Source organism: Gorilla gorilla, chromosome 9, assembly GCF_029281585.2.
Source record: "Gorilla gorilla gorilla isolate KB3781 chromosome 9, NHGRI_mGorGor1-v2.1_pri, whole genome shotgun sequence".
NCBI classification, from domain to species: domain Eukaryota; kingdom Metazoa; phylum Chordata; class Mammalia; order Primates; family Hominidae; genus Gorilla; species Gorilla gorilla.
Window position 1 is genome coordinate 137,735,746 of NC_073233.2, and position 267,720 is coordinate 138,003,465.

The following is a 267,720-nucleotide window of genomic DNA, read 5'->3' on the forward strand; positions in this document are numbered from 1 at the left end:
CTCTTGAATTATCTTTGGGTCAACAGTAAAATCAAGATGGAAATTTAAAAATTATTTGAGCTGAAGAATAGTGACACAACTTTTCAAAACCTCTGGGATACAGCAAGTGTTGCTAAGAGAAAAGTTCAGAGCATTAAACACCTACATCAAAAAGGATGAAAGAATGTAAATAGACAATCTAAGGTCACACTTCAAAGAACTAGAGAAACAAGAACAAACAAAAAAAACTCAGCAGAAGAAAAGAAATAACAAAGATCAGAGAACTAAATGAAATTTAAACTAAAAAAAATAAATGGAACAAAAAGCTGGTTCTTTGAAAAGAGAAACCAAACTGCTAGAACATGAGCAAGATTAACCAAGAAAAGAAGAGAGAAAATCCAAACAAGCTCAATTAGAAATAAAATGAGAGATATTACAACTGATACCACAGAAATATGAAAGACCATTTAAGGCTACTATGAACACCTTTACACACACAAACTAGAAAATCTAGTGGAGATGGATAAACTCCTGGAAATATACCACCCTCCTAGGTTAAATCAGGAAGAAATAGAACTCTGAACAGGCCAATTACAAGTAGCAAGATTGAAACACTAATTTTAAAATTGCCAGCCAGGCATGGTGGCTCACAACTGTAATCTCAGCACTTTGGAGGCCGAGGCAGGTGGATCACCTGAGGTCAGGAGTTCGAGACCAGCCTGACCAAAATGGTGAAACCCCATCTCTACTAAAAACACAAAAAATTAGCCTGGTATGGTGGCAAGCACCTGTAATCCCAGTTACTCAGTAGGCTGCGGCAGGAGAATCCCTTGAACCCAGGAGGCGGACATTGCAGTGAGCCAAGGTCACACCATCGCACTCCAGCCTAGGCAACAAGAGCGAAACTCCGTCTCAAAAAAAAAAAAAAATTGCCAACAAAGTCAGGTGTGGTGGCTCACAGTAATCCCAACACTCTGGGAGGCTGAGGTGGGTGGATCACTAGGTCAAGAGTTCAAGACCAGCCTGGCCAACATGGTGAAACACCATCTCTACTAAAAATACAAAAAAATTAGCTGGGTGTGGTGGCACGCACCTATAATCCCAAGTACTTGGGAGGCCGAGGCAGAATTGCTTGAACCCAGGAGGCAGATGTCGCAGTGAGCCAAGATCGTGCCACATTGTGTCCAGAATTGGTTCTTTCTGGTGGGTTCTTGGTCTCACTGACTTCAAGAATGAAGGCGCGGACCCTCATGGTGAGTGTTACAGTTCTTAAAGATGGTGTGTCCGGAGTTTGTTCCTTCAGATGTTCAGATGTGTCTGGAGTTTCTTCCTTCCAGTGGGTTTGTGTTCTTGCCAACTTCAGGAGTGAAGCCACAGACCTTTGTGATGAGTGTTACAGCTCTTAAAGGTGGTGTGTCTGGAGTTTTTTGTTCCTCCTGGTGGGTTCATGGTCTCGCTGACTTCAGGAGTGAAGCTGCAGACCTTCATAGTGAGTGTTACAGCTCATAAAGGTGGTGCATCCAGAGTTTTTTGTTCCTCCTGGTGGGTTCATGGTCTCGCTGACTTCAGGAGTGAAGCGCAGACCTTCGCAGTGAGTGTTACAGCTCGTAAAGGTCGTGTGGCCCCAAAGAGTGAGCAGCAGCAAGATTTATTGTGAAGAGCAAAAGAACAAAGCTTCCACAGCATAGAAGGGGACCTGAGCGGGTTGCCACTGCTGGCTTGGGTGGCCAGCTTTTATTCCCTTATTTGGCCCCACTCACGTCCTGCTGATTGGTCCATTTTACAGAGCGCTGATTGGTCCATTTTACAGAGCGCTGATCAGTCTGTTTTTACAGAGCGCTGATTGGTGCGTTTACAAACATTTAGCTAGACACAGAGCGCTGATTGGTGCATTTACAAACCTTTAGCTAGACAGAAAAGTTCTCCAAGGCCCCACCTGACCCAGAAGCCCAGACAGCTTCACCTCTCAACAGCACTCCAGCCTGGGTGACAGAGCAAGACTCCATCTCGAAAAGAAAAAAAAAAATAGCCAATGAAAAAAGTCCAGGATCAGATGGATTCACAGTTGAATTCTATCAGACATTCAAAGCAGAATTGGTATCAATCTTACTGAAAATATTCCAAAAGATAGAGAAAGAGGGAATACTCCCTAAATCATTCTATGAAGTCAGTATCACCCTAATTCCCAAACCAGTTAAGGATATAACAAACAAACAAAAAAGAAAGAAAAGAAAACTACAGACCAATATCCCTGAGGAACATAGATGCAAAAATCCTCAACAAAATAGTAGCTAACCGAATCCAACAGCATATCAAAAAGACAGCTCCCGCTCCCGCTCCCTCTCCCTCTCCCCACGGTCTCCCTCTCCCTCTCTTTCCACGGTCTCCCTCTGATGCCGAGCCGAAGCTGGACTGTACTGCTGCCATCTCGGCTCACTGCAACCTCCCTGCCTGATTCTCCTGCCTCAGCCTGCCGAGTGCCTTCGATTGCAGGCGCGCGCCGCCACGCCTCACTGGTTTTCGTGTTTTTTTGGTGGAGACGGGGTTTCGCTGTGTTGGCCGGGCTGGTCTCCAGCTCCTAACCACGAGTGATCTGCCAGCCTCGGCCTCCCGAGGTGCCGGGATTGCAGACGGAGTCTGGTTCACTCGGTGCTCAATGGTGCCCAGGCTGGAGTGCGGTGGCATGATCTCGGCTCGCCACAACCTCCACCTCCCAGCCGCCTGCCTTGGCCTCCCAAAGTGCCGAGATTGCAGCCTCTGCCCGGCCACCACCCCGTCTGGGAAGTGAGGAGCGTCTCTGCCTGGCCGCCCATCGTCTGGGACGTGAGGAGCCCCTCTGCCTGGCTGCCCATCGTCTGGGACGTGAGGAGCCCCTCTGCCTGCCTGCCCAGTCTGGAAAGTGAGGAACGTCTCTGCCCGGCCGCCATCCCATCTAGGAAGTGAGGAGCGCCTCTTCCCGGCTGCCATCCCATCTAGGAAGTGAGGAGCATCTCTGTCCGGCCGCCCATCATCTGAGATGTGGGGAGCGCCTCTGCCCCGCCGCCCCGTCTGGGATGTGAGGAGCGCCTCTACCCGGCCGCGACCCCGTCTGGAAGGTGAGGAGCGTCTCTGCCCGGCCGCCCTGTCTGAGAAGTGAGGAGACCCTCTGCCTGGCAACCGCCCCATCTGAGAAGTGAGGAGCCCCTCCGCCCAGCAGCCACCCCGTCTGGGAAGTGAGGAGCGTCTCCGCCCGGCAGCCACCCCGTCCGGGAGGGAGGTGGGGGTCAGCCCCCGCCAGGCCAGCCGCCCCGTCCGGGAGAGAGGTGGGGGGGTCAGCCCCCCGCCTGGCCAGCCGCCCTGTCCGGGAGGGAGGTGGGGGGGTCAGCCCCCTCCCCACCAGCTGCCTCATCCGGGAGGGAGGTGGGGGGGTCAGCCCCCCGCCCGGCCAGCCACCCCGTCCGGGAGGTGAGGGGCGCCTCTGCCCGGCCGCCCCTACTGGGAAGTGAGGAGCCCCTCTGCCCGGCCACCACCCTGTCTGGGAGGTGTACCCAACAGCTCATTGAGAACGGGCCATGATGACAATGGCGGTTTTGTGGAATAGAAAGGGGGGAAAGGTGGGGAAAAGATTGAGAAATCGGATGGTTGCCGTGTCTGTGTAGAAAGAGGTAGACATGGGAGACTTTTCATTTTGTTCTGTACTAAGAAAAATTCTTCTGCCTTGGGATCCTGTTGATCTGTGACCTTACCCCCAACCCTGTGCTCTCTGAAACATGTGCTGTGTCCACTCAGGGTTAAATGGATTAAGGGCGGTGCAAGATGTACTTTGTTAAACAGATGCTTGAAGGCAGCATGCTTGTTAAGAGTCATCACCACTCCCTAATCTCAAGTACCCAGGGACACAAACACTGCGGAAGGCCACAGGGTCCTCTGCCTAGGAAAACCAGAGACCTTTGTTCACTTGTTTATCTGCTGACCTTCCCTCCACTATTGTCCTATGACCCTGCCAAATCCCCCTCTGCGAGAAACACCCAAGAATGATCAATAAAAAAAAATAATAATAATAATAATACAGGGGGATTTTGGGATCATGGCGGATGGGGGGCAGGACTAGATTGCAGCTCCAAACAAGGCAGCATGCAGAAGCTTGCATTGTGAATTTTAGCCCAGATTGACTGCAAGAAAAAAACAGCAATCCTTAGAAGACCCAAAGACCCTCTGAAGGAAGCAGACTGCTCCTGCAGGACCCAGGAGACACCCTAAATACTGTGAGTGCCCCAACTGCATAAGTGGAAAGGGAGATTCTCCTTTCCCAAACACACACCCCCCACTAGAGAAGATGAAGGTCTGTTTGCAAGAGAAGTTTCCAACTTTACCTGGAGCTGAGTCAAGTTAGAGAGCTGAGCGAAATACAGGGGTACAGGAAGCACCAGAAAGGCGCTGGGAGCTCACTGGGTCCCCAAGCAGCCCATTCCTGCCTGACACCACAGGGATCCATCGGGAGGGTGGCCAGAGGAGCAGGCGGTAAAACTCCACAGGGAGAAGGAAATCTCTAGCTGAACTTTGTAACAATTTGAAAGGGGTGAGAAGCCTCCTAGCCAGAACCTGGGGGAGGGCATGAATCTGGTGCACAGACTTCACAGGCAAGGGGAAGAACTAAAGCCATTTTCTTTCACAGCTGGGAGGCACAAAGCCTCCAGTAAGTTTTCAAGTCCATCCCGCCCTCTGCCTGTAAACAGACTCAGGGCTGTTGTGGGAGGCACAGTAGGAATAAGAGTGGCCCTTCGCTTTATATGAGAGCTGGATGAGACCTGTGACTGCTGGCTTTCCCCCACTTCCCTGACAACCTGCATGACTCAGCAGAGGCAGCCATAATCCTCCTAGGTACACAGCTCCAATGACCTGGGAATCTCACTCCCATCCCCCACAGCAGCCACAGCAAGACCCGCCCAAGGAGAGTCTCAGCTCATCACACCAAGCCTCGCCTCCACCTGATAGTCCTTCCCAATCCACCCTAGTAGCAGAAGACAAAGGGAATTTAATCTTGGGACTTCTAGGGTCCCACCCACCACCAGTCCCTCTCCACACTACTACAGCTGATGCTTTCCGGAAAATGCCACCTCCTGGCAGAAGGCCAACCAGCACAAAAATAGAGCATTAAACCATCAAAACTAAGGACCCTAACGGAGTCCACTGCATCCTCCACCACCTCCACCGCAACAGGCGCTGGTATCTGCAGCTGAGAGACCTATAGACAGTTCACATCACAGGACTGTGTGCAGACAACACCCAATACCAGCCTGGAACTGGGCAGACTCGCTGGGTGGCTAGACTCAGAAGAGAAACAACAATCACCGCAGTTTGGCTCACAGGAAGCCGCATCCACAGGAAAAGGGGGTGAGCACTACATCAAGAGAACACCCCATGGGACAAAAAAATCTGAACAACAGCCTTCAGCCCTAGACCTTCCCTCTGACAGAGCCTACCCAAATGAGAAGGAACCAGAAAACCAACCCTGGTAATATGACAAAACAAGGTGCTTTGACACCCCCCAAATATCACACTAGTTCACCAGTAATGGATCCAAACCAAGAAGAAATCCCTGATTTACCTGAAAAAGAACTCAGGAAGTTAGCTATTAAGCTAATCAGAGAGGGACCAGAGAAAGGCAAATCCCAGTACAAGGATATCCAAAATATGATACAAGAAGTGAAGGGAGAAATATTCAAGGAAATAAAGAAAAAAACAGTCAAAAATTCAGGAAATTTTGGACACACTTTTAGAAATGTGAAATGCTCTGGAAAGTCTCAGCAATAGAATTGAACAAGTAGAAGAAAGAAATTCAGAGCTCAAAGACAAGGTCTTTGAATTAACCCAATCCATCAAAGTCAAAGAAAAAAAGAGTAAGAAAACATGAACAAAGCCTCCAAGAAGTATGAGATTATGTTAAACAACCAAACCTAAGAATAACCGGTGCTCCTGAGGAAGAAGACAATTCTAAAAGCTTGGAAAGCTTATTTATGGGAATAATCAAGGAAAGCTTCCCCAGCCCTGCTAAAGACCTAGACGTGCAAATACAAGAAGCACAAAAAACACCAGGGAAATTCATCGCAAAAAACATCTTTATCTAGGCATATTTTCATCAGGTTATCCAAAGTTAAGACAAAGGAAAGAATCTTAAGAGCTGTGAGACAGATGCACCAGGTTACCTATTAAGGAAAACCTATCAGATTAACAGCAGATTTCTCAGAAGAAACCCTACAAGCTAGAAGGGATTGGGACTCTATCTTCGGCCTCCTCAAACAAAATGATTGCCAAGAATTTTGTAGCCAGCAAAACTAATCATCATATACGAAGAAAAGATACAGTCATTTTCAGACAAATGCTGAGAGAATTCGCCATTACCAAACCACCACTATATGAACTGCTAAAAGAAGCTCTAAATCTCGAAACAAATCCTGGAAACACATCAAAACAGAACCTCTTTAAAGCATAAATCACGCAGGACCTAAAAAACAAAAATACAAGCTAAAAAGCAAAAACAAACAAAGTACTGAAGCAACAAAGAGCATGATGAATGCAATGGTACCTCACATTTCAATACTAACACTGAATGTAAATGGCCTATGTACTCCACTTAAAAAATACAGAACCACAGAATGGATAGGAACTCACCAATCTTCTGCTGCCTTCAGGAGACTCACCTAAAGGTTAAACATAAGGACTCACATAAACAAAGTAAAGGGGTGGGAAAAGGCATTTCATGCAAAGTAAATGGACACCAAAAACAAGCAAAACAAACTTTAAAGCAACAGCACTTAAGAAGGACATTATATAATGGTAAAAGGTCTTGTCCAACAGAAAAATATCACAAAGTTAAACATATATGCACCTAACACTGGAGCTCCCAAATTTATAAAACAATTACTACTAGACCTAAGAAATGAGATAGAAAGCAACACAGTAATAGTGGGGGACTTCAGTACTCCACTGACAGTACTAAACAGGTCATCAAGACAGAAAATCAGCAAAGGAACAATGGATTTAAACTATACCTTGGAACAAATGGACTTAACAGATATATACAGAACATTTCATCCAACAACCGCAGAATACACATTCTGTTCAACACATGGAACTTTCTCCAAAACAAACCATGTGATAGGCCATAAAACAAGCCTCAATAAATTTAAGAAACTGAAATTATATCAAGCACTCTCTCAGACCACAGTGGAATAAAACTGGAAATCAACTCCAAAAGGAACATTCAAAACCAAGCAAATACATGGAAATTACATAACCTGCTCCTGAATGAGAACTGGGTCAAAAACAAAATCAAGATGGAAACTAAAAAATTCTTTGAACTGAATGACAATAATGACACAACCTATCAAAACCTCTAGGATACAGCTAAGGTGGTGCTAAGAGGAAAGTTCATAGCCCTAAATGCCTACATCAAAAAGTCTGAAAGAGCACAGACAGACAATCTAAGGTCACACCTCAAGGAACTAGTGAAACAAGAACAAACCAAACTGAAACCCAGCAGAAAAAAGAAATAACCAAGATCACAGCAGCACTAAATGAAATTTCAACAAAAAAATACAAAAGATAAATGAAACAAGTAGCTGGTTTGTTGAAAAGATAAATAAAATTGATAGACTATTAGCAAGATTAACCAAGAAAAGAAGAAAGAAAATCCAAATAACCTCACTAAGAAACAAAACAGGATATACTACAACTGAAATACAACAACCACTGAAATACCAAAGATCATTCAAGGCTACTGTCAACACCTCTACACACAAACTAGAAAACCTAGAAGAAATGGATAAATTCCTGGAAAAATACAACTCTCCTAGCTTAAATCAGGAAGAATTAGATACCCTGAACAGAACAAAACACGCAGTGAGATTAAAATGGTAATTTTAAAATTATCAAGAAAAAAAGTCCAGGACCAGGCGGATTCACAGCAGAATTCTACCAGATATTCAAATAATTGGTACCAATCCTTCTGACACAGTTCCACAAGATAGAGAAAAAAGGAACCCTCCCTAATTCATTCTATGAAGCCAGCCTTACCCTAATGCCAAAACCAGGAAATGACACAACCAAAAAAGAAAAGTACAGATAGATATCCTTGATGAACATAGATGCTAAACTCCTTAAAAAAATACTAGCTAACTGAATCCAACAACATATCAAAAAGATAATCCATAATAATCAAGTGAGTTTCATACCAGGGATGCAGGGACCATTTAACATATACACATCAATAAATGTGATACACCACATAAACAGAATTAAAAACAAAAATCACACAATCATCTCAATAGATGCAGAAAAAAATGATTCAACAAAATCTAGCATCCCTTTGTGTCTAAAACTCTCAGCAACATCAGCATACAAAGAACATACCTCAAAGTAATAAAAGCCATCTATGACAAACCCACAGCCAATATAATACTGAAAAGGGAAAAGTTGAAAGCATTCGCTCTGAGAACAGGAATAAGACAAGGATGCCCACTCTCACCACTCCTCTTCAACATAGTACTGGAAGTCTAGCCAGAGCAATCAGACGAGAGAATGAAATAAAGGGTATCCAAATCAGTAAAGAGGAAGTCAAACTGTCACTGTTTGCTGACATTATGACTGTTTGCCTTGAAAACCCTAAAGACTTCTCCAGAAAGCTCCTAGAACTGACAAAAGAATTCAGCAAAAGAATCTTGTTTTTGGATACAAGATTAATGTACATAAATCAGTAGCTCTTCTATACACCAACAGTGACCAAGCAGAGAATCAAATCAAGAACTCAACCCCTTTTCTAACTGCAAAAAAAAAAAAAAAAAAAAAAAAAACCTTAGGAATATACCTAACAAAGGAGTCAAAAAATCTCTACAAGGAAAACTACAAAACACTGCTGAAAAAAATCATAGATGACACCAACAAATGGAAACACATCCCATGCTCATGAATGGGTAGGATCAATATTGTGAAAATGACCATACTACCAAAAGTAATTACAAATTCAGTGTAATCCCCATCAAAATACCACCATCATTCTTCACAGAACTAGAAAAAAATTCTAAAATTCATATGGAACCAAGAGAGCCCACATAACCAAAGCAAGACTAAGCAAAAAGAACAAATCTGGAGGCATCACACTACCTGATTTCAAACTATAGTATAAGGCCATAGTCCCCAACACAGCATGGTACTGGCATAAAAAATAGGCACTAGACCAAATGAACAGAATAGAAAACCCAGGAATGAACCAAAATACTTAGGGCCAACTGATCTTTGACAAAGCAAGCAAAAACACAAAGTAGGAAAAGGATACTCTATTCAACAAATGATGCTGGGGTAATTGGCAAGCCACATATAGGAGAATTAAACTGGATCCTCATCTCTCACCTTAAAAAAAATCACTCAAGATGGATCATGGACTTTAAGACTTGAAACTACAAAAATTATAGAAGATAACATTGGAAAAACCCTTACAAACATTGGCTTAGGCAAGGATTTCATGACCAAGAACCCGAAAGCAAATGCAATAAAAACAAAGATAAATAGCTGGGAGCTAATTAAACTAAAGAGCTTTTGCACAGCAAAAGGAACAGTCAGCAGAGTAAGAAAACCCACAGAGTGGTAGAAAATCTTCACAACCTATACATCTGACAAAGGGCTAATATCCAGAATCTACAACAAACTCAAATCAGTAAGAAAAAAACAGCCGGGTGTGGTGGCTCGCACCTGTAATCCCAACACTTTGGGAGGCTGAGGTGGGCAGATCACCTGAGGTCAGGAGTTCGAGACTAGCCTGACCAACATGGTGAAACCCTGTATCTACTAAAAACACAAAATTAGCCAGGCATGGTGGCAGGTGCCTGTAATCCCAGCTACTTGGGAGGCTGAGGCAGGAGAATCGCTTAAACCTAGGAGGCAGAGGTTGCAGTGAGCTGAGATCTCACCATTGCACTCCAGCCTGGGCAACAAGAGCGAGAGACTGTCTCAAAAAACAAACAAACAAACAATCCCATCAAAAAGTGGACTAAGGACATGGACAATTCTCAAAAGAAGATATACACATGTCCAACAAACATATTAAAAATGCTCACCACCACTAATGATTAGGGAAACGTAAATCAAAACCACAATGAGATACCACCTCAATCCTGCAAGAATGGCCATAATCAAAAAAACAGTAGACATTGGTGTGGATGCAGTGAACCAGTAACACTGCCACACTGCTGGTGGGAATGTATACTAGTACAACCACTATGGAAAACAGTGTGGAAATTCCTTAAAGAACTAAAATAATTATCATTTGATCTCGCAATCCCAGTACTAGGTATCTACCCAGAGGAAAAGAAGTCATTATTTGAAAAAGATACTTGCACATGCATGTTTATAGCAGCACAATTTACAATTGCAAAATTGTGGAACCAACTCAAATGCTATCAACGAGTGGATTAAAAAAACTGTGGTGTATATATATATATATATACACACACACACACACACATATATACACGTATACATATATATACATATATACGTGTATATATACGTATGTGTGTGTGTGTGAGAGATGGAATACTACACAGCCATGAAAACGAATGAATTAACAGCATTTGCAGTGACCTGGATGAGACTGGAGATTATAAGTCTAAGTGAAGTAACTCAGGAATGGAAAACCAAACATCTTATGTTCTCACTGATATGTGGGAGTTAGCTATGAGGATGCGAAGGCACAGAATGATACAATGGACTTTGGGGGCTTGGGGAGAAAAACAGGAGGGGGTCAAGGGATAAAAGAATACAAATATGGTGCTGTGTATACTGCTCAGGTGATGAGTGCACCAAAATCTCACAAATCACCACTAAATAACTTACTCATGTAACCAAATACCACCAGTACCCCAATAACTTATGAAAAAAAAATTTTTAAAGATAATACAGCAATAGCCAAGTGGGTTTCATACCAGGAATGCAGGGATATACAAGTCAATAAATATAATATATCCAGTAAACAATTAAAAACAAAACTCATATTATCCCAATCAATGCAGAAAAAGCATTTGACAAAATTCAGCATTGCTTTATGATTAAAACCCTCAGAAAAATTGGCATGGAAGGGACATACCTCAAGGTAATAAAAGCTATCTGTGACCAACCAACAGCCAACATTATACTGAACAGGGAAAAGTTGAAAGCATTCCCCCTGAGAACTGGAACAAGCCAAGGATGCTCACTTTCACCACTTCTATTCAACATAGTACTGGAAGTCCTAGCCAGAGCAATCAGACATGAGAAAGAAATAAAGGGCATCCAAATCAGTAAACAGGAAGTCAAACTATTGCAGTTCACTGATTATAAGATTGTATACCTAGAAAACTCTGAAGACTCATCCAAAAGGCTCCTAGATTGGATAAATGAATTCAGTAAAGTTTCAGGATATAAAAATCAATGTTCACAAGTCAGTAACACCACTATATATACTAACAGTGACCAAGATGAGACACAAATCAAGAACTCGATCCCTTTTACAACAGCTGCTATATGTATTATATATATTATATGTTATAATATATAATATATATTTTATTTTATAATATATAATAATATGTTATTTCAGCATTATGATTAAAATGATTAAAACCCTCAGAAAAATTGGCATGGAAGGGACATACCTCAAGGTAATAAAAACTATCTATGGATACACACACATATATATACATAAAACCAAGGAGGTGAAAGACCTCTACAAGGAAAACTACAAAACACTGCTGAAAGAAATCACTGATGACACAAACAAATGGAAACACATCCCATGCTCATGGATGGGTAGAATCAATATTGTGAAAGCTGTCAAAAGCAATCTACATATTCAGTGCAACTCCTATCAAAGTACCATCATCATTCTTCACAGAACTAGAAAAAAAATTCTAAAATTCATATGGAACCAAAAAGGACCCCTCATAACCAAAGCAAGACTAAGCAAAAAAAAAAAAAAAAAAAATCTGGAAGCATCGCATTAACTGACTTCAAACTATCCTACAAGATTTATACTAGTACCAAAACAGCATGGTACCAATATAAAAATAGGCACATAGACCAATGGAACAGAATACAGAACCCAGAAATAAAGCCAAATACTTACAACCAACTCATCTTCAACAAAGAAAGCAAAAACACAAACAGGGAAGGGGCACCCTATTCAACAAATGGTGCTGGGATAACTGGCTAGCCACATATAGAAGGATGAAACTGGATCCTCATCTCTCACCTTATACAGACATCAACTCAAGATGGATCAAACACTTAAATGTAAGACCTGAAACCATAAAAACTTTAGAAAATAACGCTGGAAAAACTCTTCTAGACATAGGCTTAGGCAAAGATTTTAAGACCAAAAACCCAAAAGCAAATCTAACAAAAACAAAAATAAATAGATATTACCTAATGAAAACACTTCGGCACAGCAAAATAATCAGCAGTGTAAACAGACACCTCACCGAATGGGAGAAAATATTCACAAACTATGCGTCCTACAAAGGACTAATATCCAGAATCTACAAGGAACTCAAATCAGTAAGAAAAAAAGAAATAATCCCATCAAAAAGTGGGCAAAGAACATGAATAGACAGTTCTCAAAAGAAGATACACAAATAACTAACACATGAAAAAGAATGCTCAACATCACTAATTATCAGGGAAATGCAGATTAAAACCACAATGAAATACCACCTTACTTCTGCAAGACTGGCCATAATTTAAAAAGTTAAAAAAATAGTAGATGTTTGCATGGATGTGATGAAAAGGGCACTTTTACACTGATGGTGGGAATATAAACTAGTACATCCGCTGTGGAAAACTTTATGGAGATTCCTTAAAGAACTGAAAGTAAAACTACCATTTGATCCAGCAGTCCCACTATTGAGTATATGCCCAGAAGAAAAAAAGTCATTATATGAAAAAGCCACTTGCATCTGCATGTTTATAGGAGCAAAATACACAATTGCAAAAATATGGAGCCAGCCTAAATGCCCCTCGACTGACAAGTGGATAAAGAAAATGTGATATATTTACACCATGGAATACTACTCAGCCATAAAAAGGAATGAAGTAATGGCATTTGCAGCAATTTGTACGGGAGTTGGAGACCACTATTCCAAGTGAAGTAACTCAGGAATGGGAAACCAAATATCGTGTATGTTCTCACTTATAAGGGTTTGCTAAGCTATGAGGATGCAAAGGCTTAAGAATGATATAATGGGCCGGGTGCAGTGGCTCACAACTGTAATCCCAGCACTTCAGGAAGCCAAGGCAGGCGGATCATGAAGTCAGGAGATTGAGACCATCCTGGCTAACATGGTGAAACCCTGTCTTTACTAAAAATACAAAAAATTAGTCGTTGTGGCACGCGCCTGTAGTCCCAGCTACTCAGAGGTCTGAGGCAGGAGAATCGCTTGAACCTGGGAGGCAGAGGTTGCAGTGAGCCGAGATTGCGCCACTGCACTCTAGCCAGGGCGACAGAGCAAGACTGTCTCAAAAAAAAAAAAAAAAAAATATATATATATATATATATATATGTATATAATGGACTTTGGGGACTCAAGGGGAAGTGGGAGGAGGGTGAGGGATAAAAGACTATACATTGGGTACAGTGTACACTGCTCAGGTGATGAGTACACAAAAATCTCAGAAATCACCATTAAATAACTTATCCATGCAACAAAAAAATGACCTGTTCCCCAAAAACTATTGAAATTTTTAAAAATGTAAACATTAGCCATGCGTGTTGATGCACACCTGTAGTCCCAGCTACTTAGGAAGCTGTGGCAAGAGTATCTCTTGAGCGTTGGAGGTCGAGGCTACAGTGAGCTATGATTGCACCACTGAACTTCATCCTGGGCAACAAAGTGAGCCCGTCTCAAACACACACACACACACACACACACACACCAAAAAATTGGTTTTGTCCTCGTACCTGGTTATTATAATTTGAAGCAGAAATTATTTTGTTTTTTTTAATATTAAGAAGCATCTGCGCCGGGCGAGGTGGCTCACACCTCTAATACCAGCACTTTAGGAGGCCGAGGTGGGCAGATCACCTGAGGTCGGGAGTTCAAGACCAGTCTGACAAACATGGAGAAACCCCGACTCTACTAAAAACACAAAATTAGCCGGGCATGGCGGCGCATGCCTGTGATCCCAGCTACTCAGGAGAGTGAGACAGGAGAGTCACTTGAACCCAGGAGGCCAAGGTTGTGGTGAGCCGAGATCGCACCATTGCACTCCAGCCTGGGCAACAAGAGCAAAACTGTCTCAAAAATAAAAAATCAAAATAAAATAATAATAAATTATTTTATTATTTATTGCAGTATTTATTATTTATTGCACTGTCTCAAAAATAAAAGCATCTCTACTCACCATTAACTATACAATTAAGAGGTCACACCTTTGTTTCATCATCGTAGGCAACGTAAATATTACTGAAGAAAATGCCTGTCCATAAAAGGGATCTGGTGACAGAGGACAGCCTCTCCCAGGGTAACAGGCATCCAGGACTCCACTCTATCAACGATTTCTAAAACAATGGGTGTGAGCAAGGGCTAGGATGAGACGTGTGATTAAGTTCCTGAGCTGACGGCAAATTTAAAAGATGCCCTCTCAGCTCCTGGCTGCGGCCCATCCTCCCTGTAAGGTGCACGACTCCACGATGCTTTTCACTGACGGCACTACCTCTTGGCCATTACCACCTCCCACCAGATCCCATTCGCTCTGTTTTACCAGGGAAAGATCTGCTCCAGTTAATGCTTTATCCTTCACAGTGATTTTCTTTGACTTTATAAAAACGGAGAGCCATTTGGTCAACAGGCTGCCCGTCGGATCCCGTGTCCTTCTGCACTGCTAATACCTAGCTGTGGCCCTGCTTTAAAACCCAAATACAAACATCTCTTCCATGAAGCCCTTCCTGATTGCCAGTGCCTTTAACAATGGAATTAGCTGCCAGGCATCTTGGAGATCTAGACCCGTGGTTCCCAACCCCCACTTCCCCAGGCCTCCTGAGAAGCTTTTAATAGGTGCATCAGCCCTGGATTCTTACCGGCAGGTCTGAGAGGGAGCCTTAACTCTTGGGTTCTTTTAATATTGTGCACAGGGTTGACGGGAAACACACACACACACAGAGTGCAGAACCATTCCACGAAGCTGTGTGTCCGGAATTGGTTCCCTCTGATGGGTTCCTGGTCCCGCCGCGGACCTTCACGGAATTATAGTTCTTAAACATGGTGTGTGCGGAGTTTGTTCCTTCAAATGTTCAGATGTGTCCGAAGTTTCTTCCTTCTAGAGAGTTCGTGGTCTATGCACGACTTCATGAGTGAGGCCGCACACCTTCGCAGGGAGTGTTACAGCTCTTAAAGGTGGCGCATGCGAGTTGTTCCTTCCTCCCAGCGGGTTCGTAGTCTCGCCGACCTCAGGAGTGAAGCCACAGACCTTCGCAGGGAGTGTTACAGCTCTTAAAAGTGGTGCGTCTGGAGTTGTTTGCTCCTCCCTGTGGGTTCGTGGTCTCGCTGACTTCAAGAGTGAAGCCGCAGACCTTCACAGTGAGTGTTACGGCTCTTAAAGGTGGCGGCTCCAGAGTTGTTTCTTGTGGTGACTTCCTGGTCTCGCTGGTTGACAAGAGTGAACCTGCAGACCTCCACTGTGAGTGTTACAGCTCATAAAGGTAGTGTGGACCTAAAAGGTGAGCAACAGCAAAATTTATTGCAAAGAGCTAAACAACAAAACTCCAACACTGTGGAAGGGAACCCAAACGCACCTGCTTCTGGCTCGGATGGCCAGCTTTTATTCCCTCATTGGCCCCGCCCACATCCTCCTGATTGGTCCATTTTACAGAATGCTGATTGGTCCACTTTACAGAGTGCTGATTGGTCCGTTTTTACAGAGTGCTGATTGGTGTGTTTACAAACCTTTAGCTAGACACAGAGCATTGATTGGTGCATTTACAATCCTTTGGCTAGACAGAAAAGTTCTCCAAGTCCCCACCAATTAGCTGGACACAGAGCACTGATTGGTGCATTTTTACAGAGTGCTGATTGGTGTGTTTACAAACCTTTAGCTAGACACAGAGCGCTGATTGATGCTTTTACAATCCTTTAGCTAGACAGAAAGGTTCTCCAAGTCCCCATCGGACCCAGAAGCCCGGCGGGTTTCACCTCTCAGTAGCTTACAGAAGAGGACCCTGCTGCCACAGCACAATACCACAAAGAAAGTCATGCCCTCCTCAGCAGGTAGCCCCCTTCTCCAGGACAGGAACTTTGTTTCCTTCTTAGCTCCATCGCCAGCACCTAGAACAGTGCCCACCTGTCAGATCTGTTATCAGATGGGAACATGGCAGATTTGTTGAATGAATGAAGGAATGAATGAACTACGTGACACTCAAACTTAGCCACCAAACTTAAACTAGAAAAACTGGGTTGTGGTCCCTGATGGACCGTTGGCACCTTCTTCCTTTGCTGGACGGTGATCCGTGGCTGTTTCTGCGGTGTGTTTGCAGTGGTTGCCTGGCTTGGTAACAAACACTCTTCGGAGCCACAGCCTGTGCTCAGGGTCCTCGCCGCCTCCCAGGCCCTGCGATCTCTTTGCATCTCAGGAGGTCCAGGTTGGTTGCAGTCCTCTTGGGTGACTCAGGAACCAGCCTCTCCTGAAGCACACAGCTTAGGGAGTTCCCGAGGCCAGAGACATCTCCACGGGAAAGTGAAGGGCCTGGAGGAAGTACGGACCTGACGACAGATGCCCCGCACGCTGGCCGGGACCGGGAAGGGCAGTCAAGGGTGGAAAGGGGCTGGCGGCTGCCAGGCCTGGCGGAGTGGAGCGGGGCGGGGCGCAGTGGGGCGGGGCGGGCCCGGAGCTGCACCTGCTTCTGGGCGGACGCACTTGGCGCGCGGCGCGGGCTGCAGACGGCTGCGAGGCGCTGGGCACAGGTCAGACGTCCGTACCCTCAGGGGGCTCGAACCTGGAGGAGGGCTCGAAGGGAGAGGGGCCCCGCCAAGGAGCGGGGCTGTGATGGAGAGGAGGTTCCGACTCGCAGGGGACCTGCGGGGGAGGGGACGCGGACAGGGAGGGGCTCTGGGACAGGGGTGAAGGCTGCGCTAGGGGAGGGCGGGAGGGGATGGAGGGCCCTGGTGTCGCGGAAGCCCAGCTGGGGCCCCCTCCGGGCTGCGGAACCGGTGCGCACACTACTCCCACCGCCCCCGAGTGCCTCTGTCCGGCTGGCCGCGGCCCTGGAACGAATATTGCTCAGTCCCCCGCGAGTCAGGTCTGCCGCGTTGCCGGGTGAGGGGAAGGTGTGAAGCCCCGGGCCTCCGTCTGCCCGGTGAGTCCGGGTACGCGCGCCCCCGGGGATGCCATCTGGCTCCTGGGCTGTGACCAGTCACAGCTCACATAGCTCTGGGCACTGGTACCCCGACTGCCTTTCCTTGTTAGCTGCGATACACAAATACACGAGCCAGGAAGCCTGGAATCTAATAACACTGGGCGGTGGATAAAGTCCCCCGAGCCAGTGCTTAGCTTCCGTTAATGGAGCCATGGATGGAAGCGGATGTCAGGCGCAGTGGGGGAGAAATTTGCGGGGGTGGCCCTGTCTAGGGCCAGAGAAACAACCTCTGAAGCTTTGATCCAGCCCTAGAGGGAAGAAAGATGTTTCAGCCAGGGAAACCTAGCACTTTAAGAAATAGAAACCCCTTCAAAATTTGAGGGCAGGTAGCTCTCCTAAAAGTTGCAGAAATGGCCACTTCTTTTTTTTTTTTTTTTTTTTTTTATTTATTTATTTTTTTTTTTTGAGACGGAGTCTCGCTCTGTCGCCCAGGCTGGAGTGCAGTGGCGCAATCTCGGCTCACTGCAAGCTCCACCTCCCGGGTTCACACCATTCTCCTGCCTCAGCCTCCCGAGTAGCTAGGACTACTGGCGCCCTCCACCGCGCCCGGCTAATTTTTTGTTTTTTTTTTGTTTTTTTTTTGTTTTTTTTTTTTTTGGTAGAGACGGGGTTTCACCGTGTTAGCCAGGATGGTCTCGATTTCCTGACCTCGTGATCCACCCGCCTCGGCCTCCCAAAGTGCTGGGATTACAGGCGTGAGCCACCGCGCCCAGCTAGAAATGGCCACTTCTTTCACGTTCTCTTCGACCGCTTTCTGCGGTGTCTGCCCTTTTCCTCCTCCTGCACCTTTTTGTCTCCTAGGGTCGTATAGCCTTCCAAACAGGCCTGCCTACAGCATTTCACCTGCAATTTTACACTCATTTTAATAGAAAGGATGGCTTATTGTTCATGAGAAGCGTGTACTGTTTTTAACCAGATGTGTAATATCTTCAGTGTAACCTGGATGTTGTGCAGTGGGAAGTTATGGAAAGAATCAGGACACATGGTTAGGTAGGGGCCCAGGGGCGTCAGACTTAGCTCTTCGTGACTGCGAGCTTCTTGGTTTAATAAGGATATTGGCTCCCTCTGTTCCTGGGGTTTCTGGGAAAAGATATGGAACTGATATGAAGGTTTTATTGAATATGGCCCACTGATTTTACAAGCGGAGGTGCCTGAGATAAGCAGAAGGTGAGGCATGACCTCTGGCTGTGCATTATTTGTTCTGATATTACAGGAGCCAAGCATTCCATTTCCTTCTTTTTAAAGAGCTTTGATTTCCTCTCACATCTTCATGAAGATGGAAACAGTGCCCCCACTTACTTATCCTCAGGCCACACCTGTTCCCATTTATTCCATGAGTTCCTCCCACACCCTTCTGGTTGATGTTGGTTGTGATGGTCGAGGTAATTGAATCTCACATTTGGCACCAGTTATTTCTGTTTCTCATCTCCCCCCTACCGTCAGTTAAACATCAGCTGCTATACTTAACTGTTCAAAGTACAGATGTTACCTGTGTTGGGTGTAATCAAAAGATTATCTCTTTTCCTCAAATGAAAAATGGGTGAGGACAGTTTCACCACACAGAGTCACTCCCCTAGCCAAAGTCCTTGCTATTGCAAAACTTTTTATTGTAAGAGAATTAAAGTCACTAGTGTGTCATCAACTAATGGTACTTATAGACACATTCCATATTTGTTTCTATAGAAAGATCATAAGACAAACACTAGATTATTCCCAGTATGAGACCATACTGAATATGAACAATTAGAGGCCACAGGTGAGTGCTGTCCTCCTCACACTTTCTTTGAACCCTTAAGCTTCTACCCTTTTAACCAGCTACCCCTCTCCCCAAAACCTTCACTGAGGCTAGAAACAAACACAAATAGACTATTTGAATTTTAGCAAATTTTCTCTCTCTTTTCTATTCTCTTGTGTAAAACTTAAATGGCCACAAGCTACACCACTGGAGGAAAAAGGAAAGCTAAAAGGTCTATCAGCCTTCTGTATGTGATGCAGAGTTCAACTGAATATAGCAAGGTACACACCTGCATTCTCCTTGCCAGGACTTAGATATCATAAGCCATTATCTTGCTGGTTGTTGAAATCATAATGGGGCTTTATAGAGCACAAGGCGATGTTTGTAAACAGCACTGTTCAGGTCAGATTAGAATCCGTATTTCAAAAATGAGGAGATGGAAACAGAGATATTATGTATGTGGTCCAGGGTTAGCCAGTAATTAAATGGCAGAGCCAGAACTCAAACCAGCATTCCTTCCAGAATACCACAGCTGCCTCTGGAGTGGTTTTTGTTGTTCTTGTTGAATTTTGTGATGGAAGATTATGATTTGTTTTTCCCGAACACTTAATGTTTTCTGACTTGAACTGTCAGAATCTAAATTTAGAAACTCTCTCGTTTGGTATATTTCATGCCCATCTTTGTTCCATATAATTACAAAAATATCTTAGAGCTGAGTATAACCTTAAAGATTGTCAAGTCCAATCTTGTGGTTTTTCAAGGAAGAAAACCGGATTCAAGAAAAATAAAGCAAGTACCTCATGTTGCTTCCCCAAATCTACTTCATTGGAGAATTACAGCTAAAAACAATGTTCAGATTATTGCTCCGTCATGTGGTCCCTTGAGAATTTGCCAAATGTATAAATCCAGTGACTTATTTTGATGTACTCTTTTGGTTTGAGGTCTGTGACAGCAAACATAACCTCCTTGAATCCCAGCCTCAAATGCCTATGGACCTTCTGTTCTAACTGTAGCTGTTATTATAGTGGCTAAAGTTCTAACTTCTGTTCTAACTGTGCTCCTGGTTCCATGACAAACAGAGCTTTACTTGTCTTATTCCTAGCACAGTGCCCATAGCAGGCATACATAAAATGTGGTATGTCAGATAAACATCTGAAAAAGTGTGAGATGTCATTAGACATTCATTCAGCTATAAGAACAGAAAACCCTACTACAGCGGCTTAAACAAGTAAGGAGTTTGTTTTTCTCAGAGGACGAGAAGTCTGGAGGTGAGAAGGCTGGGGCTGGGAAAGGGGTTCCGATACGAACATCATCTGAGACAGGCTCCTTGTGTCTTCCCGCACCACCCTCCTTAGCATGGAGCTCTCATCCTCACTTCCGCAAGTTGCAGCAGAAAGACGGGCAGAGGCATGCTCCAGAAGAGTCTTGTCTTTTTTTTTCTTTTCTTTTCTTTTCTTTCTTTTCTTTTCTCTCTCTCTCTCTGTCTCATCTCTTTCTTTCTTTTGAGACACAGTCTCTCTCAGTGGCACAATCTCGGCTCACTGCAACCTCCACTTCCTGGGTTCAAGTGATTCTCCTGCCTCAGCCTCCAAGTAGCTGGGATTACAGACGTGCACCACCACGCCCAGCTAATTTTTGTATTTTTAGTAGAGACGGGGTTTCACCATGTTGGTCAGGCTGGTCTTGAACTCCTGACCCTGTGATCTGCCCCCCTCGGCCTCCCAAAGTGCTGGGATTACAGATGTCAGCCACCGCGCCTGGCCTGTCCTTCTTTATAATAAATAATAATAATAACAGCTTTTCTGGTAGCCCACCCCAAAAGACTTCTTACATGTCATTGGCCAGAACCATATCACATACACACTGTTAACGGTGATGGAACCAGAGAGAATCTAGTGTTTTAGACGGACACGTTGCCAATACATCAAAATAAGAATTTTGGGCCAGACACAGTGGCTCACGCCTGTAATTCCAGCACTTTGGGAGGTCAAGGCGGGTGGATCACCTGAGGTCAGGAGTTCAAGACCAGCCTGGCCAACATGGTGAAACCCCATCTCTACTAAAAACACAAAAAATCAGCCGGGCCTGCTAGCAGGCACCTATAGTCCCAGCTACTCAGGAGGCTGAGGCAGGAGAATCACTTGAACCCAGGAGGCAGAGGTTGCAGTGAGCCGAGATCATGCCACTTGCACTCCAGCCTGGACAACAAGAGCGAAACTCCATCTCAAAAAAATAATAATAACAACAAAATAGGAATTTTGTTAATAAGGCAGGGGGGAGAATGAACATTGGGTAGGCAGCTAGCAGCATCTGCCATAGTGTGTTTTATGAGTCATAGATCCTGTCTCTAAATAGGTTGTTATTTGTTTTGGTTTTTTGTTTGTTTTACTAAAAAGGAATGGGTAATGCAGTGGGTCCAAGGGAACTTTTTTAAATGGTAGAGTGCAAGGACCACTCTGAGAACTGCTGATTATGTAGGTCTGGGCTGGGTCTATAAGTCTCCATTATGGACTGGCACGCCAGGTCATCTGAGGGCAGGTGGTTGCGGGAATACGTTTTGAGAAACACCGAATGTCAGGTAGTTTAGCAGAAGCGCCTTTATTTTATTTCTGTTAGCTTTTTGCCTCACTCCTCTTGAGGGTATTACTTTATTTTTTAATTTTCTGCTTTGGTCAACATAAATCAATGTATAGTCTTAGAAGTCGTTCGTTGTAGAAGGTTTTCATTGAGTTTATACTGAGTATAGAACCCTAGCGGCAATTACTTTCGATGCTTTGGGTTGTGTTTTTCTGATATTACCATATTCTAAATAGCATGCAAATACGGGCCATTTCTTCTTCTCTTTTCCAGTTCTGGGTGACATCTATTGACATCCTACCAAGAAGGATGAGGGTTTCGCTCCTTTACACCCTCACCCTCCCTCTCACCTTCACATCCCTTTAAGTTCCCAATACGGTTATATCCTAAATTTCTGATATGTCAATGTTTGGTGTGTATATTATTCCCAACTAAGGCACATGATACACCATGATCTTTACATTTCCCTTCTTGACCAGTCTTTCCCCCCACCCCCTGGAATGGGGTGTAGGAGTTGCTACATTTTCTTTAGTTGTTTGAGAACTCATCACCAAGAAGTCATTTCCTGGAGCCGAGGAAACTCATGGGGGCCCTCTGAGTGCTGCTAATTGCATGGAGCTGTTGAGTGGGGAGGAAACGCCAGGCCGCCATCAAGAAGCATTTGGGGTAAATTTTCCAAGCACATCTGAAAAGACAAGAGTCTAGAACCTCCACGGTCCCTGTCTGTTGTGATTTATTTTCTCATTCTAAATACACACGCACTTTTTTTTTTCTGTCTAGGCCATCTCTTGTGGAATACATATGCACTTTCATACCCAATTATGTACAGTTTTTGTAATTTTACGCCTTTTTCTTAAAGAAGGCTCCCAAAAGTGTCTAAGATTCAGGCCCCATAAGACGCGGTTGCTTTTTGAGCTTGTGCCCATTTAAGATGTCACTTTTCTTCCTTCACACTTGATTGCTGGTTTGGCTGGGTATAGGATATTAATCAGAAATCATTTCCCGTACGAATTTTGAAAACATTGCTCTATTTTATTCTATTTTCTCACTGTGCTGTTGAGAAGCTGATGCCATTCTAATTCCTGATCCCTTGTATTTTGTTTTAATCTCTGGGCATTTGTAGGGTTTTCTTTATTGTTCATATTCTGATATTTCATGATGTTGTTATTTAATGTTGGGGTGGGGTTTTTTGGCGGTGGGCGGGGGGGGAATACAAGGAGGTATCCGTCACTGTCCTAAGTATTTTCTAGGCCTTTTCAATCCAAAAATTACATTCTTCAGTTCTGAGTGGTTTTCTTCTGTTATATAATTTCCTTGTTCTTTCTTTCTGTAACTTAAATTACTTAGACTGAATCTGAAAATGGGATCTCTTGGATCTGTCCTGTAATTTTATCTTTTTTATTTTAAAAAATATCCCATTTTTTTTAATTCTAATAAATCTTCCAACAATGCTATTAAATGTTTACATTCTACCATTATATTTTTAATTCTCAGGAGCTTTTATTGGCGAGAGGTGTGGTCTTCTCAACGGTTTTACAGTATCCTGCTCTCATTTCATGAACGCAGCATCTTCTCTTCTTTCTCTGAGAATATTAACTCAGTACTTTTTCTACATTTTAAAAGTTTTCTTCAGCTACCTACAATGTCTGTGTCTATTTTCAAAGTGACTTTCAATGTTGCTTTTGGCCTGCCTTTCACGTTGGAAGCTTTATACATGTTTAGGGATGGTGTGCGTCGTCTGTGAGCGTGGCTTGTAGGTTGGCTGGCTTCATTGCAGGGTGGTTAGGCAGAGAAGGCCTTTTTGATGGCTTATCATCATCTGTCTCTAGTGCTTTCTAGTACATATAATGGGTTTCTCTGTAGAAAGGTCTCATTTCTAGCCATTTATTCCTGTTTGAGAAAAGTCACATAATAACTTAGATGTATGTATTATGTCATCTGCTTAACAGCAGAGGTTCTTGTCGTAAGGTGGACAGGTGGAGGTCTAGGATTCAAAATGGGAAATGTGTCCTTGACTCTGCTGCACTTTGAAGTTGCTGATGTTCTCCACGTTTTATTTTCTATTGAAAAAGCTCTGAGATACTAGGGAATGAAAACTCCTCGACTACATGTACAACTAATTTACTTTTTGATAACCATTTGCAAAATATGGATTATATTGGGAAAACATTTTTCTTTTTTTTTTTTTTTTTTTGAGACAGAGTCTCACTCTGTGGCCCAGGCTGGAGTGCAGTGGCACGATCTCAGCTCACTGCAAGCTCCGCCTCCCAAGTTCAAGCCATTCTCCTACCTCCGCCTCCTGAGTAGCTGGGATTACAGGCGCCCACCACCATGCCCAGCTAATTTTTGTATTTTTAGTAGAGACAGGGTTTCACCATGTTGGTCAGGCTGGTCTCGAACCCCTGACCTTGTGATCCACCCACCTCGGCCTCCCAAAGTGCTGGGATTACAGGCATGAGCCACCACGCCCAGCCTGGGAAAATATTTTTCTATTATCTCTAGAATTTGGGACAGAATTTCTGTCCTTGGAGGTCACCCTCTAAATCCATGCAATTTTTCCCTTCTGCAGCCCCACAGTGATCATCAAAACTTGGAGCAGATTCATGTTTTTTATTTTTTTCCTGGGAAAGTTTTAGATCACGTGAAGGGAACAGATACTACATTTGATAGGAATCGTTCCTGCTTTAGCTTCCTAAGGCCTCTCACTTGGAAAGCCTGCCCATTAGATCCTGATTTTTTGCTGTTAGCTTTTCCTTCTTAGGCGACTTCAAAAAAGACTGCAAACTCCCTGACAGCACGGGCCCAGGCTTGTCACCCCTGCAACTCCATCTCCCAGAACAGTGCCTTATGCATAATAGGCACTTGATAAATGTTAGTTGACTTAAATTGACCCTATTATCTGTTTTAAACTAGCCCTTCCTACCTGTCCCTTTGCTATTTCCTCTGTTTCTCTTAACTCTTTTTATGTCACCACCTCTTGGATGATGCTACCTCATTCTCAAATCTGATGGTATGGAATAGCTATAAGAAAACAAACTTGAAAGATCTCTAACTACTAGGACTCTAAGTAGAATTTCCTGGATTGAAAACTCCCCATATCACCCTAATAAATATCTAATTATTTCTTAGGTTATCACCAACCACCCTGCATCGAGTCCCTCCTGAGCCACAGTTCAGTTTGGATTATTTTTTTCCTCATGTTCCATCCCTTGACTGTAGTGCCCTTCCCTTCCTTCCAGTGTCTTTGATCGGCCTGCACTTTGATCCAGAGCTTCTCTTTGATCTGTTCTAATGGTCATTTTTCTGCCTCCTCCCCTACATTGATCTACAATCTGGCATATTTTATACATTATACAAAGCTCATTGTTGTGCTCATTTCAGAATACCTACCTGTCAATCACACAGACATCTTTTCAAACCTAACTCAGACCCATGATGAAAGTCTCTCTCTTCTGGCCATTACTGAGATAGCTCCTGCTTTGGTCTCACTGGGGCTGTTTATTTCTCTATGGGAGGCTCTAGAACGGTAACTAAACTACAGTGCACAACAGTGATCTACAGATTACTGTTTCTCAATCGTCAGCACTAACAATAGAGTCTAAACTCCCAGGGACCTGGAGACTCGTCTGAGAACAGCCTGGCATAAGTGCAGTCTCTCTTAATACTAAAAAATATATGCTACCCCAAAATATGTCTGTATCTGTTTTCAAATGAAAATCATTTTTCCAGAATCTTTAGGTGAAATTGATACTCCAGGATTATGTTCATCTTGTGATTTCAGATACCATCTGGGGGGAGAGGATTCGCACATATGCCAGTCTGTGAGACACAGTAGTAGAAATCAGGGGACTTACCTAGCTCTAAGAATTGTATGAAAATAGTGACGGTACCAACAATTTTACCAATGGCTAGATTTAGGAGATGGTGTTCTCTTGATTCAAGATTAAGGCTAAGCTGCATCAGTTCAGTTCAGTTTAAGAACTATTATTATGTATCAAGCTTGTGCTAGTTTTGATGGAGATAATAAGGTCTCCACTCTTGAAGATTCTGTAGACTAACGGGCAAGACATATGTCACTATATAATTTTAATATAACACGGTAAGTGATAAAAAATCATGGTATGTATGAGGTCCTTTGAAAACACAGAGGTGGGGCACTTAGCCCAGCCTGGAGACTCACAGAGGCTTCCTGGAGGAAATAAGGCCTAAATATGGAAACCAAGTAAGAGGAATGAAAAGGACGTGCAATTTAGAGGGGATAACATGAGCAAAGGGGACACTGTCAGGCTCACGGTGGGGAGAATTGGGAGGTGACGCTGGAGAGGAGCCACATTCAGGTATACCCAATGCAAGGGGACGTGGACCCCTCCACAGGCTGCTGGTTAGCCAATGGAACATTTTCCATCCTCCAGTAGTGTAGTCAGATGTACACAGAAGGTGGATGACTGGCTGCGGGGTGGAAGAAGAATTCATGGACAGCAGGACTAGAGACCTCGCAGTGTTTAGGAAAAAGACAATGAGAGACCAAATGAGATCATTGCTGCAGGCGCAGAAGGGAAAGAGAAAATACCAGGATACTTGGGGAAGCGAATTTAGCAGCATTTTGATGTCTTTGGGGGCAATGGTGAGGGGAGAAGAGAGTCCAGAATGACTCCCAAGATTCTGGCTTTCTGGGTGACTGGACGTTAAGCCATTATCTAAGTTTGGGATATGAGAAGAGAAGCCGATTTGGTGGGGAAAGAAGATGGTGAGTTCAGTCTTGGAAATACTGACTTGAGGTGTCTAAGAAACATCTATATGCTTATGTGCATGTCTGTCTATTCAGCAGGTTGTTGGATCTATGAGTCTGAGACTTAGAGACAAGGTCAGAGCTGGAGATGAAGTTGTGGGAGTCACCATTGTGCAAGTGGTGATTAATCCATGGGTGTGCGTGAGAGTTCTTGCAAGGGGAAGAGGAAATGGAAGTAAGGGCTTATGCAAGGAGAACTGTTGAGTAAAGTGAAAGGCCCAGCCTCTGCCTGTTCACTAATGTCAGTGCTGAACAAGCTCACTGGCAGTGGATGCTGAGGGAAGGAAGGAAGGAGTCTGTCTGTAAGCTTGAGCACTTTTTCTAAGAGGTGGAGAAGGCAGAGAGCCCAAGCCTTGAAGAAATGTTCCTTAGTGGCCTGGCATCTCGGAAATTTGACTCCATGACTTTGGAGAGATCTTTCCATTATTATTTTCCTTGAGCACCCAGAAAGAGAATTCCGAACTAAATGTATTCTTTCCCATGGCGGAGTTAAGGATAGTGTTAATTACTGAAATATATGTAAGGTGCTTTTTTTTTTTTTTTTTGGTTGTTTGAAAACTAAGCCCACCTTTGAAGTCCAGAGATGTCCTTTCACTCTAATGTATGCTGAGGTGGTAACTGGTAACTGCTTCTTTGTAGGTAATAGCCATAAGCCTTAGTTTCATCCTCCCTTCTCCATGACTAAAACTTGCTCCAACTTCTGCATTTCGTTTTTGTGATGTATTAATGAGGAGCAAAGACATAAAGGAATTTCAGAATTCAGAAGAGCCATGGAGAATCCCTCTTCCAAACTCCCTATTTAACAAATAAAGAGGCCGGGTGCAGTGGCTCACGCCTGTAATCCCAGCACTTTGGGAGGCTGAGGCGGGTGGATCACGAGGTCAGGAGATCGAGACCATCCTGACTAACACGGTGAAACCGTGTACCTACTAAAAATACAAAAAATGAGCCGGGCGTGGTGGCGGCTGCCTGTAGTCCCAGCTAATCGGGAGGCTGAGGCAGGAGAATGGTGTGAACCCGGGAGGCAGAGCTTGCAGTGAGCCGAGATCGCGCCACTGCACTCCAGCCTGGGGGACACAGCAAGACTCTGTCACAAAAAATAAAATAAAATAAAATAAATAGGACCCTGAGAGGCTATGTGTCTTGCTCAAGGTCACAGAGTGAATTCGTAGCAGCATCCAGGCTAGGACCCAGGTATTCTGACTCAGTGGCCAGTGTTCTTGTTAGACAGTGAGAAAATAGAATTTGGTCCAATTTGTTTTTCTTTTTGTTTTTGAGACGGAGTCTCGATCTGTCACCCAGGCTGGAGTGCGGTGGCGCGATCTCGGCTCACTGCAAGCTCCGCCTCCTGGGTTCACGCCATTCTCCTGCCTCAGCCTCCCGAGTAGCTGGGACTACAAGCAGCCGCCACCACGCCCGGCTAATTTTTTGTATTTTTAGTAGAGACGGGGTTTCACCGTGGTCTCAATTTCCTGACCTTGTGATCTGCTCGCCTCGACCTCCCAAAGTGCTGGGATTACAGGCGTGAGCCACCGCGCCCGGCTTCCAATTTGTTTTTCATTCTCGAATTCAGGATCCAGCAAAACTGCCTAATTTTCATGACAGTTTGAAGAAAGGCCCAGATCAAATGCCTCCCGCTCTGTGAGGCCTGCCCAGTTTCTCAGGTGAGAGTTACCCACTTTGTGTGCTATGTGCTAGGACTGCTACCAGTACGTCCCAGGACAATCAGTCTTTCACAAGTATTGTCATGTGGCGCTTAACGACAGGGACACGTTCTGAGAAATGTGTCGTTAGGCGATTTTGTTGTGCGGACATCCTAGAGTGTACTTACACAAACCCAGATGGCATAGCCTACTACACATCTAGGCTATGCGGTGTATACTGTCAGTGCTGAGCATACGCACTGTTAGCAGATGCTGAAGGGAGTCTGTAGGCGTGAGCACTTTTTCCAAGAATTGACTTCAAACCTGTACAGCACATTACCGTACCACACACTGTAGGCAGTTATAGCACAGTGGTAAGTATGTGTGTATCTAAACACGGAAAACATGCATTAAACATACGGTATTATGGCCAGGCGCGGTGGCTCACACCTATAATCCCAGCACTTTGGGAGGCGGAGGCAAGCAGATCACGTGAGGTCGGGAGTTTGAGACCAGCCTGACCAACATGGAGAAACCACGCCTCTACTAAAAACACAAAATTAGCCAGGCGTGGTGGTGCGCGCCTGTAATCCCAGCTACTCGGGAGGCTGAGACAGGAGAATAGCTTGAACCGGGAGGCGGAGGTTGCCATGAGCTGAGACTGCGCCATTGCACTCTAGCCTGGGCAACAAGAGCGAAACTCTGCCTCAAAAATAAAATAAAATAATTAGCCGAGCATGGTGGTGCACACCTGTGGTCCCAGCTACTCAGGAAGCTGAGGCAGGAGGATCACTTGAACCCTGGGGGCGGAGGTTGCAGTGAGTTGAGATCGTGCCACTGCCCTCCAGCCTGGGCAATAGAATGAGACCTTGTCTCAAAAAAAAGAAAAAAAAAGTATTATAATCTTATGGGGCCACCATCATACATGCCGTCTGTCATTAACCAAAATGTCATTATGCGGCACCTGACTGTATACAGCTGTCTACTAGATTATAAACTCCTTGCAGATAAAACTATTCATTTCATCATTATCCATTGTATTATTTCCTTAGCACCCAGAAGAATCCTGTATTTAATTGGCTCATATGGAAAATTTTAGAAAGAGAGAGACAGCAGGGCTGAGACTATCTTCTGCTCAGGAACCAAAACGAGCTGGGAGGCAACAGAATTCTTTTTCATAGTAATTGTATTCCATATCATGGTGAAATCGTGCCAGAACAAGCTTCAGACTATTTCTGGTCTTACTCCTTCTGACCGTGCTGTTCCCAAGAACCTCCCACACAGGAAATAACAATGATGGCAGTAGCTGTCAAATTCTAAAGACGGGGATAGACTCTGGACCTCCTCAGGCCCCTGAGCCCACTGTAGAGCAGGGACGTGACTTAGTTGAAGTTCAGGACTGCGGCCACAGTCACACCACCTGTAAGCAATGGAGGACTTTCAACACAGAACTCTCTGCTTCCCCTGCATTCTGTTACTAAGCAGCTCATAGAACGCGAAGAGGTATTAACCTTGTTATTTGCAGAGTTACAAAAAGCTGAGTCAGGTAGGTTTGGCTGTATTCCAAAGCAAACCCAGACCAGAAGCCACCTGAGAGTTCCTGCCGGCAAGGACAAAATCAGAACGTAGAAAAACGATGAAAATAAATATTCTATGATCACCCTATAACCTACTTCCTTACTGACCAAACACACGTCTCATTCCCATTAACAAGTTATGCTCAGCCACTGCCCTCTCTAAGATTATGTGATGTTAAACAGTAATTCTGCCCATTTAGGGTCAGCTACTCAAAAGCAAAGAACAGCAACTTTAGGTCAAAATATGTTCTTCTAGGAGAGAAGCCCAAGTCTCTCCCCTATTATTGCACGAATAGTGTACGAGCACCAGACTAGAGAGGAAGCTAACACTTATTAAACATGTATTCTAGTCACCTGCTAGACATTTTCAGGTAAGCCTCACAGGATCCCTCCAAGGTGGTATTCATGTCCCTGTTTTAGAAGGAGGAGTACTGAGATTCAGAGACATTAGAGAACTTGTCCAAGGTCTTACCAGTAAAAGTGGCAAAACCAGGACTGAACTTAGGTCTGACACTACATAGTTCATATTCTATTATGTGACTATATTCCTCCTTAAAGGAAAATTTAGGAATTCGGTTTCCTTTAGGAAGATGTAGGAAATAGAACGTACTAAAACTAAGATAACAGTTGACTTAAGTCTTTTCTAACTCAGCCTTCCTCAGGCCCATGTGTGAGTTGGTTTCTATCCTTTCCCTGAAACTCTTGGGCACATAGGACCATAATGTCTGTTTGATTTTACTTTTAAGTATATTCTTTTGGTCAGTCCCAATCTGACAAAATTTTAAGATTTAATGCGTTCTATCCATGCAAGAGAATTACATGTGGTTTTGCTTGTAAAGAAGGTGGAAATGATATAGGGTAAAGAGAGTAAGTGACATTATCTAGTTCACTCCCACCATATGGACGATTGGCTGCAACTGCCTCTCAGCCTTTGCATGTGTTATTTGCTCTGACTAGAACTCTGCCCACACTACCTGACTAATGCCTGTGTGTTTTTCCAGGAAGCTTTCATGACACCACCCTCTATAATCTTTCTCCTGTTTCCTCCAGGCTGAATAGGAATCCTCCCTTTGTTTTCATTGTTATGAGTGTTCTCTGTATACTCTAGTAAAGTATTTTTATATGAATCATAATAGTTTAATTAATCAGTCTTCTGATTCACAGTTTAAGCTGGTTAAAGGCAAGGTCTTTCTGTAAAGAGTTGATGAAATCTACTTTTAAGAGTAGAAGGATAGACAAGACGCCAAGACAATTCAATAGGGAAAAAGAATAGTCTTATTAACAAATGGCTGGGACACTTGGATATTCACATGTGAAAGAATAAAGTTGGATCCCTACCTCACACCATATACAAAAGTTAAGTCAAAATAGATCAGAGGTCAGGTGCAGTGGTTCACACCTGTAATCCCAGCACTTTGGGAAGCCAAGGCTGAATCACCTGAAGTTAGCAGTTCTAGACCAGCCTGGCCAACATGGTGAAACCTTGTCTCTATTAAAAATACAAAATTAGCCAGGTGTGGTGGCACATGCCTGTAATCCCAGCTACTCAGGAGGCTGAGGCAGGAGAACTGCTTGAACCTGGGCGGTGAAGGTTGCAGTGAGCCGAGATTGTGCCATTGCACTCCAGCCTGGGAGACAAGAGCAAAATTCAGTCTCAAAAAATAAATAAATAAATAGATCAGACACATAAATATAAGAGCTAGAACTATACAATTCTTAGAAGAAAACATAGAAGTGAGCATTCTGACCTTTGGTTAAGCAGTGGTTTCTTGGATATAACATCAAAAGCACAAACAAAAGAAAAAAACAGATAAATTGGACTTCATCAAAATTACAAGCTTCTGTACTTCAAGGACAGCATCAAGAAAAGACAACTCACAGAATGGGAGAAAATATTTGCAAATAATATATCTGATAAGAAACCTATATCTAGAATAAAGAACTATCACAACTCAATCATAGACAAGTAATCCAATTAAAATGGGCAATGTATTTGAGTAGGCATTTCTCCACGTGCCCAATAAGCACATGAAAAGATTCTCAACATCACTAATCATTACGGAAACAAAACAACAAAATACCACTTCATACCCACTAGAATGGCTAAATGAAAAAAGACATAACAAGTGTTGGCAAAGATGTGAAGAAACTGGAACTCTAATACATTGCTGGTGGGATTGTGAAAGGGTCTAGCCACTTTTGAAAAGTCTGACAGTTTCTCAAAATGTTAAACATAGAGTTACCATCTGACCAAGTATTCCACTCCTAGGTATACAGTCATCACCCTTTTATCTGCAGGGGATATGTTCCAAGACCCCCAGTGGATGTTAAAACCATGGATAGTTAGTTCCAAACCTTATATACACTATGTTTTTTCCTAGATGTATATACCTATGATAAAGCTTATATAAATTAGGTATAGTAAGAGATTAACAATAATAGTAGGACTATATTAGAACTATATGTGTACTAGAACAATTACAACAATATACTGCTCACAATTTCATGGATGAAGATTCATTTTTACTGTAGATCTTAGCAATCTCAGCGTACTAATTTTTTCTTTCATTATTAAGAACTTTCATGTTTCCACTTAAACAAAACACTTGACAACTTCTCTTTGGCATAATCGAACTGCCAGCATCACTACTTTTTCATTTTGGAGCCATTAGGTAAAATAAGGGTTACATGAACACAAGCACTATGATACCATGACAGTCAACCTGATAATCCAGACAGCTTACTAAGTGACTAATGGTTATGCTGGAGAAAGCGATGATTCATATCCAGGGTGGGATGGCATGAAATTTCCTTATGCTACTCAGAATGGTGTGCCATTTAAAATTTCTAAATTATTTGTTTCTTGAAGTTTCAATGTAATGGTTTTGGACCACAGTTGACTGCAGGTAACTGAAACTGCAGAAAGCAAATCCATGGATAAGGGGAGACTACTGCATATCCAAGAGAAATGAAAACATCTGTACACACAAAAACATGCAATTCTTCACAGCATCATTATTCATAACAATTCAAACGTCCATCTACTAACAAGTGAATAAACAAAATGTGACACATCCATACAATGGAATATTATTTGGCCATAAAAAGGAATGAAGTGGCCAGGCATGGTGGCCCACGCCTGTAATCCCAGCACTTTGGGAGGCCGAGGCAGGCAGATCACGAGGTCACCAGTTCGAGAGCAGCCTGGCCAATATGGTGAAACCCCGTCTCTATTATAAATGTAAAAATTAGCCAGGCATACTGGCAGGTGCCTATAATCCCAGCTACTCAGGAGGCTGAGGCAGGAGAATCGCTTAAACCCGGGAGGTAGAGGTTGCAGTGAGCCAAGACCACGCCATTGCACTCCAGCCTGGGCAACAGAGCGAGATCCCGTCTCAAAAAAAAAACAAACAAAAAAAGGATCTGGGCACAGTGGCTCACACCTGTAATCCCAGCACTTTGGGAGGCCGAGGCAGGTGGATCATGAGGTCAGGATATCAAGACCATCCTAGCTAACACGGTGAAACCCTGTTTCTACTAAAAATACAGAAAATTAGCCGGGCATGGTGGCAGGCTCCTGGAGTCCCAGCTACTCAGGAGGCTGAGGCAGGAGAATGATGTGAACCCGGGAGGCAGAGCTTGCAGTGAGCCGAGATCGCACCACTGCACTCCAGCCTGGGCGACAGACCGAAACTGTGTCTCAAATAAATAAATAAATAAAGGAATGAAGTGCTGATACATGCTATACCATGGATGAATCTTGAAAACATTATGCTGAGGGAAAGAGGCTGCATCTTGTATGATTTAATTTATATAAACTGTCTAAATTAGGCAAATCCACAGAGACGGAAAGCATATTAGTGATTGCCAGGGGTTGGGGGGGCTGGCGGGAAACAGGAATGACCATCAATTTGTATGGGATTTCGTGGGGGGTTGGTAAAAGCATTTTAAAATTGAATAGCTGTAATTTTATATAAAATTAGATAGCAATAATGGTTGCACAGCTGTTAGTAAACCAAAAAGTACCAAATTAAACACCTTAAAAGGGTAAATTTTATGGTACGTAAATTATATGTCAATAGGAGTGGGTTTCTTTTTAAGTAGAAGAGTAATGGCAAGAAAGTACAGAGAACCATCTTAGGGTGACTTTCAGAGCCATCAGGAAAAACTGTCACAGAAATAAAAAGTAAAAAAAACTTAGTAAGGTTGAAATCTTTGTAGCTTGTTATACACCTGAGAGTTATTTTTCGTATTGATTTAGTAATTAAATCTATGAAAGGAAATGTAAGTGTTAATTGGCCGGGCCTGGTGGCTCACACCTGTAATCCCAGCACTATGGGAGGCCGAGGCAGGCGGATCACCTGAGGTCAGGAGTTCGAGACCAGCCTGGCCAACATGGTGAAACCCCATCTCTACTAAAAATACAAAAATTACCCGGTTGTGGTGGCGCACCTGTAGTCCCAGCTACTTGGGAGGCTGAGGCTGGAGAGTTGCTTGAACCTGAGAGGCGCAGGCTGCAGTGAGTTGAGGTTGTGCCACTGCACCCCAGCCTGGGCGACAGAGGGAGACTCTGTCTCAAAAAATAAACAGAAAAATTAAAAAAAAAAAGGAAATGTAAGTGTGAATTGATGAATGGATAAATAACATATGGCGTTATGGGCAGAATTTTGTCCCCACCACCTCCAAGTGTATATGTTGAAGTCCTCACCTCCAGTGCCTCAGAATATGCCTGTGTTTGGAGACAGAATCTTTAAAGAAGTAATCAAGTTAAAATGAGGTCATTAGGACAGTAATCCAATATGACTGGTATCCTTATAAGAAGAACTTTAGGGCCAGGCGCAGTGACTCACACCCGTAATCCCAGCACTTTGGGAGGCTGAGGTGGGTGGATCACCTGAGCTCAGGAGTTCCAGACCAGCCTGGCCAACATGGTGAAACCTCATCTCTACTAAAAATACAAAAAAGTAGCCGGGCATGGTGGCGGACACCTGTAATCCCAGCTACTCAGGAGGCTGAGGCAGAAGAATCACTTGAACCCAGAAGGCGGAGGTTGCAGTGAGCCGAGATTGTGCCACTGCACTCCAGCCTGGGCAACAAGAGCAAACCTCTGTCTGAAATAAAAAAGGAACTTTAGACACAGACACACACCGAAAGACCACCATTTGAAGACACAGGGCAAAGGCGGTCATCTGCAAGCCCAGGAGAGAGGCCCCAGAAGAAACCCATTCTGCCAGTGCATTGGTCTCAGACTTCTAGCTTCCAGAACTGTTAGAAGATAAATGGCCGTGGTTTAAGTCCCCCAGTCTGTGGGACTTTGTTACAGCAGCCCTGGCAACCAGTACAGATTTGGGTACCAAGAAATAGCGTGCTGTTGAGCAGACATGGCTTTGGAACTAAACAGTGAGTAAGGGCTGGAAGAGTTTGGAGGTGCATGTTGGAAAAGGCCTAAATTGCCTTAAAGAGACTGTTGATAGAAATGTGGACATTAGCCGGGCGCGGTGGCTCACGCCTGTAATCCCAGCACTTTGGGAGGCTGAGGCAGGCGGATCACTTGAGGTCAGGAGTTCGAGACCAGCCTGGCCAACATGGTGAAACCCCGTCTCTACTAAAAATACAAAAATTATCCAGGCATGGTGGCGTGCGCCTGTAATCCCAGATACTCAGGAGGCTGAGGCAGAAGAATTGCTTGAACCTGAGAGGCAGAAGTTATAGTGAGCTGAGATCACGCCACCGCACTCCAGCCTCGGCAATAGAGCGAGACTCAGTCTCAAAGGAAAAAAAAAAAAAACAGCAACAGAAATGTGGACATTGAAGGTGATTCCAGTGAGGACTGAGAAAGAAAAGAACAGAGCTGTAGAGAAAGCATCTATCAGCTGGGCACCGTGGCTCACGCCTGTAATCCCAGCACTTTGGGAGGCCAAGACATGTAGATCACCTGAGGTCAGGAGTTTGAGACCAGCCTGGCCAACATGGTGAAACCCCATCTCTACTAAAAATGCAAAAATTAACCAGGTGTGGTGGCGTGCACCTGTAGTCCCGGCTACTCGGGGAGCTGAGGCAGGATAATTGCTTGAGCCCGGGAAGCAGAGGTTGCAGTGAGCCAAGATCATGCCACTGCACTCCAGCCTGGGTGACAGAGAGAGACTCCATCTCCACAAAAAAAAAAAAAAAAAAAAAAGAGAGAGAGAAACATCTGTCATCTTAGAGAATACATGTATCATCAGGAACATCATGTTGGCTGAAATATGAATGTTAAACGTACTTCTGGTGAGATCTTGGACAGAAATGAGGAACATGATATTAGAAACTAGAAGAAAGATAGACCTTGTTATAAAGTGGCAAAGAAATTTGTTGAATTGGATTCTCATGTTTCATGGAAAGCAGAACTTATAAATGATGAACTTGGATATTTAGCTGAGATTTCTAAGCAAAGTACTGAAGGTGGCCTGATTTCTTCTTGCTGCTCATAGTAAAATATGAGAGGAGAGAGACAAACTAAAAAAGGAATTTTTAGAAAACAAGGAACCAAAACTTGAAGATTTGGAAAATTCTCCATCTATCCATTCTACAAAAAGTGTGAAAGCACATTCTGGAGAAAAGACCAAGGGTGTGGCTGAACCCCTGTCTGAAAAGATGGCCAATGTGATGCATGGATACAGTCAACCAACTCAGCAAGTCGGGAACAGAGATGTGGTTTTCCCAGGAACATCTGTGGAGGGCCCTCTTGTCAAATGGCCTCGCCCCCTGTGGATTGCATAGGAGGCCAACAAGGTTTTTGAGAATTTATACCAGCAGACATTACCAGTTTGGACCAAAGGAGACAGAAATAGGAAGAAATGAAGGAAGATTGTCAGACTTCTGGAATTCTGCAGGACCAGCCAGTACAGCGATATGGCTGTGATCATGAGTTATCCTTAAAGGAAAGGGAAGAATGACTCTGAAGCCAGTTCAGAGATCTGCCAGGCTGCTACTGCCACCTTGGGCCCAGGCACACAGATTCAGGGGCAGGTCTGGTGCCACTTCCTTGGTTTCAGCAGGCCAGGATGCCCCAGCCCAGGACCAAGGGCTGGCATTTAGGGTAGAGGAATCAGGGTGATGGCCCTGGAAGGCAGGGCCACCCTGTGGACCCAGACAACAGAACACTGAGCCAAAGAGGATTATTCTCAAGCCTTGGCATTGGGCTGGGCGCAGTGGCTGACGCCTGTAATCCCAACACTTTGGGAAGCTGAGGCAGGTGGATGACCTGAGATCAGGAGTTGGAGACCAGCCTGGGCAACATGGTGAAATCCCGTCTCTACTAAAAATACAAAAAATAGCCTTGCATGGTGGCCTATGCCTGTAATCCTAGCTACTTGGGAGACTGAGGCAGGAGAATCACTTGAACCCAGGAGGCAGAGGGTGGAGTGAGCCAAAATCGCGCCATTGCACTCCAGCCTGGGCGACAAGAGTGAAACTCCATCTCAAATTAAAAAAAAAAAAAAATTGAACAGAATTTGCCCTACCAGGTTCCAGCACAGGAGATCCATGACCACTTTCTTCTTTCCAATGTCCCACTTTTAAACTAGAAATGTCTATGCTCTGCCTGTCCTGTTTGGGAAGCAGATAATTTCTTGTCTGGTCGTAAAGGTTCACAGCTGGAGAATTCTGCCTCAGGATGAACCACACCTCAAATCTCACCCATACCTGGTTTAGACGATACTTATATGAGATTTGGGACTTACAGTTGATGCTGATCTGGGTTAAGACTTTTGGCACTGTAGGGATGGGGATGAGTGTATTTTGCATATAAGAAGGATATGGATTTTCAGGGAGCAGAGGACAGGGTGTTATGGCCTGAGTGTGCGCTCTCCAAATTCAAATGTTGAAGTCTTATCTCCCAGTACCTCAGGATGTGACTCTTTTGAGATAAGATCTTTAAAGAAGTAATTAAATTAAAATGAGATCATTAGGGTGGGGCCCAAATGCAGTATGAGTAATGTCCTTATAAGAACACAGACACACACAAGAGGACGACCATGTGAGGACACTGAGAGAAGATGGCCATCTCCAAGCCAAGGAGAGAGGCCTCCAGAACTGAGAATATAAATGGTTGTTTAATCTGCCCAGTGTGTGGTACTGTGTTACCAGCCCTCGCAACCAGTGTGTGTGGTCTACCCACACAATGAAATACCATTCAGCCATCAAAAGGACGGTGATTCATGCTTACAACATGGAGAAACCTGGGAAACATCGTGCCAACAGAAAGGGCCAGTCACAAAAGGCCACATACTATATAATTCAATTTATGAATTGAAAGGCAAACCTGTAGAAATATAAAATCGACTGGTGGCTGCCTGCTGGACACCCCGCAATGTGCAGGACAGCCCCACAACCAAGAACCCTGTGGCCCAGAGTCTCAGCAATGCCGAGGCTCTGAGATCCTGCTCTCGCCCAGGCCTGCTTCCCAAAGCCCTTTAGTCCTGAAGGGAGAAGAGAACAGGCTGCCTTGTTTCTTTGTTATTGAAATCCCACTTACTCCCTCTTACAGCATGCTCTTCTCCCTTTAAGATCAGCCCGGGCTGGTCTCTACCTAACGTGTAGATAGGGCTGGGGAAGGAGAAAACTGGTGAGAGTGAAGGGTTTCTTTTTTTTCTTTTTTTTTGTTTTGAGACGGAGTCTTGCTCTGTCTCTCAGGCTGAAGTGCAGTGGCGCGATCTCAGCTCACTGCAACCTCTGCCTCCCGGGTTCAAGAGATTCTCCTGCCTCAGCCTCCTGAGTAGCTGGGATTACAGGTGCCCACCACCATGCCCAGCTAATTTTTGTATTTTTAGTAAGAGAGGGTTTCACTATGTTGGCCAGGCTGGTCTTGAACTCTTGACCTCAGGCAATCTGCCCGCCTCGGCCTCCCAAAGTGCCGGGATTACAGGCATGAGCCACTGCACTGGGCTTTTTTTTTTTTTTTTTTTTGAGACAGGGTCTCCTCTGTTGCCCAGGCTGGAGTGCAGTGACATAATCATGGCTCACTGCAGCCTCAACCTCCCAAGTAGCTGGGACTACAGGCACGCACCACCACACCCAGCTAATTTTTTTTTTTCTTTTCTTTTTGGTAGAAATGGAGTTTCACCATGTTACCCAGGCTAGTTTCTTTTTTTTTTTTTTTTTTGAGACTAAGTCTTGCTTTATCGCCCAGGCTGGAGTGCAGTGGCTCAATCTCAGCTCACTGTAACCTCTGCCTCCTGGGTTCAAGTTATTCTCATGCCTCAGCCTCCCGATTAGCTGGGACTACAGGTGTCCGCCACCATGCCCAGCTAATTTTTGCATTTTTAATATAGATGGGATTTCACCATGTTGGCCAGCCTCGTCTCAAATTCCTGATCTCAGGTGATCCACCCACCTCAGCCTCCCAAAGTGCTGGGATTACAGGCGTGAGCCACCGCGTGCAGCCCCGAGGCTAGTCTTAAAGGGAGAAGAACATGCTCCAAGAGGGAGTTAAGTGGGATTTAAATAACAGAAAGAAGGCAGCCTGCTGTCTTCTCCCTTCAGGACTTAAAGGACTTTGGGAAGCAGGCCTGGGTGAGAGCAGGATCTCACAGCCTCGACACTGCTGATACTCCGGGCCACAAGAGGCTTGGTTGTGGGGCCATCCTGTGCTTTGGAGGATGTTCAGCAGTGTCCCTGGTCTCCACCCAGAGAAGCCAGGACGCCACCACCAGTCCCCGTTGTGAGCCATTGGACTCGAGAATGACCTAATGGCTTAACCTTGTACTATGACAGAGCCCAAGTTGCCTGAATTTTAATGAGACAAAGAATTTTAATTATGCTAATTTTATCTTAATTTTTTTGTGAGATGGAGTTTCGCTCTTGTCGCTCTTCTTGCTTGTCTCAGCCAACATCTCATGAAAAACCTTCTAGGACAGCTGGCATACCTCCAATTCATTCTTTTTAATGGTTATATAATATCTCATAGTAAAGATAAAATATAATTTATTCAGTCAAACACGTGGTTGGAACTGAGTAGAGGCCCAAGCTCTCTGGGATATTTGGGGATCTATTATTTTGTGTCTGCCACCACACACTGGGAGACATTTGCTTTAACTCTCCACCTATGGGAGCAACGTAATGTTAGAGAGTGCTGGTTGCCAAGCCTAGGCACTTGAGGAGAAAAACAAAATTCACTTTCCCCCTTTTTCTGATTCTTCCATTCATGTGGACATCTCTTCCTTCACCATTCCTGCTTTCCCCCTCTAAAATAAGGGAAAATTCCTGCTTTATTTTTTTAAAGCACCATATCAAGTTTTACTTTTAACTACAGCCAAATGGCATCAACCATAATTTCTCCTTTCCTTGGCACCATTTCCTCTCTCTTCTGTGACTCTGCTTCCCTCTGGTTTCCTTGCTCCTCATTCTCCCTTACTCTTGCCTCCATTTTCTCTTTCTGATTCCTTCTACCTTATCTTCTATTTCACTTATCTCAAGTGAGAGAGAGAGAGAAGGAAGGAGAGAGGGAGGGAGGGAAGGATCCAATGATCTCCCTAGATATGAAATAAAAAGGAACAGTTGCCCAAACCTCCAGTCTTCTTGGTTGCCAGCTTGGTTGCTATTTTTAATACTAGGCCATAGGAGCAGATAGCCGGGGATTTAATAGGGAGATTCTGGAAATGAGAGTCATGGAAGTGTTGAGATGAGGTCTTCACACATCCCTGGCCGACTGGAAAAGCTATGCATCTGTGGGGAAGACCTGAGACAGCCCAGCAGAAAGTGAAAGGCAAAGTTACTACCTGTCCAAAACATTCAATCCTCCCCTCACACTCCCATCCTATCTCATGTGAAATTTTAAAAGAAGGAAATATATTGAAATAAGAAAGTTGGGGAATTTGCCTTTGTGAAAGCACTTATTTTTTTCCTTTGGAGACAGGGTCTCACTCTGTCACCCAGCGGTGGAGTGACACGGAGTGTCAGCGGTGCAATCACGGCTCACTGCAGCCTCAACCTCACAGGCTCAAGCAATCCTCCCATCTCGGCCTCCCGAGTAGCTTGGACTACAGGCGTGCCCTTCCATGCCCAGCTAATTTATTTTTAGTAGAGACAGGGGTCTCACTCTGTTGCCCAGGCTGATCTTGAACACCTGGGCGCAAGCAATCTTCCCGCCTCAGCCTTCCAAAGTGCTGGGATTACAGGTGTGAGCCACTGCACCTGACCTAAAAGCACTATCTGATATTTGTTTTCCTATTTGTAAGTTTGTCCTTAGGTTGAAAGGTTTTGTTGTATATTGCCCACACCAGTTGTGTATATTAGGAAACACATTCCTTAAGTACTTTTTTATTTAACATTTATTTTATTTAAATGTTTTTAATGCTAAACCACAGCAGGGGCTTAGCCTATATTTGGAAAATGGGTTATCCAAATTATTTAGAAGTCCAAATTTTTATTGTTCTACTTGAAGTTATTTATTACCTTATTCCTCCTGTAACTAAAACTGACTCATCCTCCATCTCCTCCACGTGTTCCATAATGGAGCTAATCTAATGAACGAATCCATCAATTTGTTATTGTAAGAAATATAGCCCATCCCCATCAAATCAAAGTACTCAGTCTTCTATGAATCATATATAAGTTTAAATAAATTTCTACAGACATGCTGCAGGCCCTGCTGTCCACTGGTGTGAATTTTAGACGAGGTAAAAGGGAAGGGTGGGTCTTGACAAGCTGGTATCAAGTACATAGAGGCAGACAAGGACTCTGCCTTTATTTCAGGTACTGCTTTTGAGAAAAATGAGGAAGGGCAGGGAGGAGGGAAGCCGGTTAGTCACTGTGCAGTTTTGACCTACATTTGCAAAGCTGGTTTTTCTGCATCTTTGCTAGGAAAATGAAGTATAACAAGCTTGATATTGAAAGGGACCTGTGTTAAACATTAAACAAAAATGTAAATTTTTTATGTTCAAAGGAGGGTTTAAAAAGAAAGCGGGCTGGGCACAGTGGCTCACGCCTGTAATCCCAGCATTTTGGGAGGCTGAGGCAGGTGGATCACTTGAGGTCAGGAGTTCTAGATCAGCCTGACCAACATGGTGAAACCCTGTCTCTACTAAAAATACAAAAAAATTAGCTGGGCGTGGTGGTGCACGCCTGTAATCCCAGCTACTTGGGAGACTGAGGCAGGAGAATCACTTGGAGGCAGAGGTTGCAGTGAGCCAAGATTGCACCATTGCACTCCAGCCTGGGCAACAAGAGCGAAACTCCATCTCAAAAAATAATAACGAGGAGAAGGCCTTCCAGTTATGGCAGCACAAAGAGGCAGGCAATTTCTTTCTGTTAAAAAAAAAAAAAAAAAAAGCAACAAACAACCAAAAAATATATAAAACTAGACAAAACTGTTTATCAAAACCAACCATTTCAGGGAACTGGAAATTGACAAAATGCAGGCAAAAAATTGAGCAGCATTTATTCTTAAAAAACTACTAGATCTTCAGGCAAGTAGGAGATGGTGGCTTTTTTTGCCTGTGGCTGCTCCCATCACCCCCCAGCTCAGCCAATGACTTTTAAGTAAGATGGGGCTGGCCATGAAAACTGCCACACAAACAGATTCAATTCAGAGCAGTGGCTGGGGGGTTGAAAATCCTTGGCTTTGCTGGCTTAACATGGGAATGAACACTTGGAAATGAGCAGGACAAATCCACAGCTTCGCTAGCTTGAGGTTGCAGCCCCACTTGGGGCAAGCAGCAGGCCAACCAGGAATTTAACAGGGGGATTCTGGAAATGAGAATCAGAGAAGTATTGAAGTGAGCTCTTCACACATCCCTGGCTGACTGAAAAAACTATGCATATATGGAGAAGACCTGAGAGAGCCCAGCAAGGGAGATAAGGGAGACCTGAAAACTGGCCTTCTCCAACCCCCACACAGATGGACTGACAGGGGTTGGAAGTGTAATGGGCTTGAAGTTTTCTTTTGTTTTTTTGTTTGTTTGTTTGTTTGTTTTGGGGACAGAGTCTCACTCTGTCGCCCAGGCTGGAGTGCAGTGACGCGATCTCAGCTCACTGCAACTTCTGCCTCCTGGGTTCAAGTGATTCTCCTGCCTCAGCCTCCCAAGTTGCTGAGATTACAGGCGCCCACTACCACGCCCGGCTAATTTTTTGTTTTTTTAGTAGAGATGGGGTTTCACCATGTTTGCCAGGCTAGTCTTGAACTCCTGACCTCAAGTGATCCACCCGCCTCGGCCTCCCAAAGTGCTGGGATTACAGGCATGAGCCACTGCGCCCGGCCTCAGAGAATTAAAGAAAACTGTTCAAGGAATTAAAAGAAAATATGATTTAAATGACTCGACAAATAGGGAATCTAAATAGAGAAATACAAACTGTAAAAAGAATTAAATGGAAATTCTGGAGTTGGAAGGCACAATTTCGAATTCACTAGATGGGCTCAAAAGCAGATTTTGAGATAGTGGAAGAACCAGTGAACATGAAAATAGACCAATAGAAATGATCCAATTCGAGAAACAGAGAGAAAAATGAAGACAAATGAACAGACCTTCAGACACACATGGGATGATACTAAATGTCCCCACATACATGTAATGGAAGCCCCAAAAAGGGAGAGAGAAAAAAATAAAGAAGTAATAGCTGAAAGCTTCCCAGGTTTGATGAAAAATATTGAATTGCAGATTTTTTTTAAAACTCAACCAACACTGAATTTTAAAAAACACAAAGAGAACCACACAGGAAGCACAAAGCCAGAAGCATCACACTTCCTGTGTTCAAATTATATTATAAAGCTATAGCAATCAAAACAATATAGTACTGGCATAAAAACACACATAGAGCAATGGAACAGAATTGAAAGCACAGAAATAAACCCACTCATATAAGGTTAACTAATCTTCTACAAAGGTGTCAAGAACAAGAATGAGGAAAGAATAGTATCTTCAATAAATGGTGCTGGAAAAACTGGATATCCACATGCAAAAAAAAATAAGGAAATTGGATATTTATCTTCCACTATATACAAAAATCAACTAAAAGTGGATGAAAGATTCAAATGTAAGACCTAAAATGGTAAAACTCCTAGAAGAAAACATGCAGGGAAAGGTACATGACATTGGTGCTAGCGTTGATTTCTTTTTTGATATGACAACAAAAGCACAGGCAACAAAAGCAAAAGTAAAGGAGTAGGATTGCATCAAACTAAAAAGCTTTTGCATAGCAAAGAAAACCATGAAGAGAGTAAAGATACCCATAGAATGGGAGAAAATATTTGCAAACCATATATGCAATAAGGAGCTAAATCCAAAACATACAAGAAACTCTTGCTACTCAATAGTAAAAAACAAATAACCCTATTAAAAAGTAGGCAACAGGCTGAGTGCAGTGGCGCAATCTCAGCTCACTGTAACCTCCGCCTCTCAGGTTCAAGCGATTCTTCTGCCTCAGCCTCCTGAGTGGCTGGGACTACAGGCATGCGCCACCACGGCTGGCTAATTTTTTGTATTTTTGGTAGAGACGGAGTTTTGCCATGTTGGCCAGGCTGGTCTTGAATTCCTCACCTCAGGTGATCCGCCTGCCTCAGCCTCCCAAAGTGCTGGGATTACAGGCATGAGCCACTGTGCCCAGCCCATTTTAGACTTTTGGATTGCCCTATGATCTCAGTTCTCAAATGAGTTTAGGAAAAGTTATGATTTTGTAGTTTATCTGCTATCGTTGCTGTTAGGGTGTGAGTAATACTCATCCCAGCTTTCCACATCCTGGATTCTTTGTGTTTTAATAATTTTTTACTATAATCTATTTCATATGTTCTAATGTATACAACGCCAACTGATGTTTGCTTTTATTTGCAGTTTTGATTTCTTCTTTGACCCAAAGTTATTTAGTGACTTAAAAAATTTTTAAGGTGATTGAGATTTTTGTAAAAGAAAATATTTCTGTTGTTATAGCATTGTAGTCAAAGAATGTAGGCAATAAATTTTCTGCTTTGAGAAAAAAAAAAAAAAAACAGGACAAAGGCAAAGGACCTGCATAGACATTTCTCTAAAGAAGACATACAATGGCCAACTAGTTTATGAAAAGATGCTCAACATCACTAATCATCAGGAAAATGTAAATCAAAGTCACAATAAGATATTACCTTATACCTGTTGGGATGGCTGTTGCCAAAAAATCAAAACAAAAAACAAAACAAGATTGGTGTGGATGTGGAAAAAGGGAACCTTTACATACTGTTGGTGGGAATGTGAATTGGTACATCTATTATGGAAAACAGTGTGGAGGTTTCTCAAAAAATTAAAAATAGAGCTACCCTATGATCCAGCAATTTCACTTCTGTGTATATATCGAAAGGAAATAAACTCCCTATCTTGACAAGATATCTGCCCTCCCATGGTCATTGCAGCTTTGTTTGCAATAGCCAAGATATGGAAACAATCTAAGTGTTCACTGATTGATGAATGGACAAAAAAAAATGTGGTGTATATATATATAGAATGGGATATTATTCAGCCTTAAAAAAGAAGGAAATCCTGCTATTTGCAACAACATGGATGAACCGTGAAGACCTTATACTAAGGGAAATAAGCCAGACACAGAAAGACAAATGCTGTGTGATCTCACTTATATGTGGAATCTAAAATAATCAAACTGGATATAAACAGAATACCTGTTACCAGGGTTCTGGAGCAGTGGGGGAAATGGGGAGATGTTGGTCAAAGGGTACAAACTTGCCGTTATGAGTAAATTTTGGAGACCTAATGTACAGGAGGGTGACTATCATTAATAATAATATACTGGCCAGGCACAGTGGCTTATGTCTGTAATCGCAGCACCTTGGGAGTTTGAGGCAAGAGAATAGCCTGAGCCCAAAAATTCAAGACCAGCCTGGGCAACATAGCGAGACGTTGTCTCTACAAAAAATTTTTTAAATTGGCCAGGCGTGGTGGCCTGCACCTGTAGTCCTAACTACTTATGAGGCTGAGGCGGAGGATCACTTGAGCCCAAGAAGTTCAGGGCTGCAGTGAACTATGATTATGCCACTGCACTCCACCCTCGGTGATAGGGCGAGACCCTGTCTCTAAAAATAATAGTAATAATAATAAACCCTATATTTGACATTTGCTAAGAGAGTAGATCTTAAGGATTCTCATTACAAAGGAAAGGAAAGGGTACCAGGTAAGGTGATAACTCTGTTAATTAGCTTGATCATACCAATCATTTCACAATGTATACATATATCAAATCATCATGTTATATACCCTGAGTATATACAATTTTTATTTGTCAATTATACCACAATAAAGCTGAAAAAATATTAAAGGACATCCTTCAGGTTGAAAGAAAATGAGGTTTTAGAGTTATTAAAATGGACAGAAAGAAATGAAGAACACTGGAAATGGTAAATATGTGATTAAATATCAAAGAAGATATATATATATTCATGCTTTGAAAAATGTAAAATTGCTTCAAGAAATAATTGCCACACCATTAGTTTATAACCTAGACTTTATATATTCTTAAATCTTAAAAACTTTATAACAAGCCCAAACATAAATATGGTATGTACATATATGTGTACACACACACACACACACACACATCTCTGCCTGTTTATTGGAGTGGCTTATTTAGTCCATTCATATATATTAATGGCTTATTTTGTGTGTGTGTGTGTGTGTGTGTGTGTGTGTATGCATGAAGGAAGGGGTAGGAAATAGAGCTATTATATATTGGAACAAAGTCACTATATTTTATCAGAATTAAGTTACTATTAAAATAGACCATGGTAACTTAAAGATGCATACTATAATCCCTAGACTAGAGCATGCAGTAGGAAAAAATATATATAGCTTAAAATATGAAAAAAGTAATTAAAATGGTATACTAAAATTACTTGTTAGACATAAATGACAGCAGGAAATGAGGCATGGAGGAACAAAAAAATGCATGAGTGACACAAAATAAATAGCAAAATGACAACTATAAATATAACCACACCAATAATTACATTAATATGAATGGAGTAAATAAACCGTCCCAATAAAAAGGCAGAGACTGTCAACTATGCGAATTCTCAAGGAATTTCCCTTTTATGCATAGTTTTGGGAATGCTAGACTTATATTAATGGAAATAAGCCAAGAAAGAAAAATAAATGGCATCCAAGAAACAGGGGATCCAAAACAAGGAAAAGCCTCTTCTGGAAGCTGCAGCAAAAGGCAGCGTGGGTGGAAAACAAGAAAAAGGCAAACGGAATTTGTAAGATGGTGCAGAATGCCCCAGGAGGACAGACAGCCAGTTCAATTTTAAAGAGAATATTCTCAAAACAGGTCTCTAGGAATAAAACAGAAATAAGTTATCTGAGGTTAAAATGTCTAGAATTTAATTTGGTCAACATTTGACAGATCTTTTAGCCCTTTGGAGGAAAAACATAGTGATCGGTATTTGGGAAGATAAACAAGTAAAAAAACAATGCAATTATTAACCCCAGAATAAAACAAAAGTGTTAGGCCAGGTGCGGTGGCTCACGCCTGTAATCCCAGCATGTTGGGAGGTCGAGGCAGGTGGATCACCTGAGGTCAAGAATTCAAGACCCGCCTGGTCAACATGGTGAAACCCTGTCTCTACTAAAAATACAAAAATTAGCCAGGCATGGTGGCACCATCCTTCATTCCAGCTACTCAGGAGGCTGAGGCAGGAGAATTGCTTGAACACATAGGTGGAAGTTGCAGTGAGCAGAGATCATGCCACTGCACTCCAGCCTGGGCGACAGAGCAAGACTGTCTCAAAAAAAAAAAAGTGTTAAAGAGAAAACATAACCCATAATACACTACTTGGATCCGCATTCATTCATTCCACAATTATTTACTGAGTGCTCACTCTGTGTCTGGCCCTGCGGTAAGCTGTGGACTAACCACAATAAGCAAATAGATCGAATCTCTGCTTTCCAGAGGCCCACATTTTAGTGGATGATGACAGATGCTTAAAAAAAATCAGTCTGCAATATCAGATGGTGATTCATACTTTACAGAAAAGTTACAAGTCTATATAGATTGAAAAGTGGGGCAGGCCTCTATTGTACATGCAGTAGTCACGGAATAAAGTGGCATTTGAACAGAGACCTGAGTAAAGTGAAGGAGACAACTGTTGGCTCCCTGTAGGAACACTGCTCTAGAAGCCACAGACAGTGCAATGTCCTGAAGCAGGAATGGAGTGTTCTCAGCTGTTTAAGGGAATGGAAGGGATCCAGTGTGGCAGGGGATGAGTGCTGGGAGAAATCAAAGAGATGGCCCAGGATCATATATGGCCTTATTGGCCCTGGTAAGGACTTTGGATTTACAGAGCCATGATAATGAAACTAATGATTTCAACAAACGAGTATAACGCAACTGCTATGAAAATAGCAGGGTGGGGAAGAGGGAGAGGCTGTGAGAGAGCTCCAGGAAGTTGGTAGGTGATGCCTGACAACGATGAATTAACAAATGGCCACATGCACAAAGCATTAGGTTGGTGCAAAAGTAATTGTGGTTTTTGCCATTACGTTTGCACCCACCCATTAACTACACTGGTGGAGGTAAATACCGGAAGAAACAGCTGAAAGGGTTGAAAGTGGCTTTGCTGGGAGTGAGGAGGGATAGAACATGAGGCTGTTGCTTTTCACTATAAGTCTTTCATACGAGTTGATTTTCTGAAAACTGTAAGCATTTTTTTAAAAGCTTATGAAGTTCTTGATGATGGGTGGGACCCTCATCTGTCCATGTGTAAGATGTGAAACAGCCCTGACAATGTAGCTGGTGCTACAGGGATGGGCCTGTGTCCAGGGTTGGAATACGCTGTGCAGACCAGGAATGCTTTACAGTCCGGGGTGGTCTTTTCTAGATCACTGTCTTAGTCTGCTTATGCTGCTATAACAAAATACCACAGACTGGGTAATTTATAAAGAACAAATTTATTTCTCACAGTTCTGAAGGTTTGGAGGTCCAATATCAAGGCACTGGCATGTGGTGTCTGTTGAAGGCTGTAGCCTCACATGGCAGAAAGGGCAAAAAAGGGAAGCAACTCCCTCCATTCAGCCCTTTATAAGGGTGCTTAATCCCATCCACAAGGGAGGAACCTTCATGGCTTAATCATCTCTTAAAGGCCCCACATCTAATACTATCACACCGGCAACACCTGGATTTTGGAGGGGACCCATTCACACCATAGCATTCCAATCCTGGCCCCCCAAAATTCACGTACTTCTCACAAACAAAATACATTCATTCCACTACAATTGCCCTCAAAAGCCTTAAATCATTCCAACATGAACTTTAAAATCTAAGTCCAGAATCTTATCTAAGTCAGGCATGAGAGAGACTCATTCACTTGGAGATAAATTTCATCCTGAGGCAAATTTCTCTCCAGCTGTGAGCCTGTGAATTCAAATGAGTTGCGTACTTTGATTCAAATACAATGGCACAGGCACAGGACAGGCACAGGACAGATGTTTCTAGTCCAAAAGGGAGAAACAGGAAGGAAGAAAGGAGTAACAACAGGTCTCAAGTGAGTCCAAAACTCAACATTAGATCTTAGGCTTGAGAATAATATTATCTGACTCCACGTCTCACCTTCTGAACATACCGGGGTGGGTGTTGGGCCCCCAAGGCTCCAGGTGATGCCACCTCCAAGGCTTCCCTAAGTATTGGCCTACTGGGGGCTCTCTGCAGTGGCTCCACCCCGGTGACAAATCTCTGCTAGGGCCCTGAGGTCAAAGAAATCCTTTCCATCGAGGTGGAGGCGGCCGTGCTCCCACAGCTCATACAGTATGCATACCTACAGAGTCAGCACCACCTGGATGCCACCAAGGTTTATAACTTGCGCCCTCTGGAGCAGTGGCCCAACCTGCACCTGGTCCTGCTTGAGCCACAGCTAGGGTGACGGAGGAATGCTCTGCTGGAAATGTGGGGAGCAGAGACCTGAGGTGGCCCTAGGCAGTGATCTCTAAGACCCCACAGGCGCCTGGGCCCTTCCCCTGAAACTGTTCTGCCCCAAGGCTCTAACCCTCTGGGCCTATAATGAGCAAGGCAGCCCCAAATGCCTTTGGGGTCATTCTCCGAAATGCCTTTGGAGTCATTTTCCCGTTGTCTTGATAACTAGCACCTGGCTTCCTTCTACACATACTAATCTCCTTAACAGTCATGTGGCCATACCCGTGGTTTTCTCTCCTATACACACGTTTTTATCTTTTTCATGGCTAAGCTGAGAATTTTTCAGATATTGACCTTTAGCTTTCCTTTTGATGATAAATTCTGCCTTCAAATAATTTCTCTTTTCTCACGTTTTTCTTTCTTTTTTTTTTTTGAGATGGAGTTTTTGCTTTTGTCACCCAGGCTGGAGTGCAATGGCGCGATCTCAGCTCACTGCAACCTCCCTCTCCCGGGTTCAAGCGATTCTCCTGCCTCAGCCTCCTGAGTAGCTGGGATTACAGGCTCCCGCCACCACACCCGGCTAATTTTTGTATGTTTAGTAGAGACAGGGTTTCACCATGTTTGTCAGGCTTATCTCGAACTCCTGACCTCAGGTGATCTGCCTGCCTCGCTCACCCTCCCAAAGTGCTGGGATTACAGGCGTGAGCCACCGCACCTGGCCTCTCATGTTTTTCTATAAGCAGTTAAGAGAAGCCACACAGCATCCTGAACACTTTGCTGCTTTCTATCTCTTCTGCCAAATATCCTAGGTCATCATTCTTAAGTTCTGCCCTCCATGAAGTCCTAGAACACGACATAATTCAGCTAAGTTCTTTACCACTTTCTAACAAGGATAACCTTTCTTCCAGTTTCCAATACCTTGTTCTTTATTTCTGTCTGAGACCTCATCAGAATTGCCTTCACCATCGGTATCTCTATCAACATTCTGTTCATGACCACTTAGGCAATCTCTAAGAACGAGGCTTTCCCCACAGCTCATATCCCACATCTACAGCTCTCTTCTTCTGAGCCCTCACCGGAATCATCCTTAGTGCTCCGTTCATGGCAATCCCGGCTTTTTTCAGCACTCACTTCAAAGCTGTTCCAGCTTGTATTCATTATCCAGTTCCAAAGCCACCCCCACATTTTTACATATTTGTTATAACACCTGGTTATAAATGTTATAAACTTCTCTGGTACCAGTTTCTGTCTTAGTCCCTGTTGTGCTGATATCACAGAATACGCAGACTAGGTAATTTATAAAGAACAAAAATTTATTTCTCACTGTTCTGAAAGCTGGGAAGTCCAAGATCAAGGCACCAGCATCTGGTGTCTGCTGAGGGCTGCATCCTCACATGCAGGAGGACAAACAGGGGACCAGCTCCCTCCAGCCAACCCCTGTATGAGGGAGGGCATCCGCTCCTAGTTCAGGAGGGAGGGGCCCTCATGGCCTAGTCCCTTCTTAAAAGTCCTCTTCTCGGCCGGGTGTGGTGGCTCACACCTGTAATCCCAGCACTTTGGGAGGCCGAGGTGGGCGGATCACCTAAGGTCAGGAGTTCGAGAAAAGCCTGGCCAACATGGTGAAACCCCGTCTCTACTAAAAATACAAAAATTAGCCGGGTGTGGTGGCGGGTGCCTGTAATTCCAGCTACTCGGGAGGCTGAGGCAGGAGAATCACTTGAACCTGGGAGGCGGAGGTTGTAGTGAGCCGAGATCGTGCCACTGCATTCCAGCCTGGGCAACAGAGTGAAACTCTGCCTCAAAAAAAAAAAAAAAAAAAAAAAGTCCCCTTCTCTTAATGCTATCACCTTGGCAACACCTGGATTTTGGAGGGGACACATTCAAACCATAGCAATCACCAACAACTGGTAGTTTTCTCCCACCCTACATATTCTTTAGGTAACCACCCAGGCCAGTGGGGAAAATAATCAATCTACTTCTGAATAAATCCTAGCTATAGTTTCATGCTACTGCAAATGGGATAACAGCAAATCATGCCTGAAAATTTTTGGAATAAGGTGATGTTTATATCATTATGCTGATTTTTACAAAATGTGAATCATATTGACCAGGTTCATTTGTACTAGACCACCACACCAAAACTTTTTAAAATTATTTTCCAATTAGGTGAAAAATGATGTTGTGCTTTCGTTTGCCCATCTCTAATTTCCGGGAGATTTATAATTTGTTTGTATTATTTTGTGAATCATCCGTTCATGTCTTCTGCCTATTCTCCCATGGTCTTTTTCTTATTAATTTGTAAAGACTCTAATGTAATAGCCAACTGCTACAAGCATGTTTGTGATTTGTTGTTTACCTTTTGCTGTTTCTTGATATTAAAAGATGCTTATATAGCTGAACATTTTTCTTTTCTAGTTCCCCCCTTTATGTTTATGGCTTGGAAGTTTTCTCTATCTGAGATCAATAAATATTACCTATCCTCCTCTTTCCCCACCCTCATCCTTTTATTTTACCCACATGTTTAAAGCATTACAGACAGTGGAGTCCAGTTGGTTATGTAACTCACTTTACAGATGAGACTTCAGTGACATAACGTAAGGCTTGTTTTATGAGAATGTGTTGATCCTTCTTAACGTGGCTTATGATTTGCAATCTCAGGCACGTATTGTGTTTCCTGCCAAAATATACATTTGTTTGCTTTCTTCATTAGCCACCTAACAGCCTTCCCCTAATTTTTTAGGTGTCCTGATGGCAAATTTCAAGGGCCACGCGCTTCCAGGGAGTTTCTTCCTGATCATTGGGCTGTGTTGGTCAGTGAAGTACCCGCTGAAGTACTTTAGCCACACGCGGAAGAACAGCCCACTACATTACTATCAGCGTCTCGAGATCGTCGAAGCCGCAATTAGGACTTTGTTTTCCGTCATTGGTAAGAGCAGGGGTCATTTGGTCTAGGGAATCTCCTCATCATACCCAGAACCTTTAATTCACTTTCTGAGCCCTGTGAAATAGATGTTTCCACTGGCAGAGATAATAGGGCAACAATTTCCCGATGGTCACTAGACTATTTTATCGTAACATCCATTGTGTACAGAGCTTTATAATACTAACGGTTGACAGCTCTCACATCATGGGACACTGTGAAAAACTATCAAATCAACAAGGACACAGGTATGGAAAGTTGTAGGAGCAAAACACCCACTGTATGAAAAAGATATGACACAAATAAAAAGAGAAAAAAACAAAATAGATTAGGCTCACGTACCTTAGTTGTGACAAAGTAGAAAATCACCTTTTTTCCTCAGTTGTCTCTCCCTCCAGATCCTTACAGTAGTTAACACCCAACCCATTGGCTTATCTTCATCCTCAAGTCTCAAGCGCTTATAGAGAGAGAGTTTATGTAGATTAGTAAATTAGCCAGTGGGAGAGAAAAAGCAGCAGAGGGCTGTTGGAGAGGGATTTTCCTTCACCCTGCCCCATTCCAACAAGATCCACCCACTCCCACTGTTTCCTTTGCATCCACTCCGCTCCACTGCGGCCCTCCAGGAACAAGCAGTGACGACAGTGACAAGTGTTCTTCCTCAGGACCAGCCCCACCTGGGGGGAATGAGGGGTCTTAATCTGCAACTGACAGTTACCACTTGTCATCAGTGGCCTACGGTTTCTTGGAGAGAGTGAAGCAATATCGCTTCTCTTGGAGGAAGCAAAGCTTCACAGGGCTTTGTTGGCCTCATCCTGCTGAATGTCCCCACTCACCATTCAGGCATCAGAGAGGCCTCCCGTGAGAAGTGACAGGGACCTGTGGCTTAAAGGATCAGGACAGCATCAACCTTGCCTAAATAAAGCTAGGACAATTACAATATTTGGCCCCTTGACTGGGTGAAAATGGTACTCATTCAACAGCTCTCTGGCACTCCTACCACAAGCCAGGAAGTCACTGTTCCAGGCATAGGAGATACACTGGGGAACCACACAGCCGCTGCTGTCACAGGGCTTCCATTCTAGTGTCACTGGGACATTTCCTGGGTCATTTCCACAACTTCCTGACTCTTTGTGTGGGAATTCAAAAAGGGTTTGGCTGAGAAACAATTATCTGGGAAACAGAGTCCAAAATGTCATCATGGAGGATTTCTTCTAGGCTTCCCCAAGAACATTTTGGGTACCAGGCATAAAGACAAATCTTTTGCCTTCCAAATTAGGTGATAAAAGTAGAAGGGATAAGAACTAAGAGCTATCCTGTGGCGCAGTTTCATCATTTTCTGGCCCACATCATGGGGCCTCTGCCTTGTTTACCCGGTGTTTTAAAACACAGAGCTGGGAGGGGCGCAGGGCTTGCAGAGCTGGCTCTGTGCCCAGGAAGGAGACGCACTCAAAATCAGCCCTGCAGACACGCACCTGGGAGCCGCTTCCCTCCCTTGGCACGTACAGGTATCTTCATCACCAGTGTGTCTCTGCTCAGATTCTGCTTTCAGCCTAATTGTTTCTGTCTGGGATTTCTTTCACTGCTCACTTGGCAGAGAAGCCCAGAGATTATTCTATCAGCCACACTCCGACTTAAGTGATGATGTCTTGCTCATCTCTGCTCCTGGACAAACCTCCTGGGGATCTATCTGTGTGTGGTTGCGTTCATTGATTCTTCTACACCCTCAACCCCAAACCCCTAAAAGGAACAACAATGGCAAGATGTCTACACAGGTTACTCAGCACACACCCTACTTTATACTGAAGCAGCTGCACCTGAGGCAGCAAAGTAGCTCTGCTGACCCGCAGGCCACCCTCACCTCACCCCATCTCCGCTTCGCTCATGCCTTTGGGTTATTCCTTGCTCCTATTTGTCTTAGAGCTACTCTTCCCTCTAAAACATCCATCCTCATTTCCCTGCAGGGATCCTGGCAGAGCAGTTTGTTCCGGACGGGCCCCACCTGCACCTCTACCATGAGAACCACTGGATAAAGTTAATGAATTGGCAGCACAGCACCATGTACCTATTCTTTGCAGTCTCAGGAATTGTTGACATGCTCACCTATCTGGTCAGCCACGTTCCCTTGGGGGTGGACAGACTGGTTATGGCTGTGGCAGTATTCATGGAAGGTAATTTTGTGGAACGGATGGAGAGGAAGGAGAGCCTGACAAGTCATATTTATGAAGGATCAGAGTACAAAATATCAGAAATGTTGCAAATATAATAACCTTCCCCAGAAAATCCACATCTCTGGACTGCCAAAACCTGAATAGGACCTAGTGCTCTACTCTGGATGGGCCTGGTGACATATTCCCTAAAGTAGCCCATGAAAGCTTTGAGGCTTGCAGGCAGCTACCAAAGCCCCGGCTAACACTGCAGGAGTCCTCCTTGCCTTCCCACTGCCGCCAGCAGCCCCTGCTCACGCACGTGCATACTCCTCAGTGTGGATGTATGTGCGCACATACACATGCGTGTACACACAATGCCCCAGCTGGTTGAATGCCACCATGCAGGGGATACACCCCTTTGGTTAAGCGAAACCATACTCTACCTTTTACCCAGGGAGGTACCGTCTTGCCTCCATCACAAGCCTCAGGAGACCCACTCCACTGCTAGGGGAGCGCTGCCAGTATGACTCACACTGACTGGGGTATGAAAATACATTTTGTCATCTAACCACCTCACTTCTGTACCTCAGCAAGAGTCGAAAAAGGTTGAGGGCAAAACTGAATTTCAAGTATACACACACAGTCTGTTACAAATCAGCAACATGCTTCAGCCGGCCCATCCTATACTGACCCCACCATGGGTTCCATAGAGATTTTAAAATACAATCCCTTGCTGCTTTATACTCCTAACATACTCATGAAATACACTTACTCGCATCTGTTTGCTGCCTGTAATGTTATGTACTAACTTCCTAAATGCTGAAGAACCTAGCTGAGACAGGTGTAGGAGGAAACTTCGGTGATGGTGAAAGCCAAGCGTAGCCCTGACAGCTGCCATCTGGTTTGTGGCAGGTTTCCTCTTCTACTACCACGTCCACAACCGGCCTCCGCTGGACCAGCACATCCACTCACTCCTGCTGTATGCTCTGTTCGGAGGGTGTGTTAGTATCTCCCTAGAGGTGATCTTCCGGGACCACATTGTGCTGGAACTTTTCCGAACCAGTCTCATCATTCTTCAGGGAACCTGGTTCTGGCAGGTGATTTTCCACACCCAGGCCCCTCACTGGTCTGGATGGAGAAGCCCCCACCGAGTGCATCCAAGAGAAATCCCTGACGAGAATATGGGGTCTGAAAATGCAGCATTAACGTGCCATGCAAAGGGGTTTAGATGACCCTTTTCCCCCCTTGCCCGCCCTTTGACTCCTAGTTTTATCCGTTAACATCCAGAGGATGCATTAGCAATCCAAAACTTAGAGCATGCACGGTGACGTTCGGCTGCCCTCCCCAGAGGATGGGCTGATGCCTTTCACAGGCTCTGCTTACTAAACTGTCCACTGGAAATGTGGGCCCTGAAGTTCTGTTTTGTTGTTTGTTTTGAGAGAGACTCGCCCTGTCACCCAGGCTAGAGTGCAGTGGTGCAATCTTGGCTGACTGCAACCTCCATCTCCCAGGTTCAAGCGATTCTCATGCCTCAGCCTCCTGAGTAGCTCAGGTTACACGTGCCCGCCACCACACCTGGCTAATTTTTTTGTATTTTTAGAGAGAGGGTTTCACCATGTTGGCCAGGCTGGTCTCGAACTCCTGACCTCGAGTGATCCGCCTGCCTCAGCCTCCCAAAGAGCTGGGATTATAGGCGTGAGCCACTGCACCTGGACTTGTGTTTTTAAGTAAGCCTATACAACCAAAATTAAGCTGAAGCCTTTTTTTTTTTTTTTTTTTTTTTTTTTTTGAGACAGAGTCTCGCTTTGTCGCCCAGGCTGGAGTGCAGTGGCACAATCTCGGCTCACTGCAAGCTCCACCTCCCAGGTTCACGCCATTCTCCTGCCTCAACCTCCCAAGAAGCTGGGACTACAGGTGCCCGCCACCACGCCTGGCTAATTTTTTGTATTTTTAGTAGAGATGGGGTTTCACCGTGTTAGCCAGGATGGTTTCAATCTCCTGACCTCATGATCCACCCGCCTCAGCCTCCCAAAGTGCTGGGATTACAGGCATGAGCCACTGCGGCCGGCTTTTTTTTTTTTTTTTTTAGACAGAGTCTCGCACTGTGGCCCGGGCTGGTGTGCGGTGTCATGATCTCGGCTCACTGCAACCTCTGCCTCCCAGGTTCAAGCAATTCTCCTGCCTCAGCCTCCCAGTTAGCTAGGATTATAGGTGCCCCCCACCATGCCCAGCTCTTTTTTTGTATTTTTAGTAGAGACAGGGTTTCACTATGTTGGTCAGGCTGATCTTGAACTCCTAACCTTGTAAACCGCCTGCCTCAACCTCCCAAAGTGCTGGTATTACAGACGTAAGCCACCACACCCGGCCAGAGCCATTTTTCTATGTGAAAAGGCCTCTTTCTATGCTAACGAAGTGTGGCAACTATGAGGCGGTGGTCACACGTGGGCCACTTCGGTGGCCACAGGAGGACGGCTAGATTGCTTCTCAGGACGACCACCCACAAGACCAACTTCTCTGTGTAATCCCCTAGATTGGGTTTGTGCTGTTCCCACCTTTTGGAACACCCGAATGGGACCAGAAGGATGATGCCAACCTCATGTTCATCACCATGTGCTTCTGCTGGCACTACCTGGCTGCCCTCAGCATCGTGGCCATCAACTATTCTCTTGTTTACTGGTATGTCTGAGACTTTAGTGAAGCTCACTCTAAGCAGGACTGATGTGATTAACTTGCACCATCTGATGAGTGCCGACCACAGGCCAAATTCTGTGCAAGGTACTCTCATGCAGGGAAGGTATCACTACCCTTATTTGCAAACAAGGGGAATGAGGCTTTTCAAAGTTTAATGACCTGTCTGGGTCATAGTAACCTGAGGGACCCAGGTTTCAAATGCAGGTCTCACAGATTTTAAGCCTGTGGTGTGGTGGGGAATACTGCAATGGGAATCAGTACTGGATGGCAGTCCCCACGTAAGGGGTTCATTCTGGACCCATCATCTTATTTCCAGACCTGCCCTCCCTGCTTCCCAGAAATGATGTGACAATCAAAAAATACACCAGAGCAGAATGTTAAGACAACTGCACTCCACCCCTCACTGAAGGCTCCTTAGAGGTATATAGGTAACAGCTATGGACTCCTATGCACTTGCTGCGCCCCAGGCCCAGTGGAAAGCAGCTACACTCTATTATCCCATTTAATCTTCACGGCTTTATGAAGTATGCACTGCTATTTTTTACAGGTGGAGAAAACAAGGCTTCAAAAAGCTGAGTAACTTGACCAAGGTCACCCCACTAATAAATGGCAGAGCCTCTCAGTGCAAGGGTGACTTTTAGCAAATGGTATTACCAGCTCTATTTGCTGTTCGGCTGCCTCTACCTTTTCTTCTAGGTCATTTCTCTAGATCCCAAGCAGAATATTAGGTTGGTGCAAAAGTAACGGTGATTTTTGCCATTATTTCATCCAGAAAGAGTTCCACACGGACCAAAGAGAAGGGAGCTCAAGTCACTTTCTTTTAGTTCTCCTGCCCAGCCACTGAAACAGTAAACCAAGATAGGCAAGACCTTGGCCTCAATTATGACATTCAGTAGTTTCCACCATCGCCCCTTTATCTACTGATGAATATTTCCTAAGTCTAGTTTATAGACATGTAATCACAGTATTTGATAGAAATACAAAGAAAATAGTTTAAGAATCAGTAGATGCCTTCACATCCTTGGTAATGGATTAAGGGAATCTCTGGCTAATTGGCTCTTACTCTTTCTCTATTAAAGCCTTTTGACTCGGATGAAGAGACACGGAAGGGGAGAAATCATTGGAATTCAGAAGCTGAATTCAGATGACACTTACCAGACTGCCCTCTTGAGTGGCTCAGATGAGGAATGAGCCGAGATGTGGAGGGCGTAGATGTCCCACTGCACAGCTGGAATGAATGGAGTTCATCCCCTCCACCTGAATGCCTGCTGTGGTCTGATCTTAAGGGTCTATATATTTGCACCTCCTCATTCAACACAGGGCTGGAGGTTCTACAACAGGAAATCAGGCCTACAGCATCCTGTGTATCTTGCAGTTGGGATTTTTAAACATACTATAAAGTCTGTGTTGGTATAGTACCTTTCATAAGGAAAAATGAAGTAATGCCTATAAGTAGCAGGCCTTTGTGCCTCAGTGTCAAGAGAAATCAAGAGATGCTAAAAGCTTTACAATGGAAGTGGCCTCATGGATGAATCTGGGGTATGAGCCCAGGAGAACGTGCTGCTTTTGGTAACTTATCCCTTTTTCTCTTAAGAAAGCAGGTACTTTCTTATTAGAAATATGTTAGAATGTGTAAGCAAATGACAGTGCCTTTAGAATTACAATTCTAACTTACATATTTTTTGAAAGTAAAATAATTCACAAGCTTTGGTATTTTAAAATTATTGTTGAACATATCATAACTAATCATACCAGGGTACTGCAATACCACTGTTTATAAGTGACAAAATTAGGCCAAAGGTGATTTTTTTTTAAATCAGGAAGCTGGTTACTGGCTCTACTGAGAGTTGGAGCCCTGATGTTCTGATTCTTCAGTCACCCTAAAAGAAGATCTGACAGGAAAGCTGTATAATGAGATAGAAAAATGTCAGGTATGGAAGGCTTTCAGTTTTAATATAGCTGAAAGCAAAGGATAACGAATTCAGAATTAGTAATGTAAAATCTTGATACCCTAATCTTGCTTCTGGATCTGTTCTTTTTTTTAAAAACTTCCTTCACCGCGCCTATAATCCTAGCACTTTGGGAGGCCGAGGCAGGCGGATCACGGGGTCAGGAGATCAAGACCATCCTGGCTAACATGGTGAAACCCCGTCTCTACTGAAAATACAAAAAATTAGCCGGGTGTGGTGGCGGGCGCCTGTAGTTCCAGCTACTCGGGAGGCTGAGGCAACAGAATGGCATGAACCCGGTAGGGGAGCTTGCAGTGAGCCCAGATCATGCCACTGTACTCCAGCCTGGGTGACAGAGCAAGACTGTCTCAAAAACAAACAAACAGACTTCCTTCAACAAATATTTATTAAATATCCACTTTGCAACAGCACTGAAATGGCTGTAAGGACTCCTGAGATATGTGTCCAGCAAGGAGTTTACAGTCAAACAGGAGAGACATGCCTGTAGTTACATCCAGTGTGATGGGTGCTGACAGGCAAGTACAAACCACGATGAGAAAAAGGAGAGGAGGGGAAATGCAGAGCTTGCCCTGTAGAAAAAGCACATCCCAGATAGAGAGGGTAGCACATTAAAAAATGAAAGCTTAAAAAAATATGGAGAACTTAAAAAGATTAAGTTCTACAAACTGATAAAAGTGAGTTAGGACCAAGTTGATGGGTCTTAGAGACCAAATAATACTTTCCATGTGCATAGTATTTTTCAGATTCTGAGATGCACCCTATCTCATTTGATTCTCACAACCGCTTGTAATGTGTAAGAGCATGAGGTCTTTCAGAAAAGCTAGCTGGCCTAGCCGGGCGCGGTGGCTCACGCCTGTAATCCCAGCACTTTTGGAGGCCGAGGCGGGTGGATCATGAGGTCAAGAGATCGAGACCATCCTGGCCAACATGGTGAAACCCCGTCTCTACTAAAAATATAAAAATTAGCTTGGTGTGGTGGTGAGCACCTGTAGTCCCAGCTACTTGGGAGGCTGAGGCAGGAGAATCACTTGAACCCAGGAGGCGGAGGTTGCAGTGAGCTGAGATCTTGCCGCTGCACTCCAGCCTGGGCTACAGAGTGAGACTCCATCTCAAAAACAAAAACAGAACACTCACCATAGCTGTGCCATTCATCTATCAGAAACCTGAAGCCAGCATATGAAGGAAGCAAGTGTGGCACAAATCCTGGGCTGTCACCGTAAACAGCTCCAGTAGGGAGTTCCCATTCTCCGCTATTGCTATTCCACCCATAGGCTGGATAGTGCTGAAGTTACACTTCTGAGAAGTCAGCATCCTGACGCAACCTAAACTTTACACTCACTCCCTGCTCTCCAGAATGCACACGTCTGCCTGTGCAAAAACGACAAGCAGAGTCAGGTGACCTCAGCTAACAGGAATGTGGGCAGGGCTGCGGCTGAATGCCAGAGATACTTTTATGAAATTCCTTGTTAAGTAAATTCAGAAGGGGTTTGTTTGTAGCTGGCAGTAAATACCTAAGACAAGATCTCTGGAATTTCTACCTTTTTTTTTTTTTTTTTTCATTTAAAAACTGTCACATGGCTTTCTATGTGAAATGTGATTCTTGAAAATAACAGATACGCAAATATCAAAGGATTATCAAACGCAGACACACTCGCCTTTCTCAGGTGGAAAGGCCCATTTCCCCGCACTGCATCCTACCTCTCCCCACTGCCAACCTCATCCCGTGCCAGTCTACTTGCCCATCACAAGCTCAACCTGGGAGGCCCATTCACCTCTGCTCTCTGCAGTGCAGGCCTCCCACCTCCTAAGACTGGATCACCCCCAGGCTCGCCAGGATACGTCACAGCCCTCCTGCCCGGAGGAAGGCAACAGAGAGAGACTTGACTTCGAATCAGAAGCTTCTCTTTAACTTCAACTCAGACTCATGTCTTCCATCGGTTAAAGGGGAATGATGACACTGATTTTACAAAATTGCTCTAAGAATTAAACAAAATGTCTGTGAAACAGCTGCAGAGCCAACCAGCCTCCCAGACCCTCCTCCGCTTCGCAACCCCCTAACCACCCAACAACTAAGCCAGGCTGCCTCCATCCCACATCCTTCAGCTCCACCTCTTCAACCCACAAGAGCTTCAATACACTCCAAAAATTAAAGACACGTTTTTAATAACTTGGGCTCTTTCAAGAGAAACAGGGAAGCACCATCACCTCAGAAAGCCTTTACCACTCACTGCTGCCCCAAAACAAGAAATGCATATATTGTTGACAACCAGTGCTTGAATTAATTACATTTTAAAATATCGTCCTGAACTCTGCCTGTAGCTGAGAGGCTGAGAAGCGTGAAATGGCCAGGATTAAATGACCTGCAAATCTAGACTGGCTTCTTTTGGGGCTGGTACTGCCAGGCAGACAGATCCCTGTTCCTTGCACCCCCACTGTCCTCCACCATCTCTACTCTGGATCAAGGGTCAAAAAACTTTTTTTCGAGATGGAGTCTTGCAGGCTGGAGTGCAGTGGCATGATCTCGGCTCACTGCAACCTCCGCCTCCCGGCTTCAAGCAATTCCCCTACCTCAGCCTCCCGAGTAGCTGCGACTACAGGTGCACACCACCACGCCCGGCTAATTTTTTGTAGTTTAGCAGAGACAGGGTTTCACCATGTTGTTCAGGATGGTCTCGATCTCCTGACCTCGTGATCCGCCTACCTTGGCCTCCCAAAGTGCTGGGATTTACAGGCGTGAGCCACCGCGCCCGGCCACAAAAAAAAAAAAAACACTTTTACTTAAAAGGCCATATAGGAAATACTTTAGGCTTCAGGGCCATCCAGTCTCTATGTCAACTACTCAATTCTGCCTTCGAATCTGAAAGCAGCCACAGATAATACAAACAGAAATTGGTCTGGGCTGTGTTCCAATAAAACTTTATTTACAAAAACAAATGGCCAGCCCCAAGGGCCTGGTTTGCAACTCTTGCTCTGGAGCAGAGCAGAATGTATACTCTCTGAACTGCAACAAAGTTTCTGCTGCAAAAGCAGCACCTCTGCTGTCAGTCCCCTCCTCTCTGTCCACTGGCTCTGGACGTCCATGTGAACAGGCTTGCCAAGGACGAAGTGGGCAGGTAAAGCTGGTGGGGGGGGGTGGCCACAATCAAGATCCCAACACCCCTATCTGTAAGAGGCAGTGCCAAGCGAATCCCATTTCAGGGGACCCACTCTACCTCGCTGCCTACGATGAATTCCCATCTTACAGCCTCTCGATTCCTATGCAGTCACCAAGCTGGCTACCACCTTACTAAGATTCTTGCCATTTTCTCATTCTAGTCAAAAGAGTAAGTCATCAGTTTGGTGGAGGGGGCGGCTAAAGCCCAAGTTTGTATTTGATAAAGATGTACAACAGGTTCTTTAAAAAAATAAATTACATAAAATTTTCTGGACACAAAACTCCTATCCAGACCACTAGTCATGGAGAAGACCAGAAGCCAAAAAATACAATCCTCATGGAGAACCAGCCTATTCGCTGTGTGCACTCTGCAACTGGTAAGCCTTCCCTGGGGGTCTTACTCTCAGAACTCTGGCTTGTTGGACATAACTGGTAATTCCTGCAATTTCAACAGAATACTCTCCTAGGTTGGTAGAGAGCAGACCTTGGAACTCTGGAGTGAACCTTTCTCAGGGTGCTCCACTATGGCACGTGGCAGCAGAATTCAGGCCACGAATCCAGGCCACCGTTGCCATCACCCCCCGCCTGGCTGCCTTGAACAGGCAAGCTTAAAACAATGATGCAACCTCCCTGGTCCCTTCTCAGCCAGGACAGACCAGGCATGGTCTTTCACGGAAGCCATCCTCTCTCATAATCATTGTTGCTCAGGTGCCTGTTTAGGAGATGGAGCTGTAGTCACAACAACAGTGGAGACTGCTTTGGAGGAGCCAGAAGCTGTTCCCTGTTGGAGATGAGATGCAGGGACAGTCTGGATGCGCACCTGTTTGCAAAGACAGAAGGTCAAGTCAATGGATTGCAAGCAGGCTCACCAGTTAAGAACAGCAGTGGAATCAGAGAGGAGCCGGATATGGCCAAGAATTTGCCCTGGGCCTTACCTGTGTGGCCTGACCTTGCTGCTGAAGCTGCTGCAACTGCTGAGCAGTGAGGAAACTAACAGGCTTATTGCCAGCAATAAGCTTAGTGCCTGCTGGCATAGTTGTGAGGATGATGTTGCGGCCCAACCCACTGAGGCTGTGGAGGGAAAGCAGGGGTGAGATATAATGATATCGACAGGTATTCTCTGGCCCAGATTTAGGCCATGTATTGAAGGACAACAGGGAGGTCTGTGCCAATGAAAATCCCAGCATTTCAGATTAAATGGAAACCAACTGCTGAGACCACCTTTCTTCCAGCTTCACCACTTCCCATGGCAGGAGAAGACAGTAATCCCAGAAGACCCCAGTGCTCTGGATAAAATAGCCCTTGGCTCTTGGCCCTGACCAGCAGGAATACTGGACAGGGCCCCAGAGAGGTGTGCACTTCTGCAAGAAACGCTCCCCCTAATAGCCACATCTCACAAGCTGCCCTGAGACTGCAGACTGATTTCATCGTGCCCTTTATCCCTGTTCCAATTAAGGCCACAGGTGGCCCTCATTCCCTGAACTGCTTAGGTTCAGAGCTCAAATGTCAAAGGGAGGCTTCCCTCACACCTAGCTGAGCCCCATCCTAGCACTTCCCACACCCTTTTCTCTCCAGTATGCATCACCACACATGTTGCTTTTTTATTATTTCTCTACTTTACAACGTATGCTTGGAGAACAGCAGGGATTTTCATCTGTTTTAATCACTGCACCTAAAACAATACTGGATGCTCAATAAATACTGTTGATGAGCACCATAAAGGAGAGGTGTCAAAGGAGGGCCCCAGAAAGACCAGCCACTTTGCCACTTGGTGACAAGGACTGGTAAGCCCTGCCTGCCACTTCCACCCCCGAATTGGTTCCTTTACCATGACATAGTACTTACTTGGCTCCAAGATTGCCTTTGATGATGGGGGCTGTGACCACGCTCTTGCCCTTCATTGGCTGGCTGATCACAGAGAGGGGAACTGTGATCCGTGTAGGCAACTTCCCCTAGAAAAAAAAAGCAGTCAGGTTTTGTAAGACAGGAGGTAAGGAAAACCAGCAAGTGTCACCTCCAGGGCATCAGGAACTGAGAAGCAAGCACTACAGATGCTGTCAGTCCCCAGTACCCACCAGGGTCTCAAGGCTCCTGAGGTTTGGGCCCAGAAAACCCTAAAGAACTACTTATATACCATAGTCAGGTGAAATCTGATCTTTTATCATCCTCTTTCATGCCACCAGAAGCAGCAGCAACCCATCTATCTGCTTTCAACAGGATAAAACCTGTATCTAAATCACAAAGGCAGGTGTGTCCTCACTTTAGCACAGTCCAAGATTCTGAGTTCCTTGGAGGACAGAGGCTTATCTCTGTATCCCTCAGTACATGGCACAGTGCTGGGCACACAATCACTATTTGGTGAAATAAATTTGAGGAAGGACAGAGGAGCTCAAGAGTTAATACCTAAAGCACACAACTACTCACTGGAGCGCAGAGCCACTGGTGAGGAACAAACAGTAGGGCATGCTAGATTAGGGAGAGGCCATGCTCTCCGGTGCTTTCCATTTCTCCCGGAGATAAGAGAGGTTAGCTAGGGGACACTAATAATAAACTCAATCAAGTGAAAAGTCCAACCCCCAAGCTAATAAAGCCTAAGAAGAATTTTTTTTAGAAACTGAGAAGGCCTAGAGTCTTTGGGACTTCAGGATGGTTAAGATAGGTCACTGCATTACCTGTTTTCAGATGGCCTTGATTTTAATGCTTGACTGGTAATAAAATTTCTATGCAGTAAAATCTTATGTAAATTAAATCTGAGTTTTAAAAAATTCAAGAGGGCTGGCTGACAGGATGCTGGGAGAGGGCATCAGCATTCCACAGAGGCAGGCTAACACTAAGGAGACGGGTACTCAGCTGCACAACTGCGCGGCAGGTCCCCGCACCTATCTCCATGGGGTTCACTCACAGCCTGGAGCCTGTTAAAAAAGCATGCAAAGAGGGCAACAGGCAACAGAATACCTTGAGATGGTACCTCCAGATACATTTACTTATGGTTTTGTTCTTCCTCAAAATGCCTTTGTTGCTTAAAACATCTCAGATCAGTACACTGCCTAGAATGATCCCTTCAGGAACTACCAAAAAGCTGACTAGACAGGGGGAAGTAAGCACCATCAATACTTCCTGCCCCACCAGTTGCACCTACCCAGGTTGATTATAACAGGACAGATGACACTCGATATAACCTTTCTGTTAGAGGGATTCAAAAGAAACAAAAGTGGATCAAGTGAGTGCAGTTTCCCGCTTCCTTATTTCAACTTCTATGATGTGGAAACCTAAATAACTCTTTTTTTTTTTTTTTTTGAGACAGAGTCTCGCTCTGCCATCCAGGCTGGAGTGCAATGGCACGATCTTGGCTCACTGCAACTTCCGCCTCCCAGGTTCAAATGATTATCCTGCCTCAGCCTCCTGAGTAGCTGGGATTACTGGTGCCCGCCACCACGCCCGGCTAATTTTTGTATTTCTGGTAGGGACGGGGTTTCACCATGTTGGCCAGGCTGGTCTCGAACTCCTGACCTCAGGTGATCCGCCCACCTCGGCCTCCCAAAGTGCTGGGATTACAGGCGTGAGACACTGCGCCTGACCAACTATTTCTTTTTTAACCACACTATGTTAAGATTTTCTGTTTTGGGTATTCATTTGACTTATGTTTATATCTTTCTTCACTGCTCTGGCTTTTATCCCAATTTATGAAGGTTTTCCTATATAGCTTGCTCAGTAAAGCGAAACTGTATTTTATACTGTCCATACACACCCCTCTTCTGAACAATGCTCCTTACCTAGAGGCTGAAGAGAAAACACACATGCATCCACAGACACCTGTGTGGGGATATGGGGATTTGGTTTATGATAAATGCAGCCTTTCAAGCTAGTGGGGGAAGCAATAGTTGATTATTTTGGCAAATTTGAAAACTAGGAAGTGAGATTTCTACTTCATCCTATTCACAAAAATATATTTCAAATGCATTAACAATTATACTTTTTTTTTAAACTCAAGGTATTTTATGAAAATAAAGGTTCACATTTTATAATCCTGGGGTAAGGAAGACACAGACACGAAACCTAGAAACCATTAAAGGAAATGCTGATAGATCTAATTAGATACAATTATAAAGATCTGTAGAGCAAAAGACTCCATATATAAGGTTAAAAGATGACAGACTGGAAAAAAACATTTTCTATGTATATAAAGAATTCACATCCATAGACGCCATATCTTCTGGATGTTATAAAAAGCCACGTCAAACAATATGAAAATGCCAAATACCGCAAAAGAAAAGTGGCAAAGATTTACTCACCAGGGAGCACATGCCAATCTCCAAATGAACGGATACTCAACTTCACTCATTATCAGGGAAATGAAATCAAAAAAGAACCCCCTTTTCATCAGTAAGACAGGTATGCAAGGTTAAAAAGACGTGGTATCAGCACTGGTTAAGGTCTAGGGGAAACAGGAGGCTTGCTGATAGGGGCACATGTGGATGTGGCCTTTCAGGCGGCGCCACTGGAGTATCTCAACTCTCCATGTGTGCACCCCCAAGGCTTGCACTAGCACTCTCCGCTTCAGAAACGTTCACACATAAGCCCAGACACATTCGCCACTGCCTGGCTAACAGTGGAAACGCATCCTTTAGCAGAGCCCCCTCTACCGGTTACTACACCATTAAAAAGACCCCAGTCAATATCTATGTATGGCCTAGAACGACCATCAAGACATTCCTAAAAAATAAACATAGCGGCCGTGGCCGGTGACCCATGCCTGTAATCCCAGCACTTTGGTAGGCCGAGGCGGGCGGATGATCTGAGGTCAGGATTATCGTGACCAGCATGGAGAAACCCTGTCTCTACTAAAAACACAAAATAAGCCGGGTGTGATGACACATGCCTGTAGTCCTAGCTACTCAGGAGGCTGAGGCAGGAGAATCACTTGAACCCAGGAGGCGGAGGTTGCAGTGAGCCGAGATCGTGCCATTGCGCTCCAGCCTGGGCAACAAGAGTTAGACTCCATCTCAAAAATAAACAAACAAATAAAGCAAATCACAGAATATATAAAGTCTCTCATGGGTGTTTTTTCAACTACGTGTACATGTATGAAAATGCTCAAGAAAAGGACTAGGAGGATAAATGCCAAACTACCAACAGCAATTAGTCTTCATGAAGGGAGAACTGGAACGTAGTCAGGTTTTATTTTGTCTGCACTGTTCTTTACCATTTGAAAAGAATGTATGCATGTACCACACTTTGATAAATTGTGTTTCAAAGGAAACACAGTCTGACAGATAAATTGTGTTTCAAAGGAAACACAGACAAAAGTCTATCAGTAAATAAATCTATTTGGGGTAAATGAGGTGCTTTTAGGGCCTCTAATTTCCACTCCTAAAAAGAAGTTTCCTAGTTTTTAGGGAGTTTCTCGGGTAATGGGCAGTTGAGCCTTAAGTTTTCTAAAAAGAAGGCCTAAGCTTTACCACTAGTTACTCACAGCCTGGGACGTGGACACAACCGTGGTGCTGACAGGGACCTGCCGCACGGTGGGGGCTCCTGTGCCGATGTTGATGGGGGTGCTTGCAGCCCCAGAAGCCACAGCTACAGTCTTGGACACAGCAGCATTCATACTGGGTAAGGACACCGCTGAAGTATGGACAGTTCCAGACCCACTGGCCACCGAGGCCCCTTGCTTGGCGTGGGTTGCAACGGTGATGGTCTGGCCTGCTTTGGGAGGCATCACTCCCAGTCCCTGCACGATGCGGATCGTGGCAGCTGGTTTTGCTTCTGAAGAGGCCACTGTGCTTTTTCCCTTCTGGTCAGCCACACTCACGCCAAGAGCTGGCATCAAGCGAAAAGCCGAACTTGAGGCTTCTGTTGGCTTGAGGTCAGGAGTCACTTTGACCACAGTGGTACCTGTTGGAGTGGATGAAGGGGCACTGGCTGAACTGGCCTTGGCAGGGCTATCAGCTGCATGTACTGGATTGGAAGTGACGTGTAAGGTGGCAGAGATGCCTTTGCCTGTAGTGTTGCCTCCTGTCCCGAAGAGGTCCTGGGTCAATTTGACTGTGGTAACCTGGGACTTGGCCAATGTGGCCATCATGTCCGGAGTGATTCGCAGAACCGTCTGGCCCTTGGCATCTGTGGTGATGGAAGAGGGCGGCAGACGCAATACATCCTTACCCTGGATGCGGAAGTTAGTGGCTGTGAGTGGAATGCTGTTGCCTGTTTGGGGCTTCACACCAAGCTGCCCAGTGATTGCCACCTGAATGGGGAGAAGCAGCACTGATGAGGGATTCACAATAGTAAACCGGTTACAAAATACAACTAGACAAACTTCCGTTTCATGGGTAGATGTTTTGTATTTTTTTTTTAACTTTTTATTTTGCCAACATTCACAGAAGTAGAGAACAGTATAACAAACCCTTATACCCTTTCACCCAGCTTTAAAAATTAATACTTTGTTTTAGCTATCCCTCCCCACTGTGGTGGGGGAGGGAGGAATTAGAATATATTAAAGTAAATCCAAGATCTATTATTTTACTGATCAGTATCTCTGTACACATCTATAACCTAGAAAAGGACTTTTTGAGATGGGGTCTTGCTATGTCACTAGGCTGGAATGCAGTGGTACAATCAGAGCTCACTGCAGCCTCGAACTCCTGGGCTTAAATTTCCTCCTGCCTCAGTCTCCTGAGCAGCTGGGACTACAGGTGTACAACTGAGCCCGGCTTCCCACCTCCTAAGGCCAATTCCCTCATGTGTAACAGATGCAAGCCTTTTAACCTTACTCAGGGACTTCGTCTCTCTGTGGCATGATCTGTCTTCTCCCTTCTACTGGACTACGGCCATCAGAATGCAAACGTGCTGTAATACTTCCCACCCTAAAAAACAACCAATCCTGGCTAACTCTACACCTCCCTCCGCCTACTCCACTCCACATTCAACTCCAGTTCTCTGCTCTCTTCAGAAGCAAAATTCCTCTAAAAACTACCTATATAATCACCCCTTGGTATGTGCGAGACACTGGTTCCAGGATGCCCCTAGGTAGATACTAACATCCACAGATGCTCAAGTCCCTTACACAAAATGCACTATCTCCATAAAAGCAACAAACATCCTCCCGTGTAGTTAAAATCATCTCTAAATTACCTATAATATCTAATACAATGTAAATCCTGTGTAAATAGCTTCTATACTCTATTGGTTTTTTAATCTGTATTATTTTTTGTTGTATTGTTGTTTTTTACTGGGGTTTTTTCCAAATAATCCATGGTTAGCTGAATCTGAGGATGTGGAACCCACGAGTACAGAGGCCAATCATACTCACTGTCTCCACTTCCTCGCGTTCTCTTTTGAACCCATTCCCCAAAAGCCACCAATCCACTGGCCCAGTGAAGCCCACGCATTATCCTGATCCACCGAGTCTCATCTCACGCTGCCACTACACCTCACACCTTCCCGACCACACTTTTCCCTGTCTTGCAGTCTCCACGCCTCAATTTTCTTCTACCTCAATAAATGATGCCACCATCTAAGCAAGCGCCCAAGCCAAAGCCATGGATGGGGTAAGTCTCACCTTCCTCCTCTCAGACGCCTACTCAAGCCACCAGCAAACCGCGCTGGCTCCCACTTCAACCACATCCAGACCCCACTACTCCCTCCACCTCCGATGAACGGTCACTCCCATCTGCGGCAGCCTTGCCTCTCACCTGGACGACTGCCACTGCCTCCTACAGGGGTTCCCCATTTCCATTCTTGTCCCCCATTGTTCATTCTACCCAGCAGGTGGATGTTTCTTTAAATGTAAACCAGATCAAGTCACCCTTGCTCACCATCTTCCAGTGGTTCCCCCTCACATTTAAATTAACGTCAAAGCCCCATATAATCTAACTACTGGCAACCTCTCCCATCCTCATCTTCTAACACCCTCACACTTGCTCCCTACACTCCAGCCACAATGATTTTCCTCTCGTTCCTCAATCATATTCCTGACACAAAACATCTGCACTTGCCATTCCTGGGCCTCGAATGTTTTATCTCCCAATCATCACTTCATGGCACGCTTTCTTTCATCTCTTTCAAATGTCACCTCCCCAGAGAGGCCTTCTCCAATCACTGCAGCTAAAATAACACACTACTGCTCTCCACCCCTGAGCCTGCCTACTGATTAGCATAGCATTTATTACTATCTCACACTGAGGTACTTGTCTCTTAGCTCTATGAGAATACGAGTTCTGCGAGGGCAAGGACTTAGTCTGTTTAATGTACCATTAAATCTCCAATACTTAGGACACTCTCTGGCTTAATGTTTGTTGAACAAAAAAAAAAACATTACTTTATCGTTATGTGGTTCCATTTCTCCACCTGTAAATAATAAGAGTGCCTACCCCACAGAGCTAAGAAGATTAGACTATTTAACAAGCAAAAAATGCTTAATGCGGTGCAGGCACACAGGAGGCACTCCTATCAGTATTAGTTGCTATACTGCTTACAATTCTTTGAAGTTCGATGATTATTCTTTTATATTCACAACCAAGAAAGTAGAAGCAAATTCTACTTTCACGAGTGGTAAACTGAGAAGCCAATAAAATGTGGCCACGGAAATTTCACTAAATAAACTCATGAACAGTCTATTCTAAATCCAGAAACTCGACTACTGAATGCTGAATTAAACGGAATGAAACAGAAGAAATCTCTTCAGCATCTATCAAAGCTGCACTGCCTTTGCCTTTGGTGGGAACTCACACCTAAGTATCTATAAGCTGAGAGTCGAAGATGACAAATCTTCTTCCCATGGGCATGCAGTCTGGCCAAGAACCTCCTGCTCCAGTGGTCCCTGCTCCAGGATGAAGGATTGAGATCCACGTGGAAAGAGCCCCACCTACCTGCTTGATGATGTTCTGTCCTGTGACATTTTGAATGACGGCAGCCGTGGAGGCACTGGGAGCAGAGGTCCCAGGAGAACTCGTGGCTGGCTTACTCACAGGGCTGGCTGTGGCAGGGAGACTTGTCACCGTGAGCCCTGTCTGCCCGGGTCCAGGCCGCTGCACAGTGGCTGCCGTAGTCTGCGCTTTGACGGGCACAGTGGCCATTACTGTCTAGTTGAGGGCATGAGGCCGAGAGCTTAATTAGACTCTAAGATGCAGACCAGCACTCTAAGCAAGAGTCTCCCTCAGCACCCAGGAAGCATTGCTCTCAAAGAGCTTCTAATCCCACAGTACTTAAGGCACACCACTCTCTAAAATGGACACTGTAAATGTCTCATTTGTGTATATCTTAATTTTCAGAATTTTACATTTAACATCTCATTTTATTCCTACACACTGAGGACAAATACTATCTTACCCCTTTTATAGCAAAGGAAACTGAGACAAAGAGGACACAAATGTTCCGTAAACTCACATAACTAGTTCATGGCGTAGCTAAGACTAGAGGCACAGCAGAAGGAGCCTGAGAGGCAGACTCACAAGGTCCGCATTTACAACCCGCCTCTACGAAGATCCTGATGTTAGGGTCCCGGGGAAACCACCAGACTGCTCTGAAGATCTGATTCCCAACACATAAACACACTATCTAAAAACACTTACACAGCTCTGAACATTCAGTGGCTTATTCCAATGAATGTCATCACCACTAGCAATAATCTATGGCTCCCCAGTCCTTACCCAGACACTGCCCATCTGACTCATCAGCCCACCTCTGGGTCTGCATCCCTGCTTCCCAATGACCACAGCTTCCCTGTTTACCTGGGGCACTACTTTGGTCTGTGTGGCAGTGGCTGGAACCCGGATCTGCGGTCCTGCTGGCATCTGTGGCAATGTCTGTGCCGGCCCTCCCGACTGCTGGGGAACAGCAGGAAGGCTAGGCTGGGCCACCACTCGCACCTGAGACAGTCCAGCAGAGCCAGAGTGGCTCACGACCCGGGCGGCAGCCTGAGAACTGGGTGTAGTCTGGCTGGAAGCTGGGGAAAGCATTGTTCCCAGATGTGGCATTGTTGGTGAAGACACCAGAAGAACACTATGAGGAACATCGGGGAAAGACAAAAAACAAAAACTTAGGACATGCATACAAAAGAACTCTAGAACGAAAAAGCTGAAGAAAAGGAGGAACTTACCCCGAGCTAGACTTAGCTGGTTCTGAGACTGTGGAAGGGCCGCTTTTGTTCACTGCCGATACAGGTGGAGGGGAGATGGGAATGGCGGGCAATGCTGGTGTGGTGGGGGTTACAGGTGTGACTGGGGTGGGTGGCATACTGGAGTCACTGAGGCTCATCTGGCTCTGCTCAGAAGGGCCACTGCTAAGGACCTTTATGGAGCTCTCCTTGCTACTGGACTTCTAGAACGGAAGACAAAGAAAACTCACCTGGTGTCGTGAAGATCCCCCTAAAGGAAGGGACACCCCTACAGGCATACCAAGTGAAAGCCGAGCAGCCACTCTTAGTTGCCTCCATCCCAGAATCCCTAGGGCAGACACTCTCCTGAAGTCACTTACCACCTTGGATGGGGGCTTGGGTTTTTGCTGAAGAGCTTTTCTGGCTTTAGCTGCAGCTGCTTGTGCTTGGTGAATCCGCTCTGTGAACAAGAGGGGCAAGCTTCAGCCAGAGTTTAACCTTAGCAAACTAAAAAGAGGGGCTTTGTTAAAAACCAACACCTTGCCAGTGGACTGAATCCTGCCTCTACCATCTTGTCCTACCTATATGCCAATGAAAAGAATAATGGAATTGGGGTAGAAAGTCAGAACATATCCCCAGTCTGGTCGGACAGTGCCCAGAGGCCTCACACACCAAACTCTTCTTCACTCCGGTCACGATGCAGGTAGATCCACAGCTTTCGTCCAATGTCGTATTTCACACAGGGATCTTTTTCATAATGTAGCCGATCCAGTGCACCACTCACTACTGTATTTACCTACAAATCAGACACAGGGAAATAAGAAACAAGTCAAGCTTAGATAACAGAAGTTATTTGGACTCTAGGAAAAAAATGTCATTGTATCTAAATCACAGCTGATGCAGATTCTATCTCAGCCTAGCTGCGTATTCCCAATAGTTCCCCAAATCGTTTGACGAGACAATAAATGCTGTTAAGACTACTGAGATACTGATCACAGTATAAGGATACTGTGAAGTAAGTGACCAGTCTGCCCTTTATCATAAGCTAAAAGAAAGCCTAGAGCAAAATTTGTGTTTCACTAACAGCAAGGGTTTTGATCACTATGCATTTTTCAAGGTATATTTTTCACTTCATTCAGTTTTTAAAAATTTTGTTATATTTTGTATTTCCTGATAAGTTTTCTTAAATCCATTCTGGAACAAAGCAAAAGAAATCTCTTCTCCGTCCTACCTGAGTGCTGGTGACATCTGGTGCAAGAAACTGGGAGTCCTTAAGCAGTTCACAGATCTCTGCCCGTGTGCCTTCTCCATTAGGCAGTCGAGCCGCAGCGTCCCGAACTGATGACATGAGAAAGCACACAGTCCACAAGTCAGGCAGGGTTCCTACGGAGGTACAACCTCCTGTACCTGCAGTGATGGGCAAAGCTGCCTGGGGTTCCTGCTCCTCTACCTTCCCTGATGCCGGATTAGGTGCACTCTGCCCTCCAGCAGCTGGCAGCTCAGCCACTGGAGTTCCCTATACACTTCTTTTTTTTTTTTTTTTTTTTTTTTTGAGACAGTTTCGCTCTTGTCACCCAGGTTGAGGTGCAAGGGCGTGATCTCAGCTCACTGCAACCTCCACCTCCCAGGTTCAAGCAATCCTCCTGCCTCAGCCTCCCAAGTAGCTGGGATTACAGCCGTGCACCACCATGTCCAGCTAATTTTTGGATTTTTAGTAGAGACAGGGTTTCATCACGTTGACCAGGCTGGTCTTGAACTCCTGAGCTCAGGTGATCCACCTGCCTTGGCCTCCAAAAGTGCTGGGATTACATGCATGAGCCATCGCATCCAGCCCTCATACACTTTTAAGAGTCACTTTTAGGTAACACCTTAAGAATTCAGAGGGCCTGTGAACTCAGGTGGGAAGCAAAATTACATCTTAAACTGAAATTAAGTATTTCCTTTAATTATGAACAAAGGGAACAAACCATATACTGCAGTGCTGTGATGGTGTAATAGAAATCAGACATTTTCATATATTACAGCTACTGCAGATAGCTAAGAATATCATTTATACTCATCACTACTTGGAAATTTCAAGAAATGTCAGACCTCCTGCTAAATCTTGTCATATAACATCATAGTAACAACACATATTTCTGCACCATAAACTTGTTTTAACATTTTGATAACTACTTCAAAACAACTGGTCTCTTTTGTAACTGTATTTTATTTCACACATTTAAAAGCATAACTCTGAGAAGGGGTCCACAAGTTCCACCAGACTGCCAAAGGGATTCCTGGCATTCAAAAAGGTAAGAATCCTCACTGTTAAATGAAGCATAGCCTGGAGAAAGCAAATTCCTGTATTTAACCTATTTAGCTGGTCTGGGAGCAACTCCTAAACGAACATAAACGTAAGCCCAGACTTAAGGAAGAAGACTCGGAGCTGAAGATGTCCCCTTCAGCTCCCAAACTGCAATGCTTTGAAAAACTATGCCTTGTTCTCAAAGCCTACCCTGGGTGGAGGGGTAAGGGGAGGACAGAGTTCAGAGGTGGTAAGAGAAAAGCCGCGGGGTGAAGAAAGGGATCTCTGATAATCGACACGTGCCACCTACCAAGAGACAGAATGGTGACGTAGGCAGGCCGGTCGGAGCGCAGCAGGGAGTGCTCCCGAGCCTTGTTGAGCGAGGTCTCCTTGTCAAACACGCCCTTCACTGGCCCCACCACAGACTCAAAGCCATGCATGCGAAAGGTGAACGCCTTATGGGGTTGGCTATACCTGTAACGCTCCTACCAAGAGACAAGGGACAAGAGTTCTAGGTCAGAATTAGTGGGGTTCTCTCTCGGGCTTCCTTACAGTATAAGCAGATCCACATGGAACAATTAAAACAGGAAGGAACAAGTGATTCTAGTAGGAATGTTCAGCCAACCGCAGTGGGAAAAGGATGGTTCTCAGAGCCAGTCACTGAGCAGAGGGACAAGGAGGTAATATGAAGGCACTTTGCTACCTGGAAGACAAGATCATCCAAGTATTTCTTACTCCCCTTCCCCACACCGTTTCCACCCCCAACAAGTAATCCCAGCCAACAGAAGGTCTAAGGGGAAAGGTATGAGTTTCTTGCAAGAAGGTAGATGCAGGAGAGTCAGGCTCAGAGCGTCTCTCTGCATGGCTCACAGAGGCAGAGACTTACACTGGCTTTTAGGTTCTTACCTGCTCCTGAAAAACCCGTTTCTCCTCCCCCGTGCTGGGACGCACCACATAGTCAGTTCTTCTGGAATATAAAGAATTCTGTATCAACCCTGACAGCTGGCACGTGTGTCAGACCCATTGCCCCTGCTTCAGAACCATTCCCACTGTGACATGGAAAGATGTCCCTCAAGAAGCACTCAATTCTTACAAAGGCGAAGAGCCCACCTTCCAGCTCCTACGAAGTAACTCCTGTTGGTAATTACAAAATCACTTGATTCTTAGAAACCCAGAAAGGTACTGGGTGGATAGATGGGCAAGAGGCTGACATCTTTACCTACTGCTTTCAATATTGCTGTTAAGTAGGTCCATTCTAAAGGCAACAAACAATTCGGCCTTAGAGGAACAAAGGGCTTCAGGTGTGTTAGATAAGGGTTGTTTTTCTACCTCCAGGGAAAGTACCCGGGGCTTGAGATCTACACCTCTATTACATGAAGCAAAAGTTCTGCCACACTTAGACTGGGCCTCTGACCTGGTGTCAGAAAACTACCGAACCATGCCAGGAAAGAAAAAGAAACACGGGACAACATGATATAAAGAGCCTAGGACTAAGAGTCAAGAGATCTAAGTTCTAGCTGGGGTCCTGCTGCTAACCTTCAGCAAGTCACTCAACTTCATGCTTCCATTTACTGGACTAAGATGGCCTAGATGAATAATTCTCAAGTAGGAGCCCAGGGAGGAGTACACATTAAAAAAGTATGTCCACCTACAAAGCAGGTCATATGCCCCTTGGAGGCTCTCCTGCCGGCCCCTCTCTCCACCACAGCCCCTTCCACAAGGAGTCCCGTTCACTCAGGGGGTGCGGCCAAGTCAGGAAGAACCAGGGGACTCCTCAGAGCTCTGAAGCCCATTACAGCTCTAGCATACCAAGAAGTATTAACAAAACCAAGGCAGTATCTGAACTACAGTTTCCCGGGACACCACCCACCACTACAGTATTGTACTCACACCCGAGGGACAGGTGTTGTGGCATCTGAGCTGTCTTCATTTTCTTGCTGGAGAAAAAGAAAACGTTGACAGGTAAATGGACTAAAGAATTTGGGCAAACTTAAGAGCTCTGGAAACCTAGTGAGAAGGATCTGGTATTTCTTAAAAAAACATACCTTACAGAAGGCCTGATCTTTGGTCTCTAGCCATAGCTGGAAGAGGGCAGCTAATTCCTTTTCATTATCTTGGGATTGGCCTATTAGAGGAATAAAGAGATAAAAAAATAAGAAGATCTAAGGTATTATTGAGAATCCTGCTTTCTCTTTACTAGCTGTAACTACAACACAGAGAGATTCTATCAGGAGCTGTAGCAACAATCCTTCACACATCCACTGCCTTCCAGCTGGCGGAAGTCAGCCTGGACCACCACTCTTGGATGCCACCTAATGAAATCATTCACTCCGTAGGCATTCGCTGAGTACCCACTGTGCCACGCACTGCATGTGACACTAAGGTTACTCGGTGAATTCGGTCCCCACCCTCATGGGAGTTTACAGTCAAGTGAGGAAAGAGCACATATTTTAAAATCAATTCAAAAAGTGGTAAGCATCACAAAGGATGTCATCATAGCTTATACCAAGGTAATTATTCTATTTTTGTAGGTAAGAAAGGCTTCTGGCTAGTGGGGCACAGAGAAAATTCTATTCACTAGCATAGCAGTTAAGACCCAGGGGCAGGAAAAAGCTTGACTTTCCACAACCCGCCTAGAAAGAGATAAGCCCTGTCTCCTGTGCCCTCTTCTCAGGTCACTCTGTTCAGGCTGTCTGAGACCCTGATGGCACCTGTGTCTCCTGCCCAGCATAAAAGCCACAGGACCATCATCGGCCAGGTCTGCTTATGTGATGAATGCAGCTACCCTTCTCAAAGGGGCTGTTTACCTTGTTTTCATGGTCAATACACAATATCACTATTTGCAGAAACCTCCCAACAATGGCAGAGTAGCTTCAACTAAAGCATCTGGCCGACAAGCTTCAAACGCTTATTATCTGGCCCTACAAGAAACATTCTGCCAGGCCCAGGTATATGTGCTCCCTCCATGGCTACTGCAGCCTGACAGATGGGGGAAGTGCTTGCAGTCAGCTACCATCATCACCTTCAGCTCACGGTGGCTTCGCCTCCACCGTTCCACTAGAGAATCACGCTCACTGAAAAACTCACAACTTCCTCCATGTTCGCAAATCTTTAGTCTTTATCTTACTGAATCTTTTAGGAACTATGGAGGCAAATGACCACTCCCCACTTCTCAGGCGATCCGGTCTCCTGGCTCCCAAGACTCAGGAAAACCCTGCTCCAGGCTTTCCCCATCTCTATAGTCAACCCCTGCCCCCGCACTCTCATGCTGTCACTCAGCCCCTCTGCCGTGAAGAGCCCTCCTCGGCCCTCTCTTCTCACTCTGTGCTTCCTCCTCAGGTAACAGCATCATCTGTGCCCTGCACCACACACATGCCAACACTCTCCCCCTTAAACTCTCTGGTCTGAATTCTAAACCCACACATCCTACTGTCTATTCAACAACTCCACTGAAATACCTCAAATGCAGCTCTAAAACTAAAGTCAGGCTGGGTGCAGTGGCTCACACCTGTAATCCAGCACTTTGGGAGGCCAAAGCAGGTGGATCACCTGGGCTCAGCAGTTCAAGACTAGCCTGGACAACATGGGGAAACCTTGTCTCTACTAAAAATACAAAAAACAGCCAGGCATGGTTGCGCACGCCTGTGGTCCCAGCTACTCAGGAGTAGGAGGAGGCAGGAGAATTGCTTGAGCCCGGGAGGCAGACGTTGCAGCGAGCCAAGATCGTGCCACTGTACTCCAGCCTGGGGGACAGAGCAAGACTCTGTCTCAAAAAATAAATGAATAAATAAATAAATTTAAAACACTAAACTTGGGATCTCCACCCTCCAAGTCCAGTCCTCCACAGCTGCTACCTGCACGAACAACACCTTCCTTCACCAGCTGCAAATCTAACAGGAGCCATGCCTCACACCATTCTCCTTCATTCCCCACAGCCAAGCCATAACCAAGCCCACCTAACTCTTTCTCAAACGTATCCATCCTCTCTCCCTGTGTCTAAATTACCGTCAGCTCTCACAGCCCGTGGGTTGTGTGACTGTTTTAGATCAAATCTTCCCCATGGAAAGGTTCTACCTCCTCCACCTCAAATGCTGCTGCCTCCCCTCTGCCTGCCTGGCTCAGTCCTATTCAGCACACACCTCTGCTCAGATGCTGCTTCCTCAGGAAGGTCCTCCAAACTCTGCAAACTACATCAGTTCCTATTATCATAAACCCCCATCCTCTCTGGTACTTTTCCTTCACAGAAAGGATCATTTTGTCATTAAATCTAAGTAAGTATTTCTTCCCCAAACAGACCTTAGGCCCTACGAGAGGAGCACACTGTCTCAGAAGCCATTGTGTCCCCCAGCACCTAACAGTGCCTGACACCCAGAAGCTGAATAAATGTAATAAATAACGAATGAATGAGTCTACCGTTTTCATAACCTGCTCTCCATATGCTTCTCCACAGACCACTCAGCACAGAGAAGTGCCTGTGAATTTCAAGAAGAAACCAACACTGGATTTCTCTCTTTTCACCATCACCAGGTAACAGCCTCCAAGTGACTTCAGATGCATGTTATGACAACTTACACACTAAGTGGGCTTTATAAACTTAAAAATAACAACCCTGTTCTTTAGAAACAACTTATTCGGGGCTGCTGCACATTCTCCTCAATAGCAAAGCCCATTTTTAGGAAAGAAAAAATTTATATTACAAATTAATCCAAAGTCATCTGTATGATTAATATAAATGTTGATGCTCTTGCAAAATACCCTTGCAGATTTAAATTTAGCCATCACCAGACTACATCATACAGAAAGGCTATTCCTTCCATCTCAGCTTTGGTCCAACCAGAGGAGTTAGTTAACCCACCTTGAGAGTACAAAAAGGGTGTTGAAGGACTCCTTCACAGAGCAAAATAAGGTCTGATATTGCTTTTTTAAACCAATCTGCAGGACTATATTGACTGGAAGGCAAATAAACTTAGGGGAGGAAATGGGAGAACAAAAACCTGTTGGGGTAGGTAATACGGATCACTTACCAAGCAACTTCCACTGCTGGGTTTTCTCTTTGAATTCAACAAATGGAGAGAAACTGGAAGGAACAGCTGCAAGAAATGGACCACATAAACAAGCCATACAGGTGCATCCCTGAGCTCCGAAACAGCTTTTGAGTGTTCCACAGTGTATTAGAAAAGCAAGAACCTTCAAGGCATAGCATTATGCAAAGGCATGATGGATTACACGAGCAAAGCTGCAGTTTATTCTAATAATTAATTAGACAAAAGGGGGAAAAATACTGACCCTGCAAAAAAGAGCATCTTACCTCGACTTTCTCCAGCAAGATACTGCAGGGCTGGTAGTACCAACTCAGCCCAGTTGGGGGCCGCAGAGAACCAGCTGTTGAGGGAGCTGGCTGGCGATGACTGCCAGTCCAAAACTCGCTCCTCTAGCTGAGGGAAAGCAAAGGCAGAACCCACTCAGACTTCTCTTCCACACCAGCAATTCCACACAAGTGCCACCACAAGCTGCAGTATATGCATCCGGTGTTTGTCCGAATCACAAAGCAAGTTAACTACAGAGCGCTGAGAGGAACTCAGAGTTCCACTTCTCAAGCTATAGACCATTCAGGATTTGAACACTTTGAAAACTCTAATGTACCTCCAACTTTTCCAAAACTCTTACCATAGGAAGGCTAGCCTGACTCTCCAGCAGCAAGATCTCTAATAGAAGAGAGAAAAAGCTGGAAGATATTTCATTGATTCCAAGGCAAGGCTTGAGGTCTTCAAGGGGCCTAATGAGGGAAGAAAAATGTAAGAACCAAAAAGACCAAGAACACATCCTAGATCGATTCAGGCGCCCAAGCGTCCTAGCAGTCATAAAAGAGTTCCAGAAAGGAGCAAACAATATATTTTCCCAGCAGTATCCCTGGGACTCCAGGTCTACAAGTCCAACATACTTACAGCTACGACAAGCCCTAGGGGCCAGGACACAGCCTATGGCTTACCCATTCACCCTGAGAATTACAGAATCTCTGTTGCTCACTTACTCTTCCTTGATAGCAGGAATTGCCAGCGGAGAGGGGGCCTGTGAGAGAGGTGCAACCCCTTCAGTACTGCTTAGTGGCTCGGCCAGGTCCTCTGCCTCTGATTTGATCGTTTTTATTTTCTTCTTCTTCTTTTCCTCTTTTTCCTTAACCTTTTTTTTAAGGACAGCCAAGTCATATAAGGCTAGAAAGGCAAAGTAACACCAGTCACAGAAATGTATCTCCTACACAGGGAAGTGAGGGGTCTTATCTGCATATTCTTTTCCCAAGGCCCACCAAAGATAGAAAAGTCTCAGTAATAAAACACTCAATGAAACCAAATTCATTGAGTGATTTATAGCTTTTTTTTTTTTTGAGACAGGATCTCACTCTGTTGCCCAAGCTGGAGTGCAGTGGTGCGATCATAGCTCACTACAGCCTCAAGCTCCCCGGTTCAAGCGATTCTCCTACCTCAGCCTCCCAAGTATATGGCTTAATTTTAATATTTATTAAAGAGCTGATGCTCTGTTGTACTGATTTTACATTCATTTCCCACCTGTTAGCCTGTAAGAGGTAATAATAAAGGTTACCAGCATGAAAGAGGCCATGGTTTCATTTATTTTTGCCATGTTATGGGCTCACGCAACTTAACACCATAGTCAGATGAAGGCTCCTAGAGGGGCCCAGTCATTTACCTGCCAGAGAGCCCTTCCTGCCAGCATTTACTCGAGTCATGATGTCATTGAGGGTCAGGTCCCCTGTCAAAAGGTCCGGGTGATCCTAGATGTGATATCCAGAATTTGGTCATGGAGGCCCAAAAAGGAGCAAAAACTGAGGTGACTTTGCCAATTTATGTAACAATTAGATGTTAGGTACACTTGGGGAAATCACATTGAGTCAAAAATATAGAGAGATAAAACTATTCATTTTTTCCCTATCATATCCCCATTTAATTAAAAATAACTTGATACTGCTGCATAGAACCCAGTTCCAATCTTTCTACCGTACAGCATTTAATTATAAAGCTCTTCTGCATTCCTTGTCTCATGTGCTTTGCAAACAGTCTTGTTAAGTATTACTATGTTTTACAGAGTCTGGAAATGGGCTTTAAAGAAGTATCACAGTAACTAGAAAAGAGAGAGAACTCAGTACTGACTTCTGATGTGGGGTTCTTCCCATCTCACCTCCTAGTCTTAGAAGGACTGTCTTTTCTTCCCAAAAAGGTATCATCTTTTCTCCACTGAATTCTCTGGCTTGGTGCTAGCTACCTCAACTTGGTAGCATGCAATAATGGAAACAGTAAAAAGTGGGACAAACCCAGGGCCCAACTCCTGGCTCTGCTGCTTCCTGGCTATAGGACCAAGGACAAGCTCCCTAACCTCTTGAGCACTGCTGAGGTGGAGACGACGATTCCTATACTCGACACTGTCACTGTAACAATTAAGGCAGACACTACATTCAGGAGGCCCTGCGAAGTCAAAGCCACCGTGCCTCATATCGTTGATGCTAGCTAGCCTCGCCAGCTGCTCCAGTGCCCACAGTGGTAGGGAGGACAGACAGACGAGGCAGTGATGCCCCGTGTCTTCCTCAGGACAGCCAATCCTGAGACATCAGGCTGAAAACCACACGGCCGCACGCCCTTCCCATCTTACTGGCTGACGTTTCCGCTTCTCGTGGTGCTTCTTTAACATTATCTTCAGGTCACTGTCCCCCAGTTCTACTTTATCTGAGAAAACAAACCAAACCATATTCACTACCATGATTCTCCAATTTACATCTTTCTGCTCACTTGTCAAAAGTAAGATATTTCTGAGTTTCCCTTCTGACACCTGTGAACTACAAGTACCAAAAATCTTTAAAGTCACAGGATCGACACTTCCACTTTTCCATACGTTGGTAATAAATGACTTCTGTGACTCAGCTGGTCCTAAAACACACTTAAAGTTCTTAACAATCTTTGCTTCCTGTTCCAAACAAAAACTCTTCTCCAAACTCACAGACACTCTGGAGAATGGTTTGGCTCTGGTTATTCCTTTGTCCACTTACCGAACTGCCCCTTCGTACTACTGTTTCAAGATTTTGCTTTCTTTAGCCCAAAATATCAGCTTCTGAGAAAAAATTTTAAAACAAAAGAAAAAAGGCAGGCCTATCTCCAGATGTAAAAAAAAGTAAAATGGTACAAAAACTTTGCCAAACAAATCACCTAGTTTTAGGGAGTTTTATTTTCCTGGTAGGTAGGAATCTGCCCCCACCCACCTCCCTCTAAAGGAGTTTTCAAGTCTCCACCGCAATGTCCCAGAATGGTGACAGCGGCAGCTCGGTTCTCACCTGCGGTTTTCATATCCGTGGTTGAAAGTGTGGGCACCACCCGCAGGGGCACCGCAGGACTAGGAGAACGTGCTGGAGAGCTCGGAAGCCATGAGCTGAGATCTTCAAAAGAAAATTGTTCTTGTAAATCCAACGCGGCTGTGGACTCCAATAGGGGAGATTGGGTAAGTGGCCATTTGGGTTCAACAAGGCTAAGCCAACAACATGGAGGCCAGGGTTCCACAATCCTTTCTGACCCTACCCCAGAGGAGCTGGAGCACACTTAGGTCATCTAACGGCTCTTCCAGGAAGAGAGACTTCAACAGAGTGCTGGGGTTGCATTGCAGCAGGCCAACAGCCACTACTACTCTCCTGTAAGGGGAAAACAGTTCTCTCAAGTGGCAAATGGGACCGGTCAGGCCCACTGTGGAGAACCCCGTCGTGCAGGGAGTCATCTGGCGGGCTCTCATCTAAGCTCAAATGCCACATGGCCACAAGGGTGAAAAAGGCCATGTAGTCACTCCCCATCTGATGGCAATGTCTCAGCAACCCAAAGACCAAGGCCTTCTGAGTCCCGCTATGCACCCCAGACCAGACAACTCAAGAGGGTTTCTTTGCTGGGGAGATAAATGGCTACCACTGGCTCCAACCGGACAAGTGGCCGGTATCAATCCAATACCCCAGCTACCCCAAGTGCCCGAGGACACTCACCCTCTTCATCAGATGACAGGGCTGTGTCACCACACTCCTCTTTCACTTCCCTTAAGACCTTCAAGTAGCGCTGCTGGGTCCGCCACTCCCGCTCCTCAGGTGTGCGGGATGGTGAAGGGCGTTTCTGCCGGAAGGGAAGGGCGGGGCCACTCCGCCGGGCCATCTCCAGCAGATCCTAGGTAGAGATCAGGTGGGGGTACACGTCATCATCCAAGACCTGTTCTGGAACAATGAACACTCTACAAGTCTACATTTTCTTCTCTTCAGTGTTAAGCCCAACTCCCTCCCTCCAGATCACAAAGAAAGATGCACATATATATTAATATATCCGAATAAAAATAATCTATATTGATTACATGAAAAATCCCAAATCTGACTATTGAAGTGCTCTACTAGGAATGAATACTTTTTTATACTAGACATTCAAGTATTTCTATACCAAAGCTTAAAGGATGACTTAAAATCCAAACAACTTTGCCTCTTAAGAATTTCCAGGCTGGTCCAGACCCAGGGGCCATTGGGCCTGTTATGCTACCATCCATCACAGCATTCACAGGCCCATGCACACTTTCATATCCATTCCAAGGAATCCTCGTTTCCCTTAATAACCCAAGATAGATCCAAAATCCATCTGTTTATCTTGGTAAACACTGAAGCTACTATAATTTCATCAATTTTAAGAAGCACATTTCATGTTTTAACATCTCTGAAATCAGGACACATTTGAAGTTTATCATAAGAAAGGATGGCATAGCTTAACTGTGTCACAGATTAATCGGTAGCATTTTTTTCTTAGTGGCAATTTTTGTGTTTTGCACCTGAATTGCTTCTTGAAGTCATGATACCTGTGACCGCCCACATTTTATATCCAGTTCCCAGCACTACTTACACTCCGGGAAGCAAGAATTTGCTTCAGCAGCCGATGGAAATACTGCTGCTGGGAGTTGAGGTAGCGCTTGTACTGTGACTTGAAGCATAACTGCCGGTACTTGACCACCTCCGGGTTAAAGTGTCCGTCTTAAAAAAATAAAGGTATATGTATTTACATCAGTCAACAAATATACATCATCAGTCAACAAATATATTGAATGAGTGCTTAACATGGTAAACTCTGTACCACAAAACTTAAGGGAAAAGTGAACATTTAAGAGAATCAGGAAAGAACCAAAAGTAAAAGCGTGCTGAGAAGCAATGACAGCTCATTTAAGGCTGATGACCATCACAGCCACAGTAACGCAACTGTCTTCAGCAGCACTAGAACTGACACATGGCATGGGTCAGAGTGGAATATGCAGGAAGTCCTGCCTTGACATTCCTCATCTGTATCCTTACCAGACGACCATACTGTTTCAGGGGAAACATGCCAGCACAAGAGACAGTGCTACCTTTATGGAAGGTCCCTTACAGAGCCCCTCTAAAGCCAAGTGGGTTCCCAACTTCTGCTCTATCAGAGGAGACAGTGCACCCTCAGCTGTAGTGAAACAGATCTCTGCCAACCATAGAGGGGAATTCCTTTCTACACTAGTAACCCACCAAAGAAGAGAATGTTCATTTTACACCCTTAATATAATGAGATTCCAGGTGATAAGGCTACTCTCTCTGGCCATTAGCAGCTGTCAAGTTGTCAAGTTTAACAGAATTCCAGATGTGCTGCCCATTCAGGGCCTTGTGCCAGAACAAAGTCACCCTGGAAGGGAAGGGGAAGAGGCTTCCTTGGCTCCTCTCCATGGTCCAGAAAGCAAACTGTAACTTAAAGAGTGGCCCAAAGCATTTTGCAACCCCCAATATAGTAACTGATGCAGTTGAGAATCACCCATGGAAGCAGAAACTACTGGGTAAGACAAAGGCTTTTGGAAAATGAGACTATCACATGATCCATGATCCCAAAGTATCATCCCACACTGCTTCTTAATGATAAAGGAATAAAGTATCCTTACAAGCAAGAGGTACGGCAGACACCCCTTAACCAAGTGAGCAAATGTGGCTTTACCAAAATGGAAAACCTGACACCATGTGCCTCCTGAGGTGATACAATGGGAAAGACCACATTTCCTATATCATATTCCTGCCAAAAGCCTTTAACCCAATCTAACCATGAGAAAACAAAATGACAAATTCCCAGGAAGCAGGACATTTTATAATTCAAGTGTTCTGGCTCTCCATGTACTGAAAGACAAAAACAAAAGGGGCAAAGCGCCCTACCTAGATTCAAAAAGCTAAAGAGACGTAAGGCCCAAGCACAATGCATGAACCCTGAACAGATCCTGGATTTACACAGCTACTCTAAAGGACATTGCAGGAACAATTAAGAAAATTTGAACATGAAGGCCAGGCGCAGTGGCTCACGCCTGTGATCCCAGCACTTTGGGAGGCCGAGGCGGGCAGATCACGAGGTCAGGAGATCGAGACCATCCTGGTTAACACAGTGAAACCCTGTCTCTACCAAAAACACAAAAAATTAGCCAGGCGTGGTGGCGGGCGCCTGTAGTCCCAGCTACTAGGGAGGCTGAGGCAGGAGAATGGCGTGAACGCGGGAGGCAGAGTTTGCAGTGAGCTGAGATCGCGCCACTGCACTCCAGCCTGGGCAACACAGCGAGACTCTGTCCCAGAGAAAAGAAAAGAAAATTTGAACATGAAATAGCCTATGATATTATCTGCTCAATGTAAAATTCCTTGAGTGTGGTAACAGGGCGATGATGATATGGGAAAGTGTCTGTTAAGAGACATGGACATGCTGAAGTGCTTGGCAGTGAAGTGTCATATTTTCTGCAGCAAAAAGTGTGTGTGTACCTAAACACACACACACATACGAACCTTGATACGTGCAATAAAGCAAATAGCAAGCTCTTTTTAAAATTTTTTAAAGACCAGACATGAAGGGCACCTCTAGTATGCTGGAAATGTTTTATTTTTTTATGTAGATGCTGGTTACAAGCTGAATTCATATTATGTATTTTCTATGTAAGTCAATACATTTTTATTTTTTAAAACACAGCCTAGACAGCAAAGTGTTACACAAAACCGCTCTTTGCTGCCTCAGTATCTGTACATGAAGACAAAAAGAAGAAAAGGAAGAAAGGAATACCCACGTAAGTGAACGTGTGCCCATCCACCACCCCCCTCAAAGAAAGAATACTGAGCTTCAAACCTCGGAAAAGCTTCTGGGCAATGTGCAGAGGGTTTCCAAAGCGGAAGTTCTCCCCACTGAACAAGGCTAAGATGAGTTCATTCTGCTGCTCAGCACTGTCTTCAGGAAACTGAGGCAGAAACTGCTGGAGGTGTTCACGTTGAGAATCACTTAACACTTCCTGCCATGTTGAGAGGCTGACAACATCAAAGAAGATCTCAGGCTAGGAGAAATAGGAAAAGTAAACAAAAGTAAAATATATTTTTAAGTTTTTTGTATGTATGTGTATACAAAACTTTACATAATATACGTAAGATTTACCAATTTAACCATTTTTAAGTGTAGACTTCAGTGGCCTTAAGTGCATTCACATTTGCTGTGCAACTATCACTACTAATTTTTTACATTTTTTTTTTTTCTTTTTGAGACTGAATTTTGCTCATTGCCCAGGCTGGAGTGCAATGGCACGATCTCTGCTCACTGCAACCTCTGCCTCCCAGACTCAAGCGATTCTCCTACCTCAGCCTCCCGAGTAGCTGGGATTACAGGTGCACACCACCACACCTGCCTATTTTTTGTATTTTTAGTAGAGATAGGGTTTCACCATGTTGACCAGGCTGGTCTCAAACTCCTGACCTGAGGTGATCTGCCTGCTTCGGCCTCCCAAAGTGCTGGGATTACAGGCATGAGCCACCGTGCCTGGCCTACGATTTTTTAAAATAAACTAAAATCCCAATGATCTTGAGATTAAAGACTACATATGAGCCACAGTCTTGTATCCAACAGTAAATAATTATCCAGAGGAAAATCATTTTAGTAGAGAATCCCACTTGGAAGCCGCCTCTGCCAACGAGGGTATGAGGGTGGACATCTGAATTCCACCTCAACTGAGTGGCAGGAAAAGGTTAACATAGAAGGAATGAACTTGAGGGACTGAAGTCACCAGCTAAGAGTGAGAAGAAACAGGATGGGGTTCATTTTCAACTCCCGAGTTATATACTGGATACCTTCCACGAGCAAAATACTAACTTGGCCTGGCATATATATGGTCTGAGGTGGGGAACAATTAAACATGCAGTTACAATGTAGTTAAAGAAGTGCTGATGTGTATAGAAGCAAACATCCCACATTTACAATGTCAGAGAATGCTCACCAAAAAACGGTTAAGACAGGAGAGGGATGACGAAAGAGAAAAAAGACGGTGGGGGAGAAGGTTAGAAATCCACAGAGCAACACCAGAAAAACAAAAAAAGAATTAACACAAAAGAAAGGATAGCAGTTACCTGTGGGGGAATGGAGAGGGATAAGACAGGGTACGTGGTGGTGGGCTTCAGTGGTCTTGGTAGTGTCCCTACCCTAACTGAAGGCTACATGCATGTTTTATTATCTTACGTGTGTGTGTCTGTGTGTTTGTGTGTGTATGCATTTTATATACTCTTCTGTGTGATACTTTTTGGGTTTTTTTGTTTTTTTTTTTTTGTTTTTTTAAAGTTCAGGCAATATTTGGCTAGATCAAGGACAGGGAGGGAGGTGGAGGCAGCAGACAGCAGAAAGATGCAAAGGACGGCAAGCATTTTAGGTAGTTGTGACTTTTATCCCTAAGGACAATGGAGACCCACTAAAGGGTTTCAGCAGGAAACAACCCAGAAATCCAACCACCCACTCCAGGCATCTTTGCATGAACGTATCAAAAACACCTCAGTCCCAATGCCCAGGATATTCCCCTGCAAGCCTATTTTTGCCTACATTTTATTTCTAGCATCTAACTCAGTGTCTGGCATAGAGGCGCCTAATAGAACAAGTGTTTGCTGACTACATGAGTAACATAAAGGGACTGCCCTGAAGGAGTATGCCAAGAAAACATGGATGGGAAGTATATACACCAACTGCAGTACAGTTGTTACTGTAGCTGGGAGGGAGGATCAGAGAACAGCACACTGGTGGCTTTCATTTTATCCATAATGTTTGACATACGACCAAAGAAGAATGTGAAACAAACAAACTAAATTATCTCTTAAAACTGGGTGATGCATAGATGACTGTTTGCTATACCATGCTCCACACCTGTATGTTCAAAATATGGCAAAACAAAAGAAATATATAATTAAATGAATGTTTTCACGTACATAGTGGCTTGCAAATAATAAGCACTTAATAAACGGTAGCCACCTTAATGATGACAATGACGCATCTTGCCTGTGAAAGTGGACAAAAACAAGCTGGCATCCCATCCCAGGGCACATACCATTATTGAGTACAGGGTTACCTTATGGATACAGAAAATACGTGTAGGTTTTGTTTAATGTTCCACAACATGGTAACCATTTTAAACACATATATAATTCTGCTTTTAAAATATACCTTTTAAAAATGTTTATTTATTTTCTATTAGTAAGTGGTCTTATTGACATAACTGAACATAACAATGTATAACATTTATTCATTTCCCACTGAAAGACTTCCCAGTGGAACTGTTTTTGGTAGAAAATAGATCCAGGCATTAAGCATTTCCAGTGATGTTCTACGGTTGAAAAGGTAGTGGTGACCAGAACCAGAGGCCTTGTCCGTGCTTGCAGTGGGACTCAATATTATCCTGCTGGGCAAAAGAAACAGCTAGGAGATGCAATCGTGCCATGACTGAAAAAAGCCAGGAGCACAAAAGATGCCAGCTAGCCCACTGGTTGAAAATCAGAGCAAACGACACTACCTCTCCCATGCACCAATACGCTCTGAATCTAAAATAAGCCCTGGCAGCAAACTAAGAATGACAGTCTATTTCCTATGGTTTATTAACTTTGGGCCCTGCAGATAAAGACCGCCAGAAAAACAGCCATAGTTTAACTGGTCTGGACATTTACTCATCTGAACTTAAATAACGATCAGCTCATTCAGATTCCTGGGTCCCTACTCAGTTGTTGGGATGAGGGGAAGCCATGGGGCAATCTAGGCCAAACAGAAAAGGAGTGAACTGGGGTGAACGACCCCAGGCTGTGATGGATTCCCTGAGTCACCAGGACTTAAGGCCCTACACAGAAATTCCACCGCCAGCCTTAGCACCATTAGCACCACTGCAGTGGCCTCCATGGTACTCCACTGCCAATCAATCCGTAACCACAGTGTACACCCTCTTAGTGACTGCATTTTTAGACCACACATCAAATTATTAATGTAAACCAAACTACTACATTTAGTGATAAACATGTACTTCACAAATATCAGGGAATGAAAGTGTCTCAAACAGTTGAAAAGAACCAAACAAATAAAGGAGCCTACCTTTAAGTTTAAACCAAAAACATTTAAAAGAAATACTGCAACTATTAACTAACAGATTTACTAACACAGTAAGACATTGGGTCAGGGAGAGATTAACTGCCAAATATTTCACAGTGAAGATTAAGTACTCATAACAATCTTCTGGTTTTAGTAGAAAAGATACCCACTGATGTATTTCTTCATATTTGTTTTCCATAATTTCTTCCTTTTTTTTCTATTTTTAATTATTATTTCAATAGTATTGGGGGAACAGGTGGTGTCTGGTTACATGGGTGAGTTCTTTAGTGGTTATTTCTGAGATTTTGGTGCGCCTATCACCCAAGCAGTGTACACTGCACCCAATGTGCAGTCTTTTACCCCTCACCCCACTCCCATCCTTCCCCCCAAGTCCCCAGAGTCCATTATCATTCTTATGCCTTTGTGTCCTCAAAGCTTAGCTGCCACTTATGAGAATGATGTTTGGTTTTCCAATCCTAAGTTACTTCACTTAGAATAATGACCTCCAATTCCACCCAGTTTGCTGCAAATGCCATTATTTCATTCCTTTTTATGTCTGAGTAGTATTCCATGGTTAAAATACACAACCTTTTTTAACGGATGAAAATTATCTTGTTAAAAATAGGGCTTAAATCATGTTATCAAGTTATTCTGGCATGTTATTAAACATGCAGAACGTAGCTTGTTTTCTTCCTTAATCGGATATTAAATAGACTCTAAACTTAAAAAAAAGATAAGAGATCAGGCTGCCTGCAACGTAGAAAATGAACAAAAGGCAGCACAAAAGACTGGAAATGTAGAGTGGAAAAGGTTTCCCATAGCTGTTACAAGGAAGCTGACAGAGAGAAAAAGGTCACAACCGTGTTACTACTCACATCCTCCAGAAGGTCCTCGGGCAGACTAACTCTGGTGCCTCCCAAGAGGCAATCCTCCATGATGCGCGTGCCGTGGCCATCTCCACACGGACCAAGTTCCAGAGGATCTGTCAGCATATGGTCTAAGGAATCCATTGTTTCTTCTCCACAGGTACTCTGGACAAAGACATGCATCTTGAGACAGAAAGGCAGAAATTCCAGGGATCTAGTTGATGCTAACACTCCTCCAGGAAAACATTCAACCTCCAGCCAGTTCTTACACCTTATCCTTGCACCCTAATTACAGCTAAACAGCTCTCCTCCCTCCCTTTCACCACAGCATTCCCACTGGAATTTTCAAGTCTTACCTGGAAGAGCTCTTTTCTCAGAATGCTCCTACAGTAACTCCTAAATTCATAAATTTCATATGCCTTCATTTTACAGATGAGTAAAATGAGACTGAGAATAAATGATAAACAGATCACAATCTATAATTTACACTTCCCAGACCAATAATCACTCTCCCACAATGTAATTTCTGTAACAACTGTTTTTTAGCAATTAATTCTTTGTTGTTGGCTGGGTGCAGTAACTCACACCTACAATCTCAGTACTTTGGGAGGTCCAGGCGGGCAGTCCCCTTGAATCCATGAGTTTGAGACCAGCCTAGCGAACATGGCAAAACCCCTTCTCTACAAAAAAAAAAAAAAAAAATCAGCCAGGCGTGGTGGCGCACGCCTGTAGTCCCAGCTACTCAGGGGGCTGAGGTGGGAGGATCGCTTGAACATGAGATGCAGAGGGTACAATAAGCCGTGATCACGCTACTGCACTCCAGCCCGGGCAACAGAGACCCTGTCTCAAAAAAAAAAAAAAAAAAGAAAAGAAAAAGAGAAAGAATATTCTTTGTTGTTCTTTCACAAAAGAAAATTTTCTGAAAATCAACATACACTAGTAAAATGCAAATGCTAACAGTCACTTTATGAGGGCCTATTAAAAGCCAGGCCTTTCACATATCTCATTTAATTCCTACAACTGTGCAAAGTAAGGTCATGGGTTATTACATCGGAATTAAAACTGAAAATCAGAGTAGGTCAGTAACTTGCCCAACCCCAGAGGCAGTACAGAAACTCAGGTCTACCTGCCTGCAAACCCATGTGCTTAATGCTACACACAGTACCTCTTGTATCACCTCGCAACATTTAAATAATAAAAACGAACCTTACCGATATGACTTTATTAGTCCATATAAATTCCTGAGGTTCCACACACCTGACCATAACCACCAGTAAAGTCAATGGCCAATCTGCCTTTAGTTGGTCCATCTGATCCATATAATCATGTAAATTAATGCTGCTTCTCTCCTTCCTGTAATAACTGAACACTGCTGATCACCTTCAGAAAACTACATACCACAACATTTTCAGGCTGATGGCTGGGATTAGGGGTCAAGTTGATAGCACAGGACTGCACAATGCTAACAGGACCACAGGGAGCTTAAACTCAATCACTCTACTAACATTTACTAAATCCATCCTTTCCAGCTCCTATTCCTACGAAGTGGGCTAAAAAGCATACTAAAATGAAAAGAAAAGAGGATGTTAACAGTCAAAACACCAGAATTCCAGCCAAGGTCTGCCAATAATTCCCAGTAACATTCCACAAATCTTACCACGCCAAGTGTCAATTTCCTTATTTGAGGAAGGGAAGCTGGACCAGGTCCTCCCTCCCGTTATTTCCAATTCTGGAATCCTGCAATGAATAATCTCTAGATGAGTAACAGTGTGAATTACATAATACAGGTACTTTTCTTTTCCAAAATTCTCCAATGATAAAGAACAGTTCTAGAATAACTACATGTAAAATGAAGCATGTTCCACTAAATTATTTCAAGCTCCCTTGAAGAGATTTCAGATCCATGTAAAGATATAGCACAAACTTAAGTGTTGAGTCAAGTCACGTGGGTGGTCCCCAAGCAACTGTGCCCCCTCATCACCCTTCAGCACATGGTGAAATGACATCCTCATCATGCCTATGCCTAAATAAGTGAAGCGGGTGAGACAGCACATAGCTTGTGAGTTTAACAAAACTTGAAAATAGCACAAAAAAAAGATTGCAGGAGCAACCTGATGCTCAGAATAAAACCTTCTTAACAGAACTGGCATAGAACAGACTATCAACTGCAAAGTCAGTGTCCTACCTGCCTCTTAGGAGGTCTCTATTTATACAACTTGCTCACAAGTTTCTTCAGTGACGGTGCGTGTCTAGCTAAATTTAATCTAGTCCAGTGACAACCTTTGCACTGCCACTATTCTGAACAGAATCTCCAAATACCAAAACCAGGCAGCTGCCAGGGAGTTGGACCCCGGAAGCCAAGGATTTCCAGATCTTCGGGCGTTCTGAACCTCTTCACTAGACCACGAAGGCCTCTCGGCCTCTCATCACTGGCTTTCAGCACCTGGTCTAACTTTCCCCGCTGGACCCTCCCCAACGCAGAAGCTAACCCCTCGGGTCCTTCCAGAGCAACCGCCGGCTCCAAAGCCCTCAACTCTGCAGCAAATTCCCCGCCGGTGCCAGCCCGGCTGGCCCAAGGCCCGGGTCCAATCCTCAGAACTGCACGGCTCAGCCCCGCCCCTCCCCCACGCCGTGCCTAACCCTAACCCCCAGCCTCACGCGTCGCACCGCTCCCCACGCCCCGCTCCCGCTCCCCACGCCCACACGGGCAGCGACCTCGCGGACCCAGCCGCCCGCTCCCGCTCCCTCCACTCCCACGAGACACTTCAACCCTTTCGCCGCCCCTTGCCCGCCCTCACCTGAACCGCGGGCGCCGGCCCCCTAACCCGCAGCCCCTCTCCGGCCGCGGGCTCCCGGACGCGCTCGCTCCCGCAAGGAGTCTGGGTGCGCGCACGCTCTGGGCCAGAGCGGCGGAAGGGGCGGGGCAGCGCGGGGCGGGGCCTGGAGGGTGCCGGGGCGGGGCCACAGCGGGCGGGTCCTGGAGCGGCTCGGGAGAGCGGAGGGTCGGCCAGGTGCCTGCGCGCGGCTGGGCCTGGGAATGCAGGTTCCAGCCCGCTTGCGCGTCTCACCTGATTTAGGAGCTTCCAGAGGCCCCAGGCAGTGCCTGTCTTTGCCTGACCGGGAATCAAAGTTCCATAGCCCATGAGCGAAGGCACGTCTATTAGCTGACGTTTGCAGAGAGCATACCCTGCCCCAGGCCCTATGCTAAGCACTTTCTACCCACCGTCTTTGTGCTGCAGCCCTGTGAGCTATGCACTTTAGTGCCCATTTTACAGTTGAGGACATGAGTAGAACGCGACCTCAGCCTGTGCTTCCGAGTTCCTTCATTCCTCCTTCCCGTCCCCGGGCCCTCGATGTCCAGAAAGAATGTAAACACATCGAAGGATCACATTTTAAGTTAAACTCCATCATTTTCCTCTTGTTGGATATGAAGGCCCCTTTCCTGCTATTCACTGGGTTTTGCTTAGTACGGCTTCACACTACTTATTCCAGGTACTCCCAGCGGTGGCGCAGAGACCATCCTCAGTTCTGTGTGTGGATGGGACCAGAGAAGCCGGCCGGCCGAGCTAATGTTCTTCCCTTCCTGGAAGAGAGTAGTTTCCAAACAACACGATCTCTGTTCCTCTACTGGCTCCACATATGCTCTAAGTTCCTGTTACGCTGTTGAGAGGCTCTTGAATTAGAAACTATCGAGTATAAATGGCAGTGGAATATCACTCTATAGTTGTCACCGATATTTCCCTTACCTTGAGATTGTGACAAGACCAGAAAGAGAAAAAGAGTAAAAACAATGTAAGCTATAATTTTTGATAGACTTTGTTTTTTTAAAGCAGTTTAAAGGTAACAAAATTGAGCAGAAAGATATTTTCCAAATACTCCCCGCCCCACCTCCCCACCTGCATCGCCTTCCCTTTATCAACATCCTCTACCAGAGTGGTACATTTCTTAGAACTGATGAACCCGGCCCGGCCTAGTGGCTCACGCCTGTAATCCCACTTTGGGAGGCCAAGGCGGGCGGATCCCGAGATCAGGAGATCGAGACCATCCTGGCCAACATGGTGAAACCGCGTCTCTACTAAAAATACAAAAATTCGCCGGTCGTGGTGGCGGGCACCTGTAGTCCCAGCTACTCGGGAGCTGAGGCAGGAGAATTGCTTGAACCCGGGAGGCGGAGGTTGCAGTGAGCCGAGATTGAGCCATTGCACTCCAGCCTGTCGACCGAACGAGACAGAGCGAGACTCCATCTCAAACAAAAGAACTGATGAACCTACATTGATACATCATTACCCACCATCACAGTATAATGCAGAGTAATTTCACTGTCTCAAAAATCATCTGTGTTCTGCATATTCATCTCTCCCTCTCCTCTACCCCTGGCAACCGCTGATCTTTTTGTCTCCATAGTTTTGCCTTTTTCCAGAGTGTCATCTAGTTGGAATTACGTAGTATGTAGCCGTTTCAGATTGGCTTCCTTCCCGTAGTAACAGGCATTGAAGTTTCCTCCATGTCTTTTCATGCCTTGATAGCTCCTATTTCTTTTTAGTGCTGAGTAATATTCCACTGTGTCGATATATCACAGTTTTATCTATTCGCTTACTGAAAGATATCTTCATTGTTTCCAGGTTTTGGCAATTATGAATCAAGCAATTATGAATCAAACAACCCAGAAATCCAACCACCCACTCCAGGCATCTTTGCATGAACGTATCAAAAACACCTCAGTCCCAATGCCCAGGATCTTCCCCTTTGAGAGGCTAAGATGGGTGGATCACTTGAGCCCAGGAATTGGAGACCAGCCTGGGCAATATGGTGAAACCCCATCTCTACTAAAATAAATACAAAAAATTAGCCAGGTGTGGTGGCACGTGCCTGTAGTCCCAGCTACTCAGGAGACTGAGGTGGGAGAATCGCTTGAGCCAGGGAGATCGAGGCTGCCGTGAGCTGTGATTGCACCACTGCACTCCAGCCTGGGCAACAGAGTGAAACCCTGTCTCAAAAAAGTAAAAAGAAAAATAAATCAACGAAGAATAAGTAAGACTTTTCCTTTACCTTCGTTATTAAAGGTAATAATGATGTTCTTTCTTTATGTAGATCTGAGGTTCTGACTTTTATCATTTTTCTTCTCTCTGAAAAACTTAACATTCTTTCCAAGGCAGGTCTACTGGCAACAAATCCCCTTCGCTTTTGGGGGATAATTTCATGGGCTACAGCATTCTAGGTTAGACACTGCTTTTTTCTCTCAACACCTTAAACATTTCATTCCACTCGCTCCTTGTGTGCACAGTTTCTGAAGAAAAGTCATTTTTTGTTCATTTGTTTTTTGGTTTTGAAGGATTTTTTTGCATTTATCCTGTGTGTCCTCTGAGCTTCCCGGATCTGTGGTTTCATGTTCCATATTGATTTGGGGAAATAATCAATCATTATTGCTTCAAATATTTCTTCTGTTCCTTTCTCTGTCTTCTGCTAGTATTCCCATGAGGCATAGTTATACCTTTTTTTCATCATCTCACAGTTTTTGGATATTGTTTGTCTTTCAGTTATAGAGGTTTCTATTTAGATATCCTTAAGCTCAGCAATTCTTTCCTAAGATGTGTCTAGTCTACCATTTAGCCTCTCAGAGCTACTCTTCATGGTTTTTTTTTTGTTGTTTTTTTTTGAGGTGGAGTGTGCACTCCACTGTGACCCAGGCTGGAGTGCAGAGGCGCAATCTCGGCTCTCTGCAACCTCCACCTCCCCGGTTCAAGCGATTCTCCCACTTCAGCCTCCTGAGTAGCTGGGATTACAGGCACCCACCACCACGTCTGGCTAATTTTTGTATTTTTAAAGTAGAAGCAGGGTTACACCATGTTGGCCAGGCTGGTCTTGAACTCCTGACCTCAAATGATCCACCCACTTCAGCCTCCCAAAGTGCTGGGTTTACAGGCATGAGCTGCCGTGCCCAGCCTACTCTTCATTTTTTATCTCTAGCATTTTAGCTCATTCTTAGGATTTCCATCTCTCTCCTTAGATTGTTTGTTATTGCTTGTTGTCTACTTTCTCTAGTAGAGCCCTTTTCATATTAATCACAGTTGTTTCAAATTTCAAGTTTGTGAATTCCAACATCTCGGCCATATCTAATTCTGGGTCTGATGTTTGCTCTCTTTCTTCAAACTTGTGTCTTTTGCCTCTTAGTATGCCTTGTAATGTTTTTCTTGATAGCTGGTCATGATGTGCCAGGTAGAGAGAGCTTCTGTAAGTAGGCCTTTAGCAATGTGGTGGTAAGGTGTTGGGGTTGGGGAAGCATTCTGTATTCCTAAAGGAGGCCTCAGTCTTCTGGTGAGCCTGTGCCTCTGGACTGTGAACTTCACGAATGCTACGCAGTTATCCCCTCTTAGATGAGGGACAATGGCTAGAATGGGCTGGGGCTGGCTATTTCCTTTCCTCCAGGTGACTGAGGTTCTGCTATAACTTCAGCAGGTTAGGTGCTTGTTATAATAGAAAGATCGGAAAGCTCTGGAGTATTTCAAAATGGTTCCTTCTCCCCTTCCTCTGCTGGAAGCATGAGGGAATTTTTCTCCAAATTTCACTGTGAGAACCTAGTCAAGCTCCTGGGGATAAAACTCACAAAAGTGTGGGTCTCCCTTGACCACCCCTCCAGTGACTGAGTTCCCTGGAGTTTTTAACCTCTGATTTCTCCACGCTGAGCCTGCAGCAATTCATCAAATATAGTTCAAGTTTTCCTACCCTGGCACTGGTTCTCACAGAGGTTATTGATCGTGGATTTTTTTCTCACAGGTTTCTGTTCAATAAGCTATGATTCTCTGTATTTGCCTGTTTGTCTTTCCAATTTTGGGGACAGCAGTTTGTCCTGTGAGCTCAACTTTCTGACAGATCTAAGGAGAGATGTTGATCTTTCCATTTGCTCAGCTTCTTACTTATTGCTAGGATGGAGGGACAACTTCCAAGCTTCCTGCATGCCACGCTGGAAACCAAAAGTTGCAATTCTTCAAAGAAAAAAAAATAGCTCTTGTAGCTTCACACATACAAACAAACAAGTTTATTAAAAAATATATTTATTAATTTTTACACCTGCTGCATAGCACAAGACTATTAACACTATAACTCACTGAATGTACAATAAATGTTCACATTTAAATAACAGGATAGGGTCAACATTTTCAACCAGTGGGTCAGCTTTAGCATCTCATGAAGTGCTTTTTAGACCTAGATATCTTAAGAGTTTTTTTGAAAGGATACTTCCAAGTCAGAAAACAAGAAGAACAAAACAATAGGTTTTTCCAGAATAACAGGAATTTTACATGATGAAATGTCTATTTCTGTCGGTACAAATCAACGATAAAAACAAAATCTACATCCAACCTACTCCAAAATACTCACACTGCACTGAATGAAGTCTACAGTGTCAATGTGTCTTGAGAGAGGCCACAACATCCACACTGGCTACATACATGTTTTCCAAATTAAGTTTTCTGATGGCTCATCATTTGCCATCTCTTCAAATCCAGGTCCTTTTAAAAATCTATGACCTTGGAATGAATGTGCAGAATACCTGATCTGAAAGCCATGCGATTTGGCTCGACTGCCATCCGCATCTCTGGCTGATAATATACAAATTAGTTTTAGAGTCTTTATTTCACTTAAGGACCAAAGAAGAAGAAGAAGAAGACAACTTAGAAGAGAAAGCAACAAAGAGGTCCTTCCACAATATTTTCCTCTGTGTATTTTAAAACTTAAAACAACTGCCATAAAATGAACATTCCATTCAGTGATTCTTTTCAGTTTTCCAATAAGTTATTCCTGAAGGGAGGGGAGATACCTTATGGTTCAAATTAAAAAGAACGTAACAGGGCCAAATTTAAGTTATAAAAGCTAAAACTGAACCTTTAGAAAATTCCACTAGTCTTCTCCTAGAAAGTCTTTCTAGACCGGACACTAGGATATTTGTAATCATTACACTGTGAGACTTAGGGAACCCGAGCCTGTATTTTGTAATGCAGGGTCAATATTTTCTGTTGAATATCTTTGTCACAAAGAGAGTCCATTTTCAGTTTCCATATATTTATGAAGTAATTTTCTCAAGTTCTCTTAGTACTCAAACATTGGGGAACAACTACATGAACGCAGTCGCAGAAATAAAGTGCGAAATCTACATACCAATAAAGTTCTTTTAACAGAATTGTTCACTTTTCAGAAAATTGTCTTTATCATAAAGAAGCTACTCTACTTAATTTATAGAACCAGTTTTTACCCAGAAATGTAAATTAATTAACTTCATTTGAAATGAAGTAAGGTCTTTCTGTTCTGGAGTAATAAATTCTACTATGCAATAATTATTCTGAAAATGTGTTAGCATGTCACAAAAAGTTAAAATATATACTGATTTTTTAATGCCCAACTAATAGTATATTCATAAAGACTGGATTTCTTCCAGATCCCTTATAACTACCTGAATTATTATAAGTGGCCCTCACATTTTAATTTTTTCCCTAAGTGTGAAGTTGATCGTCTTATTAAAAGGTCTAGATGAGTCACAATATGTTTAAAGTTAAAAATGTTAAGAAATAAGAAATGCCACCTTCCCGTCCAACTTTAAAGAATGTTCATTTTAAGACAGCATTAAAAGTAATAAAATACACTGAACATGTCAGCAAGAGTTAAATGTACACTTGGTAAGAACAAGGAATATATCCTTTACCAATGAATGATAAATGGATCCTGCAAGGCAGAACAAAATTTCAATACTTTCTCTTTCTCTCTCTCTCTCTCAATAGTTTTGGTAATTTTTCTTGGTACCAATATCTCCTTCTTACCACCACCACCACCACAGAATGGGAGGCAAAGCTTTAATGTAGGGGTTTAGATTCTGCTGACATCAAGCAGCCTTTTCTCTTTCAGGTTGTCCACCTTTGTGAAATAATGAAGAACTATCAGAACATGAGCTTCTGACCTAATCCACTGAGGACCAGCATCTGTGGAAAGCACTACCAACAGCCCAACAATAGTTTTCTAAAATAGGGAAGTTAAAAAAAAATCAGCAAGAAAAATTTAGATGACAGTTTTTGCTTCAGAATATCACTGTCAAACTTTTGTTTCATCATTTTAATTTTGTTATTCAGCAGGCTCCCTTTGTCAAATTACTGAAAACTAAAACAAGATAAAGCAGTTCAGACCTAATACACACCCACAAAATGCCCCTTCTCCTTCGGTGCCATGGCTTGGAATAAGAAGTCCAGTAACCATGAACTTGGCACATCCTGTCTCCACCTTTGGTATGAACACAATATGCCACTTAATATTTCCACAAAGGAAAAGTAAGGCTCGTCAATATGTTAAAAGACCAGCTCAAGAGCAAGGCAAATTCCACCTCGAAATCTACTTTCCCCTGAAAGATCTCTGTTCTGTGGCAAAAGCCGAGGGTTTGAAGAGTCAATTTGATAAAGATGACCTTGGCAAAATAAACCCCAGTGTATGGATGAGAGACAAAACTGTGGTTTCCGAACTCTTGAGTGAATAATAAATCTTACAAAAGAGCTCTAAGTGTCAGAGCTTTCAGACTTATGAGAACAGACATGAGGTGGGTGCTGGATTCGAGCTCCAGGGTGGAAGTCATGGTTTGGTGATATGCACTTCGCTGCTTCCGTTCCCGTTGGTGGTGGTGGTGATGATGTACTGTGTGGTCTGCTGTTGGCTGGTGGTCTGGGGGTCCAAGGAGTCACTGTGTGCAGGTGGCTGGACCTGGACTCCACCAGAGAGGGCAGAAGTTTGCTTTTCTTCCAATTCTGATTGACTTTCTGATAACACATAATGACCCTAGAGGAAGAAGAAAAGGATCCTTAAAAACCTGGGGCCTTAAAGGGAGGGTGAAGCTACTGGGGAAGGAGGGAGATGCGAAGAAATGTCACAAGGGACCCAAAATAGGCATCTATGAGAGATGCTTTGCCTAGGTCCTTTAGAGAGGGCGGATCAGTCACAATAATTGACTACAAAGGTAAGCTCCTTAAAGGAGCACCTTAGCAGTTTCACCAAATGATAGAGCGAACAACTTCAGGTACAGTAATTTGCATCACGGTGGTAACATACATGGCAAAGAAAACATGCCGTTGCAATGCTCCTAATAATTTACAAATTCAGAAAAGATAGTTAACTGTCCATTCGATCTTAAGATTAATACAGAATGGATCCAAGAAGAGACATTTAAAGTCTCCTTGAAGAGGCAGAATGACCCTGAAGACAGGTAGTCAAGTCAATGGTTCTCAGGCTTCAGTATTTCAAAAGACCAGCAAAATTTAAAAAAATAATAAATGGAGGCCAGGCATGGTGGCTCACGCCTGTAATCCCAGCACTTTGGGAGGCCAAGGTGGGCGGATCACCTGAGGTCAGGAGTTCGAGACCAGCCTGACCAACATGAAGAAACTCCGTCTCTACTAAACATACAAAAAAAATTAGCCAGGCGTGGTGGTACATGCCTGTAATCCCAGCTACTTGGGAGGCTGAGACAGGAGAATCTCTTGAACCCAGGAGGCAGAGGTTGCAGTGAGTCGAGATCGTGCCATTGCACTCAAGCCTGGGCAACAAGAGCGAAACTCTGTCTCTAAATAATAATAATAATAATAATAATAATAATAATAATAATAATAATAAATGGTTCCCAAATTTTATTTTGTCAAGTAAGGTCATTTAAAATACTCAACCATCAAATAGACATATTAACACTCAAGAGTACAGGAACAACAGGATCTCAGAATGAAATCCCTTACACTGAATACATTTAGCTTCATGAAAACTTACACATGGTCTTTGTTTTCTTATTTTTCCCCTCATCATGAAAACATCTTCGTGACGTTCAGCCTGTAGCTGGCTATTTTGTTACATTAACATTTTTAAAGAAATGTGTCTGTCAGTCAGAAGGAGGGTTGGTCAGCTACAGAACAGAGGAAGAGAGACGTCGCAGAGAGACTGTCAGGCAGTAGCCTGTCTGCACTGCCCAGAAAAGAGCCATTGCCAAATACCCATTTGATTCCACTAGGGCCAGATGTTCTGAGTTCACCCCCACCAGACAACGTTCTGATTATGATTGGTTTTTCCATGTGGGGAGGGGGCTGTTTCTCAACCTAGGGTCCATTGACTCCTAGGGGGTCCATAGGTCGGCTGCAAAAAATGCATGAACCCCCAAAAATGGACATTAAATTACTGTGCACATACACTGTGGCAGGGGGAGAGAAATAACTTTGGCTAAAACCATTCTCAAATGAGTTCCAGGCCAGAAAAAGGTCAAAGTCAATGGGCCCTACAAGGAACAAAAAATGTCCTGATCTCATTTTACATTCGTTACTGTTTTCACTGACAATTAATAGTGTTACTCTGGATTTACATATCTCTCCTAAGTCTAGTTAATGTGACCTCGTGTGCTGAGAAACAGGTGAGCTCTCAGTATACTTAAAAAAAAAAAAAAAAGAAAAAGAAAGAAGAAAAAAAAATCAGGTTTTTGAGGCCACAAGACTAGCTAGCTACCCTCTGAAACCTCTTAAGAAAATCTTCCCTTGGTAATATCTCAATATTCCTAGCCATTGAAGAGCATTTTTCCTTTTTTTTTTTCTTCTAGCTTTATTAAGATATAATTAAACAAATCAACCTGATTAACATATCCATCAACTCATGCACTTACCATTTTATTTTGTGGCAAAAACATTATCTATACTACGTTAACAGTTTTCAAGTATACGATACATTATGAACACAGCCAGCATGCTGTACACAAGATCTCCAGAACTTATTCACCCAGGAGTATTTTTCTTTTTTTTTCTTTTCTGAGACAGAGTCTCACTCTGTTGCCCAGGCTGGAGTGCAGTGGCATGATCTCGGCTCACTGCAACCTCCACCTCCCAGGTTCAAGCAATTCTCATGCTTCAGCCTCCTGAGTAGCTGGGATTATAGGGATGCACCACCACACCCAGCTAATTTTTGTATTTTTAGTAGAGGCAGGGTTTTGCCATGTTGGCCAAGTTGGTCTTGAACTCCTGACCTCAAGTGATCTGCCTGCCTTGGCCCCCCAAAGTGTTGGGATTATTGGCGTGAGCCACTGAGCCCAGCCAAGAGTATTTTTCTAAATTCACATGTATGTACTCTGTCTTCTAATAACTTAAGAGGCAGGCCAGAACAAACCAGTGAAGATAAAAACAGAAGAAGGAGATACAATCAACATTGTACCTGCCCAACTTAGATAATTTATGGCAATGTTTTTCACTTTTGGGCGGATGAAATGTTTAATACAGCTCCATAATTGATTCATTATATTATTCTCTCCCAACCCAGTTGAGGGCCAATAGACTTGAGGACTCAATCTTTCCAAGAAGCATATAAAAACGCTCATAAGGGCCAGGCGTGGTGGCTCACGCCTATAATCCCAGCACTTTGGGAGGCTAAGGTGGGCGGATCATGAGGTCAGGAGATCAAGATCATACTGGCCAGCATGGTGAAACCCCATCTCTACTAAAAATACAAAAATCAGTTGGATGTGGTGGTGCGTGTCTGTAATCCCAGCTACTTGGGAGGCTGAGGCAGGAGAATCACTTGAACCCAGGAGACGGAGGTTGCAGGTGAGCTGAGATTGCACCACTGCACTCCAGCCTGGCGACACAGCAAGACTCTGTCTCAAAAAAAAAAAAAAAAAAAAAAAAAAAAGGCTCATAGGGATGGAGCTAGGACCATTACAGTTATTAATTGAACAGATATTTATTGAGCATTTGCTATATCCTAGCCTCCTGGACAGGGCACTGAGGATAAAGTGATAATGCCCAAGACCTAGCTTTCAAAGAATTCATCATCTACTGTGAGAAAACAGAGTAAGCCAATCACTACGAGATAAGTGGTGATAAGAGTTACTATACAGCACCACAGGTTGGACAGGAAAAACCCGACCGAGTAGCGTAGCTTACCGAAGTAACCGCCTTCACCTGGCCAGTAGTAACTGGAGTTGCCACACCACTGTCTGTAATCACAAACTGACCCGGAGGAAGCGTCATCATTTGAATCTCAGATGCTAAAAAACAGGAAATATTCACAGTTCAGTGTTCTCAGATTTTAACACAAGTCTTAGACACAAAAACATAACCAGTAACCACAGTCCACACTGATTTGCTTGCCATGAGAGTCTCACAATGATGTGATTTCTTGGTGCCGTGAAAGCATCTCTGCTACGAATTGAGAAGAGCCTGGTACGCAGATACCCAGTGTCAGAGACAATCAGTGCATTCCCCTTCAAATGTGGCTTCTCAATACCCACAAAGACAAATACTCAACAATTTTTAAAACCTTGAAATATGTCACAAAGAGTTACCTTTTAAATCAATATTTTTATCTTTTATACTCAGATTTGAATTTGTGACACAAATGTATCCACACTTGGCAATTATAATTTAATCCAACTTGAATTTTATTTCACCACCAGTGTTATTAGAGCAAATTAAAAATAAAGCCCACCCTAGCATCTTGTTGATAGTCTCTAAATAACATTTTCTACTAAAAGGAATGAGAGCTTCTTGGGAAAATGGCTGATTCCAGACCTGGGCAGAAAGCTTGTGAGACAGTTGTGGGGCATTGTGTCTTCCCAGCACACAAGACGTGACGAAAGGCTATCGAGACATGTGAGAATAATGCAGGAGCCAGTTAGAAGAGGCTCCTACAAGCCAGAGAGGGGATCACTCGAGCATAGGTAAGGATCACACCTGCAATCGGCTGAAACACACCAGGCGTTGAAATCCAGGGGTCCATAACCACAATAAGACGTGCACACACAACCCTATCACCTTGGATAGCACAAGAAATCAATTCATTTTGTGAAAACTGGTAAACAAAGGAAATGAATCAGGTATTTAAAGTGTTTATCCTGCCTTTCTTGTACAAACTGTAACTGAGAGTAACTTGGTAGTGAAGGTAAAATTTTTTTCTTTATAAAAGTTTTCTAGCTAATTAATGAATAAGGTGCTAGAATCATGGCCAGGCACACGGACTCACGCCTGTAATCCCAGCACTTTGGGAGGCCAAGGCAGGCGGATCACTTGAGGTCAGGAGTTTGAGATCAGCCTGGCCAACATGGTGAAACCCCATCCCTGCTAAAAATACAAAAATTAGCCAGGCATGGTGGCGGGTGCCTGTAGTCCCAGCTACTCAGGAGTCTGAGGCAGAAGAATCACTTGAACCTGGGAGGCAGAGTTGCAGTGAGCCAAGATCGCACCACTGCACTCTAGGCCTGAGTGACAAAGCGAGACTCCATTTCAAAAAAAAAAAGAATATCACGACTTTGCAAGCCCTAATGAAATAATGGAGCTAAAGAATAAACATCGATGGCTCCTAGCATCACAAAAAGAGAGATGCCTGAACATTATGTGCTCTTGATAGAAGTACACACACCAGCTATGAAGTATCAGGAGGAAAAAAACAAACTGCACCTGAGCAAGCCTGTAGCTCGAATTGCCAGTCTATACGAAATGAAAGGAACAGAAGAGCACATATTCACTTCTTGGTAACATGGGAATCCCACCAGCAAAATCCAGAATGTGGAAAACAGCACAAATGACCCGGTTTCCTCAACACAGAAATTATAACTTAAAAGAGTGAACACATATTAAAAGAAACTCAAAAGTCATCATCAATTGCAATGTATGGCCCTTATTTGGAACCCAATATGAGCAAACCAACTTTTTTGTTTGAGATGGAGTCTCGCTCTGATGCCCAGGCAGGAGTGCAGTGCCACAATCTCAGCTCACCACAACCTTCGCCTCCTGGATTCAAGCGATTCTCCTGCCTTGGCCTCCTGAGTAACTGGGACTGCAGGTGCGCACTACCATGCCCAGCTAATTTTTGTATTTTCAGTACAGGCGGGGTTTCATTATGTTGGCCAGGCTGGTCTCGAACTCCTGACCTCATGATCCACCTGCCTTGGCCTCCCAAAGTGCTGGGATTACAGACGTGAGCCACTGTGCCCGGCCAAGCAAACCAACTATTTTTTTAAAAATTTCTGAGACAATCATAGAAATATAAAAACCCTGACTGGGTATTTTAAGTATATTTGTGGGTATTAAAGAATTACTGTTGGCTTGGAACAGGAGCTCACGCCTGTCATCCTAGCACTTTGGGAGGCCAAGATGGGAAGATCACTTGAGCCCAGAAGTTTCAAAACCAGCCTGGGCAACACAGCGAGATCTCATCTCTACCAAAAAATTCAAAGGAAAAAAGAATTAGCCAAACATGGTGGTATGTGCCTGTAGTCCTAGCTACCGGGAGGCTGGGGCAGGAGGATGGCTTGAGCCCAGGAGTTGGAGGCTGCAGTGAGCTATGATCACACCACTGTACTCCAGACTGGGTGACAGACAAGACCCTCTCTCTTAAAAAATAAATACAGAAAAAATTACTGTCATTTCTTCTTAGGTGTGATAATGTTGTATGGAGTTGTGTTTTTAAAAAATAGTTTTTTTCAGCTGACCATGGTGGCTTATGCCTGTAATACCAGCACTTTGGGAGCCCAAGGCAGGAGGATCACTTGAGCCCAGGAGTTTGAGATCAACTTAGCCAACATAGTGAGATCTTAGCTCTAAAAAAAAGTTCAAAAATTAGACTACACGTGGTGGCTCACATCTGTAAACCCAGCACTTGGGGAGGTCAAAGCGGGTGGATCACTTGAGTCCAGGTCAAAGCTGCCGTGAGCCACGATCATGCCACTGCATTCTCCACCCTGGACGACAGAGCAAAACCCTGTCTCAAATAGTCTTTTTCTTTTAGAGATATGTACCAAAATATTTATGGATGAGGTGATATGATGGATCATTATCCAGCTGGAGGATGGGAGATCATGATGGGAGCATATATGAGACAAGGTTGGGTGTAAGTTGGTAACTGCTGAGGCTGGACAATGGGTACAGGATGGTTCATTACACTCCTCTCTCTACTTTTATATATTTTTACGTTTTTCCCTAATAAATTTCAGTCCCAGAATCTTTTCTACAGGTTAGAATGCTAGTTCATCCTATTATTATCATGAATATCTTCATCACTCCACTTTTTTTTTCTTTTTTGAGATGGAGTCTCACTCTGTCACCCAGGCTGGAGTGCAGTGGCGTGATCTTTCTGCCTCAGCCTCCTGAGTAGCTGAGATTACAGGCATCCGCCACCAGACGTGGCTAATTTTTTTTGTGTTTTTAATAGAGATGGGGTTTCACCATGTTGGCCAGGCTGGTCTCAAACTCCTGACCTCAAGTGATCCGCCCACCTCGGCCTCCCAAAGTGCTAGGATTGCAGGCATGAGCCACCACGCCCGGCCCGCTCCACTCTCTTTCACAGGAATTACACTGAGTACAGAGGTCAGTCTATTCACCAGATTCCAGTGGTAAGAGAGTCCCTGACTGGAAACTAGACCCAGCCCTCAATGTGACGTCCAATGTTTGAGAGTATAGATTGTGGCCGGGCACAGTGGCTCACGCCTGTAATTCCAGCACTTAGGGAGGCTGAAGTGGGCGGATCACCTGAGGTCCGGAGTTCGAGACCAGCCTGGCAAACATGGTGAAACCCCGTCTCTACTAAAAATACAAAAATTAGCTGGGCGTGGTGGCGGGTGCCTGTAATCCCAGCTACTCAAGAGGCTGAGGCAGGAGAATCACTTGAACCCGGGAGGCGGAGGTTGCAGTGAGCCACGATTGCACCACTGCACTCCAGCCTGGGTGACAGAGCGAGACCCCATCTCAAAAACAAAAAAGAATATTGATTGTAAAAATAACCAGACAGTAGAGTTTGAGCCTGACTCCATAGCAAATCTATGTAACATAGCCAAGGATCAGTCATGACAAAGACGGGCCCCCAAAAATAAATCAACAGTAGAAGAAAGATCAATACTGACCCTTTCCCTTCTCAGCACCTCTTCCTCCTAGTTTCTACTACTGAGGTCTGTTAACGTCTACTCCTATTCCTTCCACACCTTCCATGAGAAAGGTCTCACACTTCCTGGCCTGCCCCCAAAGCTGTTTCCCACCAAGGGGTTTACCTGCCCCAACCTCTGTCAGCCAGCCTGCTACTGTTTCCACAGCACGAATCTCAGGGCTTTGGAATCAACTACTCTTCTGTCTCTCTGCTTTCCTACATGATGGTCAGCAGCACAGCGGGGTGGTTTAGAGTGTACACTCTGAAGCCAAACTGCCTGGGTTCCAATCCTCTGTTTACTAGCTCTTGGAAAAGTGAGTGTGTGGAAATTGCCTTATCTGTAAAATGCAAATAACAATTGTACTTATCTCATAGGTTGTTGTGAATACTGACTGTGATATATATGGTTCGGAATCATTCCTGGCAATATAGTAAGAGCTTAATGAAAGTTGGTTAACATTATTATTGTGTGGTGTTACTGATGCTAATGAGAATATTAATCTTGGTATAGCCAGTGTCTAGTACAGCGATTGATAGACAGGCATTCTACAAATATTGGTGGAAGGGATGACTCAACATAAGCTATATCCAACTATCTTACTATTTAATTACATAGCTACATTTCGTCCAGCAATATACCTGACGTTTCGAAAATGTCCTATCAGGGTAGCTCTGTGAAAGCAGAATGCTACACCTTGAGTTTTGTCATGAAACCCATTGAAGTACATGCACAGAGAGTGTAAACAATGGCCAAGAGATACTTTAAAAATCTATCACAAGCTGAAGAAATTATGACACATGGCTAGAGATCCCCCACCCCTGACCGACACGGCATCGTCCCTTCTTACTTACAATAGCCACGGAAGGAATTCCAAGCACTGGGCAGGTACGTGTGCTGCACAGAGGAATTCTGCTGCTGCTGCTGCTGCTGCTGCAGAGCCTGCCCCTGTGTGGAAGAACTGCCCTGGATGTGGGAGGGGCTGAGCCCCTGCTGAGCCTGCTGGGCTGAGGGACTCAATGGCTGCCCAGATACCTGGGGAGAAAGAGAAAGCAATGGTAGGGAATTACGAGCTTCTAATACAGTGAAGACTCACAAATAACTGAAGGAAGTACATCAGACTCATATGAATTATAATACTGAAACTATCATTGCTACTTTTTTTTTCTTTTGAGATGGAGTTTCACTCTTATTGCCCAGGCTGGAGTGCAACGGCATGATCTCGGCTCACCGCAACCTCTGCCTCCTGAGTTCAAGTGATTCTCCTGCCTCAGCCTCCCGAGTAGCTAGGATTACAGGCATGTGCCAACCCGCCCAGCTAATTTTGTATTTTTAGTAGAGACGGGGTTTTTCCAGGTTGGTCAGGCTGGTCTCGAACTCCCGACCTCAGGTGATCCACCCACCTCGGCCTCCCAAAGTGCTGGGATTACAGGCATGAGACACAATGCCTGGCCTATCATTGCTATTATTAAAAGTAATATTTTAAATAAGAATAAAATCAATGAAAAGCAAGCATAACTATGAAATTCTAATTTGCTTTCAAAGGATTCTCTACCAGAGTATGCAAAAAAATTAATTTCAATCAACTGTTAGAAAGATAAATGAAAGAAAATATAATTACCTACATTCTATAAGGTTAAAAATAATGGGAGGTGAAGTAACTTGCCTGTGTCACAAAGCTAATCTGGAACACAAAATGAAATGAAACCCAAAGTTCATCATTTCCATTCACCAGTACTGGCAAATCCCACCTGGCTGGTGGAGTTCAGCACAGGTGGGTGAAGAGGCCCACTCCTGGTAACAGGATGAGGCCAGCGCTCTCCAGCCTGCCACACTGCAATCCTGCTCCAAACTACCCTCCCAACTTCCTTTCCAAACATCATTTCCTGTGAGTAATCTAAACAGAATAACCCTGTTTTCTATAAATATACATTTTCCATCGCAGCATGAGCTTCTTCAGATCAGACTGCCTTCCCCAACGACTATGTCAGAACTGTACCCCTCCTTCAAGACCTCAAAGACCACTTCTTCTAAAAAATGCCCTGGATCCCCTCCTAAACCTAATCTCTCCCTCTCTGAACTCCGAGAACTTATCTATGTATCTCAATTCCAGACTCAAGCATACAAACACAGTAACATAAAATATACCATAATACTCCAGAAAGCCACTGTTCCAAACCATAGAAGCCACTTAGCCATTGCATTTAGAATGGAAGCAAAGACCACTGTTGTTTCTAGGATGTCATACCACATGACTCTATGAAGGCAGAAGCAGCTAATAGCTTAATATGTGTCCACAATGCCAATATAAAAATTGGAGGCAAAGGTAAGATCCTTTAATAAAAATCCAAAAATAACAGTAGCTGAGGAGACTAGGTCTGAAGAGAATGTCCTCCCTCTCATTAACTCTGATAATCCCTGAAGCCACGATAACACCTCCAAATAGTCTGTGGAGCAGGGTACCTGGGCGGAGGACGGGGCCGAGGCGGTAGGCTCGCTGACCTGGATGTGCTGCACCTGGATGGCGTGCTGGGGGTAGGGCTGAGGATCGTGGAGCTGGCCAACATCCACAGTGGACTGCTGTGACTGGTGAGGGGAAGTGGCCTGGAAGGAGAAAAAACAGGCCCAGAAACCAGACATATATTGATTGAAGTTAAGGGAAATCCTTCCAGAGAAAAGGTTCAGTTAAAAACAATATCCTGGCTGGGTGCAGTGGCTCATGCCTATAATCCCAGCAGTTTGGGAGGCCAAAGCGGGTGGATCGCTTGAGCCCAGGAGTTCGAGACCAGCCTGGGCAACATGGCAAAACCCTGTCTCTACAAAAAATACAAAAATTAGTCAGGTGAATGGCCGGGCGCCATGGCTCACGCCTGTAATCCCAGCACTTTGGGAGGCCAACGCGGGTGGATCACGAGGTCAGGAGATCGAGACCATCCTGGCTAACATGGTGAAACCCCGTCTCTACTGAAAATACAAAAAAATTAGCTGGGCGTGGTGGCAGGCACCTGTAGTCCCAGCTACTAGGGAGGCTGAGGCAGGAGAATGGCGTGAACCTTGGAGGCGGAGCTTGCAGTGAGCTGAGATTGCACCACTGCGCTCCAGCCTGGGCGACAGAGTGAGACTCCATCTCAAAAAAAAAAAAAAAAAAAATTAGTCAGGCAGCTGGGTACAGTGGCTCACCCCTGTAATCCCAGCACTTTGGGAGGCTGAGGCGGGGGGATCACTTGAGGTCAGGAGTTCAAGACAAGCCTGACCAATATGGTGAAACCCTGTCTCCACTAAAAATACAAAAATTAGCTGGGTGTGGTGGCGAGCACCTGTAATCCCAGCTACTCAGGAGGCTAAGGCAGAAGAATCACTTGAACCTGGGAGGCAGAGGTTGCAGTGAGCTGAATTCATGCCACTGGACTCTAGCCCGGGCAACAGAGCAAGACTCCATCTCAAAAAAAAAAAAAAATAGCCAGGCATGGTGGCATGCCTGTAATCCCAGCTACTGATGAGGCTGAGGTGGGAGGAATATCTGAGCCTGGGAGGCGGAGGTTGCAGTGAGCCATGATTGTGCCACTGCACTCCAGCCTGGGTGACAATAGTGAGACCCTGTCTCCAAAAAAAAAGCAAAAACAATATCCCAATATATGCGAACAGAAATAGAAGAATGGAAGGGATTTCAGCTCCAATGCTGCACTCGCAGATAGCCCACACCTAGACCAAGCCATACAGCAGGATAAAAAAAGAGCGTTTAAAGAAATATGCTTCTAACACATAAGCCACTATTAGATTCTGGAAGAGAAGGAGAGAGAGGGAAGATAGTTCCTGACAATAAGCTGAAAAAGAAGTTGTCAGGAATCAAAACTTTCAGTTACATTTAATGATCTACCCCTTATCAATTAAAAGAGATCAAAGAAATTTGCTTTTAGTTTGTCACCATTAACCCACTACGACAGTGGTTCTTAACCTTTTATATATCATAAACATCTTTGAAAAAGTAGCTAAAGTACAGGCCCTTTTTCTAGAACAATGTACCTATACATCATAATTTACAGGCAACTTCAGGGACTCATATAGCTCCCTCCAAAGCCTGAAGTTAAAAACCCTCCATAAGAAAAACAAGACAAAGAATAGTCAACGACAGTGGCAACTTCCAATTTCCTGTCCCCATGTTAGTTTTAAATTTTCAGAGACCAAATGATTTCAAAGCAACAAGTTTGTTCATTTGTGCCTTGGGGACACTTCTCCTCAGTGTAATTAAATGAAACAATAGTTCTGGGAGAATCACTTTCATTTCATTCTTAGTCAATAAGAATGAGTTATTCATTATCTGGTAGAAGGAACACAGTTATACCTCTATGCTACAAAGGCACTGACTGATGTGCAGAGATTGACTCAATTTTTTTTTTTTTTTTTTTTTGAGTCCTGTTCTGTCGCCCAGGCTGGAGTGCAATGGTGTGATCTCGGCTCACTGCAACCTCCACCTCCCAGGTTCAAGCAATTCTCCTGCCCCAGCCTCCTGAGTAGCTGGGATTACAGGCATCCGCCACCATGCCCAGCTAATTTCTGTATTTTTAGTAGAGACGAGATTTTGCCATGTTGGCCAGGCTGGTCTCGAACTCCTGACCTCAAGTGATCTGCCCACCTCAGCCTCCCAAAAGTGCTGGGATTACAGGCATAAGCCACTGCGCCCAGCCATCAATATTATGCTTTATGACCTCTCTTTGATATAAGACATTTGATACGCAGGTCGTGATTTATCAAACTGGCTCATTACCAAGCAGCCAACCAGGATGGTTAAAGATAAGGATCAGAAGAGGGTCAGAAACAGGTGCTGTAGCTACTGTCCTACCACAGCACAGGAGGCTTGTATATGCTGGAACCTAAAATTTCCTGACTACTATAGACAGAAATCTCTTACATTGCTAAGGCCAGAGGCCTCATCAGCCTGAAAGGGGAAGGGGCATTTGTAAAATGCCCAAGGCTCAAAACTTCCACGCAGAAGGACATTACATAGATCTCAGCCCCAGCTCTGAGAATGAGGTGCTAGTGGCAACATGGCATTCATAAGGCAAAGGGAAAGCAAGGCACGCAGTACCGGGGCCACTTGCACCACTTGAAGCTGTATGTGCTGAGGCTGCTGGAGGCCAGACGCCGACTGCGACACAGGGATGTACTGAATTCTCTGGTAATCCCCTTGTGGCGTTCGGTAGTCTGTCGTTAAGGTCTGGGACAGTTCTGTCATTGCTTGGGTGAGCAGGTCCGTCGTCACCACAGTCTCTCCAGTGGCACTGTCTGTAGTCAAAACCGCTGGGGTGGCACTGATCACAGCTGTCGTCAGTGGTGTGTGTATGGTGTTGGAGAGCTGGGCGAACTCTGGATGCTTCTTTCGAATGTGCTGGACCATCTTGGTCTGAAAAAGCAAGGCAAAAAACAAGAATAATTTTTAGAATTTGTGATTTTCCGTTTTTCTCATATGTAAATCCTCCAAAGATTCCTAAAGTCTTTTATGTCTTAAAAAAAGAAAAATCAGAGCAACACTGACTCTATGCCTGTACTTCCTGGGGTAACATAATGCTATGAAAGCAGGGAAGAGGGTGGGGAAGAAGTAAAACCTCACCTGACCTCACACCATCAGCAAGGTCTCAATATCCCCCCCAACTAGTACCTGCAGCAATCAATCACAATCCCCCCAGCCAAAATGACCTCCTTTGTAAAGCCACCACGTAACTTTCTATGTGGTGCTTCCAAAAGCCTGAACTCACCAACTACAAGCACAGAACGTTCAAACGTGAGGCCCTCCACAGGCCAAGGGAAAAGGAAAACAGCCAGCTGCTCGGGCTGCTGTACGGCACTAATTCTGGGGAGGTCCACAGTATCCTCTTTCCATTCTCTGCTGTGGTCCCTGTTTACAGTGACTAGGACAACATCTCTTTCAGTCCCCCGTCAACTCAGAAGGAGCCATCCAGGCCATGTGGATGAGAAGCCACCTTTCCTTAAGAGATTCCTCACATGGCGGTTTTGACCTTAGCTTTAGTCAGAAACTCCCCCTACCTTGCTGCTGTACTGCTTGGAGCAGTGTGGACAGCAGACGGGAGGGGTGGCGATGGTGCCCGTCAGCTGGGTGTGTGTGCTCAGCATGGGGTCTGGCTCTCCAGGACCAGCGGGTCGGAGCTTCCGAATGCTCGGTGGGAGCTCTGCTCCTGGGTGGTTCTTCAGAATGTGGGCTTTGCGCTTGCTGGCACTTTTATAAACCTGCAAATGTAAGCGCCTTGCCATGAAAGCAGTATACAGTTCCACTTTCTTGCTTAAAGCAAACTAACAATTTCATTATAAGAAAATGAGGAAAAGTATTCATGTAGCCCCAAATAAAATATATTAGCATGTATATTAACAGATCTATTGAAGAACAAGGATATACTACAAATTAGAATAAAATAAGAACATAATGTAGATATGATAGGTTTCTTTCTTTAATCTATAAATCTAAGATAATAACTGTGAAAATACCCTTTATCCTAAAGTTTAAAACTTGGATATGATACACAGACAGAGGAAGATAATTGTTTTTAAGGCCCATCCACCTCATATGAGAGCTGCCTGTGAAAGCTCTCATATGATGTACGCAGCTGAAGACCAGGAGCCAGAGAATCTTCCAAATGGCAACGTCAATAGCAACTGCTATCTATAGTGGGGAATCTATGTTAAAAAATGTTTCTCACTTTTAAGCTGATATAGCTACATTATATAAGGAAAGGATGGCTGGGTGTGGTGGCTCATGCCTATAATCCCAGCACTTTGGGAGGCCGAGGCGGGCGATCACCTGAGGGTGGATCATCCTGGCCAACATGGTGAAACCCTGTCTCTACTAAAAATACAAAAATTAGTTGGGCGTGGGGGCTGGCACCTGTAATCCCAGCTACTCCAGAGGCAGAGGCAGGAGAATCGCTTGAACCCAGGCGGAAGTTGCAGTGAGCTGAGATCATGCCACTGCACTCCAGCCTGGGTAACAGAGCAAGACTCCATCTCAAAAAGAAAGAAAGGATATTACAGTGGAATAATAAATATATATTCTGTGTCTTTTCTGTAACTACACGAAAATAATGCAATAGTACAAGTAGAGTACTCCACCACGAAGCTTTCCCAACCCCCTCCACCTTATAGAAACCCCAAAATTACCATATATGTTATAGGTCATGATAAATGCTCTCGTTTTAGAGCCTAGGAATTTGAAATTAATTCATACACTAAGCACTCAGTAATAAACCTCTTCTTGTGTCACAAAAGTCACAGAGAGAAGGGACAGTAAGAAAAATGAAGTCAACTATTTCTTAAGAAAAAAAATTGGCTTAAAATAAGGCTGTATTTCTAGTCCTTTCTTGTCTGAATGGAGACTACTGAGAGACAGGTAACCATCTGGTAAGAGTAACAAAAAAACGTAGTATATATTTATAAATACGGACAAGTCAGCTCTAAGCAGGGAACCCCAGTGGCACACCAATATGAATATTTCCCTTTTACCTTATTGCAATACTGACAAAAGTAATCACGATTGGGTTTTATGATGGGTAGAGTTAACTCTGGCACCTCTTCTATCTTCATGTCTGGGTGTCTCTTTGATAAGTGATTTACCTAAAGGGAAAACAAGGAACCAGTGAGAAAAAGAGACCCCATTAACCAAACAGAAGCTACACGAATGCCTCTGATAATGACCGCCAGAAGCTGGAATTCTCTGAAGCAATGCCCCCAAATAATAAGGCATTTGGTCAGAACCAGCATCACCAGACCCCATCTGATGCCAAAGCACTCACAGTCATGGTTAACAGGAGTTAACAATAATTCACCAAACAATTGAAGGTGACTCACTGTGGTGAATTCAGCCATCAACAGTCTTTGGCTGAAAATACTACTATTGGAAAAAGGAAAATTACACTGGTATGAATTTCTTTGGTGAGTTCTCCTCATGCAAACCTGTCTTTCATTATTTAATGCCCTAGTCTTACTAAGAACATGGAATGAGATACAGACTAAGGTTCTGAATTTTAAATATTGCTCTATGACTTTCCAGCACCTGGCAGAAATATATTCTGCACTCGTAACAAGGTCAAAATGAGTTGAGAGCAGAGCACTGGCTGTGTGATGCTTCAGCTAACCTGGATGCCCATACCCTGCTTTGACGGAAAGCTTCCTTCTACTGCAGTTTGATATCTGGAAAAGAGAGGCATTAAAAGGAAACAGCTGGGGGCTGGGTGCAGTGGCTCACGCCTGTAATCCCAGCATTCTGGGAGGCTGAGGCAGGTGGATCACCTGAGGTCAGGAGTTTGAGACCAGCCTGGCCAAAATGGTGAAACCCCGTGTCTACTAAAAATACAAAAATTAGCCAGGCATGGTGGTGGGCACCTGTAATCCCAGCTACTCAGGAGGCTGAAGCAGGAGAATCGCTTGAACCTGGGAGGGGGAGGTTGCAGTGAGCTGAGATCACGCCATTTCACTCCAGCCTGGGCAACAGGAGCGAAATTCTGTCTCAAAAATAAATAAATAAAATAAAAGGGAACAGCTGGGAAGAAGGCAAATACCCCATTAAAAAAAATACATTCAGGGACACAAAAGAGGGAACTAAAATAAGGTGAGAGCAGAGATTGAGATGGGTAAAGAAAAACAAAAGTAGTAATGAAAAGTGATTAAAAAAAAAAAAAGAAAAAGAAAAAGACCTCTTACAAGAATTGACCCAAAAAGCAGCAAGAGAGAGCAAAGGGAGACTAGAAAAGACAGAACTCCAAATTGGGAATCGTTTGCCTCTGTTTCTTCCCCTGGACATTGACAAAACCATTGATCGATATAACTTAGGACACAATGCAACACAAACGTCACCATCATCGACAGCAATGAGGTATGCTGGGAAGACAGAGGAACCCACAGCCACTGGGCACTGACCAGCATGCCGCGCCGCCGGAAGCCCATCATGCACAGGCGGCACTTGAACGTGAAGCTGTCGTAGTCTGTGGACGTGATGCGGGGCTTGAACGTCTTGGAGCGGCTGATGCGGTCGGCTTTCTTGGCCTCCCTCTCAGGATTATGCATCCTTTGCATGTGTTCCCGTAGTTTGTCTTTTCGCTATTTGGAGAGAATTTTTGAAAACGGGGTAGACATGGGGGTAGAAAATTTTTAATTGAAGGGATCATTTTAAAAATCAATACAAATTAGCAGTCACCACAAGCCTCCAAGAGACATTTGAGTTGCTGGAACACTAGGATGCAGACATGTTAAAAGTGGCTGGGAGTTACTCTGTTCACTAGCAAATACGTGCATTCCAATGAACCTTGGTTTAAAATGACCATTAAATAGGAAAGATACATACCGACTTTTGAGAATAAAGACTGTGCATTTATGTAGAGGAGATTAAAGAGAACATGGAATAAGCCTGGTATAAAAGAACTTCAGACAAATTGATAACAGGTAATATTAGGTTTTAGAAGCCATGCGTAGGCCGGGTGTGGTGGCTCACGCCTGTAATCCTAGCACTTTGGGAGGCCAACGAGGGCGGATCACCTGAGGTCAGGAGTTTGAGACCAGCCTGGCCAACATGGTGAAACCCTGTCTCTGTGAAAAATATAAAAATTAGCTGGGTGTGGTGGCACACGTAATCCTAGCTACTCAGGAGGCTGAGGCAGGAGAATCACTTGAATCTGGGAGGTGGAGGCTGCACTGAGTTGAGATCACGCCACTGCACTCCAGCCTGGGCAACAGAGCAAGGCTCTGTCAAAGAAAAAACGCCATGTGTATACTCAATTCCCACACCTTTCAGCAAACATTATATTTTTCTAAATCCCAAAAGAATTTAAGTAAGAATCTCTATCTTATGGATTTAGAACTTCTCACCTTACAGAATTAGAAGTTCAAGTAAACAAATCCATTGTCCACTATGATGGAGCATGGGACCCAGGGCTCAGCTCCTGGTTTCACTATTTAGTGACACATGCTGATGTGAGTCCATGGAGAGAATCAGGCAGAGCCCATCCTGAATAAAAACAAAGTGCCAGCCCCCTGATCCAGTGAGGCTTTCTGCTCTGGGACACATGAATAAATTGTTATTAGTCCCATAAAGACTCTGAGGCTTTCTACAAATCCAGTTCTTCCCACCTTTCGGTACAGGGACTTTTTTAAGGACTTCATTTTTCAGCACATTTACTCAACAAATATTCCTTGAGGGCCTACCCAGTATCAGGGAGCAGGATAAGGGCCGAGCTCCAATGCTGGGCCTCCCTCACCCACCTGCCTCTTCTGCTGCAATGCATACGACCCAACTGCTCTTTCTTCCTATCCCACCCGCCTTCATTTCTGGAAAGCCCAGGAGGGAATGTTCAGCGCTTTGTAGGCTACAGTAGGATTTGGATTAAGGACACTGCCCTACGTGACAGTATCTTTCTTTAGTGTGGATACAATGGCAAAGCACTGTTGCATTGCCACTTTTTTTCTTTTCCTTTTCCTCCAACTCCTCTCGCATTCCCACTTTTTTCTAAGCATCAACATTCACTAGTTCCCGTCTATTCCCTTTAAACAACCAACTGACCTTAACCGAATCATCACGTAAATTTCAAAGCCTAACACAAATACCACACCATGCTATGCACATCGTGACGGGCACACATTTGTTGGATGCCAAATCTCCAACAAATTTGTGCCTTTCCATCCTAACATCCCCCAAACCAAATCCGCTATCTGCCCCCACTCCTTCTGCCTAAGTCGTGCTTTTTGGTATCAGCGGTGTTCCCAAACATCTAGCCTCTCAAGCTGCAAATCTCCATTCCTTGCTGTCCACCCTTCCCCCTTCCACCCAAGTGCAAGTTCTTGTCAGCCTCCCATGACGCCTGTCTTGAACATGGCCCCTCTTCTCCACACCCACTGCCTCGGCCTGAATTAGCCCAGCTCTGAAACGCTGGTAAGTCTAATTACTTAGCACAGCGCACTAGCTTAACCTGCTTCCCTGGCTTCCTCTTGCCACACCCTCCATCACTCCCCTTCTCCCATTCTCCCGAACGTGGCATCACCACTCCCTGCTGCTCCCTCTGCTTGAGATGCCAATATTCCTCCCTCACTCCTCACCTCTCCCTTTCCCTAGCTGGCAAACTGTTTCCCACGCATGAATGGATTCAAAAGTGTCACCATATCTATGAGGTCTCCCCTATACCCCAAATCAGTGAATCCCTCTCACAGCATTTTTGAGATGGAGTCTCGCTCTGTCACCCAGGCTGGAGTGCAATGGCATGATTTCGCCTCACCACAACCTCCGCCTCCCGGGTTCAAGTGATTCTCCTGCCTCAGCCTCCTGAGTAGCTGGGATAACAGTCATGCACCACCACACCTGGCTACTTTTATATTTTTAGTAGAGATGGGGTTTCTCCATGTTGGTCAGGCTGGTCTCGAACTCCCGACCTCAGGTGATCTGCCCACCTTGGCCTCCCAAAGTGCTGGGATTACAGGCGTGAGCCACCGCACCCGGCCACTTTATTCTTTTCTCTATTCTAGTGTGAGCTCCCTGAAGTTGGAAGGTCCCACCTTGACTTCAATGCTGCCCTCATGGAGCTTATACTTAGCAGGACAGGCAAATGCAATACACAAATGCTATGACAGGGTCACCAGCAAAAGGCCCTGTGGGAATTTGTGGGAGAAGCAGCAGTTAATCCAGGGATCAGGAAATGCCCCATATGAAGTGACATTAGCCAGGTGAAGGAATATGACAGTTTGAAAGTGCATTTCAAGTCAGGAGGAGGAGTGAGAGCAAGTGCAAAGACCCAAGGAGAGAGAGCATGCCACACCTGGGTAAAGCTATGGAGTTCAGGTCACCCTGAGTACACGGGGAGGCGGGAACCAGAGAGGCTGGCAGGAGTCAGATCTTGTAGCATCTTAGAAGTAACAAGAACTTCGGGATTTATCTGCGTGAAGAGCTATTTAAGAGTTTTTCAGAAAGGACATGACATCAGAGCTGTTCTTTAGAAAAATTACTCTGATTCTAGTTTGAAAATATGCCAGGAAGGTAGGTGGTAGTGGTTTTGTGCTGGGTCAACTTGGCTAAGGGGAACTACATTTGAAGGGAGTCTCCTTCTCAGCATGGTTCCAAGTTGGGGTTAGCCAAAGAGAAACTCAGACCAGCCTGGAAGGTGGAAAGGAAGCAGCTCCGTGCTGCTCTAGACGGTGTCATGTAGAGGTACCTGTGGGTCCCTACTTATCCTCTCTTTCCCACCCAGCCACCAGCTGTCTTCCTGACTGCCAGCCCTGCTGGCCAGCTCCACATCCGCCACCAGATGCAGTGACACAGTCTTTCACAGACCGCACCAGCTCTCCTTCCTGGGCCCCTCTGCAGGAGGAAGTGCTTGGTTCCCAGATTCCCAGGTAAGTTCCCATTTGACCACCCAGACCAGTACTTCTGTGGGCATACTGCTGACTTCCGACCTCCCAGCTTCTCCCTTCAACCCTCACTTCTCCATCTTCTCCTATAATTAAGTTCTTAGTCCTGTAAGAAAATCTTCTTCTGTAACATTCACAGTGGCTTTGCTTCCCGGATTGAACTGTGTTGAATATACTGGGTGAAAGTAAAAGAGAAAATGAAAGCAAGCAAAGAAAGTTTAAAGAAATATTCCAAGGTGTTAAAATATGGTATCTGGCACAAAATGAAAAATCAAAAAACACTGGCTGGATGGGATGGATGGATGGCCAAACAGTATCGCAAAACAGGAATCCTTTTAGATATGATTATTTTTTAATAACAGAAAAATCCCAGACCTATTTATACTTTTCACATTGGAGTTCTCTACGGAATTCTAAATTGTGCTGTTATATATTCAAAGCCATTAGATTATATTCTATAACACACTTACCATAAAACCAGCTTTGGAAACTCTATTTCTCTTTAATTTCTTTGCATCTGTTACAAATATACCCTTAGTTTTCCTCTCCTGAATCAATTTCTGATTCTTTTCCAGTTTCTATGAGAGTGTGACCTACAATCATTTTCAGCAGAAGGTCTTCCAGTGACATTTTTGCAGAATCACCTTATTTCCCAATGAAGCATATTTCATTGTTTTTACATTTATTTATTTAACTTTTATTTCTGGGTCCCCTGCAGGGTTTTGCTCGGCTTCTTCTAAGTTCCAGGTGGGTTACGGATACTCATAATGTTTTAATCTTTGAGGTCATTAACATTCTCCAAAGTAGTCTAAGCCTTCTCAGCATTCTTCAGATTTCCCACCTGAATTAGATGAGTGTCCTGCTGGCTGCAAGGCTCAATTACGGGCTCTTGTACTTCATCAGTGCTCAACAAAAACCTCCTGATCTGAATGTTAAGTAAAGGTTTTGGTCTGTTAGGAAATCTCAATAGCGATTTAGTTATACTTGTCATTATACATTTGGATTCTTTTAGGAGATGATGCATTTTTACTCTACTTGTTTGGGGATTTGAATTAACTATTTTGAGGAAATGAGTAAGTTTTCCCCCTTAATTTTATAACTAAGTCAAACACAAGGCCCAAAGAGTATCTCAGGTCCAGTTCATCAGAGGTGGGTGATAAACTGATGAAATGAACAGGCATTTACCCTCAGCTTGCTATAATTCCAGTGGCCACGAGAACCACCTTGGGCTGTGCCTTGGTGTCATACCTTAAATTGCTTCCCACAGGTGGAACACAGGAAGTCTTTGCGGTCCGAATGCCGGAGCATGTGGAGTCGCAGTTTATCGGGGCGACAGAAGGCCTTGTCACACTCTGTGCACTGGTAGATCTTTTCTGAGTGGAAGCTGCGCACGTGTTTTTTCACCTGGCGGTAAGAACCAAAGGAAAATTCAGGGGACACAGGCACCAAATGAAATGACCAAAGGCAGCTTGTCAACGCTAGAGGGAGCCAAATGCATTACCATGGGTTTTCATCAACCCCGCCGAGGAATCCAATCAGATGTGATAATTGGCCTCAATAACACATACTGTCCCTGTCACAAAGAAATAAAACAAGTAGCCAGAAAGCCTTAGAAATCCTAACCTCCCTGATGACTTGAAACATGAGAGAGAGAGAGAGAGAGAGAGAGAGAGAGTGCTTGCTTGGTCAAAGCCCTGATCACTTGAAGCCCATTTTTTAAAGATAAAAAGCAAAAGTTCCTTCGGGTTTAAATGAAATCTTGCTAAAAAGGATCTATAGGAAGACAAAAACCAATTCCTCCTTACTTTTCTCCGTCTTTAATCTGCACAGAAGCAATTTAGCCCCTTTTGATCCTTTTACATCTTCTTATAAAATCAAGTTCTGAAGAATTAAAGACATGAATGAGTGGATACAGAAGACATTACCGGTTTGTGAGAGCAATATGACGCTGGCGTCACTTCTCAACTGGGACTTACTTTCCTTACTTTTAGATAAATAAAGGAATAGGGCTTCTGAACTCTCTTAGCCACACATATCCAATGAGAAAGAGCTGAGGATGGAAGCTAAGTAGTGAGTCTTACCGAACTATTCCTATAAGACAGTTTGCTTCATTATTTTTGGAGTTTCTTTTGCCATTAAATTATGCCTTAAAGCAATCTTTCTACTAGTTTGTGTGAAGTGAGAAAATTTCCAAGACTCTCAACACTAGCAGAACTAAAATTAAATCCCTAGTCTTCTTTTCCTTTGGTAATTGAAAAAGTGTATTTTTACAAAATGTTTCGTTATTCACTGACTAGCACAGGAAAATCTTATCACTTAAAGTCCAAATGAAATCATGAGTATTCTGAAATTTGTCTTCACCCATTTTGCTCCAACAAAGAATACACTACAGGGGAGGAGGCAGTCGGTTCCTGATACAAAAGTATATTATATACCAACTTTCTCTTTGTTTCCTTCCAAAATGTATGGCCTTGGTTAAAGCAAGCAGGAAACCACAGTAGTAGTAGGGAGATGTTCCCAGCCCCTCAGAAATGGGAGTATGTCTTCTACAGGTTCTGTATATTTTATAAGCAATATTGACATGGATTATGAAAGACATTTTAAAAATTATAATAGATCTGGGTGTTTATTACTTGTAACTTAAACACTTCAATGTCAATGTCTGATCTGGACAATTAAGGGTCATAATAATCTTTTGTGTATAAAAGTAGTTTGATTGAAGAAATATTGTTCTCAATTGTAAAGTTGTTTCAAAGAAGGGATGGAAATGCAGGTGCTAGGCAGTCTCGGTTTTCCAAAAATCGAAGTTTCTTTTACCAAAAGAAGGAAGCAGACAGGAATCTCAGTAGTAGACACTCACCTGGATAAAATCTGGGAACCGTTTCTTACAAGTTGGGCAGGTGAAGTAGCCATCATTGATATGAATGGCCACATGATCTTTCAACAAATCAAGGCGGTCAAAGGATTCTGGGCAAAAAATGCAAGAGTAAGTCTTCTGGTCTGAGTGGAGCTTCATGTGGTTCTCCAAGGATGCGCTGCTGATGAAGCCCTTGTTACAGAGATCACAGGTCAGTGGGCAGTTCCCCTCCCGCCCATGGAAGCGTAAGTGCTGGTCCAGTTTGTCCTTTTCCCGGAAGGCCTTCCCACACTGCAAGCATTTAAAAGGCCGGAAGGACTTCCGAATAAACAGATGCTGAAGAGCTGCATTCTGAAAGACATACACAAATGTGATCATTTAGTGATGAAATTAAGAGTGCAACTGGATCACACTTTTACAGAGAAAGAGAGGATGATCTCTGCAATCACAGACTTTCCATAGAAGTTCAACTCTAGGACACACACAGTTGAAAGGAGATTTTTCTGGTGAAGACACTGAAAATGAAGCCATCCTCAAAGAAGCTCATCTTGAAGAGACGAAATTTTTTTGTGTTTTGTTTTACATCTATGTATGTGGGTTTTCTTTTGAAAGGGTTTAAGTAACAAAAAAAGTGTTCCCAATAGAAGACTTGTATAATAAAACAAATCCCACAGTGGAACAGGATAAAAATGGAAGATTTGGAGGAAAAGACTTAGGTTAAGTCACACATGCAGGAATCAGGCTGGAGCAAGTCAGCCAAATGTTACTTGTTGAAATCCATGAGAAAAAGAATTTGAAGCTTGATTAAAACATTTAGCAAAAACAAAACAAACAAACAAACAAAAAAATAAAAAGAACTGAAGGGTAGTCCTTGCCAGTGGCAGGGTGGAGAAGGAAATGGATACCAGGTTTCTTTTGGGGGTAATGGATACCAGGTTTCTTTTGGGGGTGATGGAAGTGTGCTGGAATTAGAGAGTGGTGAAGATTGCACAGCTTCAGAATGTTCTAAAAACCACTTTAAAGGGTAAACTTTATGCCATGAGAATTTCTTGAAAGGATTCAGATTTATGTGAATGGGACATGAGCACATGTCGTAAATGGAATATATGCATTTCATCACTTTCTACTTAGAAAACAGAAGATAAGGTCCCAGCATAGCTAGTTAGTTCTACTGGTTAGAATGCCATGCTAATAACGTTAAGCTCATCACACTGTTCCTGCCTCGACCAGGCAATTCTGCTCTTTGTTTTCAGCCACAGATTGCACTTGTAATGCTGATTGGCCATCTTGTAAATTCATGCAATTGTTATAGGGCATCCAAGTGGGAGAGTACGGGTACTCAGTGCAAACCCATTGCCACTACTGGAAAAACTACTCATGCTCTACTGACAGCAGATCAACAAAATCACCTCACACAGAGAATGCAGAATCAATCTTTCAGTTATGCTTACAATGAAGACTCATTCATCCGTTCCTCAAAACACTGAGGGAAAGCTCTAGATTGCTACAAGGGGGGGAAATCCTTCAAGTATATCTGTGAATGGCTGTGCCTATGTAGCTACAAATGAACAGTAATTGAAGGATTAATGGAGATTTTAGTGCGATCTTAACTTCAAATTACTTGTAAGCATCAACTTTTAAACTAAATTTAATGTGAAATCATCATGTGAGGAAAACAAAATAATTATTTTTGATTTAGTGAAATTTCTAGACATAATTACTATGTAACAGGAGATTTCCTTCTCAGGGCTTCTCTAACCGGGCTAGGAGAAAGATTTTTAAGCTGCTACCTACTCACTTATCTTGAGTAGATAAACAGCAATTCTGTGATCTTCTTCAGCTGATGGGACTGCTTCAGGGGATGTATCATACTTTATTCTCCTTTGTATCCAGATACCTTAATAAATTGCTTAGCTTATAGGAAGTCTTCAAAAGTAGTTTGAGAATCAGTGAAATATATTTCATATGAAACTCAAAAAAATGATTTCAAGGATTTTTCTACAGCATCTGCAGAGATTTTTAAGAATAGGTCTTTCTTGGCTGGGCACTGTGGCCCACGCCTATAATCCCAGCATTCTGGGAGGCTGAGGCGGACAGATCACCTGAGGTCAGGAGTTTGAGACCAGCCTGGCCAACATGGTAAAACCCTGTCTCTACCAAAAATACAAAAATTAGCCAGGCGTGGTAGCAGGCACCTGTAACCCCAGGGCTGTAATCCCAGCTACTTGGGAGGCTGAGGCAGGAGAATCGCTTGAACCTGGGAGGTGGAGGTTGCAGTGAGACTCTGTCTCAAAAAAAAAAAAAAAAAAAAAAAAAAGCATAGTTTTTTCTCAAATCAGCCACAGGGCTTGCTTTCACTTCTGTGTAGTTCAGTAGCCACCTCATCTTTTTAACTCTGTCTGGATACTAATTTTACATAAAAGCTTTACTATTTTGTCCACTTTCAAAACTTTACGGAAATATTGCTGATGAACCGATACTATTCTGAGGTTGAAAGATGCAAGATTCAGAGCACTTTGGCCATGTAGGAATCTTTTCCTTTATCCAGGTTCATTGAAGTGTCCAAGAACAGACACAATGCACATTGACTGTGGTCCCACTGAGGATGCCATTTCTCCTTGGGTGCCAAATCCAGAACTCAGTTTTGTTTTGGTCCATTATGCTAATCAGTCTTCTGTCATTTCTGATTAGTGTGAGTACCTTCAGACACTTGATTTAAACTGAGCCACCACCTGGCTCCACTTTCTTGGCTCTATTGACAAACCTTATCATCTTTTCAATTTCCATGGAGCCCTGAACATTGTCTGCACTCAAGAACTAGATTGTATTTCTCTGATCTAATGATACTAATGGGATGGTCATATTACAAGGTCGTAAAAATGCTGAAACTGTTCCCACCCGTTGACCCACTTGCAGGCCATTTCTGTTCTAAGGTGTCTTCTGTAGCTCAGAGCCACAACCCGTACACATTTCTAGAAGAAATCATGACAAATGTCGGAGAGAGCACACAGATCCACTCTAGTTCTTCTGCTTCCTGAGTTCGTCAGGCAATCCACCACACTATACATATATATCAGCTACTCTAGGGATACCAAAATCGTATTGTTGCTAAATTCTGTGATTTGGGATTCAACTCACATTGCAATGAATTCTGAGACAACAGATTATTTGTAGACAGAGATCATAAAATGTTTCTAAAGTTTAGGGAGTTTGTTTGTTTTTTAGAGATGGGGTCTTTCTCCATCGCCCAGGCTGGAGTGTTATGGCATGATCATAGCTAACTGCAGCCTCGACCTCCTGGACTCAAGCAATCCTCCCACCTCAGCCTCCAGGGTAGCTGGGACTTATAAGTACATGCCACCACGCCTGACTAAAATGTTTCTAAAGTTTGATATTAATGGCTAAAAGAACCTAAATTATTGATCAATTTTCATATTATTTTAATCCTGACACAAAAAAGAAATCAAACAATCATGTTTGTTGATTTGGGGTTTTGGGGGGGTTTTTTGAGACATGGTCTCACTCCATTGCTCAGGCTGGAGTGCAGTGGCACAATCACAGCTCACTGCAGCCTCGACTTCCCAGACTCAGAGGATTCTCTCATCTCAGCCTCCTGAGTAGCTGAGACTACAGGTGCCTGCCACCATGTCCACCTATTTTTTTGTATTTTTTTTTAGTAGAGACAGGGTTTCACCACATTGCCCAGGTTGGTCTCGAACTCCTGGGCTCAAGCAATCCACCTGCCTCAGCCTCCCAAAGTGCCAAGATTATAGGTGTGAGCCACTATGCCTGGCAGTTTTGGGGTCTTTTAAACAACTTTCCTTTGGACAATTTTCTGCCCACTTTGAAAGCCTTTGGTTGGCCAGCCCTGCCCAACTCAGCTCACTCTGCACCATCCTTCCACTGCACCCCTGCTAGGGCCAGGCTCATGTCTGCACTGTCCGAACCACAGCAAGAACCTCCTGTGTCTGGGCCTCTGATCCTATGGCTATCATTCTCTGAAACAGTCTACCTTCCTCCTCTCTTTCAAGGGCTAGTCTAAGTCTCACCTTATCCAAGAATTATCCTGACTCCTCTATTTTACTTCAACGTTTCACTCTTCCAAGTTATACTTTTACATTTAACACCTAACTGTAAACTCCCCTACATTAGTATTGATTTCCTACTTAGACTGCAAGCTCAAGTGAAAATTCTATTGTGTACCTAGCATAGTGCCAAATAGACAGTTAGAACTCAACACTATTGCATAAGTCATTCCAATGGTTTTAGCGCTGGAAGGGACCTTGGAGATCACTTAGTCCTACCCTTCATTTTGTATATGAGGAACCTGCAGCCCACAATTTATTCCTTGATCTATTTACAAATAAATTATCATTATTCATTAATTTGCATTTACTGTAGCAACCAAACTGTGGTTTCCACCAGGATTTAGTAAGTACAGGTTGCAAAGAACAGCAGGTCAGGCAAACAAGTAACATTCTGTTATGTGAAACACAGGAAACAAACCTACCTGCAGCTCCAACTGAGCAGGCAGCATTAGAGGAGAGAAAAATAGTTACATTACCAATTGGATTGGAAGACTTCCCTTCAGTTGGTCATTACCAATCTGGATAGAAAAGATGAAAAAATACACAGCCCTACTTTTTAGAATGTGTGAGAGAAAAAAAAACAAAATAGCTCAACTAAGACTGACCTCCAAAAGCCAGATACATATGGCTTTCGCTTTGACACAAGGAACCTTGCACCAGAACCAGTAACCCTGCTCATTCAAAAATGCAAGTACAATTACAGCTGGACTGTGTTTGTGCATCCACAACTTCACTGCGTGTGTGGGCTTCGGTTTTTTTTTTCCTTCCAAAAAAAAAAAAAAAAAATCTAGCAAGGGTTTCTCTGGACTTAGTAAAAAAAATCAGAATGGCCAAAGCAGAAAATATAGTAATTGAGCAAGAGAAAGAAGTGCAGATTAGGAACTAAAGGAGAAGGATGGATGGGATATTACTTCATAGCTTGTTTTCCTTGCTGGCCTGTATTTCTGTATGTTGATATACTCTTGTGAAATAATCTACAGTGAGCTGAGAGTTTCATATGTTTCGATTACAGGGCTCTCATACAGGCTGTTTAGCCTCAGTTCTTAGAGCCCTTCAAAGCTATCATATGACTACAAATGTTTAAATGTGTTTTTACATGAAGGCATGGACTAGACTATTTTTCAAGGTCCCTTCTAGCCTAGAGGCAAATAAGAAGACCAAAAGAAACATACGCTGAACGATCATGCATGTAGAAATTGTAAAGCCTGGGAAGTTATACAAAATGTCTCTTTCATCTACTGGAAAGTACCAATATGTCTTTATGCACTCAGCTGCCACAAACATGGGTTGTAAGTCATTGGTTTTTATCAGCACAGACACTTATCCTACAAAGCCATATTGTTTTCCACACGAATCCCCTGCAGTTCCTAACTCAGAGTCAAATGCTATTTGTGAAATAATAAGAGAAAATACATCTGAACTGCAAGTCAGGAAAGCCCTGCAGCCGCATGGTCTGAGGCCAAGACACAGGTCCTGTGACTCAGACACTGACTAACTCTCGAACTGACAGCTTTGGCTCAAGCTATCCGCAGGTGTGTGAACTGTACCTGCCATATCAACCTGGACACAGGTCACTTTACATTGATGAGTAATGACATTTGCCATTCTCCCCTGGGAAGCTGTAGATAAGCACATTTAGTTACCCAAAATCAACTTGAGAGCTATGATTAGGCACAAATTAGCCTGGTTTAAAATATAAATGATTATTATAACTAAATGTACTTATTTCTCCACTTCCAATCTGTGAATTGAGGGATGCAGACAGCTAGTCCAGGAGCTGCCAACCTCTAGGCCTCTGTGTCGTCACTAAATTGGTCAAATCTAGGACCAGCCATGCCAGCCTGCCATGGGACACAGAGACATTGAGAAATAGTGAACACTTTCTTTCAAAATAAGGGGATCGAGCATGTGACAGGCTAGATGCAAGATTTCAGAGTGGAAGGTGAATAGGTTAGAAAACCACCAGAGAGCTGGTGGTGGGAGGAAGATGAGCGGCTGGTGCCAGGAGCCGCCGGCTTTCCCCACTTACTCGGATGCGCTTGGCTCTGCGCATGTCGTCGGCTGTCAGCGTGCTCTGGGTGGGCACCACGCTCTCTTCATGCTGCGGCTGCAGGTGCAGGGTGTGAGTTTCTGGTTCATGTTCCAGGGAAGACTGGGTTTCTTGTGGCAGCTGAGGGATTGGGATAGTGGTCTGTTCTGGTTGATCCAGCCCATTCAGAGTGGCTGGTTCAGCCTCATCAAATTGCTCCTTTGTGGGAAAATGTAGCAAGTCCTGAAATTTGCAATAACCAGGAATAGAGATCAGTGCCGGAGGGACTGTCAGCTCAGATTTAGAATTGCTGCTTATTTCACAATGACTAGATTCATAATACTCAGAAAAAATATTCTCCCTCTGGGAAAGTTAATTAGGTAACTATGCACAGAAGGCAAAAGCAGGAGAGGTTCCAGACCACTTAACAAGGAAAAGACTGTGATCTGACTTTTCTGGAATATCAATAATTTTAATTGTTTAAACTAATTAAACAAAGTCCACCTCTACTAACTCTGGTCAATTTTATTTATTTATTTATTTTTATTTTATTTTTTTTGAGATGGAGTCTCGCTCTGTCCCCAGGCTGGAGTGCGGTGGCGCGATCTCGACTCACTGCAAGCTCCGCCTCCCAGTTCACGCCATTCTCCTGCCTCCGCCTCCCGAGTAGCTGGGATTACAGGCGCCTGCCACTGCACCCAGCTAATTTTTTTTGTATTTTTAGTAGAGACGGAGTTTCACCGTGTTAGCCAGGATGGTCTCGATCTCCTGACCTCGTGATCCGCCCACCTCGGCCTCCCAAAGCGCTGGGATTACAGGCATGAGCCACTGCGCCCGGCCAACTCCGGTCAATTTTAAATCTTTAGAGCAGCAAAGTTGGGTTTTTGTTGTAGGTAACACTTGAAAATACATTCTTTTCTGGCATTATCCAATCATTCTTTAATTAACAGGCAGCAAGGTCTGATAGGAAAGGTCTACAAACATTGGGAAGGTCTCTGTACTTAGGTCTCGTCAGGGTCTGATAGGAAAGGTCTACAAACATTGGGAAGGTCTCTGTACTTAGGTCTCGTCAGGGATCTGGCGAGTCCTCCACACAAGCACCTAAGGAGGGCTCCTTCCCATCCCCCCGTACCTGTGTCCCATCGTCACTCTTTTCCCCATTTTCGCTGGTGATTTCCAGGCGGATAAATTTTGGAGGACGCCCCGGCCGTCGACCTGGACCGAATCGCCTCTTGCCTCGTCCCCTTCCTCTGCCTCTTGTTCTGGGGACAAGAGATTGGGTTACAGGTCGTCATGGTTACATAATACTCCATAACAAGTAGCGACCTAAATGATCCTTACTAACCCCAGAGTTTGATTCCTCTCACCTTATTACTTTCCCAGATTTTCTCCAATGGAAACAACTGTTTTACTAATATACACTTTCTGAATGTCTCATCCTTCCCCTCTATTACAGCTTAAAGATATGTCTTCAATTATTCTGAAGAAAAGAGCTATAAAAATTCAAAGCACTGACAATATTTTGCTTCTGAAATGATGTGAGAAAGGCAGACAGGACAGAACATGCTAAGCCTTTGAGCGTGTTCCCAGGAGATGTCATCTGAGACAAGATTCCCATTATTTCTCTCTTTTTCCCCTGGCCTCGCCTCATATTCCTTCCAAGAAATGTGGCCAAATTCAAACAACTTTCTTGTTTTACTACAAGCTTCTGGAAGGTCAGAACAAATTTCTAATTCAATTGTTTCATAACATGCCTAGTAAACATCAATGAAATTTTGCATCCCCTTTAATGGATTTTTTTTTTTTTTCTTTTTGAGGCTAGGTCTTGCTCTGCTACCCAGGCTGGAGTGCAGTGATGTAATCATGGCTCACTGTGGCCTCAACCACCTGGGCTCAAGCGATCCTCCCACCTCAGCCTCCCAAGTAGCTGGGACTACAGGCATGTAGCACCATGCCCAGCTAATTTTATTTAATTTTTTGTAGAGATGGGGTTTCACCGTGTTGCCTGGGCTGGTCTGGAACTCAAGCAATCCTCCCTCTTGGGCCTCCCAAAGTGCTGGGATTACAGGCATAAGCCACCATGCCTGGCATGAATTGCCAACAAACACAAATTCCTTAATAAAAGAGGCTTAAAAAAGTAGGTTATGAAAGCTTCTTTTAGACGATATGTATGTGGGAAGTGTACAATATCAATCAGATCAAATTTTATTCTTCCACTCATCCATTTAATAATTTAACAAATACTATATATTTTTTCCAGGAACTTTTAAAATACTCTTCATGTTGGAAAATTCTGAACGTAGGTGAATGTAGAGAATAGCACGATGAGCCCAATGTACCCATAACCCAATTCCAACATTTTTCAAACCATGGCCAACGTTTTCCATCTATATCCCCACCACTTGCCCACACACATACCCAGTAGATGACTTGGAAGCAAATCCCAGGTATCTTTTCATCTCTAGATATCTTGGCATGTCTCTCTGAATCATAAGAACTCTTTATATATATATGACCACAATACCATTATCACACCTGAGAAATATCTGAGAGTTGCTGAGTATTATTACATCTAGTCAAAGTTCAAATCTTCCTAGTTGTCCCAGGTTTCTCTTAATAGTTGGCTAACAAACATATTACCTACTGTGTATCACATACTGGGCTAGGCACTAAGGACATCAGATTATAGGCAACAGATTTTACCCTCAGGGGTCTACAAGAGGGAGCTGGCATATAAACCAAAAATCACAATATAATATAAAAAATGCTACAATAGAGCCATGAACAGAGTTTTGGAGATTCCCAGGAGTGACTCAAATCTCACTGTGTCCACCCCACCTTAGACATTTACCCCCGTGGTCACATTCTAGACCCTGTCACCCTTGTAAGCCTCTTCATGCCAATCCCATGCACTGCCCACTCGGACACTACCCTGGCTCTGTAGTTTACTCCCTCTAGTACCCAGCACTCAGCAACCCTTCAGCCACGCGAGCATCTCCAATCCAATCCTTCTGGTGCTTTCGTGCAGCACTGCATCACTGCCTTGATGTTCTCTCCCCTTCTTCCACAGCCTACGCTCCAAGGTCATCCACTGGAACCACTCCCTCGTGCGTGCTCTCAGTTCCCATCCCATGGCTGCTCTGTTTTCTCAATGTGTGTTATGAGCACTTGGCAAAGCCACAACCCTGTGTAATTCAATTCTCTGCCTGCTCTGCACCAGCATCCCTGCAGCTGAATGAAGCTGGAGAAAACGCACAGCCATGCTAGTGGGCTCACTTTCATTTCATAACCATGAACCCCAAGTGGGCATTTAATAGAGTGGGCAATTGTATGGTACTTTCCTAGAACATTCGCTTTCCCACTTACCCAACTACCATCTCACACATCTCCTCTCTTTCCAAACCCTAGAAAAGCTGGCAACCCTACATCTGTCCCCCTGGCATGAGCCTACTCCAAACCACCCTCATTCCTCCCCCAAACTATTGTGATAGATGCTAACAGGACTCCTTGTCTTCACTCTTACTCTAATATAAGCTAGTGATTATTTTTTTCCAGGTGTTATTTTTATCCAAAATGGTTTTCAAAAAAAAAAATACAATCAACATCACAATACTCCCCGACCAAAACCCTCTAAAGACTTCTCATCACACTTGGAATAAAATCTAAATTTCTTACCATTTCCCATAAGGCCCTACCTGATCTGGCCCCTGCCCACTTCATCCCATATGATTCTCCCCTCATCTGTCTTTTTTATATAGTGGAATTAAACATATGACTTCGTTTGATTAAGTAATTGTACTGCTGAAAAAAGTCTGAAAATCAGAGATGCAGATTATTTTAAAGGTATGTCCTATCTCAAAAATTCCTATTTCGGAATCTCCAATTAAGGGAGATTTACCTAAGGTGAAAGCATCTCCCATTGCTGGGTATTGGTTATGCTGGAAAAGATGGATAATAGTAAATGAGGAGCAGAGGGAAAAGGATATGACAGGTAACACCGTTCCCTCAGTAGCCCACCTGGTTACCTATCTATACATGACACTCAGAGACACTCATTAGCTAGTGGACAATATAGAAATGATTCTGAACCTTTATAAACTCAGTCTGTGAGCCTTTCTCCCTCATACATACCTGCTAAACACATCTAGTTTCTCATCATGAGAATTGAGATGCTGTTGCAACTGCTCCGAGCTTATAAATCGGCGGTTACATTCATAGCAGGGCCAATTCTTCTCTTGCTCTCGAAGAACTACAGTCACAGGAGAGAAATCATAAAGGCTGATGATCAATAGACACCAGTAAAACTCAAATGTCTGCGATCCCCACCATTCTTATCTTGCTGCAGCCCAAAGAGTTCATAACTATACAGTATCTGCTATTTGCATTACTGTTCTATCAAATCAAAAGCTAAAATTTGGCAGAGAGTTGCTTTTTAGGATCTTATTTTCTAATGCATCCATGCAAGACATCAAAGGAACAAGTACCCTCACATCACCTTCTCACAGTCCTCAAAACACACACACAACTTCACCACACCAAAAACACATAAGATGTTACAAAGATCTGTGTTCAGATAACCTAGCGATTCAGACCCAGGTTTCCTAATCTGAGGGTATATTTTAGCACAAATAACTTAAAAGTCAATGCCCAGTATAATTACTTTAGCAAAATGTTCAGAAGCATCCCCTAAGTTGAATATAGGCATATCCATGACCCAGCAACTCCGCTCCTAGATACATACCCAACAGAAATGTGCACATATGTTCACTAAAAGACATATAAGAATGCTCACAGCAGCACTCTTCAAAATAGCCAAAAACTAGAAACAATCTCATCATGTAATAAAGAATCTTCCTGGTCTTTGTCCCTAGTTGGTAACCTTTAAGTCACTGGAATTTCCTGAGTAACAGGAGTGTCTTTGTTATTCACGGTGTCCCACCCCACAAACATACCCAAATTTATTCTAATGAGATGCTTCAGAGCAGGGACAGGCCATGCAGGAAAGCTCAACCATGTAATTAGAAATGTGGGGCTTTGAGCCAGGGGTTATCAACCTGACCTCATGGAAGGAGGGAGAGAAGGGGGAGCTGGCAGTCAAGCTTGATCACCCGGCCAATGATTGAATCAGTCATGCCTACGTAATGATGTCTCAATAAAAATGCTGGACACTGAAGCTCGGGTGAGCTTCTATGGTTGGGAATCATACATCAATGTACCAGGAGGGTGGTATGTCCTGAGGACATTTTGGGGCCTCCCAGTCCTCACCATATGCATCTCTTCATTTGGCTGGCCCTAATATATAAAAATCATACATTTTTATATATTAGATATATAGATCTATATATTATAATAAATATAAAAGATTATAACAAAATGGCCATCGTTAACAATAGTGCTTTTTCGGCCGGGTGTGGTGGCTTACGCCTATAATCCCAGCACTTTGGGAGGCAGAGGCAGGCAGATCATGAAGTCAGGAGATCGAGACCATCCTGGCTAACACAGTGAAACCCTGTCTCTACCAAAAATACAAAAAATTAGCCAGGCATGGTGGAGGGCGCCTGTAGTCCCAGCTACTCGGGAGGCTGAGGCAGGAGAATGGCGTGAACCCGGGAGGCGGAGCTTGCAGTGAGCCGAGATCACGCCACTGCACTCCAGCCTCCGCGACAGAGCAAGACTCCGTTTCAAAAAAAAAAGAATAGTGCTTTTCCGAGTTCTGTCAGTCATTCTTGTGAATTATCAAACCTGAGGAGCTACTGGGAACCTCCTAACCTGTAGCTAGTTGGTCTGGGGCTTGGGAGCTCCAGAGCCTCCAGCTGGTGTCTGAAGTCAGGGGTGTCTTGACCGCCCTGAGCCTGTGAAACTTGACCTAACTCTGGATAGTTAGTGTCAGAATTGCATTTCACAACCAAATCTACAGTAAAATGGATATATAAACTGTTTTACATTCATACACTAGAATACCAAATGAGAATAAATAAATTGTATACACAAATGTGGATGAATCTCACAAATACCATGTTGAGGAAAAGATGCCCAGGCACAAAAAGTGTACATATCATATAATTCTATTATGCACAATTTGTTAACAAGCATATCTTATGTGTGGTACTAGAAGTCAGGAGAGAGTTACACTTGGGAGTGAGTAGGAATTAGAAGGCAGCACAAAGAAACTTCTGGGGCACAGCAACGCTCTGTTTCTTGATCTGGGTGCAGGTTACATGGGTGTGTTCACTTTGTGAAAATTTAAGCCATATACTTATGATGTGTGCAGCTTTCTGTATGTAGATTATACTTCAGTGACATTTGCATTAAAAACAAAGCCAATGCCTGCCTTGGTATATCCTCAGAGATGATAAAATCTGGATAGGAATCGTCCTCTGATCTAGGTTCTAATTTGGTATTTGGAAGTCTTCATTATATTAAATATTATTTTCCAGCACACATGAAAGAAATGTAAATGTCATTGTAGTTTGACACTGAATTAGATGGAGATGTGTGTCTCTAAAAAACCTACTGGAATAGCTTCTGAAATATACTGAGACAAAAAAAAAATTAGAGGTTTCATAAAGATGTGATATATACAATTTAGAATTCATATAGAAAATGTAAAACATAAACGTCTAACCACCTTTCCTTTCTTCCTCAGAAATGTCATGAATTTTCTGGTTCACGAACTCAGCATAGGATGCGGCATACCACACCTGCAAGAAGCAAGTATATCATCAAGAACTGGGGACATCACCAGATGTTCTTTGCATGCTTAAATTATTTCTCCTGCTTACAGGAAACAATTCAGGCTTTTCCACAGCCCATTAACAAAGGAAAAAAAGATCATGCTGTGAGCTCCCCTTGCAATACCTTTCCAGCAGATCAGTCAGGAAGTTCATTTGCCAAGATGCACTGCCTGTTTTCTTTTTCAGAAAATGGTTTCTGTTACTAGAATAACTTCACAAGAATTATAATCATAGTCTCTTCAACTAAATAAAACAGCCTCCCCTGATTTCTTATCTATATTTAAACACTGGTTTTTACAGGGTTGTAGTCATAGTGGTTGCCACCAAACAGCCCTTACTGGGGTCACCAATGACAACTTCAAAGGCAACCACCTTCTCCCGCCCACCCACTGGCTACTTCTGCTCACTCTGTTTGCCTCTTTTTTTTTTCTCCCTAACTTCTAAATATTGGTGTGGCTCAAAGCTTAGTCAGAGTGTAGGGACTTCTAATTTTGACCTCAGGTGGCCACATTCATTTCCAACCAACTCTATGCTAATGAATCCCAAATTAATATCTCCATCCCAGACTCTCTCTGTTCCCTCTGAGTGTGTTTGACTGGATGTTTTAGATGTCTCACAAACAGATCAAACTCAGCATGTCCAGAATGGAATTCTCAATGCTTTCCAACTCACACCTCCACCCATCTTCCCCATCTTGATGAATACCTTCCACCCAGTTGCTCAGACTTGAAACCTGAAAGGTGCCTTTGATTCCTCTGCTTGCTTCTATATGCCTTTAGCAAGGACTACCGCTCCCTCAATTGTTCTCCATCCCTGCTTTTGCCACCCCGATGCATGCCAAGACCATTTCTTGCCTGGATGGCCACTTGGCCTTCTGACTGGCCTCTCCTTTTCTCTGCAATTTACACAGTAGCCAGAGTGGTCTCCTCAAATCCCAGTTACCCCAGCTGGATCATTACACATCATATACAGGCATCAAAATATCACATGTATACCAAAAATATGTACAACTAACATGTATCAATAAAAAGAACACACAATCAGATCTTGTCATGCAGGCAACGGCTTCTTGTCTCATAGTAAACCTGAAATGCTTGTGATAATCTCCAAAGGGCTCCACAATCTCCCCAACCTGGAAAAGCAAACTCAGCCCTTGTCAGTCTCCCTGACCCATGCTTCAGTCAACAGGGCCTGCTTTCAACTGCTCAAACACGCCAAGTGCTTCACCACCCCAAGCCTTCAGCCCTGCTGTTTCACCCCCACAAGTGCTGGGCTCTTTGCCCTCACCCCTGCCCTAACCCTCTGTAGTGCTGGCCCCATTCCATAGTTCTCAGCCTCAGTAGAGCCTCGTCAGCAGGGCCTTCCCCAACCATCACATCAAAATCGGTCCCTTTCTTGTTACCTGCTCTTCCTGCACCATCTGTTTCCTTCATGGAACTTACCCCATGAGTTATTATTTGCTTGTTTACATCTTTCTGTCCATGTCTGCTCTAGAATACAGGTTCCCTGAACATAGGGAAGCTGGTCTATGTTTTCTAGGGTCTTAAACACAGTAAGAGTTCAATATATCAATTACTAAATGAATTAATCATATATGATTTTTATGGATTATTTTAAATATATGGAAATATTTATAAAGACATTTTATTTTTTACTGTGGAATAATAGTCTACATAGTCTGTATTCTATAATTTAATTAACTATGCCCCTGTAGTTGTACTTTTAGATGGATTGTCATTTTACTATTATAAATCCTACCCTGATCAATTCCAAGGTATATTTTTAAATATTTTCACAGGTCAGAAGTCAGGATGTGTTTCACACTCTAGGGCCTTCTACAGTCACAGCCACGATGGAGCTCTTGCTACCTGCTCACTGCTCCTGCACAAACCTGGTCAAGCTCTTTGTACTGTTCTCACCTCATTCAGCTGTAAGCCCACTGACACCCCATGAGTGAACACTTGCCAAGCAATGCAAATGAAGGCCAAAAAGATCTGCCATTTCCTTCAGAACAAACACAAGAAATCTGAAGGCCATGCAAGGCTGGCGTGCATCCTGCAGGGCTTCTCAGTAAGGCATCAGCTGTCAGAAACTTCCTACAAGCTTGATCCAAAGCCTTTCCACTTCAAGGATATGTGAGTCAATTGAGGAAAAAGACACAGATGAGTTCAATCAAATGGGAAAGCACAGTATCAAAACTTGCAGGAAGGTGATCAGTGGCTTGAGGGAACATCCCGGGGGCAACAGCAGAACACTTATTTTTAAAATATTGCAGCTGTTTCACTCTCAATGGCACAGAAGATGACAGCACACAGAAAGGCACAAACATCCACAATGAAGTCAAACAGTGATGCAGGAAAAAGAATTCAGGCTCTGCACACAAAGTGGTTTATACCTCAACCAATTTATTTTGCTTCAGTGTGTCTTTTTATGAATGCACAAGTATGATGTAATTTTAAAATTATGTCAAAATAAGTCTAAAATAGCTCCTTCTAACCATTTTTTATTTTTAAAAAGCGCTATAATAGATAGCTTTTTTTCTTAATGGTGCATAAAATAATAGTGCATCCTAAAATCATTGGTATCAGGGTCAGTGAAATACAGTAGAGTCTAGTACTGTCTTCTTTTTATAACTATTTCCTCTGATTAACAGTCAATGATTAGATTTACTCAGCCAAGAATATTTTTGCTATATACTTCCAGAAATGTTTTATGAAATGCAGTTCTACAATTGACATTCTTATTTTTTCAACATTCACATTCACTGTACTGTATCCATTTATTTTTGCTAATTTAAATATAAATAGTAGCTCATAGTTATTTTGACGGTTTTAAAAATTATTAATGTTGAAAAACTTTTTTAACTTTTTAAAGTTCCAGGGTATATGTGCAGGATGTGCAGATTTGTTACATAGGTAAACATGTGCCATGGTGATTTGCTGGACCTATCAACACATCATGTAGGTATTAAGCCCAGAATGCATTTGCTATTTTCTGTTTTAAAACTTTTTTTTACTATTTGTTTCCTCCTCCAGATAAAGTCAATTCCTGACATTTGTTCATTTGTCCATCTGAGTGCAGTGAGGTCTGTCAGTTTTGAAAGTTGAACCTTTTAATGTGTATTACAAATATTTCCCCCTTTCTGTTGTTTCCTTTTTATTTGTTTTATGGTTGCTCATTAGACTGAACTATTATATTCTTATTTGTTTCTCTCCAACTTTATAGTTCTATCTACTGGTTTAAAAGAGAAAATCTGCCCTTCACAGTTAAAAAATATTCACCTCAGTTTTTTTCTAATCAGGAATTTATTGGCATACATGGTATGAGATAGGAATCTCCTTTTACATGTTTTCTTTGGGGTTTATGGATTCTCTAGCTGATGGTTTCAAAAACAGAGGTTCTGCATACCTTTTAAACAAAATCCAGGATTCTTTCTCCCTCAAAAGAGGTATCCATTTCTAATTTGTACCATATGGAGGCACTGTGCAATTCAGTGTTTGTGTACTTATATGATCATTTCTTGCCTATTTTTCATTTATATCAGGAAGCTAAAGAGTATTTTGATCCCCTCTTTTGGCATGTTCTTAATATAAGCTTTATTTTAAAAAAGGAATTTTCATTTAGAATCATAGCAAAATTTTATTATGTCATCAAGAATTATTATTTAGATAAATTTCAATAGTTATTACCCCAAAATATATTTATGAAATCAGAAGTCGGCACATAGGATTCTTTGAGTAAAACATTCATACAAAGAAAAAAATCTTGCTCATACATCTAAACATCTGTTTCCCAACTATGGAGTGTGTAAATGAAGTTAACCGACATCTTTAATCACTCCGTCACAGATATAGACGTGTTCCTGTCAATGGTTTGACTTATGAGTTTTTGACATTACGATGGTGTGAAAGTGAGATGCGTTCAGTAGAAATCGTCTGAGTGCCCATACAGCCATTCTGCTTTTCACTTTCAGTACAGTATTCAATACATGACATGAGATAGTCAATACTTTATTATAAAATAGGCACGGTGTTAGATAATTTTGCCCAACTGTAGGTTAATGCAAGTGTTCTGATCACATTTAAGGCAGGCCAGGCTGAGGTATGATATTCGTAGGTTGAGTGTATTAAGTACATTTTCAGTTTACAGTGTTTTCAGTTACACTGGGGCTTATTGGGATCTAACTCCATCATAGGTAGAGGAGCATCTGTACCGGTCTACTCCCCAAAACTACCACCTCCTTACCCCTGGACCTCATACTTTCACGTTGGCTCTGCGCAATCTCCTGGTTCAAGCGATTCTCCTGCCTCAGCTTCACAAGTAGCTGGGATTACAGGCACCTGCCACCATGCTCGGCTAATTTTTGTATTTTTAGTAGAAATGGGGTTTTGCCATGTTGACCAGGCTGGTCTTGAACTCCAGACCTGAAGTGATCCAACTGTCTCAGCCTCCTAAAGTGCTGGGATTACAAGCGTGAGCCACCATGCCCGGCCTCACATAGGCCCTTTGATTAGCATAAAAGCCATATACTTTTCATTCTATTTACAGGATTATGACAGTGTGTACTACATGGTAGCTACTCAATAAGTATGTGAATAACCAGAAAATGACCCCCCTCCCCCCTTTTTTTTAAACAAACCCACTTTAGGAAAATAAAATTGCAAAAAGCCCTGAACAATCACTCTTGCTAGCAAATAGCAGCACGGGTCAGGCAGCACTGTACCTTCAGTTCCTGCTTGGGCTCCACATTTTTTATGGTTGTATAATACACATGGTGGCCATACTGGTAAGCCACCAGATTCTGCTCCAGGTGATTCTGGGCTGGCCGTACAAACATCATCCAGTTACAAAGTGTCTCATCAGACAACTCAAACCATAGGTCTTCATGTAAATCTCTGTCTTTTCTGTCCCCTTTATCAAGAGAAACCTGCATGAAAAAAAAGCCACACCAAAAACAAAACAAAACCTTCAATATGAGACACATTTTATAATGTCACAATATGCAAAATATTGCTCCTAAAATTAACTATACATCCTGGCTCTTTCCTTTGTATCTACAAAAATCCTAGACCTATGACTTGCCAAATGTCAAAGGGAAAAGATACTTTCTGAAGCCTCAACTGTAGGAAAATTAGCTGGCAAAATCTAAAAGTTCATCTAACTGCATAGCTTTAGTTAATATTTCACAAAACATGATAAAAATGCTATAAATATGCCAGAAAATGCAAGCAAAATACTCTCTAGCTCATTACAATTTGCCTCCTTTTGGGGTTTCATTGTATTCGTTTATAACAGGCAGCCCAGGGATAGGCATTTCTCTTTACAAAGTAATATTCTTGCTAGGAGATTTTGAGAACGCAAAGACAATCTCCCCATGACAGCAGATGACTTGTCAAAAAACACATCCCAAATATTCACCCCTTCCCACTGCCCTTTCCTAGTTCTCTGGAGTGGTTATCCACAAAGCAAGTAGCAGAGAGGGCTGGACAGAAACAAAAGGGTCAGCTGTAAAGAGATGACTATGAACATACTTCACCATACAGGGAGCTGTTCTTTAACCAGAGTCTACAGGTCAGACCTGTTTCAAAACTGCAAAGTGGTTTTCTTGCAAACATTACTGGCACACAGCAGATTACATTAAGCCTACATAATTCTCTTTGCATTCCAGTCAAAATTATTTTAAATAAAGAAAGCAAGCCCCTGTTATAGGCTGAACTGTGTCTTCCTCAAAATCCATGTTGAAGCCCTAACACCCAGTACCTCAGACTGTGACTGCATTTGGAGACAGGACTTTTAAAGGGGTAATTAAGTTAAAATGAGGTCATTAGGGTGGGCCCTAATCCAACAGGAGTGGTCCTTATAAGAAGGGAAGATGGGCCAGGAGAGGTGGCTCATGCCTGTAATCCTAGCACTTTGAGACCCCAAGGCAGGAAGATCACTTGAGCTCAGGAGTTCAAGATCAACCTGGGCAACATGGCAAGACCCTGTATCCATAAAAAATACAAAAATTAGCCAGATGCGGTGGCTCATGCCTGTAATCCCAGCACTTTGGAAGGCTGAGGTGGGTGGATCATGAGGTCAAGAGATCAAGACCATCCTGGCTAACATGGTGAAACCTCCTCTCTACTAAAAACACAAAAATTAGCTGGGCGTGATGGCAGGCACCTGTAGTCCCAGCTACTTGGGAGGCTGAGGCAGGAGAATCACTTGAACCTGGAGGCAGAGGGTGCGGTGAGCTGAGATTGCGCCACTGCACTTCAGCCTGGCAACAGAGCGAGGCTCCATCTCAAAAAATAAATAAAATAAAATACAAACATTATACATAAATAAGAAGGGGCGATTAGGACGTGGACACATGCAAGCACCGAGGAAAGACCCTGTGAGGACAGTGAGAAGGTGGCTTTCTGCAAGCCAAGGAGAGAGGCCTCAGAGGAAACCAACCCCTGCCAACGCCATGATCTCAAACTTCCAGCTTCCGGAACAGTGAGAAACTAAATGTCTGTTGTTTGAGCCTCCCAGTCTGTGGTATTTTACTACGGCAACCCTAGAAAACTACTGTAGCCCCTCAGAATAATTCATATAATGCCTTCAGGGACTAAAATTGCAATCTCGGCCGGGCGCGGTGGCTCACGCCTGTAATCCCAGCACTTTGGGAGGCCGAGGCGGGCGGATCACGAGGTCAGGAGATGGAGACCACGGTGAAACCCCGTCTCTACTAAAAATACAAAAAAAAATTAGCTGGGTGCAGTGGCAGGCGCCTGTAATCCCAGCTACTCGGGAGGCTGAGGCAGGAGAATGGCGTGAACCCGGAAGGCGGAGCTTGCAGTGAGTCGAGATCGCGCCACTGCACTCCAGCCTGGGCGACAGAGCAAGACTCCGTCTCAAAAAAAAAAAAAAAAATTGCAATCTCCATCTTATTAGTGAGTTTCCATTTAACGAAGTTAAGATAGAAAGAAGAATACTAGCAAACAACTGCTAAGAAACAGGAATAAGAGACTGAGTAGACAACGCAGTGCTCCTTCAAACACTGGTAAAGAACAGGAGTGAAGGGTGATAGAGCATAAATTACCTTGAGGTGAATATAACAGTCTTTCAGCTCCGAGCCCCTGACGAGAGGCCCCTCCACGGGGCCAAACTGGGTGCGCTTGGGGATGCGCCGCTTGGAGAACACCCCGCCCAGAAACCTGTCTATGTAGAGCACCAGGGGGAGGCTCGCCCTGGCCCGGGTGAGCACCGGCCGGTTGGGGATCGGGTGCAAGGGGCCGTGCTTCGGACACACTGAAGAATGCGCGTTATTGCACTCCTCACACCCTGCAAAAGAGAGAGAGTCTTGAAGAAAAGTCCAATTCCTCAGTGTGACTTGATGTGAGGTAAAAAATTTTGACCTGAAAAATCCCCGTCTGCATTTTCAAGTCAAAATTCAATGAACTCCTAATGGCGCTACCCATTCAATGGTAATACATTCTCTCTGGTAGACCAGTAAAAATCCTGTAATTCTCCTCTAAAATCAGACAGAATTTGCTTATGCCTGCCAAAAACAACTAGCAGGCCATGACTGACTTCTTTGTTGGAGAGTCCTTTGAATAGTGGTCACTAAATTTACAAATCAATTACAACATGTCTGAAGAGTAAAAAGAGCTTATCAGGCTAAATGTTGCACTATCTGATGAGACAAAATAGGTGAATTTTATAGTATGCCAATTATCTCAATAAAACTATTCTGGGGCCGGGGAGGAACCCTGACAATACTATTGAATCAATTTTCTCAAAGGGAGTTACAGAAGTCTTATATCTCAGCCTAACTCAAACGGAAAAAGGGTTGTGCGGTCTGAGAGTTCAGTGCATACTGTCTGATTAGATAATGCTAAAATGAACAAATTTAGAATCCCTTCCTTCATTCACTGGGATGACACAACATTTTCTGCCCATTCCAAGAGCACTCAGTTTGCACCAGTCCGGCCACACACCCTGCCTCTTTGCCAGGAGCACCCACCTGTAAGCTAACCGCCAGAACGAGACAGGTACAGCCCCAAAACGGAGGAGAGCAAATGGACCACACAGGCCATGCCCACAACCCTTAACACACTTAACATGCTTTACCTTACTCCAGCTGCATGGTGACCTGGTTTAGGAAATAGTTATTTTTAATTTCTACAATTCTCAAATAACAGAGCTACTTTGTATTAATATTTTAAAGATAAAGTGATTTTCTGTGCCTCAAAAATGTAAGAATTTTTCCCAGGTGCAGTGGCTCAGCCTGTAATCCCAGCACTTTGGGAGGCTGAGGTGGGCGGATCACTTGAGGTCAGGAGTTCGAGACCAGTCTCGCCAACATGGTGAAACTCCATCTCTACTAAAAATACAAAAAAAAAAATTAGTTGGGCGTGGTGGTGCACACCTGTAGTCCCAACTACTCTACTCCGGAGGCTGAGGCTTGAGAATTGCTTGAACCTGGGAGGCAGAGGGCTGCAGTGAACCGAGCTTGAACCACTGCTTGAACTCCAGCTTGGGAGACAGAGCAAGACCCTGTCTCAAAATTAAAAAAAAAAACAAAAAGAAAAGAAAAGAAAACGTATGAATTCAAGGAATACCAAAACGAGCAAGTTCTCTGTTGAACTGGGATTAGATGTGGAGCTTGAACACTGGGCCCAAGCAGACAGATTTTACCACCACCATACAGAAGGACCAGGAGAAACAGGATGAAACCACAAAGCTCTGAAGAGCCTCAGTAATGCAAATCAATGAGTAAGCACTTTGCCACATAAGCAAGAAAATCCACAGAAAGAAACTGATGGTTTCTTGGTGGTGGAATGTGAACCCCCAGCAAGCAGTAGGGTGGGGTGGCTGAACAAGGGCGCTGCCGAGGGGCCAGACTGCCTGAGCTGGAGTCCTGACCCTCAAATTATTGGCACAGCCCTGGGAAAGCTACCCACCTCATGGTAGGGCCATGGAGGGCATAAAGGAGGTAGTAGACGCAGGGCACTCACGCCTGGGATAGAACAGCATTCTTAAAAGGCTATCATGGAAGAGGCAAAGCAGCAAGGCAAACTTGTTAAAGCTGAAGTGGCTGAAGAGCGCAGGATCGGGCAAATCTACCATGGTGGTTTGGTAGATGAAGCTCTGGTGTGAGAGACCTGGGCTCGGCTGCCTGATTCCCCTTCGTCCCTATGTGACCCCGAGCGAGCTTCCCAATCTTCTGAGCTTGTTTACTCAACTGATGAGTAATCAGTAATCAGTAAATCAGAAAACGAAGGAGAGTGTCCCTCAAAGGGCTGCAGTGAAGGCCCGGTGGGATGAAGCAAGCAGAGAATGTAGCACAGCTGGCTGCACACGGAAGGACCTGACGCACGGGAGCTATGTTCACACACACGCACACGTACGCAGACGCACACGATGGACACAGCTTCCCTGGGGGAGACCCGTGCCCACACTTACACAAGTCGTGTGGGTCGAAGGGCCGGGGCGGGTCTGGCTCCCAGTCATCCAGATCTGTGTCCTCACCGTCTTCTTCCTCATCTTCCTCAGTGTCCTCGTCCTCATCCTCATCCTCTTCCTCTTTGGCCTCCAGTCTGCCTAGAGGGGTCTGCAGAGTTGCCAAAGGGTCGGACCCATCCACACTCTCGATGGAAGGCAGCACCTGGTTATGAACTGGCAATGAGGCCTGGGCAAAAGTTGAAGGCACAGAGTAAGCAGACATAGACACCTGCTTTCGGTTCGCTGGTGCCTGCTGGCACAAACAGGGCGCAAGGGCTGGCTGAAATCTAGTCTTCATACCAACTCCTTCCAGGCCCTGGAAAAATGACTTCCATCTACCGGCTGTGAGGAAGAGCTGGCTTCATTTTTGATCTGACTGCTCACAGCCTTTAAGCCTCTGCCCTCCCTCTGCCCCTTCTGTCCCACACCTGGGAGGGCTGCTAAGAAGGCTCAGGTGCTCCCTCCTTTGGCAGCGGTGGGAGATTCAAAACTGGCAAGGCCCTGACCACCTGCGTCCTGACCCCACCCCTAAAACTTAATAAAACCTGGTCTCTTCCTGGCTCATTCAGCCGTTTCACACTGCTTGAGAGGCCTGCCCTGTCTCCCAAGACTTCAAATAGGTAAGCAACAGACCGTTTCGATGTGTGCACATGTGAGGTATCATCAGTTTCCACATCTGAACTAAACCTGGGGTGGGGGTCCCTCTTGCCTTTCCAGAGTAGCCATACCACACTGGAGGGGGTAAATGAGTTGACCTATCCTCAACCACTTGTCTTTTCAAACTAAACACGTCGTGCAACACATGGTTAACAAAGTTCGACAGCTCACAGCTCTCCTTTTAAACAGCTCAGGCAGGCTGAGGTTTTTAGGTAAGAAGGAAAGAGATGAGGTGCCTGTTTGTTTCATCACGCTGAAGTCAGTCTCCCGCAAATAAGACACAGTTTGGGTCATGTATTAGGTTAATGCTATCTTATCAAATATCCTGGCAGAAAATCAAAATGGTACCTTAAAAAGTTCTCCTGCCTCCAATCTAAGTGTTATGGGATTACACACTGGCCTAGAATCCCTTTATGCAATCTTGCTCCTCCTGCCCAATTAGCACAAGGTCATACTCAAGCCATGTCCTATTCAATAAATAAAGCAAGTTTTTAAAAATGCCACTCCCTTTATCTTCTCATATGTTGTTTTCCTCACCTAAAATACTCTTTCCTCAGCCACCTTCTAAATCCTACCACATTCCAGTTTCCCAGTGAACCGCCTTTGATGCCTCCAGCCCTCCCTGAGTCTCCTCTGCTCTGAACTCCTGCAGCCCTTGGAGCCATAGAATCCCACTCCACAACAGCACTCAGCATCTGCTTCCACATTTCATGACCTCACCAGGCAGCCTGAATCATTCTGGAATAGTTCTATGACAATTTCTGTGGAGCCCAGATCTTCCACGCTTTGGTTAGGGCCCAGGACTTTCCTCTGGAGGTAGCTAGAATAAGTGTAACCCTTCCGCCACAAGAATCAAATATCTGAAGGCCAAAAAACCCTAATTCATTCAGTCATTTCTGACATGACCAAACTCCCAGCTCCCTAGTCATCTTGTCATCTTCATTTATGTCGCAGTGGATTCCATATTTTTATTAATACAACATCAGGGTGCATTAGTGTTTACGTTGGCCACGTTGTTCTACTGCAGACCCATCCTGAACTTGCAGATAACTAAAATATCTAAGTCCTCTTTTCCCCTCATAGAGTGCTATTAAACCATTTTTCCCCTCCTCAGGACTTCAAGAGCTGATTTTTACTTAAATGGGGGATTTTGCATTTATCTCCAGTAAATTTCATTTCACTACTTTTATCTGTTCTTCCCGTCTGCCAAGATCTTTAGACTCTAGATCCAGACATCTCACACTTAACTATCCCTACAGCTTTGCATCCATTGCCAAACACCATCTATTTTGGTGATGAGTATGCGTTTTCACATGAGTCCATCTTGCCTCTCCAACTGCACCTCAGGGAAATAGACTATGGGCTTTGGAGTCAGGCATTTAGAGTAAAATCCTTGCCCCACCACTTAGCAAGTTACTACACTTCTCTGAACCTCAGTTTCCTTGTCTGTAAAATGGACACAGTAATACACGCCTCAGGTTGTTGTATTAAGTGAAACAATATGTATATAAGGCCAGTAGCAGAGTGTATAGCATTTAGTAAGTGCTTAGTATCAATCATTATTATCCTAAGTTCTTTAAGGACCATGATGATATCATATACTTCCTCCTCAAATTTAAAAGATCGCTGAGCATAAAGTAGGTGTTCAATGAAGATTAATTTGTTGAAATATATTTGGCCTTTTGGGAAATAACACCAATCCCTTCAGGCCTCTAGAGGAAGTCTTTGCGGTACTCACAGAAACATCCTTTTTCTGCTGTGCATCTTAATCGAAGAACTTATCAAACTCTAAAAAGAGGCTGCGTGTGGCTGGGCATGGTGGCTCACGTCTGTAATCCCAGCAGTTTGGGAGGCCAAGGTGGGCAGATCACCTGAGGTCAGGAGTTTGAGACCAGCCTAGCCAACATGGTAAAACCCTGTCTCTACTAAAAATACAAAAAAAAGTAGCTGGGCATGGTAGCGGGTGCCTGTAATCCCAGCTACTCGGGAGCCTGAGGCAGAAGAATCGCTTGCACCCAGGAGGCGGAGGTTGCAGTGAGCTGAGATCACGCCATTGCACTCCAGCCTGGGTGACAAGAGCGAAACTCCACCCCCCCACCCCCCCAAAAAAAGAGGCCAGGCGTGATGGCTCATGCCTGTAATCCCAGCACTCTCCGAGGTTGAGGCAGGAGGATTGCTTGAGCCCAGGATTTCGAGACCAGCCTGGGCAACATGGTGAAACCCTGTCTCTACAAAAAATACAAAATTTAGCTGGGCAGTGGTGGCACGTGCCTGTGGTCCCAGCTACTCAGGAGACTGACATGGGAGAATCATTTGAGCCCAGGAGGTTGAGGCTGCAGTGAGCCGTGATGGTGCCACTGCACTCCAGCCTGGGTGACACAGCAAGGCCCTGTCTCAAATAATAATAATAAAAGAACTCTAAAGAAACGGTACTGAGTGTGTTTATTGAGGGCCTGACCTGCAACGGCTGTGTAAGAGCGTTGCCCAACATTTGAAACCCTCTGTCTCCAGAAAGCAGATCACACTGGTGATCTCCAAACTGCATCCGCACACTTAACACACGCTCATTTGACTTTTGCCTGACATTCCACTTCTGCAACTCAGGGTCTTTTAGAAAGTTTTACGGGGGAAGCCAAAATTCTGGAAGACGCTTCTGCCTCAGCTTCAATAAAAACAGCATAAAATGCCCTGTGAGGGTGAGGACTCCACAGGGAACTTCTAGCAGTGCAGCTGCTGTGGCTACCTCCCCCTCGACCTCCTCACCAGAACCTGCAAGGAAGTGACTGTATTCCTGCTCCCCATCTCAGAGCACAGCTTACAATACTGCCCCTTGTCCTAAGCGCTTAAGCATTATGCCAGGGTTAGTGATAAATGTTATCACATATGGAACAAACCAAAGCATATGTACACCTCTACTCCTCATAAACTCGCTCTGCAGAGCCAACCTGAAAGAATGAATTCAGCAATTCAGTTATTCTAGTAAAACCGCGATGTATTTTTTTCCCAACAGATGCTGTCAGAAAGACACTGGTTTGGCAATGTGACTGGCTTCTTGCCACTGCTGAGAAAGCTGACATCAAGATAAAACCAGCCTTCACTTCCCCATGCTGGACCTCTTTCCTAACAGACTGTGGCAAAAGGAAATGCTTAAACACTCCAGCAGCATCTTTAAGGGCTGACGCTAAAAGTGGAGTTTGGATATTTACCAGAAACATGCAAACTGCTGTTGAAAAGGAACGGAAGGAACTGGTGACCATCATTTCTAGATAAGAACTGTACACTTCTAGACAACACAAACCTTAACACACAACAGGCATGCATTACAAATTTAATGAACCACAAATTCAAATTCAGCTGGTGTTTACTGAGTGCTAGGCACGTACTTGAATCCCTTTGAGGCCAGGTGATGTTACAACGCTCCTAAGTGGCAGAGATGAAGTCTAAATTCTGACTCTGCACTGCCTTTTCCACTACATCACGATGGCCCTATGGAATTCAGTCTATTCAAGGAGGGCAGCAGAAGCAGTAAACGTCACCCACGCTTTGAATACCTGGGCAACAAGGTAACCAACCACACATGTCCCTGAGGTCATAGCCAGGCGGTAGGTTGGCAAGCAGTGCGTGTCTGTTTCACTTAGAGGAAAAGAGTATGAAGCAAAACCATTTTAATCCTGTGCATTTTGTCATGTACAATAAAATACAGTAAAAGCAAAAAGAATCTATAAACTTATGGTATACTTTCTCCTTCCCACTTAATACCACTCTCTGTAATTATTTCTGAAAGGACATAATGCATTTCAGGATACAATTTATCTGAGAAGTGAAACATGAAACGACCACGCTGGACAGCAGCACACACAACAGAATGCTTCTTGATTCCTACTGAGACCAATTATCAGGGCAGCATATTTTCCTCTCAGTGTGTGGGGAGTCACACATGTTCATTTTCAAAAACAAAGAGGAGACTATGCCTGGAGACCACTGATGCCTTTCTTAAGGACAAGGGAATGCATACATGAAAAAGGCTTCAAGCACATTCTGCCCCCACTAAAAACAACTGAAAATATAATGGGAACCTTTTGGCTAAGAAAAAAACAAAAACCAAAAAAAAAACCATCCTCTGTGTTCAACCCTCAATCTAACTTTCTATCCAGAATTTATCCAGGTCACCAGATAAACTGACAACCGCTGAGGTGTTATAACCAGAAATAAAAACTGTGCTGGTTGAAAGGAAACTACAATGAAGAAAGATGCTAAGCCAATAGTTACACTGTCTTGTAATGTCAGGGTTTGTGGAGCTGAGTACAACTTTCCTTTTGAGCAAAACATGAAACAAGCAGATTGTTTCTGGAGATTGGAAAAGATGAAGGGCCCTTGGAAGTGCAAATGGCAACAAAGCCTTTAATTAAAACTATCCCTTAATATTAAAACAACAAAAATTTGCCTATCAGATTGGCAAAATTTGAAAAGAATGCAAATACTCAGTGTGGCAAGAGTGTGTGTAAATGGGGCACCCTTGTATACTATATTGTTGGTGGGAATACAAATATTTTCAGTGTCTGAAAAGCAATTTAGAAAATCAATTATCAAAATAATTTCACACAAATATCAAATAGAATAGTATAATAAACCTCATGTATCCATAACTCAGCTCAACAATTATCAATTCATGGCCAATCAACATCTTTTTTTTTAAGAGACAAAATGTCTGTCTGGAGTGCAGAGTGGCTTAATCAGCTCACGGCAGCCTCAACCTCCCAGGCTCAAGTGATCTTCCCACCTCAGCCTCCCAAGTAGCTGAGATTACAGACACGTGCCACCATGCCTGGCTAATTTTTTTAGTTTTTGTACACACAGGGGTCTTCACTATGTTGCCTAGGCTGGTCTTTAACTCCTGGGCTCAAGTGGTCCTCCTGTCTCGGGGATCCCAAAGTGCTGGGATTATAGATGTGATTCGCCGTGCCTGGCCAATTCATGGCCAATCTTATTTCAACTAATCTCCTACCTACTTCCTCCCTCATTGGGAGAAGCAAAACCAAGACATTATACATTTTCATCTATAAATAGTTGAGTACAATGAAATGACTTTTAGATTGCATATCTTATACCTAAAATATTAAAATTAGTCTTTTTTTTTTTTTTTTTTTTTGAGACAGAGTCTCACTCTTATCGCCCAGGCTGGAGTGCAATGGCACGATCTCAGCTCACTGCAACCTCCGCCTCCCAGGTTCAAGTGATTCTCCTGCCTCAGCCTCCTGAGTACTCAGCTAGGATTACAGGTGCCCACCACCATGCCCAACTAATTTTTGTATTTTTAGTTGAGATGGAGTTTCACTATGTTGGCCAGGCTGGTATCAAACTCCTGATCTCAGGTGATCCGCCCACCTTGGCTTCCCAAAGTGCTGGGATAACAGGCATGATCCACTGCACCCAGCCGTCATTTCTGTGTTTTTTTTGTTTTGTTTTGTTTTTACACGGAGCCTTGCTGTATTGCCAGGCTGGAGTGCAGTGGTGTGATCTCGGCTCACTGCAACCTCCAACTCCCTGGTTCAAGCGATTCTCCTGCCTCAGCCTCCCGAGTAGCTGGGATTACAGGCATGCGCCACCACGCCCAGCTAATTTTTGTATTTTTAGTAGAGACAGAGTTTCACCATGTTGGCCAGGATGGTCTCGATCTCCTGACCTCGTGATCCGCCTGCCTTGGCCTCCCAAAGTGTTGGGATTACAGGCATGAGCCACTGCACCCGGCCCCGACCGTCATTTCTTAACACTATAAAATACCGACTTAGTGTTATGATTTCCCCAATTGCCTCATATGTTTTTTTACAGTTGGCTTGTTCAAATCAGGATCCAAACAAGGTCCACATATTGCATCTGACTGATATGCCTCTGAAGTCTCCTTTAATAGGTAAGCTCCCCTTCCTCTTCTTTTCCCTTGCAATTTATTTGGAAAAGAAACTAAACCATTTGTCCTAGAGAATCTCCCACAGGCTGGGTTTTGCTGACTGCATTTGTGTGTATCTTTTCATTTGTTCCATTTTGTCTACCATGCTTGAATCTAGACACTCAATCTCGTACTTGAATCTAGACACTCAATCAGGTTCCGGTTTGATTTTTGGGGAAGAATACTTCATATGTGATATAATGCAATAGGAAGTACACAATACCAGGAGGCATATCATGAGTGGCTGTCTCACTGTTAGTGATAGTATCACTCGGATCTATCCATTATACCGTTCCTCATCAGCTTTTTCCTGATGGTTTCAGGCTACCATTGATAATCATTGCCTAGGTCCGTATGTCATTAGGGGCTGCAAAATGGTGATATTCTAAGTCAATCATCCCCTCTTTATTTATTAGTAGGAATGCTTCTATAAAGAAATTTCCCTCATCAAGTAATTGGTTACCTGAGTACCTTCAAGGAGAAAGGCAGGATTCTTTTTCTCCATTTGCCAGTTTTTAGAATAATATGGTAAATTCTAGCATCCTCAAAAAGCGACCAATCCAATAAGTTATTTTCTTTTAGTATCACTATGAACTTGTGGACTTTACGTATATTTAGGTACTTCAATCTATTGTAGATGTTATCCTTTTTTACAGGTCAGTTTGACCCATTTTGGTCCCTTCGAGTTCTTGCCATAGGAAACCAGAAGTTTTTAATAGCAACCCTGCATTCTAAGAAGACAAGATGCTCCAAGTTCATTGGTACATTCCCTGCCCCAGAGCTAGAATCTGTCATTTCTCCAAAAAGCCCTAATTCCTTTTGCTGGTGAATTGTATTTAAGAGACCACATTGCAGCATTAGGGATACTCACTGCTGCTGGGTTGATCATCATGTCTAAACTACTTCAATGGCCAGAACTAGAAAACATGGGTTTTTTGCTTTTTTTGTTTTTTGTTTTGTTTTTGAGACAGTCTCTCTGCCATCCAGGCTGAAGTACAGTGGTGTGATGTCAGCTCACTGCAACGTCTACCTCTTGGGTTCAAGCGATTCTCCTGCCTCAGCCTCCCAAGTAGCTGGGACTACAGGCATGAGTCACCACGCCCAGCTAATTTTTGTATTTTTAGTAGAGACGGGGTTTCGCCATATTGGCCAGGATGGTCTCGAACTCCTAACCTCAGGTGATCCACCTGCCTCGGCTTCCCAAAGTGCTGGGATTATGGGCATGAGCCACCGTGCCCAGACTGTTTTTTATTTTTTTGAGACAGAGTCTTTCTCTGTCACCCAGGCTGGAGTGCAGTGGCACGATCTCAGCTCAATGCAATCTCCGCCTCCCAGGTTCAAGTGATTCTAGTGACTCAGCCTCCAGAGTAGCTGGGATTACAGGCATGAGCCACCACACCCAGGTAATTTTTGTATTTCTTGTAGAGACAGGGTTTTGCCATGTTGCCCAGGCTGGTCTCGAACTCCTGGCCTCAAGTGATCTGCCTGCCTCAGCCTCCCAAAGTGTTGGGATTACAGGTGCCTGGCCAGAAAACACGTTTTTTAAGAGAAAACATATTATAAGTCCATATTCATATTCCAATTCAAATTTAGAATTCTGGGTTTTTATTTCATTGGTTTGGTTTTTATATTTGTATATTTTTCCACTTTTACAAAAAGTTTGGTTCTTAACTTAAAATACAAATATCTTCTGTCTCTACCATTTGTCTTTGGGGTATTTATCCTAAGGATAATAATCTGATATGATATCCATGACAGCATTCTTTATAGTAGCAAAAAAAAAAAAAAAAAAAGGAAATAATCTACATGTAAAATAATAAATGAAGTATATAATAGTATATCCTAATATATAAAAAATATATATATTATATATGTAAAATCCATTGCTTGCTTGATGGAATCAATAAGTATTTACAGAAATGAGGTTGGTTTGGGTCAAGAATATACCTAATTATTATAAAAAATTATTAAAATAAATAACAATTCTCATTTAAGTTCAAAGACCCCACTACATTGCCGTTCACTGCCAGTCATGAATGAATTTAACCCCAACTTATACAAAAAAGGCTCCTAACAAACTTCTCTATATTTCAGATGATATGAATATAACTAGGGTTCATTTTCTAAATTTTAAAATAGAAGCATACAAATCTTCTACCAAGAAATAAAAAAGCAGAAAGTGCTTCTTCTTTTAAATTTTAATTTAATTTAATTTTTTTTTTTTTTTTTGAGATGGAGTCTTGCTCTATCACCCAGGCTGGAGTGCAGTGGCACAATCTTGGCTCACTGCAACCTCCACCTCCCAGGTTGAAGTGATTCTTGTGCCTCAGGCTCCCAAGTAACTGGGATTACAGGCACCCGCCACCATGCATGGCTAAGTTTTTTGTATTTTTAGTAGAGACAGGGTTTCACCATGTTGGCCAGGCTGGTCTCGAACTCCTGACCTCAACTGATCCGCCCATCTCAGCCTCTGAAAGTGCTGGGATTACATGTGTGAGCCACCACGCCTGGCCAGAAAGTGCTTCTTAATGAGAATAATTTAATTATTAATCAGTCATGGCACTCAGTAATACAGACAAATTACAGTCACACCACCTGACGTGAAAGTAAACCTATTTGGTTTTTGTTTATTTATTTTTGAGACAGGGCCTTACTCTGCCACCCAGGCTGGAGTGCAGTAGTGCAATCAAAGCTCACTGCAGCCTCGAACTTCTGGGTTTAAGGGATCCTCCCACCTTAGCCTCCCAAGTAGCTGGAACCACAGGTGTGCACCACCACACCTGGCTAATTTTTAAATTTTTTGCAGAGATGGGGTCTCGCTATATTGCCCAGTCTGGTCTCAAACGATTCTCCCACCTCAGCCTCCCAAAGTGCTGGGATTATAGGCATGAGCCTCTGTGCCCAGCTGCTTCCACACCTTCTTTATCACTTTCACATTCTTGCAGAAAATAAGGAGGAAGTCATCAAAGCCAAGTAGGATATATCAGAAATGAAGGTAATGGGAAAGAAATGTTTTAAAAGAAAACCAAGAAGAACTCAAATTTTTAGAAGCTGGCATGAGGAAAATTGGAACCAAATTTATATGTAATTTAAGCAAGAATTTTTTTTTCAGTATTTAAAAATAGAGCAAGTACAAAAGCTATATCAATTTCCAAAAAAAAAGACACTTTTAAACCTCATGATTATTCTTTGGTACTTGAACAAATACCCTGTTTATATGCTTATTTTAAAAAATTTATCTGACAAGTCACTTTCTATTATCAGATTATTCCAGTATATACTTATTGAAATATGTTAATATTATGTTGCATTTTGCTTTGTTTTCATTAAAGGAGCTGGAGAACATTCTTAGTACATGAGAAACAAACATCCAGAGATGGTGCAGTGCAAAGGGATGGGGCATTCCAGGCGCAGTGGTATTCACAGTGTTATCCCCAAACAAGAAAAAGGCAGTTCGTTACCTGCTGAGCTGTAGCATCCTGTTGGACATAAGCTACCTGGCCGGGGTCTGTAAACAGAGTCTAAACAAACAAACAAACAAAAAATTATCAGTAGCTCTTTGGATAGCCTGCCTACACAGAAAAATTATCCTACTGCTAAGCACCAATTTTTAGAAAAGTTAACTCCCATTTTAGCCAGTAATAAGCTTTCATTAATACAGAAAATAAAGATAGTAATCTTAAATTTAGGTAAAGCTTTTCATTCACATGGCTCCAAAGAGATTGTATAAGCCAACCATCCCAATGGCTAACATACTTCACAATTTTACTCCTAAGCAAAGCCTTTCTTGGGACTGAATGTCACAGTTAATTAAAAAGGCATCTCATGAAAACACAAGAGACATGACATGAACAAGGGTTCACAGGTTCACACATAACACTGCTCACAGAAGTAGACTTGTGATTAAATGAAAATGGATGGAGATAGACAGGCATCTAGAAGAGGATTGCATACCCAAGGATTACAGCTATTTCAAATGTAAGTGCATGTTTATTATCAGAAGAGAAGTAGAAGGAAAATAAATTGAACTTAATGTTCCATGAGTTCTTTTCTATATAGTCAGTAAAGTCATAATTAAAAAAAAAATTAATCATCATAAACTAAGTTGGCTCATGAGGCAGCAAGCTAACTAGAGAAAATTCTTCGAAACTACTGTAGCCAGGGCACCACAGTTAATATCTCTAATCCAGAAAAATGTCAAAATGTCCTTTCTTCTAAAGTTTTTAAAAATCTGGCTGGGCGTGGTGACTCACGCCTGTAATCCCAGCACTTTGGGAGGCCAAGGCAGGTGGATCACCTGAGGTCAGGAGATCGAGACCAGCCTGGCCAACATGGCAAAACCCCATCTCTACTAAAAATAAGAAAATTAGCTTGTTGTGGTGGTGGGTGCCTGTAATCCCAGTTGCTTGGGAGGCTGAGACAGGAGAATCACTCGAACCCGGGAGGTAGAGGTTGCAGTGAGCTGAGATTGCACCACTGCATTCCAGCCTAGGAGACAGAGCAAGACTCTGTCTCAAAAAAAATAAAAAATAAGTAAACAAAATAAAAATTATCCAAATTCAGACATTTAGTAACATTGTAATAAACTGAAAGTTGGTCACAGGACATTCTTACATAAACTAATCTTATTTTAATATAGGCAGGGGTATTCCAAAAGTACCACTAAGTCTTCAGTGATTTCATACTTATGTAGATTTGAAAGGCACTAATTAGGCAGGCCTCATTTCTTTTTGGGAGTGATCTGAGCCTCTTTATTAAATATCAAATGAGGGCAAATTTTTCTTACCAAGATGCTACTATAAAAGTATGGAATTTAGATGTTAAAGATATACATTTCAAAGTACTTTATACATTGTAAAGTGCTAACGATGTAAATTAACATTTATATGTTGGGGGATATTGGTGTCACTCATTTGGAAGCTATACTGCAAGTCACTGGCAAAAAATAAAATAAAAGCAGCTATAATTGTACAGCTTTTAGCAGTAAACATCTTTGCTTCTAGTACAGCCTTGCAAATCAGTAAGTTATTAAGAAGTGGTAGCTAATAAGCTTAGCAGGACCCTTTCTTACATATTTAGCTGAAATAATCTGTATGTTTTCACAGAGCCATTTTTGGCCTGGTTCTTGATACTTAGGAATAATAACAAATTCATAACCTAGTCAACTGGAGAGAAGAGCTATATACGAACCCATGCTCTAACTCCTTATTGCATTTAGCGTCAAGAAATAAATCACATCTTCCTCTGCCAAGTTGGTTACAAGCTCCTTGAGAGCACAGATCTTTTTTTTTGAGACAGAGTTTTGCTCTGTCACCCAGGCTGGAGTGCAGTGGCGCAATATTGGCTCACTGCAACCTCTGCCTCCCAGGTTCAAGCAATTCTCTGCCTCAGCCTCCCGAGTAGCTGGGATTACAGGTGCCCACCACCACGCCCAGCTACTTTTTTGTATTTTTAGTAGAGACAGGGTTTCACCATCTTGGCCAGGCTGGTCTTGAACTCCTGACCTCGTGATCTACCTGCCTCGGCCTCCCAAAGTGCTGGGATTACAGGCGTGAGCCACCGCGCCTGGCTGAAAGCACAAATCTTATCTGAATACGTACTGCATCACCAGTACCTAGCACAATGACTGACAGAAAGTAAACACAAGTAATTGGTTAATTGGTTAATTAGCAAATTATAAACAGATAATCCTTCACTTGCCTGCGCAGCCTCCACCGGGTGGATATACACCAGCGTGTGCTCTGGACCATCCACTGATGTGTAGGAGGCACCATCTGCCGTGTACACCACCTGCTGCGGGGGGCGAACCTGGTCATCGGTATAGACGATCTGAGCCACTGTTCCAGTGTCCGGAACAAAGTGCACCTGGCATAAAAAGGAGACAAAGACAAAGAACAAAATCAGTATCAGGAAGGTAAGTGATCAACAAGCACACCTGGGTTTCTAAAAGATCCCCAATGACAGGAGAATGGGGATGGATACACTTTTGTCTACACCGAGGTGGTGACTAGGGCAGGATCCAAGGACCTTGTCATTGATTTACTGCTAAATGTTAGGCAACCGACTTAAATTCCCCTTTGCCTCAAATGGCCAATGCAGATAACTCTTTTGGGGAGTAATAAGGGCGTGGTTAATTGATCCTGGAAACGACACTGAAGATTCCTACTTGACAACACTATCAGAATAAAACATACAAATTACTCTGTGGTGTGAAAAAATACATCAAGACTCAAAAGCCAATTGCTGTCAACACATCATAAGAATTCTATTTTATAACTAATAGTGTCTTTCAGCAGACACATTAAAATAAGGTCACTTTTGGCCAGGCGTGGTGGTTCACACCTGTAATCCCAGCACTTTGGGAGGCCGAGGCAGGTGGATTACCTGAGGTCAGGAGTTCAGGACCAGCCTGGCCAACATGGTGAAACCCCGTCTCTACTAAAAAAATACAAAAATTAGCTGGGCATGGTGGGGGGCGCCTGTAATCCCAGCTACTCAGGAGGCTGAGACAGGAGAATTGCTTGAACCTGGGAGGCAGAGGTTGCAGTGAGCCGAGATCGCGCCATTGCACTCCAGCCTGGGCGAGAAGAGTGAAACTCCATCTCAAAAATAAAATAAAATAAAATCAGGTCACTTTCTTTCCTGCAAGTTGTTTCATACACAAAGTACATACTGGAGGCATATCAGTAAATGCTTGCTGAATCAATGAATGGAATAGAACTCTTCCTTGCCGGGTAGGTGAAGACACAGAAAATTCTAATAAAGTACTTTTAGGAGGTTCTGGACAACTATTTCAGCTGTCACCAGGGTAAATAATTTTCTCCCAAGACCTAAAGAACTAAAGCAGAAATCAAGTTTTGTAAAACATTTTCTGAGTGGTCAGCTTTGGAGGATTGAATTCTTGAAGGCCTGAGCTTGGCACATGGCCTGATGCCTGATATTGAAGGTCTGGAAGCAGATGGCCCAAGCACACATTTGGGAGAGAAATAATGTATGTGTTGCTATCGAAGTCATGCACTCTTAGGGTGGAATCCTTGCTCTTATACTGCCTTGGCTTTGGACCTAACTTTTTTATGTCAGTTTTCTCTAGTGAAGGATAGTAGATCCCAAAGATAATATAAACTAATTTAATCCCCAGAAGGAAACCTAAGAGACAAAATGTAATCAAACACCACAGAAATACAACAAACTTCCACCTCTACACTAAATGATTAGTCTGGCTTCTACATAAATTTGATTTGTCTGGGAAGATAAAGTTTGTCTATTGGAAAAATTAGGCTCATATTTAAGCAGGCTTAATTGCTATAAGACAATTTTGTGACTTTAGATTTGTTCATTAACATCAAAGCCTTGAACTAGTTTCAGTACTTAAGAAGGGAAAACATGTTTCCTCCAGACAAGCTATCCAAGCTTTTCTGCTTGGTCTTCATCACTCATTAAATCAGAATTCCCAGCTGGCGGAAGAACCAGTTGGCAGGAAGGAGTGCCACAGGGACCCTGACCTTGGCTATCTACTATCTGGTTACCCACAGACAGGGCCCTGGTCATGCAGTGTCACAACCAGATTTTCTTTTGTTTTGCTTTTTAATGAACTACAATTTTGTTTATAAATAAGATATACCAAAATACATAGCTGCATGGAAATGACCTCAAAATGATTTCCAGGAGAAACAAAACAGAATGCTCATATACTCTGCTGAAAACATCAGTGGAACTTTTTTAAGCAATCAGACTAAGACTTTATTTATTTTTATTTTTAGTGACAGGGTCTCATTCTGTCACCCAGGCTAGAGTGTAGTGGTGCAGTCATGGTTCACTGCAGCCTCCACCTCCTGGAGACATGACCGCACCACTACAGGCATGCACCACCATGTCCGGCTAATTTTTCTTTTTTTTTTTTTTTGTAGAGTCAGGGCCTCACTTTGTTGCCCAGGCTGGTCCTAAACTCCTGGACTGAATCGAGCCTCCTGCCTTGCCCTCCCAAACTGCTGGGAAAGGCATGAACCACCATATTTGGTCCATACTGAGACTTTTTAATCATACCAGATAACCAATTTTATTTATTGTATATTTATTATATTGCTTAAATTAAATAGAATCTGCATACTTAAATGTTTCAATTAACTTCTTGATTTTAATACTAGTACTATGGTTATGTAATTTAATGAAACATTACACGTGTATGTTTACTACAATGTTTAAAAATTAAGTTTTATACTTTGGTCACACATAAAACATGGCTCCATATGACTGCTAATCATCCCAAATTCAATTCCATACCAAAAATGCAGAGATTTGCCTTTGCTAAGAACAGCCAAAATAACATGTGGTTGGTTCTAGGAGCAATCTGAAAGGCAAAGATCATCGATGACAGCAGCATTTGGTCAAGTGACTAACCTCTAAAGTGGCTGACTCATAATGGAACAACTTTGACTTACAGGCTTACATTCTAAATTTAAAAAGAAAAGAAAAGGCCACTCACTTTATAGACATACCTGTACTCATTACACACAAAGGACCAAACTCCTATGGATAACGTAAAAGAAACAAACTATAGTTTGAGGTTTTCAGCACCAATAACATAAATAAAGCGGGGTAGTAAAACAGATTATGACAGTAAATTGCAGACAAGGTGGAGAAGCCTATAGCTGGTGGTCTAGCTCTCCTAACTCACGGTGAGCCACATCGATGGAGCATTCAAGGGGCCAAAACAGTCCCTATTCCTTGTGTACGAGTTCTTCATGTCGGCTCCTAACGACTAGTCACTACTAGATAGCAGCTGTATTTCTTTGCTGTCAGCAAACTGAGTCCAGCTGAAAACCTCTCAATACCAAGCTGGAAAAGACCAGTCTTCACCTGTGCGGCATTCTGTTCATGCTCTGCAGATGTCGGCCACACATGCGAACTTTCATCTTTGGAATCCATCTTCTCCCAACTGGACAGCTCCACGTCTGGCACACCTAGAGCAGCACAGGGTACAGGACAGTCATCTGTCTACCACACGTGTGTTCATGAAGGACGGAAAGGTCTGTCTGCAGCATGCCTGAGAAAACACAGAAAAGGAACCAAGACTTTCAGTAGATAAATACATTTTAATAGATTATAATTTCAACCACAAATAATAAAAGAAAGCTTTGTCAAAAAGCAACACAACTGGGCAAAAAAATGTAAAAATGAAGACATTATTTGTAATAATAGTATAGGCCAGGTACAGTGACTCACACCTGTAATTGCAGCTCTCTGGGTTTTTTTGGGGGGAATGGGAGGAGTTGTTTTTGTTTTTGAGATGGAGTCTCGCTCTGTTGCCCAGGCTGGAGTGCAGTGGCACAATCTAGGCTCACTGCAACCTCCGCCTCCTAGGTTTAAGCGATTCTCCTGCCTCAGCCTCCTGAGTAGCTGGGACTACGGGCACGAGCAACCATGCCCAGCTAATTTTTTATATTTTTAGTAGAGATGTGTTTTCACCATGTTGGCCAGGCTGGTCTCAAACTCCTGAGCTCAAGTGATCCACCTGCCTTGGTCTCCCAAAGCGCTGGGATTACATGCATGAGCCACCACACCCGGCCAATCCCAGCTCTTTGGGAGGCCAAGATGGAAGGATCACCTGAGGCCAGGAGTTTGAGACCAGCCTGGTTAACACGGCGAGACCCCATCTCTATTTAAGAAAAAGAAATTTTAAAAAAATAATAATATAATGTATTGCATGCTTGCTATGTTCTAAACACTCACTGGGGGTGTGTGTGTATATATATAATATCTTATAAAATTATATATTTTGCATATATATTTGTGTATACATAAATGTGTGCATGTTTGTCTAATGCAATCCTCATTAAAAATATTAGTTCTAATTAAAATTAGTTCTCATGAGGAGAATGAGTTTCTCAGATGCCAAATGCAGGCTCTTTCCTTGTAGACACTAACTTCCCATACCACCTTTACTCAAAATGAACAGCAGAATAATAAGTCTCAAGATGAGAGGAAAGCGGCAAGTGGAGGGAGCTACATTTTCTGCGTAAAAAATTTGGTGAATGCAAATACAAACTTTTTTTCTCACATGCAGTGTTGGAGTGATTAGCGGCCAAATAAAAAGCCTTACTAAACTTCAACATGCACAATACCTGCATCTCAAAATCTTATTCCTTCCCAAAACAGGCTTTTTAAGGTAGTCAGTCTTCCCTTTTGATGATGATAAAATGTTGGTATTTTAAAAGTCCACTTGACATTTGCTGTGTGAACAGGGCAGCAGCCACAATGCCAGAATAAAGACCAAAGAAGAAAGAACGAGAAGGTACGCGAACTTCGAAAGTCTGTGCCCAACTCTCGAAAAGAGGGGATGCCATGTCCATCTTCTGAGCCACCCAGGTGCCTGTTCCTGCTTTGCCTCAACATTATCATTCTCATCACCACCCTGCAGTACCCTCCACCACACTTATTCACCCTGCATGCGCCCTACTCTTCCAATCCCCATTTAGGGAGGACTTGAAAGAATGCCATGTCCACCAACAGGTGAATGTAAGAAGAAAGGAACACAAGGGAACTTCGTGGAGGAATAGGAATATCCTGTATCTTGCATCTGAATTGAGGTGGTGGTTACATAAGGAATATGTGTGTCAAAAGCCATCAACCTATTAAGATATGTGAATTTTACTACATTTAAATTATACCCTAATAAAGCTGATTTTTTAAAGCATAACTTCCTTATATAGCAGTACTATTTAAAAATATATACAAAGATATTCAGGGTGAGTTTCATATGGTATATAAACTATATGTCAACAAAGCCATTATTTAAAGAAACAAAAAGTATTAAGAAAGGAATAGGCTGGGTGCAGTGGTTCACACCTGTAATCCCAGCACTTTGGGAGGACAAGGATGACATATCACTTGAGGCCAGGAGTGCAAGACTCGCCTGGGTAACATGGTGAAACCCCATCTCTACAAAAAATACAAAAATTAGCCAGGTGTGGTGGTGTGCACCTGTGGTCCCAGCTTCTTGGGAGTCTTAGGTGGAAGGATCGCTCGAGTCTGGGAGGCAGAGGTTACAGTGAGCCTAGATCACACCACTGTACTCTTGCATGGGTGACAGAGTGAGACTCTATCTCAAAAAAAAAAAAAAAGAAAGGAATAAATGTCACCAATCATCTAAAGATCTATAAGAAGAAAACTACAAAATTGTACAAAAGGACATAAAAGGCTCAGTAATTACAAAATCAGAGCCTGGCGTGGTGGCGCACACCTGTGGTCCCAGCTACTCAAGAGGCTGAGGGGGAGGATCCCTTGAGCCCAGTTCAAGGTTAGCCAGGGCAACACAGAGAGACCCTGCTGAAAGAAAAGAGAAAAGAGAGAAGAGAAGAGAAGAGTAAGTCATAACATGTTCCATGTAGGAAACTTTTTTTTTTAAGTTGTTTATTTTGAAATAACTTCAGACATAAAAGTTGTCAAAATAGTACAAAGAATTCCTGTGTTTCTTCACTCCAGTTCCCTGAATGTTAACATTGTACCATGTTTACTTTACTATTTCCCCTCTCTTTCTTTCCCTCCCTTTTCTCACTTGAACCATTTGAGAGTAAGTTGCCAACACAATGCCCCTTCCCCCTAAATTCCTAAGTGCCTAATTCTTAAAAACAAGAAGATTTTCTTATAACCACAGTACTCCTATCAAAATGAGGCTGTTAACACGGTAACAGTACTATTACCTAATTCACAGACCTTATTCAAGTTGTGTCAACTCTAATGAATGTCCTTTAAAAAGAATACGACATTTTTTCTCCTGGCCTGGGATGCAATCCGGTACTGCACACAGCACGCTCAGCTGTCCTGCCCTTCAGTCTCCTTCAATCCCAAACGGTTCCCTGCTCTTTCTTGGTCTGCCATGACCTTGACATTTGTGAAATGCACAGGTCATTTATTTTTCAGAATGCTCCTCAATTTAAGTTTGTCTTATGTTTCTTCATGGTTAGATTCAGGATATGTATTTTTAGCAGAGACACCACAGAAGAGATGTGGTGTCCTTCCGACAGAGGAATGTGAGTGGCTTGTTTCCTTCAGCTCAGCTCACTGATGGCGCAAATGCTCAGGCGTGTACTATGCTAGGCACTGGTGTGCTGCGGGGATGGGCAGGTACAGCCCATGCCCTCACAAAACACACGCAGCCCAGAGAGTCTTTTCGTCTTTGTTTTCATGTCTAGAAAGGTATACTTTATTTCTTCTATTTTAATTTTATTTGTATCTCTTTTAATAGGTAGGAAATGCAGCTGGCTCAAAATTCAAAAGGCACAAAAAGGTATACAGTGGACAATCTCCCCACCTGGAATGCCCTAGCCATTCCTCAGAAGCAACCTATATTATCAATTTATTGTATTTTCTTCCAAAAATTATTTTGTGTGCATACACACAAGCATACATATATACTCTCTCCCTCTCCAACCACAAATAGATGCACACTACTGATTCCATACAAGGTAGCATTTCTTCTATATCTTGTTTGTCCCATGTAATATCATACCTTTCATACTGTTCCATATATATACAGACATTCCTCATTCTTCATTACAGCTGCATATTTTTAATCTTGCATTCATAAACGCTTAGGTTATTTCTAATATTTTGCAATTACATGTGACACTATGATGAGAACTTTGGACATACATTGCTTTACAATGTATCTTGCATTTTATGTGTTAGTATCCCACATTTTTTGGAATCTCTGAGGGAAGATACTAGCGCAGTTAAAGTGATTATCATATGTAAAATGGAGATAATTTTATTGTGAGGGTGAAATGATGTATGTAACAACTCTAGGCACAAGGTCTAGTATATAGCAGATGATTAAATATATCAATTTTCATATTTCACAAACGAGCCATACAGAGCTTCAGAATTTTCAAAACATTTTATACTCTTTAAAAATCTAACAATTTGGCTGGGCACGGTGGCTCACGCCTGTAATCCCAGCACTTTGAGAGGCCGCGGCAGGCAGATCAGCCTGAGGTCAGCCTGAGGATTTGTCAGCAAGTCAGGAGGCTGAGGATTTTATCATCAAGACAGGAATTGCTTGAACCCAAAAGGAAGAGGTTGCAGAGAACCCAGATCGTGCCACTGCACTCCAGCCTGGGCGACACAGCAAGACCCTGTCTCAAAGAAAAAAAAAAGGAAAGAAAGAAAAGAAATCTAACAATACATTCCCTGTATATGACTATCTTTGATAGTAAGGCTTGTCATATTGATTTTCCTTTATTAATTTTCTTTTTAACTCCACAATGTTTACAGCCCTGTTGATTTTGATTTACAGGAGACGGTAGAAGAATCCCAGGGGCAGGAGCCATGTTACTGCTGTCCAGCTGGCAGGTGCTGACAGCTCTGGTAACCAGGGATAGACTCTCACCCCTCATCTTCTTGTGTCTCCTACAGACCTGAAGGAATGGACAGCCACAACTATACCTTGTCTACAAAACAGCAGCCATCTTCTGTCCTTTTCCCCCTGTCCCAAAAGAGTTAGAGATTTCATTTCCAGGAAGAGAATGATATGGTTGCATTTCTATTTTCTCTCTAATGATTGACTTTATTCAACAAGTATCTACTAGTACTCGGTATGTGCCAGGCACTGTTCTAGGTCCTTAAGAAACATGTTTATCAAAAAAAAAAAAATACAAAAAAAAAGATCCCTGGCTTCTTGCAGCTTCTAGTCTAGTTGTTTTTTTCCTGAACAGTGTTGTACAGTATCTAAAGTGTGAACTTTACAATCAGACAAATCTGGGTTCTGAGCTCCCAAATCTTCCATGTACTTAGTTGGGGCATTAGTAAGCCAAACACTCTGATCCTCAGTATCCTCACTTAAAAATCCAAATTACCAGCCGGGCACAGTGGCTCATACCTGTAATCCCAGCACTTTGAGAGGCTGAGGCGGGCAGATCACTTGAGGTCAGGAGTTCGAGACCAGCCTGGGCAACATGGTGAAACCCCATCTCTACTAAAAATACAAAAATTAGCCAGACTTGGTGGCGTGTGCCTGTAGTCCCAGCTGCTCGGGAGGCTGAGGCGGCAGAATCGCCTGAACCTGGGAGGTGAATGTTGCAGTGAGCCAAGATCGAGTCACTGCACTCCAGCCTAGGCAACAAGAGGGAGACTCCATCTCAAAACAAACAAACAAACAAATAAAAAATCCAAATTACCTGCCCTGCATGGTTGCTGTAAAAATTAACTACATGTTATGTATTTCATCAAGTCTACAAAGCACTTTCCCCCCATGTTTTAACATTTCTGAAATAGGGATCTATTTTACAATCAGTGGCATCTTGCAGTTACTGTCATCCAGGTGGCAGTCAGGACATAGGGTCACTGCCCACTCATGTGTGATCTCACTTCGAATGAGTCATGTGCACTGTTGACATACTGAGCCTAACTGCCACTTTAAATGTCTTCAAAAAGATGACACCATAACTTGGTATTAAAACCGAAAGACATGGGAACAGTAGCAGGGCATAAATTTTATTAGAGAAGCAAATATCTACCATTGGAAAAATGACCTTAACCAACCGAGGCCCTTACAGAACCTGGGTATAAAAGACAGCCCATGTGGATGAAGCTGCATGATGTGTTGTTATTACTGAGATTCACGGGGGAAAAAATGGCCTGAGGTTGAGTGAGAAAACAGCAGGATTAAAATTTGCAGAACAGGTAATAGATGCTTAGAGGAGATTCCTGGAGACAGTGGTGTGCCCTCTTTTAAGAAACGCCACATCAACAATGCTCTTGGTGGCACAGAGAATGATACTGTGTGGAAAACCACCCACATGAAGAACTCCGAGTCAAAAAACATTCTGAGGAATCAGACTCTTGGAGAAATTTTAGGAATATCTTAGTCAATCTATTTCTCTTTATATGTTCCCTCTTTTGTATGCCAAAGAGTGATATGATAAAAATCAATGTCTAAACAAATCTAGAAGAGCTCTTTCAATAAGTATATAATTAAAATACTAAATGACAGAAAGCACTTGTGAAGCCAGGCGTGGTGGCTCATGCCTGTAATCCCAGCACTTTGGGAGGCCGAGGTGGGTGGATGACAAGGTCAGGAGTTCGAGACCAGCCTGGCCAACATGGTGAAACCCCATCTCTACTAAAAAAAATACAAAAATTAGCTGGCGTGGTGGCATGCACCTGTAATCCCAGCTACTCAGGAGGCTGAGGCAGGAGAACTGCTTGAACCAGAGAGGCGGAGGTTGCAGTGAGCCGAGGTCGCGCCACTGCACTCCAGCATGGGTGACAGAGTGAGACTCCATCTCAAAAAACAAAAAAAAAAACAAAAAAAACCACTTGTGTCAGAAGTACAATTGGCAAGATTTTTTTCTTTCTTACTAATGTGTAAAATCACTGTGTATCTTACCATCAACATCTTAGACTCAATAAAATATGGCAATATTTGTGATCACATAACAACGATGAACATTCAAGAAAGGGTAGCAATTTTTTTCATGCTTGGTGAACATCAAACACATTTTTTAGTACATGGCAAGCACTGGGGAGAAAAAGGTGAGCAAAAAACTGCTCCCAGAGAACTCACAATCTAGATGGAGAGATGACACCCCACTTTGCAGCTCACCCCATGGCGACACTTGCAGGGTGAGAGTGACAGTGATGAAGAGTGAGGGGAATTAGGAAGGAAGGATAAACCCCTAGTTTTCCAGCTAGTTCAGCGATAAGGCTGGGCAGGTGCCAGACAATGGAGTATCCCAGTGTGCCAGCCTCCACCATCACCTGCTCGCCTAGGAGTCCTATGTTCCCATCGTGCCCTTCACCCCACAGCCCTACCCACTCACCATCCACCAGCCTCCCCAACAACATCACTAAGCCCTTCTCAGCTAAACCCAACATCCTGAACTCCCAGGGACTTAGGATGCAGGAGCTCCTGCCTTCATCAGCTGCACACAGAGGTGGAGGAAGAGGCCCAGATTCAGCTTCAAAGGCAGATGAGTACCTGGAATCCCAGGCTGAGCTACAAACACAATTTCACTTAAAATGTTGTGACACACAGTGGTTAAGTTCCACAGCACTGTTGGTACATTATTAACCTCAGACACATTAAGAAGCAACAAAGGTTTCTGTACTGGCCTTGCACCTCAAATGCCAGACACGTCATTATTGATAAGGAAAGAAGTGTACCACATTCCAGACAATGCACTTACAAATAAACTTTTCCGGCTCATTATGAACTAACTAGCACAAACTGTGGGCTCTCTCCCTGAAATCCAACTCTAGATATGCTATGGAAAGAAGTTATAGGGAGATTGATGAGCCTGCAAGATGAGGACAAAAACGGAGGAGGGTGAGTGCCAGTCTGGGGAGGGGGTTGTGGATGGGCCCAGGGAACAGCCCAGACAGACGGGGACCAGGTTCCACAGAAGAGAGTGGGTGGTGGAGGCAGAATTTGTCTGTTGTTCTCTCTCTGATATTACCCTGAGCTCCCACCACCCACCCCGCAATCCTACCCCCTCACTACCCACCAGCCTCATTCCTAACATCACTAAGCCCTTCTCAGCTAAAGCCAACATCCAGAACCCCCCAGGACGTAGGACTCAGGAGCCTAGTGTGCCAGCCTCCACCATCACCTGCCCTCCTAGGAGCCCTGAGTTCCCATCGTGCCGTTCACCCCACAGCCCTACCCACTCACCATCCACCTGCTGGGGTAAAATGTGGCAAAAATTAAGCAATATCTGCTGATGCACCCATCGACACTGCAATATAGCAACACAGCAAACGATGAGTGCAAAAAATCAAATCATAACAACAACAACAAAATTAACACAGCAGCCAGCTCTGTGCTGCCTGGCAGTGGAAAAACCTCAAGGCAGCAAAAAAGGCTGGGTAGGGTGTAAATAGCAGATGCCAGGAGGCTGGCAAGGTGCTGGGCACTCTCCTGCCACACACTCCCCCGCCGCAGAGCTAGCAAAAACATATGTTCAGACAGGAAGCTTCCTCTAGGGGAAAAGGCGTAGCTGACCCAGAGACTCTGGCCTGATACACAAGCAATTGCTCATTTTTAAAAATTTAATATTTCACCTTTCTTTCAACGAATATGCACTAGCTATATGGTGATTTTTGCTGACCCAAGCATAAAAAGAGCATTCTTCAGGAATATTTATATAGCAATTAGTCTCCATTTAAAGAAATGATACTTGGGCTTGGTTTAAGTGAGTTACCATAAATACTACAGGCCTTGGGCTGGATTTGCACATATTTGTATTAGAGTCGTCTTTGGAATCAGACAGCCTAGCTTCAAAGCTTGGATTTACCACTTATAGCTTTTGGCAATTTGCTTAATCTCTCTGAGCTCCACCTTCTTCATATATAAAGATAAAGAACTAAGAATATTAGATATTTAACAAATAGGAAGGCCTGGCACAGTGGCTCATGCCTGTAATCTCTGCACTTTGGGAGGCCAAGGTGGGCGGATCACTTGAGGTCAGTAGTTCGAGACCAGCCTGGCCAACATAGCGAAACCCCATCTCTACTAAAAATACAAAAAAAAAAAAAAAATTAGCCGGGCATGGTGGTGCGTGCCTGTAATCCCAGCTACCCAGCAGGCTGAGACACAAGAATCACTTGAACCCGGAAGGCAGAGGTTGCAGTGAGCTGAGATTGTGCAACCACACTCCAGCCTGGGTGACAGAGTGAGACCCTGTCTCAAAAAACAAAAACAAAAACAAAAACAAAACAATGGTAAATTGTGCATAACACAAAACACCTGTATGTCAAGAAACAGAAAACACACCTTCTAAACTCATACTTAAGATTAGATTCTAGCTGGTAACTAAAAAAATAAGTGATTTTACTCTGTGTACAGAGAAAACACATCTTAAGATACTGAGTTATAAAAAGGAGGAAGAAAGATAATAGGAAATCAAATTCTATGGCATAGAATAACGGAACTAATTTCAGAATTAGAAGAGAAATTCTAGGCCCACAGTTCTGAAATATGTTCAGATGTCAGGGACCCTGAAGACATAGCACCATGAAATATTAATAGCTGACATGTTATGTTATAATAGCATTTGTTATGAACCAGACATGTTCCCTAAAAAGGAAGGGAACTCTGGCACATGCTTCAACAGGGAGGAATCTTGAGGACACTACACTAACCACACATATTGGTTCATTTAATCCTCACAATAACTTCTGAAGTAGGCACATTATATCTCTACTTTACAAGTGATGGATGGAGACAGAAAGAGGCGAAGCGACTTCGCCTGGGTAACACAGCTAAGAAGCAGAGGAGCTACAATGTAACCTGGGCACGAGGCTGCCTAGCCCACATGCTCAGCCACAAATCTACACTGCTTCTCTTCCCACAAACTAAGAACACTGGACCTGCATGATGATTCCAGTATAAATGACTCCACTAATGAACCATGTAACAATCATACCCAACCTTTTCTTTTTTTTTTTCTCGAGATGGAGTTTCGCTTGTTGCCCAGGATGGAGCGCAGTGGCACGATCTCAGCTCACTGCAACCTCCGCCTCTTGGGTTTAGGGAACTCTCCTGCCTCAGCCTCCAGAGTAGCTGGGATTATTATAGGTGTCCACCACCATGCCTAACTTTTTGTATTTTTAGTAGAGACGGGGTTTCACGATGTTGGCCAGGTTGGTCTCGCACTCCTGACGTCAGGTGATCCACCCACCCTGGCCTCCCAAATTGCTGAGATTACAGGCATGAATCACTGCACCCGACCCCCCTTTTTTTTTTTAAGTGTTAAATGAAGGAAGATTAGATAGTCCAAAGTTTTCCACCAACTTTTTTGCCAGTTGTTCACTTGTCACATCCTAATGCTGACTAAAATTGTGTCCGAAATTGGTGGGTTCTCGGTCTCACTGACTTCAAGAATGAAGCCGTGGACCCTCGCGATGAGTGTTAAAGCTCTTAAGGTGGCGCGTCTGGAGTTTGTTCCTTCTGATGTTCAGATGTGTTTGGAGTTTCTTCCTTCTGGTGGGTTCGTGGTCTCGCTGGTTCAGGAGTGAAGCTGCAAACCTTCACAGTGAGTGTTACAGCTCTTAAAAGCAGTGTGGACCCAGAGAGAGCAGTAGCAAAATTTATTGCAAAGAGCAAAAGAATAAAGCTTCCACACCTCGGAACAGGACCGGAGCGAGTTGCCACTACTGGCTGGGGCAGCCTGCTTTTATTCTCTTATCTGGCCCCACCCACATCCTGCTGATTGGTAGAGCCGAGTGGACTGTTTTGACAGGGTGCTGATTGGTGCATTTACAATCCCTGAGCTAGATACAAAGGTTCTCCACGTCCCCATCAGATTAGTTAGATACAGAGTATGGACACAAAGGTTCTCCAAGGCCCCACCAGAGCAGCTAGATACAGAGTGTCCACTGGTGCACTCAAAAACCTTGAGCTAAACACAGGGTGCTGATTGGTGTGTTTACAAACCTTGAGCTAGATAAAGAGTGCCCATAGGTGTATTTACAATCCCTGAGCTAGACATAAAGGTTCTCCAAGGCCCCACCAGAGCAGCTAGATACAGAGTGTCGATTGGTGCACTCACAAACCCTGAGCTAGACATAGGGTGCTGATTGGTGTGTTTACAATCCCTGAGGTAGACATAAAGACTCTCCACGTCCCCACCAGACTCAGGAGCCCAGCTGGCTTCACCCAGTGGATCCCGCGCCGGGGCCGCAGGTGGAGCTGCCTGCCAGTCCTGCGCCATGCGCTCGCACTTCTCAGCCCTTGGGTGGTCGATGGGACTGGGTGCCGTGGAGCAGGGGGCGGCGCTCGTCGGGGAGGCTCGGGCAGCACAGGAGCCCATGGAGGGGGTGGGAGGCTCAGGCATGGCGGGCTGCAGGTCCCGAGCCCTGCCCCGCGGGAAGGCAGCTAAGGCCCGGTGAGAAATCGAGTGCAGCGCCAGTGGGCCGGGACCCAGTACACCCTCCGCAGCCACTGGCCCGGGTGCTAAGCCCCTCACTGCCCGGGGCCGGCAGGACCGGCCGGCTGCTCCGAGTGCGGGGCCCACCAAGCCCACGCCCACCCGGAACTCCAGCTGGCCCGCAAGCGCCGCGCGCAGCCCCGGTTACAGCTCGCGCCTCTCCCTCCACACCTCCCTGCAAGCTGAGGGAGCCGGCTCTGGCCTTGGCCAGCCCAGAAAGGGGCTCCCACAGTGCAGCGGCGGGCTGAAGGGCTCCTCAAGTGCCGCCAAAGTGGGAGCCCAGGCAGAGGAGGTGCCGAGAGCGAGCGAGGGCTCTGAGGACTGCCAGCATGCTGTCACCTCTCAAAATGACTGGCAACAATAGCAACAAAGAGTTAACAAAAATTTGTGAGACTGAAAATTCAGAATTAAATTCTATCCTTGATTTCTATTAAATGAAAGACACCTCTGTCCAGCTCTAGAACACTAGTGTTTTAGGGAGGATAGTTTGAGAACAGATCATCTAGAACAACTTCTATTTTATAAAATCATGTCAAGTTCACAGCAAGCAAAAGGCAACACCAGAATCAGAGGCTGAGACTTCTAACACTCTTACCCCAGGTCACAGTGTGGCCACAGGACTAATCATGGAAAGGATTTAGAGGAGTCTTCAACAAGAAATTCCTGATTCTGCATAACACTGTTTATCTTAGCTTTGTCTTTCTTTCATTAAGCTTGTGGCCCTTGACTGCCCGCTTAGAGAAACAGTCCTGCACTCTGTAGCCCAAGTCAAGGAAAAGTGCTTTACCAGCCATCACAATAGTCCAGCAAAGTCAGCAACCTCTGTTTAAGAGCTAATGAGATTCAAGAGGGCAGTGATCTGGACATAAAACTCGTCCTTCAAAAACCCAGGCCTTTAAAGGTGGTCCCCTGGCAAGAGACGAGCCCTCCCTCCTTGTTACAAAAATGTTTTTCACTTTTTTAGCGCCTTTTTCTTCCTTTATTTGTATTTTCTCTTTCTTTCTTTTGTCTAAGATAAAAGTTCTAGGACACAAATTAGCTCATTACAAAATACCCACTTTGAAAATTTTAGAGTAATCCTATGAGATTATAAAAGCTCTGAATAACAACCACACATCAAAGAAAAGCTTGATGCAGAGTAGTGAAGGAGAAAAGCAGTGTCACAGGAAGGCCCAAATTAGCAACCTGCTAGGGTAAAAAGTGGTGAAAATTAAGCAATGTCTGTTAACAGTTCTATGCAAATGTTCAAGGTCTGTGAACCAAAAACAGTGAATTAAGTTAAGCTAGTTGGCAATGAATGAGGACCTGCATAACTGAGCTAAGGAAACCAATGAGGTAAGAGGCACCAAGCTAGAACCTTCCCAGCAAGAACTGGCACAAGACAAAAGACAACTTAGATATGAATTAAATTCCAAATGCAGATTTTAATTTATTTGATGACATTTTGAATGTATACTCCCTTTAAAACTATGTTACACACCATCTTTTGATTCCCATAAAAATAGCAAAGCATATTTACTCATAATTAAATTGAAATAAATTACGCTGAAATAAAATAAAAATTTAAGCAACCATCTGTTACAATGTCGGTGATTTAAAAAAGCAAGGAAACAAAACTAAATGCATTTAGACATACCAGTTACCCCTTTGTGAAATAAGCTCATCAAAGTCCCTTTTCAGCTCTATAATTGAGATGAAACGATTTTTTAAAAAAATCATGGTACTTGAAGAAACAGAACAGTGTAAGATAAAACATCGATGAAGACTCTTATGTAGATATAAAGATGAGACTTGTATCCAGAAGACTTGCATCCAAAATTCTAAACATTTTGGAGGTAGGTAGGACAAGAACTATGTTTGATTTGACTTTGAACTACAACATTCCTCTGCCTTGCCTAGCTCAAGGCATTCCAGCATTCTGCATTCCCAGCGCGCTCAGCAGTGCAGAGTGGAGGAGCCAGGCACCCACTGGAGGCACCCAGCCCGGCTTCCAGCCCCGCCTCCAGCTCACCAGCAGCTGACCTGGTACGAATTGTCCAGCCTCTCTGTGGCTCAACTCTATCACCTGTAATATGGAGACAAGAACAGTATCTCCTTCATAGAGGTGTAAACAGGACTAAATGATATATTATTTGCAAAGTGCTGAGAACAGAGGCTAGACTATGGTAAGCACTTATATATGTTACATGAAAGAAATAATGACCAGGGTCATTTCTGAGACACAAATTTTAAATGGTAGAGCAAGAAGAAACTAACTAGGGGAAAGAAAGGAATACAAAAGGAAAGAGAAGAAAAGAGAGGAAAGCAATGGAAAAACAGAAGGAAAAAAGAGTATTCCAGAAGAAAGCAATAACATTTAGAGGAAATGACATGAGAGGACAAGAGGAATAAATGGAGTAGGAGTGGGGAAGAGTCTATGAAAGAAGGAACTGGATAAACAGTGAACAGAATAAGTAGAAGGTGAGGGGGAGGGAGAGAAAGAAAAACTAAAGAAAAGAGAAACATGAATCAGATTGTTCTGAGCTAACTAGATAGGAATTAGAAGTGACAGTGGAAGAGTCTAAAAGATCATTCCCATGAGCAAGACCTCCTGAGTTGAAATCCACTCCACAGTTACATCTGAGGACCACGATACGAGGACACTTGCTGGGCGCCCACCATTCTCAGATGCCTGAAGACACGAACGGCACCTCAATAAAGTACCCGATATGCTGCTCTTCAAAATGCCAACGGTGCCCATCCATTGAGGAATGGGTCAACAAAATGTGGTCTGTACATACAGCGGAATATTATTCAGCCTTAAAAAGGAAGGGAATTCCGGCACATGCTTCAACAGGGAGGAACCTTGAGGACATTACGCAAAGTGAGATAAGCCAGACATTAAAGGGTAAGTAACGTATGGCTCCACTTACACGACGTAACTGGAATAGGCAACTCCAGAGGCAGAACGTAGAACAGTGGTTACCAGGGGCCAGGGCAGGGGAACAGGGAGTTATTGTTCAATGGAGATGGAGTTTCCTTGGGTAAAAGACTTCGGAAAATGGGTGATGGTGATGGGTGCACAACAATGTGAATGTACTTAATGCCACTAAATTTTACACCTAGGCCGGGCATAGTGGCTCACGCCTGTAATCCCAGCACTTTGGGAGGCCGAGGCAGGTGAATCACCTGAGGTCAGGAGTTCGAGACCAGCCTGGCAAACACAGTGAAACCCCATGTCTACTAAAAATACAAAAATTAGCCGGGTGTGGTGGCAGGCGCCTGTAGTCCCTACTCAGGAGGCTGAGGCAGGAGAATTGCTTGAACCTGGGGAGGCGGAGGTTGCAGTGAGCTAAGGTCATGCCATTGCACTCCAGCCTGGATAACAGACGCGAATCTCCATCTCAAAAAAAAAAAAAAATTTTACACCTAAAAATAGTTAAACGGTAAATTTCACTTTCTGTATATATTTTACTGCTATAAAAAACGTAAATAAAAACTGCTGGAGATGGCCCTGGTAGTAATGACCATCCCACTCCCCCATGGTGGGAATGGGACTTCACTGGCACCTTTCCCATCATGACAATGAATAAACCCTTGCCACCCCAGGGCCACTACTGCCCACATTCAAGGCAAACCCTGCCTCCCACTGGCCCTTCCTCTGCCCAGCCACACTGACACCATTCCCTTCCTGCCACCATTGCACTCTCTCCCAGCTCAGGTCAGCAGAGCTGGTCTCCAACCCACCGCCCTCGAATTGCTGGCAGCCAGTCACTGCTCCTGGAACAGGGTGGCTGCACCAAGTGCCTTCCAAGGTGCCTGGCACATAGGAGGTGAACAATCAATAGCAGTGACTGCTGTTATTGCCAATGTGCTATCAAACCCCAGTCTCACTATCCCACTTCCTAAGCTGGTGTATTTAGTTGTACTAGAGGTGGGGTCATGGGGAAGAGGCAATGATATTTGGTTTCCTACAGTACCTCATCCACGCATGGTATCTCCAAGGTTTCTCAGGGTGAAGGGAAGCAGAGCAACTAGAGGGTGACATGGAAGGTCCTGTCCAGTTCACCAATGGGTCTCTTCCTGTTAAAGGCCTGATCAGCACAGGCCATCCTGTGGACTATTCCAGCTGCTCCTCTTTTTCCCCACCCCTTGCTTCCTGAGCATAAACTCTGAGGCTCTGATTCTAGGTTTCCTTCTTGGATCTCTGACCCAATTCACCTTGGGTGTTGCTCCATGCCCTTTATACAAGATTTGTGAAACTCCATACCCCACTGGCCAACTAGAACCCACCATCAAGCAAAGGCTGTTGCTCTGGCACTGTGTCCTCAAGCATGGCCAAGGGGAAGAGAGTAGGTACAGGACCCATCAGAGGGACAGGATGTGAGGACAGCCAACATGCACTGAGTGCTTACCGCGTGCTAGGCCCTGGTCTAAGCAGCTAACATTCATCAGTTCAGTCCATTTAATGGTCACGACAACTCAATGAAGTTGTTTAAAACTTATGTTCAGAAAAGAAATGACAGCACAGAACAATAAGCTAATGCTCTACTCCGAGCAGCTGCTGACGACCACATGACTGAGAGGTGTCACATTAAATCACAGAGCTACAAAATCAGACCAAGAAGAATGAAAATAAAGAGCTTCTATTATGTTCATTCACTTGGAAGGAACATAATAGAAGGAGAGAGTTTCCATTTAACTGATTTCTGGAACAAATAATTTTAGAACTCAGAAAAGAAAAAATAATGGACTTAGTTCTAAATGGTGAATAGAAACTGGCAGCAGAATTAGTGATGAACAAATAACAAAATAATACAAATTCCAGCACAAATCCCCATATGAGATGGGGAAGCCCAAATCCTCCATAACATGTTTCTCAAATTTTAAAAGATTAACAACCAACCATTAGCACTCCTGAGAAAAGATAAAAATGACTAGTTATGAAAAACACAACTCCCTTCACCTTGCCTGGCAACGTTCGTTCCAAGAGCCCTCCCAGATGCTGTTTCACGTGCCCCTCACCCCCACCACGTGACACAGCCAAGGTGGCCTTCTCTACATCTTACAGAGAAAAAAGACAGCAACGTCACTTGCTCATTCCACTGTCCAGGGTCTGGCCAGCCTGAGTCCCTCCAGCAGACAGAGCACAGTGCCCCTCTTATCGTACCACTCTGACCCCAGCTAAAGAGCTACTAAAGCCTAGAAATTGGAGCAGAATAACATGACTAAAATACACACACACACACACACACACACACACACACACACACACACACATATTGAGATGCAGTCTCACTCTGTCGCCAGGCTGGAATGCAGTGGCGCGATCTCGGCTCACTGCAATCTCTGACTCCCTGGTTCAAGCGATTATCCTGCCTCAGCCTCCCCAGTAGCTGGGATTACATGCACCTGCCACCATGCCCAGCTGATTTTTGTATTTTTAGTAGAGACTGGGTTTCACCATGTTGGCCAGGATGGGCTCGATCTCCTGACCTCATGATCTGCCCGCCTCGGCCTCCCAAAGTGCTGGGATTACAGGCGTAAGCCACTGCGCCCAGCCTAACATTTTTTTAAATTCCACTAAGAAGTAAACTAAACATACCTTTAGTTAGGGGAAATATGCCTGAGGAACTGAAGTAAAGAAGCAGGGAGGCCAGGCACGGTAGCTCATGCCCATAATCCCACCACTTTGGGAGCATGAGGAGGGTGGATGACTTGAGCCCAGGAGTTCGAAACCAGCCTGAACAACATGGGGAAACCCCACTTCTACAAAAAATGCAAAAAACTAGGCAGGCATGGTGGTGTGCACCTGTTGTTCCAGCTAAGTCGGGAGGCTGAAGTGGGAGGATCGTTTGAGCACGGAAGGTTGAGGTTCCAGTGAGTGCGGTGAGATCGCACCACTGCACTCCAGCCTGGGCGACAGAGCGAGATACCCTGTCTTTAAAAAAAAAGAAAAAGAAAGAAAGAAAGAAAGCAGGAAAACCAGGCTTTCATAAAGGATTTCAACAATTTTTTTTTTTTTAAGAAAAGCTAATAAGCCTTTGATTAGGTTCCAAATAAAATTGTTTTGCTTTTCGGTTAAGCCATTATGGATGTGGGGTATTTCTACATAAACAGAGAGGTCTGAAGATAAAGATAAAAGAAATGAGGCTGTGATAATGCTGGGACACTCCAGGCGTGTCTAGGGGCCGCTCACATTGACCAGTTGTTTCAAGTGTGGACCGTGAGGCACATGATGGAGCTCTGGAAGCTCCAAGGCACAGGACTCCTCCAGATGATGTGAGTTTATGCCACTGGGAAAAAACTCCAAAAAGCCTTCAGAAACTGGGTGAGCAATGGCAGATATATTTCAGAGAAAGTCATGCTTCTGATATGAGACTGAGCTATGTGTTACAATCTAAAACCTAGTGTGTAGCATGTCCTAAAGAAATGTTCCTGACTTGTCTCTGGCTGTCATCAAGGAAGATACTGTATAACCAGAAGAGAACTGAACTAAGGTTTCAAGGCTTCAAAACAAACCAACCGGGTGAGAAAACACAGGATGACAGAAACAAGTCCAGCAGTGAAGCCCGTCAGGCAGGTCTGAGACGGTGACCTCCGCCTGCTTCTCCCTCTCCATGAGGTGTCCCTTTGCCCTGCCACTTCCCATGCAGAAATCTTCACACCAGTCAGTAATGCCTCCTACTTTCCTTGTGCACAAAGGGCTGCAGAGACTATCAGCTCAGGTTTCCCATCAGGGTGTGGCACACCTTTCTTCATGCCTCCAAGGAGGCACGCAAGCAAATCTTTCTTCATGTTCACCCAAGAAATGTGGACTTTTCCCTAATTCAATTAAGAACTTTTCATGTACCAAAAAACAAAGACCGATCCTCCCATCCCATCTGAGAGTTTGTTAGCGATGCATCAGGGCCCCATGAGGTGCTTCAAAGGGGCTCCTGCCATTCACTCAGACAGAAGAAACATGAGGCTGAGACACTTGTTGGGGGTCCTAGCCCGACAATCCTACATGAAAATCCTTGAGAGTTCAAAAGGAACCAACATTCAGTGCGAGTTCTAAAGAATGATAAACCTTGATGTTTGCCTTTTTCTTTTTATAAAGAGTAGCAGCTGGTTGGCTGGTAAAATGCGAAGGTAATTTCACAAAGAAATCTGTCAGGAGTTCTCTGTTCTATCCTCACAAGATAGTAGGTGGGAACCTCAAAGCACCAGAGTGCATCACGTGCCTGCAAAAAAACTGCACAAATCCTAAGCGTCCGACCTGAGAGCTGCTCTCAGAGGAAATGCCTCTGGCTCGAGGAGCAGAACTCCACTAACATCCAGAAGCTCCTGTGCCCTCTCCCCAGGATACCCACCATCCTCCCCAGGATCCACCCAGCCTCTGGTGGGCTGCAGAGGGCAGAGCAGCGCAGTTCGGAGCTCACCTGAGGCTGGTTTGCAGTCTTTCTGACTGTAAGACTCAGTCAGCTCCAGGGTGTGACCTTCCAGGGTTGCAAGGGAGACTGTGAGGTACATCCTAGAGGTCCCTCTCCTTGGTGGGTCTTCTACTCCGGTTTCTGTCTCCCCAGCAACTTGAAACTACTGAAAACCCCGCTCTTCTATCCTACTGTGTTTTGACTTGTTTTTTTGACCAGCACAGTCTGGTAAGCAAAGCCCTCGAGGAGAAACCAGTGCTGGACTTGAGGCTCACATCCCCATCCCTTCCCGGCCTCGGATTCTGCCCCTCCTGTTCTAACTGCACGTCCCCATCCCTTCCCGGCCTCGGATTCTGCCCCTCCTGTTCTAACTGCCTTCACAGCCCTTCAGGCCCATCCTTTACCTCCTCCGCCCCAGGAGATCACCTGGAGCTCTGCAGGCTTCTCTGCCTCTCGGCAGCCCCTTCCGACCTTCAGTTCCTTAGGCATATGTCCCCTAACTAAAACTGTGTTGATTTTACTTCCAAATGGAATTTAGTTGCCAGGAAAATGTAAATTAAAGCCACAATGAGATGCACTTTACATGCACTAGGATGGCTTGAATCAAAGTCACATAAGTGTGGCCAGGATGTGCTGAGATCAGAGCCCCCACAGGCTGCTGGTGGGAATGTAAAGGGTGCAACCACTTTGGAAAACAACCTGGCAGTTCCTGGAACAATTAAACATCATAGTTACCGTACGACCAAGCAATTCCACTGCTAGGTACAGACCCTGGAGAAAGGAAAACATGAATCTACACAAAGACTTAGACACAAAGTTTATGGCAGTGTTATTTATCATAGCCAAAAGGGGGAAACAACCCAAGTGTGAATTAATGCAGGAGTCTCCGACCCTGACCCCCCGGCCGCACACAGGTACCAGTCCTGTGGCCTAGGAGGACAACGGCAGCGTTGGACTCTCATAGGAGCAGGGACCCTGTTGTGAACCATGCATGTGAGGGATCAAGATGCTCACTCCTTTTGAGAATCTAACTAATGCCTAATGATCTGAGGCATTAGTTAGAGTCTCAGCTTCATCCCAAAACCATCCCCAACCCCTTGTCCATGGAAAAATTGTCTTCCACAAAACAAGTCCTGGTTGGGGACCGTGGCATTAGTGGACAAATGCATAAACGAAATGTGGTATATCCATACAATGGAATATTTATTATTTGACCACAACAAGGAACAAAGTATTGATCCATGCTACAACATAACTGAACTCTGAAACATTATGCTAAGTGAAAGAAGCCAGTCATAAAAGACCACATACTTTATTTTTAAAGTCCAAACCAGGGAAATCTATAAAGACAGGAAGTAGATTAGTGATTTCTTAGGGTCAAGAGAGGATGGGAAGATGGAGAGATAGCTAAAGGGTATGACATTTCTGTTTTGTTTTGTTTTTTTTTTTTTTTGAGACAGAGTTTCACTCTTGTTGCCCAGGCTGAAGTGCAGTGGCGTGACCTTGGCTCACTGCAACCTCCGCCTCCCGGGTTCAATTGATTCTCCTGCCTCAGCCTCCCAAGTAGCTGGGATTACAGGCATGCACCACTAGGCCCAGCTAATTTTGTATTTTTAGTGCAGATGGGGTTTCACCATATTGGTCAGGCTGGTCTCCAACTCCTGACCTCAGGTGATCCGCCTGCCTGGGCCTCCCAAAGTGCTGGAATTACAGACATGAGCCACCGTGCCCGGGCTATGATGTTCCTTTTTCAGGTGATGAAAATGTGTCAAAACTGTTTGTGATGATGGTTGTACATATCTATAAGTATGCTAAAAAAACAGTGAATCGGGGAAAAATTCTGACAGTACAGAATTGTTTGAAATAAAAAGTAAAAGTTACCCTCTCTCCCACCCCAACCCATTCCCTAGATATTGCCATTGCTGACGTTTTAGTGTCTGTCTTTCCACTGATCTATCATATATAAACACAACACACATAAACTAGCTGTCTTTATATACAAATGTACTCATGGAGAAATGTAACCATACTTTTTTTTCCATTATCTTATATATAGAAATATACTTTAACTTAACAGTATGCTGTGGACACCTTTTCAGACACTGAAAGTCTCTGCAGTAATCTCATTGCTTTCAACGTACAGATGTGCCAATGATTTATTTAAATACTCCCCTGATGGGCCAGGTGCGGTGCCTCATGACTGCAATCCCAGCACTTTGGGAGGCCAAGGTGGGTAGATCACCTGAGGTCAGGAGTTCAAGACCAACCTGGTCAACATGGCGAAACCCCGTCTCTACTAAAAATACAAAAATTAGCCAGGCATGGTGGCGGTCACCTGTAATCCCAGCTACTCAGGGGGCTGAGCCAAGAGAATTGCTTGAACCTGGGAGGTGAAGGTTGCAGTGAGCCGAGATCGCATTATTGCACTCTAGCCTAAGCAACAAAAGCTAAACTCCATCTCAAAAAAAGTATAATAAATAAATAAATATTCCCCTGATGGAAATTTTCTTTTTTATCCTCATAAAAAAATTATAAAATATGGCCAGGTGCAGTGGCTCACAGCTATAATTCCAACACTTTTGGAGGCCGAGGCTGGTGGATCACTTGAGCTTGGGAGTTCGAAACCAGACTGGACAAGATAACAAAACCCCGTCTCTACAAAAAATACAAAAATGTAGCTGGGTGTGGTGGCATGTGCCTGTGATCCCAGCTACTCCGGAGGCTGAGGTGGGAGGACTGCTTGAGCCTGGGAGGTCAAGGTTGCAGTGAGCTGTGATGGTGCCACTGCACTCACCCTGAGCAACAGAGCAAGACCCTGTCTCAAAAAAATGTGTGTGTCTGTGTGTGTGTGCGCATGTGTGTGTGTGTGTATACACAGACTGGAGTGCAGTGGCGCAATCTCAGCTCACTGCAACCACCGCCTCCCGGGCTCAAGCAATTCTCCTGCCTCAGCCTCCCGAGTAGCTGGGATTACAGGTGCCCACCACCTCGCCTAGCTAATTTTTTGTATTTTCAGTAGAGATGAGGTTTCGCCAATTTAATTATTTATGATGTAGAAAGAGGCATATACATTCACACACAAAGAAATGTCTTAGGGAAGAGTCACCAAAATGTTAACCATGGTTACCTTTGAAAAGTTAAATTTGAGTAACTTTACATCTTTATAACTTTTGATGGTTTCTGAATACTTTTCAATGGCATTCAAACTGTATTTTCTTAATAATCAAAAAGCTATTTTTAGCCAGGAGCAGTGGTTCACGCCTATAATCCCAGAACTTTGGGAGGCCAAGGTGGGAGGATCACTTGAGCTCAGGAGTTCAAGATCAGCCTGAGCAACACGGCAAGACCTCCCCCCATCCATCACTACAAGAAATACAAAAATTAGCTGGGCATGGTGGTGCACACCTAGTGGTCCAAGCTACTCAGGAGGCTGGGGTGGGAGGATCACTTCTGCCTCACAGGCAGAAGTTGCAGTGAGCTGAGATGGCACCACTGCACTCCAGCCAGGGCAACAAGCAAGACCTTGTCTCAAAATAAAAGTCTTTAAAAATTTTTTTTTTTCTTTGAGACAGTGTCTCATTCTGTCGTCCAGGCTGGAGTGCAGTGGCATGATCTCAGCTCACTGCAACCTCCGCCCCCCAGGTTCAAGTGATTCTCCTGTGTCACCCTCCCGAATAGCTGGGATTACAGGTGCGCACCACCACGCCCAGCTAATTTTTTGTATTTTTAGTAGGGACAAGTTTTCGCCATGTTGGCCAGACTGGTCTCGAACTTCTGATCTCTGGTGATCCACCTGCCTCTGCCTCCCAAAGGGCTGGGATTACAAGCATGAGCCACCACACCTGGTCTAAAAATCTTTTTTTCTCTCCTTTTTTTTTTTTTTTAGACGGAGTCTCGCTCTGTCACCCAGGCTGGAGTGCAGTGGCACGATCTCAGCTCACTGCAAGCTCCGCCTCCCAGGTTCACGCCATTCTCCTGCCTCAGCCTCCCGAGTAGCTGGGACTACAGGTGCCCGCCACCACACCCGGCTAATTTTGTTTTTGTATTTTTAGTAGAGACAGGGTTTCACCATGTTAGCCAGGATGCTCCCGATCTCCTGACCTTGTGATCTGCCAGTCTCAGCCTCCCAAAGTGCTGGGATTACAGGCGTGAGCCACCGCGCCCGGCCTAAAAATCTATTTTTATTTTGACAAAATATTACACCGTAATGGTCTCCTAGTGAGGTAATTTTTCCAGAGTTAGCTTAGTGTATACAGGAGAGGAGAAGGCTTAGGATGGAATAGACTAACTGAAAGGAGTGAAACTGAAGAGACCTTCATTCCCACTTCCTAAGTATGGCACTAGACTAAACTATAAGAAGAACATACTCCTCAAGGTAGCCTAGAGGAAAGCAACGTGAACATTGCTATTGAATCAGATTCTGAAGTCCACCATTATGTTCCCTCCTGTGACCACTTTCCTCTCACCGACTCTCTGCCATACCGACACCGGAGGGAACCCGACATGAATGCCGCCGGGTCTCCCTTTAAATTCAGGACCACTGATCTCAAAGCAGCACTCAACACTGGCTCCCACGCCCATTCTGCCTTGGAATGAACTTTGGATTCTTGTCTCCAAAAAGGACTACTCCTTTCCCTCCTCTTTCCCCCTAGGATTCCCCTCCACCATCCTGACTCCAGCTGATGCCTCACACTTCCCTGGGAAAAGAGAGCCCCTCAGGCAGGATTCCCTCAGCTCCCACATCAGCACCCTGTCCTCACCGCACTCGCTCAGGGGAGGTGGCCTTCCCACTGGGTGGTTGGCACCAGGCCTTCTGGGACCCTCCAGGCCTTCTCTGCGCACCAGCTAGCATGTGCTAGAATCTATCTTTATTAGAATAAAAAACTGTGCACTTTTCTAGACTTATATTTCAACAAAATCTTTACATTAAACAAAACCTTCCCTTGAGCCCGCATTCCTGCTCACCTACCCGCCATCTGTCTGCTCTTCCCCACATGCACTGAGACTCTGCAGCGCGGCCTGCAGTCCAGCCCCACGGCCTCACTGTCCCCTCCCTGCCTCGGCCTCGGCCCACCCTACTCGGGCTTCTATCCCCACCACTCCCTGAGACAGCACATTCTAGAGTGTCTACTGCAAAATCCAGCGCTCCCCCACAGCTCTCATCCTCCCTGACCTCACATGGCACTCACACCCTCTGCAAATCTCTTCCTTTCATTCCTGATACTACGCCTTCCTGATTTTTCTCCCATCTCCCTGGCAACACCTCTGCGACCTCTTCTGGTGGCTTGACCTCCACAGGTCGCGCTGCTGGGCTCTCTTGGGTCCTCTTTCTTGTTTTTGGCTTCAAACTCTCCTTCCGCTCATCCAGCCTTTAGGGTGGCAACAGCCATCTCCTCTGCGAGGATGCTTTCTCCGCCACTGTCCACCACCTACCTCCTTCTCATTATCCAGATCTCAGGGTCAATGCTACCTCCTCAGTAGGCTTTTTTGATCATCCTTTCTCATGGGATTCTGCTGTAATACTCTGCAAAGCATTTACTGTCAGTTAGGCGAGTTCAGTATGTGTGCACTACCTGTCCTCCTGCTGGAAGGCCGCTGCAGGAGCATCACCTCACTGGAGCTGATGAGGGAGTGTTCCCAGCACCTGCAACCATGACCGGCCCAGGAGGCCATCTGGAATGAATATAGTGCAGTCTTCTGCTTAGGAGCTAATTTGTTACTTCCCAAAACCCTCTTAGGATGAACTCTCATAAACAAAAAACAGTATTGCCATTAAAAATAATGGTATTTAACTGTTCCACAGCTAAGAAAGTGTGTGTGTGTATGTGTGTGTGTACATACATATATATAGATATGTATATATCTCTCAATGTTTATAACTGAATTTTAATGAGCTGAAAAGAACAAACAACACTATGGGGGGAAAATGCAACTGATAGATGACATGATCTCGTACAATACAACTGTCAAGGGACATGGAACTCAGCTACTCCCAAGCCACACAAAATCAAAACCAGTCTTTGTGAATGCAAAGAAGGCACTGTAAGTCAAATATGGTATTGGGCAGGGCACAGTGGCTCATGCCTGTAACCCCAGCACTTTGGGAGGCCGAAGTGGGAGGACTGCTTGAGCTCAGGCGTTTGAGACCAGCCTGGTCAATAGGGCAAAACCCTGTCTCTACAAAAAGTTAGCCAGGTGTGGTGGCATGCATCTGTAGTTCCAGCTACTCAGGAGGCTGAGGTAGGAGGATCACTTGAGCCTGGGAGGCAGTTTGCAGTGAGCCGAGATTGCGTCACTGCACTCCAGCCTGGGTGACAGAGACAAACCCTGTCCAAAAAAAAAAAAAAAAAAATATATATATATATATATATATATATATAGTAATAAAAGAAATTCTTTAATAAGTCCAATTGTTATAACCCAAGGTATAGATCTTGAGGTTCATATGTAGTCTCTGAATATTTTCATATTCATGAGCTGTGGCCCTCCCATACCAATGCTGCAAGATTAGTCCCAGTGCTTCCGTTCTTAGTGTACACAGAGGTGTTGGGCTCGTGGTGGATTAACAGCAGGCTCATGGCGGTGTGGCAGAGTCTGGGGTGTGTGGTTCTGGGACCAGAATGTAGATCTCCTCCTCGCCCTGTGCCTCCAACCTGTATTAGTTAATGGAGGGGGCAGAGGCTTAGGATGGCAACAAGAATGGTTGGAAATCACACATAGTGCTCCCTTGTGTAGCAGGCTGTGGCAAGTCCTTATGGCTTAGGATGGCAACAAGAATGGCTGGAAATCACACATAGTGCTCCCTTGTGTAGCAGGCTGTGGCAAGTCCTTACGTCATAGCTGGGGCCTTAACATGACCTTCTAGCAGCCTGCTACTGACCAGACTTGCTCCTCCCCACCTCTAGCGCTGTTGTGTGAATTTCATTTGCTTTGGGTTTTTTTCGAGACAGGGTCTCACTCTGTCGCCCAGGCTGGAGTGCAGTGACACAATCTTGGCTCACTTTCAACCTCTGCCTCCCAGGTTCAAGCAATTGAACCTCAGAAACACGAGTAGCTGGGACCACAGGTGTGCAGCACCATGGCCGGCTAATTTTTTTGTATTTTTAGTAGAAACGGGATTTTGCCATGTTTGCCAGGCTGGTCTCGAACTCCTGGGCTCAAGCGATCCACCTGCCTAGGTCTCCCAAAGTGCGTGAGCCACTGCACCAAGCCTGCTGCATGACTTTGCGTGGAGGGCAACAGATCTCTAGGGTCGGGGGCCTGGATTGAGACTCCTCAACTGCCAGCTCCAGCTCCATGACCCAGGTGAGGGAAGTTACTTTTCAAGGCATCAAGACTTCATCTATAACATGGTTACAGCAGGACCAATAGTTCCAATTCCCTAAGGTAGAACTATGAAATAAATGAAGTACACTGTGCAAATGAAAACCCACACCTGGCCCATAGGAACACTCAACAGTGCTCATTGTTGTGGTTTTTGTATTTATTAATATATACTTATTAATTCTCCCTATCAATTCATGTTCATTCCCAGGGTTAAAAGGAATGAGAATAGCCAAATGAAAATAAGCACCTCAAGTTCTTGTCTGCTATTGTGTAGTCAAAATACACCTGAAATTCAAATCACACAGATTATAAACTCTCCACTAACAGGGAAGGTTTGTCCAGCTAAGAAAAATTACAGCATATTGTAGCTTCAGAATAATACTTTTATTGGCCTCAATTTCAGCAAAATATTAATCTATATCCTTTATTGTTTGGAGAGCTTCAAACAATAAAGGCAACAGCTTTCATGCCATGTCAACAAACCACACAAAACTGCCTTTATTAATGATACTCTGGTTTCTATTATGCTTATTTTTGTAGTGCATTTTCATCTTTTCAATTTCATTCAAAATTCTGATATGGCAACAGATAATAACCACTGTGGGTAAGGATGAGGAGAAACTGGAACCTTCATACACTACTGGTGAGAATGTAAAACACTGCTGCCAATATGGAAAACAGCCCGGCAATTCCACAGAAGACTAAACATAGACACACCAAATGACTCAGCAATTCCTCATCAAGGTGTAATAAACCCAAGAGAAATAAAAGCATATGTCCCTAAAAGACTTGTACATGAATGCTCACAGTGGCATTATTCATAATAGCTAAAAAATGGAAACAATCCAAATACTCATCAACTGATAAATGAAGAAAATATGGTATATCCATATAATGGAATATTATTTGACCATAAAAAGGAATGAAGATGCCGGGTGCGGTGGCTCACGCCTGTAATCCCAGCATTTTGGGAGGCCGAGGCAGGTGGATCACAAGGTCAGGAGATCAAGACTATCCTGGCTAACACGGTGAAACCTCGTCTCTACTAAAAAACACAAAAAATTAACTGGGCACGGTGGCGGGTGCCTGTAGTTCCAGCTACTCGGGAGACTGAGGCAGGAGAATGGCCTGAACCCGGGAGGCGGAGCTTGCAGTGAGCCGAGATCGCGCCACTGCAGTCTGGCCTGGGCAAAAGAGTGAAACTCCGTCAAAAAAAAAAAAAAAAAAAAGGAATGAAGAACTGGTACATGCTACATACAACATGGATGAACCCTGAAAACATTATGCTAAGTGAAAGAAGCTAGTCACAAAGAAATACACATTGAACGATTCCATTTATGTAAAATATTATATGAAATATTAATTTGCAGAATAAGCGAATTAATAGACACAAAAAATAAACAGTGGTTGCCTAGGGCTTAGGAGGAGATAGAAAAATTAATGGTGACAGCTAAATGGTTCAGGAATTCTTTTGGAGGTTATAAAAATGTTCTAAAATTGATTGTGGTGACAGTAACAGCTGCACAACTCTTTGAATGTATTAAAGCCATTGAATTGTACGCTTTATTTTTAAATTTTTATCTATTTATTTATTTGAGACCGGGTTATGAGATTGGCAATTTTTATATTGTAGGTAGAGACGGGGTTTCACCATGTTGCCCAGGCTGGTCTCGAACTCCTGGGCTCAAGCGACTCACCTGCCTCGGCCTCCCAAAGTGCTGGGATTACAGCCATAAATCACCGCACTTGGCTGAACCATATACATCTTAAATAAGTGAATTGTATGGTATGTAAATTTTATTTCAGTAAAGCTGTTCTTAGAAAAAAAAAAAAAAGAGGAGATGTTAAGTCAATGCAAACTTTTTTTTTTTGAGACGGAATCTCGCTCTGTTGCCTGGACTGGAGTGCAGTGGCGCAATCTTGGCTCACTGCAAGCTCTGCCTCCCAGGTTCACGCCATTCTCCTGCCTCAGCCTCCCGAGTAGCTGGGACTACAGGCACCCGCCACCATGCCTGGCTAATTTTTTGTATTTTTAGCAGAGACGGGGTTTCACCGTGTTAGCCAGGATGGTCTCGATCTCCTGACCTCGTGATCCGCCCGTCTTGGCCTCCCAAAGTGCTGGGATTACAGGCGTGAGCCACCGCGCCCGGCCAAGTCAATGCAAACTTTCTAGAAATATCCAGAGGCAAGAGAAACTGAGGGCATGCTTAGGGACCAGTAACTATGAGAGAGACAAGCCTCAAACAGTAGTAAGGATGGGGCTATAAAAGACCACAGGGAAAGTAGAAGAATTTAAACTTTATTCAATTGGTCTACAGTTCCCACACTTCATGAACTGGTTGCACCAGAGTAACATAGAGAGCTAGGTGAAAGACAAATTCCAGGCCAGCACAGTGGCTCACTCTGTAATCCCAGCACTTTCGGAGACTGAGGGGGGATGATGGCTGTAAGCCCAGGAGTTCGAGGTTGCAGTGAGCGGTGATCATGCCACTGCACTCTAACCTGGCCAACAGCAAGACCATGCCTCTGGGAGGGAAAAAAAAAAAAGCCACTGAGCATGCATGTTTCTCAGCTATGAATAATGAATTTAGAAAGCTTCAAGCACACATCCTCCAGCTCCCTTCTGAACAGCAGTATTCGGTCACAAGACAGCTGGTGGGGGATACAGATACAATGTAAAACCCTGTTTCACCCATGCACCCAACATTATTTAGCCCCCATATCTCAAGCTCTTTTATTGAATTAGCCAGTGCAGTAATTAAGTAGGAGACTTTCAGGTGGGTCTTATGTGGCCTGAAAAGCTTTCCTTCCAGATGGTTCTGGGTGGTACCTATGACTCAACAAATCACAAACCCAAGTTGTTAGGATAAACTCCTGGTTAATGTATAGAGGCACAATCTTAAGTAGTAAGCTGTTTCCTCAATAAACCCATGTGCTTTAAAATGTTTTAACTAGGGAAAACTTTTTAACTTATTAAAATTGCTTAGAGGAAAATCATTCTAGAGCATAATTTTCATAATTTAACACAATATGTAATATAAAACAGTGTAACTACTCGTTCACTCTACGACTCCTGAAACATACAGTCTTTAGTTCAAATAGACTGAACCATGCCTCAGACACAAGATTAAGAAGAAAACTCAGGCCGGGCACGGTGGCTCATGCCTGTAATCCCAGCACCTTGAAAGGCTGAGGCAGGTGGACCACCTGACATCAGGAGTTCGAGACCAGCCTCAGCAATATGGCGAAACCCCATCTCTATTAAAAATTCCAAAAACTGGCTGGGCATGGGGCGTGGTGGTTCACACCTGTAATCCCAGTACTTTGGGAGGCCAAGGCAGGTGGATCACAAGGTCAGGAGATCAAGACCATCCTGGCTAACATGGTGAAACTCCGTCTCTACTAAAAATACAAAAACTTAGCCAGGCATGGGTGGCGGGTGCCTGTAGTCCCAGCTACTCGGGAGGCTGAGGCAGGAGAACGGCATGAACCCAGGAGGCAGAGCTTGCAGTGAGCCGAGATCGAGCCACTGCACTCTAGCCTGGGTGACAGAGCGAGACTCCACCACAAAAAAAACAAAAAAAATTCCAAAAATTAGCCGGGTGTGGTGGCGCATGCCTGTAATCCCAGCTATTCAGGAGGGTGAGGCATAAGAATCACTTGAACCTGAGAGGTAGAAGTCGCAGTGAGCAGAGATGGTGCCACAGCACTCCAGCCTGGGTGACAAAGTGAGACTCTGTCTCCAAAAAAAAAAAAAAAGCAAATTGATACCGTACTGGTTTGAAGTAATTCCCTTTATATCCAATTCACACTCCCTATAAACACGTTAATGTAGTCCTCACCTGTTTTTATTATCATTATTTTCTAGAGACGGAGGTCTAGCTATGGTGCCTAGGCTGGTCTCTAACTCCCGGCCTCAAAGTGATCCTCCCACTTCGGCCCCCCAAAGTGCTGGGATTTATAGGCATGAGCCACTATGCCCGGGTCCTCACTTTTTCCTCACTTTTTTTTCATTTTCAGTTTCTCATACCTTTAAATATGAAACACAGATGGCAGAAAAATAAGTATTTTATTAAAGACAGTGAGCTCAGATAGACAACATATTGACATTTTATTGCCTTCATAAAAACTCTGTCTCACTGGCATATAATGAAGACCTACAAGCAACCAAATTTCAACCTCCTCCATCTTAATAAAACCACCACCGTAGGACTATGTTCACTGGTCTAGGATTCAAAGGTACCTTCCATTAGCTGAGGCATTTCTTGAAGTGGAAAAAGGATTTGAAGGCAAGCAAATCACAGGCTCACTGCTAACATAAAGTGGGATAATGTCTGTTACAATGTAGCTCAATAGTATAGAGTATAATGCAAACGTTAATAATTATCTACATTGTGAGGACCATAGGCTGTTTTAGATCATGAAGTTGTCTCATCCAGAAAAGACTTATTCTCAATTAAAAGATATTTTAATACATTTTCATTATTAAACAATTGTTTTGGGAATAGATCACTCTTAACTGCAGGCTTGGGTTCTCTCTTAACTGATGTATTTCACCAGAAAATATGTAAAGTTCAACTTCAAATTGACAAAATTTTAAAACTATGTGATTAGCAGCTGGGCGCAGTGGCTCACACCTGTAATCCCAGCACTTCGGGAGGCCCAGGTGGGCAGATCACCTGAGGTCAGGAGTTCCAGACCAGCCTGGCCAACATGGTGAAACCCTGCCTCTACTAAAAATACAAAAATTAGCTGGACATGGTGGCGGGCACCTGTAGTCCTAGCACTTTGGGAGGCCGAGAGGGGTGGATCACCTGAGGTCAGGAGTTCGAGACCATCCTGGCCAACATGGTGAAACCCCATCTCTGCTAAAAATACAAAAATTAGCTGGGCGTGGTGGCACGCGCCTGCAATCCCAGCTACTCGGGAGGCTGAGGCAGGAGAATAGCTTGAACCTGGGAGGAGGAGGTTGCAGTGATCCGATATCGCGCCACTGCACTCCAGCCTAGTGACACAGCAAGACTCCATCTCAAAAAAAAAAAAAAAAAAAGTAACCGGCCTCGTGGCGGGTGCCTGTAATCCCAGCTACTCGGGGAGCTGAGACAGCAGTATCAGAGAATCGCTTGAACCGAGGAGGCAGAGGTTGCGGCGAGCCAAGATCACGCCACTGCACTCCAGCCTGGGTGACAGAGTAAGACTCTGTCTCAAAAAAAAATAAAAATACAAAAATAAAAACTATGTGATTAGCATTTTCTTCCGCAGGAGACACAAAATAGAAGCATTCCTGTTTAGAAATCTTAGCCATAACTATTCTTTGTAAACGCTTAACCAGACCATTTCACTCAGGTGTACCTACAACGTTAGCTTCATTTGCAAATTCCCTGCAGGAATTAAAGACCACAAAAATAGAATCCTTTAACAGATGCAGCTCTTTATTTTAAAAATCAGTATAATCATAGTCCACCTGATTCGAAATGCATTCTGTGGAAATTCAATGTTACTTAAGTAAACAGCTAGTGGAACAATAATAATTATAGCTACAGGCATTTATGGAGCACCTATCCCACGCCAGGCACTGTCAAATGTCCTTTAAATACCTGATCTCAATTAACCCTCACCACAACCAAGAATGATTAATTCTCCAAGGTCACAGTGCTGATAAGTGGAATTTAAGCCCAGATTCCTTTTACTACAAAGCTTAAAGCTCTTTCCCCTCTTTGCCACAACAGCTTTCATCCTAGGCAAAGTGGCCAGGACCCGAGCATGGTTTCCACCTGCTGTTGTAGCCGTGCTCTCCCCCCAGATGACGCAATCACCAGGTTAGACTTGATCCCGAGGGAACCAGAGGAGGTTATAATTCACTACACCCACAAACAGATTTAACTGAGCAAATTACTCAACAGCCAGAGTTGAGGTAACTACAAAGCTGTGATGAAGGGCTCCCATTGTAAAAATTCAAATAATTTTTTAAAACACAAGAACACTTATTAAATGCCTATTCTGTTTCCAGCATTGTTTTAGGAATTGAAGAAGACATTGGATGGACTATATAAACATTCAGCACAGAAGGAAAACATAAATAACATTTATTCACCATTGTTCTAGAAACAAAGCTACCTGTGTGTTCAGAACACAACACAGCAGTCCTGAAATAGTAATTGAATCAGTATTATGAAAATAAATTACTCCAAATACTTTTTCTAGTTCTCTCAGGCACATGCATTTCTCTAATATTGGAACTGCTGGGCATTAGAGTATGCATGTTTTGGACTTTCTTGATAATACTGCTTTCCAAGGTAGTCATATGAATTTATATCTGTACCAGCCATCTATGAAAGTCCCTACTGTTCAACGTCCAACTTTAATTTAGGTATACAGTGTTCTGGCACTGTGGCTGAAATTTGCATTTCCTTCATTAACATGGTTGAACACCTTTTCATGTTTATTAGACATTTGGATTTCTCCTTTCTGAAGTGGCTGTTCAAGACTTTTGCCCATTATTCTATTAGTGCCTGTAGCATCTTGTTTAAGAAATGTTTCTTTATACTGAGGTCATGAGTATCTTCCTATATTAATTCTAAAAGTGTTATTGTTTTGCCTGCCTTTCTGCCATGCCTCCAGGTCATAAATCAAGTGTCTGGCTATGCATGATACTGTTTCTGGACTCCATATGGTGTTCTATTGGTCCATCATTATTAGCCTACCCAGTGCCAATATTACACTATCTTTTTTTTTTGAGATGGAATCTCGTTGTGTCGCCCAGGCTGGAGTGCAGTGGTGCGATCTTGGATCACTGCAAGCTCTGCCTCCCGGGTTCACACCATTCTCCTGCCTCAGCCTCCCGAGTAGCTGGAACTACAGGCACCCATCACCACATCTGGCTAATTTTTTGTATTTTTAGTAGAGACGGGGTTTCACCATGTTAGCCAGGATGGTCTTGATCTCCTGACCTCGTGATCCACCCGCCGTGGCCTCCCAAAGTGCTGGGATTACAGGCGTGAGCCACCGCGCCTGGCCCAACACTATCTTAATTATTATAACTCTTCTTGATCTCTAGTAGAGGTTTTCCTAACTTTTCTTTTTCAAAGTGTTTTGCCTTTTCTTGGGCCTTGGCAAATGTTTTAGAATCAGCTTGTCTAATTTTTTTAAATGTGGGATTACATTAGATCTATAAATCAGTTTCCAGAAAATTGACACATTTACAATATTGAATCTTCCACTCCTTGAGCCACTGTGCTCTTCATTTATTTAGGTTTTATTTAAAGCCACTCAATAAAGTTTTAGAATTTTCTATATCTGTTATAGTTTATAACCATTTAAAACCATGAATCTGAAAAAATATATTTTGTAAATGACGTATAAGTTTTTGGTGAGATACCTAGAGCTTGGGATAAGTATATATAAGTATGAAAATAAACTGGGGCTGGGTGCAGTGGCTCACACCTGTAATCCCAGCACTTTGGGAGGCCGAGGCGGGTGGTCAGGAGTTCGAGACCAGCCTGGCCAACATGGCAAAACCCCATCTCTACTAAAAAAAAGTACAAAAATTAGCCAGGCGTGGTGGTGGGTGCCTGTAATCCCAGCTACTCAGGAGGCTGGGGCAGGGAGAATTGCTTGAACCCGGAAGGCAGAGGTTGCAGTGAGCCGAGATCGCACCACTGCACTCCAGCCTAGGTGACACAGCACAACTCCGCCTCAAAAAAAAAAAAAAAAAAAAAAGAAAGAAACGAAACTGGTGGTGGTGGTTTGCACCTGTAACCCCAGCTACTCGGTTGGCTGAGACAGGAGGATGGCTTGAACCCAGGAGTTAGAGACCAGCCTTGGCAACACAGTGAGACACTGTCTCTAAAAAAATTAAAAAATATTAAAAAGTTAACATAAAATTTCTTTTTTTCTTTCTTTTTCTTTTTTTTGAGACAGAGCCTCGCTCTGACGCCCAGGCTGGAGTACAGTGGCACAATCTCGGCTCACTGCAATCTCCGCCTCCTGGGTTCATGCCATTCTCCTGCCTCATCCTCCTGAGTAGCTGGGACCACAGGTGCCCACCACCATGCCCGGCTAATTTTTTTTGTATTTTTAGTAGAGACAGGGCTTCACCGCGTTAGCCAGGATTGTCTTGATCTCCTGACCTCGTGATCCGCCTGCCTCGGCCTCCCAAAGTACTGGGATTACAGGCGTGAGCCACCGCGCCTGGCCAACATAAACTTTCTTAAAATGTATAAATGAAACAAAGTTCATCAAAGTCCAATTACTATGACATGATTTCATTTTAATTCCAGGATTACTGTTTTGTAGTAATGTAATATCTCACACTTCCACAGTACTAAAGTACTTGAGAGAACTTGCATGTCACATAAAGTGGTGTCCAAATATTACCATTCATGGGTCCTTATATTTATCCAGTGATAAAGTACTTACACAGTCCGGAATAATTTTCAATTCATCAACTTCAAGAGAAAAAGAATGAAGGAGAAGATGAATACATGATGGAAGAGACTGAAACCTTATTAATATACATCCCCTGCCTGGGGCTGAGGATACAGACCCTTTTCTCCCATGCGCTCTGACCCCTCTCCCATACTTGCATAATTCCCTGACCCTCTACCTACTTTCTCTCCTTTGCAAAATTGGTCACGGTTCTGTCAATATTCTGTGTTGAGGACTAAACGTAAACAAGTGTCTCGGAGAGCACAGTTAAAAAGTCAAACAAAGAGCAATAATGAGTTAAAGGAATGATAGCTAGTCCCTATTAGAAGGACATTCTATTAAGACTGCCTGTAATCATGGTTTGTGGAAAGACTGAAAATAACCCCCAATAAATTGGCCTCAAAATCTTCAAGCAATTCTAAGAAAATTGTAGAATTTGCACACAAAAATAAGAATCTTGAAAAAAAAAAAAGGCGGGGGAGAGGGGCAGGGGCCGTAGCGCACGCCTGTAACTCCAGCACTTTGGGAGGCCGGGGCAGGCCGATCACCTGAGGTCAGGAGTTCAAGATCAGCCTGGCCAACACGATGAAACCCCATCTCTACTAAAAATACAAAAATTAGCCGGGTGTGATGGCGGGCTCCTGTAATCCCAGCTACTTGGGAGGCTGAGGCAGGAGAATCACTTGAACCCAGAAGGCGGAGGTTGCCGTGAGCTGAGATCATGCCACTGCACTCCAGCCTGGGCAACACAGCGGGACTCTGTCTCAAAAACAAAAGAAAAGAAAAGAAAAAGAAAAAAAAAGGGAGGAAAACTTTACAAACAACTTCAAGTATTTTAATTCACTCACTTATCCCTCAAAACATTTTAGAATCCAGTAAGTAAAAGGCACTCATTTATACTGCATTCTACGTGAGGGGGCTAAAAATCACCTGTAGCTTCCAGAAATTTAGAATCTGTTTGGGAAGCAAGAAATAAGCACAAATAATTGGAGTACAATACAACGCAAGCACTGAATGTTACTGTTATAAAGCAGTACAAAATCCTGCAGGACCTTCAGAGACAAAAAGGATTACTTTCAAATGAGACGGTCTTGACACTTCAACAAGGGCGGTGTGGGTTCAGCTTGCTCTGGTACAGGGGATGGCGAGCCACAGCCCGCAGGCGGCAGACACCTGTTTTTGTGCAGCCTGTGAGCTAAGAATGGTTGTTACATTTTAAAATATTTGAAAAGGCTCAAAAGAAGAATATTTCCTGACACAGGAAAGTTATATTAATTGAAATTCCAAGGTCCAAAATAGTTTGTTGGAACACAGCTACGCTCTCACACTCCACGGCAGAGGGGAACCGTTTTGACAGAGACCATATGGCCCACAAAGCCAACAACATTTACTACCTGGTCCTTTAAAAAGTTTTCCAGCCACTGCTCAAGAAGGATGGATAGGATTCTGGCGGGCAGAACTAGGAGAGGAGGGGAAGGAGAGCAGAGAGGAAGAAACATTCCACTTGGGAAACGAAGGTGTGACAGCACAGAGAGAAAATCCCGAATATTTAAGGAACAGTGGGAAGACCAGTTTGACTGAAGTGGCGGTTCCAAAAGAGAGAAACAATTTTTGAACCATTTAGAACTGTGTGCTTTGTTACTGAGCCATTTATACAATTGTGGTGAGTGATTAAACAGGCATCCTCACTTGGAATCTGTGAGGTTGATTACTGTTATTATCCCTAGTAATAATTAAGAAACTAGTTGAAAGATTTGATAAGAAAACCAAGGCTTACAGAAGTAACTTGCCCAAGATCACAGCCAGCAAGCTGAGCACAGCAGTGAACCTCTTTGCCCCTGAGGCAACGCTGTGAATACTACACCATATCAAACCTCCACACCGGGCAGTAAAAGGAAAGGCATCAATAAAGGCAGCTTAGGGCAAAACTGTCAACGGTTGCAAACGTGGAAGTAAAAAAATATGGATTTTACGTGTAGGTTATGTTTCTCCAACTGTGTTTAAAAGGACAGTTCTCCCGACTGGGTGCAGTGGCTCACACCTGTAATCCCAGCACTTTGGGAGGCAGAGATGGGTGGATTGCTTGAGCCACAGGAGTTCCAGAGCAGCCTAGGCAACGTGGCAAGACTCTGTCTCTACAAAAAATACAAAAATTAGCCAGGCATGGTGGTACACACCTGCACTGCCAGCTACTTGGGAGGCCGAGGTGGGAGGATCACTTGAGCCTGGGAGGTCAAGGCTGCAGTGGGCTATGATGGTGCCACCGCATTCCTGCATGGGTGACAGAATGAGGGCCTTTCTCAAAAAAACAGAAAAGAAAAAAAAAAAGACAGTTCTTTCACGAGCTGGTCCAAACGGTTCCTTCCACCTTTAGAATCAAAGTATTGTGGTCTTTTTCTAAATCACAGGAGAAAAAAATGTAAGTTCAATGTTCTCAATTTCAGATTTCTCTTAAACACTTGAAAAACGGTAAATTCTAAAAATCAATGTATTAAGTAACAGACCAAGTTTGGGAAAATTTAGCTGATTATGCTTAGCTCAACTTTTTTTAATGGATTATGTGCTTACCGATGTCATTTTATTATTTTAAGTTCAAATGATCCATTGAATACATTAATTCAGTAACAGTTAACTCAATTATCTGGAAGTGGTTTTGAGATTAAGATATTCTTCAAAATAATAATCATGCTTTTGTGAGAGCTATTATAAGCACTAAAAAAACAGACATCTACATATTAGCAGTATCTTTTCATTCAAATTATAGAAACCAAGAAATATTACATCTTAATGCCACCTGGGAACACCCTACCCCTAGCTGACTAAGGCTGCACTGTTCAAAGAAATATGCAAGCCACATACATAATTTAAAATGTTCTAGTATACATAGTTTAAAAGTAGAAACAGGTGAAATTAGTTATAATAGTATATTGCATTTTACCCAGTCTATTCAACATATTGTCATTTCAACATTTAATCAATATTTTATAAATTGAAAGATATTATTTTTTTCTACTAAATCTCAAAATCTGAGTGTACGTATTTCACACTTCACAGCACTAGCCATATTTCAAGTGCTCAAAACCACAGGTGGCTACTGGACAGGACAGCACAGGTCTAAGGGATCTGATTTCTAGAAATCACAGCAGGAAAGAAGCTGTGGAGTACAACTTTACCATCAGTGAAACTGAAGGACATGGGTTAAAAAAAAAGGGGGAGGAGGAGGAGCATTTGACTCCAGTATTCTCCTGTTTGCAATAAATGAGAGTTTACCTAAAAAATGAATAGCAAAAAACAGACTATGTTAGCAGACAGTAACCTTTTAGCAATCTATATAAGGTTCTAAAACTATTGTGCACTATTGATTTTATAATTGTTTTCACCACATTTTAACTAGTCTTGCTGTAACTATACTTAGGTTTACCCATACCTTCCCTCTTTCCACTCCACTTCCTCACCCGCTCCCCATTCCCTAAACTATTTCAAGTTGCAGAAGAAGAATCTACCTTCAGGTGCTTTCTACAACACAAATTTAAAATCTACACAGGGATGGTCAATGGGAAGGCACAGAAAAATTTTGGAAGGTGGACAGAAATGTCCAGAGTGCTCCACACAAGTCTTGAAATGGTGTAATAACTTTTTTTTTTGGAGACAGGGTCTCACTCTGGTTGCCCAGGTTGGAGTGCAGTGGCGTGATCTCGGCTCACTGCAGCCGCGACTTCCCAGGCTCAGGTGATTCTCCCACCTCATCCTCCTGAGTAGCTGAGACTACAGCTGTGGGCCACCACACCTGGCTAACTTTTTTGTTTTTAGTAGAGGCAGAGTTTTGCTATGTTGGCCAGACTGTTCTCGAACTCCTGGACTCAAGCAGTCTGCCTGCCTTGGCCTCCCAGAGTACTGGGATTACAGGTGTGAGCCACCACACCCGGCTGTGTTATAACATTAAGAATAAAAAAGAAAAGAGGCCAGATATTCCTAAGCAGTGATTCAACTAAACCATGTGAACAGTTTAATGCTAGAACAGGGAAGAGATAAGTGTCACCAATGTGGGCCAAAATAAGTCATGAAAAGTTCCCCTCTCACCCTCCTGCCTCTACCCCATCCCCCAGGAGAATTTGATGGGATCATTCTCCAAAGATTTGGTTGTAGCAAACATTTCTTTTTGGCTCTTTCTAGACACCAGATCGAATTCTCCTTCATTAATCTATTAAAGTACCTATAATAAGTTAAAATGGTAGACAATAAATTCTGCTTGTGAAAAACAAATCGCTGGACTGGGTGTGGCTACACTATCTGGGGTGGGATGTGATGGGAGAAGACTATGTATTTTAGTGGCAATAGGTCAAAGTACATCAGTGTTCAAGTTTAAAACAAACTGAACAACTCTAACACTGCAACAACAGGATGTTTAAGTTTCTTTTTACCAGATATAATTACGCGGTTACGAGGTGTTTACCAGTGCTTAAAATGAAAAATTGAGGAAACCAAAATTATAGTTCAGTAGTTCTCAGCCCTTTGATGAATTATGTTTGTTATCCAGAAACCTATCCCTATCAATTAGATCACGCTTTTAAAAAGTTACAAGAAATCAAAATATTATAATTCTTTTAGTTCAGCGGACTTCATGATGCCCCCTTCAAATAATGGAAGTAATGAAAGTGCCCAATCATCAGCAAAGTCTTTAGACACCTATTTACGTTTTGTTTTAAAAACTAGATATTAAACCAAGATTATGTCGTTTGTACAAATATTTTATACACACACAAAACCAATTTGAAATACACCAAAGTATCAGCAAAGATTATCTCTGGGTAATTATGGGTTTTGGTTTTTTTCACTCGCTTCTAAATTTTTTTTTTTTTTTTTTGAGACGGAGTTTCGCTCTTGTTGCCCAGGCTGGAGTGCAATGGCCCGATCTCAGCTCACTGTAAACTCTGCCTCCCGGGTTCAAGTGATTCTCCTGCCTCAGCCTCCCGAGTAGTTGGGATTACAGGCGCCTGCCATCATGTCCGTCTAATTTTTGTATTTTTAGTAGAGACAGGCTTTCACCATGTTGGCCAGGCTAGTCTCCAACTCCTGACCTCAGGTGATCTGCCCACCTCGCCTCCCAAAGTGCTGGGATTACAGGCATGAGCCACAGCGCCCGGCTTAAATTTTATGTTTTCTCCAATGATCACGCATTATTCTTAAAACTAGAAGGAAAAACAAAACAGGCAAGCAGAAACTTAGGTAGTGCCAATCAATTTGGGATTATATTGAGTTGTGCTACCCTTTATACCTCCATAACCTCTAAGTAAAAACCATTCAGAGCCCTTGAAGACAGGAACCTTGCTTTTTCTAAAATATATACTCAATTACATTGATATACAATATATGATTAATATGTGGTGGAGCATGCTACAAAATATTAGAAAAACTAAAAATGAATTCTTTGAAAAGGCAAAACAATTTTGCCTTGCCAAACGAGGAACAGCATAGCAGAGTGGGAGCTTACGGGGTAGAAGGCACAAGACATTTGTCTTGATCCAAAACAAACAAAAATGTAATCCTTTCACTAAACGTCCCTGTTCACTTTAAAATGGTTCATTCTGTGTCAACTTCACCTCAATCTATTGTAAAAGTAAACCTAAAGGCCGAGCGCGGGGGCTCACGCCTGCAATCCCAGCACTTAGGGATGCTGCGGCGGTAGGATTGCTTGAGCTCAGGAGTTCGTAACCATCCTGGGCAAAATGATGAAACCCCGTTTCTACAAAAAGTAGAAAAATTAGCCAGGCGTGGTGGTGCACGCCTGTAGTCCCAGCTACTAGGGAGGCCGAAGCAGGAGGATCCCTTGAGCCCGGGAGGTCGAGTCGGCAGTGAGCCAAGATCGCGCCACTGCACTCTAGCCTGGGCAACCAGAGACCCTGTCTCCTAAATAAACCTAGCAAAGTTCCTTTCTAAATACCCCATACTGAATAAACACTGTTTAAACGCTGCTTTGCCCCCAACAAATCCTAATTTAAAAAAAAAAAATCTTGTTTTCTCTATTCTAGAACAACAAATAAGTATTGCTCATCAAAGTGGAAGCTACTGTGATGCTGGAATGGTAGGAAGATACAAAAAAAAATACAATGTAATAATACACCTTCTTGCCTTACAGCGATGGAGGAGTGATAGAAACAAAGAGAACAGGTCAGAAAAAGAGGCCACAAAACAGTCATGAGTGATTCTGCTGTTTTTAATAAAGGTTAAGTACTGTTGACTTTTAGAGAATTTGGGGTGACGAGATAGGCAAGGTTTCAACAGGCAAAGCAGCAGAATTAGGGCACAGGGCAGAGCTGGGTGGGTGTCATCACACATCTAATCCTCGATGACAGCACAAAGCCACCTCTCCTTGTGCTTCAGTGTACACGCACATTGATTGAAAATGCACTAAAATCCAACTCATCCACCAAGCAAGGCTAAAGGCGCGCACACAAATTCAACAGCGCTGCGTTCGCGTGGCTGGAGGGCAGACGGTGAATATTCCATTTTACTTAGTAGAGTATCAACACCTAGCTGCAGGGTTAAACCTGCTTAACAAAAGCTGGCGAGGGGCTGGAGAGGTGCACACCATCAGCCCTCTCCCGAGCGCCGACCGGCCTCGCCCTGCCTCTGCGTTGCACCCTGGGTGCAGGCGGACTGGGGCAGGGCCGCGACCCCGCCTCGGCCTCCGCCGCCGCCTCCGCCCGGCCAGCCCCGACGCGGTGACACGGGACAGACCCGCAGGGGCCACCCCACACCCCTGCGGGCCGGCCCCCCGCCCCGGTCCCGGACGCTGGCTTGGGAAGGCAGGCCGGGGGCCCAGCCATCGATGGCAGGTAGGCGGCGCGGCCTCCGCAGACAAAGCTGGGCGCCCCATCGAACAGGACCCTCCGCCCCACGCGCCCGCAACCGGCCAGCCCCGGAGCCCGGCCCGGGCTGCCACCCCCAGCCCGGCGCCCAGCCCCCGGCCGCCGGCCCCTGGCCCCTGGCCCCCGGTGCTCGGCTCCCGGCCGGCGGAGACCTGCCCGCTGCACCCGAAGCGCCCGCGCAACCGCCGCCGCCGGAGCGCGCAGGCCGCCCAACCGCCGTCCCGGCCCAACCAACGCGGGCAGGGGAGGAGAGGTGCGCGCGGCCGGCGGAGCGTGCGAGCCACTCGGGGGTCGCAGGGGGAGGCTGCGCGCGGCGAAGGCAGGGGCGAGGAGACGCCGAGGCCGGCGCTGAACGCGGCGCCAGGAGGGCCTGCTGGAGGGGGCCTTGTCCCTTTCCCCTTGGAAGGTGCAGATGGTTTGACCCCCCACCCCGAGTGAGGTGCCTCGTCCCAGCCCCGGCTGGACTGTACCATCGGGCGGTGCCGCCGGGATTTCTCCCCCCCACCACCACCATCAATTCCCCCCCCACCCGGGTCCGCGGTCGGTTGGCCCCGGCCGGGCTCTGAGACGCGGAAAGAGCTGGGCGCCATTTTGGGTGGGACTAAGCAAAGACGAAACACCCTCCCTGTCTATGGAGTAGTCTGGACCCTGGCTTATCTGGTTCCCTTAATCCTTTAGGTACTTACACGACGTTGGGTGAGGGGAGCTGGAAGATCAGCGGGTCCCCGATCCTCTCTCCCTAGGGGTGATAGAAATCAAACCCCCCCGCCACCTCCAGGTGGTTCTTCCCGCCGCAGAGTGGGAGCAGCATAAAAGGCGGGGTCTTATTAGCATAATCTGCCTGGCAACCTGATCTCGACGTTATATGATTGGTTAAACTCTGTAAACCCCATGCCGTGCCTAGAGACGAGAAACGCTGGGGCGAACTGACAGGCCCAGATTTAGGAGTCATGACGAAGATCCTGAGACGCTTATTCAGTCTGCAGAGAAGCCAAAAGGAGATTCACACAATGGCCCAATGACTGAAGGCCTCTTTATTTCGTGCTCTGCTGTTCGTGTAAAACCCAATCGCAGAGCGGGTCTCAGGCGGCGCTCGCCTGCGTTTCTACTCTCAGCCAATCAGAAAACCCGACTCTTCGCATTGGGGTCAAGCCCCCGCTGCGGCCCGCGTGCTGACGGGGAGGAAGCTTCCAGCTGTGCCTGGGTCTCTCGTGCGCCGAGGGCAGCCTGCGCCCGTGCTAAGCCCGCCTCCCGCGCGCCCGAGGGCCCGGGGTCCCGGAAGACGCGCGGGGGTGAGGCGGCCCTCGCGTCCGCCCGCCCCGCCACAGATTGCCTCCGAAGTGGCCTGGCCGTGGAGCGCCGGCGAAAACCGAACTCCCGCCTGGCTCCCGGACTCGGGAGCCTGCCGGGGTCTCGCCCTCAGGACCCCCAGGGAGCGGCCGGGCGCCGCCTATCACCCTGACCCACCGCCCCTTGAGAGCGCTTTCACTGCGCGTCTTTTTTCTCCTCTACCAATCTGGAAAGGAAGTGAGTGTCATTTCAAACATTGAGAAACATTATTCAACACTGGTTACCCAATGACTCAGCTCACTCCTTAACCGCAGGCTTCCACATCCTGCTGTCCCTTAAAATTGCCTTCACAAAGGGCAGCCAAGAGCCCAGCTTTGGAGAGATACCCAGCTCCAACTACCCACTGGCAGGCAATACGCAGGGCAGCTAGATGGCAGAGAGACCTTGGACCTTCGGACCTTCAGGGAGCGGTTTTCCCTTCCGTGATATCTACCTTGCTACGTTCGTGATTATCTACCTTGCTACGTTATTTTGAAGATTAAGTGAGCTCTTACTTTACCGAGTAAAGTGCTTTGCTTAGCACACTGTCTGGAACTTAAATGAGAAGTACTGACAATATAACCTACAAAAATCCTAAACTATTGCCTAACTGAGAAAAAGAGGGAGACAGGACAGCTAAGCAAAAGACGAGGATAGAAAACACCCACAGCGGGAAAAACTGTAAAATTAACTCAATAGTATTCTCTTTACTGTTTTTTGTTTTGTTTTGTTGTTTTGTTTTTTGATACGGAGTCTCGCTCTGTCGCCCAGGCTGGAGTGCAGTGGTGAGATCTGGGCTCACTGCAACCTCTGCCTCCCGGGTTCAAGCGATTCTCCTGCCTCAGCCTCCCTAGTAGCTGAGATTACAGGCATGCACCACCACGCCCGGCTAATTTTTGTATTTTCAGTAGAGATGGGGTTTCCCCATGTTGGCCAGGCTGGTCTCAAACTCTGATGTCAAGTGATTCTCCCGCCTTGGCCTTCCAAATTGCTGGGATTACAGATGTGAGCCACTGCGTCTAGTCTACCATTTTGTTTCTTTAAATAGCTGGAAACAACGTGGAAAGAAAAGAGAGCTTTTTTTTTTTTTTTTTTTTTTTTTTTTTTTTTACTTCGTGGCAGGGTGCGTTGGCTCACGCCTGTAATCCCAGAATTTTGGGAGGCTGAGGCGGGTGGATCGCTTGAGCACAGGCGTTCGAGACCAGCCTGGGCAACATAGTGAGACTCTATACAAAAAACAAAAAGATTAGCCAGGCATGGCAGTACACATCTGTGGTTCCAGTTACCGGCAGGCTGTGCAGGAGGGTTGCTTGAGCCCAGGAAGTCAAGGCTGCAGTGAGCTGTGATCGTGCCACTGCACTAAACCTGGGTGATAGAGCAAGTCTCTGTCTTTAAAAAAACAAAAGAAGAAGAAGAAACTTCAGACAGTTAACTGCCTTGTAAACAACTTCACGTCTAGGCCGTGTCTTGTTCTTCCTTAAACCACTGTACAGGTGGCACTGGACTTAGATGAGGCCGACCTTAACATAGCTAGTGAGAGACACTAGTAGCCCTTCTCTGGCAACACAGACATGGAAGTCAGTTGCCTAAGGAAAGATCATATTGGCTAAGAGAGTCCCTTGAATGCTCCCTTTTAGTGTTATGAGTAGATGAACAATGCCGCAGGTTGGACAGGTCCTTCTGTGTCCTTGCAAAAGCTGCCACTCCACATACCCCCGGCCTCAGTAAGAACGGCTCACTTTTAGATTTAACATCATTACATCCTTGCTGATGAACTGGGATGGTCCCAACTGAGGTCCACTGACCAGAAACAACACCACAGAACCCAAAAGAGAACGCACCATGGGGAATGGGGCTATTCAAACTGGAGAGCCTGAGTTACTCTCATGGCTTTAGGGAAATGTTCTAAAACTTCTAAGTACATAAATATGTGCAGGGAGATTCCTCCCCACAGAGTTTTTATTCAGAGGGTCTGGAGTGAACCTCAGGAATTTGCTTTTTATGTGGATTTTTAAATGATTTTTAAAGTGTACACTGTAAAATTCACTCACTGGGGTGTACAAGAAGTATTTATTGACTATGTACTGTGTGCCATTCACTTTTCTAAACAATAAAGATAGAATAGGGAACAACAGCAACCAAAAAAGGCCCTGCTCTCATGCAGCTTTATTCTAGTGTAGGTAACAAGAAGAAAATAAATAACTCCAGGTCATGATAAGTGCTACAAAGTAAACCAGGAAAATGCAAAGGCAGAGAACGCTGGCAGTTTAAATAGGGTGCCAAAGAAGTTTTCTCTAAGATATTGACATTTGAGCTGACCCTTGAGTTATGGGGGAAAAAAAAAAAAGCCAGCCATGTTAAGATCTTGGAGAACATTCCAATCTAAGAGAATGGCAAAAGTAAAGACCATGAGGTGAACAACAAAAAAATTAGTATGGCATGCACATATTCATTCTTCTATTGAATAGATATTCATTGAATGCTTCCCAAATGCCAGGCACTGTCTTAGATGCTCTGTGATTCGTCAATTAACACTATAGACAAAAGGAAAAACAACACAAAAATCCATGCCTTGACTGAGCTTTCAGTCTAACACACTTGAGAAACAGTAAGAAGGCCAGAATTATTGGAACACAGGACAGAGTGATACAAGAAAGAGTGTAGTGATACAAGGATACAGTGATGCAAGAAAACTTGGGGAAATAGGTCTGGGACAGACCACATAAGGCTTTGAAGGCTGTGGTATTGGACTTATTATAGAAAGTGCAACTTAATAGGAGCATTGACTAAGTGTGGTAATTAAAAAAAAAGAAAAAAGTGCAACTTAAACTAGTTGGAGGTTTTAAGTAAGGGAGTAACACAGTTTTGTCTTTCAAAATAACTGGCTGCTCTAGGGTGCTTATTTTGTTTGGGGAGAGGGCAAGAGACAAGGAGTCTGTGCCAATATGCTCTGAATAAGAAACGATGGCCCATCTTGACTAAAATAGAAGTAGCTTAAATGGGGAGAAGTGTATGGACACCAGATATATTTTGGAGGTGAAGCCACAGAACTTGCAAATGAATAAGATATGGAACAGAGTGTAAGTTGCTCCTGGTGACAAGGGAGTGATCGAGAATGACTTCTAAGGTTGAAAACTGAGTGGCCAATGAATGTTGATGCCTTAACTGAGATTAGGAACACTGGGAGATAAATGGTTAGAAAATCAAGAGTTGTATTGTAGCCATGTTGAATTGGAAATATCTTTTGGAAAATCCAACTAGACACCCCATGTAGGCAGCTGGAATCCAAAAGAGAGATCAGGGCTGGAAATATAGGAATACAGTTCATCAGATTATACATTATATCTAAATACATAGAATTAGCTGTGGTCATCTAATTATGATTAGTTGAGAGAGAGTGTGTATATAGAGAAGACAAGTGTATCCAGGACTGAGCTCATGGGAGCTGCTGAATTTAGAGGTGGATGATAGGAAGGCAGCCATCCAAAAGGCTGAGAAGGAAATAACACAGGAGGAGAACCTGGAGAGGATGGTGTCTGAGAAGCCAAGGGAAGACAGTGTTTCAAGAAGGATGTAGTGGCCAGCTGCAGCAAATGTTGCTGAGAGCTGATGATAATGACAGTTAACCTGTGGATCTGGAAAGACAGAGGTGGAAATCGCTGGTAACTTTGACAATAGTAGCTTCAAGGGAGAGCTAGGAGGTTTACTGGGAGTCACCTGAAGAAAGCATAGGAGGTGAAGAGTCACATGTGTTGCCAACATATAGCAGATAAGATAGACCAACGAAAACAACTAATGTGCTGCAGTGAGCTATGATCACACCACTGCACTGAAGCCCAGATGACAAAGCGAGACCCCATCTCAAAAAGAAAAAAAAAAAAGTATGTCATGAAAAGCAAAGAAAGCCTGAAAAACTGTTCCAGATTAAAGGAGAATAAAAAGACAGAACTAGGCCAGGCGTGGTGGCTCATGCCTATAATTCCAACACTTTGGGAGGCTGAGGCAGGAGGATAGCTTGAGACCAGGAGTTGGAGACCAGCCTGGGCAACATGGTGAGACCCTGTCTCTACAAAAAAATTTAAAATTAGCCAGGTGTGGTGGCATGTACCTGTAGTCCTAGCTACTTGGGAGGCTGAGGTGGGAGAATCACTTGTGTCTGCGAGTTGGAGGCTGCGGTGAGCCATGTTTACACCACTCCAGCCTGGGTGACAGAGCAGGACCCTGTCCCAGAAAAAAAAAGTCCTAAATGAAGTATATGTCCTGGATTTGATCCTAGATCAGTAAAAAGCATTTCTTATAGATATAAAGAATGTTAGTAGATCAACTAACTGGTCACGTTGGAGTAAGGTCTGTGGATTTGATGATAATGTATAAATGTTAATTTCCTGATTATGGTCATTGTATTATGAATTTATAGAAATATGTCCATGCTTTTAGGAAAAACACACTGAGTAAAGGGGAAATAGATCTGCAATTTACACTCAAACAGTTCAAAAAAAGAAAAAACATATATACACACACAAATGCAAAGAGAGAAAATGAAAAACCAAACATTGTTAAAATGTTAACATATGGGGATCCTCTGTGATAGGTATATGGGAATTTTTGTATTAACTTTTGCAACTTTTCTCTGAGGTCAAAATAATAAAACAAGATAGTAGTGAAAACAAAACCAAGAAATGTCAGCCATTTGTCTTCAGGTCTCTGCACCATGAAGAAAGGAGATGACAGAAGTGAAGGTCTGATGTGAGAACTCGGTAGGCTGCAGACAAAGAATCAAGGAGTTTGTGACCCAGCCAGAGTTATTCAGAGCTTCAAGCCTAGGTACAGGTGGTTTGGGAAGAAGCCAAAGAAGGTTGTTCTGGTTTGCATGTGTCCCCCAAAAAGCATACACTGGAAACTTAATCCCCAATGCAATTGCATTGTGAGGTGGGGCCTAATGAGAGGTGTTTAGGCCAGGAGGGTTCCACCCTCATGAATGGATTAATGGCAATTATAAAAGGGCTTGAGGTTTCAAGTTCAGTCTCTTGCTCTCTCTTGTGCTTTCTTTGCCCTTCTGCCATGGGATAATGCGGCAGGAAGGCCCCCACCAGACGCCAGCCTCATGATCTTGGACTTATCAGCCTCCACGAGCTGTAAATTTCTGTTTATTATAAATTATCCAGTCTCAGATATTCTGTGATAGCAGCACAAAACAGACTAAGATAAGGGTCCAGGTGTGCTTGACCAAGAGTGTAACTGGGTGTTTGACATTTGTCTTGGGTTGAATAGTGTCCCCAACATTCATATCTAGAACCTATAAATGTGACCTTATTTGAAAATAGGGGCCATGCATGGTGGCTCATGCCTGTAATCCCAGCACTTTGGGAGGCCAAGGCAGATGGATCACCTGAGGTCAGGAGTTTGAGACCAGCCTGGCCAAGATGTCTCTACTAAAAATACCAAAAAATTAGCCAGGTGTGGTGGTGTACACCTGTAGTCCCAGCTACTTAGGAGGCCAAGGCAGGAGAATCACTTGAACCTGGGAAGCAGAGGTTGCAGTGAGCCAAGATCGCGCCACTGCACTCCAGCCTCGGTGACAGAGTGAGACTCCCTCTCAAAAAAAAAAAAAAGAAAAGAAAATAGGGCCTTTGCAGATATAATTAATTAAGATGAGTTTATACTGGATAAAGTAGGCTCTAAAAACCTATAACTAGTGTTCTTTTAAGACGAGAAAACAAAGACATAGATCCACAGGGGAGGGAATAGGAAGGCTAAAAACAGCAACAGAGAGTGACGTGTCCACCAGCCAAGGAATGCTGAAGGTTGCTGGCAACCTCCAGAAGCTGGACGGAGATGGGAAGGTTCTTTCCTAGAGGCTTCAGAGGGAACAGGGCGGGCACCTTGATTTCAGACCTCTAGCCTCCAGAGCCAAGAGAGAATACATCTCTAAGGTTTTAAGCTACCTGTTTGTGATACTTTGTTATGACAGCCATGGGAAACTAATTTAACATTATTAAGTAAGAAATTATGTGGTACAAGATTGTTTGGGGTTGTCGGGGAGAAGGGGAGAGAGTGAGGAATTATCTGAACGTGGATAGCTGGGATGATGAGTATTTGTAAGATAGCAACAGTTTTGGGTGTTTTTGTTTTTAAGATTTGAATGAAGAACTAGCTGGGGCCAGGTGGCACAGTGACTCACACCTGTCAATCCCAGCACTTTGGGAGGCCGAAGTGGATCACTTGAGCCCAGGAGTTTGAGAGCAGCCTGGGCAATATGGTGAAACCCTGTCTCTATTTAAAAAGAAAAAAAGAAAGAAAGAGAAGAAAAGAAAGAGAGAGAAAGAAAAAAGCCTGGCGTGGTGGCGCATGCCTGTAGTACTAGATACTTGTGAGGCTGAGGTGGGAGGATCATCTGAGCCCAGAAGGTTTGAGATTGCAGTGAGCCATGATTGTGCCACTGCACTTCAGCCTGGATAACAGAGTGAGACCTCATTTCAAAAAAAAAAGAAAAGAAAAGAAGAAGGAGAAGAAAGGGAGAAAGAGAGAAAGAAAGAAGGAAGGAAGGAAAGAAAAAGAAAGGGAGAGAAAGAAAGAGAGAGAAAAGGAAAAGCATACAGGGAGGAAATCGTATAACAATGACAAATGTGGAAAAGCTGCTATTAAAATGTCAAGTCTCATTAGACACCAAAGAAGACGTGCTGGAGAGACTGTCCTTCCTATGCACATAAGGAAGGTGGGAAAGCCTTCAGTCGCAAATCACATCTCACAGAGAATGAGAAAAATTCATCCAGGAGAGAAAGCCTGGAACGGAATCGATGTGGAAGTGTCTTAGCTAGAAGAAATACTTCATTAAAGATCAGAACATTCACACTGTAAATAATGAGAACTCTATGAATGTAAGAAATGTGGAAAATCTTCAGCCAAAAGGAAAACTTCATTATTCATCAATAATCCATATAAAAAAGAAATCTTATGAATGTAGTAGGTATGAAAAAGCTTTTATTCAGAAGTCAAACTTCATACCAGAGAGGTCATACTGGAGATAAACCCTACGCAAGTATGGAAGGTGAAAAAGCACTCAGTGGCAAATCAAATTCCACTGGGCATAAGAAAATCCAGATTTGAGGCCAGGCGCGGTGGCTCACGCCTGTAATCCCTGCACTTTGAGAGGCCAAAGTGGGTGGATCACTTGAGCACAGGAGTTCAAGACCAGCCTGGGCAACATGGCGAAACCCCATCTCTACTAAAAATAAAATATAAAAACTGAGGTGGGACGATCACCTGAGCCTGGGGAGGCGGAGACTGCAGTGAGCCGTAATCGCGCCACTGCACTCCAGCCTGGGTGACAGAGTGACACCCTGTCTCAAAAAATAAAAAGAGAAGAAAAGAAAATTCAGATCTGAGGGGTGCCCTGTAAAGATAATGAAAGTGCAACAATCTCCGGGCAGAAGCTATTCATCATTAAATATTACAATATTCATGACGAGGGAGACACCCTATACTAAGGGTGCAAAAGTTTTCTCTGTAATCATACTGCTTATTGCACATGTAAGAACCTGTAAGTATGAATGTAAAATGTGTGGTAAAGTCTTCTGTCCATTTTTAGCCAATGCTCTACATAAGAGAACCAATACCAACGAAAAAAACTAATGAAATATCTCAAACAGAAGTCATGCCACATTTGACACCAAAGAATTCATACTCATTAAAACCTTATGAATACCTTGGATTTAGGAAAGACTTTAGCAGGAATTCATATTTCATAGCACATCAGATAATTAAATTTTAGAGTAAAATTCAATTAATATGAGAAAGCCTTAAGCAGAAACCCAAATTTTATGATATTAGAGATTTTTAATAAGGAGATATTTCATCAGTATAATAGAAATTGGGTCCAAAGGCCAGGTGTGGTGGATCACGTCTACAATCCCAACAATTTGGGAGGCAAAGGCAGGCAGATCACTTCAGGTCAGGAGTTCAAGACCAGCCTGGCCAACATGGGGAAACCCCATCTCTACTTAAAATACAAATATTAGCTGGGCTTGGTGGCACACACCTGTAATACCAGCTACTCAGGAGGCTGAGGCACAAGAATCACTTAAACCTGGGAGGTGGGGTTGCAGTGAACAGAGATCGTACCACTACACTCCAGTCTGGGCAACACAGGGAGACCCTGACTCAAAAGAGAAGAACAGGAAGAGAAAGGGGAAGAGGGGGAGGGGGAGAGGGAGAGGGAAAGGGAGAGGAAGAAAGAGAAGGAGAAGGAAAATGAAAAACTGGGTCCAAAAAGCCATCACAACAAATATAATTAGTGCTAACTTTGTTTTGTTTTGTTTTTTTGAGATGTACTCTCGCTCGGTCGCCCAGGCTGGAGTGCATTGGCATGATCTCGGCTCACTGCAAGCTCCGCCTCCTGGGTTCACGCCATTCTCCTGCCTCAGCCTCCCAAGTAGCTGGGACTACAGGCGCCCACCACCATGCCTGGCTAACTTTTTTGTATGTTTAGTAGAGATGGGGTTTCACCGTGTTAGCCAGGATGGTCTCGATCTCCTGACCTCGTGATCTGCCTGCTTCGGCCTCCCAAAGTGTGGGGATTACTGGTGTGAGCCACCGCGCCCAACCAATTACTGCTAAACTTTTAAAAGCATTCCAATTGAATGTCAGGAACAAGTGATGGATGCTGTTACCCTACTTCTAATTAACATGGTCCTGAGAGATTAACCAATGCAAATAAGACAAAGAAAAAGAACACAAGGATTAGGAAAGAAGAAACAAACTTGTAGGTTTCTGAGGATATGATCTGCTAACATATATTATAAAGCTATGATCATTAAAAAAAAAAATTGGTTGGGCGCAGTGGCTCACGCCTGTAATCCCAACACTTGTAATCCCAACACTGCCGAGGAAGGCAGATCATCTGAAGTCAGGAGTTCGAGACCAGCCTGACCAACATGGAGAAACCCGGTCTCTACTAAAAATACAAAGATTAGCTGGGCGTGATGGCAGGCGCCTGTAATCCCAGCTACTCAGGAGGCTGAGGCAGGAGAATCGCTTGAACCCAGGAGGTGGAGGTTGCAGTGAGACGAGATCGTGCCATTGCACTCCAGCCTGGGGGACAAGAGCAAGATTTTGTCTCAAAAAAAAAAAAAAAAATTAAAGCCAAAGTGGAACTCCTGGGAGATGAACCTGCATCAAAGCTGGCTTTCATCAAGGGATTCTGCAGAACACTAACACCTTGAGTTTCTATTTTAAGGATATACAGGGTATAGGTAGGAGACAGTGATAGAGTCTTGGGCCCACTCAAAATATAAAGCCTAAGAGAAGATAATTTCATCAAGTTGAATGATATAATAAGTGTAAGGGTGAATAGAAAGTAAACTGGCCTTTAAGAGAGATCCATCAGAGAAACTTGCTTCTCTCAACCAAGGGCAAAATAAAAACATTTTCAGACAAATGAGAGTTAAAAGAATTGACTACCAAAATATTTTACACTATAATTAGTACTAAATGAGGCAAAACAAATACAATCACAGGCGGAAGATTTAAAATGCAAGGAGGAATTGTGATTTCAGTTTTATAGAGTAAGTTCTGAGGATGGGTAGTGGTGATGACTGCACAATAATGTAAATATACTAATACCACTGAGTGAGACCTTTAAAATGGTTAAAATACTACATTTTATGTTATGTATGTTTTACCAAAATTAAGACAATAATTTTTTCTTTTTTTTTTTTTTTTTGCGAGATGGAGTCTCACTGTCTCTCCTAGCCTGGAGTGCAGGGGCGAGATCTCAGCTCACTGCAATCTCTGCCTCCCGGGCTCAAGTGATCCTCCTGCCTCAGCCTCCCAAGTAGCTGGGATTACGGGCACATGCTACCACGCCAGGCTAATTTTTGTATTTTTTGTAGAGATGGGGTTTTACCATGTTGGCCAGGCTGGTCTCAAACTCCTGACCTCAGATGGATCTCCCTGCTTCAGCCTCCCAAAGTGCTGGGATTACAGGTGTGACCCTACCACGCCCGGCCTAAATTCTTTTTTTTGAGACAGAGTCTCGTTCTATTGCCCATGCTGGGGTGCAGTGACGTGATCTCGGCGTACTGCAACCTCTGCCTCCTGGGTTCAAGCGATTCTCCTGCCTTAGCCTCCTTAGTAGCTGGGATTACATTACAGGTGTGTGTCACCACACCCGGCTAATTTTTGCATTTTTAGTAGAGATGGCGTTTCATCATATTGGTCAAGCTGGTCTTGAACTCCTGACCTCGTGATCTGCCTGCCTCCCAAAGTGCTGGGATTACAGGTGTGAGCCACCGTGCCCAGCCCCAGCCTAAATTCTTTAAAAGATTATTATTATTTTAGGGTGGGTGCAGTGGCTCACGCCAGTAATCCCAACACTTTGGGAGGCGGAGGTGGGAGGATCACATGAGGCCAGGAGTTTAAGACCAGCCTGGCCAACATGGCGAAACCCCATCTCTGCTACAAATACAAAAAAAATTAGCCAGGCGTGGTGGTGCACACCTGTAGTCCCAGCTGCTTGGGAGGTTGAGGCATGAGAATCACTTCAACCCAGGAGGTGGAGGTTGCAATGAGCCGAGATCACACCACTGCACTCCAGCCTGGGTGACAGAATGAGACTCTGTCTTAAAAAAAAATTAAAATTAAAAAGGAATTGTAAGGCAGAACATTAGAAAATATGTAGGTAATTCTAAACCAATACTGAATATATAAAACAATAATGTCTACCTGTAGCATTAATGACACGATAAAACTAAGATACTAGACAGAATAGCACACGCTTACAGAGGGGGCTGGTCAGAGGTAAAGTATTAAAAGTCTTGAAGTATCTGAGAGAAGGGTAAATACTTCATTTTCTCTTTTATTAGTAATACATGTTTAATTGGGAGACTGGCAAGCAAATACACAGAGGCACAACTTCTAATACAGTACAGTAAAAATAGAATTAAAGAGAAAAATTAAAAATGTCAATCCAAAAAAGGCAAGACACGGAAGAGAAAAAAATGTAGAGCAAAAGAACAGCATGTAATTTTAGAAATATCCAGGTGTGGTGGCTCACCCTTGTAGTCCCAGCTTCTCCGGAGTCTGAGGCAGAAAGATCACTTGAGCCCAGGAGTTCCAGGCCACAGTATCCTGTGATCATACCTGTAAATAGCCACTGTACTCCAGCCTGAGCAACACAGTGAGATCCTGTCTCTAGAACAATTTTTAGTATTTAAAAAATTAAACTAAAAGATACATTAGAGGCCAGGCATGGTGGCTCATGCCTGTAATCCCAACACTTTGGGAGGCCAAGGCAGGCAGGTCATTTGAGGTCAGGAGTCCAAGACCAGCCTGGGCAACATGGTGAAACCTCGTCTCTACAAAAACTGCAACAATTAACTGTGCGTGGTGGCACATGCCTGTAGTCCCAGCTACTTAGGAGGCTGAGGTGGGAGAATCACCTGAGCCCAGGAGGTGGAGGATGCAATGAGCCGAAATCGCACTTTTGCTCTCCAGTCTGGGTGACAGAAGTGAAACCGGTCTAAAAATAATAATAGAGGCCAGGTGCAGTGGCTCATGCCTGTAATCCCGGCACTTTGGGAGGCCGAGGCAGGTGGATCTCTTGAGGTCAGGAGTTCGAGACCAGCCTGGCCAACATAGTGAAACCCCATCTCTACTAAAATACAAAATAGCCAGGCATGGTGGCATGCACCTGTAATCCCAGCTACTCGGGAGGCTGAGGCAGGAGAATCACTTAAACCCAGGTGGCGGAGGTTGCAGTGAGCCGAGATGGTGCCACTGCACTCCAGCTTGGGTGACAGAGTCTGTCTCAAAAATATTAATAATAATAATAATAATAATAAATCCAGATCATAATACATGTAAAGCAACTAAACAATACAACAAAAGGAAAAAGATAGTCACAAATAATGTATATACAAACACACACACACACCTACAAGCTGTTTTTAAAAAGACACCTAAAAAATAAAGACACAGGGCGCATGTTTTCAGGACCTCCTGGGCAGGTGTCATGGGTAAAAAAAACTTTAAAAAATAAAAATAAAGGAAAAAAAAAAGACACAGCAAGGGCTGAAAGTCAAAATATAGAAAAAGACATCAGGCAAACACTAACTGAAGGAAAGCTAGAATTACTGTCAGACAAAATAGATCTTAAGACACAAAGCACTGCCAGAGATAAATCGGGCCACTACAGAAAGATAAAAAAGTTTTTAATTCATGAGAAAACATATACACTGTTTTGTACTATTTTTATATAAATTCAGAAACATTTTGGTAAAGAACTTCTGCTTTCAGCCAAGATGGAAAAATGGGACTGTATTTATTCTCTCACCTAAAACAACTAAGAAAAAAAAATCAGACAAAGTATTTAACATTACAACGTTTAAGAAAGTGAACATAAGGGAACAAAGGATAGAAACCAAAGAGAGGAGACCTGCGCCACAGCTAACTAGAGTCCCAGCTAACTAGAGCTGCAGTACGTACGCTTTGCTCTCTGCAGTAAGCTCTAGAAACTCTCGTAAGCTTCCTGCACAAAATGACACACTGCAGTGCAGGGTGAAAAACCCTGGAGGAGCTTGGCAATTTCTCTGAATTGAGGAGACATGACTGGGCTTCCAGGGAGACTCGAGTTTGCAGGGCACAGTGTCAGAAGAGAGCTACACAGAGAGAAAGAGAGCTCTGGAGAGATGTACAGAAGGCCCCCTTGAATATTCAGCAGAGTAGTGATCAAACTACATATAGGGGAACAAAAGTAAGAACCACAGCAGGCTTCTCACTGGAAACAAAACAAATAAACAGACCCCTCACCAAAGGAGATATATGCGTGGTGAATAATCACATGAAAAGATGCTGTACATCATCAGTCATTAGGGAAATACAAATTAAAACCACATGCAGGCTGAGCACAGTGGCTCACAGCTGTAATCCCAGCACTTTGGGAGGCCAAAGTGGGTGGATCACGAGGTCAGGAGTTCAAGACCAGCCTGGCCAACATGGCAAACCCTGTCTCTACTAAAAATACAAAATTAGCCAGGCATGATGGCGGACACCTATAATCCCAGCTACTCAGAAGGCTGAGGCAAGATAATAGCTTGAACCCACGAGGCGGAGGTTGCAGTGAGTTGAGATTGTGCCACTGCACTCCAGCCTGGGCAACAGACTGAGACTCGTCTCACAAAAACAAACAAACAAACAAAAAACCCACATGCAATACCACTAATAGGTGTGTACCTATTATTAATAGAATGTCCAAAAATAAAAAGACTGACCACATCAAGAACTGACAAAATGTGGAGCAACTGGAACTGTCATAACTGTTAGTGGGAATATAAATGGTATGAGCAATTTGGGAAAAGCTTGGCAGTTTCTTAAAACATTAAACATATACCTATCATATGCCTTGGTCCTTCTACTCCTAGGTATTTACCAAAGAGAAAATGAAAGCATATGTCCATATAAAAATTTGTATATGAGGCTCATGCTTGCTATCCCAATTTTGGAGGCTGAGGCAGGTGGATTCCTTGAGCCCAGGGGTTCAAGACCAGCCTAGGGAACATGGTAAAACCTCGTCTCTACAAAGAAATACAAAATTAGCTGGGCATAGCAGTATGCATATGTAGTCCCAGCTACTCAGGAGGCTGAGTTGGGAGGATTGCTTGAGCCCAGGAGGTTGAGGCTGCAATGAGTTATGATTGCACCACTGCACTCCAGCCTAGATGACTCTATCTTACAAAAAAACAAAAGCCTTGTATATGAATGTTTATATTTGGTAATAGCCAAAAACTAGATTGTTCATTAACATTTGAATGGGTAAGTATATAGTGATGATATGGTTTGGTTCTATCCCCACCTGAATCTCATCTTGAATTACCACGTGTTGTGGGAGGGACCTGGTGGGAGGTAACTGGATCATGGAGGCAGGTCTTTCCCATGGTGTTCTTGCAATGGTGAGTGGGTCTCACAAGATCTGATGGTATTATAAGGGGGAGTTTCCCTGCACAAGCTCTCTCTCTCTCTCTGTCTCTGCATGCTGCCATCCATGTAAGACGTGACTTGCTCCTCCTTGCCTTCTGCCATGATTGTGAGGCTTCCCCAGCCACATGGAACTGTTAAGTCCAATTAAACCTCTTTCTTTTGTAAATTGCCCAGTCTCAGGTATGTCTTTATCAGCAGCATGAAAATGGACCAATAGAAGTGGTATATCCATACAATCTAGTACTATTCAGCAATAAAAAGAACTGAACTAGTTATATGTGCAACAACATGATCTCAAAATAATTATCCTAAGTAAAATAAACCAGACTCCCCAAAAGAGTATTTACTGCATGATTCCATTTACATTAAATCCTAGAAAATGCAGACTAATCTGCAGTGATAGGAAGCAGATCAGGGATTGCCTGGGGAGTGAAGAGAGGTTGGCAGGGGAGGGATTGCAAAAGTTCCAAAGGCAACATTTTGAAATTATATGTCAATTATAACTCAATAGTGCTATTAAAGTTGCTTTGGAATTTCTGAAAATTATAATAATCAAAGAACATTTTTAAGTTGGCTAAGAATTTGAAAAGGAGAATTTACTTCTCCCTTTGTTTAAAATATGATTAAAATTTATTATGGTCTCTTGGGTTTTCTTAGGTGAATATATAATTTAAAAAAGACTAAAGACAAATACAACAATAAAGCAATAAACATCCAGGCCAGGCATGGTGGCTCACGCCTGTAATCCCAGCACTTTGGGAGGCCAAGGCGGGCAGATCACAAGGTCAGGAGATCAAGAGCATCCTGGCTAACACAGCGAAACCCCACCTCTACTAAAAATACAAAAAATCAGCCGGGCACGGTGGCAGGCACCTGTAGTCCCAGCTACACAGGAGGCTGAGGCAGGAGAATGGCGTGAACCCAGGAGGCAGAACTTGCAGTGAGCTGAGGTCCTGCCACTGCACTCCAACCTTGGTGACAGAGCGAGACTCCATCTCAAAAAAAATAAAATAAATAAATAAATAAACATCTTGCAAAACAATCTAAGATACTACCTGTACCATCTCTTCTAGGGACAATGGTGAACTTCTTTACCCAAGTTTTGAAGCCGAGAAACTGTAATTGTAAAAACAAACAAACAAACAAAAACTATAATGAAGACAATAGGCATATTTACATACAGCTAAACAAAAACTTTAGCTATACATACCATAAATAAATTCAATAAACAGTACATTAAAATTTTTGCGATAGAGAGAACAAAGAGTAATTTCTTTTTGTTTATTTATTTTTTAATTGAGACAAAGTCTCATTCTGCTGTTCAGGCTGGGGTGCAGTAGCACAGTCACAGTTCACTGTAGCCTTGACCCCCCAGGCTCAAGCAATCCTCCCATCTCAGCCTCCCAAGTAACTGAGACTACACGTGCACACTGCCATGCTTGGCTAATTTTATTATCTTTTATTTTGTAGAGTTTTGCCATATTGCCCAGGCTGTTCTCAAACTCCTGGGCTCAAGTGATCCACCTGTCGTGGCCTCCCAATTGTTGAGATTACAGGCATGAGCCACTGAGCCAGGCCTATTTTTTGTAGAGAGAGGATTTTGCTATGTTGCCCAGGCTGGTCTTGAACTCCTGGGCTCAAGTAATACACCAGTCTTGGCCTCCCAAAATACTGAGATTACAAGCATGAGCTACCGACCAAGACCAGAGAACAAAGAGGAATTTCTCACAAATTTGTAAGAAAAGGCAAACAACCCAATGATAAAATAGGCACAGAATATCAAGAAAATTTTAGGGAAAACAAATCCAAATGCCAGAAGCTGTATTAAAAATGCTCAAACTACATATCAGGAATTATGGAAATTAAAGTAACTATTATTATAAATATCACTTTATGTTCATCAGACAGAAAAAAGGTAAAAAGAACAGTAGCACCTATGATTTTGTATTTTCATACAATATTAGTGGTGTTATGAATTGTTCCAGCTTTTTAGGAAGGGAGGTAGTAACATCAATTAAAATTAAATATGTATAAAGGTATACAGTCCACCCTCTGTGTCTGTAGGTTCCCCATCCATGGATTCAACCAAGCAAAGATTTGAAATATTTGGAAAAAAGCAATTAAAAATAATACTACTACAATAAAAAATAATACAAATAAGAATCAAGTGTATAGTGGTGATATGGTTTGGTTGTGTCCCCACCCAAGGCCGGGTGCAGTGGCTCACACCTGTAATCCCAGTCCTTTGGGAGGCCGGGGCTGGCAGATCTCCTGAGGTCAGGAGTTTGAGACCAGCCTGGCCAACATGGTGAAACCCCATCTCTACTAAAAATACAAAAATTAGCTGGGCTTAGTGGTGCACGCCTGTAATCCCAACTACTCGGGAGGTTGAGGCAAGAGAATTGCTTGAACCCAGGAGGCAGAGGTTGCAATGAGTGGAGATCGTCCCACTGCACTTCAGTCTGGGTGACAGAGCAAGACTCTGTCTCAAAAAAAAAAAAAAAGAATCAATACAGTATAACAACCATTTACATAGCATTTACACTGTATTTTGTTGAGGCTGATGGTCTGAGGCTACTATCCACAGGTGGAATTTCTTCTTCCCGGAAATCTCAGTTCTTCCCTTCCCCTCTGAGGCCCACCCAGATTATCTAAGATATACTCCTTTACTAAAAGTCTTTGATTGTAGATTTTCATCACAGCAACACCTAGATTAGTCGTCGATGGAATAACCAGTTGACACAAAAAATGGACCATCACTTTTATGTGGTATTGTAATATGTAATCTAGAAAGGATTTAAAGTATATGGCAGGATGTGTGTAGGTTATATGCAAATACTATGCCATTTTATATGAGGGACTTATGCATCTGTGGATTTTGGTACCCACAGGTGTCCTGGAACCCATCCTCAAGGATACCAAGGGATGACTATGACTATATACATATTATAAGAGATGTTTGTATAATTGTTTAACTCAAAAGTTCTCCATTCTGGGATTCTATCTTGAGGAAAGAAAAGAACCAATATAAGGCATTTAATTCAGCGTTTTCCATAATGGCATGAAACTGGAAACAGTCAAAAAATAATGGCATATCTACACCAGAAAATAGTATGCAGCAATTAAAGTGGATGAACAGTAGGTATGTCAGTGGATTTAGAATAATTTCCAACATATATTGCTGAATGAAAAAGGCAAAATGAGAAAAAGTCTGTTATATCAGTCAGGGCTCAATCAAGGAAACAGAAACAGCAGGAGACATCATAAGGGATTTGTTGAAGGAAATTCAATTACACAATTGATCTATTAATCATGGGGTCTAGTTAGGCAAGTCTGAATCCATAGAGCAGGCCACAAGGAAGGGCAGGTGGCACTCTCTGGCATGGGCTGAGGCTGCTACCCGCAGGTGGAATTTCTTCTTCCCAGAAACCTCAGTTCTACTCTTTTTTTTTTTTTTTTTTTTTTTTTTTGAGACGGAATCTCTTGCTCTGTCGCCCAGGCTGGAGTGCAGTGGCGCGATCTCGGCTCACTGCAAGTTCCGCCTCCCGGGTTCACGGCATTCTCCTGCCTCAGCCTCCCGAGTAGCTGGGCTACAGGCAACCGCCACCACGCCTGGCTAATTTTTGTATTTTTAGTAGAGATGGGGTTTCAAGGTGTTAGCCAGGATGGTCTTTATCTCCTGACCTGGTGATCCGCCCGCCTCGGCCTCCCAAAGTGCTGGGATTACAGGCGTGAGCTACCATGCCCGGCAACCTCAGTTCAACTCTTAAGGCCTTTCAACTGATCGGATGAGGCCCAACCAGATTATCTAAGATATTCTCCTTTACTAAAAGTCATTGATTATGGACTTTAATCACAGCAACAGCTAGATTAGTAACTGAGGGAATAATCAAGTTGACACATAAAGTTGACCATCACATGTGTGATATTTCATTTTGTAAAACAAATAATGAAAAAAAAATCTGTGTGTGTGTGTGTGTGTGTGTGTATGCAAATATATAAACATCTGTGAATATACAGTTACCTGGGTATGTGGATTAGGGTGAAGTAGGCAGAGGGGCAGGAGAAGAGGAGCGTGCAAAGCAAAATGAGAAGAAAAAAACCACAATATGAAAAACATAAAATTCAAGATATGTAACATGATTGCATTTATGGATTTATATAAAATATTAAATTTATGTGCATATACATATACAGACAATTTTAAAACTAAAATACATACTTTTTAAAAAATGCATACATTTTAGCAAGCAAGATGCTAAAAACTCATTTGATTAAAGAGTGCTTATTCCTTATTAATTTTACAAAATATCCTAGTCAAAGAGAAGTAGAAATGTTCTCAAATACCTATTTTCAAAGATAAACAATATATGTATTAGTTTCCTAGGAACAAACTACCATAAACTGGAAGATTGAAACAACAGACATTCATTCTCTCCCAGCTCTGAAATCTAGAAGGCTGAAATAAGCTATCGGCAAGGCTGTATTCCCTCAGAAGTCTCTGGGAAGGAATTCTTTCTTGCCTCTTCCTAAATTCCTGTGTTCGCCAGCAATCCTTGGAATTCCTTGACTTGCAGTTTCATCACTTCACTTTCTGCTTCTGCCTTCTTCACCTGCCCATCTTGCCTGAACTGTATTCATTTCCAGATCTCCCTCTCCCTACAAGGACAACAATCATTGTATATAGGGCCCACCCTTATCAAGTATAAACTCATCTTAACTTTTACATCTACAAAGGCCCTGTTCCTGAAGAAGGTTGCATTCACAGGTATGAGGAGGGGGAGCGGGATTAGACCTTGAATATCTTTTTAGGGGGATAAAATTCAACCCTCTACAATATCCTACTTATGATAATCAACTGAAGCATTCCTATAAAAAAATAGATGATTAAAAGAAAAATAGAGCCAAGCATGGTGGCTCACATCTGTAATCTCAGCACTGTGGTAGGCTGAGGCAGGAGGATCACTTGAGTACAGGAGTTCGAGACCAACCTGGGCAACATAGCGAGGGTAACAAACCTCGTCTCTATTTGTTGTTGTTTTTTTTAAAGGAGGTGACGGCCAGGCGCGGTGGCTCACGCCTGTAATCCCAGCACTTTGGGAGGCCGAGGAGGGCGGATCACGAGGTCAGGAGATTGAGACCATCCTGGCTAACACGGTGAAACCCCGTCTCTACTAAAAATACAAACAAATTAGCCGGGCGCAGTGGTGGGCACCTGTTGTCCCAGCTACTCAGGAGGCTGAGGCAGGAAAATGGCATGAACCCGGGAGGCAGAGCTTGCAGTGAGCAGAGATGGTGCCACTGCACTCCAGCCTGGGCCACAGAGCGAGACTCTGTCTCAAAAAAAAAAAAAAAAAAAAAGAGGAGGTGACAACCATGCCCCATGTATTATTTAACACTGCCTTGAGGCTGAACACAATGCCTCATGCCTGTAATCCCAACACTTTGGGAGGCTAAGGTAGGAAGATTGATTGAGACCCAAGCATTCAAGACCAGCCTGGGCAATATAGCTGAGAGGTGACAGCCTGCTGGCAGTCCTCAGAGCCCTCGCTCACTCTCGGGGCCTCCTCTGCCTGGGCTCCCACTTTGGCGGCACTTGAGGAGCGCTTCAGCCCGCCGATGCACTGTGGGAGCCCCTTTCTGGGCTGGCCAAGGCCGGAGCCGGCTCCCTCAGCTTGCGGGAGGTGTGGAGGGACAGGCGCTGGCGGGAACCCAGGCTGCGTGCGGCGCTTGCGGGCCAGCGCGAGTTCCGGGTGGGCATGGGCTCCGCGGACCCCACACTCGGAGCGGCCGGCCGGCCCCACCGGCCCTGGGCAGTGAGGGGCTTAGCGCCGGGGCCAGCAGCTGCTGTGCTCAATTTCTCGCCGGGCCTTAGCTGCCTTCCCACGGGGCAGGGCTGGGGACCTGCAGCCCACCATGCCTGAGCCTCCCCCCACTCCGTGGGCTCCTGTGCCGCCCGAGCTTCCCTGACGAGAGCCGCCCCCTGCTCCAGGGCGCCCAGTCCCATCGACCACCGAAGGGCTGAGGAGTGCGGGCGCAGGGTGCACAGCCCCGGTGCGGGATCCACTGGGTGAAGCCAGCTGGGCTCCTGGGTCTGGTGGGGACGTGGAGAACCTTTATGTGTAGCTAAGGGATTGTAAATACACCAATCGGGGCTCTGTATCTAGCTCAAGGTTTGTAAACACACCAGTCAACACCCTGTGTCTAGCTCAGGGTTTGTGAATGCACCAGTTGACACTGTATCTAGCTACTCTGGTGGGGACTTGGAGAACCTTTGTGTGGACACTCTGTATCTAGCTAATCTGGTGGGGACGTGGAGAACCTCTGTGTCTAGCTCAGGGATTGTAAATGCACCAATCAGCGCCCTGTCAAAACAGACCACTGGGCTCTACCAATCAGCAGGATGTGGGTGGGACCAGATAAGAGAATAAAAGCAGGCTGCCCGAGCTAGTGGTGGCAACCCGCTCGGGTCGCCTTCCACACCGCGGGAGCTTTGTTCTTTCTCTCTTTGCAATAAATCTTGCTGCTGCTCACTCTTTGGGTCCGGACTGACTGAAGAGCTGTAACACTCACCGTGAAAGTCTGCAGCTTCCCTCCTGAAGCCAGCGAGACCACGAACCAACCGGGAGGAACGAACAACTCCAGACGTGCTGCCTCAAGAGCTGTAACACTCACCGCGAGGGTCTGCAGCTTCACTCCTGAGCCAACAAAACCACAAACCCACCAGAAGGAAGAAACTGCGAACACATCCGAACATCAGAAGGAATAAACTCCGGACACACCGCCTTTAAGAACTGTAATGCTCACTGCGAGCGTCAGCGGCTTGATTCTTGAAGTCAGTGAGACCAAGAACCCACCAATTCCACACACATAGCTATACCCCACTGTCCACAAAACACTGAAAAATTAGCCAGGCATGGTAACACACTTGTAGTAGTAGCTACTCTGGGGGCTGAGGCTGGGATTGCTTGAGCCCATGAGTGTGAGACTGCAGTGAGGTATGGTTATACTACTGCATTCAGCCTGGGCAACAGAGTGAAACCCTATCTCTACAAACAAACAGCACTGCCTTGGAAATTCAAACCAATGCAATAAAATATAGAACAAAAATAAGAGATAATTATTAGAAAAGAGAAAACAAAATTATCGTTACTTGCAGAGTATACAATTAAGTCTACAACAGTTTGGTGACTAGACACAAAATACAAATTAATAGTTTTCCATAAAGAGTAACAAAAATTACAGGAAATGCCAAAGAAAAATACAAGTTTATGGTGAACCTACTATGCACTTAACTTGATCCTTCAAAAAATGAGATGTGTGAAATGACTCAATTGTTAGAAATGATTTCTGGAGAGCCAATTCCATGCCGCCCCCTTGCCAGGGAGAGTGAGTACAGCTAGGGACGTGAAGGGTAGGTCTGGGCTGGGCATTGAGGAGGGTATTAGGCTAGGCAGTATACCTCACCTTTGTCCAAATCGGGCGGTTCGGCCTCCTCTCGGCCCTATGCAGCTGAGTTGCCTCTCTCATCCGCACCCAAGGGTCTTTCCAGAGTGTTGCGTCATCTCCAGCCCAGGGAGCTGCCTTCTTTCCTAAACTGCAATGGAAACTGTCCTGATGTCTGAGACAATGTCTGTTGTGCCGCAGCCCTCTGCCTTCTCTAGCCAGAGCGCGAGCTCAGCTGCTTATGAGAGAAATCAGCCACCTGGCCCACCTGTGCACAACTTCAGAGCTTTGTAGGGGGTGACAAGGACTGTGTCTTCAGGGAAAAGTCACGGGCACTGGCGCCTTTTTCGCAAACGTGAAAGTAGAGAAATCAAGAAGGTTAATTAATAATTAACCTTGGTTGCTCTCCCTCTCCCTCTCCCGCTCCCGCTCCCGCTCCCTCTCCCTCTCCCTCTCCCTCTCCCTGTCCCTGTCCCTCTCCCTCTCCCTCTCCCCACGGTCTCCCTCTCCCTCTCTTTCCACGGTCTCCCTCTGATGCCGAGCCAAAGCTGGACGGTACTGCTGCCATCTCAGCTCACTGCAACCTCCCTGCCTGATTCTCCTGCCTCAGCCTGCCGAGTGCCTGCGATTGCAGGCGCGCGCCGCCACGCCTGACTGGTTTTTGTATTTTTTGGTGGAGACGGGGTTTCGCGGTGTCGGCCGGGCTGGTCTCCAGCTCCTAACCACGAGTGATCTGCCAGCCTCGGCCTCCCGAGGTGCCGGGATTGCAGACGGAGTCTCGTTAACTCAGTGCTCAATGGCGCCCAGGCTGGAGTGCAGTGGCGTGATCTCGGCTCGCTACAACCACCTCCCAGCTGCCTGCCTTGGCCTCCCAAAGTGCCGAGATTGCAGCCTCTGCCCGGCCGCCACCCCGTCTGGGAAGTGAGGAGCGTCTCCGCCTGGCCGCCATCCCATCTAGGAAGTGAGGGGCGCGTCTTCCCTGCCGCCATCACATCTGGGAAGTGAGGAGCGTCTCTGCCCGGCCGCCCATCATCTGAGATGTGGGGAGCACCTCTGCCCTGCCGCCCCATCCAGGATGTGAGGAGCGTCTCTGCCCGGCCGCCCCATCTGAGAAGTGAGGAGCCCCTCTGCCCAGCAGCCACCCCGTCTGGGAAGTGAGGAGCGTCTTCGCCCGGCAGCAACCTCGTCCGGGAGGGAGGTGGGGGTTCAGCCCCCTGCCCGGCCAGCTGCCCCGTCCGGGAGGGAGGTGGGGGGATCAGCTCCCCGCCCGGCCAGCCGCCCTATCCGGGAGGTGAGGGGCGCCTCTGCCCGGCCGCCCCTACTGGGAAGTGAGGAGCCCCTCTGCCCGGCCAGCCGCTCCCTCCGGGAGGGAGGTGGGGGGGTCAGCCCCCCGCCCAGCCAGCCGCCCCGTCCGGAAGGGAGGTTGGGGGGTCAGCCCCCCGCCCGGCCAGCCGCCCCGTCCGGAAGGGAGGTGGGGGGGTCAGCCCCCCGCCCGGCCAGCCGCCCCGTCCGGGAGGTGAGGGGCGCCTCTGCCCGGACACCCCTACTGGGAAGTGAGGAGCCCCTCTGCCTGGCCACCACCCCATCTGGGGGGTGTACCCAACAGCTCATTGAGAACGAGCCATGAAGACAATGGCGGTTTTGTGGAATAGAAAGGGGGGAAAGGTGGGGAAAAGATTGAGAAATCGGATGGTTGCCGTGTCTGTGTAGAAAGAAGTAGACATGGGAGACTTTTCACTTTGTTCTGTACTAAGAAAAATTCTTCTGCCTTGGGATCCTGTTGATCTGTGACCTTACCTCCAACCCTGTGCTCTCTGAAACATGTGCTGTATCCACTCAGGGTTGAATGGATTAAGGGCGGTGCAAGATGTGCTTTGTTAAACAGATGCTTGAGGGCAGCATGCTCGTTAGGAGTCATCACCACTCCCTCATCTCAAGTACCCAGGGACACAAACACTGCGGAGGGCCGCAGGGTCCTCTGCCTAGGAAAACCAGAGAACTTTGTTCACTTGTTTATCTGATGACCTTCCCTCCACTATTGTCCTGTGACCCTGCCAAATCCCCCTCTGCGAGAAACACCCAAGAATGATCAATAAAAAAATAAAAAAATAAAAAAATAAAAAATAAAAAAAGAAATGATTTCTGGAATGCCTGAGGTCAAGGCTTCTGCCCCAGACACGCTTGACTGGCTCCACCACTTTGCCTATGGTCTGTTCACTTGCCAAGCCTAGTTTTGATTATCACTACTCCTCACTGACAGCAGGAAACACAACCGAGCAATCTGCGATTGTCTTTCCTCTGATCACACCAGTTGGTCCCAAGGGAGTTCATGGGTCACAGCCCAGCAGCCCCTTTGTGTGCTTTCACCTGTGTTGGATTGCTACCTGTTTGTTGGAGAAGGTTGCTTTCCAGCCTGTTTTAAACCAACAGTGGCCTTTTGCCATCATCTTCCCCCATGTTTATAATTTGGCTTGATGGCTAGCTGAACAATAATAGGGAAAATGACAAAAGAACATAATAGGGATGGAAGAGAAAAACAGTTGTAGACTTTGGGCCAGTGGTTTGCTTGCTTTGCTTACAAACAGGAACAGAGAAGTAGTACTGGGAAGGAAAATGGAAAGAGAAAAACAAAAACAAACACAAAACCTTTAGTAGAGTAGGCTAAGAAGATATGAATGATTCGTGTTTTAAATGACAGCTCCCCGAAAACATTATAGAAAATACTTTCTTTTTTTTTTTTTGAGATGAAGTCTTGCTCTGTTGCCCAAGCTGGAGTGCAGTGGCGTGATCTTGGCTCACTGCAAGCTCCGCCTCCCGGGTTCATGTCATTCTCCTGCCTTAGCCTCCAGAGTAGCTGGGACTACAGGCGACTGCCACCATGCTTGGCTAATTTTTTTTTTTTTTTTGTATTTTTAGTAGAGACGGGGTTTCACTGTGTTAGCCAGGATGGTCTCGATCTCCTGACCTCGTGACCCGCCCGCCTCGGCCTCCCAAAGTGCTGGGATTACAGGCTTGAGCCACAGCGCCCGGCCAGTATAGAAAATACTAAGAATTTTCACTGATGAAACATTCAGACACCTTTTTCGTTGTTTACTTAAAGCTTAATTTAAAAAACTCAATACAGGGCAAAATATTTCTATCTTGAGTAAAACCCTTCTTTCTGTATAGTGTTCTACAACACACAGAGCCTTCCATATACATGGTCCCATTCGATCCAAGTGAGATTGCAAATATCGTGGCTGACCAAATGGTAAACTAGGGAGAATCTTATGATGAATGGGAGAAAGGAAATGGAAAATTTTTTAGAAAACAAAACCCTAAGCCAAATATAGCAAAGATTAAGATCTACAGGAACATTGTTCTGAATATTTATGGGTAATCCATGAATAATCCTCAGAAATAGATATTGCTCATGCAAATCAGATGAAAAAAATTTGAATGGATTTTTCCAGCACATATGGCAATAAAGCCTGTGAGAAGACTAAAAAGACAGTGACATTCTTTTGTTGTTGTTGTTGAGATGGAGTCTTGCTCTGTTGCCCAGGCTAGAGTGTGGTGGTGCAATCTCAGCTCACTGCAACCTCTGCCTCCCGGGTTCAAGCAATTCTCCTGCCTCAGTCTCCTGAGTAGCTGGGACTACAGGTGCCCACCACCACATCCGGCTAATTTTTGTATTTTTAGTAGAGACGGGGTTTCACCGTGTTGCCCAGGCTGGTCTCAAACTCCTGACCTCAGGTGATCCGCCTGCCTCCGCCCCCCCAAAGTGCTGGGATTACAGGTGTGAGCCACAGTGCCCAGCCTACAGTGACATTCTTGAGGGACATGGATGCAAAGTTTTAAAGACTGAGAGGAAACTAAGTGCTATTGGTTAGAAAAATAATCCTTCTCTGTTAGTAAAACCACACTTCATTAAAAGAGACAGCAAGAAATGAGGAGAAACTCCACTGTACCCTGATACATACTATAATACTTCATGGTTTTGTTTGTTTGTTTGTTTGTTCTGAGACGGAGTCTCACTCTGTCACCCAGGCTGGAGTGCAGTGGCATGATCTCGGCTCACTGCAACCTCTGCCTCCCAGGTTCAAGTGATTTTCCTGCCTCAGCCTCCTGAGTAGCTGGGACTATAGGCACCCACCACCACGCCCAGCTAATTTTTGTATTTTTAGTAGAGACGGGGTTTCACCATGTTGCCCAGGCTGGTCTCAAACTCCTCACCTCAGGTGATCTGCCTGCCTTTGCCTCCCAAAGTGCTGGGATTACAGGTGTGAACCACTGAGCCCGGCTGATACTTCATGTTTAGATTTTAAGTTGCTTGAGCTTGTTGTTCCCTCTCAGCAAACAGCAAGAGACAGACTGGTCCTGCATGGATTTAATCTTAAGACCTTTTCTCCTCCTAAGCAGTGTTTTTTATTTACTCTACTCATGTGGTCATGGAATGTAAACGTTCTCTTAACTGCTCTTTCTTATCATATTTAAAAAAACCAACAGAGCTTGAGAACTGAGTGTCTTCCCTTTCAAGTCTTCTCTTCACATTTCAATATGGCACCCAATTGCTTTTCATTGTAGTCAAGACACAATCAAATTTTTTTAAGTTTACATATTTTATTTCCTCACCAAGAAGAAGCATTAATCACTGATGCCTAAAAATGCAATCATTGCTGGTGACTAGGTTTCTAGAAGAAATTTTTTTTTTTTTTGAGGTGTAGTCTTGCTCTGCCATCCAAGCTAGAGTGCAGTTGCATGATCTTGGCTCACTGCAACCTCTGTCTCCTGGGTTCAAGCAATTCTCCTGCCTCAGCCTCCTGAGTAGCTGGGATTACAGGCATGCGCCACCACACCCGGCTAATTTTTGTGTGTTTTTAGTAGAGACGGGGTTTCACCATGTTGGTCAGGCTGGTCTCAAACTCCTGACCTCGTGATCCGCCCACCTCGGCCTCCCAAAGTGCTGGGATTACAGGCGTGAGCCACCGCGCCCAGCCTGGTCATTTTTTTTTTAAATGTCATTGTTGTCTTATCTTCAAAACTGTGAAATACTGCCTTTTTTTTTTTTTTTTTTTTTGGATGCAGAGTCTTGTTCTGTTGCCCAGGCTGGAGTGCAGTGGCACGATCTTGGCTCACTGCAAGCTCCGCCTCCCGGGTTCACGCCATTCTCCTGCCTCAGCCTCCTGAGTAGCTGGAACTACAGACGCCCGCCACCACACCCGGCTAATTTTTTGTATTTTTAGTAGAGATGGGGGTCTGACTTCGTGACCCACCCACCTCGGCCTCCCAAAAGTGCTGGGATTACAGGCGTGAGCCACCATGCCCGGCCTTTTCTTTCATCTTTAGGCATGCAAAGCCTTATTATAAACAGGTATCGAAAGAGGTAAAACAAATATCTGTTATTATTCCAATAGGGACAGGATCATCATGTTTTTTTAAAAGTATGTCTGCCTTATTTTTCTTCTCACTTGCTCATTATGATTGACTTACCCGAGATTTAGTGATACCTATCAGGAATTTTTGCCAACATCTGACACTTAACACAGAAAAGTAAACCAACAATTCTCCTTTCTTACTAATATGTATCTTCCGTTGTCCATATAACAACTTTGTGGTCAAAACCTTAATATTTTGTTTGACTCTACATCAAGCTCCACACTTAATCATTTACCAAGTCTTACGAAACCATCCTGTCCATCGTTTCCTACAGTTAGCCACTATTTCAAATGGGAAACAAAAGACTGACACTAGTTTCTTTCCTTTCAGCTCTAACCAAAACTCGCAGCCTCCCTTCTGAGATCTGAAAGAAAAAGACAGCAGGGGAAAGGAAGAGAAGCTACCAAAGAAGGGAAACAGTAGTATAAAATGTGTTCTGATATTGTTTATACCACACATTAAGTAGAGAGTAGGACCAAGCCATTTAAAAAATTGTGCCATATACAGGAGAATCACTTGAACCTGGGAGGTGGAGGTTGCAGTGAGCTGAGATTGTGTCACTGCACTCCAGTCTAGGTGACAGAGCGAGACTCCATCTCAAAAAAAAAAAAAAATTGTGCTATATAATGCAAACTGTTAGGGACATGGGCCATGCTGTCCAGATCTACTTGTCCCATTGTTTCTTAGCATTCTTTTTGTTGAGACCCAGTCTCACTGTGTCACCCAGGCTGGATATCAGCCATGCAGTGGCACGATATCAGCTTACTGCAACCTCCACCTCCCAGGTTCAAGCGATTCTCCTGCCTCAGTCTCCAGAGTATCTGGGATTACAGGCGTGCGCCACCACACCGAGCCAATTTTTGTATTTTTAGTAGAGATGGGGTTTTGCCATGTTGGCCAGGCTGGTCTCGAACTCCTGGCCTCAAGTGATTCACCCGCCTTGGCCTCCCAAAGTGCTGGGATTATAGGCGTGAGCCACCATGCCTGGCCTGTTGCTTAGCATTCTTTTTTTTTTTTTTTTTTTTTTTTTGAGACAGAGTCTCACTCTGTCACCCAGGCTGGAGTGCAGTGGTGCGATCTCGGCTCACTGCAACCTCTGCCTCCTGGGTTCAAGCAATTCTCCTGTCTCAGCCTCCCTAGTAGCTGGGACTACAGTCACATGCCATCACACCTGGCTAATTTTTGTATTTTTAGTAGAGACAGAGTTTTACCATATTGGTCAGGCTGGTCTGGAACTCCTGACCTCAGGTGATCCACCTGCCTCCACCTCCCAAAGTGCTGGGATTATAGGCGTGAGCCACCTCGCCCCGCTCTTAGCATTCTTGTGCCTCATTTTCCTCATCTATAAACTGAGGATAACACTGCAGGCTCCCTACCTAAATATCCATCCCTCCTTCCCCTTTATTAACGGAATTTCATTTGGTGCTCTCCCAGCCTCCCTTGCAACTAGCAGTGGCCAGGTAACATAGCTCTCATCAAAGAGATGTTGACAGAAGTCCTTGAAAAGAGATACCCACTGCATTTCTCTCTGGAAGGCAGATATAATGTCTTGAAAAGTTATATTATGACCTTGAAAATGAAAGACATGCTAAGAATAGCGGAGAAAGAAGACAGAATGAGCCTGGGTTCTTGGTGACCTCTCATGAAGATCACACAAGACTGGCCTCCTTATTGAATGGAAGAAAAAAAAACCTGACTTCTTATAATAGGGTTTTCTGTTACACGTAACACAATCCTGATATACCGTTTCAGAGTTACTGAGAACATTATTAAGTGTGATAATGAACATAAAAATGGTTAACACAGGGCCTAGCATATCATAAGCATGTATTTAATGTTGTTAGTTAACACTGCCATTATTAGTAATACTGTTATTATTATTATTATTCCCCATGGCTTCTTTGTTCTCCCCTTTCTTAAGCACAAGCTTTTTCCATTCTACTTCATTTCCACACACGTCAATCAAATTCAGGCAGTCATGACATTACCTCTGGATTATACTCGTGGTATTCTAGTTGTACCTTGAAAGATGAATTGTTTTAGATAGGCAGAGAGAAGGGTGGAGGGCCTAACTGGTGAGGATACCAGAAATTCCATGATTTTCTGGAGGATTAGTGGGAGACAAGGTGGAAAGACAGCTTGGAGCCAGACTGTCAGGGCTTTTCTCTAAGTGGCAAAGGGCAGGCCAAGGAATTTGTAGCGCATTTTCTTGTAAAAAGATTAGGCCCCCACTTGCTTTTTTTCTTTTTTTGGTGAAGTCTTACTGTGTCGCCCAGGCTGGAGGGCAGTGGTGCAATCTCAGCTCACTGCAACCTCTGCCTCCCAGGTTCAAGTGATTCTCCTACCTCAGCCTCCCAAGTAGCTGGGACTACAGTTCAGCCTCCTAAGTAGATGGGACTAAAGGCACCTGCCACCACGCCTGGCTGATTTTTGTATTTTTAGTAGAGATGGGGTTTCACCATGTTGGCCAGGCTGATCTCGAACTCCTGACCTCAAAGGATCTGCCCGCCTCGGCCTCCCAAAGTGCTGAGATTACAGGGGTGAGCCACTGAGCCCGGCCCACCTGCTTTCTTTTAAGAAAGCTGATGATATGATGAAAGAAAAGTCCAAATACCTTCTTTTATTTACTTGGTGGTGTTATTCAGCTTCTCTGGAATTTAGTTTGACTATAAAAAAGAAGTTAAAACAAATGTTCTCAAAGATCTATATCAGTTCTAAAATTCTAAGATCCATGGGAAATCACTGAAATAACAGTATCTAAGCTTGAATTAAGAGCCTCAAATTAATATTAGCTCTGACTTATTCTTCCATTCATTTATTCTTTCTTTCAACAAAGTGAATTTATTTTATGTTCCATACTTTTACATAAGGAACCTTGCTGCTACTTCAAGTCTCACTGGAAGCCAACCTGGATTACCCGTAACAATCAGAATAATCTTCCTCAAACATTTCAGGAATCTGTAACAGCAAGTCTTGGCCCACCTTGCTTTCTTTTCTTTTCTCTTTTTTAAGACAGGATCTCACTGTGTCGCCCAGGCTGGAGTGCAGTGATGCAATCATAGCTCACCGCGGCATCAAACTCCTGTACCTAAGCAATTGTCCTGCCTCAGCCTCCTGAGTAGCTAGGCCTATAGGCACACAATACCATGCCAGACTAATTTTTTTATTTTTTGTAGAGACAGGGTCCCATTACATTGCCCAAGCTGGTCTCAAACTCCTGGGCTCAAGTGATCCTCCCTCCTTAGCTTCCCAAAGTGCTAGGATGACAGGCATGAGCCACTGTGTCCAGCCCATCCTGCTTTCATCCTTTGTCAACAAACTCAGGTCCCTGCCAAGCTCCTCTCTCTCCGGTCTTCTCCATCCTTTCACATCTTACACATGATGCTAGACTCAAAGCCAAGCAGAACATTAATTTAGAAATCAAATGTGACATAATAGTACAAATGGCTTAGTAATAAATACATCATGCGTGTTTTTAAAATAGGTTTATTGTTTTTCAATTATATTTGTAGTGTCAATCATAAGAGAAAATAGAGGAAATGTTTTAAAGAAATAAGGAGGTAACAACATCACCATCCAATGTGAAAAACAGTAACTTCCGGGGATATTTCTTTGCAAGATTTTTGGATGGCTTTCAAGTAGTTGTAATCATTTTGAATAGGTAATTTGTTTAACTTAATGTCATAGTACAAACTTTTTCCATGGTTTTTTTTCTTCAGACTCCCAAATCTCTTTTATTGGGGGTAACGGGCCTCTCGGGGGTCCTCACTGCACAGCTTGTTCATTGGCACTGCTTCCCGACTCCTGGGGCTTCATCACGACGAGCAGCTCGGGCGGGCTGGAGAACGGCTGGATGCACAGGGCCTCAAAGGCGTCGTCTGCCCGGAAGGCCAGCCCCACTGTGGCTGGGGCCTGCGGCCGTGCCGTTTGGCTGGTGAAGCCACACTCGCCCAGTGTCTTGCCATCATCCAAGAGTTGGTCGTCCTTGTACAGCCGCTGCTCGTCGGGCGGCCGCTTGAGGATTCCCTCCACGACGCGCTTCAGCTCGAACACCGTGCTGGACTCCTTGGCGTCAGTGAAGATGGTGGTCTTGTGGCGCCGGATCACGAGGAACACGTCCATAGCGGCGGCTGCCTCTCCCCTCGCTGCGCCGGCGCGGCCGCGCTCCGCCCCGTTCCCTGCAGCCCGCGCGCCGCCCGGCATGCCCCGCGCGGCCCCGCCTCCCCCAGAGAAGACTCGTTTTTCCATGTTCTATGGAACTATTTTATAGCTACATAACATTGTAAGGTTACCATGAAAGATTTAAGACATACTAAAAGATAAAAAGAATAATGGAATGAACATCCATGTATCCCACAGAGTTTAAGAAATAAAACATTATCAGTGCAGCTGATACCCTCTGTGTAATCCTCATTTGCAGCTCCCTCCATCTCTAACATATGTAACGACTTTCTGAAATTTGGTGATTATTCAGCCCATGCATTTCTTTATACTTTTTTTTTTTTTTTTTTTTTTGGAGAGACGGAGTCTCACTCTGCAGCCCAGGTTGGAGTGCAGTGGCGTGATCCCAGCTCACTGCAACTTCTGCCTCCTGGGTTCAAGCAATTCTCCTGCCTCAGCCTCCCAAGCAGCTGGGACCAGAGGCGCACACTGCCACGCCAGCTAATTTATTTTGTATTTTAGTAGAGACGGGGTATCACCATGTTGCCCAGGCTGGTCTCGAACTCCCAAACTCAGGCAGTCCGCCCGCCTCACCTCCCAAAGTGCTAGGATTACAGGCGCGAGCCACCACGCCCAGCCTACTCTTTATACTTTTACCACATATGTATGTATTGCTAAGTAATATGTAATATTATTTGCATGTCTCAAGCTTTATATAATTAGTATCATGAAATGTATAAAGTATTCTACAACTTGCTTTTATTTCCTTCTCAGCATTATGATTATGGAAGTTGTCCATGTTGATTCATATTTGCTCAAATAAATATTTAATAAACATCATATCTATTTATATAAATATATCCTCAAATAAATATATAATAATTTATCTTGTGTTCTCCTACTGTTCAATATTCAGGTGGTTTGCAACCATAAATAATATTTTGACAAATGTCTTTCTGCATAATGTATATTTTTTTTCTCATTTAGGATCATTCCCTAAGTATAGATTCCAGAAGTTAAATTACCAAAAAGCATGAACATTTTTAAGATCCTTGCATATACTTACTGCCACACTGGAGGATTGTACAAACTTTATATTGCCACCAAACATATATCAGTTCCTTGTTTTATCACATACTTAGAAGCTTTGGATGATGTCACTAGTTCTTTCTTTAACTTTGGCTAATTTGCTTAGCAAAAACTGGTATACTCATTTCTGGTGAAGTTGAAATTGAATAACTTTTCCATGTTATCTGTTAATCATATTAACTGCTTTGTCTTTTCATGCCTTTTGCCCATCAGCACTGTTGGAGACAGTGTTTTATCTTAATAGCTTTTTTATGTAACACTGTACTAACTCTTGTCAAATTAGCTACAAATATTTTTCCTAGTGTTTTTGTACCTAGTTTAATTTTTAAATAATGTCTATATGTATATAATTAAAGGGTCTGATAAAAATTCTGTTATGTCAACTTGCTTATATGGCTGGCATACATATAATAGCATAGGACAGTATGATTGTTAAATCATTACTATATCATTAAATTTACAAATGCATATGCTAATTTGAAATTGGCTAAATTTTTTGATTCTCTTAATAGTCTTGACTCATCCAATTCCCAGAATAGCGTTGACGGAACTGCTAAATGTTGACCTCCATGATATTTGTAAAGAATAGGCAGCCTTCAATAGTCTACGGAGAGCTTTCATTTATGTTTTCTTTCCTTCATTTATTTTTATGTCCTTCTAAGAAAATAATTAGCAATTCAAGTTTAAATGACCATTAAAGCTTTTCAAATTGCATTTCACTAAATTGCCTAATGTTAGGAAAATTAACACTCAGTTGCTATTTCTTTATGAATTTCTTCTAATTGAGGAACAGCAGTTTGTACAACTTCTTTTCCTTTTTTTTTTCGGTCTATATGGAGTTTGACTCTTGTTGCCCAGGCTGGAGTGCAATGGTGTGATCTCGGCTCACTGCAACCTCTGCCTCCTAGGCTCAAGCAATTCTCCCGCCTCAGCCACCCAAGTAGCTGGGATTACAGGCATGTGCCACCATGTCCAGCTAATTTTGTATTTTTAGTAGAGATGGGGTTTCTCCATGTTGGTCAGGCTGGTCTCGAACTCCTGACCTCAGGTGATCCACCTACCTCAGCCTCCCAAAGTGCTGGGATTACAGGCGTGAGCCACTGCGCCCGGCCCATTTGTACAACTTCAAAATAAAGATTTGACCTTTAAAAACATTCAAGACATAGGTTGAGTGAATCAGTGAGTCTACTCTGAGAAGAAGAATAAAAATAGGTAGTCATTTATTCACCATTCTCACACCTCCTCTGCTATGAAGAGTGTCCTAGGACTTAGAAGTCTCCTTTGAAGGCTTATGGAATTAATATAGCTGTTAGCGGGTCAAAGCAACTCTCAATCTAACAAGAAATATTTATTGAACACTTGTTCTATGTCCAGGCCTGAGGCAGATGCTGAAAAATACAGGAAGAATGAATAGCAGTCCTTCTAGAAAGAGCAGAAAGGGGAAGAGAATGGTGAAAAACAAAGCTGTAGGTCGGCAAGCCAGGTTATATAATGATCTTTCATGATCTGGTAAAGAATATGGACTTTGTTTCATAGCGATCGACAGCCTTAAAATATTTTTTCTTTTATTTTGCCCATCCCGTAGATCAATAGGCATCTTTAAAATACATGAACATGTTTGGTATCACCTTTGTTATATTTGCAGCACCATGAATCTAATCAAATAATAAAATGTCATTGGCCAGGTGCAGTGGCTCATGCCTGTAATCACAGGGCTTTGGGTGGCTGAGGCAAGAAGATTACTTGAGCCAGGACTTTAAGACCGCCCTGGGCAACATAGTGACACCCTGTCTCTGCAAAAAAAAAAAAAAAAAAATTGAAAAATTGAAAAATTAGCTGAGTGTGGTGGAGCACACCTGTAGTCCCAGCTATTAGGGGGTGGGAGTCGGGGTGAGGCAGGAGGATTGCTCTTGCCGTGGAGGTCTAGGCTGCAGTGCACTATGATCACGCCACTGCTCTCCAGCCTGGGCAACAGAGCAAGACCCTGTCTCTAAAAATAAAAAATAAAATAATAAAATGTCATCATTTCTTCTTGAATAAAAGATGCATATTAGAAAGATAATTCAAAACGAAGTGTAGAAAATGGCCTGGATAGAGGAGCTATGGATGGAGGATGACTACTGGGAGACGGATAACAATAGTCCAGGCAAGATATAGGAAGAAGGTTGATGTTACACAACGTCATGCTATGCACTGCAGGGAATACGAAGCTGAACAAGACACAGCCCCTGCTGTCAAGGATGGATGAATGAAAATGCCAACTTCATGCTTGTTTACCCTAACATAGTCCCCCTGGAGACAGTGATATAGAAAGATATGGATAAGAGAAGATAGGCTTACATTAAAATCCTGCTGAAGATAAAGATTATAGAAAGCGGCCGGGCACAGTGGCTCACGCCTGTAATCCCAGCACTTTGGGAGGCCAAGGCGGGCGGATTACCTGAGGTCAGGAGTTCGAGATCAGCCTGGGCAACACAGTGAAACCCCGTCTCTACTAAAAATACAGAATTAGCCGGGTGTGGTGACACATGCCTGTAATCCAAGCTACTCAGGAGGCTGAGGCAGGAGAATCACTCGAACCTAGGAGGTGGAGGATGCAGTGAGCCGAGATCGCGCCATTGCACTCCAGCCTGAGCAAGAGTAAATCTCCGTCTCACCAAAAAAAAAAAATTATAGAAAGCAATAATTTTTGCTTGATATTTTCAATTTGACTATGTCATTTCCCATGTCTTTATATAATCAATTTATACACCCTGCTGTTTGTGTTTTGGCCAGCCATACAAAACAAGGCAACGGGAACAATGCAGTCAGCAGTTGCCTGGACTTGTTAGCGGATGTGATTTCAGTAACTAACTACTTGCTGACTCAGAGACAGAGGAAAGCAAAAATCTCCTCTCCCTGTTCTGTGGCCAGCCAAGTGATTATGAGGCTGTCAAAGTCCATAGTGATGGGGACTCCTTATAGTGCTCAGCTTGTTCTTTTGCTGTGTCACTGGTTAACCTGGACTGAAGTTTCATTCTAAACATAAAGAGATGGCCGGGCGCGGTGGTTCATGCCTGTAATCCCAGCACTTTGGGAGGCTGAGGTGGGCGGATCACCTGAGGTCAGGAGTTCAAGACCAGCCTGACCAACATGGAAAAACCCTGACTCTACTAAAAAAAATATAAAAATTAGCTGGGCGTGGTGGTGGGTGCCTGTAATCCCAGCTCGTCAGGAGACTGAGGCAGAGAATTGCTTGAATCCGGGAGGTAAAGGTTGCAGTGAGCCGAGATCGCACCACTGCATTCCAGCCTGGGCGACAGAGCGAGACTTCATCTCAAAAAAAAAAAAAGTTAGCTGGGCATGGTGGCGCATGCCTGTAATCCCAGCTACTCGGGAGACTGAGACAGGCGAATCGCTTGAACCGGGGAGGCAGAGGTTGCAGTGAGCCAAGATCGCACCATTGCACTCCAGCCTGGGCAACAAGAATGAAATTCTGTCTCAAGAAAAAAAAAGAGAGATAAATGAATTATGTAAATATTGTCGGGGCTTGGTATCTGGTCCAAAAAGACTAGCCCTCCTTCCGTTTCTCCTGGTCACAGGCTGCATTATTCACCTAATCATTCGGGTGCTCCACAGAGTGAGCTGGAAGCAGAGTTACTGCAGCGCCCTCCCCCAGCCCTGTTAGTCAGCACAAACACCCAGCACAGAGCCAGCCCACAGTAGAAAAGGATGGGATTTGGAACTAGATAGGGTTGAATACGGGCTTTGTCAGGCTGAATGACCTCCTGCAAGTTAGTTAACCTCTTGCAACCACAAGTTTCTCACCTCTAAAACAGTGGTTATGAAATGCCCACACACATGTATTCAAAATAATAGATGTACAGCACCTGGCACCCTCATGCTTTGCTGGTAGAAATGTAAAATGGTGCAGCCACTTTTGAAAACAGTTTGGCAGTTTCTTAAAAAGTTAAACATAAATTTACCATACAACCCAGCAATTCTATGCCTGGGCGTCTACCCAAGAGGAATGAAAACATATGTCCACACAAAGACTTGTGTGTGAATGTTCATAGCAGCATTATTCATAACTGAACTGCAAAAACATTATGCTAAGTAAAAGAAGCCAGACAAAAAAGATGACATATTGTATGAGTCCATTTACATGAGGAAAGGCAAAACTAGGGAGACCTAAAGTCACTTAGGTTTGCCTGGGGCTGGGGAACAGGAGAGGAAGAGCAAATGGGCATGAGAGATCTTTTTGGGCTGATGGAAATGTTCTAAAATTGGATTATGGTGAGGGGTGCACAACCGTAGATCGACTAAAAGTTATTTAATAGTACACTTAAAATTGTGACATTATGTGGTATAGAAATTATACCTCCCTGGGCACGGTGGCTCACACCTGTAATCCCAGCACTTTGAAAGGCTGAGGCGGGCAGATCACCTGAGGTCAGGGGTTTGAGACCATCCCGACCAACATGGTGAAACCCCAGCTCTACTAAAAATACAAAAATTAGCTGGGCATGGTGGCATGCGCTGTAGTCCCAGCTACTTGGGAGGCTGAGGCAGGAGAATCGCTTGAACAGGTGAGGCAGAGCTTGCAGTGAGCCAAGATGGCGCCACTGCACACCAGCCTGAGCGACAGAGCAAGGCTCTGTCTCAAAAAAAAAGAAAAAGAAAATAAAAAGAAAAAGAAAGAAATTATACCCCAATAAAGCTGTTTTTAAAAACCCACCAGCACATAGGAGGCTCTCAATATTGTAGCAAATAGCTGACATTTAGTACGTGCTTATTGGTAAACAAGCACTACTTTAAGCATGCCACATGTGATTTTGCTCAATTTAACTCATTTCTTTTCTTTTCTTTCTTTCTTTCTTTTTTTTTTTTTGAGACAGAGTCTTGTTTGTCACCCAGGCTGGAGTGCAGTGACATGATCTCGGCTCACTGCAACATCTGCCTCCTGGATTCAAGCCATTCTCCTGCTTCAGCCTCCCCAGTAGCTGGGATTACAGGCATGCACCACCATGTCCAACTAATTTTTGTATTTTTAGTAGAGACGGGGGTTTCACCATGTTGGTCTGGCTGGTCTTGAACTCTTGACCTCGTGATCCACCCGCCTCAGCCTCCCAAAGTGCTGGGATTACAGGCGTGAGCCACCGGCTCAAAGCAGTGTTTCAGAAACTTAAGTCTTTCAAATGCCGCTTTCACTATTTTTTTTTCCATAATGGCTACTTACCACCTGTACAGTCAATTGTTAACCTAACGTTTTTATTTAAACCCACTTGGTTTTTAAAAAACTTATAAATGAGGCCAGTGCTGGTGGTTAACACCTGTAATCCTAGCACTTTGGAAAGCCAAGGCAAGTGGATCACTTGAGCTCAGGAGCTCAACACCAGCCTGGGCAATATGGCGAGACCCCCATCTCTGCAAAAAATGCAAAAATTTGCGGCGGGAGGCTGAGGTGGGAGGACTGCTTGAGCCCAGGAAGTCGAGGTTGCAGTGAGCCACGATCGTGCCACTGTACTCCAGGCTGGGTGACAGAGTGAGGCCCTGTCTCAAAAAACAAACAAAAAACCTTACAAATAAAAAACAGATTTTAGGCCAGGCGCGGTGGCTCATGCCTGTAATCCCAGCACTTTGGGAGGCCCAGGCGGGCGGATCACGAGGTCAGGAGATCCAGACCATCCTGGCTAACACGGTGAAACCCCGTCTCTACTAAAAATACAAAAAAGTAGCCGGGCATGGTGGTGGGCGCCTCTAGTCCCAGCTACACGGGAGGGTGAGGCAGGAGAATCGCTTGAACCTGGGAGGCAGAGGTGGCAGTGAGCTGAGATTGCACCACTGCACTCCAGCCTGGCAACAGAGCGAGACTCCGTTTCAAAAAACAAACAAATAAACAAACAAACAAAAAAACACAGATGTCTATGGTAAATGGAAAGTCACTACAGTCACGCGCCAGATAATGTTTCAGTGAACTACAGGCCGCGTATGCGATGGTGGTCACGTAAGATTATAGAGGGGTCTTTCCTTTCTGCTCCCCGGGAGACCTCGGCGTTGTCACGGGCTGCGCCCCCCGGTGTTGCTGGAATTGCAAGAACGAATTTGCACCCCAAGCCTCGGTTCCGCTGGGGGCTGGGGAGTGTCCCTGAGGCCAACATGTGTATCTTTGACCTGGGACGGAAGAAGGCAAAAGCCTTCCCCCTCTGGCCACATGGTGAGATCCCTACCTGGTGTCGGATGAACGCGAGCCGCTCCACTCTGCAGCCGGGGAAGCTGCGCACATTTATGTCAAGCGCACGGTCAAAGTGGTGGCAGGGACGCTCTCACCTCCCAGGGCTTCCCCACCCCGTCCGCGTCATCCTCAATACAAGGTCTCGTCCTGCGCTGGGGCTGCAGGCTCCAGACAGGCCTGTAGGTGCCCGTGGAAAGCCCCCGAGGCCGGGGCCAGGTTCGCAGGGGCTGGGTTGTCAAGTCCGTCCGCACCAAACCGCGGAACACGGAGCACGTGACTGTGCAGGGCCAAGGACAGGTTCCCGGCGCCAGAAGTCCCAGGTGTCGGAGACTGGGCTTTGCCACCTTCGATTCGGATGAATTTGAAGACATGCGGCTGAGAAGCGGCTCATCCCAGATGGCTGTAGGGTCCGATACATCCCCACTCGCGGCGCCCTGGACAAGTATCGGACTCTGAGCTCATGAGAGATTCCACTGTGCTGTCCCCTCCTAATGCTCATTAATAAATCCTACTTCCTGTCAAAAAAAAAAAAAAAAAATTGGCCCAGCGCGGTGGCTTACGCCTGTAATCCCAGCACTTTGGGAGGCCGAGGCGGGCGGATCACTTGAGGTCGGGAGATCGAGACCGACCTGACCAACATGTTGAAACCCGGTCTCTACTACAAATACAACAATTAGCTGGGTGTGGTAGCGGTCGCCTGTAATCCCAGCTGCTGGGAAGGCTGAGGCAGGAGAATCACTTCTACCTGGGAGGCAGAGGTTGCAGTGAGCCAAGATCGTGCCACTGCACTCCAGTCTGGACTACAGAGAAAGACTCCGTCTCAAATAAAAAATAAAAATTTAAAAATTTTTCAAAAATTTAAAAGTTAATGTATTATTGAAGAAATAAAATTTTTAAAATAAATTTAATGTAGCCTAAGTATAGTGCACAGAATGTCCCAGGCCTTCACATCGCCTCACTGCCCACTCATTGACTCACCCAACTTCCAGTCCTGTAAGCTCCAGTCATGGAAAGTGCCTAGACAGGTGTTCCTTTATAAAAAAAAATCTTTCTTTTTTTTTTTTTTTTTTTTTTTTGAGACGGAGTCTCGCTCTGTTGCGCAGGCTGGAGTGCAGTGACGCGATCTCCGCTCATTGCAAGCTCCGCCTCCCAGGTTCACGCCATTCTCCTGCCTCAGCCTCCCGAGTAGCTGGGACTACAGGAGCCCGCAACCACTCCTGGCTATTTTTTTGTTTTTGTTTTTGTTTTTAGTAGAGACAGGGTTTCACCGTGTTAGCCAGGATGGTCTCGATCTCCTGACCTCGTGATCTGCCGGTCTCGGCCTCCCAAAGTGCTGGGATTACAGGCGTGAGCCACCGTGCCCGCCCAAAAAAAAAGTCTTTCATATTGCATTTTTACTGTACCTTTTCTATGTTTAGATACACAAACACTTACCATTGTGTTACAATTGCCTGCAGTATTCAGCACTGTGCGGTATACATGCAGGAAGGTAGCCTGGGAACCATAGGCTATATCATACAGCCTGGATGTGTAGTAGGCTGTGCCATCTGGGTTTGTGTAAGTGCGCTCTAGGATGTTTGAACAATGATGAAATCACCTGATGATGCGTTTCCCAGACATATCCTGTTGTTCAGCAACGCATGACTGTACAGAGTACAGTGAAAATAAGCACGAGGAAGACCAAATGGTCTTAGTTTGTGGATGGATGCTGTTGCCTAAAGAAGGCTTGCTCTCTCTCTGAGTAGGGACAGAAAGGAGGCTAAGCGTGAGAGAGGCGGCTTTGCCATACTAGATGCAATCACACTGGAGACTGGGGTCCACGGTCGAGAACAGAGAAGCGCTTTTGCATTTCCCGCTGTTCCTCGGAGCTGAAAGACTGAGGCCAGACACCTCCTCAGGGCTTATCACGGTGGCCCGCCTGCTCCTGCGGCTTCATGATCATCCAGTCAGAGTACGTGGAAGCGGAGCTGGAGATGCTGGGGATAGGGGTTGGGGTCGGGTGGCAGGTAGCATGACGTGGAGGTTCAGTGAGGGGCCTGGGAGAATTGCTGAGAATGGGATAGTCCGAAAGGCGCGGCTCGCAGCCTGTGGACTGTGAGGGGACCTGGGGAGCCCAGTGTGCACCCCGTAGAGTTTGGATGTGTGTGACCCTAATCGTGACCCCTAGGAATGGGAGCTGAGGGACAGTTGAAGTGGTCAAGCCCTGGTGACCCTCCCATGTCGGGGAACTGCACAGCTCACCAAAAAACTCACCGTCACACTGCCGTGAAAGTCCGAACTCGGATTCCTGGACAAGCGGGCATCAGCAGCCAGGGAGGGGCCGTGCGGCCCAGAGAGGACCACAGGGCATCTCTTGTGGAGGCGGGCATGTGTTCCCTTCCCTGGAGGAGAAAGGAACCTAGAGGGATGCAGGACGGCACCAGGCAAACACTAATTTGGATATGAAATTAAAAATTTAAACGACACTGGCTTTTTCTGGTAACTAAAACTGATCAGATATTTATGGGCTCTGCCCAAGAGGTAGGTAAGAGAAACTTACCTTTCCTCAAGTTAATGGCTTACCAAGAATATGGGAAATATTTGGAAAGAGGGAATAATCTTTCTTCCCTACAATGAGAGAGAGATTGAGTGTATGGAAGGTGGTAGTTAAAGAAAATGAAATATTTCTTTTGCTACTCCATTTGATTCAGACTGTTCAGTCAATTGGGGAGAGAAGGATTAAAACAATTTCAAAAGATTTCATTTTTGTACCCTGCCATTCAACTAATGCCTGTTATTGTAATATCTAAAATTATCTTCGGTATCTGCTATATTTGGGGAAACTCTGCTCTAGGGGAAGTGAAGAGTTGCTCCCGGCCCCACCCTCCAACCCTGGGGTTGCCAGCGAAGGTACTGAAAGATGTGGGGTAGAATGGTGTCTAAACTGTTTCTCTTCTCAATCTTCAGCAACCTTTGTCTATCTTTTATACTTGACCAAAATGACCATTTTCTCTCCATTTATATTTTCCTCTCTTTTAAACCACAGAGCCACCAGCGTTCCAGCTTGTTATTTCCTCTTTCTGTTTTCCTCATTTGCTCTGTTTCTCTTCCCTCTTCCTGATTTCTTGATGCTTGCCTTTCGTTGGTCAGCAAGGGAGAAGTTTGCCCAACAGACTTTACTCTCCACTGACCGTTCTTAGGGCAAAATGAAAACCCCAGGCTGGAGCTGCCCAAGGCACTGTGAGAGGCAGTGCATCAGCTGGGTGCAAAATCTCCCGCCTGAAAAGCCAGGGGTGAAAGCCAGGCTGTGATTTCAGGTTCAGCCTCTTGTTAACTATTCAGCCTTGGGCAAGTCTCAACTTCTTGAATGATGTTTCTCCATCTGCTAGGTGGGATTAATAATAATACCTGCTTCCTAGACTTCTTAGGAAACTCAAATGAGGTGACATGAAAATACACACCATAGAGTTCTAGAAAAAAGTTTCCTTTTATTATTATTATTATTATTATTTTATTTATTTATTTATTTATTTCTAGAGATGGAGTCTCACTCTATCACCCAGGAGGCAGGAGTGCAGTGGTGCGATCTCGGCTCACTGAAACCTATGCCTCTGGGGTTCAAGTGATTCTCCTGCCTCAGCCTTCCAATTAGCTGGGACTACAGACGCAAGCCACCATGCCTGGCTAATTTTTTGTATTTTAGTAGAGACGGGGTTTCACCGTGTTGCCCAGGCTGGTCTCCAACTCTGGAGCTCAGGCAATCTGCCTGCCTTGGCCCCCCAGATTGCTAGGATTATAGGCGTGAGCCACCACGCCCAGCCATGCTGGTGGTTTTTGATGGAACGCCTTTTAAAAAATAATTTTTCTTTTTCTTTACTTTTTTATTTTTTAGAGACAGAGTCTCACTCTGTTGCCCAGGCTGGAGTGCAATGGCAAGATCTCAGTTCACTGCAAACTCTGCATCCTGGGCTCAAGTGATTCTCCTGCCTCAGCCTCCCAAGTAGCTGGGATTACAGATGCCTGCCACCACGCCTGGCTACATTTTGTATTTTTAGTAGAGGTGGGGTTTCACCATGTTGGCCAGGCTGGTCTCGAACTCCTGAACTCAGGTGATCCACCCACCTCCGCTGCCCAAAGTGCTGGGATTATAGGCGTGAGCCACTGTTCCCGGCCAAAAAATAATTTTTCTTTTTGTTTTTTCAGACAGAGTTTAGCTCTTGTCGCCCAGGCTGTAGTGCAATGGCACCATCTTGGCTCACTGCAACCTCCGCCTCCCGGGTTCAAGCGATTCTCCTGCTTCAGCCTCCCAAGTAGCTGGGACTACAGGCATGTGCCACCACACCCGGCTAATTTTTGTATTTTTAGTAGAGACGGGGTTTCGCCATCTTGGCTAGGCTGGTCTCGAACTCCTGACCTCATGATCCACCTGCCTCAGCCTCCCAAAGTGCTGGGATTACAGGTGTGAGCCACCGCACCCAGCTTTTTCAAAAAATAATTTTTCTAATTAAGATATGTGTATATGTTTTAACATCTTTCAGAAACATAAAATTGAATGAAAAGAGTAATTTGCAGAAACACATGCAATGTAATTTATTGTGCATTTTTAAACACACAAAGCAGGACTACATGATGTTCATGTGTGCGTGTGTATATATATATATTTAAACACACAGACAGGCCGGGCATGATGGCTCACGCCTGTAATCCCAGCACTTTGGGAGGCCAAGGCAGGTGGATCACCTGAGGCCAGGAGTTCGAGACCAGCCTGGCCAACATGGAGAAACCCCCTTGCTACTAAAAATATTTAAAAAATTAGCTGGGTGTGGTGGCGGGTGCCTGTAATCCCAGCTACCCAGGAGGCTGAGGCTGGAGAATCTCTTGAACCTGGGAGGCGGAGGTTGCAGTGAGCTGAGATTGTGCCATTGCATCCCAGCCTGGGCGACAAGAGTGACACTCCATTAATAAAATAAAATAAAATAAAATAAAATAAAATAAAATAAAATAAAATAAACAAACAAAGAATATGCTTCTTCTTATCTATATTACTTATATATATGCTTTTGTAATATATATGTGTATATTACATATGTGAGCATATAATTACATATATGCATGCTTTGTGTGTTTTAAAATGCACAATAAATGCATATATATATATATATATATACACACACAAAATAATCACACACACGCACACACATGTGCGTGGGAAAAGTACTTAGAATGGCAGCTCTTGGGGCAGAATGAAAACCTAAGACCAGGGCTACCTAAGACACTGTGAGAGGCAGTGAATCGGGGTACAAAATCTCCCACCTGCAATGGGTAGGAAAAAAGATAGGAAAACATTCTAAATTCACATTAAAGATTGCTCCTGGGGAGAAAGTGCAATGGCACTGGGGAAGGGTACACAAGGGGCTTCAGCTATAGCTATAGTGTTTTATTTCTTTCTTCAAAAAAGGAAATGTGTAAAACAGATATGACAAACTGTGAACAACTAACTGTTCCATCTTGATGGTAGGCACGTGAGTGTTTACTGTATTATTTTCTGTGCTTTTCCCTATTGAAAAAAATGTGTTCTTAAGAAATGTTTTAGGGCCATTTGCAGTGGCCCATAATCCCAGGGCTTTGGGAGGCCAAGGTGGGAGGATCACTTGAGGCCAGGAGTTCAAGTCTAGTCTGGGCAACATAGTGAGACACTTGACCCTTGTCTCTACAAAAAAAAAAAAAAAACCTTTAACCAGACATCCTAGCTGTTCAGGAAGCTGAGGCAGGAGTATCACTTGAGCCCAGGAGTTCAACATTACAGTGAGTCGTGATCAAACCACTGCACTCCAGCTTGGGTAACAGAGCAAGACCTTGTCTTAAAAAAAAAAAAAAAAAAAAAAAAAAAAGTTTCAGCTCAACGCTAAAAATCTGGAGAAAACAAAATGATAAAGGCAATAATAACAATAACCTAACTAAAATAATAGAAATAACAACTATAAACATTTTTGATGTACATACCTCTCATCTTTTGTGTTTATTTATACATACAAGTGCAGTTTTAAAACAATTGAAGCCTGGGTGCAGTGGCTCACACCTGTAATCCCAACACTTTGGGAGGCCGAGACTGGTAAATCTTTTGAGGTCAGGAGTTCGAGACTAGCCTGACCAACAGGGTGAAACCCCCACTCTACTAAAAATACAAAAAAATTTGTCAGGTTTTGTGGCACATGCTTGTAGTCCCAGCTACTCGGGAGGCTGAGACAGGAGAATCGCTTGAACCCAGGAGGCAGAGGTTGCAGTGAGCCGAGATCATGCCACTGCACTCCAGCCTGCACAACAGAGCAAGACTCTGTCAAAACAAAACAAAACAAAACAATACACACACACACACAATTGGATAACTCTATTTTGTGATACTTAAGTCACCTGCTGGCAGCTGGGATAGATTGCCAGTGGCCTAGGTGTCAAACAGCAGGTTGATATAAATAAAACCATTCATACCCCCTTTTATTATGGAAGCTCCTGGTTTATAAAGTTGCTCTTTACAAAAGATCTGCTGTGTAGGGTGTAAATATTTAATTTAATCCACATCCACTTAGGCCTGCCTGGTGTTTGTTTTTCATTTATATTTCACTGTACTACAGAATGTCAAATTCATCTGCCAATTCTCTCCATTCAGTTAAGGGAGAAAAAAAGCAAAATAGTTTGTTGGTCTAGTATAGATACCAAATGTTGAGATGATCAACTACATTTTTCTTTTTTATCTACCTGGTTTAGAATTGTATACATGTCGTCCTTCCACCTTAATAATAGATTAGGGTATTTTTTTTCTCTCCACCCTTTCACTTTTCAGCCACCTCCTTCTTTACTTTGGGTTCAAGCTCAAGAGTTGGTTAAGGTGAAGGTTGCAGTACTCCACCAGTAAAGAAATTGGGGCTTGGCGTCCAGTACCTAGACAAGTCACCTGAAAGTCTAGAACTGCACTGCCCAATACAGTATCCACTAGTTGCATGTAGCTATTGAAGTTAAAATTCATTACAATTAAATAAAATTTAAAATTCACTTCCTTGGCCAGGCACAGTGGCTCATGCCGTAATCCCAGCACTTTGTGAGGCCAAAGTGGGAGGACTGCTTGCGCTCAGGAGCTGGAGACCAGTCTGGGTAATATGTTGAGACCACGCCCCTACAAAAATTAAAAAGAAAAAAAAATTTACTTTCTCAGTCACACAAGGCACAAGCAAGTGCTCAATAGTCCCATGTGACTGGTGGCTACTGTTTTGGTGCACAGATATAGAATATGTCTCCACCTTGGAAATCACGATTGGTAGTTCTGGTCTGTAATTATGTGGCAGCAGCTACAGTTAAGCTTTCCAAATTTCCCACCTGTCTCCTAGTTTTGAAAAAACTCTTGGCTGGGCACAGTGGCTCACGCCTGTAATCCCAGCACTTTGGGAGGCTGAGGTGGGCAGATCACCTGTGGTCAGGAGTTTGAGACCAGCCTGGCTAACATGGTGAAACCCTATCTCTACTAAAAATACAAAATTAGCTGGACATGGTGGCACATGCCTGTAATCCCAGCTACTTGGGAGGCTGAGGCAGGAGAATCGCTTGAACCCAGGAGGCAGAGGTTGCAGTGAGCTAGGGTCGCACCATTGCACTCCAGCCTGGGCCATAAGAGTGAAACTGTCACCTACAAAAAAAAGAGGAGAGGAGAGGGGAGGGGAGGGGAAGAGAGGGGAGGGGAGGAGAGGGGAGGGGAGAGGAGGGGAGGGGAGGGGAGAGGAAAGGAGGGGAGAGGAGGGGAGAGGCAAAACCCTTAGTGACGCAACTCTGGATGAGGAAACTGGGTAATACATGAATGTTGAAGACAGAGCTTTTCAGAGGCCTCTCTGCTTTTCCCTGGAGACTGTTCTTTCTGGTCAGCCACCCAAGCTGTCCTGGCCTACACCTTTGAGCTGTTATAAAATCTTTTACTTATTTTTCCATGACCCACCCAAATGAGAATGTTGTAAAATCTTCAGATAAAGCCCTCACCACGAGACAGAAGTAGATCCACTCATCTAAGCTTCCTTTTATGTTTATTTGTGAAAGAGTTTAGAGGTTTGAGGCAAATGTCATAGAGAATGCAGTTTCATTCTTAAACAAACTTCTGGTTACTGGATCTATGTGTTTCCTTCTTGGAAAGAAAATTAATGGTCAAGTAATAGATGTAGAGTATAGAGAGCAGGAAATTAGCCAATAGGCATTAAGTGACTACCTAAGGCCAGTGAGTGGTCCAGTTCAGAACGACTCCTACTTTTGTAGAGGGCATGCTCTACTGAAAGACACAGCAGGGAGCTATATTGACACTTGCTAATCTTTGAATCAAGGAAAAGCAATGAGCAAATGAAATTTCTGGTGATATGTCTTTCTAAAACCCATGAGACTTCTCTTACAATTCTCCCCATGGTTTCTGTGATCTCACCTAGTGTACCATTATCGAATTTTTCATTAGTTTCATTCTCCCTCTAGATTTTTCCATTTGGCTTTTACTGAGGTGGGCTTTGTGGGTATTCTAGAATGACTCAGTACACCATTTAAACTTTAAATCACCACATTTTATTAGAACATCTATAAAGTATTTATTATTTCAATTAATAAAAGTATGTCCTTTGGAATAATTGCCTTGGGTCATAAGTACAAAGTTAAAAACACTGAGTAAGTTATGTAAAACTATAAAAGCCTTTAGCAGATGACAAATGTGTGCTTTAGGCATTAAGCCATTTTAAATAATTTTAAAGCAGCTTTCACAAAATAATCTCTTACGGAGAGGGCAGCTGAAGAATGATAGATGTTGGCCAAAACTCTCAAAGAAGCCACACTAGGGGCTTCCCCAGAATTGGAGTGAGGAGAAAGTTATGTAAACAAGAGTTGCCATGAAGAGGCCTCTGCTGTCTCTGTTCCCTCTTCCATCGGTGGAACTGGGGAACTGTAAGGAGACGTGCCCTGCCAGATCTCAGATGACTGCCGCGCTGCAGAGGGAGCAGGCAGTCACTAGGGTAACCAAATCTCAAACCATTGAAGTCTTTGGTAGACATGGTCAATACTTGAAATTCTCCTTAGAAGCAAAGAGGCAGCTTATTCAGGCCCCCTAAGACAAGTTTAATCTTATACTTTCAGAGTTTCAGAGGTAAAGGATATCAATCTGTTTCATTTTAATTTAATTTTATGTCTTCTCCTGAATGCCAGGCAAATATTAGCACGGCGTGCTGTCCTCATGAGCTTCTCTTAACTCACTAGGGGCTAATCATCATTCCCAGCTCCTCATCTTTGCCTCTTTGTAGTAGCAATAATGAGCTTGCAAGGGGATCTGGGAAGCCTCTTTGATTTAAGTTAGCCATGCAGTTACTAGTTACAATAGTATCAGTGGTTGAACATATTATTTAGGGTCAGACTGCCTGTATCATAGTCACATGCTTATGAAAAAGCATATTCCTGGACTCCATTGATGACCCAGTGAGTCAGGATCTAGGATCTTTGGAAACAGGTGCCAGGAATCTCCATTTTAATAAGCTTTCCTTGTGATTCTTATATACATTAACATTTAAGATGGAATGGATGGAAGAGAAAAAAGAATTTTTTTCTATGCCTTTTGCTGTGAAGAAACAAGAATAGTCGGAAATTCAGCTAAACCCCTGGGCCAGAATAGAGAAAAATTAACAATTGAGCGATAAAGTCAGGGCGAAAAGCAGAAGTAGAAGAATTTAAACACTGTAAGCACCTCTAAGGAGTCCAATGACTGGGCAAGTCCAGTGACTGAGAGCCCACATGCCTGCCATTTTTCAAGCTAGTCCCAATTTCACATATCATGTTCTAGTGGTGGAGACCATCAGCAGGTATTCATCTTCTCTTTATTTCCATTTCTCATTTGTAAAATAACAACAGAAGTTTCTATCCTATATATCACATAATGTTTTTATAAAAATGGATCAGGCCAGGCATGGTGGCTCATATTTTCAATACCAGCACTTTGGGAGGCTGAGATGGGAGGATTGCTTGAGGCCAGGAGTTCAAGACTAGCCTGGGCAACATAGTGAGACCCCACTCCTACAAAAAAAAAAATTTTAATTAGCCAGGTATGATGGTATGCACCTGTAGTCCTAGCTACTCAGGAGGCTGAGGTGGGAGGATCACTTGAGCCCAGGAGTTCAAGCCTGTAGTAAACTGTGATTGTGTCACTGCACTCCAGCCTGGGTGACAGAGTGAGGCTCTGTCTCTTAAAAAAAAAAAAATAGATCAAATGAGATAATATATGTGAAAGCAGTTTGCAAACTATAAAGTGCTTTTCAACCATCATTAAGTCTAGGGAGTAGTGAATTGTGTTACTCTTTCATTGACTAATTCTTTGTCATTTTGGAAAAATCGGCTACTAATTGGGTCTTCTCTTTAGTGAATTACAGCCATGTCCTTGAATCATGAGTGAACTATATTGAGGCACAATCCATTCATTTATTCTTTGTCTTTGCAATTGAGTTAACAATGTGGTAATTAACACTGATTGTAGAGACACTTAGATAAGATGTGTTACTCAGGGCTCTTCATAAGTTAGATACAATTTAAGTCCTCATCCCTCCGACAATTATTCTTCATGTTCTTTCTTTTCCTTTTTGTTGCTCATTTAAAATTATCTATTTGGGTTCTTAAATAAGTAATACATTTGAAAGAATCAAAAATCAAAAGTATACAAAGCTACACAATAAAAAGCCTCTCTATCCTTCCATCACCTGTTCATCAAGTTCCTGCCTACCCTTTATAGGCAATCACTGTTATTGATTTCATGTGTGTACTTCCAGAGATTTTTTTTTTTTTAATACACAAGCAGAAATAAATATATATCACTCCTCTTTTTACTTTAACATGATAGTAGCATGTATTACATACATAGTCGAGCACCTTTCTTGTTTCACTTAACAATGAATCTTAGAGATCTTTCCACAACAGAACGTAGTTTTCTCAATCTCTTTTACAGCTATAGTAAATTCATTTTATAGACGTGCCATTATTCATTTAGCCAGTCTCATATTCATGAACTTCTAGATGGAGTCCAATATTTTGCTATTACAAATAAGGTAGTGAGTAAACATGAACATTCATTATTTTCCATTTGTGTGAGTATATCTGTATGATAAATTCCATATGGATTATTTTCTAGCCTCTGAATGTTTTGGTTGAATTTTCGGGACAGTTCCCAAGTTGTGCACATCTTTCTTTAATTAGAGAAACCAAATTTGTACACAATACTCTGCCCAGTGCTAAAAACAGAATAATCCGCCCAGTGCTAAATACAGCAGGATTGCTTTTCTATGTTTTTGTTCTTACACATCAGATCTGCCAGAATTGTAAACCCTTTTTAAAAATGGCCTAATGACTGTTGCAAAAAATAAGTTTATTAAAAATAATGATCGAACATTGCTGAATATTAAACATCTGAGCACCATGATTTCCAGTTACTTTACTGCTATTTCATTTTAGACTTTTTTTCTCTTTAATATGTGTGTTCTTTGTTTTGGTTCCCATCTTAATGAATGCAGTGCATCTTAGTCCATTTTCTGTAGCTATAGTAGAATACTACAGACTGGGTACTTTATTTTTTAAAAAATAAGCTTATTTGGCTTCTGATTCTGGAGGCTGGGAAGTCCTAGAGCATGGTGCCAGCACTGGGCAAGGGGCTTTCCATGACAGAAGGCAAGAGAGCAAGCAGGCGTGTGAGACACAGAGAAAAAGGGGACTGAACTCGTCCTTTGTCAGGAAGCAACTCCTGAGATACTAACCCACTCCCCAAAAACAGCATTAATCCATTCATAAGGGCTTGGCCAAATCACCTCTTAAAGACCTCACCTTCCAATACTGGTACACTGGTAATGAGTTTTGGAGGGGACATCCAAACCATATCAGAAGGGTTTGATTAAGACCAGGGCTGCCCAATATACAACAATGAAAGCAATTATGAATAGGGAGTAGAATGGCAAAATATATACATTTTTTCCCCAAGACGGAGTGTAGACCAGGCTAGAGTGCAGTAGTGTGATCGCAGCTTCTGTCTCCTGGGTTCAAGTGATTCTCCTGCCTCAGCCTCCTGAGTAGCTGGGATTACAGGTGTGCACCACCACACCCAGCTAATTTTTTCATATTTTTGTTGGAAATGGGGTTTCGCCATGTTGGCCAGGCTGGTCTATAACTCCTGGCCTCAATTGATCTGCCTGCCTCAGCCTCCCATAGTGCTGGGATTACAGGTGTGAGCCACCATGTCTGGCCAAAATATTCTTTTAACTGTCAAGTGTGTATGGTGGCAAAATGTTCTGAGTTAAAATATTTCATCTCATTATCAGATCATATGTCTCAATTTTAGCTTTAGAAAATATAGTCACCATACAAATACAGGGTATTTTTGGCCCTGGAGTTTGGTAACTAGCCTGTCAGCATCGAAGGGTCAGCAATTCTCAATTGCTTGAGAATTCCCAGTATAATTTACTGTTGATTAATGCTCAATGATTCAAAGTGACTTAGTAGCAGAAAGAAATTACTACTAACTGTAGGATTTTGAGGTATTTACTGAGCATATACAAGCCAATTACACTGGGTTTGTTTTTGATAAGAGGTGAAGCATAAATAATAAAAAGCCGCAAACAGCTTCCAAAGTTCATTTTAACTACTGAAATTGTATGACCACAATTTTCTCTAGGTCTTAGCTGTCCTTTCTTCTCTTTCTTCACTTCCAAACCCCTTTCGCTGGAATTGCTCAAGCAGGGGTAAAAGGGACTTTAAAAAAATATGTCCTTGGGGCCGGGCATGGTGGCTCACGCCTGTAATCCCAGCACTTTGGGAGGCCGAGGTGGGTGGATCATGAGGTCAGGAGTTCGAGACCAGCCTGACCAACATGGTGAAACCCCATCTCTACTAAAAATACAAAAATTAGCTGGGCATGATGGTGTGCGCCTGTATTCCCAGCTACTCAGGAGGCTGAAGCAGGAGAATCACTTGAACCCGGGAGGCAGAGGTTGCAGTGAACCGAGATGGCGCCACTGCACTCCAGCCTGGGCAACAGAATGAGACTCCATCTCAATAAATAAGTAAGTAAATAAATAAAATATGTCCTTGTATTTCCTCAAGGGAATGGTAAAAAAGGAGGGTGAGCCATTTGAGAAACCAAGGCAGAGATCTTGGATAACACATAAAGTAGATGAATGGTGGAGAGCTGATTTTTTGTTTTGTTTTGTTTTCATCAGACACTGAATTTAAATTAGAATTGACACATAACATAGCTGAGTATAGAAAACAACAGAAATCACAATTGAACCCGCTCATCAAAATGTATAAAGAACTAAACAAATTGTCATATAGATAAAGAATCAGATGGCGACCCATCCTTTACTTGTTCTTGAGGGCAGCAATCCTTGGGTCTGCAAGCCCTGCACATTTTGTCACTGTAAATTCAACCTCATACATCCTGAAAGCTTCAATCTTAATTTATCTAGGGCAGCAGCCAAGAGCAAGATTAAAAACAACTACTGCAAGCATAACTTCTCCTTGCAAGGATGGGTTATTGCTCCATATATCAGTCTTTATGACTTGAAACTGTTACAATCTTTTTATTTGGTGATGTTAGCTTGATCTTGTGATATTCAAGTATCACTTATCCTCACCCAATATGTCACTTCTTGACACATGTGCTGTATAGTTTATCTTTGCTGTTCTCTGTGCACTTCAGTGTAAATAATTTCTGTTAGCTCTGAAAGGTTGCACATAGAGTGAAATGTCAGTGATTCGAGGAATAGGCATGCATTTTTGAATAGCTTGTATTAAATATTCAATTGTGTCTGCCTCTCATAGTCTGTTTAGGAGCAAGATCTTACTCTTTAGTTTCATCCCTAAATACTTTTTAGTATGCATCTCAAAGGGAAAAAGAGAATATTTTATCATATAATTACATCTAACATCATTGTTAGATGATTCTCAAGCTGAGTGTAAATTCCATAATATTTTACCATGACCATGTAATTTAGTGTGAGACTACCAGCAAGTACAGGTGACAATGACTCTGGTTTTCTGAAAAGATCTGAAGCAAATCTGGCCATTCCAAAATTAGCAGTATCTGAAGGCGTGATGGTGGTGTTAGTCACCACGTAGTGATCAGCGCCTTGCCTCGTCTGCAGCTCATCTCAAAAAGGAGTGAAATACCACTTGCTACACTGGATCTGAAACAACTCAAGTCTTCGGCAGCCTCCATCATGTAAATGTGACAAGGGACTTAAAAGCTGATGTTGGGATGAATGTTTCTGGACTGCTGGATGCAGAACTCTTTTTATCTCAAAATAGTACAGACATCATCAAAAGTCCCTGTAGGGCAGGCATCCAGGAGCCACTTTGAATGCTGCTGACTGTGCTTTTAAGGAGTTGTGCCAGAAATGTGATCATGAACAACTTCTCATGAGAAGTCGGGATAGAGAGAGCCACATGAAAGGGTCTCCAGAATGTGGATACCAAGTCACTCTTTGAAAGTAAAGCTACTGAGAATTTGCATATACTTTTACAATTTTTTATTTTTATTTTATTTTAATTATTTTGAGACAGGGTCTTGCTCTGTTGCCCAGGCTGGAGTGCAGTGGTGCAATCATAGCTCACTACAGCCTTGACCTCCGGGACACAAGTGATCCACCCACCTCAGCCTCCCATGTAGCTGGGACCACAGGCATGCACCATTACACCCAGCTAATTCTTTTTTTAATTTTTTGTAGAGATGTGGCCCAGGCTGGTCTTAAACTCCTGGGCTCAAGCAGTCCTCCAGCCTCGGCTTCCCAAAGTGCTGGGATTACAGACGTGAGCCACCATGCCTGGCCTACCGTATACTTTTTTCAAGCAATCATCTGCAGAAGTAGTGGTGAAAATGGGGGAAACAGTCATTTCCAACAAATGGACGTAAAATATGTGGTAATGTTTAAGCAGTGTGTGTCTAGTCTAGTACGTTAGACAGCCAGTTCTGAAAGGAGGAAGACCTGGGTTCAAATGCTGCTATTCCCACCTATTTGCTACGTAATGTGAAACAAATTATTTAGTCTCATTAAGCCTCAGAGAGGCCAGGAGTTTGAGACCAGCCTGGCCAACATGGCGAAAACCCATCTCTCTTTTTTTTTTTTTTTTTGAGACAAAGTCTCATGTTGTCTCCCAGGCTGGAGCATTATTCCATAATGCCCAGCCAGAAGCATTATTCTTAATAGCCAAAAAGTGGAAACAACTCAAATGTCCATCAGCTGCTGAACAGACAAATTAAATGTGGTCTAGGCTGGGCACAGTGACTCATGCCAGTAATCCTAGCACTTTGGGAGGCTGAGGTGGGAAGATTGTTTGAGGCCAAGAGTTTGAGACCAGCGTGGGCATAGCTGGGTTTAGTGGCGCATGCCTGTAGTCCCAGCTACTTGGTAGCTGGAGGCAGGAGGGTCGTTTGAGCTCAGGAGTTAGAGATTGCAATGAGCTACGATGGCGCCGCTGCACCATCTTACAGAAAAGACCCCATCTTACAGAAAAGAAGAGAAATGTGGTCTAGCCATATGTTAACAAAAGGAATACTATTAATATTTGTCGATAAAAAGGAATAAAATAGTGATACATTGTACAATGTGGTTAAATCTTGAAAACATTATGCTTAGTGAAATAAGCTAGTCACAAAGACCGCATACTTCTTGATTCTGTTTATATGAAATGTCTGGAAAAGGCAAATCTGTAGATACAGAGAGTAAGATCTGTGGTTGCCTAAGGCTCGGGGAGGGAGCGTTAGAGGGAAATGGGGAATGGTTCCTAAAGGGCACAATACTTCTTTTGGTGTGAAGAAAATGTTCTCAAATTTATTGTGGTGATGGTTGCATAACTCTGTGAATATACTAAAAACCATTGAATTGTACACCTTAAATGGGTGAATCATATGGTATGTATGTATCAATAAAGTATAGTATATGTTAATAAAGCTGTTATATGAAAAACAAAACAAAACAAACAACAAACCAGGAATAGACCTTGGGGTCTCCCCAAACCCCTTTTACCTTGTGAAGCTTTGCCTGAGAAGTAAGCTGGGCTCACTCCCTGGCATTTCTTTTTCTTTTTCTTTTTTTTTAAAGATGGGGCCTCACTGTGTCACCAAGACTAGAGTGCAGTGGTGTGATCTGGGCTCACTGCAGCCTCCACCTCCTGGGATCAATGTTTCAGTCTCCCAGGTAGTCAGAACCGCAGGTGCACACCACTATGCCTGGCTGATTTTTTTTTTTTTTTGTAGAATCAGGGTCTCACTATGTTACAGCCCTCCTGGGCTCAAGTGATCCTCCAGCCTCAGCCTCCCAAACTGCTGGGATTACAGGTGTGAGCCACCACATCTGGCCCTTCTTATATTTCTTAATCAAACAAAAACTATCAATAAAAATGAAAAAACAATATGATATGTTAGTTTGATCTGCATCTTACCTTCAACTCAAAGATTTTCAAATTTAATTTCAAATTTCAAGGTAATTTAAATCTGACGGGTTTCATAAACGCTACTTAATAAGCATATATTCAATAATGCACAGAATTACACAGAGAAGCAAAAAATAAGGATGCTGGGAAGGACATTTAGGAAGCAGGAGGAAAGAGTAACTTGTGGCTAGCCTGGCAGTAAGATCTAAACTAAACTGAGTGTTGGGAACTATAGCCATTAACACTGTCTACTGCCCACTTGACACCCTTTCCCCAACTCCCCCTTCCTATTTGATTTTGTTATCCACCCCTCCCACACTGCTCCCACCCTCAATTCCTTGGGAAGTCCCAGTTGGCTGAAGGCATCCAGCGCATTTTGTTTGCACCCCGTCTTCTTACCTCCGTTCCCTAGTTACTGACTCAGGGGTGAGTACGTGACCCTGTTTAACCAGAGAATGTCAGGACTCCTGTTGGGAAGGCTGGGCGAGAAGCTGTTTTTTCTTCTGGATAATTTCCTGTGCAGATGTAGGATGAGACCTGCAACTATTGTGAATGATCTGCCATCAGCCTGCAGGTGAAGCTTTCCCAGGAGGAGTAAGAGCATCACAGAGCCGTGAGCTGAGGTCCTGACGGAAACCATGCCTGATCCCTGCCCCTTTAGGCTTTTCCAGTTGTGTGGGTCAATAAACACTATTTTCCTTTCGATCAGGTTGAGTAGACATTTCTATTATTTACAGCCAAAAACATCCTGATGAGACAAGTGCTCCCTATAATTCTCATTAATTCATTCTAAATGAGTTAATATCTACTAAGGCGCTTAGGACAATGCGTGGCATGTAGTGAGTGCTAATGAGAGTTATAGTTACTGTCATCAATAAAAGTGTTAGTGTTACAAAATGAAGACAATAATGACTGCCCTGTCTTTTTTTTTTTTTCTGAGATGGAGTCTCACTCTGTCGTCCAGGCTGGAGTGCAGTGGCGTGATCTCAGCTCACTGCAACCTCCACCTCCCTGGTTCAAGCAATTCCCCTGCCTCAGCTGCCCAAGTAGCTAGGATTACAGGTGTACACCACCACGCCTGGCTAATTTTTTTGTATTTTTAGTAGGGACAGGGTTTCACCATGTTGGCCAGACCGGTCTCAAACTCCTGACCTCAGGCAATCCATCCGCCTCGGCCTCCCAAAATGCTGGGATTACAGGTGTGAGCCACCGCACCCGGCAACAAGGTTTTATTTGTTTATTTATTTATTTATTTATTTTTGTGACAGAGTCTTGTCTGTCACCCAGGCATCATCGTGCCACTGCAGCCTTGAACTTGTAGACTCAAGGGATCCTCCCACCTCAGCCTCCCAAATAGCTGAAACTACGAGCGTGCACCACTGTGCCTGGCTGTTATTTTTATTTTTAGTAGAGACAGGTCTTGCTTTGCTGCCCAGGCTAAGCTATTGTTGATAAGATCAAGAAAGACAAAAGAAAAGTGAAACATTACTCCCTCCATTATAAACATAACATATCCATTATAGGAATATTTTTTAAAGAATAAAACAATCACTTATAATCCCATTATCCAGAAAAAAATATGTTGGTTCATTTTCTTTCAGTTGACTTTAAGTGCATAACGGGAATTGTTCTACACGTGCAATTTCTACAGATGCAATTTCTACTATGACTTTTAAAATTTTAACACATCTTATAAGCATTTTTCCATAATTTATTCTCATTTGGATTATTTTCCTAGGATGGATTCCTAGAAATGAAATAAGTGAGTTTTACATGGTTCTTTTAAATATGAAAGGAAATGATGGATACAAAACAAATTTGAAAATTCAAAAGCATTATACAAATATGAGCTTCTCTTTCCCTAAACTTGCACTACAACCATAAATAACCAACCAGAACTACCTACTGTCCTGTACCAAGCCCTTATTATATGCTGTATGCTGAGCTAAACATGTATTTTATCCATTATTCCACTTAGTCTTTCTAAGATGCCTGCTAAAAAGCTGATGATATCCCACAGCTGTCAAGATAAAGGACAAAATCATTGTCCCTTAGGAATCCTCTTCTCTCTCGTCATTCTTATATGGCATCATGCTACTTCCATGTTAATACCCACACAGATGCCTTTGCCTGGCTGAGCACCTGTTCGCCATAGCCACCTTCTTTGTCCAGGTGGCTCGCACCTTTCCAAACTCAGTTAAAGCATATTTTCCTTTGAGAAGTTTTCCCTGTTATCATAACACTTTTAAACGCTGAACTAAGAGCCTTTACTAAATTGAGATTAGGAAGCACAAGCAAAGTATATTGAACATAGTAGGTGCCAAATAAATATTGAATTAATTTTTTTTTAAGAGACAGCGTCTGCTGTGTTGCCCAGGCTGGCCTCAAATCCTCAAATTCCTAAGCTCATGCGATCCTCTCACTCCAGCCTCCTGTGTAGCTGAGGCTACAGGAGTGCTACCACATCTGACTCTTTAATGAATTATTATTACATGAACTTGGTGTAGATATCTCATCAGGAAATGTTGGTTACATTATTAATAAAATACACATTGTCCAGAAAAAGAATGAATTTTCTGGGTAGTTTGTGTTTAGTATGTGAAATATTGTGTTCAGTTTTGGATTCTATACTTTTAGAGGCTGATTGGTAAATAGGAATGTATACAGAGATATAAGGATGGTAAGAATGGAAACAGTATTACAAGTAAAATGGTTAAAGAAGTGAATCTGTTTATTAAAGAAAAGACTTTGTATGGCCAGGCTTGGTGGCTCAAGCCTGTAAATCTCAGCACTTTGGGAGGCCGAGGTGGGCGGATCACTTGAGGTCAGGAGTTCAAGACCAACCCGTCCAACATGGCGAAACCCCATCTCTACTAAAAATACAAAAATTAGCCAGGTGTGGTGGCGCGTGGCTATAATCTCAGCTACTCAGGAGGCTGCGGCACAAGAATCACTTGAACCCGGGAGGCAGAGGTTGTAGTGAGCCGAGATCACACCACTGCACTCTAGCCTGGGCAACAGAGCAAGACTCTGTCAAAAAGAAAGAAAGACAGAAAGGAAGGAAGGAAGGAAGGAAGGAAGGAAGGAAGGAAGGAAGGAAGGAAGGAAGGAAAGAAGGAAGGGAAAGGGAAGGGGAAGGGGAAGGAGGGAAAGAAAGGAAAGAAAGAAAAGACTTTGCGGGTGATAGTGGGGGTGTGCAGAATGGGGTATGACAGCCACCTTTAATTATGTGATGAAGATTAGTTCAATAAAAAGACAAAATGTCCAGCCAATGGAGCTGTGAACTTCTCTGTCCTTCTATTGTAGTAAATGACTTCCACACCAGGCAGAAAGATGACACAAATACCTTCAAACTCTGATGTGGGGCATGTCAAGAAAGCAGTTTTACATCAGCTTTTCTGAAAAGCAAGTACCATGTAAAAATCACCAACGATAAGAACTTTTAGTATAAGCAGCTCCCAGCGCTGAGGTTTTTTTCACCATTATTTTGTATTTTCTGCACTGAAGGCAGAAGAAATTATTCAAAGAAGGACCAAACAAGAATACCAAACAATGCAGTATTACTACAGGTAGATGAGAAAATAGCCAAAACATAGAGGCAGAACAAACCGACTGAAGTACAGGGAATGAGATGGTTTCTTTCAAATAAGGGTTAAGGGCTGGGCGGCGCGGTGGCTCACACCTGTAATTCCAGCACTTTGGGAGGCTGAGATGGGCAGATTGCCTGAGCTCAGGAGTTTGTAGACCAGCTGGGGTAACATGGTGAAACCCCATCTCTACAAAAATATAAAAAATCAGCCAGGCGTGATGGCAGGCGCCTGTAATCTCAGCTACTCGGGAGGCTGGGGAAGGGGAACTGCTTGAACCCGGGAGGCTTGCAGCGAGCCGAGATCACACCATTGCACTCCAGCCTGGGCAACAAAGAAAAACTCTGTCTCAAAAAACAAAAAACAAATAAGACTTAGGAACAATAATAAATGAAGGAAGCTAACTAGGCAGGGCTATATACGAGGACAGTTCCTGCAGGAGGGATTTGCAGCCAGAGGTGGTTTTTCTGCAGAGCTAATGCAGAGCAAGCTTCCAGGCCACTCTTTTGCCCCAGTTTCTTCCAAGGCTGTGGTAGGGACCCTAGCAATCTCATACTATTTCTCTTTAAGAGAGCACCTGACTTATGTAAGTTTTAGGACTTGCAAAACCTGTTTTCAAGCCTGTAAACCAGTTTACCAGCAAAACAAAACTTAGTATATGCATAAGGTGTTTAAAGATTTTTTTGTAGCATTTAATTTTAGACATGCCCACATACCCGGATTGTAATCAGTTAAATTAATATTGTCTTTGAAAACAAAACATACTCTAGGACCAGATTCTTTTCCATATCAAGGCCCTGCTTTGGCATCGAATCTGGGGACCCTGTATTGATTTTAAATACTTGATATTTCTGTCTACTTGACTTATTTGATAAAAGCAGACCCTTGTTTTAGTCTAGATCAGTAGGAGGTAGAAGAAAGGCTTTATAAATGATTTAAATCTTAATTACCTATTAATGTGGTAAACGTGCGTATTATATAAGGTTAAACCTGTTCTGCTTCAAGCAACTGAATTGCTTCCCTCTGAGAAGTGATTCCACCTGCTCAGCATCAGCGGCAAACAGAACACAGAAGCACCCTAAAGAGTTGGGTGTGATGGTACGCGCCTGTAATCCCAGCTACTCAAGAGACTGAAGCGGGAGGATCCCTGAAGTCCAAGGAGTTCGAGGCTGTATTGTGTCATGATCATGCCAGTGATAGCCACAGCACTCCAGCCTGGGCAACGTAGTGAGACCTCATCTCCAATAAGTTAAAAAAAAAAAAAAAAAAAGCCCTGGTGTGGTGGCTCACACCTGTAATCCTAGCACTTTGGGAGGCCGAGGCCAGTGGATCACTTGAGCCCAGGAGTTTGAGACCAGCCTGGGCAACATGGCAAAATCCCTTCTCTACAAAAAATATAAAAATTAGCAGACTGTGGTGGCACATGCCTGTAGTCCCAGCTACCTGGGAGACTGAAGTGGGAAGATCACCTTAGCCTGCTAAAATAGAGGCTGCAGTGAGCCATGATTGTGCCACTGCACTCCAGCCTGGGTAACAGAGTGAGACCCTGTCTCAAAAACAAAACAAAACAAAACAAAAGGGAAGAAAAAAAATAAAAAAAAATTCAACCTGAGGCTGATTTTTTTTAAGTGTTCTAAGTAGTAGAGAAAGATGCAACAGCTAAATACATTTTTGACTCCTCTTGAGTCACATTTTTATAAGGACTCTTCTGTTTATTATTAAGCATGTGACTTTACAGACTATCACACAGCCTGAAAATGTAAGCAAAAGGAATGACAAGCCATTGAAACATTTTTATGCATCCATTGAGGGCTGTATCAGACTAATATTTTCCAATATTTGGTAGGGAGTTGGTTAGCATGATGTGATCAGGAGACCATATATTTCTAAGTCAGTAAAACCAGGATTCATTTTCCTTCTCTGCTAGTACTGGTTTTGGCTATTGACAAGTTATTTAACCTCTTTGAGCCTCAGTTTTCTCATCTGTAAAATGGGTTTAATACACATTTTACATCTCAACTGGGTCTCTTTCATTTTCAATTTTTTCCCTTCCACCAGTGCCTCCTTATCAGTGACAAACAGGAACAACAACCAAGTTCTCCACCCACACCCTACAAGAGATACTCTCCTAGTTTTTGCTCTTTCAACGGGGAACTTCTGGGAAGAGACAAGACTGTACTTGTTAGCTCTCCTTCCTCCAAGCCACTTAAACCTTTACATCCTGCAAATAGCTTTTACTCTCTCAAATAAATGACCAGTGACAAAGTTCAATGATCTCCAAGTTCAGTGGTTCTTTCTTAGTTCTCATCCTATTTGGCCTTTTCTAGTTTTCGACTCTATGCTATGGTGACAAATACTGTTTGAACAGAACAGTAATATATCCTTCTGGTTTCTTTCTACCTCTCTTGTTGCATTGCCTGTTGGCTAGCTCATACATTTAACTAATAGCCTTTTGGAAGGTAACTTCCAAAATTCTAATTCTGGCATTTCACATCTCCACCTTCCTCTCATTCCCATAATCTTCTTGTTTTCCCTATTTCTGCCAATGGCATCATCATCACCATATTCTCCCAGGCCCATGTTCAGAGGTTAAAGTTCGCTTTATCCCTCCTTCCTTCTCCTTGACTCTATGCCACTGACTCCCCTACCCAGTGACTGGCCAAGACCATAGACTTTACCTTTTACGACCATCTCCTTTCTAATTCCGCTCCATCTCCCTTAGTTCTGCCCACATTTTCTCTTTCCCCAAGATCACAGTGGGCTCCTAGCTGCCTCCTGGACTCCAGGCTCTGCCGCATCCCTCATGTAGCTCTCACACTCGTTTTTTGCCTAAAAGCCAACTCTGATTATGTTCTTGTCCAAAGGTTTCTATGGCTCCTCAGTATGTTTTCTGTAAATCCACCAACCATCCTGCCTTAATTATGGATTACAAACCCTGGGCTCCAATTAAGTGAAATATGACTGGCATATTCTCTTCCATCATGTTTTTCCAGCGCTATGCCTTTGCTTGCATTGTTCCTTCCATGCTTCTTGTCCTCTCCTGACACTGCATGAACACATCCTGTATAGATTCCCAGGAAACCTCAGATAGCCTCTTCTCTGTGATCCTCTCCTGGTGTCCTCACACAGCTGTAACCAACTTCCTCTGCTCTTCTTAAAAAACTTCCCTTCTCTTAAGCCATTTGTGACTTTCCACCTATTGCTATGGTTATGCGCACCCAGGTTTCAGCTGCTCTGACTGACTGTAAAACTCACTTAGTTCTGTGTTCATTCAGCAAGTATTTTTTGAACACCTGTTAAGCACAACCACTATGCTAGATTGTGGAGGTACAGACACGGTTCTTCCCCTCAAAGGACTCGTGGTATAATTAAGGAAACTGAAAAGAAAAGAAATAACTAATGCTTAGTTTACACATAGTATGACAGAGGTGGGTACATACAGAATGTTACAGGGAGCAAAAAGGAGGTGCACCAAACTCAGCTTTGAAGAAGAAAAGGAGGAGCAGAAAACGTCCTTGAGCAGGTGACACTTGAACCAAGTCTTAAATACTGAGTCAGCTGTGGATGAGGGGGAAAGGCAATCTGGGTAGAAGGAAGGAGATATTTAAAGGCTATCAGCTATAGGCCAAGGCATAGAATTGATTCATATTTATTTCCCATACCACAAGGGTTCTAACACGTATATTAAATCAGGGCCATTCCATTATAAAGTATTCACCACTCTGATTTGCAATTAAAACAACAACAACAGAGGCAATGTATTAAGTTGCCAAAAAGTTATGTTATCCAATTTTTTAATTTCTTTTTTTTTTTTTTTTTTTTTGAGACAGAGTCTTGCTCTGTCGCCCAGGCTGGAGTGCAGTGGTGCGATCTTGGCTCACTGCAAGCTCTACCTCCCGGGTTCACGCCATTCTCCTGCCTCAGCCTCCTGAGTAGCTGGGACTACAGGCACCTGCCACCACGCCCGGGAAATTTTTTTGTATTTTTTTTTTCGTAGAGACGGGGTTTCACGGTGTTAGCCAGGATGATCTGGATCTCCTGACCTCGTGATCTGCCGGTCTCGGCCTCCCAAAGTGCTAGGATTATAGGTGAGAGCCACCGCCCACAGCCTCAATTTTTAAATTTCAAAAGATGACTATCCTGACTTTGTTGTTGTTAAATGTTGTTTCTTTAGTGAGATGGTGGTGATAATACAGTTACGTTTTAATTTAATGCATTATTTGGAAAACAAAACAAAAAACAACTGGTAACTTTGTTATTCCACTTAAGAAGTGTTTTTCACAGCCCATGATATTCAAGAATTAAGTAACCACTATGCCAGAGTAGCAGTTCTCATGAATATTAGTGGGTTAGAATTATCCAGAGAGCTTTAAAAGTGTATACCAACTTCTTTCTTTTTTTTTTTTTTTGAGACAGAGTTTCGCTCTGTTGCCCAGGGTGGAGTGCAATGGCGCGATCTCAGCTCACTGCAACCTCTGCCTCCCGGGTTCAAGCAATTCTCCTGCCTCAAGGCGCCCACGACCATGCCCGGCTAATTTTTCTATTTTTAGTAGAGACAGGGTTTCATCATGTTGGCCAGGCTGGTGTCGAACACCTGACCTCAGGTAATCCACCCGCCTCGGCCTCCCAAAGTGCTGGGATTACAGGCATAAGCCGCTGGGCCTGGTGGAAAAATGTATACCAATTTCTGGAGGTCACCCTAGCACTAGAGATTTAGAATTTCTGACATTGGGTTTTAAAATGTGCCTTTTAAAAATAAACTCCTGGCTGGGCACGGTGGCTCATTCCTCTAATCCCTTTTGGGAGGCCAAGGCAATGGGATCATTTCAGTTCCGAAGTTTGACATCAGCTTGGGCAACATAGTGTTAAAAAAAAAAAAATTAGCTGGGCGTGGTGGTGTATGTGGCTGGAGAATTGCCTGATCCCAGGAGGTCAAAGCTTCAGTGAGCTGTGATTATGCCACTGCACTCCAGCTTGGGCAATAGAGTGAGACTGTCTCAAAAACAAAATAAAAATACACTCCATAGTTGATTTTGAAAAGCATCCTGATTGGGGAGCAATTATCCTAGCCAACTGTACCTAGCCTGAATAGGTATTGGATAAATAAGTATCAAATTAATGTGAGGGTTCTGCTCATGTTAAGTATACATTTAGGAAAATCAACTTTGTTTTTTTTCAACAAGGAAATGCACACATCTTAAGTGTGCATAGAAGAGAGCTGATTTAGGAGAAAGTCTGATTCTTAAGAAGGTAGAAGAAACATGAGGTTATTCTATTTTACTTTATGTTATTTTTATTTTTGTGAGACAAGAGTCTCGCTCTGCTACCCAGGCTGGAGTGCAGTGGCACAATCTCGGTTCACTGCAACCTACGCCTCCTGGGCTCAAGCAATTCTCCTGCCTCAGCCTCCGAAGTAGCTGGGACTACAGGCGCCTGCCACCACGCCCAGCTTTTTTTTTTTTTTTTGTATTTTTAGTAGAGACAGGGTTTTATCATGTTGGCCAGGCTGGTCTGGAACTCCTGACTTCAGGTGATCCACCCGCTTCGGTCTCCCAAAGTGCTAGGATTACAGGTGTGAGCCACTGTGCCCAGCCAGGAGGTTATTTTAGGTCCTTTTGCTTTTATGCATAAAAGATAATAAAATGAAAACATACTACTCATAAGCCTTGGTCACTGACATGAGCATATTTGGAATGAAAAATTATTGAGAATTGCAAGACCAGGTACGTTCCTGTCAGTGTCATTTAATAAAAAGACCGTAACATTTTAAAGTACAGAATGTTGATGAATGGGGCTATCAACTCTTAGTAACGATCCTTCCATAACTTGAAAATGCAAATAAACTTCTTTCAAGACCTAAGTTTAGATTGAAGGCCCTCTAAATTATGTTCCTGTATTTCCTTGTACTATCCCATG

At 44.0% G+C, this 267,720-nt stretch overlaps 5 protein-coding genes across 16 annotated transcripts; 2 read left to right on the top strand and 3 right to left on the bottom strand.

Annotated features, from left to right (window-relative positions):
* Positions 1 to 16,846: 16,846 nt before the first annotated feature.
* TMEM45B (transmembrane protein 45B) lies at positions 16,847 to 59,677 on the top strand. The gene is made up of 6 exons (XM_019035918.4): positions 16,847 to 16,943; positions 52,314 to 52,499; positions 54,455 to 54,661; positions 55,553 to 55,737; positions 57,171 to 57,316; positions 58,411 to 59,677. The coding sequence occupies exons 2-6, from the start codon at positions 52,322 to 52,324 to the stop codon at positions 58,520 to 58,522; spliced, it is 828 nt and encodes a 275-aa protein (XP_018891463.3). The 5' UTR covers positions 16,847 to 16,943; positions 52,314 to 52,321; the 3' UTR covers positions 58,523 to 59,677.
* A 2,959-nt stretch (positions 59,678 to 62,636) lies between these two features.
* On the bottom strand, positions 62,637 to 94,025 carry NFRKB (nuclear factor related to kappaB binding protein). Of its 11 annotated transcripts, none has more exons than XM_031015808.3 (27): positions 93,919 to 94,018; positions 92,778 to 92,857; positions 91,130 to 91,285; positions 87,006 to 87,207; positions 84,747 to 84,874; positions 83,858 to 84,032; positions 83,168 to 83,305; positions 82,492 to 82,565; positions 81,535 to 81,619; positions 80,864 to 81,044; positions 80,500 to 80,608; positions 80,141 to 80,267; positions 79,857 to 79,922; positions 76,878 to 76,957; positions 76,723 to 76,769; positions 75,739 to 75,799; positions 75,143 to 75,317; positions 73,777 to 73,883; positions 73,218 to 73,341; positions 72,926 to 73,005; positions 72,549 to 72,769; positions 72,181 to 72,451; positions 71,320 to 71,532; positions 67,929 to 68,696; positions 64,301 to 64,407; positions 63,391 to 63,526; positions 62,637 to 63,275 (listed from the first exon to the last, which is right to left on the bottom strand). In XM_031015808.3, exons 3-27 carry the CDS (start codon positions 91,262 to 91,264, stop codon positions 63,150 to 63,152), a joined length of 3,936 nt encoding a protein of 1,311 aa, XP_030871668.2. In that variant the 5' UTR covers positions 91,265 to 91,285; positions 92,778 to 92,857; positions 93,919 to 94,018; the 3' UTR covers positions 62,637 to 63,149. The 11 variants fall into 11 exon arrangements, with proteins under 11 accessions (XP_030871668.2, XP_063549748.1, XP_063549745.1 ...); XM_063693678.1 differs by having other exon boundaries at positions 83,168 to 83,269; positions 91,477 to 92,857; XM_063693675.1 differs by having other exon boundaries at positions 91,477 to 92,857.
* A 4,104-nt stretch (positions 94,026 to 98,129) lies between these two features.
* On the bottom strand, positions 98,130 to 203,146 carry PRDM10 (PR/SET domain 10). 2 transcript variants are annotated; one of them, XM_055356396.2, is made up of 21 exons: positions 202,830 to 203,146; positions 161,059 to 161,245; positions 157,903 to 158,067; positions 155,664 to 155,723; positions 145,563 to 145,788; positions 143,197 to 143,438; positions 140,851 to 141,054; positions 136,022 to 136,094; positions 133,525 to 133,642; positions 130,526 to 130,655; positions 129,394 to 129,636; positions 123,280 to 123,627; positions 121,668 to 121,823; positions 116,949 to 117,128; positions 115,536 to 115,646; positions 114,069 to 114,269; positions 113,113 to 113,427; positions 110,529 to 110,630; positions 108,881 to 109,061; positions 104,056 to 104,159; positions 98,130 to 100,930 (listed from the first exon to the last, which is right to left on the bottom strand). In XM_055356396.2, exons 2-21 carry the CDS (start codon positions 161,125 to 161,127, stop codon positions 100,727 to 100,729), a joined length of 3,432 nt encoding a protein of 1,143 aa, XP_055212371.2. In that variant the 5' UTR covers positions 161,128 to 161,245; positions 202,830 to 203,146; the 3' UTR covers positions 98,130 to 100,726. The 2 variants fall into 2 exon arrangements, with proteins under 2 accessions (XP_055212371.2, XP_004052483.3); XM_004052435.5 differs by having other exon boundaries at positions 110,490 to 110,630.
* Positions 203,147 to 203,161: 15 nt separating this feature from the next.
* On the top strand, positions 203,162 to 204,187 carry LOC109028753 (putative uncharacterized protein encoded by LINC00167). Its single transcript, XM_031015809.2, has one exon. The coding sequence runs from the start codon at positions 203,162 to 203,164 to the stop codon at positions 203,603 to 203,605; it is 444 nt and encodes a 147-aa protein (XP_030871669.1). The 3' UTR covers positions 203,606 to 204,187.
* A 29,593-nt stretch (positions 204,188 to 233,780) lies between these two features.
* LOC101124898 (elongin-B-like) lies at positions 233,781 to 234,482 on the bottom strand. The gene has a single exon (XM_055356398.2). It carries the CDS (start codon positions 234,430 to 234,432, stop codon positions 234,076 to 234,078), a length of 357 nt encoding a protein of 118 aa, XP_055212373.1. The 5' UTR covers positions 234,433 to 234,482; the 3' UTR covers positions 233,781 to 234,075.
* Positions 234,483 to 267,720: the final 33,238 nt, after the last annotated feature.

What these genes read in the sequence shown, in the direction of transcription:
- TMEM45B (XM_019035918.4), top strand. Translation starts at nt 52,322, where the DNA reads ATGGCAAATTTCAAGGGCCACGCGCTTCCAGGGAGTTTCTTCCTGATC. An exon ending in GACTTTGTTTTCCGTCATTG is followed by an intron (nt 52,500 to 54,454) that starts GTAAGAGCAGGG and finishes ATTTCCCTGCAG; the next exon opens with GGATCCTGGCAGAGCAGTTT. An exon ending in AGGGAACCTGGTTCTGGCAG is followed by an intron (nt 55,738 to 57,170) that starts GTGATTTTCCAC and finishes GTAATCCCCTAG; the next exon opens with ATTGGGTTTGTGCTGTTCCC.
- NFRKB (XM_063693675.1), bottom strand. Translation starts at nt 91,545, where the DNA reads ATGAAGGCATATGAAATTTATGAATTTAGGAGTTACTGTAGGAGCATT. An exon ending in TGAGAAAAGAGCTCTTCCAG is followed by an intron (nt 91,286 to 91,476) that starts GTAAGACTTGAA and finishes GTCTTTGTCCAG; the next exon opens with AGTACCTGTGGAGAAGAAAC. An exon ending in AGACCAAAGTAGTGCCCCAG is followed by an intron (nt 71,533 to 72,180) that starts GTAAACAGGGAA and finishes GCCCTCAACTAG; the next exon opens with ACAGTAATGGCCACTGTGCC.
- PRDM10 (XM_004052435.5), bottom strand. Translation starts at nt 161,127, where the DNA reads ATGGATTCCAAAGATGAAAGTTCGCATGTGTGGCCGACATCTGCAGAG. An exon ending in CCAAGCAGTACAGCAGCAAG is followed by an intron (nt 113,428 to 114,068) that starts GTAGGGGGAGTT and finishes TTGCTTTTTCAG; the next exon opens with ACCAAGATGGTCCAGCACAT. An exon ending in CGGCCCCGTCCTCCGCCCAG is followed by an intron (nt 109,062 to 110,489) that starts GTACCCTGCTCC and finishes CTTTCTCCCCAG; the next exon opens with GTATCTGGGCAGCCATTGAG.
- LOC109028753 (XM_031015809.2), top strand. Translation starts at nt 203,162, where the DNA reads ATGACTGAAGGCCTCTTTATTTCGTGCTCTGCTGTTCGTGTAAAACCC.
- LOC101124898 (XM_055356398.2), bottom strand. Translation starts at nt 234,432, where the DNA reads ATGGACGTGTTCCTCGTGATCCGGCGCCACAAGACCACCATCTTCACT.